At 35.5% G+C, this 222,481-nt stretch overlaps 12 protein-coding genes across 14 annotated transcripts; 5 read left to right on the plus strand and 7 right to left on the minus strand.

Annotated features, from left to right (window-relative positions):
• The first annotated feature begins 6,713 nt into the window (after positions 1 to 6,713).
• Positions 6,714 to 22,494, plus strand: LOC111508295 (uncharacterized). The gene is made up of 4 exons (XM_074174756.1): positions 6,714 to 6,748; positions 7,291 to 7,408; positions 9,575 to 9,636; positions 22,387 to 22,494. Exons 1-4 carry the CDS (start codon positions 6,728 to 6,730, stop codon positions 22,402 to 22,404), a joined length of 219 nt encoding a protein of 72 aa, XP_074030857.1. The 5' UTR covers positions 6,714 to 6,727; the 3' UTR covers positions 22,405 to 22,494.
• A 5,252-nt stretch (positions 22,495 to 27,746) lies between these two features.
• Positions 27,747 to 37,530, plus strand: LOC111508271 (pheromone-binding protein-related protein 6). The gene is made up of 7 exons (XM_074174757.1): positions 27,747 to 27,860; positions 28,285 to 28,373; positions 29,111 to 29,239; positions 30,088 to 30,123; positions 34,038 to 34,152; positions 37,282 to 37,343; positions 37,440 to 37,530. Exons 2-7 carry the CDS (start codon positions 28,302 to 28,304, stop codon positions 37,455 to 37,457), a joined length of 432 nt encoding a protein of 143 aa, XP_074030858.1. The 5' UTR covers positions 27,747 to 27,860; positions 28,285 to 28,301; the 3' UTR covers positions 37,458 to 37,530.
• A 3,196-nt stretch (positions 37,531 to 40,726) lies between these two features.
• On the plus strand, positions 40,727 to 203,883 carry LOC111508293 (glutamate receptor ionotropic, kainate 2). Of its 3 annotated transcripts, none has more exons than XM_074174763.1 (17): positions 40,727 to 40,947; positions 160,783 to 160,938; positions 164,048 to 164,180; positions 165,150 to 165,380; positions 165,792 to 165,933; positions 172,689 to 172,916; positions 173,727 to 173,879; positions 176,368 to 176,609; positions 176,722 to 176,944; positions 177,358 to 177,442; positions 178,545 to 178,683; positions 179,481 to 179,618; positions 187,690 to 187,862; positions 190,106 to 190,363; positions 197,249 to 197,364; positions 203,022 to 203,174; positions 203,569 to 203,883. In XM_074174763.1, exons 1-17 carry the CDS (start codon positions 40,854 to 40,856, stop codon positions 203,683 to 203,685), a joined length of 2,781 nt encoding a protein of 926 aa, XP_074030864.1. In that variant the 5' UTR covers positions 40,727 to 40,853; the 3' UTR covers positions 203,686 to 203,883. The 3 variants fall into 3 exon arrangements, with proteins under 3 accessions (XP_074030864.1, XP_074030865.1, XP_074030866.1); XM_074174764.1 differs by having other exon boundaries at positions 165,156 to 165,380; XM_074174765.1 differs by lacking the exon at positions 197,249 to 197,364.
• Positions 44,963 to 52,725, minus strand: LOC111508276 (uncharacterized). The gene is made up of 7 exons (XM_023163715.2): positions 52,681 to 52,725; positions 51,562 to 51,650; positions 51,159 to 51,287; positions 49,080 to 49,115; positions 46,175 to 46,292; positions 45,430 to 45,491; positions 44,963 to 45,072 (listed from the first exon to the last, which is right to left on the minus strand). The coding sequence occupies exons 2-7, from the start codon at positions 51,631 to 51,633 to the stop codon at positions 45,055 to 45,057; spliced, it is 435 nt and encodes a 144-aa protein (XP_023019483.2). The 5' UTR covers positions 51,634 to 51,650; positions 52,681 to 52,725; the 3' UTR covers positions 44,963 to 45,054.
• Positions 59,350 to 75,155, minus strand: LOC111508273 (uncharacterized). Its single transcript, XM_074174758.1, has 7 exons — positions 75,129 to 75,155; positions 71,798 to 71,886; positions 67,594 to 67,722; positions 64,556 to 64,591; positions 64,113 to 64,230; positions 62,817 to 62,881; positions 59,350 to 59,452 (listed from the first exon to the last, which is right to left on the minus strand). Exons 2-7 carry the CDS (start codon positions 71,867 to 71,869, stop codon positions 59,435 to 59,437), a joined length of 438 nt encoding a protein of 145 aa, XP_074030859.1. The 5' UTR covers positions 71,870 to 71,886; positions 75,129 to 75,155; the 3' UTR covers positions 59,350 to 59,434.
• LOC111508277 (pheromone-binding protein-related protein 6) lies at positions 78,213 to 87,626 on the minus strand. The gene is made up of 7 exons (XM_023163716.2): positions 87,511 to 87,626; positions 84,667 to 84,761; positions 83,161 to 83,289; positions 82,862 to 82,897; positions 81,872 to 81,986; positions 78,874 to 78,938; positions 78,213 to 78,330 (listed from the first exon to the last, which is right to left on the minus strand). Exons 2-7 carry the CDS (start codon positions 84,733 to 84,735, stop codon positions 78,313 to 78,315), a joined length of 432 nt encoding a protein of 143 aa, XP_023019484.2. The 5' UTR covers positions 84,736 to 84,761; positions 87,511 to 87,626; the 3' UTR covers positions 78,213 to 78,312.
• Positions 93,933 to 103,192, minus strand: LOC111508272 (pheromone-binding protein-related protein 6). Its single transcript, XM_023163712.2, has 6 exons — positions 103,056 to 103,192; positions 100,761 to 100,889; positions 98,625 to 98,660; positions 96,254 to 96,368; positions 95,256 to 95,320; positions 93,933 to 94,042 (listed from the first exon to the last, which is right to left on the minus strand). Exons 1-6 carry the CDS (start codon positions 103,134 to 103,136, stop codon positions 94,025 to 94,027), a joined length of 444 nt encoding a protein of 147 aa, XP_023019480.2. The 5' UTR covers positions 103,137 to 103,192; the 3' UTR covers positions 93,933 to 94,024.
• LOC141482116 (uncharacterized) lies at positions 110,849 to 112,352 on the plus strand. Its single transcript, XM_074174767.1, has 3 exons — positions 110,849 to 111,348; positions 111,408 to 111,629; positions 111,687 to 112,352. Exons 1-3 carry the CDS (start codon positions 111,178 to 111,180, stop codon positions 112,332 to 112,334), a joined length of 1,041 nt encoding a protein of 346 aa, XP_074030868.1. The 5' UTR covers positions 110,849 to 111,177; the 3' UTR covers positions 112,335 to 112,352.
• On the minus strand, positions 115,628 to 126,675 carry LOC111508278 (general odorant-binding protein 83a). The gene is made up of 6 exons (XM_074174769.1): positions 126,525 to 126,675; positions 125,868 to 125,996; positions 123,747 to 123,782; positions 119,047 to 119,161; positions 118,908 to 118,972; positions 115,628 to 115,738 (listed from the first exon to the last, which is right to left on the minus strand). Exons 1-6 carry the CDS (start codon positions 126,603 to 126,605, stop codon positions 115,721 to 115,723), a joined length of 444 nt encoding a protein of 147 aa, XP_074030870.1. The 5' UTR covers positions 126,606 to 126,675; the 3' UTR covers positions 115,628 to 115,720.
• On the minus strand, positions 131,488 to 144,083 carry LOC141482118 (pheromone-binding protein-related protein 6-like). Its single transcript, XM_074174770.1, has 7 exons — positions 144,023 to 144,083; positions 143,112 to 143,209; positions 141,569 to 141,697; positions 138,535 to 138,570; positions 134,894 to 135,008; positions 134,642 to 134,706; positions 131,488 to 131,594 (listed from the first exon to the last, which is right to left on the minus strand). Exons 2-7 carry the CDS (start codon positions 143,178 to 143,180, stop codon positions 131,577 to 131,579), a joined length of 432 nt encoding a protein of 143 aa, XP_074030871.1. The 5' UTR covers positions 143,181 to 143,209; positions 144,023 to 144,083; the 3' UTR covers positions 131,488 to 131,576.
• On the minus strand, positions 147,496 to 159,210 carry LOC111508275 (pheromone-binding protein-related protein 6). The gene is made up of 7 exons (XM_023163714.2): positions 159,175 to 159,210; positions 158,888 to 158,982; positions 155,230 to 155,358; positions 154,263 to 154,298; positions 150,593 to 150,710; positions 149,156 to 149,220; positions 147,496 to 147,591 (listed from the first exon to the last, which is right to left on the minus strand). Exons 2-7 carry the CDS (start codon positions 158,957 to 158,959, stop codon positions 147,574 to 147,576), a joined length of 438 nt encoding a protein of 145 aa, XP_023019482.1. The 5' UTR covers positions 158,960 to 158,982; positions 159,175 to 159,210; the 3' UTR covers positions 147,496 to 147,573.
• A 5,769-nt stretch (positions 203,884 to 209,652) lies between the features above and the next one.
• On the plus strand, positions 209,653 to 214,259 carry LOC141482234 (uncharacterized). Its single transcript, XM_074175234.1, has 2 exons — positions 209,653 to 212,706; positions 213,722 to 214,259. Exon 1 carries the CDS (start codon positions 209,653 to 209,655, stop codon positions 211,123 to 211,125), a length of 1,473 nt encoding a protein of 490 aa, XP_074031335.1. The 3' UTR covers positions 211,126 to 212,706; positions 213,722 to 214,259.
• The last annotated feature ends 8,222 nt before the right edge of the window (positions 214,260 to 222,481 follow it).

Here is a 222,481-nt window from a genome sequence, read left to right on the forward strand (position 1 = left end):
ATCTCTATAAACACTTTGTTTCATCCAATGGAGTCAGGTCTGGTGATCGGGGGGGCCAACAAATAAAAGGACTGTTTTCCCAATCCATCTTCCTTCAAATTTTTCATCAAGATATTGCCGAACAGCAATCACATTGTGAAAAGAGGCACCGTCTAGCTGAAATATAACATTTCTGTTTCCTTCAATGCTCAGTTCTCCCATGGAATCCAAGAATTTCGTTGTCAAAAAATTATAAAGTACCTCACCGTGTGTTTTGAAAAAACACTGGAACTATCATACGGTTTTCGAATATTCCTACCCAGATATTGATTTTTTGTGAATATTTTCTTTTTGAGAATTTTGCCAGGTTGAGACAAATGTTCAAAAAAACACTCTGAACTTATGCAGTAACTTATTGGGTGAACTGAAGAGTTTGCCCTTTCTACATGTGTATACAGTTCTCCCTTACAATTTTCATTTTTTTCAAGATTGTGGAACGTAGAAAATACTCAAAATAGGTAAAAAAATAGGTTCGTATTGAAAATAATTATTAAACAATCCATTGCTTGTCTTGCCGTTTTGTGGTGAATAATTATTGTAAACAAACTTGAAAAAAAACTTTATTATGATGAAGGCACATTTGAAAAGGACAATTTAGAAAAGAATATTCATTAAACTCATTTTAAATTGTTCGGATGATTGATATTCATTAATGAGACTTGATATAAATACCATGCTTTCGCCATTAGTGGTATTGTATTCAATTGTCGATGGTCTCAACTTGGTCATGTAAGTAAACGTAGTACCTGCGTAGTATATGTATATATGTTCATATGAAAATAGTGAAGAGCAATCTATATTTTTTATCAATGCGAAAGTAACTTAACACTCATTTATCTCTGTTCCTCCGTACTGGTGAGTCCTAGGTAGCTGAAATTTGCCGTTTATGTGGTACTTAGGTCTTAGATGCGCACTATGGGAGGATTTTCAAATATTCCAACAGGGGCTCACCCACTGGAGATAAAAGGGGTGCTCTTACATATGAAAATCACTATTATATCATTGCTTATCCGTACCGCTATATTTTCGGAGACTGAAATTTCGTATGTAGGTTCGTTTTATATTATAGTTATGCAATAAGAAAGGATTTTTGAATATCCTAACTGGGGTGCCAGCCGTCCATGAAACAAAATCAACTCATCATCACTGTTTCTCCATGCCCTTAAATCTCCGGTGGGTGAATTTATATTTGCATCCGTGCGGAGCCGGGGCGGTTCGCTAGTCTGAATATGGAGTTAAGCATAAGAAAAATAAAAATATGGGTGACCGAAATGAAAATGAAAATGAGTTCTCAGCTCGATTAGGTTGTGGTATACTATATAGTTCACTAGAGGAACTTTTTCTGAAGTGAAAGATGTTAAGAATCAACTTAATGAATTTAGAAATTGAAGCAAACATCAGTTTTATTCGAAAATGAAGGAAAAATTCAACAACATTTGATTTTTCAAAACTATCCCTAACTAATATTTCGTCAGTATAAAATCTAACTTGCTCCAACAAATTTGGAATTATGAGTGTTGGTTTGTAGATGATTGGTACTTTGTTAACTCATTGTCATGAGTTAACAAGAGATCAGATTTGTTGCAAAATAATTGAGGATTTAAAAGGTATTTGTTTGTTGTCAGATGCACTGTTCTGAAAAAATTACGTCATAACGCAGCACCGCTTAATAATTTTTGAAAACATAAATTTAGTTATCCTGGAATAAATGACGTGTAGCAGAATTTATTTACTGCACCTCTTGGAAATATGGAGTTTGTCGATATGTGATTTCTTTTAAAGATTAAAAGCAGAAAAAACAGCGTACCCACCATAGCAATAAAAAACGAATTCTCTGTATGTACAAACGTCAGTAGCTAATATTGATGTTGGTTTAAAGTAAGGTGTTGGTGTTAAAAACTGTCACAGCGCGTTTTGATTAATTTTGAAGTGTTATTGAAGTTATTTTGGTAGTCCGCTGTTTTTCAGAATATCAGTAAATATGGTAAATTATACGAATGCGGAAATGGCGCAAATGCATTACGTATATGGCCTTGCCGATGGTAATGCACACAAAAGCCAGGCGCATTTATCAGGAAAGATATCCTAATCGTGCCTTACCAGATAGCCGAACCTTTTCAAATATTCATCGTCGACTTGGGGAAACTGGTAGTTTCAAGAAAGGGACTCCGGAAGGTAGACCTCGTGTAGTAAGAACTCCTGAAATTGAGGAAGCGATGCTGCAAGAAATTGAAGAACATCCTGAGACGAGTACGAGGAAGATCGCTAAAACTCTGGATATTTGTCATCAAATTGTTTGGCGTATTTTGGTTGATTTTTTGTTATACCCATACCATATTTCAAGAGTGCAGGCATTACTCCCCAGAGATTTTCCACAGCGTGTGAACTTCAGTCAGTGGTATCTACAAAGTGTTGCACTAAATCCGCAGTTTGAGACACAAATTTTGTTCACAGACGAAGCAAATTTTTCTCGGAATGCCATTCAAAATTTCCATAACAATCATGTGTGGGCTGAAGAAAATCCCCATGCAATAACCGAAACCCATTTCCAACACCAATTTTCGGTTAATGTATGGGCAGGAATTATAGGTGATCATCTAATAGGCCCATTTTTTCTCTACCAGAACGCCTTGATGGTCGTTCTTATTTACACTTTCTCGAAGAAGACTTACCTGGGTTATTGGAAGATGTGCCACTTGCGTTAAGGAATCGAATATGGTACATGCACGATGGCGCCCCTGCTCATTTCAGTGTGATTGTCCGAAACCATTTAAATACAGTTTATCCTAATCGTTGGATAGGTCGCAGAGGACCTCAACAATGGCCAGCAAGATCCCCCGATCTCAACAGTTTAGATTTTTTTTATGGGGTCACCTCAAAACTCTTGTGTATAAAACTCCCGTTAATACTTTAGAAGATTTAAGAGAGCGAATACGCCGGGAATATTTGAACGGGTGCGTAATTCCATGCGTAGAAGGGCGAAAGCATGCATACTAAGTGCAGGTGGCCACTTCCAACAATTTTTATAATCAGTTTTGGTATTATTACTAATTAGTAAATTTGTGCTATTCGTTTAGTCTTACTGTCACAAAATAAAATAAAACTCGTTTTTGTGAAAAATTTATTTTTCTGCAGATTATGTTTTCAAATATTATTAGGGAATTGGTAATGCGTTATGAAGCAATTTTCAGATTCTCATTCATTTCAGAATTGATCTAATTTCTTAATTTGCTTTCTGTCGATTTTTATTTTTTTGAGTGAAAATCATGCGTCGGACAAAGAAATACCAGGAGATCAAATTTTCTCAAAAATAAATGAGGATATAAGAAATGATTTTATTTTGAAAAGAAAGCATTGGCGTAGTACTTTTTTGAGGCTCAGCCTCAATTGATCCATTTCTACTTCGAGTTTACATCAGCCGTGCGCAATCGTAACATGGCCATTAACGTAACATCCGTAACCTTAATTTCAGTTCGGAAAACTCAGCATTTATGTTATATTGACAACCAATTTACTTCATTTGCTTCATCATTGATTATCAGTTTTACAGATAAAGATCACTACACAATGTACGCAGTCGCCAAGATATTTTTGCTTGCATATTCCCTCTATTTGACGAGTGCTGACTTAACAATTGATGTAAGTGTATAATACTTATATTCTATGTATATATATCAATTGAGATAGCAATATATATCCGAGTCTTGTTGTATTTCCATAGTATATATTCTAGTATTCTAATAGTATTTATAGTAGGCTGGGTTAGTAACAGGATACATTTTGTTTCTTGAACATTTCACTATGGATCTGTATTATCCTTGGTGACTTTGTAGAGTGCTTTGGATAATCCACAATGTGTTCAGTAACACTGTACAAGGTATGTTCAAAAAATAAGGTGGATGTTCAAATGACTAATTGTACGTAATCAAGCTTCAGCCACCGTATTCACCGGAATTGGTCCCCCGCGACCTTTCCTATTTCCAAGAATGAAGAGAGCCATGAAAGACGGCATTTCATGATGACTGAAGAGATAAAAATTGGATAGTTGCTGGCCGAAGGGGGGGGGGGGGGAAGCTACTGTATTGTGAAACCTGTGTTGCGGTTTTGTAGACTGTTCAGTCAAAAATATCACCATAAAGTGTTATTCTGATTCGGATCGTGTATTTTCAATCTAACCTACACAGGTAGCAAACAAACTACTAGTTTTTTTCATCATAGTCATGATGCTGCCTGGGTGGCTCGAAAAATTATGAATACAACTTACGCAGAGCACAAGGCTAGTGCCCATAGCGTCTGAACTACAAAAAATATATTCGAAATGATTGCAATACATTTTAACTTTTATTATTCGTATTCATGAATCAAAGTCTTTTTTCAGGAATATGATGAACGTCGAATTATTGAGGTCAAACAATGGCATACCACTTGTCGAGATGTGACTGGAATTACAGAAGAAGAGTTAGCTAGCCTGAAGGCTGGTCATTTTACCGACGATGTAACATGAAGGTTTGATATTACGTATATTTCATCCGTAATTTGAACAGTTATCACATTCTATTTCAATTCAGACAATACAGAATACAACACACTGTTTCGAAACAAACAAACAAAAGTGTTTCAGAGTATTTTTTCGGGTTTATTGACAGTGGTTTGCAGGTTTTTATGTCAGCGGTGAGTCAATCAACGAAATGCTCTGGTTGTCCTTTCAATGCATGTTTTTTTCTATTGCTGAGGGTCGAATAGACCCACTTACTTTGAACCTAACCTATTATCAAGATGATATCTGTGTTTCTGAATTTTTATCGCCTTCCTAAATAGCCTTGGATAGTAATTTTGAGTTCTATCGAATATCGAGTCATTGCTCTCTCTGATGGTATATATGTCTTGACAATCTCATGTACTTGTGATGCACTGTTTGGAACCTTTGGTGTAGTAATGAATATTGCTGGAGTTTTTTCCCAACAACAAACCGTTATTTCAACACCTCGACACGTGTTTCGATCACCAAGTGATCATCTTCAAGAGGAAGGAGGAGAAAGTCCATAGTTTATTGTAAGCTTCAGATTAACTTGGTTTGCGAAATACATCTATTCAAGACCCGGAATGTTGCGACTTCTGAAAAAGTTCAACAGTTTTCTGGAATGCAATTCCGTCAAAGAATGAGAAGTGTTTGCAGACCTGACTCCAAACCAACAGCATAACCCTAGTAGCGGTAACTCTCACTGACAGATATTTCTATTTCATGGTATTGGCATTGTTTTGTATGTATGCTCATCAATCTCAGTCATTTTCAATCCTTGAAACTATCAAGCTTTCTTTAGCGATGGATAATCGACCATTTCATTAGACTTTGATTATACTGAGAGATTATTTCTTTATGTGGTTCATCGAGAGTTCATAGAGGAATTCCTGGTCAAAGGAAGAACTTCGAAATTTCTAATTTGTAATGACTTCAGCAACCTCTTTGGTTTCTGGTACCCACATGAAAGTTACTTCATTGTTCTGCCAAAGGACCTAAGTGAGTTTTCCACTTCCAAATGAGTTCAGAGTAACAAGTTAATGACTTCCTAGTTTTGAATGTTACTAAAAAATATCCTTGTTGAGTGTATCTTCTAAAAAACCTCCGAGTAAACGTCTTTTCCGAGTGATTTCTATAGTGCTGGAGTTTTGACACTGTCAAAAAGTTTCTGTATCCATTTCGGAGGCATCAGTACATTTCATCAATGATACTCATATATCTCTTTTGTTTTGACATAATGATAAATAAGCTTTATTGTCAGAAGAACGGATCTTATTGACAAAGCGTGTGTGAATAAGATAAAAATATAAGCAAGCATAGACTAACTTGTGATGCACAGTTTGGAACCTTTAGTGTAGTAATGAATATTACTGGTGTTTTTTCCCAACATCAAACCATTATTTTGATACCTCGACATGTGTTTCGATCATCAAGCGGAAGATCAGTTTGATCTTCATCTTGAAGATGATCACTGGGTGATCGAAACACGGTTCGAGGTGTTAAAATGACGGTTTGGTGTTGGGAAAGAACTCCAGTAATAAACATATACTAAGTCTATATAATGTAAAACCTATAAAAATATCTATACGTACATATACACACACATATAAAAAGAAAATATGCGAAAAACAGATGTTTATCACAATAAAGGAAATATCCACATGTGGAAATTGTGGTAATAAGACATAGAATATAAGAATATAAACATAAGAATATAAAAATCAAGAAAAAAATTACACAAAACATAAAAATGGTATGAGTTATTGCAGATACTAGATGGATGGAAATTTAGTTTGATACTAACATTGACTTGGGATACGTTGTATTTCAGAATAAGTGTTAGTGGAAGTTATGAAATTCGTCCAAACTATAATAGGGTCTATCAGGCGATGAACATTTGATTGCTTTTTCAAATTCTCAGAGGCTTTCTATACATTTAACGCTAGACTCCTCATTTGTTCTCATACTTTTGGTGGATCCCAAAGGATCTTTTCTACCTTTTTCCTGATTTTGATCAGATTATGTTAGTTATTCGGCTAGTATAAGTAGTACTAATAGTTTCTTTTACTTAGAAAAGTGCATCAGAGTCACATTTTTACATTGAAGCATAATGACTTTTTCTTATTACCAAACTAACTCTTAGTTTTTTTACAGAAATACTTGCTCTGCATGTGGAGAAGTGCCGGTATCGTAAGTAACGTTGAACCTAAGTTTCACTATCAATCAGTTTTTTTACATTTTCACTAGAAGGTTTGGTAAAATCTCAGAATATGTTTCTGCTGAAAAACACATTATTTATACTAATTATGGGACAAATTGATAAAACTACTACATCCTTGTTGGATATTTTCATCGAGTGCAAAAACACAACGATCTAGTCATATTCAATAGGGATAATTTTAGAAGAGATTGATTTATGGTAAACAAAGGTAAAGAAAGCTTTACCTTTGTTTTTACCCAATAATGATGTGTAGCAAAACTACCAGATTCATTCATCTGCCTGAGTAGGATTTCTGTCGTAGACCAGATGTTAGATAATATCAAAAATTCACTCACAAACGAATCTACTTTGGAGTAGCGATTATTCATGCCTCCTGTCGATTTAAACTCATGTAGAGAAACATTTCTATGATGAAAAATTTAATGAGTGTAGTTTCATTGTTGAAGTATATTGGAAAACATACTTGACTATAATTCGTAACAAAAAACCCCTTTGAATTGATTTTTTTCAGATGGATGAGAACTTGGATTTGGTTCCTTACAGGCTGATGTATTGTCTACCACGTCGTCTGGAAATTAAAGAGGAACTAGATATGGTGGAAGGTTGTCTCAATGAGGGAAAACAAGCAGGTAATGAGCTATATCAGGTACTTCCTAAGTATGTTCCAAAAATACACTAGTTCCAGGAACATCCTGTGGATGTACCAATTCATTGAAAGGTGTGTCCAAGGGATGCTCCAGAGTTATACGATATTCATTTCCATCCAAATAAATAGTATGATAATAATGATAATATTTAATGTCTCTTTTCTAAGCAGGGATGGTCACTAACACCCTTGGCCTTTGGTGAGTTGCGCCACCACTTACCCGAGCAACTGGTGCAAAACCGGACCGGTTCAGCCAGTCCAGCCGTGGGTCCACAAGGCTAACCACCCGTAGACCTAAAACTTGTTTTCTGGTAATCGAGGAAGAGGCCCCATAATCAGAGACAAAGTGGTGGGACCCATAACTATGATTTGCCTACCGATGACAACCCTGGAAATGACAACGGATGCTTTGAGTGGACGCATGAGCTAAGAAACAGGGTAGTGAGCCCGCACAAAGAGGGCACATGGCAAAAATGCATGCTCTGTGGCGTGAAACACATTCGGAGCATTTTCCATCGCATTTTCCACCCAAAATCTTAGAGATTAAGTATCCTATCTTCGGCGGCAGAGCTATATAGCTCCTTTCCAGCCTGCCACCAATAAAGTCAATCAGAACACGCAGAGCGCTCCACAGAATTAGGGCCCTGAAGCCACGAGGACTGGCTTGTTTGGGTGCGGAAGTTCATAGTGTTCTAACAGAAGAGGATGACATTTTGCCAGAGTTTTCAACTCATGTTGTTTACAAGCAGAATACTCATCGCAGTTGACCAAGTGTTCGATTGGATATATGAGCATCCAGGGACTCCTCGAAGAGAGGAGTCCCAGGATGTGAAGAAAACCTGGTCATCGATAGATGTGTAACGCAGGACTCGATACAATATACGCGTAACCTCTTTATGGCCTGGATCGATTTCCGCAAGGCATTTGATACAATATCGCATGAGCTCATCTTGCATTTGCTCAGATGCCTTGCGGTACCGGACAAAATAATGAGATGCGTTGAACAACTGATACCAGTCTGGCGAACTCGCTTCACCATAACATCTGGTCAAGCCAGATTCCAAACAGGGTGGGTCACTTTCATAAGGGGTGTATTTCAGAAGGATTTCCCTAGTCCCCTTCTCGTCTACATCTCACTATGACCATCATTTGTTGCGTTCAGAAATACTCAAGGGAATAACTGTGGCACCTCCGGAAACCGGAGGCACAAGGTCACTCAATTGTTTTAGATGGATGATCTCAAACTTTATGCCTCTGGAGAGAAGGATCTCCATCCGTCCTTGAGGGTGGTGAAAGACAAATGTGCAATGGTCCATCTCAAAAGAGGACGATGCGGGGACTACGGAGAGGATGTGCAGCTAGTAGATAAAAGCATCCTACACCATTTGGATGCTGAAGAGACGTATACTTACCTCGAGGTAGAACAACACCACTCACTAATGGTGACAGCAGTGCAGAACTCTCTGATTTGCTGATTTTCATCGCTGTGCGGGTTTCTTGTGTCGAATTTTCATTTGATATTTCAGATATTTCAAATCATATCATATTAGACAATGAAAGTTCAAACTAATAAAGTTCAATTTCATGTCAGATAGCTTTCAGTCATTATTTTGCTGCTATCGTAATAATCGACTGCATTTCTCAGAACCATACATATCAATATTTTCATACATACATGCATACATACAATATTTTCATATAAAGAAGCGTCAAGGAAGTGGCTACTCCCGGATGGTTGCTGAAAAAAAATATTTGAAAAAGATTTACATAAACAACAGGAGTTTTTTTGAATTCATTTTAGAATTTTCCCAATTTCAATATTCTAATATTATTTATGTTTACATTTTTGACAAAATCATTCCATTTTCCTTTCGTGTGTTACTCGGGAAAGGGGGTATCAGAGAAGAAAAATGTCTTTTTTCACCACGGAAGATATATCGCCAGCCCGATATTATAAGAAATAAGGTTGTTATGAAGACAAAATGAAAATTAAATTGCATTTTTATCGAAAGTTTCCAAAAAGTTTTCATCTCCTTTTTTTTTGGATTTTCTCTAGCCTAGAAACAATGATATTTTCGTATGCTCACTATATAAAATTTTTTCAAATGTAACAGGACCTACATTTTTTGAAAAAATATTTACTTTCCAGGTGGCGAACAATACGAACAGATTTTTGTAATGCAACAATGTCTGTACAAGAAAGATTCAGTTGTGAGTAGTTTTGTTTATTGAACTAGTGATATGTTATCGATTTAGTGCAGACGTGAAATGTATCCCTCTATTGACTTCTGAACTAGATCGAGGTAAGACAAAATTCACCTGAAAAAGCTCGGTTTTTCAGATGGAAAGGGTTTCTTGTGATAACTAGTTCGATAGCAATTACAATTATCGTTCCAATACTGTTTTGTTTTTGGAAATCGGATCAGTTATTCCTGAGAACTCAGCAGTTTTATATTTCTCTTATAGATCTGAAAAAAATGAAAAATACATTCATTTCATAATAAATGTGTTCATAATATTCACCATTCATTTCCTCACAATGAGAGAGTCATTTACAAATTCGTTTCTTACATTACGAAACGTTTAAAATGTATTGAAAAAACACTTCGTTTTAAGATTTCCACTAAATAGTTTAACAAAATTGCAATACGTGTTTCGCCATAGAATGGCTTCTTCGGGCATATCTTTACAAACTATATTCTACATATTCAACGCTTTATATACCTGACTTCACGATTCAAAGTACCTACATTTCAAGTACTTGAGTTTTACCTGGTCATTTAATGTTTCATATACACCTGAGTTTGTAATGAATTAAATATCTGGAGCTTATGTACCAGTTTCCACGTTTGAAAATGGTGAGTTATTTAATTCTAATGGATCATTCAGTGAATTATTCGAATTCTTGAATTTATTGATTCCTCAACATTCTAGAAGAATGAGTTTGTAACTTTTTCTTCTGAACACGTCGTATTCACGATTTCGTCGTTTTGCTAAAAGGTGGTTTGCAAATGTTGAGTTGGTCTTTTCATTTACAAAAGTTCTTCTATTCTCTTCAACTCTTTAAGAAAATGTTTTCTCTGTTTGATTAATAAACAGTTTTGGACAAGAGCCACAAGTCAGCTTATATACCTACCAATAATATTGCCCATTTCTTGAAAAAAGAATGCGTTAACTTAGCTTACAGAACGAATAATTGTCTAAATAAATATCCGACAAAACTTAGGTGTCGGATAAATCAGTAGTATATAAGCCGTTTTGTGGCTCTTGTCCAAAACTGTATATTGGCCAAACAGGGGAAACATTTTCCCAAAGAATCAAAGATCATAAAAGTAGTTTTGTAAATAGAAAGATCAATTCCACATTTGCAAACCACCTTTTAACCTGTAACGGTCTAAATTTACTTGTAAATATTGTAGATATTGTTCGTTTATTTACTATGGAATCGACAGAATTGTCATTTATTGATGACGAACTTTTCGTCACAGCTAGGGACACATCTGGTTTGTCAGTGTGCCCGACCTACATTTTCAAAGAAGTTGTTACGTTTCAATTTAGCACTAGATCAAACTGCTCTTATGTGACCTTTCAAAACCACTACCTTACCTTTTAAGATCTTTATTCAGAGGATATTAACAATGTAATTCAGTTACAAGTTCATTTTATTCATTTAACATCATAGTAATGGGAACCTTCCGTTCCATAGAAAACCATACCTGAAATGTATAAGAATAAATGTATGCTCCCTGACTAACTGCTTTGACCAGTACTTACGCGTTCTCCTATTGCCAATCGACGTTGGAGATCCGAAATTCCTCGCTAGGTTGAAATAGTTGTTATTGTTTGTTTCTCAGTTTTCTTCACCTATCATTTTTTCAGCCGTTGTCTGCCTTATTCCCTATACCTTTCCGAGAATATTTCTTGCATAGATTGTTATTCATCACTTCCAGAAGGTTTACTGACATATTAGAGCCATATCGCCTGAAAAACAATATTAGTTACCTCTGGGTTTCTGAATACTGTTTGATATTTTCGGTAAATATTCTGCATAATATGAATGCTCTAATATTTGTACTGAAAGGGAAGGTTATGGCGACTTACCTTATATGTTTCTATTCCATCGCATGAATAAGGATTGGTAAATAGTTGAAAATAGGTTGGAACAATATATTTTGTAAATATTCGTAAACAAGGTTAAGAGACAGCTGTTGGTTGACATCTGCCGAACTTTCGTAGTGTCGTTCCGTCGACTTACACCGAACTAGTTCTACAGTTGTTCACGGGTGAGGGATTGATCGGTTACTCAAGTTGTCAAGGGTTGTTTTAGGGTTGCATTGCTTTGAGAAGGAGTTTTGATGGGTCATGGACTTGTTGATGATGTATCAAGTGGCTGTGGAGGAATTGTTAGATTTATGATGTTGTGCACAGCGCCCCCTTGGTGCTTGTAGTGTAGATTGGATGCACTGTGGCAACAACTGGTTAGCTGTCAGATGTGGCATTCTCTTAGTATTTGGAAGTTAGCCTTCGGTGAGCTTGGTTCGGAGTTCAAAGGGTATCATCAGACTGATTGTAGGATATATTTGGTTGTATTTGTGCCATCCTTCACGGGATTATTTCTACAAGTCAGGATTGTATAGTGGAAGACTGATTGGTCATTTTGGTGTGGATATTTGCAGTCGGAAACTTAAGCTCTTTTGAGGATTTGTGGTGGATACCGAACTCGTGCCAGGTGGAAGGATTTCCGAAATTAGGTATGTCTGAATCACGGTCGCATCTCTCATGTGATCTTAGCTATGATATCCCTTCTTCAATTCTACAACCTTCGTTTCTCGTCTCTAGATTCATAAGAAACAGAAGGCCCTCAGTCACTCATCAAGTCCCAGCAGGACTTCCGTGCAGAACACCGCACACGAAGAATCGTATAGAAAACCCCTTGGCCAGGGTAAGAATTTTACCATTAAATGTGTTTTAAATGATTTTAGTAATTTCTGGTTCCATCGTTATATCTCAACTGAATATTAGTATTGAAGAGAGGTTTCAACACTCATTCAATTTTCTTGATTTTTACGGATCATATGGTTATACAGGGCACCCAAAAATATACTCTTGTTATCTTGCTACTTTGCTTGATGAAAATATACCAGGGGTATTGATTAGTCAAATAGTCCTATTGAATGGGGGTTGAATCTCACCTTGTTTCATCTGATTCTGATTGAGAATTTTCTTCCGTAGGGTTTTTCTTCCTGTTTTTCTTCCTGCTTTTTCTTCCTGCTTTTTTCTTCCTGTTTTTCTTCCTGTTTTTCTTCCTGCTTTTCTTCCTGTTTTTTTTTTGTCTTCGTCAAGGTTCCTGTTTTCCTTTATTTTCTTTCTGGATCTTATTTGGTGATCCATTACTGGTCCAGCTTGTCGTGCCCTACAGGGTGATCTATCTTGGTGGTGCTACAGGGTGATCCATCTCCGGTGCTACAGGGTGATCCATCTCCGCCATACTACAGGGTAGCCTAACACCATATACCGGGTGGCCCAAAAGGAGCACGCAAGTTATAATTGATTTAATTGAATATTTGTGATATACTGAGATATTTGAATAATTGTTGCCCTTATGTTTATTGATACCTGTTGATATAGTGTTTGTTTATCGTTTATTGATGAAGAGTTAGTTATTGATACCTGATTGACATAGATATTTGTGAAACGGAAATTGAGGTATATTCTTCCTTTCACGATTGCTGATTGACACCGATGCGCCTACGCCTGAGCTCACGCGACGCAAACGAGTTTGTCTTACCATCCAATACTAGTATTTACGATTTCACCTACTCAATTTTCGTGGTAGTTTTACTCGACGTATTGTAGTTTTTTTTTTGAGCGTCGTTACTACCGTAATTTATGGCTGATTGAATTCGTGGTTAGATACACCGCGCTCTTGTATGGACATTTGAACATCGCGTAGTAGTGTGAATATTGCATTGTTGTCTTAGAAGCGTTGTTGGTTAATCCATGTAAGTTAGGATTACTGAATAAATCATATTGGGGATTTTTATCTTTTATTTCCAATATTAATTGGTAAGTTATTGATATTGTGAGTTACTTAGGGTATCTGGAGGATTAAATTTACCTGGCGCCCATTAAGACCTATTTGAAATTTGCTAAGTTGTTTAACCCACTCCCGTCTCCACTGTTTAGCTTAGCCGCGGATACCCATCTGTCTTATTTGTTACCGACAGATGATTTAGTCCCCTCTTGTGGTTTGTGAGGTGACATTTTGGCGCCCAACGTGGGGCCCTTAAAAGAAGGTTTTTTTTTTGCGTTTTGGCTTTAGTAGGTGACTTTTGGAAACTTTGGAAAAATATAAATATTTTTTTTAATTGATACCACTCTAGTAGAATAGCGTTATGGCAAGAAGACTGGTAATAAATCGTCTTGATAAAGACGAACTGACCTATGAATTAGCATATCGGGGCGTAGCAACTGGCACTTGTGAGGAAATGAGACATCGTTTGGTTCAAGTAATGCAGATGGAAAGGTACGGCGAGAGTCTTCTATCCAGATATCCTTCATATCCATTCACTTTCGAGGAAGATGAGGCTGCAATCAGAGGGAAACTAGATGATATCAGAAGGCTGATTGATGACATAACCGATTCTGGAACGAGTAGCGGGGCAATGAAACTTCAGACCAAGCTAGCACATGTGTTGAATCGTATAGACAATATGGACCCAGATAAGGATAAGGACAAAGAAACCCGGAAATCCGAACTCCTGGGTTTGGCTCTGTCGTTGATGGACGAATTTTCACGTAAAGTTGACAGCAGCAAGAGAAGTGATACGAAGCGTGTGCCGGTTGCACTAAATCAATTAGAAAGCAGATTGGGAGCGCAATCATTCCATGCTAACTTAGGAGCAGTTGCTCGATCGTCTCTGACGGAAGATCCAGTCTTTGACCCATGCTCAACCAGTAAAATGATTCCGCCTTATAAATGGAATCTGAAGAAGTTTTCTGGAGATGGTAAAGGAATGTCGGTGACAGCATTTTTCGAGGGAATAGAGGAGTTGAGACTAGCGCGACATGTCCCCAACGCTGTTTTGTTGGACTCAGGTGTGGACCTTTTTGCTGACAAGGCGTATCAATTTTATAAAGATTGTCGGAATCGAGTATCGACCTGGGAAGAACTAGTGGAAGAGTTTCGAGAAGAATATCTCTCTGCCAATCATTCTGACGCATTGTTCGAAGAATTGCAGAAAAGGACTCAACACCACTCAGAAACCATCGGAGTTTATCTTGCAGTGATGTCAAGCTACTTCAGCCGCCTAGGTTGCCCAATGACAGAGGAAGCTAAGCTGAACATAGTTATGAAGAATTTACATCCCTTTTACCAAGACAGATTACGTGAACCCTTACCCACAACCATTTCAGAACTTCGCTCGGTATGTCGAAGAATGGAAGCCAGAAGGGACATAATCAATAGCTACGTAGAACCATCAGCACGTCGTGGCAACGTGATAGAGAAGGATTTGGCTTTCGTAGAGGTCACCAAGGAATTGAATGCCTTAGAGATAGCAACGGCACGAATTCCGTCGAACAATCAGTCGAAGGAGATAGTATGTTTCCGATGCGATCAACCCGGACATCGTGCTATAGGATGTGCTCTACCGAAGCAACTGGAATGCTACAGATGTAAGAGAAAAGGGTATACCGTTCGTAATTGTCCAAACTGCTCCGTGTCGGGAAACGACAAGCGACGCCTTTGAATCGTCGAGGGAAGGCGCTCGCGAATTGCACTCGGCGACTGCTATTCAACCAATCCTTGATTATATTCTGGATCACGCCGAAAACGATGAGAGACCCTACCTTAAAGTTGAAGTCTTGGGCGTAGTTTACTGGGGTTATTAGACTCAGGTGCCTCAGCCACTATCTTGGGACACCCAGGTTGGCAAATCGTAAAAGATTTGGTACATTTGAATTCAGCAAAGAGAATTAGTTGCACTGTTGCCAATGGTCAAGTATGTGAAAGCATAGGAGAATGTGAAGTGCCATTTTGTTTAAGAGGCAAGCTGAAATTAATTCGAGTTTTAGTGGTTCCTGATGTCCCTCATCACTTAATTTTGGGAACGAATTTCTGGAGAGCAATGGGAGTGGTTCCGAATCTGAGGCACAACGAGTGGAAATTTTCTGAGGAAATTTGCTATCTGAACGCATTGGACCATCTTCGAGGACAAACAGTTTTATCACCATTGGAAGAGGCCCGGCTAAACGCTGTAGTAGAGAAGAACAAGGAGCTCATGGGGAATAATTTAGGCTGTACGAATCTAGCTGAACATGTCATCGTGACCAACTCACCACCCATCAAGCAGCGTTATTATCCAGTGTCGCCTATTATTCAACAACATATTGATCGAGAACTAACAGAGATGTTGAAGAACGATATTATCGAGAAGTCGAATAGTGGCTGGTCGTCACCGGTTCTTCTCGTTAAGAAGAAAGATGGGAGCTACCGCTTTTGCGTTGATTACAGAAAACTAAATTCGGTAACGGAACGAGACAGCTACCCTCTCCCATATGTTTCCCACACGCTCGATAAATTGAAAAATGCACATTATTTATCCTCTCTTGATATCAAGTCTGCGTATTGGCAAGTTCCTGTGGCGGAAAAGTCGAGACCGTATACAGCGTTTACCGTTCCTGGGCGTGGTTTGTTCCAATTTAAAAGGATGCCGTTCGGATTACATAATTCACCAGCAACGTGGCAGAGGTTGATCGACACCGTCCTAGGACCTGAACTAGAACCACACGTCTTCGTCTATTTGGATGATGTAGTGATCGTTACCCAAACTCTGGAGAAACATCTGACAATTCTTGATGAAGTTTTCCGCAGATTGAGAGAAGCAAATCTCACTGTTAGCTTCGAAAAGTGTCAATTTTGTAGGCCAGAAATGAAGTATTTGGATACGTTGTAGATAGAAATGGATTGCATGTCGACCCCGATAAAGTCAAGGCTATGTTGCAGCTTCCTAGACCAGAATCGGTAAAAGATGTCAGGAGACTGGTGGGTACTTTTTCCTGGTACAGGAGATTCATACCTGAGTTTGCATCCATCGTTTCTCCACTCACATCGCTGCTGAAAAAGGGTAGAAAGTTTGATTGGACCGAAACTTGCGATATCGCTTTTCAGAAGATGAAGGAACGTCTTATATCAGCACCAGTCTTGAGCTGTCCGGATTATTCCCTCCCATTTGTTCTGCAAACAGACGCCTCGGCATTTGGAATTGGCGCTGTTCTCACTCAGACTCGCGAGGATGAGGACGTAGTAATTTGCTATTTGAGTAGATCATTGACGAAACAAGAGCGCAATTTTTCTACTACAGAAAGGGAATGCTTGGCCGTGCTGTGGGCGATTGAAAAACTGCGACCTTATTTAGAAGCTATTCCGTTCACCGTAATAACCGATCACTATTCCTTGGTCTGGTTACAGAATTTGAAAGATCCATCAGGACGACTGGCAAGATGGGCAGTCCGCATGCAGCAATATGACTTCAAAATTGTTCACAGGAAAGGGAAGGATCACATCGTTCCTGACACCCTTTCTCGATCGGTCCCAGTCATTGATGCCATCAACCAGCAGATGAAAGAAGAGATTTTGGACAAGTGGTACCTGCGCGTGAAAGATCGAGTGAGTTTACAACCCGAAAAATACCCCAATTGGAGATTCTCTCAGGGATCACTCTACAAGTACGTCAAACCGTGTTACGTGGAATTAGAAGACCAAACCGACGTTTGGAAGTTAGTTGTACCAAAAGCGGATCGGAAGAAAATTCTTATTGAAGCTCATGCAGACCCGACCTCAGGACATCAAGGAATATTCAAAACCTACCATCGTATCAGGGAAAGGCATTATTGGCCAAAGATGAAATCTGACGTGTCGAAGTTTGTTCGAAATTGTTCCACTTGTTCCGCCTATAAACCCGACCTCAGAGGACCAAATGGACTAATGACTCCACAACCGAAAGTGACCCGGCCATGGGAAATGATCGCCAGTGATATCATGGGACCCTTACCTAGATCTACAAAAGGCAATAAATTTATCCTAGTCGTAACAGATTACTTTAGCAAGTTTTCATTAGTCTTTCCGCTAAGATCGTCAACAGCAGAAATCATCATAAGGAAGATCGAAGAGGAAGTTTTTCTGGTATATGGAGTTCCCCGAATTCTTTTGTGCGATAATGGGCCGCAATACCGATCTCGACAGATGAGAAAACTCGTGGAAGAATATAAGGTGAAAATTAGGTATAATGCCCATTATCATCCTCAGGCAAACCCGACTGAACGAGTGAACAGAACATTGAAGTCAATGTTGGCTATGTATGTGTCCGATAATCACAGGACCTGGGATTTCAACTTACCCAAGCTATCATGCGCCTTGAGAACGGCTCGACATGAGACGACTAACCACACTCCATATTTCGTGAATTTCGGCCGCTCAATGGTTTTGTGCGGAGAGGAGATCTCTCGGAGGAAAAATCTATTGGTTGATAGTGAACCTGCTGAAGATTCGAGGCCTGAAGGATTCAGAAAACTCTTTGAGGAGATAAGGAAAAGGTTAGATGTGGCTGCTCGAAAGAATGAAAAAACTTATAACCTTCGAAGAAGGAGTGAAGAATTTTGGCCAAATCAACCCGTTTGGAGGAAGAATTTTGTGGTATCGGAGGCGGACAAATATTTTAGTGCTAAGCTAGCGCCAAGATTTGTCGGGCCTTTTTATATTAAAAAAAGGTATCCCCGTGGACATATGAATTAAGAGATGAAGACGGTAATTATAAGGGAATATGGAATGCGAAAGACCTAAAGTCAGCTAGCGCTGATGAAAATTTACGCTAGTAAATTTTCTTGAGGCAAGGGGGAATTGTAACGGTCTAAATTTACTTGTAAATATTGTAGATATTGTTCGTTTATTTACTATGGAATCGACAGAATTGTCATTTATTGATGACGAACTTTTCGTCACAGCTAGGGACACATCTGGTTTGTCAGTGTGCCCGACCTACATTTTCAAAGAAGTTGTTACGTTTCAATTTAGCACTAGATCAAACTGCTCTTATGTGACCTTTCAAAACCACTACCTTACCTTTTAAGATCTTTATTCAGAGGATATTAACAATGTAATTCAGTTACAAGTTCATTTTATTCATTTAACATCATAGTAATGGGAACCTTCCGTTCCATAGAAAACCATACCTGAAATGTATAAGAATAAATGTATGCTCCCTGACTAACTGCTTTGACCAGTACTTACGCGTTCTCCTATTGCCAATCGACGTTGGAGATCCGAAATTCCTCGCTAGGTTGAAATAGTTGTTATTGTTTGTTTCTCAGTTTTCTTCACCTATCATTTTTTTCAGCCGTTGTCTGCCTTATTCCCTATACCTTTCCGAGAATATTTCTTGCATAGATTGTTATTCATCACTTCCAGAAGGTTTACTGACATATTAGAGCCATATCGCCTGAAAAACAATATTAGTTACCTCTGGGTTTCTGAATACTGTTTGATATTTTCGGTAAATATTCTGCATAATATGAATGCTCTAATATTTGTACTGAAAGGGAAGGTTATGGCGACTTACCTTATATGTTTCTATTCCATCGCATGAATAAGGATTGGTAAATAGTTGAAAATAGGTTGGAACAATATATTTTGTAAATATTCGTAAACAAGGTTAAGAGACAGCTGTTGGTTGACATCTGCCGAACTTTCGTAGTGTCGTTCCGTCGACTTACACCGAACTAGTTCTACAGTTGTTCACGGGTGAGGGATTGATCGGTTACTCAAGTTGTCAAGGGTTGTTTTAGGGTTGCATTGCTTTGAGAAGGAGTTTTGATGGGTCATGGACTTGTTGATGATGTATCAAGTGGCTGTGGAGGAATTGTTAGATTTATGATGTTGTGCACAGCGCCCCCTTGGTGCTTGTAGTGTAGATTGGATGCACTGTGGCAACAACTGGTTAGCTGTCAGATGTGGCATTCTCTTAGTATTTGGAAGTTAGCCTTCGGTGAGCTTGGTTCGGAGTTCAAAGGGTATCATCAGACTGATTGTAGGATATATTTGGTTGTATTTGTGCCATCCTTCACGGGGATTATTTCTACAAGTCAGGATTGTATAGTGGAAGACTGATTGGTCATTTTGGTGTGGATATTTGCAGTCGGAAACTTAAGCTCTTTTGAGGATTTGTGGTGGATACCGAACTCGTGCCAGGTGGAAGGATTTCCGAAATTAGGTATGTCTGAATCACGGTCGCATCTCTCATGTGATCTTAGCTATGATATCACTTCTTCAATTCTACAACCTTCGTTTCTCGTCTCTAGATTCATAAGAAACAGAAGGCCCTCAGTCACTCATCAAGTCCCAGCAGGACTTCCGTGCAGAACACCGCACACGAAGAATCGTATAGAAAACCCCTTGGCCAGGGTAAGAATTTTACCATTAAATGTGTTTTAAATGATTTTAGTAATTTCTGGTTCCATCGTTATATCTCAACTGAATATTAGTATTGAAGAGAGGTTTCAACACTCATTCAATTTTCTTGATTTTTACGGATCATATGGTTATACAGGGCACCCAAAAATATACTCTTGTTATCTTGCTACTTTGCTTGATGAAAATATACCAGGGGTATTGATTAGTCAAATAGTCCTATTGAATGGGGGTTGAATCTCACCTTGTTTCATCTGATTCTGATTGAGAATTTTCTTCCGTAGGGTTTTTCTTCCTGTTTTTCTTCCTGCTTTTTCTTCCTGCTTTTTTTCTTCCTGTTTTTCTTCCTGTTTTTCTTCCTGCTTTTCTTCCTGTTTTTTTTTTGTCTTCGTCAAGGGTTCCTGTTTTCCTTTATTTTCTTTCTGGATCTTATTTGGTGATCCATTACTGGTCCAGCTTGTCGTGCCCTACAGGGTGATCTATCTTGGTGGTGCTACAGGGTGATCCATCTCCGGTGCTACAGGGTGATCCATCTCCGCCATACTACAGGGTAGCCTAACACCATATACCGGGTGGCCCAAAAGGAGCACGCAAGTTATAATTGATTTAATTGAATATTTGTGATATACTGAGATATTTGAATAATTGTTGCCCTTATGTTTATTGATACCTGTTGATATAGTGTTTGTTTATCGTTTATTGATGAAGAGTTAGTTATTGATACCTGATTGACATAGATATTTGTGAAACGGAAATTGAGGTATATTCTTCCTTTCACGATTGCTGATTGACACCGATGCGCCTACGCCTGAGCTCACGCGACGCAAACGAGTTTGTCTTACCATCCAATACTAGTATTTACGATTTCACCTACTCAATTTTCGTGGTAGTTTTACTCGACGTATTGTAGTTTTTTTTTGAGCGTCGTTACTACCGTAATTTATGGCTGATTGAATTCGTGGTTAGATACACCGCGCTCTTGTATGGACATTTGAACATCGCGTAGTAGTGTGAATATTGCATTGTTGTCTTAGAAGCGTTGTTGGTTAATCCATGTAAGTTAGGATTACTGAATAAATCATATTGGGGATTTTTATCTTTTATTTCCAATATTAATTGGTAAGTTATTGATATTGTGAGTTACTTAGGGTATCTGGAGGATTAAATTTACCTGGCGCCCATTAAGACCTATTTGAAATTTGCTAAGTTGTTTAACCCACTCCCGTCTCCACTGTTTAGCTTAGCCGCGGATACCCATCTGTCTTATTTGTTACCGACAGATGATTTAGTCCCCTCTTGTGGTTTGTGAGGTGACAAACCAAAGGACATGAATTCAATCATAAATACGACGTGTTACATTCAGAAGGAAAAGTTTGAAACCCAATCTTCTAGAATGTTGAGAAGTCAAAAGATTCAAGAATTCGGGTAATTTACTGATTGATCAATTAGAATTGAATAAGCTCTCGTTAATAAATATTTTGTCAAATGTGGAAACTAGGATATAAGCCCGGGTAATTTGATTCATTATAAACTCAGGTACACATGAAACATCAAATGAGCAGGTAAAACTCAGGTACTTGAAACGTAGGTACATCAAATTGTAACATTAGGTTTACTAAGCATAGAATATGCAGATCTAGTTAGTAAAGACACGCCTGAAGAAGTCATTATATGACGAAACACGTTTTTGTTAAAATTGGATTTTCATCAAGCATCAGCCAATTTCATCATATGAAAAACTTTCCTGATGAAATTGTGTTGCGAACACCACATTTTTCATTTACGAATTATGAAATTAACTACGGTTTTGTATCGTAGACTTCACATATGACGTATCACCTCCAAAACATCTAGAGGCTTCATATGCGGTAATCTAGTGAACTCTTCTAAGGGTCCACGTCAAGTGATGTTACGTTTCAGCAATGATAGGCTGGTTCGAATGAAAATTCGATGGCAATTATCGAAACGGGTCGATAGGCGACCCGCTACATCACCTGACATGATACCCATTGATTTATTTGTGGGCGATTCGTGAAATCTAAAGTATACGTTACAAACACGCTGTCTGTTTTGGAGCTCATGCATAGAATAAGGTGCTCCTAACGGAATTAGTCCAGAAACGTTTCATAATGTGGGAAATGAATTTGTAAACAAACTTCATCATCGTCAGGAAGTCAACTGTGTCTATTTCTAACAATAATTACGATGAACTGGAGTGAGCTTGAAAGACATTTTTTCATTCATATTATGATACTTTTTGTTGGCAGATTCTTGAAATTGATATAAAACTGTTATCTAAACAGGAATGACTGATCCAGTTTCAAAAAATGGAACAGTATCAGATGAAGAATTGAAATACCTGACAACAGAGCTATCAATATCTTTTTCCGTTCGAAAGTCAGAAGGAGGGAAAACTTTTTATATTTGCTCTGTTCATAATGTGGTTTGAGTTGTGTAGAGATTTGATTAGTTCCGTGATATTATGATTTTTTCAGAATGTCCTTATGTTTTGAGAAGGATCACCGGACCTCGCTTCCAATGATGTATGATGTATAACTTATGTACTTACCGTTTACTCGAAATTAAATAGTTTGAAGCATTCAGTGAGAATTATTATTTATCTGATAATATCAAACAAACATGTTATCCCGATGGAAACACGATGGGAAATAAAAACTTTCAGCTGGGGAACCCAGACAACATAAGGCAACATCCGGGGTGTACAGGATTCATTGTAGCTATGGGTCGGTTTACATTGGAACTCCAAATACCATTCGTTGATGTTTTGTCATCGAGAAAGGTAATTAACTAGGCCATAAGGTGTACAGGAAGAACTCACACATGTCGATACCTACATGATGGATCATCATCAAAAACAGAAACGAACCGTCATTAACATACTAGCGAACAGAGCTTTGATGATATATGAAGGAAGGTAGGTCGACGACGAAATGAAACACGTAAGAATTGTGTTACAACCGAATGGCTACGATAAAAAATAAAATTCGCGTCCAAGGTAGAAGAAGAGGAACACCATAATTTCAAAGAATTCGAAACCCATCCTTCACTTCCTCCGCAATGCACAATGATGAGTCGTGATCCTTTGTTTGCAGGTATGTTAGGCGTACACATTCTCGAACCATCAGCCACCCTTTCGTAATTGTGTCGTGAGTGTCATACCAAGTTTCGTCCGAATAGAAAATTATTATTATATCAAGAAGGCACATTTGAAAAATGCAAATTAGGATAGAATATTCATTAAACTCATTTCCTGATTGTAAGATTGATAAACGTTAATGAGACTTGATATAGATAGGATGTTTTCGTAATGAGTGGAATTGTATTCAATTGTCGGCGGTGTCAACTTGGTCATGTGGTTGTACAACGAATTATATGTTGATATTATTCACTAGTAGCTTTTCGGAGTTTTTATTCAAAATATTTATAACTCTATGCATTTCTTGTCACACCGCTTCGCGGTGATTATTCATTGTAAACAAACTTGGAAAAACGTTATAATAATAATGATAATATGTCTATTCTCAACAGGTTCACACCCACAAATAGACAAAATACAAATATTTAGGAAGTATATATATAAATGAAAAAAGATTCAGACTACACAAGGAAAATAGAAAACAATCATAGCATTGAATTTTTAATAGTTCTTAAAATAAACTGTTGCTGTCATGATGTATATCGTACAAGTCGGACACTATATTGAACAACTCGCACATTACAAATATCAGCGACTTTTTCAATAAATTCGTCCTAGGATTCCTATTATAGAAATTATCCTGGATTGCGATCTGGGTACTTAACAAGTCACTACAATTAATTTCGCTATCTATTCAAAAGTTCAACTAAAAACATAATTGCGTTGCATTTTCTTCTATCTGTTAGGGCTTTCAAGTTGAATGTGTTTGATAAAATATTCTGGTCTGTGTCCCTAGCTGGATAGATAGATAGATAGATAGACATATACTTTATTGTCCAAGAAAATACAATCTCATTGACAAAGCTTGTTAAAAAATCTGGTATATATAGCATTTCAAAGAATAAAAAAAAGAAACAATTCAAAAACACAAATACACAGAAACACAATTTGAGCAAAACTAACTTCACATATCTAATAGATAAAATATAACAATAGAAAATAAAATTTAACAAAATGTAGACGAAATAGTTTGTATATAGCTGCAATAGGCCATTTAAATTTCCTCCTCGCTCTCCAGACCTGACGCCAATGGACTTCTTCATCTTGGGATACATCGAAGGATATGTTTATGCGGATCTTGTGAGTGATAAAGAAAATATGAAACGAAGGGTTCTGAGACCTTTCAATAATTTGATTCCTGACTCCATACAGAAAGCTACAAATAGAATATAATCTTGTTTAGAACAAAATGGCAATGTCTTTGAACATCTGTTGAAATGAAACACAATATTATTTGAATTTAAAGAAATTAGGTCAAATGCTAGAGTAAAATCTAACCTTGGAAAATATAAACAAAATTAAATAACTGTATTCGATATCAAAAAACAAAGATATAATTCATCGCTCTGATAGTATTTCATTTCAATTCATCCATTTTTATATTGAGTTACCTTTTACCAACGACAGAGTTGATATTAGTTCATTTGTTTTCAAAGCTTTCTTGGTTTGGTATTGCTTTGAATGATTTACATTTCAAATATTTTCCAAAATCGGATATATCTTGCCAGGGGTGTATTTTAGGTATAGGACATTCTCCATGAATTTGATATCTTTTTTTTTCGTAGTATCCAAAAATAATAGAAAAGTGTATGGTTTCCATTAGAAAAAATCGTGTTTCATCAGTTTTCTCGATGTTATGTTATAGGTGGAAATTTCGGCCACCCTGTAAATTCGATGGACCAGTTCATGGCATGATGCTTAAGGTGTGATTCTGTGGAATTTCACATTTTCAACTGTTAATGTCTATGAGTTATGATTTTTTCGGAGTGGTGCTGTAACTGTCAAATTTTTCAGAAAAAAATTAATATCTCGAAAACTAACAAATTTGGGTATAGGAATTGTTATACAAATTGGGCCTTAAATGCGCCAAGGAATTCAACAGTGTAATTAAATACAGGGTGTTCCATTTGAAATAAGGAAGTTGCCCTCAACTTCCGGTATAACGAAAAGACACCGGAAATTGAACATATTTTAGTTGAGGCGGCCATTTCATAAAACCCTACCACAAAATTTCAAGTTTTAATTTTGAATCGTTCTCCATATATTCCTAACGAACGCTCGTCGTGAAAGACCCTATATATACAGTGTCACCATTAAAGTGCGCACCATATGGGAGACTTTTTTTCGAAAAGTTTCTATGAGGTTTAACTTCGGCACTTGTTTGTGCTTTAAATTTAACTTAAAATGATGCGGCCAACTGCGACCCACTGACGTTCAGTGTTTGTTAAATTCAACTTTTTTTTTTAATTGAAAAAGTGCATTTCTAGATCGAATTTAACAAAAAGTTACTTGAAAAAGTTGTGTCTATGGCATTTTTATATCCATATGCCAAATTTTATGCAACTAGGATAAAGTTAATGTTTTGCTTATTTTTGACAGATATCCCCTTTATTTTAAAAAACAAGTTCGGTTAATTGTCATCAATTCATGAATACATAACAAACTCATCATGGAGTTTAACTTTTCTGATACATTTTCACTTATACGAACATTTTTAGAGAGAAATTAAAAATTTGCTATAAAAATTGTAACATGACTGGTGCAAAGTTTCAATCACTTGGCTATTTTCTTAAACAAACCTTTGATTTCGAAAAAGCAGAGACAACTAAAAAAAATGCAAATAATTTCGATGGAACTATTATTATTATTATAAATTTTAAAACAATAATAATGTTATAGAAAATACAAATGGGTACAAAAAAATTAAGTACTTATTGATCTAAATGAGGTTGTCAAATAAATTATGGTCCTTCTACTGACATCTGTAACTGCATTTTTAATGAATCAGGGATTTATATTTGCACAGCTCTTGCGAATGGTATTTTCCAGATGTTGTATGTTAGTAAATGGTCTACTTCGGTACCCTTTTTGTTTCAGGTAACTCCACCAGAAAAGTCTAAAAGTGTCAAGTCGGGTATTCTAGGTGGCCAATAATGTTCCCAGTAACGTCCAATAACTTTGCCTCTGAACATTTGTTGGAGGGACTATTTTACAGCAACCGTATAATGTATTGGTGCGCCATCAAGCTGCTACCATAGGTCGTATTTAATATTTAAAGGCATATTATCTAAAACTTCACTAACCCCATTATTTAAAAGGTTGAGATAACCGACGGATGGTATATTTTCCCTAAACAAAAAAGGCCCAATTATTGGTCGTTAAATATCCCACATCATACATTAGCTTTAAAAGAATACTGATCACCAAATTCAACTGTGAAATTTGGATTTTCTTGGGCCCAACATCGGCAATTTTGAAAACTTACCGTTCCATTTGAAGAGAACGTTGCCTCATCTGTCCATAAAATTTCATACGGAAACTTTATATTTTCTTCTCTCTCTCCTTGAAACCAGAATGAAAACCCCAAACGGACATCAAAATCTCGTTTTTTCAATGTGTTAATGAATTTTGACTAGGAGGCCAAAATTTATTCTTTAATAACATTTTTCTAACACTTTCTCTCTTGTAATCGGTATTTTTTATAATATCGGTATGCTCGTTTGCCCGTGTTCAGTAACTTTTAAGCAAATGTTAAGTTGGGCCTTCCCATCATATTTACTTGGAGTGCGTTTTTTCTTAAATTGGTTTGCTACGGATCCTGTTTCTCTGAATTTCGACATTATCCTTGTATCCAGTAGTATGTTGAACATTTTTCCTGGATACCGTTCAGTAAAAATAACTACTTGCCGGTATGGTGTATTCTCACCACATATTGAAACTATTTCTATACTTTCCTGAAGAGACAACATTATTGCAACAATAACTCTTAAAAATTTGACAAGTAAATCAACAACTTGACACTACCATAGCATGCATTTTGTTTGTCAAGACCTACTTAAAAATTTTATTCAACGTGATTAAGCATCCTCGCCGCCCTAGTTAGTGTTTATAAATAATCTGTAAATACTGAATATTGAAATTTTAATGTAATTTCAACTCTAGTAATTTTATTAATACTTATTGCAATTTTTGAGTTGTGTCTGTTTTTTCAAAATTGAAGGTACTGACGTTTATTTAAGAAAATAGGCAAGTGATTGAAACTTTGCACCAGTCATGTAACAATTTCCATAGTACATTTTTAATTTCTCTCTGAAAATGTCCGTATAGGTAAAAATTTATCAGAAAAGTTAAACTCCATGATGAGTTTTTATTTATACTATTATACTATTGTTATGAATTGATGACAATTAATCGAACTTGTTTTTTAAAATAAAGAGGAGATATCCTCTTTATTTTAAAAAACAAACAAACAACTTTTTCAAGAAACTTTTGTTGAATTCGATCTAGAAATGCACTTTTTCAATTAAAGAAAACAAAAGTTGCATTGGACAAACACTGAACGTCAGTCGGTCGCAGTTGGCCGCATCATTTTGAGTTAAATTTAAAGCACAAACAAGTGTCGAAGTTAAACTTCATTAAAACTTTTTAAAAAAAAGTTTCCCATATGGTGCGCACTTTAATGGTGACACTGTATGAAATATGGATGAAATTAGTATTTCAGTGGAAGTTTTTTTCCCATTTTCCGTTAATTTCAGTATAAATGCACGTTGTTATCCTTTATGGCAGCAATATAATGTTATTTCTAGAGGAAAAATACATCATTATATATATTGATGTTCTTATTTATAGTGCCTACACTGTTATTACTGATTAGAGAAAAATGATTGGGAAGGCTATATATTTATCAACTTGTATGTCTAGGAATATTATCATACTTCGAGGAACCAAGATCAGAACCAAGATCAGAACCGGGTGAGTAAAACTTTGTTATAGAATTCCTATTTTATAAATTTTGAGATTTTTTTTCAACAATTTTTTTTCAACTGAATTCATGAATTGTCTTTGAATTTGAATTATCATGACTTTATATATATATTTATATAGATGATACGGAATATCGAAAATATTTTTTATTTGAAATTTTCAATAGATTTCTTGAATTTTTCGTATAATATTTATGAAAGAAAGAAAATAAACGAATTTCCAGAATGAGATTATCAAAATGAATGACTTTTAGGAATGTTATGGTGGTATTAGTTAAAAATTATGTATTTTTATTTGATGCGACAGAAAGTAGAATGGAAGAATTCAACATTTTCGAAGTATGTGATGCTGAGATGTTTATTATTCTGTCAAGGGTGACGAATATTTTGAATTAATAGACATCATTTTTCAGCGATAAAAATCAACAGAATGTGGGGGTTTCTCAGAATATTGATGATATCCCATTTGTTGTGGACAGTCAGTGCCAAATTTGATTTGACGGTGAGTTTTGAACTAGTTACATCTCAAATCATATTCAGTATTCTACACGTTGCAAAAAAATTGTGAGCCGACATACTATTTTGAGATTGAATAATTGTAAAACAAATAAATTGAGCAATTCACATTGAAGATGATATACGGATTCAATGATATAGGTTTCTGATTTGATTTTTTATTAATTTTGTCTGAATCATCATTATCTGAAGACTCAACGATATAATTTATGTATCATGAATAGGATTTTTTCAGTCAACCAAATTGAAGGTACTCAAAACCCTTTAATGATATTTCGAAAGAGGAAAAACAGAAAATGATCTCGGAAACCTTAATTACTGAAAGGTATATTTCACTGAGAATGAGTGTAGGATAAAATTCAAAGAATAGAATAATTCCTCTTCCTGATGAAAATGAAAATATTTCAGATCAGATTCAAGTTTTCATTCTATATTTTCGGCACTCAGTGCTTCAACCACTGCAATCACTATCCATGCATTATGATTTTCTGTAAAATAAAACGTAAAATAATCTTCTGACGACTCTTTCATTTTTGATAAATTGATGGATGTAGCCGTTACTACGTGGTAGGAGATCATAATGCAAAGAGAAATGGAAATTTCTATGTTTTTTACATAGACACTAGACATACACTATGTTCAGTGGTGAAAAATATAGAAATTTTCTTTTCTCTTTCCATTCTTTCATTTTTGACGTTTTATTCGGTATTCTTCAATTTTCAGGAAGTCAGCGACATTATCCAAGACGAAATCTTAACGTGGCATGATGTTTGTAGGGATGTTACTGGTACGACAGAGGAAGCTATAAAACAAGTGCAAACTGGTCACTTCATAGATGATGATGCACTGAAGGTATTTATGATATTTTTGATTGCGATATTTATTTATTATACAGGGTGTAACTGAATAAGTGTAAAACATTCAAGGAGGTGATTCTTCATCGAAAAAAAGATAGGATCTTTCATATAAAGAACCTTCATTGGAGCATCCCTTGTTAAGATGCAGCCCCTTAAAGGGGTACATAAAATTTGTGTGACAATTTTTTCACAAGCATTGGAAAAGTTACAATATTGAAATTAACCTGACGTCATATAAATTTGATTGTCACTATCGCTAATAGCGACCTACTAGATAGATTAGTTCCGTATTTTCGCACATAAACGCAAAAAAAACGGTGTTCAAGCCCACCAGGCGGTCCCTTGAAATGGCCTGCTCGTCCACTGGATTTGACTCCTCTCGTTTTTTTTTCCTTTGTGGCTGCATCAAATCGAAAATTCATATGGCGCAACCTGGGACAATACGAAAAATTGAAAAGACAGATTTACCGAAACTTGAAACATTAAAAAATGTTAGGATTGAGTTCAAAAATAGACTGTTTCACTGTCAGGAGCTCCGAGAAGGATATTTCATTAGCATTTTTTCTGTTGTTTATTCGTGATAGATTTATTTCATCTTCCATTCGTGGAATATATTGAAAACCAAAAGTTACAGAGTTGTTCAATGAATTTTTTGGAATTAATCTTTCCGAAATGAACGATGATTGATAACTTTCAGTTTTCATGAACTCAACAAACATTCAAAAAGTCAGTTACTTCAGCATATGATTTAATTTGATCTATTGTATCAATCTCATTAGCAAATTTACATAATTCACATACATTTTCCTCCTTTTTGAAATACTGTGTCTGTTTCATTTTCAGAAATATGTATTTTGCATGTGGAGGATTTCAGGAGTGGTAAGTTGAAAAAAATCTATGTTATTTCAGAAGTTTTGTACGTTTCAATGTCATGTATTTTTGTATTTTTATATCTCAATCAATATTTTTCCTGATATGTCATCAAATTTTGTATTCTAAACGTTGGTGCTGTTCCTTTTTTTACCTAAATGAAAAAAATATGTTTAAAATATGTTTTTTCCGTTAACCAGCTATCGCACCCTACGAACGACACTCCTCCGAAGTCGAAACTTGTGCGAGGTAAGGACTAACAAGGTCTTACCTTTTAACGTGTGATTTCTAACACGTGAATATCGAGTGTTCAGCTTGGGGCTTGAACCATTAACTCACACATCGGCAAATTGACTGAGTGAACAAGACACCCACATCGAACCACCCGGCTACCGACCGACTTATTATATTATATGATGTCCTCAAGCGATCTTTGGGCAATTTTTTCCTACAGATTCAAATTGAACTTAAGCGTTGCCGAAACAGCTCGCAAAGTTTCACTATACATCTGGCAATGGTAGCGGTAATGAACGCATTGTTCGACGTTGGTTTGCAAAATTTCGTTCCGGAGGTTAGGTTGGGTTAGTTTAGGTTAGGTTAGGTCCAAAGTGATTGGGTTGCGGCGGACCCTCGACCGAATAAACCCAGCTTCTTAACGAAACCGATTAGTTTGCATTGTGAGTGGTCTTTCAGGCCAGATAATAAGAGTACGGCTCTGCCGTTTTAGAGATATATCTTTGAAATGGTTCAGATCATACCTGTCAGAACGTACTCAGAAAGTCAAACTCCCGGACAACATATCCCATCTCCAGACAGTTACTTGTGGTGTTCCACAAGGATCGGCTCTAGGCCCAATTCTCTTCTTGTTATATATTAACGTCCTAGCGCGCATTAATATAACCGCAGAAATAATCCGATTCGCTGATGACACTACATTATTTTGGCATTGCAAGGATGAAGGGGAACTGCATGATGGATATTATAAAAATAAGAGACTGGTGTGATGCTAATTTCTTGTCATTTAATATTTCAAAAACTAGCACACTAGATATCTACCTGGGTACTCAATTAATAGAAAACAAAATGTCAGCAAAGTTTCTGGGGAAACATCAGTTTCATTGAATCATGCGGTGCCCTGAAATCACCATGGAAAACAGTTGCTCATTGATATTTACTGTCAACCTGACAATATTGTTGAAAGATCTTGTTGTATTAACCCCCAGACCAGTTTTCATTGCATTTGTTGTTTCTAGAATTGTTGTTCTTTGAATCACCGTTGTTCCTGATGTGTCTGCCGTGTTTCTGTTCCCATTGTGTTTATTGTTCCTGTATTTGTATTGGATATTGTTCCTGTGTTCCAGTTGTTTTCTGTTCGTGAGTTCCTGTTCATATTTTGATATTTCTGAAGTTTTTATTTTACCTGATATCAGCTCATTTTGATTGACAAAGTTCAACATGGCACGTCTGTCACTTCAAGCAAAAATTGAAATTATTTCAATTGTTGGTGTAGGGGTGAGATCTAATCGTGAAGCGGCCGCTGAATTTAATAGAAGACACCCGCTAGAGGTAGCTGTACACCCTGGAACTGTACATGAAATATATAATCTATTCGTGAGCACCGGCCAAGTAACAAAGGACAGAAAAATTGTAAAACATCATATTGATGATGATACGATATAGGCGGATCATCAAGCCAATCCTTGAATTAGTTTGAGAAACTTATCGCTTCAACTCAATATGAGCCGCAGTAAAATATGGAGGTGTTTAAAGAGGCATGCGTTCAAACCCAACTTTTCACATACTTTGCACGAAGGAGATGAAATCCGCCGTATGGAGTATTGTTTATGGATGCAGGGAAATTATCTCAATGACAGGAATTTTTTAAAGTATATCTTATACAGTGATGAGGCTACCTTTACCACGAATGGTGTTGTATCTTCCCAGAACATGAGGTTTTGGGTTGAACAAAATCCAAATTGGGTGGTGAATTGTAGAGACCAAATATCTCAGAAAGTTAATGTGTGGTGTGGTATCCTGAACGAAAATATTATCGGGCGTATTTTTTTCGATATAAATTTAAACGGACGACTATTCGTTGATTTTCTCGAAAATGCATTTTCCGAAGTGTTGGAAGAACTACCTTTGGATGTGAGACACAGCATGATTTTTCAGTTAGATGGTTCACCAGTTCACAATAGTGGCATAACAAGGGTTTGGTTGGATAGGAATCTACGTATGAAATGGATAGGACCCAATAGCCCTCTGGTAGTATGGCCACCACGATCCCCAGATTTAACTCCACTGGATTTTTATTTATGGGGAAACTTGAAAAATGAAGGTTATAAGGATAGGCCAACAAATAAGGAAGATCTACGTGCAAGAATTATACAAGCGTGTAGAGAAATCACACCTAGAGAACTGAGAAGAGTTGGAGGAAATAATAGAAGGCGCATAGAAAAATGTGTTCGATTGGAGGGAAATTTCATAGAAGGCACGAAAATATGAAATTGTCAACAGTTAAATCATTTGAAATTGATTGTTTTGTATTTTAATTGAAAATGTGATTTTGAAAGTAGTACTTCGAAAGAATTTTGAACTATATAACATTTTTCGTCACAAAATATCCTTGTTTCTTTTTAAATGATGGGAAAATGAGAATATGAACTAACAATAACCATCCTAAAACCTCACTGATTACATGTTTCCGTTCCTCTTACAAAATTACCATTTTCTCTTTAATTGAGAAGGAATAACTTTCCTGACAACAAAATAAAAAATAAATTATTCATGTGAAAACAAAAGTCAAGTTCGTCTCAAACAATTTCGTTCATGTTTTGATGTCAAACCAAAAAAAAATCTACTTCAATTATTACAGAAGATACGGGGGTGTTTCCATGAGAAGTGAAACAAATTCGGATTTTTCAGGACTGAAAGTTTCTCAAGAAAAAAGTGTAATTGTAGTAAGTTGGTAGTCCTGATCACGAATCTGAAGGAATTTTGAGCCTATTTTGCCCCCTAATATGTTTTACCGTAAAAATGGGGTGTTCCATCGTGAGTGGCGGACAGTGTATATCACTTTAGCCAACCCCATTCAGGTGGTAGGTGCATTTTGAGCATTTCCATCAGTCCAGAGAGTTCCATCGTTCTACCTCGAATATTACGGAAGATACGGGGATGTTTCCATGAGAAGTGAGACACTGTATTTCAGACAATTGCGAGAGTAATCTCTGTAAGGTATCTTGCATAAATGTCTCTCGGATATGATTCAATATCCAGCGTGGTATTAGCCGAGAAAGTAGTTGTTTTCCGGCAGACATTTACCAGAACCTACTGTGTAGGTAGTTTGAAAAGATGGATATTTCAATTTCAAAATATTCATTTCATAAATAGTACGTATGTATCTCTGCCCGATACAGTCCTTCATGTTACCATTTGTATTCTTGTAACTGGTCTTGGTCCAGGAAGGAAGGTAAGCGGATGCAACGTGCTATCGTGAGGCTCTATGTGTTAGTACATTGTGGTAATCTATGAAGAGTCTTTCAAAAAGCGAAGAGAAAAAGGCTCCCCCATTCACGCCGGTATCCAGGCCGGAGTGCTTCAGTTATCGACGTAAAGGGGCTGTATATGTGTATAAAGCTCCGGTTAACCTTGCGCCCGGCCAAATGCAATGGCCACTAATAATAGAGAGAGAGAGAGAAACATAGAGTTTTGAGTTTTGTAATATCTTACAGTTTGGAAATCTTTCACTTCATGTACCTGAATCATACGAAATAAGAGATATTGATAGATAAATAAATAAAATAAATAAAATTCTGTATTCATGCGGCAAAAGATTATTTTATTTTAGTTTCAAATTATTTGATCAGAAAGGTTTTCGGATTCATCATCATTTCTGTAAGAATCATAACTATTGGACTTTTCAGATGAGTACAAATTTCAAGATGCATTTTGATCGGGTGGAAGAATATCTACCAGAACGCACACGAGGAATCGCTTCTCAAACGTTGAAAGGTTGTCACGATAAAGTTAAGGATAAAGGTAATGTATTTCGGAAGTGTAACGTTTTAAAAAATGTTTTATGGAAGTCCAGTCTGAAGTCTGATAAATCTACTAGTTGATACCATATAAAACATGAAAATAATGATTAGACCTCGTATGAATACCACGCCGCCCATGCCATACAAAAAAACTGCGGACGTTCGGTAACTATTCACTTTTGAGCCTTTCGAATCGACTTCTTATATACTATACCTACCTACTATTATTGTATTTGATGAAGCCCTGTTTTTAATACTCGTTTCCATCGTGTGTGATTATTACATGGATAACCATATTATTGATTGAGATTTCAATATATGTTGAATGAAGTTGTATATAGGTTGGATGATTTCCAGAATTGAAACGGTATTTGATAAACTTATTACTGGAACATGTGATTACAGTTCTTTTTTGTACAAAAATTGAACCAAAAAATGCGAGAATGAATTCAAGAAATGGAAGTGGAAGAGAAATTACAATTTTTTTTAGAAAATATTACTATATTCACATGAAAACTTGTAGTAACACTTCATATCATAAATGTTCCCTCAACACCCAAACAAATAATAAATGAATTATAATTGAAAATATACTTTCTCTGGATAATGTTTCTGTAACTTTTTCTGATCCTGAAACAATTAGGTCAACGTCAATTCGAAATCACTTTTCTAGTGATGTGTTTCCATTCAATAGTATGAAAGTTGTTCCTTTTAGTTGTCTTGTCATTTTCTTCGATTCTGTCATCATATGCTCTTCCGATTGAAAAATGTAGGTCATTATGAGTATTATAAATCTTTGAGAAATTATACCACTCTAGCGTGTAAAAATGAAAAAAGAGCTTACTTTCAACATACGATGCGAACAAATGGTGTGAACAAAGTCTGGAAAGAACTAGGTTTACTCAATATAAATAAAAAAACCTACTGATATTCCAGATGAACTTAAGAAGCCTGATGAACTTAATAATTTTTTCGTGAATTCAAATCCCAACTTGGTAATGCATCCTGAAATTCTAGAATTTTACAAAAATGATAAAAGGCAGAAGGGTCTTGAGTTTTCCTTCCAACAAATAAGCGAAATTGATATACAAAAAATCATATACACTATAAAAAGTAATGCTCAAGGCTCCGATGGCATAAATATCAGATTATTGATTATGTGTTGTCCTTTCATAGTACCTTACATAACACACATAATAAATTTCTTCATTCAAACAGGTGATTATCAAAATTGTTGGAAGGAAGCCCTGGTAATACCTCTTCCAAAAAAAGTAATCCAGAAAGCTTCAAAGATTTGCGTCCAATTAGCATTCTGCCAGCTGTTTCCAAGTTATTTGAAAGAGTGATTTACAACCAACTTTCTGAATTTGTTTCAACTAAAAACCTTCTACCAGAAACACAATCGGGCTTCCGCCCATCTCATAGCTGTGAACCGACAATTTTGAACATTACAGATGATGTTTTCAGCGCACTTGACCATAAAAAAGCTACAGCACTTGTTATGCTTGATTTTTCGAAAGGTTTCGATACGATAAATCACGTTATTCTCCTCACTATCCTCGAATCCATTGGTTTGTCAAATATCGCGGTTCAACTTTCCGAAAACTATTTGAGCGAGCGAGTGCAAAGAATTAAACTAGATAATATAGTATCCAGTCCATTGAAGATAAATCGCGGTGTTCCACAAGGCTCGATTTTAGGTCCTCTTCTATTTATATTATATACCTCAAACTTTGTGAACGTAATCAAATACTCCAAAATAAACCTATACGCTGATGATACACAATTACATCTTTCATTCCACCCTTCGGACATGATTACTGCAATGCAGATGCTAAATGAAGACATAGCCTCATTGATTTCTACCTCTGCGCAGCATTGTCTTCAAATCAATGCTAGTAAAAGTTCAGTTTTGGTCTTTGGGGCTAAGAGAGAACTGAATGACTTTCAATCAACTGTAGACAAGGATGTGGTTGCACCGACTGAACATGCAAAAAATTTAGGTATCATCCTTGATTCAAACTTGAAATTCAAACATCACATCAATAAATGCATCAGTATTTCCTATATGAACATCAAACAAATTCATACCAACAGACAATGTCTCAACAAAAAAGTAAAAACCATACTCTGTGAATCTCTTGTATTATCCAGATTTGATTTTGGAAGCACAGTCTATGGGCCATGCATTGATTATAAAGATAAACGTAGAATTCAGGTTGTTCAAAACAATTGTCTACGTCTAATACACGACATCAAACGTGGCCAACATATATCTCATAAACTCAAAAATACCAACTGGCTCAATATGGCAAAACAGCAATCATTACATGATGCTTGTCTATATCATAAAATTATCACTGAAAAAGCTCCCAAATATTTATACAAGAAATTGTCATACCGTTCAGATGTCCACAATATCAACATTCGTTACAGGGGAAGACTAACACCCCCCATACACCGTACAGAATTATTAAAAAAATATTTTTCATACCAGATCGCACGAGTGTACAACTCAATCTCTGATGAATTTGAACTGATGTCTTTGAAAAAATTCAAAAGAGCATTAAAACGGAAATATTTGAACGAAATTTAATGTACACCCACTGTCAATAAGAATGGTGGTTCGTAACATTACTACCTTCTTTTTTCTAACCGTTTATAATTATATACTATTGTGTCAATTATATATTTAGTACTTCCACTCAACAATTTTTAAATAGTTTTGAATATTTTTCTCTGTTATTTTTTCTGACGATTTTTTTTCATTTTTTGCATTACATATGTTTATGTGTGTATATGGATACATATATGTGTATATGTATTGTGTATACATGTATATATATATATAATATATATATATATATATATATATATATATATATATATATTATATATATATATATAGTTCTTTTTTTCCTAAGATGAAAAACAGAGGTTGCATCTTTTGGTGCAACCAACTGATCTTCAGCCTTTCCGTTTATTTATTGTATCATTATGGGAATAAAGACCTATTATTGTTATTATTATTATAAATCCATGATTATAAAATAATATTTGTGAACCTCGCAAAATAAACATCAGTAATTCTGATTCATTTCCACCCCTAAAGAGTTTGGTTTATTTTCAGATCTACCAAATTTCGAGAAGACCTACATATTACAGAAATGTTTATACGATGAAGATTTCGATGTAAGTATTACCAGAAAAATATAACTCAATAGATGGTTCATAGAGGAGGCAATGATCAATCAATTCCCATCGACTGAAAACTGCCTTTTTTTTCAGGACTTCGTATTGTTTTGAGATTGCAGTCTTACCGGAAAACAGAATGAATATAGACAATGAAAATGAATAAAGGTTTTCAATTGCATGATAATCATGTTTTTTTATTTCTTTTTGTCAATTCATCTGAGACATTTGAAACATCGATCTAAGTAGATTGATTTTGTTCCAGTACTTTTGGGTTATTTTGTTGGCTGTGTGGAAGAGAAATTAATATCTATGACTGCCCTTCATACTATACATAAAGTTATTCATAAGCCCAAGATGTGGAAGAATAGTCGTTTCGTTACATTTTTCAGTTTAAGTTCTCTGGGTTAAATAATCTTTCAGATAATGTTTTTGTTCTTTACCAATATTTTGTGAAGCCGTTATAATGTTAACTTTGTTTATAAATTGAAACACCCATACAGAATTGATCATAATTTACTCAAATGTATTATAAACAATGAGGATTATATAAATTAACTTGCGGTTCTTGCCCGAAATTTTATATTGGCCAAACGGTTATCAATTAAGGAATCTTTTATACTGCAAGATACTAATATTTATAGGCTTGCAGAAGTGTCCAAAGTCATAAAAATTAAAAAAGTAGTAGGTTTTGATGACATCTCAATTAAATTTTTGAAAATCTCCCAATTGAAGCCCTTGAAACTCTTATGTTACTGATAAACTTCTCATTCCATAGTGGAGTGTTCCCATCTTTCTTAAAATTATCGGTAGTCATTCCTCTACACAAAGGTGGCGATCTTGAAGACCCTTCAAACTGTCGGCCAATTTCCCTTATACCTACGTTGGCAAAAATTACCGAACAACTCGTCAATAAAAGGCTCAATGAGTTTCTTGTAACTCACAAAGTAATCAATGAAAATCAATTCGGTTTCCAAACCAATAAAAACACCATGACGCAATTTTCAGTTTTCTGTATGAGGTATATGCAAATATTAACATTGGAGATGTAGCCGCGGCAGTCTTCTGCGATTTTGCGAAAGCGTTCGACTGTGTTAACCACAATTTACTCCTGCATAAGTTGTATTATTGTGGTTGTGAAAGAAAAACGCGCGAGTGGTTTCAGTCATATTTAACGGGATGAAGTGAGGACAAACGAACTATCGAAGAAACTAGTAATCAATTCGGGTGTACCACAAGGTTCAGTACTAGGCCCGATCCTCTTTCTTGTATATATTAATGACCTATTAACTATAGATGTATCTGGCAAACTAACTCTTTTTGCAGACGATACCACAATTTTGTGGCATAGTGTATCAGTGGATAATCTTCATGAAAACATATCCAGAGACATTTTAATTATAGAGTCTTGGCGTGATTCAAATTTATTATCATTCAACATCAGCAAAACAAATATGATCTCTTTTGAATGTAATCTTGACAATTCACCCTTAGCTAACGGAACTATTGAAAATAAAGATTGCGCTAGGTTTCTAGGACTTTATATAGACAAAGGTCTGGAATTCGAAAACCACATGAAAAAACTGAGGGCTACAGTTACCTCGGGGTGATATGCACTGAGAGTTATATCTTGAGAACTTGGAAGCTCTACAGCAAGAACTGCATATCATGCTATGATAGAGACGCACCTGAGATACGGTATACCTTTTTGGGGGGTGTGCAGTTCCCACCTTCCTAATTATATTTTAAATTTACGAAAAAGAGCAATCAGACACATATACAAGATGAATCCACGTGAATCATGCAGGCTTATATTTAAAGAAAAACAAATATTAACAGTGGTAGCACTCTTTATTTTGGAAACTGTGTGTCTCGTTAGAAAACATATATTGCGATATAACAATTATTTCCATTACAACACCCGCATGTGTAACAAAAATAACCTGAAACTGCCTATCCCTTCCTCCGCATTAATTAAGGATTCTTTTTTCTTATAACGGTGTTGAAATGTACAATCACCTGCCTGAATGCCTCAAAGAAGCAAATCTGAACATTGAATACTTCCGAAAAGACATCAAAGGAGTTGTAATCAGCAGGCCCTATTATAGCTTGCAGGAATTTTACGATGATCATCTCTAATTGATATTTCTTGTTTATTTTACTCAAAGTATGCATTCGAACATGTGCGAGCGTACTTTCGCATACATTTATTTATTTATTTTGTACTATATGTTTGTATGTACCTATGACAAAAATCTTACTGATAAAGATTTGTTAATGTTGTTTTTAGTTTTGATGTTTTTTGTGAGTCTATATTTTTGAATGTATTTTATATCTTAGCTATGTGAACTTTGCCAATAAGAATACCTTCTTGAGACAATAAAGTATATATTATTATTATTATTATTAAAATAACATAGTGATTATTTGAATGTGGAGATCAATTTCACATTTGAAAGTCACTTTTTGGAAGAGAGGCATGAATTCAAAAACAAATATGATGTATTACATTTGGAAAGGAAAGGTTTGAAACTCTGTCTTTTATGATGCTGAGGAATTGATAGATTCAAGAATTAAAAAAATTCACTGTAGTCCACCAACTGTTTGGTATCAAGCTTCGAAGCGTGAATGGATGCCTTGGACTCAACCAATCCTGGAAGATTCTGCCAGTCTGCATATGCAGGACATTTTCTGTGAAGATTCCTGCACTGACGCCTGTCTGATATAATCCAACGCCCTTCGTGGTATTAGCCAGGGGAGTAGTTGTTTTCTGATAGGCGTCAGTCCATTAAACCTACTGTGTAGGTATATAGAGACTGGCTTGAACGTTTGAAGTTCCATTTGCTTTAGATTTGTTTATTGCCAGTCTTCAAGCATAGCCCATTGACTAATAAGAAAATTCTGCCAGAAGTCCATAAATCTTCTTGCCACCCAGGTGGTCAATGTTTGTTTGGCAAAGTCTAAAGCGATGACAATGACAGTTTTCTGGACATTCGAAAGGAAGTTTTTCAGCTTTTTACTCCTTCATCATCAAAAAACAAATGTGTGAAACTTCCAAAGGAACGAGGAAAGATGCAAAACAATACTACTATATGAACATTGGAATACACGAAAGGAAAAAGTCCTTTTGGAATAATCAACCTACTATCATCCAAAATCTCCTACTTATAGCTGGTTTCAAATAACCAACTTACCCCCAGATAAACAAAATGGCTTTCAACATCATTGGCCATTAATGATTTGAATTAGGTGTGTAAAATTCCATGCGACCACTCAGTGAAAATTACTTCTCACTCTAAATCATCCAGCCAGATGAATAGAATCAACAGCGAATTATTTATAGAATTCCATATCGTAATTACAATGAAACGAAACAGTCTAGTTCGAGCGTCGCGACGTCCGCTTTCACACAGCTGACACAGCGTCATATGAAAATAATCGCTAGAGAGAAAATGTTCTGTGAAAGTTCCTGAAACATTACGAGAGTGTATATGAAAGTTTTTTCGAGCAATGAACCTGACAAACATGTACAGAGGCATTAGGTTGTTTGCTTTGATGAGTATTGTTTTCGCAACGAAGGAAAATAGAAGGCCTGTTCATATAGGTAAGAAATTTCGTGCGTCACTATGGGAATAGGGATGTTTTCCACCTGAAACATCACTTCCGTGGAAAAAAGAGGCAATTTTTTTAGGTACAGCTTCACTTTACGAATAGTGGGAATGGTCTAGCACCTAAGTTTTCAAATTCACTGTTCTGCAGAATGTTGAACGAAAAAGCTGAGAATTTTACGTGATCTTCAATCTCGTCGTTGCTTTATTTCTTAATTGTTTTCGACAGATATCAGAGTATGAACCGTTTCAAAATGCGTTCTGACAACTTTGACCCTGTAAATTATTTATTTTTTGGGTAATTTCATTGTTCATTTTCGTGCTCTTAAAGAGACCTTGACGTCTCACCAATAGAACAAGGTATGCTACTGATGAAACTTTTCCTTTTCAACTTCTTTTTGTCGGGTGTTGTATTGTATAGATTCCATTGTTTTTAGTTTTGTACAGAATGAGCCAATTTGGACCTGATATACAACTGGTTTTTGTAGCCTGCTTTGATGATTTTTGCTACCACAGTGAGGAAAAATTAGAGACCCGTCGTTCTATATACAAAAGTGATATCTTTCACCTACTGAGAAAAACGTGGAATGAACTAGAAAGAGTTTCATATTTCAGAGTAAATTTATGTTGAATTCTTGTTTACCTCTGATCTGATCTGATGAAAACGAGACACAAAAGTTGGGAGGTCATCGATTTTTTGTTAGACGCTTTCTATTTTTGGATTTCATGTAGTGCACATCAGAATATGTAAAACATGGTTTTAATATTGACTAACTATTCAGTTCTATGTTGACATTTGGTGATATCATCAACATTGATATGAATCTTACATTTGCTTTTAAGAAACTATATTCCTAAGACACTGAAGCACACTGAAAAAGTTAATAAATACTTCAGAAAAACATTGAATTTTCTCAATGCCAACGAATGACCACAACTTCCAAATATTATCTGAAATATTAGCTTCAGAGGCAATGACAAACTTATAGAAATCAGTCATTATTTGTATTTCAGGTAATTTTTTTATTCTACAATTCTCCAAACTGCGATAAGAGTGTCTGTGACTCTGTAACTCTTGATTATATTGTAAATTGTAAAAATTCAATCAGTATGTTTCATGTGAATAGACAATGTTTGTCAAACAAAATTGAATTGTTTGATTCTTTTTTAAACGAATATGAGTTTGATATCGTAGGTGTTTCAGAGCATTGGCAGAGAGAGCAATGTCTCAAAAGAATAAATTTAGATGGTTATGTTTTAGCAAACTATTTCTGCAGAAAACAACTTCAAAACGGCGGAACAGCCATATTTTTGAAGACGTCCATATGATTCAAGCCATTAGATTTGCAAAGTTTTAATATTGAACAAAACTCCGAATTCTGTGGAGTTGAATTAATAAATAAAAAAATCCTTGTTGTGATTCTATACAGGTTAGGCAAAGGAAATTTTGACTTATTTTTGGAAAAAATCGATAATTTGCTTGAATTTATCTTAAATCCGCATAAAAAATTATAATCTTGGGAGATTTTAATGTTAATTTTGAAGGTAAGTCAACATCTTTATACGATTTGGAAAATGTATTGTCATCTTTTGGTTTAACATCAACTATTCACCAATCAACGAGAGTGACAACAACATCTGCGAGATGTATTGATGATGTTTTGACAAATTTAGATAAAAAAATCTTTGACTGCGGAGTCTTTGAACCATGTATCTCAGACCATCGTGCTCAATATGTCCTGTTAAAGGACAGCCCTCCTCAAATTATTGAAAAAACATCTCGTAGAGTAATAACAAAAATAGGAATAGAAAAAATTAAGCAGTCTTTACATGAAGTAGAATGGAGTCTTTTCGAGACAAATGACGATGTAGAGTTCCTGGCTTCTTTTATCCTAAAAACCTATAGCGATATTGTAATAAAAATGCTGTCCAATAAAAACTCAAAAAGCAAAAAATAAAAAGTGTGTCCAGTTAGTTGGTTCGATGAAAATTTAAAAATCATGAGACATTTATCAAATTTTAGACTAATAGCTGACTTTAGTAGACATCCGGATGATATTGAAGCCTATAAAAATTATAAAAAGGGCTATATAGCTCAACTGAAAAATTCTGAAAGATTAGCCTATGATGATTTCATACGTTTATCGGGAAATAAATCAAAATCTTGCTGGCAAGTGATAAATTTTGAAAGAAATGAACAAAACAGTACTTCTACATGCAATATAACCCCCGACTATGTCAATAACTACTTTGCTAGTGTTGCTGAAAACATCATAAAGTCTCTTCCAACTGTGACAGAGAAAGAAGTTCTGAACTTCAGAAACTTTCCAGCGCTCTGTAACTTGTTTTTTCTTGGTCCAGTCACTGAAGAAGACGTTCGAGATGCAATAATCTCCCTAAAAAATTCTAAATGGTTAAATAGGAAATAAATAGTACAATTATGAAAGAAACTACCAGCATTATTTTGAAACCCTTCACCCTACTTGTAAACTTGATATTCAGTACCGGCATTTTTCCGGATGCATTCAAATTTTCTAAAGTCCTTCCACTATTTAAAAATGGCAATCCAAGTCTAGCTGAAAACTATAGACCTATCTCCATCATATCTATACTTTCTAAAATCATCGAGAAAATTTTGAAACAACGTATTTATGCATATTTTGAGACAAATAATTTTTTTGACAAGTTACAATTTAGTTTTCGCAGAAATTGTTCTACAGCTCAGGCTTAGCGTGGTCAATAATGTAGTCAAGGGTCTCGAGCAAGGTAATCTCACAGTAATTAAGCTCTGTGACCTTTCAAAGGCCTTTGACTGCATTTCTCATGAAATACTATTAGAAAAACTAAGCTATTATGTAGTGAGGGGAGTTGCACTTTTCCTTATGAAATCATACCTGTCAAGTAGATATCAAGCCGTTAGTGTAAACAATAAAGTTTCAAAATTTGAACATGTAAAGTATGGCGTTCCGCAGGGGTCAGTACTGGGACCCCTGCTATTTATAATTTATGTTAATGACATCAGTAAATTCATGCAACTATCTAGCACCGTACTATTTGCTGACGATATGACATTTATATATTCAGTTAGGGGACTATCAGAACTCGCAAGAATATACAAAGAGGTGGATGATAGGACTGGAAATTGGTTTTTGGCAAATGGTCTCAAACTAAATAGTGAAAAGTCAGAGTCTTCATTTTTCAAGCAGCAACGCCACATCTAATGTTGACAGTGTTAAACACTTTTCATTCTTCGTCAAATAAAAAATGTTGTCAGCTTTAGCACGCTGGAGACAACATATTTTTTTCTTTTTCATTCCCTTATCAGTTATGGTGTCCTTCTTTGGGGTAATTCTACTGGTGCTGAAAAGATTTTCAAACTACAAAAAAAAGCAATGAGAATTATTAGAGATCATTGCAAACCCATATTTATTCAGATGAAAATAATGCCTTTACCAAGTACATATTTGTTCAATGCGCTTATTGTAGTAAACAAGAAGTCGAACTGTCTCTTTAAACAGTCGGATATTCACACTTATAATACCAGGCATGCCGATAAAATTCGAACGAATTATTTTCGATTAAATAAATCTCAAAAAAATAGTCTTGATTATACGCTTTATAATAACCTACCCAAGGAGTATAAAAATCTTAGTTTGTCCATGTTCAAGAAAGCTCTGAAAAAGTATATTTTGAAACATTGTTTCTACTCTGTAGATGAATATCTGAAACACTTACGTGAATTTTCCAAGGCCTGATTACTTTGACAACTAAGTAACATTATCGAACTTTTATAATCTATATGTTTTTATTTATACATTACTTATATTCTAGTGCTCCGGCGTTTGAATTCAATTGATTGTATTGACCTGCTACAAACATTTTTGTATGTAACGAAGTGAAATAAATTCAATTCTATTCTATTCTATTATATTCTTCGTTAGTTGATTCTGGTATGAAACGAACAATTCAATTTGGAGGGAAACTGAAAAATTGGATGAGTAATGACCAATATATGCTTAATAATTTATTCAAAACATCAAAATTTTACGAACAATGATAATCGACGTTCTAGGGTTTGAGAGTTGTACGCCTGTGTGACTGCATCACGCCATAATGAATACCTAGAAGTGCAAAATATGTTAAACATTTTTGAAAAAAACAAAGATTTAAAAATAAACAGCTGCTGATTCCTTGAACTACAAAAATATTCTATGTGATGAAAACATTGAACCACCAGCAATTTTGAAAATGATAAAAACAGATCTTGACAAAATTGAACTATCTTCGACAGGAGATTTCGAAAGTTTGACCAAGAATCATTTCGGTCCACTAGATAATCAATCTGAAGGATTTCGGTCAATTCCTCATATAATTTTATGTATGCAATTTTAAACTTTCAATAGTTGAACGTCTGTGATGAATATCATTTGAAATATCTTCAAATGCGAAAAAATAAAATCATACTGTGAATGACTTACCTCTGGCTTGAGATCATGTAATTTTTCGAAACGGTAAACTTTCTCGTGATTTTCTTTGATATCTGGAACGAAAGAAAAAAATTGTGACCAAAAAAATTATGTCGCAATATAGTTAACAAACATATTCCGGGACCACATGATAGCAAATTACGTTTTCAATGCAAACGTTACACTCGAATAGAAAAAATGTGAAGCGTTGATGATGAACAGTCATCCTGACACAGAATGAAAAAATAATGTACGTGGACTACGTGGACTGCTGCCAATTCCTTTCTATGTATTGGTTTTTTTGGCCTTTGAGACTGCCGCCAACTTTAAATGTGCACAATAGCGTTTACTTCGACTATACCAACATGAAACATTCCAAAAATCGCCAATCGAATGTACATAGCTTCATTTTTCAACAGCCCACTATACTGTGCAGAAAAAAAATTACATTACAGTAAGGAGTATGAATTTTAGGTTTTCGCGAAGTAAGTGAGTCGATATTCTCCAGGATAACTAGACAGCACTCAGTTCTGAGAAAGTCTTGGAAAAATGATACTTCTTTCATTGATTCACTTTCTACTGGGTGTCTGAACTAGCTGAAGGGATACCAAAATAAACGGAATGAGACTATTCAGCTATTTAGAAAATAAATTCCATGAGCATACTTTGGATTTTTGTATGAGAAGCGAAATTATTACATTAGTATTGAGCTCAGGGTGCGAAATTTGAATAAAAACTTTCTTTTAGTGCTACATACCTGACTTTTTAGCCTCCGAGAGACAATTTCTCGCCATGCCTTTGAAGTCATTCTCTTTTGCTTTCTTTGGTAAGACTTCATCAAGTAGTGTTTCATTCATATTCAAATTCTTATCCATCTGAAACAGTTCATTGGTGCATTCATTGATTTCGATTGAAAGTTTTCTTGTGCAAACGTTACAAATTTCAACTTTTTCTGTTCCAAAATATTGTTATATTTGATACCAGGAAGCAGCGAAACGTATAAACAGAAAAGAATATGTACCAAAGAAGACCAAACATCAATTGTGCCTCAGCCACAACCTTGTTACTTACTAATAGTGGTCCGAAAAGTTTGCGGCCTAACAAAGATACAAGACATTTTTCCAGATTTGTTAATTTTTTAACAAAGTTTTTTTAACATAGTCTCCTTTTAACTCTACGTCAAAATTGAATTAATAGAACACTTTTTCAAACAAATATTATTATTATGAGGAAACATACAACGAACTCAGAATGGATGTGAAACGTTCGCATAATTTGTGTTATGAGTTCTATATAAAAGAAATAGAGGAAGACTTACAGAGCGACCCCAAAAAACTCAAGGAACGTCGAAAAAACTATGCTGTTGCTAACAGATTCATTTATGATAATGATGAATTATTCAATGATAAGGATATTGCTGACGGTTTTGCTACTTTCTTCAAATCAACTTTCACGAATAGCGGTGTGCCGGTAAACCCCACACTAGTTCCTGAGTATAACCTAGACGACATCATTGAAATTGGTGATATCAAGGAACAAGAGGTTGAAAATGCTATCAAGACACTGAAACCCAAAGCAGCCATTGGAATCGATGGCATTCCAGCCTATTTTTCATGGGTTACTGTGACTTGTTAAAGCAACCACTGACATTGATATTCATTTCCAAATTTTCTCAAAAATGGCAGAGAAGGAAAACTGTCACACTTCACAGAATGCTATTGTGGATAGAATATCCGATTTAACGTAACTATCTCGTTCGACAGTTCTTCGAGTCATTAAAATAGGGGATGTCATTGACCATGCAATGAAACGAAAACAAAGGAATCAAAAATTCGCAAACGTTGATGGTGCTACAAAAGATGTGATTCGGCGAACAATTTATGGTATATACCAAAAAAATGAAGTACCAACTTTGGAAATGATTTGGTATAAATTACTCGACTATCCCGATTACAATTAGGTACAAATCTTCAGAAACTTTACGGAGTGTCTTATTGTCTTGTAGTTTCAAATATAAAAAATTGAACAATCGGATGGTCATAATGGAATCGACACGCATTGTTCAACTTCGACAAGAATATTTGAGGCGAATGAAAATTTGTCAAATATGGCTGGGTAGATGAAACCAAGTATTGTGCTTTGAACACACCTTCTTCAAGAGGGAAAACGTGTTACAATTTTGTATGCCGGGAATGAAAGTGGTTTCGTACCTAACGCTTTGCTTCTGTCGACCAAAAAAGTAAAATATTCGTCTGCTGATTACCACGAAGATATGACTGCGGCTTTATTCGAAACCTGGTTCAGTGAGCAGCTTCTCCCAAATATTACTCCAAACTCGGTTATTGTTATGGATAACGCTTCGCATCATTCTCGTTTATTAACTACAATACCAAACAATAACACAAAAAAGCAGATATTGTTGATTTCATGCGAAATCATGACATGGAAATACCCGAAAAGATTCCAACGTAATGTTGTCAAGTAATGATGCATAGTATGCTTCTGTAATGTTTTTTTCTCATTGAAGATAAACTCCATGACTATCCCAATAAAATCGCCATCACTTCCCCTTTTGCGGGTTACTGTTTGGACTGTATTTTTGGTTTGGGGTGAATTCAAAACACGAATACACCGCCATTGCGCATCAGTTGTGCCAATAGAGCATTGGCAGATCAGAAATGTGTTCATTCAAACACATTTCTGATCTAACGTTAGCAAACGCGACACACAACGCGCGGATGTTGCCTAAATTTTGACTCAACATGTGACAAACAAGTTCTTCCAACATGTTCATAACCACTGCCATCTCTCTCACTTTGATTCGTCGGTTTTTGGATGTCCCGAACTTTCATCACCTCCCAAGCTCTCAGGGCCATGTTTAAATTCATCTGGCCAAAATTTCACTGTGGTAAATGATGGTGCATAATCCCCATACACAGAATCCAACTTGTCTTTGATTTGCACGACGTATTGCTTTATTAGTGTGTGTTCAGAGCAGTTGAACTTGCCAGAGTTTGGTGATAATCACCTTCTATTTGTTTGGCAGATAATTTTTTCTCGAGATTATATGACTTTGGGAGTATTTGACTTGGAAGTGGTTATAGTTGAGGCTGATGTTAGGATTGAAAAAAAAATCCTTCAAAAAAAATTGTTACATTTCTTCAATAAGTGATGTGAGTAATCGTGATGGAATGAAAAAATTAGTATTCAGTAAACAGTCATTAGTGTGTCTCAACTGTCAAACAGTAGAACAGTGACTAGAGCCATAACAGAAGATCTACTGTAAAAATAGTACACCTGGCAACATTGAACACGAATCACCTCTCGTGCAATTCCTTCTTCATCTGCAGTGGATTGATTTGCAGTGATATATCGCAGTGTGAGAGCATTACAGATTAGTTGTTACATATTCGATCTTCTCGCTCGTGGCAAATAACGCTGTGATTGATATCACTGACTTTGCTTGTATTGAGAGAACAATTATTCATATGGCACAGTCACAAGTGTAATAACCTCAATTATTGACTTGGCGTGCTTCTGACAACTGTTATATCCTCACAAACCAAACTTTTTGTTCATTTTGGTAATTTTCCAAATGTTTTGTTAGTTATTACAGGCGAAGACATATTCAACAAATCAAAAATGAATTTTGGGATACTTACCAATTTTGAAACTCGGTACATGCATTGTATATATTTCTGTAAGAACGAATTGAAGATTAGTAGGGTACTATGGCGATGAAATAAAGTTCAACCATTCAGAGTTCAGAGTTTAACAAGGTAATATGGGTCGCCAGTTATAACTGGCCTCATAACATAAAGGACGGAAGAGTTTTCATGTATGCTGATGACACCTCTATTGTGGTGTCTGACACTGATCGCCAAAGATTACAGCAAAAAACTGACTCAGTTTTGAAAGATTTTGCGGATTACTGTATGCAGAATATACTAATAATGAATCAAAGTAAGACATTAGTAGTCGCCAGTCATGCAGACATGTTTTCAAAAAAACAGATCCTCACGGTTACATCAATTTATTTAATGAAACTATTAACAAATATTTTCAATAACAAATATTAATTTCCCATTAATAGTGATTCATATCCTTACAACACCAGAAATAAAAATGATATCAAATTGAACAAGCCCAAACACTCCTATTACAAAAAATCTCCCATCAATGCAGGCTGCCATTTTTTTAACTGTTTTCCGAACGAAATAAAATACACGGGATCCCCGGCGGTTTTTAAGTATAGACTTAGGGAACTCCTTATCAGAGAATGTTTCTATTCTGTTGAGGAATTTGAATTATACTTTTCAATTTTGAGATGATATCGAAGTGTATTTTACATAGTCTATGTTAGTCATCATTGTGCTTGTTTCGTCCTGTTTGTCAATTAAAACTTAATGACACTGTTTTTGACTTATCCTATCTATTGTTAACAATAGTTGAAAGGATTAATAAATATTTTATTCGTTTATTTTATTTATTTATTTATTTATTTATTTTATATCTTAATTTTAAAACACTATGTTTAAGACTGCCTAATTTTTTATTTAGTAACGTCTTTTTTCCTATGCCTTTTATCGAGCGTGTAACAGTATTTTATTCGTAGTGATTTCTTTCAAATGAAGGGAAAATATATGTCACAGTTTTCTTATGCAATTTCCTTTTCATCTGTCATCTATTTCGTGCTGAATCTATTCTTTCGAAAGATCAGAAGTTTCAAGATGACGACCATTCAGGTATCCTAGTCCTTGTTTTAATTTCAGTCCGAATTTTGCTATCAAGAAAAAGTTTGATATGTTAGATTCCATAAAAGCATTTATAGGTTTTATGACTTCGTTTTAGACTGTGTTCTTGAATGGCGACCTTAAAAATTCCCAAGTTTCAATGTTCAGGACTAGGATGGAGATATGGGAATGATGCACTTGACCAATACAGATATGTATTTTATGAATTGAGCTTATCCCCATACTAAGCATTTCCTGTGTTGCCAAAAATCAATCTCATTTTTGTTGTCTGTTGAGTGGTCATACGTTGAATCTTCCATTGGGGTTTTTTCGATTTGCGAAGGCATATGTCATAGTTATAGATAAACATGATTCTATTGAAGAAGTAAATTCTGATTCATTAATAAAAATTGTATATTTTTGAAATGGTTGCGAATTATTCGTTACTAACTGAAAATTGAGGTCCTGAATTCACTGATGAGATCATCAATTCACTAACATCTTTTGATTGTTTGATGGAATGGGTTCTTAAAGATGTGCTTGTTCACAAGGATGAAGAACAATAATCAAATGGTGTTCATAGTTGATATATTTGGGTTGGTTGACCACCCTGACATTCACAAAACTGAAAGAATAAAGAAAATTCCTTATCTTTCCTAGACCACCAGTGTTTTTCACAAATTCAGATACAATTTTTCTAACAATGCATCCAGCGACGCATTCACATTCAATCAAACAATTCTATGTTGAAATGCTCAAGATTTGCCTGAAATTATCTTTTTTTGATCATTAGTGATAATATAAAAAATAATTATGAAAATATCACTTCTAATCCATATGTTATCTTATCTACCAGCTACACACTCATTCAGTGTGAAGATAAATGAATATATGATTTCTTTGCCATTTCTAAGCGTATGATTGAAAGAATAAGCCTTTTTCCGAATACCTTGTTAACTTAAGAGATTGACATTTTATTTCAATATAGTTACTTTGAACCAAACGTACCTTAATTTTGATATCATCTATGAAATTACCATCTCTGACCTGGAATATAGCCTCATCACTCACATCTGATATATCTGTGCAAATGTCTCGGCATTCATCTACCAATTTTGTGAAAATCTCTCCAAATTCCTTCAAAAAAATTAATGGGTGATTGATAGTAATATCTTTTTTTTTCATCCTCTTTCAGATAAATATTACTGGAGTTTTTTCTCAACACCAAATCGTTATTTTCAATACCTTGACACATGTTTCGATCACCAAGTGATCATCTTCAAGATCATCTTCAGTTCAATCTTCCTCTTGAAGATGATAACTTGGTGATCGAAACACGTGTCGAGGTGTTGAAAATAACGATGATGTTGGGAAAAACTCCAGTAATATTCATTACTACAGTCAAACTCACCTCTCGTTGTAAAAAGGCCTTCGCTGTGTAGAAAACGAAAACTAACATTAAAAATGTATGTAGTACGTTCATTTTGTATGAGTTGATATCTGAAATAGTGAGAATTTAAAGTGAGCTTATGCTAATAACTAAAGTGACTAGACATACACACACTGAGGATTCTGCCACTTCCTTGTGTGTGTACTCGAATATACCAAAATTTGATAGAAATCAATAGAATCAAAACTACATAATTAGTTGCACTGCGAATTCAGATCCGTGAATGAAAAATATTCAGAAGCAATTCAAAAAATCACCTTCTCGAACATTATTTATTTCCTACACATCAATATATTCGAACAAAAAAAAAGATAATGGGCATTTGAAGCAAGACTGGAATAATCATGAGTGTGATCCGGAATATCCAAACCTATTGGATTTGTTACTCTCCATACTACAAAGAACTGGCCAATTTAGTTTAATACAATTCTTGGATTTTTTCACAAAAGAGAAAACTTTGGATGGACATGAAAAATCGACGTGTTCGAGTTGCGAAGAAAGAAAAAAATGCACAAAGTCTCTATCGATCCATAAGTTTCCTCGTATTTAAGACATCCATTTTAAAAGATTCTCTCAAACAGAAAGACGTAGAGGCAAGTTAAATATTGCCATCGAATTTCCTCTAGATGGATTAGATTTGAACAATTAGGCAGCAGACAATGTAACTCCTTGTCGTTATAATCTATATACACTTTCGAATCACAGTGGGTCTACCTACAGCGGACATTATACAGCATTCTGCAGATATCCCTATACTGGCACGTGGCACAAATACAATGATTCAAACGTGTCAGCAATTTCACCAAAGTCGATTGTGAGTGGAGTGAGTGAGTGGAGAGTGGAGTACATCCTTTTAGAGCGTTTTGAAAAGTTATTTTTGAACTGTTGATTTTATTGTTATAATGAATTCAATCTGTAACTGTCATTAAAAGTGACATTTAAAAGAAATATATTAAATTATATGTGGAAGTATTGTTTATTGTTTTTCGAATGTGGAATTTGGATTTATCACAACTTTGTCTACAATATGTTCCAAAATATACCAACAATTAATTAGAAAATATCAGATTCCTTACTTACATTTTTCAACTGAGACGTTTTGACGTATAACAACAACGTCTCATACCGATATATTTATATATTTTCATTCACTGATTCTATTGGTTTCAAACCTCTTAAATTAGATATGATAATTCATACATGAATATTTTTTTGCCAGGGATATATCGAAATTTATCGACAGTATATACTTTAATGGCGTTTCGCCCTGTTGACTGTTATATTTCATGCAGATTAAACAATTTTTGAAATTATAATGATGCTTTTGAGAAAATTAACGAGAGTACTAAATAGACCGTTGAAAAATGTTCTGCCGAATGATAATGAAATGGAAATGAAATATTCTTTTTATGCCAATGAATATAACTGAGTTAAATTACAATAAAAATAGTTGATGATGATAATTTTATCCGTTTGGACTTCCATTGTCTGATATAATATAAATTGATTTGAAATCCCTGAAAAACAAATTAGAAGGATTAACCGAAAATAACAATTTCATTAAACAAAAACTGTAATTACAAAGAAATAACATACAAGTAACAACCAAAAAAAAAATTGAATCATTAATAAAAGCTGAAATTCAAACAAAATTATTTCTTTAATATTACAACGATGAAAAAAAAACAACAATAAAAATTAATTGGCGCTCTGGAGACACCCTACATTTTGTTTCATGAGAGAGGATATTGGCAGATCAAGATCTTCAGATGATGTGGTGCTGCAGGTTTTTCGAGGTTTCCTGTAGCTGAAAAAGCAAATGCACCACTGGAATCAGCTGAAAATTAAAAAATATTATTAACAAAAAATGAAAAATAAAAAATAAAAAGATTCCGAACCAAGTTATGTCACGATGTCTCGATTATTAGCATCCACAATCGAAACGTCGTGACATAACTTGGTTTGGAATCTTTCAATTTCAAATTTATTATTTTCAATTTCAATTTTAAATTTTTAATTTTTGATTTTCAATTTTTATTTTTGTAATTTTCAATTTTCAATTTTTGATTATTATTTTTTTGTAACTTTTAATTTTTAATTTTCAATTTTCAATTTTCAATTTTTAATTTTCAATTTTTAATTTTTAATTTTCAATTTTTGATTTTTAATTTTCAATTTTTAATTTTTAATTTTCAATTTTTAATTTTTAATTTATAGTTTTTAATTTTTAATTAATTTTTAATTTTTAATTTATAATTTATAATTTTTAATTTATAATTTATAATTTATAATTTATAATTTATAATTTATAATTTATAATTTATAATTTTTAATTTTTAGTTTTTAATTTTTAATTTTTAATTTTTAATTTTAAATTTTTAATTTTTAATTTTTAATTTTCAATTTTTAATTTACACTTTCAAATTTTAAATTTTTGATTTTCAAGTTTTAATTTTTAATTTTTAATTTTCAATTTGAATTTTTAATTTTTAATTTATCATTTTTTGTTATTTTTTTTAAATTTTCAGCTTTCATTAATATTTCAATTTTTATTATTTTTTGGTTGTTGCTTTAATCCTTCGATTTTTTTCAGGGATTTCAAATCAATTTATATTATATTAGACAATGGAAGTCCGAACTGATGAAATACACCACGAAACATTGTCAACCACCTTCAAACAAAAAGTAATAATTTGTACGATTTTACCTTAGTACGGTGAATGGAGCAAAGTTGCAACCTCACCATATGAATCTTCATAAATATTGATGGAGGTCAAGATCATCAACAGAAAGTACTGAGAAATTCATTCAGTATTCAATGATCACTCTTCAGAAACGGTTCCAGACCATTTTTAGAATAGAGCGCATCTCCTTTTCTTCGAAAAGCGAGTACTCCAAACTATTCTATAATGCATTTCATTCTACAGTAACTGAATAACTCACTTATAGCTTATCAAATCTAGAAGGACACTTGAGAATTTTATCTCTTTCTCTCTCTCTCTCACTCCCAAAGTCTTTTAAAGAACGCACATATAGTGGGCGGAACCGCAACGAATTCAAATTGACCAAAGCGCTGCCAAAACGACTCGAAAAATCAACCAAGCATTTGGCAATGATAATGTTACTGAACGCAATGTGCAATGTTGGTTCGTGAAATTTCGTGCCGGAGATGAGCCCAGAAGTGGTCGACCTACAGTAATCCAGGACGAGGATTTGAAGACTCTGGTGGTGACTGACCCATCACGAACGGTGCGTGGGATGGCGGAAGAACGGGGCGCTTGCTCTCATGCGGTTTTTGAGGGTTTAAAATGTATTGGAAAGGCCAGAAAGATTCAAACGTAGGTATTCCACGATTTAAACGATCGGCAGAAATTGTCAGTAGATCCTCTACGGCAATAGAAGACGTTCAGGACAGTAGTTGGTTACCGATGAACCACTTAGGCATTTTCCGAAAGCGTAATCCATGTAAAGAAGGTCAGCGTTACTGTATAGTGGTCATTGGTTGGTTTGATTCGCTATAACTTTCTACAACCGAGCCCAACCATATGGCAACAATATGGCAATGCGTATATGGGCGCTGCAAGCAGCCGCCTACGCATTCATTCAACCAACTTGTTGGAAATACATTCTCGCCTTCGAACTCCATGAATGAAGTGCAGGTATGAAAAGGGCGACGGCCGAGCGATGTGGCCGTCGCTCGGGTGAATACTTCTCCACATCGCTCAGTTCTGTGCCGCCTCGTAGTCGCCATCGCTTGGCCGTCTCGAGTTTTGTGCCCGCTTGAGACGTAACCAGGACCTCTGAATATTTTGGATTTTTTGTCCCTGCTTGCTGTGTAGGGTCCCTGCTTGCTTTCGCTAAGCAGGGACCCTACACTGAATCAGCATAGTTCAGGATGTACAAAATTAAACTATCACATAACATTAGTCTTCTTGCCTTTGTTAGAAACTTTCTATTTCCATGAAGAATCTTAGGAAGTTCTTAAACCTTTTGATTACGTTATTTTACGTGGATTTTGTGGCCCCCGATTTTTCGCTTGATCTACAATGGACATGTCTTCGTCAAGCATTTTTATTTTTACTTCGTCTTCAATTATCTCCCTGACATTTTCCGGCCCAAAGATTGAAATATTCGACTTTCTTGTGTTGTTAACTAGATATTGATCAGTTGCAGTTTCAACTGAATTATTGATGTCTTCAATAACTTGAACACAAGCCTTATCAGCGTCTTTAGGTTTGAAAGAGATATAGAATAAGTATTCACGAGATATTACCGTTTGAAGTAGGCTCATAAAAACGGGAAAAACTTTTGAAACAATTTTCCGTTTACCAACCTGAGCAAAAACCACGCTGAATTTCAGAAATGATGCCAAACCGAACTTAAAATTACTAGTTTATTTAAACGAAATGAATAACTCTTCTTTCTAAATACCACTGAGAAATTTTATATTTATACAACCGGTTTCGGGTCTGATCCCATTATCAAGTGTAAAACTGAATTCTGAGTTTTGAAATATCGATTGTATTGAAATTTTCAGGTATGCTGCAAGGATAGGTATTTGAGAGACAGGATGCCAACTTAAAATGCCACCCTGAAAATTCTAGGGGTTGTTAAACTCATAAATTCAAGAGAGGAGACCTACATAAATCAAGTTGATCGTTTAGGGGTATATGTTTCTGGTTTTTTATTGATTTATTATGCTACAGATTCCCAAGTTTTTTGAATTTTGGTGAACATTTGATTGAATCTCAACAAGGCGATCCTTTAGGATCTGCACTTTTCTGCCTTACCATTCAAGAGCCAACTAGAAAACTGAATTCAGAATTCAGCTGTTGGTATCTGGATGACGGATGCATTGGAGATGATTTTGACATTGTATTGAAGGATTTGGAGATAATTATTAACAGTTCAAAATAAATTGGTCTCGAACTCAACCTCGATAAATGTGAATTAATTTCCAATTCAAGTCTTGAATCAAAATCTCTTGCCGACATTATGGAAATTGTTTCTGGTATAAAACTAATGGAAAAATCTAAATAGGAACTACTTGGCGCCCCTCTCACTATGGAAGCTCTATGTGAGCAGAACAAAGTAGATTCCCTTGACTTGATTGCCACCCGTTTATATGATTTGCCAATGCATACTTCCTTTTTTTTATTGAAAAATTGTTTAGCCATTCCTAAACTACTCTATACTCTGAGATGTTCTCCTTGTTGGAATAGTCAAGTATACCTCAAGAAGTTTGGTGATCACCTGCGTAACATAATTGAAAATGTTACCAACAGCTGTTTCACTGATATTTCTTGGTCTCAAGCAACCTTGCCTGTGAATCGTGGAGGGTTGGGTCTGCGCTCAGCATCATCGCTGGCTTTACCAGCATTTATGTCTTCCATCAACAGTGCTTCGCAATTGATAGAAATGATACTTCCAGTCTCCTTTACCAACATAATAGATAATTTAGCCGTCGAAGGCGAATCTATTTGGTGTTCTCAAACCAAAAGTCATGTGCCTACTCATGTGAACTCAAATCACTTCAGAAAGCATGGGACGAACCTTTACTAGAAATTACTTCTGACTCAATCAATTCATCTTTGTCATCTCCCTCTGAAAAAGCTCGCCTCAGAGCTATCAATATTAAAGAATCTGGTGCTTGGTTGAATGCATTACCTGTTGCTACTCTGGGAACACTATTAGATAATGATACCTTCAGGGTAGCCATTGGACTCAGATTGGGTTTAGATATTTGTACTTCTCATAAATGTATTTGTGGTAGTGGGGTAAATGAAAAAGGTACTCATGGGTACTCAAAGGTACTGCAGAAAGAGTTAGGGACGTTTTCCAAGACATCACCAAGTCAACGACATCATAAAAAGGGCCTTGATATCAGCCAAGATACCTTCTATCCTAAAACAACTAGGTACCAGCCGTGATGATGGCAAACGGCCTAATGGAATGACCCTTGTTCCCTGGAAATGTGGCAAAGCTATCGTTTGGGATTTCACATGTGCGGACACATTGGCTCCATCTCATTTAGTTGGAACGTCTAAAAATGCAGGTGCTGCTTAACCAGTGAGAAAGCAAAACAGCAGAAGTATCCTGTGGCTGTAGGAACTTTTGGTGTATTTGGCCCTTATCTCTAAATTTTGTCAATAAAATTGGCAGAAGGATGACTGAAGAAACTGAAGAAAAAAGATGTACCACCTTTCTGATCCAAAAAATTAGTTCAGCTATACAGAGTGGTAATTCAGCCTCTGTTTTTGGCACCATTCCATCGTCACATTCACTGGATGAAATTTTTCTTCATCCCGTTGTTTCCAATTCATATTCATATCCTAGTCACGACGAGAGATTGTTTCCTCATAAAACCTCCCATATTTCTTGTATTACTTCCCATAAGTTCCCTTCAGAAGATACTGAGAAATATGATCAAGTTCTAGAATTATCTTCTTCTACCAAATTCAATACGTCAGCCATATCCAATTCAGTTTTGGACAGTTCAGCTTCGAATTCCTTATCTCACCGATCCAATGAAAGGGTGAATCATCCAATCCGTGATTACTCAGAAGAAGACATCAGTAGCAAACGTAGAATCCACAGTTACAACATTAGTTCAGTGATACATTCTTCATTGAGAATTCTTAGGTTTGATAGGTTGAAAAACATTGGAAACCCCTGTTTCGTGAACAGTGTAATCCAATGTTTATCAAACACGAGATGGTTGCTGGAATATTTAAAAAATGATACATACATAGAAGATATCAATACTAGTATTTCTACTATGAAAGGTGCCTTAATCAAAGCGTTCGTAGAAGTTATCAAGGAATTGTGGTCAGAAGATTCATCTGGTAGAGTAATAAACACTGCTTACTTGAAAAGTCAAATTCAAATAATATATATGCACTTTCGAATCACAGTGGGACTACTTACAACGGCCATAACATAGCATATTGCAGACACCCTTATGGTGGCATGTGACATGAATACAACGATTCAAATATGTGCCCAATTTCACCTAATTCGCTTGTGAGTGAGGAGGCATATGTCCACTTTTATGAACAGGAGAGAACGAAGCAACACTTTTGAGGTGTTTTTTTCTCTTTTCTTTTCTTAAATTCTGTTAATTGATTTTTATTTGTGTGTTCTATTGATTTGTTCATTTCCATAGCAACACATATTAGGTCAATCACACATATTCAAATACTAGCATTTTATTGAAGATACTTCTTTCGAATATTCTACACAATACTGTAGGGACTATTATAGGTCTATCATTCCCAATCAGTTGGATGAAAAATTGAAGATGAAAGCAATTTTTCATTGGAAGGTAATCACGTCGTTGTGTCGTTTACATTATTCTGTCGGATACGCATATAAACGCCTGAAGTTTTGGCCCTGATGGAGAAACAAATTTCATCATTTTCTGATACGAGATTCATTGTCAATCTATGGTAAACGTTACATATTCCCTTGTTTCAATCTTAATTACCTTTGGAGTAAGGTTGAATTCATGGCAAATATCCATCAGATGATATTGCCATCATGAAATATATCAGTGCGTATTACATAAGTTTCCGAATCATGTAGATGATGCGAATTCTTGAGAGGAATTATTTGCTTCAAGTTGGAAAATGTTCGAATATCTGTAAACAAGAACTGGCAATCCTTATGGTTCAGTACAATGTAATTCAATCTGATTGAAAACAATTTGAAGCAAAATGCTTCTGACGAAATAATCAAACAAGTGACCAGTATTTACTGAAAGTTTATTTGAGAAATTCACAATTGAACATAGCCATCATCTTGTAGGTTGCATAACTAACTCTCCCTCGCCGGATCAAAACATAATGAAATCCTGAAAAAAATCAATAACTTTAGTGAGATAACTACTGGAATTATTGAAAAACTGGTGATATAATTGAAAAATTATGACATCGATAGGATGAAGTGTGAAGAGTGAAGTATATTGATCTATTCAAGAAAATTATAAAATTGCAAGATGCGAGTTGCGATTTTGTAGATTCTTTAAATAACCCCACACTAAGTATTGAAATATATGCGATGGTTCAGCGATTAGTTAATTTCGTAGATTTGGTTCGCGGCGTGGCAGACACGAAGAAGTGCTCTACTATTACATAATATTACAAACAGACACCGCACTCAATGTATTACGACAGTCCAAGTCTCTTCATCTGATAAATCAGATGACAGTGACCTGTTTGTAGGTCTATTTACAACGTACGTCATCCCTTCTGTGATGTTACATTTTTTTATAACACCGAAAACTTGGATTGAGCCAATCTAAAGCGATGAAGGTTCTTGTCCTATGAAACTACAGCCTCCCTTGCAAACTTGTGAGAAGAAGCCTGTAGCTTATTCACCTTTCAAGCTTTTGAGGCCAGGAATCTAGACCAGATATAATTTGTTAAAGCTTCCTACTGTAATAACTGCCATTGCGATGGTTAACGTTATATATTATTTTGTTCATAAACATCGAGGTCGATCACCCGGTTCTTAGGTCTCTAATTTTCCAGTTAAAAAAGCGCTTGAACTACTTTATGACTGTCGGACCTTCGAGCGTCGTTGTGGTGTTCAAGTTGGGCTAGATTAAACAAATGAATAAATTACATCCTGCCGATGATCATATGCTTGGGAAGCTTATCGAGGCTGAGGAAGGTGGCCTAAATACGGGAGTTATTTTATCTAAGCGCGTGGTGCGAAATTTAAAGAAAATCGGTAGTGAAATCGTAAGCCGGTATTAGGTACAGGGAAATTGAAAGTAAAAGTGTTAGTGTTGAGGACACACTGGGTCAACGGAGCCTATATACTTGACCATGTACCACCCAAAGAGGCGTTATGCGAGTGTTTTTTCATTTCTACTAACCAGTTGATATTGAGACAGAGTCCACATATTATTCTGTCGGAGTCCACTTTCTATTTGCAAAGAGGTTCTAGGTTGAGCTAGAGTTATTCACCACTCTCCCTGAAGTAAAATTGAAACTAAAAGTATTTGTACAGAGTTGGTGCATTTGTAGTTGTTCAACCGGTTGAATTAATAGTTGATAGCATGGTAAAATTGGCGGCATTTCCTTTGTTCTATTTTCTTTAATTTTATTGAATTTACCATTTTCCTTCTATATAAGACTCTACACTTTGTTTTTTTTTGTTATTTTGTCCATGGAGTCGTTGTTTTGCTCATTATACTTTATGTTTGAAACCTTGGAATTTCATTTTCTCTTGGACTGAGAAAAATACCATCCTCGTAGAGTGAGACGAAATTAAAAACAAAAAAACAAATTGGAGACTTTTTAGTCAATCTGTCGAAATTTATTAAATTTCATTTCTGGAACCACATAATGAGAGAATATAGGAAGGTATACCAAATGACCAGATTTCAAAAGACCGTCCTTCGTGCGATCGGCACGAACACTCAGCCTTTTCGGAATTGCCTAGCATCCAAATTTGATGTGGAAAAATCTGCATCTGGTGACAACAGCTGCCAAATTTTATTTTTAATGAAACAAACACGGCAATAGCGAGAGGTTTACCAAAGATTGATAGACAGTTAAGTATTATTCCACTTGCTAAGTGATATTTCACGAAGATTTCTCGGTTGAGAAATCTAATTACACCATTCAGAACTTTTCATTTTTGTACGTTGTTCCACTGTTGACAGAATAGGATCTACCGTAATTATTGCACTACCCACGAGAATTGTTTTGTCAGTTCATCGCCGACTTGGACGTTTCTCGTTGAGAATCGAGTGCTCAAATTGGAATTTTGATTAAACGTCTATTACGAAATCCATCAGTTTCTTATGAACAGTAGCAGAAAAACGAAAATGTCAAGAACATGAATGGAATCGTTATGATTATAGCAACATATATGATGGAAAAAGCCATTGTATGTCGAAGCACACGTTGCGTTTTTGTAAAACTATTTCTGGTGAGGCGGATGATAAAGCAGTTCAAACCGTAATGAGTGTATTTTCACATGGCAACCGCTCAAGTTTGTGAAACAGGATATTCTTCTTCCGCAAATGTGACCATTTTTCCGCAAATTTGGCCTTCAGCTTGGCAAGTAATGATGCGTAGTAATGTAATGGTTTTTCCTTTAAGTAGATAATTGGTTGAAATAACACTACGACTATCCCAAAAACCAGTCGCTATCACTTTCTCCGCAAAAAGAAACAGTTTTGCTTGTTGGGGCAGATTTCCCCTTTGCAGTGGACTGTATTTTTGCTTCAAGCGTATAATGGTGTATCCAAGTGTTATCTACAGTAATGAATAGGCGCCAAAACTAGGATATATTGAGCCTGAACTGTTCATAACCTCTACTATCCCTCCCACTCCAATTCGGCGGTCGTCTAGCACCATTTGGTGAACTTTGGCGATGTTTTAGTTGGTTTTTGCAGATTTTGGACGTCCCGAATGTTCATCGCCTCTCAAGCTCTCACGGACACGTTTGAATTCAGTTGCCCAAAAATTCACCATGCAAATGGTTGTGCAGAATCCCCATACACAGAATCCAACTCACCTTTGATTTGCGTAGGCGTTTTGCCTTTCAAAAACAAATATTTAATGATAGCCCGATACTCGATTTCGTCCATTTTTATAAAAACACTCTCATCAACTCACTCAATCTGTAACATAACAACTGGGCGTCCAAAATGGCTGTAACTTTCGTGAGTAATTGTCAACAGATGAACAACAAATTTTCCTAAATTTTGTTTACGAGTGTTGCCATCTTCATGTTGAGGCCGGAAACTTCTAAGACCATCCTCGTAAGTTGTGAGGATTGCGATAAAAAATATGTCAGTCGAACATTTGGGGTCAGAATTTGAAAACAACTAAAGCTTTTCAATCAGTCTATTCACCTGAATAATTTTTGTTTATTGTTTCACTTTTTATTACACTAGGTGTATGAAGACGTTTCCTTATTATTGGTTATTACATGTATCAGTTATTTTTTGTAAAATTCGACATGCTTGACAGGACTTTCGATCAACTCATGAGCTAGAATTTCAAATTGATACTGAAAGTATTTCTCGTTTCAGAGAGAAAGAGAAAGTATTGATATTATGTTTGAAAAATGTCACGGTGGAACTAAAAATCAACCTGTTCCGTAAGAATGATTATCTGAATGTAGTTCTCCATCACAAATTGTTTCAAGATTTTGATTCGATTTCTATTTAAAGTTCAAGGAAATTATATACTCACAGCAGAATCCAGTTTGAACAAGCATTTTTCAAACTCAAAAATTTTTTGATAATTCTCCTCATCACCTGAAACAAAAATTATTTGAATGTATGTATGATGGAACTGTGAAACGAGCCTTATATACATGATTCAAACTCAAGCAAATTTGTGATGCACTGTTTGGAACCTCTGGTGTAATGATGGATATTACTGGAGTGTAGTCCCAACACCAAACCGTTATTTTTAACATGTCGACACGTGTTTCAAGAGAAAGATTAAACTGAAGATTCGCTCTTCCTCTTGATGATCGAAACACGTGTAGAGATGTTAAAAATAACGGTTTGGTGTTCGAACTAGACTCCAGTAATATTTCTCAAGCAAACTATTACATGTCATAACAAAAATTATTATCTGTGTTACACATCTAGTAATGATTTGGTTCTTCCTGCATAACACAAGTAACATAAGAAAAAGATATCCGTAAATAACTGTAATTTTTCATAATTGACAAATGTCTGTTTATAAGATGGAAACGGTCAAGAACATTTCAAAAAATTTGTAAAATCTCTTGGAATAAGTGGTCTGAACAGATTGTTCTTTCAGTTAATTCAATTGAAAATACTTTTTATGGAACTTAAAGTTCGGTAGATTCAGATACTTTTGTAAATCGCGGTACGCGGAGCAATCTGATAAGCAAACATTGTATCAACACCAACCGCAGTAATGGAATTAAATACGGGTTCAGAATAATTTCAAAACTACACCTCAACGATTTGTACCTTACAAATCACTTGAAAAAGCTAATGTCTCAGCGAAACATGCTGTGATATATTTTTGTAATATATTTTTCAAATAAAGTTTGTGGAGATCAAATCGTTGAGGTGTAGTTTTTGAAATTACCATGGATCTTCATGAAGTAACGGCCGAATCAATCAGAAAAAAAAAGATACAGAATAGTTGAAGTTTAAGTTAAAATGTTTTGTTGTATTGAAAGTGTAGTCAATGATTGGTAAACCCACGGGAAAAAACGTAACAATACATTGTTTTTTCTGAAAATAAATCTAAAATTACAAATGACAATTTACTATTATTGTGGGAACAGTGTGTCCGTCAAAAAAGAGATTTTCTAACGTCACCTTCGATACGATTTATATCGCTATAGATGAAAATGAGAGGCTCCGACAAGAAAGGTATTAATATGGCTATGGTCTTGGCCTCTTACAAAATAAGGCTGAGAAAAGATCAGCCAGGAGTGAAAAAAACATCTGTTCTACAAATAACACGGCATTGTTCGCCCTACTTGAGATGGATACTCACCTAATTGATCTATTACAGCATGACATTTTTTCACTTCACCGGGAAAATCGGCATCCCTCTCTTTTTGTGGCAAGATAGAATCCAAAAATGTTTCGTTCAATTTCAAATTTTTATCCATCTGGAACAATTCGTTATTATCTAATTAAATGCAATGAAGTTGATACGTGAGTGAAAGAAAATCATTGATTGTCTATATTCAGTGAGCAAATATTCAGAATGTCTCATATCGAAAAAAATTAATGAGAAACTCACAGAAAAAAATTGGAACGAAGCTTTGAAAAATTATTTGTAAAAAATTTCTGTTGAATAATGCAGATCTAGAAAAAAAATTAATTAATTCTTCAACACTAATGCACACTTCAGATTTGAAATTGTAATTTCTTTTGGCTGATGAACTGAGACAAAAAGAATAGATGAAATAGTTTCTTTAAAAAAATACTCACAAGACCTGACACTCTCCATAGGCAAAGTACGTATCTCTGCGAAAAAAAAAATTGAAATGTGAACGTCGTGAAGTAAACTGGAGTGATTTAAGTTATGACAAATTATTCAAAATTCCAAGTAAGCATATTTTTTCATAATAACCGAGGCTGCCAGCAGGTAATCTGATCTCCGGCCTTTTCCCACCTTTCTGAATATTGTTTTTTGTATTTTATTTGAGTTTATTGTGATGGGAAATGTGGAAACCTTCATTATTATTATTATAAATATCGAGATATTCCATAATACAACACGTGGAATTGTAACATTACTCAATAATTCAACTGCAAAAATGGTCTGTTATCTTTAGATGCAACATAATTTGATTAAAACTTAAAAAATGTTCGTGTCGATGCTCAAAAAATAGCGTTGCTTCAAGACATGTGTGGTAAATTGGGAAATTCAATGAATCTATGCATATGAGACGGGAAGTGAACATATTCAATCACATATAGTCAGTGGGCATACTAGCTATAAATCAAATTATCTAATTCGTTCAAGCCAGTCTCAACGACCTACACTGTAGGTTAATGGACTGACACCTCTCAGAAAACAACTTCTCTGGCTAATACCAGGAAGGGCGTTGGATTATATCCGACAGGTGTCGGTGCAGGATTCTTTACTGAAGTTATTCTACAGATGGAGAGTAGTAATTGGATTTTGATGCCTACGTATTCTTCGAAGTACCGCAACTTTGTGAAAAGTGAACAACTTTCACAATTTTTTTGATTCAGAAAATAAAAAAATAATGAATTTTAACATCAATACGCAGAATATCCGAATGATTTCAGTGGGGCTTCTCTTCATTTCTTTCTAGAATTCTGTATTTAATAATTATTATTATAACTATTTTCATTATTATCATTGAAGATATTGTGAGATTTCATGAGAATATGGATCAATGAAAAATGTTAATAATCATTGAATTATGAAAATTGGTTGAATGAAAAAGGGATATATCTACACAGTAGCTTGAATGGACTAACGCCTATCAGAAAACAACTACTCCATTGGCTAATACCACTAATACCGAGACGGGCTTGAACATTTAAAGTTCATTTCTTTAGATTTGTTTACTGCCTGTCTTCAAGCATATCCCACTGACCAATAAGAAAGTTTTTCTTCCCTATTCAGAGGAATCGGGCAAATTTCGGATATGCAGTTGGTAAGTACCTCGTTCACTAGATGAAGTGACATTTTTATTGTTTGCTCAAACTTAAGACGATTTTCAATTATGGAATATCATTGACTTCAGGTCGATGATGGCCACTATCTTGCACTGACGAGTGGCTAAGGAGCCCGAAACCGGTCTGCAAGTGTGCCTGTTCTAAAATTGAAGGTCGACTGTCCCAGTTGTATTGCCAATTGCATAGGCAGGAAATTTCTTCAGAAAAAAGTAATATCATTTGATAATATATAAATACATTGAATATTATCATAATTTGAAACAGTGACAGTACAAACAGAGACAGAGAAACCCACTATAACCGAAGTTTTAGGACTCCTATCGTGAAATGCGAATTGAGAAACAATACAACTATTTGCAATATAGCATACTGTATATATATATATATATATATATATATATATATATATATATATATATATATATATATATATACAAATAGAGATTTTATCGAGTGTGCATGATATAAATCAAAAATTAAACAATTTGTGGACACAACACTCAAAAAAGGGGGGCAAACCGCGGACACGTGTTTCTGGCTATTGGCCTCATCAGCGCGGTGCAGCCAAGTGTAAAGATGGAAAACACTTGTTTGCCGAAATCAGGAAACAACACAAACGCACGGAGTCAACAACAGGAGCCAACCGCACATTTGTGGTTCCAGTTAGAAGACCTAGAATTCCCAGGCTATATATATATATATATATATATATATATATATAATATATATATATTATATATTAAATTCTACAAAAATATTTTGAAGCTTTATATCTTCTATTAATTATCTGCGAGCGCCTTCGACAGTTGGTAGTACTGTCATCTTCTAGGCACTCCTCAAGTTTGAGGAGTGCCTAGAAAATTGCCTAGAAGATTGAGTTGAACATGTATATTTGTCTGAGCTTCGAGTCAATGAAGATTTGATCAGAAAGAATAGTGATTTTTTTGTGGTACATGATTTTAAGTATTTTTCTCTGTAGTACTTCAGCTTTCTTAAGTTGGATATCTAAAATACCACCCTAGCTCAGTATAGCAAACTGCAGTCGAGATTGTACTAAGACGTAGTACATTATTTCAAAGTAATTGATATCGAGGATTGATCCCAAATATTTAAATTCATCTAGTATGCATCTTAGCGATTTCGATATCTGGGTAATATGTTCATTCCACCTAAGATGAGGATCTATTGTAACTCCCAGGTATTTACTGTGATCTGCTCGTGAAATTTCAATGTTTTTTTATGATCATTCAGTATTAGTTTATCACAGTTGTTACTTTTTTGACAAGATAACTAATAGATTAGTCATTCAATCGTGACAGGTATTCGTCACGATGGCGGTTTACATTACTTTTTTCTAGAGTTTCCAAGTCCAAAAATCAGAAATAGCGAATTGAAAACCCGTTTGAACGCCGTTTCATACGCTACCCCATTTTATCCGAAATGTTTACGTGAGGTAGCTACTAATCCTGGGGGTTGAAGGAGCAGTTGAATAGTTTCATCGAGAAAGTATATTTTTGAATACAGAGGTTGAAGTGACGACGCTGTAAATGGGAAAAACTGTCCCCCTCCCAATGAAAATCGACCTGTTTGAGTGTTTTTTCGGATTTGCAAGATTGGTACCCGAAACCTCCATGTGAAGTTTTCGATGCCCCACCCTGTATACAAGTTGACCTGCTTCAGCATTTTTCATTTGCATTCATAATAACGTAACAAATGAATGTATACGTTTCTTTCGGACCTCACTGTATATAAATGAGTTTCATGATATGGGATCATTTTATTTTCCTCACGGAAATTTTGAATTTACCACCTACCTGAGCTTTTTCATTTTCAACGAAGTGACCGATTTTGTACTGGTCTATCACCTCCTGGGAAGCTCCGGTAATTTCCATACACATTTCCTTCAACGGAATTGCTATTTTCGTAGCTGCTTCACCGAAATCCTGAAATTTAAAAAATACCGAACAATCACCTGTGAAATGTCGAAGGAAATATATTTTTTTTTATTTAGGCGTGAAGTTAATTTATTGGGTTGTGAGAATGAAAAATGATATTTTTCTCTAAAGAAAGCTATTCTCGATGCCCGTTTTACTTACCAAGTTGGCTTCTCCAGGAGTTGAAGATGAACTCGGTTGGTGAATCGCGCGTCGAGAATAGTATATTGCAGTTCTGATGTTTGGAAAATGTACTGGTTTTAGATTCACATCGATTATTATACAACTACGCAAAATTCATTATTACGACAAGTTTCTGATTCATTTTACCCATCAGTGGTTTATATGAAGGAGATCTGTTTGAACTAGCTTTTGTTTGTTTTTCAGACTATTCGCAGTTGTGAACCAATAAAACTAAGAATACGAGTAGGAAAAGTTTGTGCTTAGAGGTGGCATTGTTCCCCCGAACTTTATGAAATGTACCTATGATTTAATACATTGGACTTCACTAGATCACTTTGCACTAGGTTTAGACTAAGTAGTCCAGTCTGACCTCAGTGTAAACCTCCTAACTCTCCAGATATACATATGCACAATTAATGGAAGAATATTGTCACCAGGGAGGGGTACTACGTACGGTAGAAAATGGGGCCTCAAACTGGAATTAATGTATATGTTATACTTAGTGGTAATTGAGCAGTTATTCATTTTTGGTGGTCAAAGATGAACCAAGCAACTTCTGTTATTGAGAAACTGAACAATATGCGAAGATTTGCTTGTTCAGAAATAACGCCAGTAATGGAAATCACACTAACAGCTACATTGAAGGTTCTTTCAACTCTACACTCTACACAAGAATTCAAACTGGATAATTCTATGAGCTACAAGTCATCGAGAAGGAATGAATATAAAGCTTGAGTTCACTTCGATCACAAATTCCTTGAAGCGTGAAGAGTGGAAGATAGTTATTTTGAGAACATCTTTGGTCAAAATATCTGGTATACAGACGGATCGAAAACATAGAATGGTAGCTGGAATATGTATATTGTGTAGGCAGAAATTCACGTTACAGTTTGAAAGCCAGACCTAATGGACAGGGAGCAATTCCAAAGCAATTATCAAACATTGGTGATGGAGAAAGTAATATACAGCCTGTAACAACGAAAACTTAAGAGAGCCGTTTTTGAATATAAAAAGTGAGATTTTTAAAAAAAGCTCGGACACGTCGATTTCTAATTGAAGGGGGACACCTTTCAGACTAATCAGATTTTTGTAGTACGTACGACGACCCTTATTTAGATAGGGAAAGTAAGTGGCACCTTGTTTTAAAGTTCTTTCGAATACCTTCACATCTCTGTTAAAAGAAAACTTTTGTAACGATCAGTTTTCGAGATAATTTGAAGATTTAGAGGTATTTTTATTGAGTTCAACTCTTTTTAAAATAAATCAAATTGTTTTCAAGGCACAATTCACGTTCAGAACTTTCATAAAAAAATTATTTTCGCTTTTTAGGACAACCTGCTAATACGTGTTCATTTGATTTCGCTCTTACATTATCAACATCTCAGGAGTTATAGCTCGACATTCATCAATAATTCTACGACGTAATTCATCCAAATTGGCTGGCTGTGTAGCATAAACTCTAGACTTTAAACATTCCCACAAAAAGTAGTCCAGTGGTGTTAAATCTGGTGATCGTGCTGGCCATTCAATTGGACCTCTTCTGCCAATCCATTGTCCTTCAAAATGATTATTCAAAAAATTTATAACCTACTGGGCATAATGGGTGGTGCACCGTCTTGTTGAAAATGGATAAATTCATCTTGACATCTTGGATCCTGTTCAATTATTTCAACTATACGAGGTTGTATTGCCTCTTCAAGAAGTTGTGAATAAGAATCACCGGTTAAATTTCCATCAATGAAAAATGGACCTATAATATGATTGCCTAATATTCCGGCCCAGACATTCAACTTTTGGGGATGTTGTGTATGTATTTCTGCGTATTGTCTTGGGTTTTCATCTGACCAATAACGGAAATTGTGACGGTTCACGCAACCATTCAAATAAAATGAGATTTCGTCCGAAAAACAGATATTATAAAGCAGCTCAGGATTTTGCATTAATTTCCCACTCATTCCCTAACAAAACTCCTTTCTTCGGTCAAAATCATCCTCGTTAAGTTCATGAACAAGTTTAAATTTGTGAGGATGGAATTTGTGGTTTATAAGGATTCTCCATGCGCTCATATGGCTTATTACGGCCATTGCTGATAAACCTTTGGTACTTAACCTGGGATTGGGGATGACTTGACCAATCACTCCAATCGCATTATCGTCATTCACTACCCTTCTCTGAACATTTCTTTTCTTATTTAAAACTGAACCTGTCCCCCTGAATTTTGTGACATAATCCAGAACGTGATTTCTGCTTAGGTGTTTACCAGGGTTTTGCTCGTTAAATGAAATTGATGTTCTAATAGCATTTTGGTCGTTGCCAAAAAATAAAGCAATAACTGAAACCCTTTCAGCAGTAGTGTAAGGCATTTTTAAACAAATAACAATGCACGACCCGTTTAAACAAAACAATCGAACGATGTACTAATGAAAAATGGAAGAAGAGGAGTGGGTGTCGATTTTAAAAAAGGGATTTTATTTAACAAAAAACTGATAAGAAGAACTGCTCGATTTTTTTTTATTTAGGCATACAAGTTACCGAGTAGTCTGTGTCTAATGTATTATTAACATGGCAATTTCAACTTCAAATTATCTCAAAAACTAATCGTTACAAAAATTTTCTTTCAACAGAGTTGTAAAGGTATTCAAAAGACCTTTAAAACAAGGTGCCACTCGACCTACTTTCCCTATCTAAATAAGGGACGCACCGCTCCGAGGGGGTGCGTAATACAAAAAATCTGATTAATCTGAAAGATGTCCCCCTTTAATTAGTAGTACGCACCTCCTCGAAGGGGTGCGTACTACAAAAAATCTGATTAGTCTGAAAGGTGCCCCTTTCAATCAGAAATCGATGTGTCCGAGCTTTTTTCAAAAATCTTACTTTTTATATTCAAAAACGGCTGTGTTAGGTTTTCGTTGTTACATACTGTATAAACAAGTATAATATCGAACTTGTTGATTTGAAACCTTGTGCTCCATCTTCAAACCAACATGCGTGGATACATTCCCAATTTATCACAAAAGTATTCATTTCAATATTTCTAAACATGAAGAAGCATTGATGAATCCAAGAATGACTTCGGAACCGTTCTGGAAATGTCAAGACGAACTGAAAAAATTGATAAACAGAACGACTTGGCCTCCTACTGAATGATTAGATCCTCAGGAATCACTGCCGATGGAAAAACTGAGTGGACTAGATACGGATCATCGAATATTTCAATCCTGAACCAGCTCTGTGGACCTTTACGAAAATAGTATAGTTTCTTGGAATGGATGTCATGAAAATATTGGTCGAAATATGTAGTACGTAGGTACATGAGTCTTCAGTTATCTCCAGAAACTTGAGAGAAATAGAAAAAATAGATGGTTTCCAAGCACCAAAAAAAGGTTTTCAGTTTCTGTTGGAAGTCACCAAACAGATAATTTCTATTACTAACTGAAAAGAAAGCTGACACACCAACCAAATCTTGTATATGTGACTTTGAACAAAACAAAATGAAGGAAGAGTAACACATATTTTCTAAAATTGCTCGTTGAAAATAACATTCATATAACATAACACAGATATAAAAAAAAGGTCAACTTCACTTAGTATCGCAAATATAGTTAGATCCAATAATTGAATGATACAAACTACTACCAAACAGGTAAATTGATGGATGAGTTAGTACGTGGCAAAAAAAAAACATCGTGGAAAATGAAAATTGAAACTTTCTTTCTGTTTTACCACTTTTATTTGAAACTGACGTTATTGCAGTTTCGTCCCATAAAGACATTTTCAAACTTCCAAACTTTGGAATGTCCTTATAGGACGAAACTGCACTAACGTTAGTTACAAATAATAGTGGTAAAAATCATAAAAAGCTTCAATTCTCATTTCCCATACAAAATCAGTATCAACTCACCTCTTCTTTAAGATAACCATTCGCTGAGTAAAGGACGAAAGCCAAAAGGAAAATTTTGTGCACGGCGCCCATTCTGATCGAAGTGATTTCTGAAAATGGAGTTATGAAATTAATGTTTGTTTTATTTGCTTTCTTTATAATTACGAAGTGGCAAAACCAAAACAAAATGGTCGTTTTCAGGAAGTTTCAGCAGTTCAGGAAAACGTGAGGATGAGTCGGGTTTGGATTGAACGGAAAAATACAATTCTTAATTACAATTGAAAGTTTTAATTCGTTTTCCTGATAAATTGGTTGAGAGTTGATTGAATTTTTGTCTGGATCTTCAATTTTAATGGCCCTATAATCAGCTGTGTGGGCACTGAAATCATTAGTATATTGGGACTAGATCAAGAAATCAATAAAAGCATAGAGATTACAGGGTATATTGTTGAGAACATTCTGTACATGGGGATCTCGTAAACGACAAGAGATAAAGTGTCGGTTAAATTGTGGCAAAGTTCTTTATTTCAGAGACCTATTCAATTATGTAAAAAATCGAATTAGCTCTTCTGGTTCTGGGATATACAGGAAAAACAAAGAAATCCCAAATTATTTTTTTGCCTACATCTTCTTTATTCGCAGACATATTGTAAATCGTTCTACATTATGCCATTGGCATTTGATCCGGGCTATCAGAATACGTCCATGAATATTTTATACAGGGTGTCATCTGACTTGGGCCATTCATATCTTTGAATTTTTAAATACGGACCTGTATTTTTTGTTGTGGTCGAACGTCGTTGAAGACGTTCACTTTATACTGAGAAATTGAATTTTATTTTATATTTCGGGATGTTTCGGTAATATTCAATTATAATTGTGTGAATAATTCCCTTTCAAATTACGGCCCTGGAAATTCGTTGAATAAAAACACAATAACAACTTTCACGTCTCCCAATGTACCGTAAAGTTTTGGAGAGTTTTTTTTTTCCATTTTTAGGTATCTATTCATATTTTTCTCTCACTCTGAGCGTTTTCTACAATGAGCTTCGAATAAGAAAACATTTTATTATTATCTGAAACATATCTACATCAAAAATATATTGAATGTGTTTTTATGAGCAGCAAAAGAAATGATAGTAATGATAACATCCGAAACGAACACTATAATAATTGTAATGAAAATTGAAATGAAGTAATTTATATACACAAAAAAATTAATGGCGCAATAAATATTCGAATTGGAGTCCATCCATCTCGAGACATTTTTGAACTCGGTTTTTCATATTATTTATTGCCCTTAATACACTTATTTGCTGCATTGTTGCGAAATCATTCAAAATCCCCAAGCTGGAGTCTTCCAGCTATCTCTCTGCCAGCGTAAATCCTATTTTTCAATGTCCCCCATAGAAAATAGTCCAAAATAATAAGATCTGGTGATCTTGCAGACCATCTTATTGGCCCATTATTTGTCTCGAAATGGAAGGACTCCAATTCGAACATTTATTGCGCCATTAATTTTTTTGTATATATAAATAAATTCATTTTAATTTTCATTATAATTATAGTGTTCGTTAGGGATGTTATTATTGCTATCATTTTTTTTTCTGTTTATAAAAAAACATATGATATTCATAAAAGATTTTCTTATTCGAAGTTAATTGTAGAAAACGCTCAGAGCAATGGAAATATCAAAAAATATGAGTAGGTACCTTAAAATGAAAAAAAAAACTCTCTAAAAACTTTACGGTACATAGGGTGTTTTTATTCAACTCAGTCAACCAATTTCCAGGGCCGTAATTTGAAAGGGAATAATTCACCCAATTATAATCAAATATTACCGAAACATCCAGAAATATAGAATGAAATTCAATTTCTCAGTATAAGGTGAACATATACGATCCAAAAAATACAACAAAAAATACAGGTCCGTATTTAAAAATTCAAAGACGGGGGTGCCCAAGTCAGATGACACCCTATATAAAAGACTCATGAACATATTCTGATTGCTCACATCAAGTGCCCATAGCAAAATGTGGACAGATTTTCAATATGTCTGCGAATAAAGAAGATATAAGCAAAAATATTTAGGATTTTTTGTTTTTTCCTGTATATCTCCAGAACCAAAAGAGATATGTTCTATTTATTTACATCATTGAATAGGTCTCTAAAATACGCAATTTTGCCACGATTTAACCGACACTCTATCGGTTATCGTTTACGAGATCCCCATATACAGAAACCAATTTGAATAGCCCTGTATATTGTGATACTGTCTAAGAAAAAAACTGAAGAACTGTTCCTGAAGAGCACGGAATTATAGGATTCCAATATCAAAATTTTTACAAAAACAGGATTGTTATAATATTTTTCTAAGACAGACTTCAAGTTTTTAAAGTGGAAAAAAACTCAAAACAGTTTTTTAGTGTCTGTACTTTTCATTTATTTCATTACTTTCAGTTTATAAATTATTATATACATCCACTTCACTCATTGTGAGTTTAACAAAAAAAGAACCAAGTATCCACCCTGAAATGAGGCATTATGGAACTCAGAAAGTTCTTTTTCAGATGACGAAGAAACGAATAGAAAACGACTAGATGAGAACTGATTTATTCTTAAAAATAATTCACTTGTCGGCCAAATCACAGTGGATATTGAACGTTGAAGGAAGGTACTGCGTAGTATACAAATTAGTTCAAGTGGAATGGTGGGAGCAGGTTAAAGTGTAAATGTCAGAATCTGAACTGGTGAAGACATGTAGTAGAAACAGTTGAAATTGAGGGAATGGCATGTGAAACTTGAAGAACTGAGTAAAGAAAAATCTACTTAATTGGATATGACAAATATTACTTTAGTTCAGTCCCAACACTAAAACTCTTGAAGACGATCACTTGGTCATCGAAACTACGTGTCGAGTTGTTGAAATAACGGTTTGGTGTTGGGAAAAAACTCCAGTAATTTTCTTTATTACCAAAGGTTGCGAACTGTGCATCAAAAGTGAATATGACAAATCAACAATTCTCTTTAAAACGAGAAGCAACTGCATTATGAAAGAATAAAATAATGACTGGCAGCATGATGATGTAGAGAAGTTACAAATCGATATAGATGATGATGATCACTGGGTTTCGATTTATCTATTTATGTTAAAGTAACCTTGATGAATGAAGAAACTGTAACCTATTTTCGGGGTCGAAGACACTGAAAGCCGCAACCATCTTGTAGAAGAAACTGTTGAGCATTTTTTTTAGTTTTTGTACAGTGGAATATGCATATTCAAATGAAAATTATACTCGTAACTTTCCTAGTAAAGACAATATCCTCAATTACTATTCTAAAATATACTCACATGTTTTCAGCGCAAGTACTCGTAGATCTATAGTGTCACTTCCTCAGTCATGACATATTTATATTTTTTCACTTCCAATTATTTTTAATTATTTGAGAATCATTCTGATTGAAATTCAAATATCCTACGGAGATATGTAAACCTGTTTTGAAGATATGGAAATTTTGAAATTTATCTACAGTTTAATATAATTTTTTATCTATTGTTAAATGAACCGAAGTTTCCACGAACAGTCATATGATCGACTTCAAGGGCAGAAGTTTCATGATATGTATGTTAGAGTTATGAATTATGAAATCAATGAAAATACTTTGATCAACATCTACCGAAACAACATTAGCATATTGTTACGACAGCCATATTAGTGAGATACTTTCACCTTTCACCACCTCAGGTTGAAAAAATTAAAGAGTTAAATTAAGTTTGCAGTCTCCTGAGACTGCAAACTTAATTGCAGGTTTTTTTGAATACTTTCTGAGAATTATATTCATAGAATTATGAATGTTATAGTCCCAAAAATAGGTGTTTTGGGATTTTGATTTTGTTGTGGCAGAACGTGACTCAGTTGTTTTACTATTCTGTCAATTTGGTTCATATAAGTTGAATTTGAAGTATTGTAGATTTCATTGACCAGAAAAAGGACACATGCCAATAATGCTGAAGTGCCTAGTAGCAAGTTGAGGTCCTCTCAGAACTGAGTGGGGGGATAATGGAATACAATTCTAGCTTCAACACACAGTAATCGCGTGGGGAAGACTATATCTCAGGGCACTCAACCCAGGAGGGGGCATGGGTTGTGGAATTCTGATCGATTCTAGGAAATTAATATCCACTCATTGATATATTTCATATTTGGAATGGATTCGTTCTTCTTTGAAAGGGATTATAAATATCTGATATTTATTGATATTTGATATTGATTTGATTATTTGATATTTGGTCAACCAACTACAGCGGTTCTGAAGTTACGCAATCACGTATGTATGGAACCACTAATTTGCACATGCCCATCTCTAGAGAGAACTGAATCTATTAAATACCTTGGAGTCATTGTTGACAAACACCTTAGATGTCACAAACATATTACTTTCGTCACGAAAAGGGTAAGATCACTCATGAATATATTCTACACTCTTCGAGATATATTAAACAAAAAAATTCAATAACCCTTTATACTTTTGATTTGAAATGGTTATATTTTTAGGAGTGATTAATTTTTTTGGAAAGAAAGTTTTTGAATGAATGTCATTACGATGTCATCGATGACATAAGCAGATCAAGCTTATTCCGTGACATTCAAAATCGTAATTCATGAATGAAGTGTGTGTATTTTCTATAATGTTATCCAATTTGGTACTGAAGAGCCTTAGGGCAAGTGTCTTAAGGCGAAACACGTGTATACCAGTTAGGGTGACAGTGTTCCATGTGAGTACAATTTATTACCATTCATTCAAAGTAGAACTCATGTGAATGATATCTGATTCTTATTCCTCCACGAATGTTCGATATACAAACTGAATAGAGAAAAGTATCTTCTGTATAATTCAGTGTTCATATAGAAGTATTTGTTTCGAAAGAATTTTTTCTTTCGTGTAATTCAATGTTTATATGAAAGTAGCTGTTTCAGGAGGACTTTCTTTCAGTTTGTGTCTGAAAGTTACTTCTTTGCATGATCTACACATCCATGTATAGAGTTACTTATTTTCAAATTGATTAATCCTTCCTTTCTTTGGAAGATTCTCTCATCCATTTTTTTGTATCAGATGGAATAGTAGAAAGCCAAAAACTTCCTTTATACTTCTATGGTTGAATCGGTATATAAGATACTGCATTCTCTCTTGGGGAGGCATTTTTAATTCAACAATAAAAACAGAGTTCACAAAACACTATTTTAAAAATAGTTCTGGAGAAAATCAGAAACTACTCTACCAATCTTTTGTATAAGGAAACAAAAATATTCAATGTAAGATCTCTTTACATTCATCGTTGCTTGATGTGGTCCCAAACAAATTGTCAAAAATTTGTACTACAAAATTCCCGAACAACAAGAGTTGTTACAAATACACAATTTACAGTTCCCTTAATGCAAAAAACTTCGACTCAAAAATCAGTTTATTTTTATGGATCCAAATAATATAACCTTCTCCCAAATAATATAAAATAACTAAAAAGTGCCATAAGATTCAAAAAACAAGTAGAACATTTTTTAATGGAAAATTACAATATTTTCAATATATCCTAAGTAAACAATAATCTCCAATTTGCAACAAGAACATTATTCTATCAATTGTTCCACTCCTCTCATACCCAAGGATTATGAAAGCCGAAGATGTAGAAGACAGGCATTAAGTTGCCTAACTGAAACTATCACTGGAGGAATCATATTGAACAGAATGTAAAAAAATATTAAACAAAATGTAAAAATATATTTCCAGTTATCTGAATTGAATAAAATTGAATTGAATTGAATTGAGGTTGAGGGATGCCACCACAGAACCCGCCTTCATGGGCTCTTGTGTTCGACCCCCTTCGTGGCTCTCGCAAGACTTCCCCAAACCTTCTACCAGGAAGCCAGGAAGCGATCACGGGTGCTGCGTCATCCCCGTTCCTCAAACCGTTCTTTGTAACAGTCGCCCACGTGCGACGGAGGTCACAAAAAACCTATTTCGCTGAATTGACAATACTTTCAATGCTGGGATATTGATATGCCCATACTTACAACGTGAGCTTTTCAGCTGATGAATTGTGTTTATATAAACTCTCGGTCTCTCCGCCAGTATTTTACATTGTATGAGAGACAGATCCGGCGTTTAGGAAATTTTGAATTGAAAAAATATTTCTCTTCCCGAAGTTAGAATGTATATTACCATACATAGCTTTCGCTAGGTATTACAATGTTATTGTTACATAAATTGTGAAGTATAATTCTCTCCCAACTCATCCTACTAATGTAAACCAGAAACAATATTGGACTTGATACTATTTCGTGTAACCCGTTCAAAGGATAGTTCTTGCACTATTATTCAAATTATAATGATTATATTGATTCCAAGGTAGTTTTTGGAGTAATAAAACAATCAAACGTCATGCTGAGAGTTTATAGTGAATATGGTTGGGAATAAACATAATTCCGCAGTGCAATATGATTAATATGTAATTTTTCGTATCGCCTGGCCTGGTCTCCTCAAAACATAATGAATTCCTGTAAAATAAAGTGAAAATCAGTAAAACGTTTTTGATACTGCTGAAGAAAAGATGGTAACCGTCGTATGAGTTTGATTTATTAGTTTGCTCTCTACCGTTGAATCTGTTAAAATCTGTTTTTTGTGAACTCTTACGAACTCTCATAAGTCGAAATTTGGGCAAGCTGAGGATTAACTAGGTATCACCTTTCAACGTGCGATTCGTACTGACCGAAGCATTTGAAAAATTGTCTGTGGAAATATGAAAAGTGATTATTTCACATCAATTTTCAAAGTGTTTCAATAAAAATCATCATATGTTCGGATGTTGAAAGTTATTCTTTGATATTGAGAATCGTACATGTTGACACAACACATGAAAATGATCAGTATGAATGAAAATAATAATGGAGAAAGTACTGAAATGTTGAAAATACCAGAGAAATGGTTGAGAACAATGTAAATACGCTTCTCAGCAGTATGATAAAATCAACGACGGTCAGCAATCTCAACATACAGCAATAAAAATCTATGAAAATTACGGAATCAAAGAAATGTCTTACATCTGGATTAAGATTATACAAGCATTTTTCCATTTCGTAGACTTTGTCATATTTTTCTTTCAAATCTGAAAAAAATAATTATATTAGGGTTAAACGTTTGGACTTCCACTCGTCTTCAGGCAAAAGATGGAACAAATGTGCTCCAGCATACAGAGGGATCTTTATATGTTGTTTTCTTTGCAAGAACCCCACCTTGGGGAGTGCCAATCTTTATATTACAATTTTCGGAGAGCTGCTTCTCAACCTGCACCTTCACAGGTCTACCAGACATATATGACCCGATAAATTTTTGAATTGGACCTCGGATGCCTAGAACTTCAAGTTTTATTTGTAGATACCTAGGGTTGATTGTGTCAATTGCACGTGACATATCAAATAATAGTCCAACCACAAGCTTATTCTCGTTGATGCTATCATGTATATATTGTACAAGATCTGCAGAGGCTGTTTCGACAGAATAGCCAGGTCGGAATCCAAACTGTAGTGGGGTTGATAAATTATGGTTAGTTAGGTATGATGTATTTGATTATAGACTGTCATTTTCCTAATTTTGGAAAAACAGCTCAACAGACATATCATTCTGTAGGTTTCCACGCACTGGGTATCCCCAGTTTTGAAGACCGCAACTGCTTTTGATATTGTTGTCAAGAGTATCAATTTTTTCGACACAATAGCAATAAACTGAACATGATTATTCAATGTTTGAAGGTGGTTGACAATGTTTCGTGGTGTATTTCATCGGTTCGGACTTCCATTGTCTAATATAATACAAATTGATTTGGAATCCCTGAAAAAAAAAAGATTAACTGAAAATAACAATTTTATTAAAACAAAAAACTGAAATAACAAGGAACTAACATACAAGCTACAACCAGAAAATAAAAAATTGAAATATTATTAAAAGCTGTAAATTAAAAATGTTATTAATAAAACTGAAAAATGAAAATTAAAAAAAAAAATAAAAAAATTCATAACCTTGTTACGTCACGACGTTTCGATTGTTAGTATCCACAATGGTCTTCGGGTGATAACTGGACTTATTCCTTCGAGATCTGACTATTTATAGGTCATTTGGGTGCTTTCACCTTTCACCTATCTCCTCTTTCCTCTTTCCGCTTCATTGGTTTTAGCGGAAGATGACCGTTTGGCGGGAGTTGGTCGTTTTTCGCTTTATAACAGGTTTCCATATGTTACGTATCTCTACGCTAGCTCGTCTAAATGCATTGTTGGACAACATATAGGCGGCTTCCTTATCCTAAACCAGTGTTCCTCTTTGTGGATGATTTCAGCTTGAGCCCGCGTTTGCGTTTGGTGGCCTGGTTTTTGTGAGGCTACTACGAATAGTGTTCCTAGATCTGAAGCAGGTCCTGATGTTATACTTGGACCCAATCCTTCTTATCCTTTCCGATAATCCTTTGATGTACGGAAGTACAAGTACTGGTTGTGGCGGCTTCTCTTCCTTGTGGAGCTCTTGCTGTCTTCTACCTAAAACCTATTCTACCATCACTCTGGAGTAACCATTCCGTTGAAGGTCATTTTTGATGATGCCTAGTTCCTTTTCGAGACCTTCATTTGTATTACAGAGCTCGAAAGCACTGTCTAGTAGAGTCTTGATGATTCCTCTCCTAGTCGATTGATGGTGGTTGGATTTCTGGTTTAGTGAGTGGGTTTTCGATATATATATGTTTCCCATTTAGTGTCGGTCCTCTTCACCAATACGTCTAAGAAAGGCAATTCGTTGTGGACTTCCTTCTCCATTGTGAAAGTAATGGAAGGACTTACGTTGTTGATGTGCTTCAGGAAAGTGTCTAGTTCTGCATTCCCACGGTTCCATATTATGAAGGTGTCGTTTACGTATCTTAACCAGACTCGAGGCTTCTTGTGGGCTTCTTCAATGGCCAGAGTTTTTAATTTTCAGCTTTCATTGATATTTCAATTTTTTATTTTCTGGTTGTAGCTTGTATGTTATTTCTTTGTAATTTCAGGTTTTTGTTTTCAATAAAATTGCTATTTTTGGTTTCTTAGGGATTTCAAATCAATTTATATCATATCAGACAATGGAAGTCGGAATTGATGAAATACACTATGATTATTCAAAGTTCAAGGAAGATTTATGATGAACAATAGATATAGATAAAATTATATTCGGTTACAAATGTATTATATGAATTGAACACAAGCAAGAACTTCAAATATGACTTCAAATAAAATGGCGTGAGCTGTAAACAATACTGTCTGTTGGTAATCAGGTGTTTTGGCGTCACCTGACACGGCCACTTAACAGCAAATGCGAACCTCTCTCAGCACCCCTCTTTCAACAATTCAGCCTCTTACCTTCCTCGATATCTTTTTCAAACGTATATCACCATCTAACATACAAACCATATCCAAATTCCTGATTGCATCGAATATGAAGCTGTAGTGATCAAGACAGACCTAATACTTGTGCGTATGACCTGATCGTAGTGTCCATGCACGTAACCGTAGTGTATCACCTCACATTAGTGCTTACACTCTAGTGCAGTCGGACATTGCTTGTTAACTCACTTCAAATTACAGTCGAACTTTGTTTAGGGCAAACCCAGGTGGGGTTTGGGTCCACTTCAGTGTGGGCTCCACCTGTAGTACCAACTTAATCCTGGAGCTCCTGGCTGGATAGCCCTGGCAGCTGAAGCCATTAATGGAAAAATAAGAAGAAGAAGCAAATGCGATAATTGCGATGAAAATAGTTAACTGACAAGAGATGTCAGAATGAGTTTTTATAGAAATATTGAGTTTATCTATTTTATTATGAGAACAAGTCAGTTGTACAAAACACTTTGTATGATATTCGTGTTAAAATTAAGTTTGAGTTATTTTGTTTGTGAAACTGACAAAATAAAACCTCACTTCAACACTCATATCATGAATAGCTATTGAAGACAAACAGATGACAATGAGTTCTAAATATGATATAATAAAAAACAAAATTTATTTCATTGAAATTAGTGAGTTTTACCTGAATTTCTTGCATTGACCAAACAGTCTCTGGCTCCACTGGGTACGTTTTTTCTCGAGCCGGCTGGAAGCACTTCATTCAATGCCACCATATCTATTTTCAAATCTTTATCCATCTGAAAAGTGAGATGATTGCATTCAAAATTGATGACAGAAACAATTCAATAACAGTTCTGTTATAGTTAGGAAAGTTGCAAGTATGTGAATCATGTTGCAGAAAAGTAAATTGGCTTGAACCATGACGTTATATTTGTTTTCAACAAAAATTGAAAATATTTCAGGTGTGCCTGATTTGATCATACAACATTGAATGTCCAAAATAAATATTACATTTTTCATTTTTCAATCGACTCGATTATGTACGCCTAAGAAGAAGCCACTTGAGCACAAGAAAATATGCTATAGCAGAGTAGAGATTTCCTACTAGCAATAGATAACTCAACTTTAACTTTAACTTTATTTCACATTTCAACATTTGGACTTATCTTCTAATTACAATTTTTGACACAGAAATAAAGAAAGAAAGCCCTACTGAAATCATTCACAGATTCGTGCGTAGGGATTTTTACATTTCTCTACTCTCGATTTCAAAAAAATTAATTTATTTTAACAAGGCATTTTAAATGAACAATGGGTAATATTTTTTTAATTTTTTTTTTCAATGGATAATCAAGATATCAAAATATAGTTGGTCTTTCTTTACGTGTGCTCGTTGAAGCTAAATCGAAAGATTTATCACACAACTGGCACAATAACTGCAGCAATAATACAATTTTAATAGTAACGACCATAGTACTATGTTTCATGAAAAAATTTCAACTCTATATTATAGCCGTGCGAAGCCGAGGAAGTTATTGGTAAAACATGCCTTCAGAAGAATGTTACAGTTCTGGTGTGAGGAATGAAGTTGAAAATTTCAGAAAAGTTTCGAATTATGATGAATATTATGAATATTTTCTGGTTATATTCATCATCTTGTGCCAAAACTTACCAGTCTAGAAACTCTGCAGAGGCATAGTACGTATCTCTGGAAACATAAAAATCATATAACTAATTGATAAAAACGTTGAAGTGTTCATTCTAGAATATCTTTTCGGATTCCATTATCTCAAAAATTTCACCATTATGTAACAAAGCTTACAAAATGGTGGAATTAAAAAACAACAGTCTCTACACATTTGATTCAACTGTTTAAATGATGATCTTTTGCAGGATTCTTGATGAAGCGAAGTTCCTTAGTTAATAAAAAAGCGAATTTGAATAATTTTTACAGTTAATGTTTCCACATACCTTCATTTTTTCGTCATCGATAAAGTTACCATTCCTGACCTGTATAATCATTTCTTCTGTTGCACCCGTTACATCTGTGCAAATATCATGACACTCGTTGCCAAGTTTCGTCAGCTTATCTCCAAAATCCTGAAAAAAATTAATTTCACATCGTGTATCAAAAAAATTGGACCGAAAAGTGAAAAAACTTCTTATGTTTCCTGATCTCATTCCATGTGATCATCTCAATTTCATTTTGTGAAAAAATACACATTGATTGAAAAAACCCATTATGCATAATAGAACTGGCATCCACCATTCTCACCAGTAGTAAATGATCTGGTAACTGCGCCTCTACAGAACACCCTCACTCCTCCACTCATCCAGACGACCAGTCAGAACCCACCGTGCGTTCAGCGAGGAATTCAAATCAGTAGATGAACAACACGGTTTCTGGCACAAAATCCCCGGAAACCAGTTCAACATAGTCCTATCCGTGAGAACTTTAGTTTGAACATTTTTATACCTTCACTGGGAGAAGATGTTAATTGAGAAGAAGTAGAACTCAGGTGAAACAGCAAGAACAAAAGTGAAATAGTAGGTTACAGATCGTTTAAGAACAGTCTACTACCGAACACGTAACAAACACCATTTTACCAGTATAGAAGGGATCGGTTCGAGTAGTGTTAACCGACTTCCGAACACGTAACAGCACATCTATATAATGACAAATGAGAAGATATGAAAATCAAAAGATAAATAGATAAGTACGTTCTGATCATACCCATATTGATTTCAATCTAAGAGCCACCGATAGAGAGCTGTTTCAGCCTATTGGGCATCGTCAGTAGTACCGGGCAGGCGGTCCTCGATTGAAGACAAAATGTGAAAAACCAGACAAGTATCATTTCTAGAAACATATGGATTCGTTTTTCGATGGCATTTCAGGTTAGCTTCCCGAATTTCTGCTACCGCAGTTGTCGGTTGATTGGTCAAATCACCAACACTGATATAAAAACTTGGCAAGTTGACTTGGGTGTCACACCAATAGGTGGTTCCACTTATGTTTCACTTGCGTTTACGCAGCTATTTTTATTAAGTACTTTTCTGGTTTTTCACATTTTGTCCTCAATCGAGGACCGCCTGTCCGGTACTGACGATCCCCAATATGCTGAAACAGCTGTCTACCGGTGGCTCTTAGAGGCTCTATGTCATCATCATCATCATCATCAACATCATCTAGGCTCTACTCAAACTGGACATTTTGAGTGGAGCTTAGATGATGATAGCACGACCAGCTGTCGAAAGCGCTCGCTTTCGACAGATAGAAAAACATTAATAAATGACAGTTAATAAAAATTTTGGCTGACAATGCAACCTCACGAATTAAATCGATTTATAGTTAATCCAGTCACTAATTATTCTGTTATATATATATATATATATATATATATATAATATATATATATATATATATATATATATATATATATATATATATATATATATATATATATATAAACTCACCTTAGGATCCATGTAAGCAACTACTGTGTAGATGAAGAAAGCTAGCATAACTTTCGTGGTGGTATTCATTTTTCCGACTGGATTGAAAGGAATATCTGTGAAATGAAAATAATGAATACAATGAATATTTCTTGCGATATATATCTGAGGGAAACTTCGCCTTCATGTAGGTTTTTTTTTGCCATTTTCCCACATATTGTTTCAATGCTGAAGAAGTAGAAAGCCAAAAAGTTTCTTTCCGAATGAGCTCTGAGGCTTTTGAGAGCTTCAGAGGTGCTTTATTGTTGTTGCTGTAACACATGCATTGAAGCTGATGTCGGTATGGGATCCTCATGAGCGGTGATACAGTTGGAAATTATAACTTGTGCAGTGGCGGAACACGCTCTCAAAGGAAGTAGTCAAAATATCGCGGTTAAAAAGACCCAAGTATTCAATACATAGAAACAACTCAGACAAATAAAAAGAAAAAGTTAACATCAATGGAACTTGATTACCTGCACCCAAATCCTGGTAAGAATATTAGGTGATACCGTTCCAACCCTTTATCAGTCACCAGCCGAGCACTAATAAGGTCTCAAATTGATTAACACCGTTGGAAGAGGTCAACTCTGATGCAGGATGCCACAGAACATTTTGAAGAAATAAGAAGAGAGACCTTGGTGCTTGAAGATTCGACAAGACATGGAGAATACCCACAACAGGAAGTGGAGAAAGTTAGTAAGGAAACAATGCTCAAATGCAGAACGAGAACAGGACAATTATGAAGCCGCCAATGTCATCAACATAAGTTCCCGCCCGCTCACGGACATAGAGAAATCTTTGTTGTAGAAAGGTCTAATCTTCGCCATTGCACCAACATCTGTGACCACTTTGGAAATAATAACTGCAGTAGAATCCACCGGTTCCCTTATTGATCAGATCAAGGCAGAAGAATTCAGATGGAAAATCAGAGAACAGCTAGATCGAGAACCAGTTCCAACTTCTAACATCAGCAATGAAGAACGAAGAGCTCTGAACGGGCTACGTAGAGACAACACCATCAAGATCTTACCTGCAGATATGGGAAACGCTACTGTTGTGATCGATACTAATCTCTACGAACTGAAGATCAAAGAGGTGCTTCAGAAAGGAAAATACACGAAGATCATAAGATTCCCTACTGCATCAATTGAAAGGAAGTTGTACCAAACTTTGAAAAAACACCGAGTTTATTTTACGGAAAAAGAGAGATCATCGGTAACATCGCACCACAGTAAGCCCCCTCACTTGTATGGACTATCCAAAATCCACAAAAAAAAGTTTCGCTCAGATCGATCATTAGCTCCAGAGATTCAGCCACTCAGAACTTGTCCAGATTTTCACTATCAATAATTAAACAACTGCAAGGTGAAACATCATCTTTTGTGAAAAATTCAAGGTATTTTGTTGAACTACTAGAGAAAAACGAAGTCAAAGAGCAAGATCAACTAATTACTTTCGACGTGGAAAGCCTCTACGCCAACGTTCCTGTCGAAGAAGCACTTCAAATCATTCAGAAGAAGCTATCCAAAGATGGAGACTTGGAAGATAGAACAAACTCACCGATACAAGTAATCATGGAATTACTAGGATACTGTGTACGAAACTGTTACTCTCAACTGAAGGACGAATTCTTTACGCAAGATGAGGGACTGCCAATGGGATCGCCACTTTCACCTGTTGAAGTCGATATATATGGAGTGGTTTGAAACTCTGGCCATTGAAGAAGCCCACAAGAAGCCCCGATTCTGGTTGAGATACGTAGATGACACCTTCATGATATGGAATCATGGGAATGCTGAACTAGACACTTTCCTGAAGCACATCAACAACGTGAGTCCTTCCATCACTCTTACAATGGAGGAGAAAGTCCACAACAAATTGCCTTTCTTAGACGTATTGGCGAAGAGGACCGACACTAAATGGGAAACATCTGTATATAGAAAACCCACTCACATAGGACAGTATCTGATTCAGAAATCCAACCACCATCAATCGACTAAGAGAGGAATCATCAAGACTCTAATAGACCGTGCTTTTGGGCTTTGTAATACAGAAGAAGGTCTCGAGAAGGAACTATGCATCATCAAAAATGACCTACAACGAAATGGTTACTCCAGAGTTATGGTGAAATAGGCCTTAGCTAGAAGACAGCAAAAACTCCACAAGGAAGAGAAGCCGCCACAACCAGTGCTTGTACTTCCCTACATCAGAGGATTATCGGAAAGGATGAGAAGGAATTGGATCCAAGTATACTATCAGGACCTGCTTCAGTTCTGGGAACACTATCCGTAGCAGCCTCACGGAAACCAGGCCACCGAACGCGGACTGCGATTCCAAGAATTGCATTTACCGGATACCCTGCGAGTGCCTTTGAAAGTTCGCATTGTTGAGCACAAAAAACACACACAGCGAGGAGAAACTAGCAAATCCGAAATAGCAGAGCATGTTTGGACTCATCAACATAACATCAAGTGGGCTTAAGCTGAAATCATCCACAAAGAGGAAGCCGCGTATATGTTGTCCTTATAGACATATTGTGACACTTGGTGATCGAAACAAGTGTCGAGCTGTTGAAAATAACGATTTGGTGTTGGGAAAGAACTCCAGTAATATTCATTACTACACCAAAGGTTCCAAACAGTGCATCATAAGTGTTCTGTTAACAGTTTATATAAATGCGTAAATACCATATTTATTTGATAAATACACATTCTCTGGTAAATTTTACTCGAGAGATAAATGTGCTGAATTAAAAAGGGTGAACTTATACAGATGAAACATCAGAACATCAGAAAAATGAAGTGAAAAAATATATTAACTTACATGTTTCAAGCTACTGAGCAGGTGTTGTATTCTTTCCACAGAAGAATGGGTTGAATATTTATAATGATAGTCCTGATCATTAATTCCTAATGACAGACTAGTTAGAACGATATTTCTTCCAATTCTGTCATATTTAGTGAAAATGCATACATTTTCTTACCATTTTCCCTATCTTTTCTACACTACACTTCTATTAATGTCATGGTTATTAAAACTATAGTAGTTATTTTCAGGTTCATGATGGTTTTACAACAGAATTGATCATGAATTTTAACAGTTTGGGCTTCCATTGAACCAATAAAAAAGAAAAAAAAATTGCTGAAAATGACAATTATATTAGGCAAAAAAACCTAAAATGAAATTACAGTGAAATAAAATACAAGTGAAAAGAGAGCAATTAAACGAAAAATGAGAAAAGAAAAATTGAGGGATTCCAAGCCAAATTACTTCACGAAGTTTCAATTGTTAGTAATAATAATAATAATATCTTTATTTGTCTTGAGAAACACAAGGTTTATACACATGTCAAAACAAATGGCGCAATCAAAATCAGGCTATATACATCTTAAGATTCCACAATCAATGGTGGTCATGAATTGAGAAAAAAAAAATACGAAGACATACTCATTAAAACAAATCAATATACCCATTAAAACAAATTACATTACATAAGGATGAAAAAAATTATATTGAGATCAACAAGAATATCAAGATCGTTAAGAAGTTCAGTACAAACATTTGATTTAAATTACAATACACATACATATTAGTCAACTGGGAGCACACTTATTTTTTAGGTGTCCACATTGAAGGCATCTCTATTCAATTAGACACTTCCATAAAATTCATTGATATCATACAGAGGATTTTCAGTTAAGAAAAACTTCAGAGAGTACCTTAATCTATTGAATGACAAATTGCGAAAGTCTAGTGGCAGAGTATTGTATAGCTTAAGGCCAATATTGTCAGTCCTTTTCAGTCTATTTGCTTGCATGACGATGTCTGATTTATTTCTTGTTTCATGATGGTGTATGTCTGTACGATAGGTATAATTATTTATATTTAGTCGAATATGTAGTACAGTGTCATTATTTTGAGATTTTTAAATATTGGACGGCAAGTTTCATCCCATCTGGCAGAAGTTATACCTCTTACAGCGAATTTTTGCAGGATAAACACTTTTTCTAGATGACATTTTGATGCACTGCCCCAGGATATTATTCCATATCTTAGAACTGAGTGAAAAAGAGAATGATATGTAGTGAGGGCTGCATTCTGGTTCACAGATCTTTTAATTACTCAAATTGCGTATGTTGACCTACTCAGCCTGGTACATATGTTATTTATATGTTCTACCCCACGATAAATGTGTGTAAATATAAACCCCTAAAAATTCAACTGAAGTTTTTTCAGCTCGGTTTGAGTTTCTTGTTTCAAAAGTTAGAACTTCTGTTTTTTGTTCATTTAAAATCAGTTTATTTGATCCAAACCAAGATCGTGCTTTCTCCAGGATACTATTTAGGGTATGTTGAGGAGTTTTAAGTTCGTCCACTGCTCTGCTCAACGTTGCATCATCCGCATACATGGTAGTCTTAATATCTGATGAATTCAAGAAATGTGGTAGATCATTAATATATATATATATAAGAAAGAGAAGTGGTCCTAATATGGAGCCCTGAGGAACTCCTCTTATCAATTTCATTTTTTGACTACGAGATTCTCCGCATTCTACCACTTGAAATCTCTCAGTCAAGTATGATTCTATTATCTCTAGGCACACCCCTCTAATACCATACCAGTATAATTTGTCTAAGAGGATTTTATGATTCACACAATCAAACGCCGAAGTGAGATCAGTAAATACACCAATATATTTATCTTCATTGTCAAATGCATCTTTTATGTAATTTGTGAGAGAGTTGATTGCATCAGAGGTTGATTTCCCTCTTCTGAAGCCAAATTGATGTGGACTCAAAATATCATTGACTTCTAAAAATTTAACAAGTTTTGTGTGAATGGCATATTCAATTATCTTCGAGAAAGATGGTGAAATGGAAATTTGTCGGAAGTTTTTCGCTTCTGAGCAATCCCCTTTTTTGAATGGGAAGTACTTTCCCGATTTTCAGCTCTAGTGGAAATTAACCCTCAGTGAAGCATGCATTGACTATGTCCGCCAAGGGATCAGTTATGTATTGAGCACAGCTTTTAATAACAAACATATTTACACCTTTTATATCTTCGGTTTTTTTATTTTTCAAGTTGTTCAAAATAATTCTAATATCATCTGATGTTAAAGGTCGGAAGAACAAAGATTTATTTATATTATATGCCTTGTCTATTACATTGATTGACTGAGTTTCAGATGAATTTTCCAATGTGGAATTCATATTATTGATGAAGAATTCATTCATTTGATCTGCAGTTAGGTTTTCAGGATTGTTTGAGATTTTAAGATTTTATTTTTTCTACCAGTTTCAGTATTAATGATCTGCCAAACTGTTTGACTGAAATCATCTGTAGATGTAAATAGACTTTGATAGTACTCTTTTTTAGACATCCGTAATATATCCTATTACTGTTTTTTATATTATTTATATATATGTACGTTTTGCTCAGTTGGGTTTATATTTTGTGACTGAAACAGAAACATCAAGGTTTCTTTAGCTGCCCTAACTTGAGAAGTTATCCATTTTTGTTTTTGTTCTTTAGGTTTCGTAGTTTCTTTTGATAGTGGAAAGTTTATATTATAGTAATACATGAAAGTACTTCCAAATATGTTGAATTTATCTTCAGCCATGTTATTTACATATATTTCGTTCCAACTTTCATTTCTCAGGTAGTTAATGAATGTTGTAATATTTTTTGTATTGTACCTTCTACTCCATTTTTTCCTGGTATTATTTAGCATTACGATATCAATATCAGTATCTACAATCGTCATCGGGTGATGACTGTAATAATTCCTCCGAGAGATGACTATTTTTGAGTCATTCGAGTACTCTCACATATCTTCGCTTTCCTCTTTCCGCTTCAACGGTTCAGCCGGGGATCACCATTAGGCGAGAGCTTGCCATTTTTCGCTTGATTATGGGTTTGCATAAGTTGCGTATTTTTACGGTAGCTTGGCTGAAAACATTGTTGGACGACATGTATGAGGCTTCTTTGAAATTCCTCCTAAACCATTGTTCCTTTCTGTATATGATCTCAGCTTGGGGCCACTCGATGGGCCCAAACATGCTCTGCTATTCCTTATTTGCTGGTTTCCCCTCGCTGTGCGTGTTTCTTGTGCTCGGCAATGCGAACATTCAATGGCCTCTTAGTTTCACCAATATAGGATTTTCCGCACTCGCAGGGTATCCGGTGAATGCAATTCTAGGAATCGCAGTCCGCGTTTGGTGGCCTGGTTTCGTGAGGCTGCTACGGATAGTGTTTCCGGATCTGAAGCGAGCTTTGCTGTTGTACTTGGACCCAATTTTTCTTGTCTTTCCCGATAATCCTCTGATGTAGGGAAGTGCAAGCGCTGTTTGTGACGTCTCTCCTTTCTTACGAGGCGTCTGCTCTCTTCTAGTCAAAGTCTGTTCCACCATCGTTTTGAAGTAGCCATTCCGTTGAAGATACTTTTTGATGATGTTTAGTTCATTTTTGAGACCTTCCTTCATATTACAGAGCCAGAAAGCACGGTTTAATAAGGTCTTGATGATTCCTCTTTAAGTCGATTGATGGTGGTTGGATTCGTGGTTCAGATACTGTCCCGTGTGAGTGGAACAATTTCCGATTTTTTTATTTCTTTCTGCGCCCATTGAAAAAGTTGAACGATATCTCAACCATTATATTATTCAAACAAACTGGGTGTAATCAACTATAGTGACAACATATAAAACGACATGAAAGATGTCGTTTTGTGTTTGTATTGTCTCAAAAATTTGGTTGTTGCAATGTGTTTTATTTATTTTATTAATATGTATCGAATATGTCTGATGGTTTTTAAAATAGTAATATTATCAACACGAAAAAACTACTTTTCGAGTCCTGAAGAAGAATTCAAATAAATTCGAAACATCGGCAAGAAAACAATTGTTTTCTTGAGAGAAAATTGATTCTGCTACCCAACCAAGTTTTTTCATGTGAATATTTCATTGAATTAAAGAGAGAGAGAATAAATTATACATTTCGATGGAGTCAATCTTTCAAGAGGGAACTCTCTTATATTCTCATGATTTTTTCGTGAATGAGTTTCCTCACCTGAACTGAAGATTTTCCAGTTTTATCGAATCGTACCTAAATCTCTTCAATATTTTATGTTCTCAACATGTGATGAAATTGACGACTCTAGCGATAAGAGTTTGTGGTCTGTGAGATTTTTTCCGTTTGCTTGTTTTTCTGTTCAACTCTTCATCTGTTTATCTGTTCACCTGTTTATCTGATTATCTGTTCATATGTTCAATTGTTTATCTATTGGTATATTCATCTGTTTGAATGTTTCTCTATTTATCTGTTCACCTGCTTATCTAATTATCTGTTTACCTATTCAAATGTTCAACTTTTCATCTATGTACCTATTGATTGATATGTTCACCTGCTTATCTGTTGAAATGTTCAACTGTTCATTTATGTATCTATATGTATCGGCTGGGTTTATTTGGTCGAGTATGAATATGTGTTGTAAGTCACAATAAACTCTTGCGGGTTGCGGTGGAGGGTCGAATAGACTCACTCACTTTTTTTTTGTACCTTGGAAGCTGTCTGACTTGTCCATTTAGTCCAAGTCTCCAGAAAACACTGCAGCCTCTTAAGCTTATTGCGTTTATTCTCTCATCTTCTCATGACATCCATTCCATCAGTCTCGTTCCCTGTACTAGTTTGTACAGGTTCCGTGTTGGATGTTCGTCATATTCTTCTGGGCGTAATTTTGTAAGTCCATATATTGCCTGCCTCCTGTGATTCAGTGCCTCACATTCGTATAAGATGTCTAGAGCTGTTTCTATCCCTTCTTTGCATAATCTGCAGCTGAGATCTCCGTTGTACAGACCAATTCTATTCAGGTGTCCTCTAAGCGGACAATGACCGGTTAGTAACCCTGTAATTATTCTGAGCCGATCCCTACTCCATTGAAGTAGTTCTTCGGTTCTTTTCTCGGACGGTTCCCTAATGAAGGTTCTACTGTGTTTGTTGCCAGGTACTTTTGTCCAGTACTCTGTGAGCTTCTTATTGGTCCATGTCCTAATTTGGTTTCGTACCAATGATTTTGGTACCCCCAGAGCTGGTTCAGGACCTATATATGAAGTTGATGATCCGCTTCTAGCGCATTCATCAGCTTTATCATCACCTGTGATTCCTGAATGCCCTGGCATCCAGTACAAAGTTAATTTGTTCCTGTTTGCAAGTTCATTCAGTTCTTCACGGCATTCCCAGACCAGTTTTGATGTCACCTTCGGATTTGTCGGAGCCCCTAGTGCCGTCTTGCTGTCTGTAAAAATATTGATCCGCTCATTCCTTTGAGGTCTCAATCGAACGAGCTTTGCACATTGCAAGGTAGCTTACACTTCCGCCTGAAAGACGGATGTGTATAGTCCTAGCGGATAGCTGTGGTTTAGATTTCTATCCGCTCGGTATATTCCAGCTCCCGTTCCATGTTTGGTCTTCGATCCATCTGTATACCAGGTGTTTTTTCCAAACATGTTTTCGGGATGACTAATGGTCTTCCACTCTTCACGGCTTATGATTTTGGCCGTAAAGGTGTACTTCGGTGTCATGTGGACCGTGCACATGTTCAATATGTGCTCCTCCACTCGTTCCGAAATTTCTGTTCGGTCCGATCTTTTGTAGTTCGGTGAGTTTTCCAGTCTGAACTGGCCCATCCTGGTCTCCCCCATTATCACAAATTGTAAAGGAGGTAGATTCAGGAGTGTCTCCAATGCTGCTGTTCACTTTGGACCTTACCTAACCTAACATTAGTATAAGGCAAATAGTCATCTAGACTATAGCATAATACTGATGAAGGCTCGAAAGGAAACATAGAAAACGTTTCTCTGCCAATCCTAGGTGCTACGTAATTCAAAAAACTTAACTCACCTCTGCTTAGACGTGAGAAATATCTGAGGTGGGAGTTTTCAAGTAAATACTTGTTGAATAAAATCCACTCACTTTCTTGATTGAATAAAAGTTATGAAGTTAATATATATTTTATAATTTTTTAATCGTTTCATAGGTTTCATTACCATTGATATGTTTCATAATCAGGTTATCACCTCATCCATTTACATAAAACACTGAAACTTTTGATATTTTTCTAAAGTATGTAATTCAGTTCATGACTACTGAATTCATACACTACTACTGAACTTATAATACACTAAAATTCACTTGATTGAGGTCAACGTAACAGAACTTATCGTTTTTTCGGTGAAAATCAAACAACTTCATTAAATGCTGAATATTTATTGAATATAACACTCAATATCGAATATGTTTCCACAATACCGTATAAGCAAGTTCTTCTTGTCTTCTATTTCTTTCAAAACATGATGAATTCCTGAAAAGTGAAACGAATCGATTATACAATCTCCTAATGCTATAATGAGGAACATGAAACAATTGAACAAGAGTTACTTTATATCGTTACGACCCCTGGAGTTTTTAGAATTACGGAAGTGATTACCTGAGTACATCTAAGTTTGATGAAAATAACTGAAATTGCAAAAACTTATGACAAAAACGAACTATGTTTTGAAAAGTGTCAACAAATTGAATTTCGAAAACGAATTATAAACATTTTGAACGAAAAGTTGTTTATTTTGACGAGATCAACCACATAATCAATTTTTGTAATGTTCTCAGCAACTTCACTAAGCTCCCTAGAAGCTAAGTGGTATGCATTGATATAGAAAATTGTAAATATGACAAAAACGATCACTTCCAGCGTTATTGAGGAAGTGTACTACTTTCTTTACTTTACTAGATAAGGTGTGGAAATTAGGTTTTTACATGAAAAGTACCTAAAGTACCAAAAAACAGTGTACGCAGTGTCCTGCAAATAACTTATTTTTTGCAAAAGTTATTTTTAGAAAACTAACAAAAAAGTTCAATTTCAACACCCTGTATCTCCAAAACGAAGCATTTCCGTACAAAAGTATCCATTAACTTTTTTTTAAATTGTCTCAGGAATAAGTCACTTAAATATTTTAAGGTATTTATACTACACTCTGTATATACAGACAAAATAAGCGAAATTATGGCGAAGGCAGAGGGTGGTCGATATTTGAATATAAATAAAATAAAAAATGTATACCTAATTACAATTTTGATGTACCGTCGTTTCATGAAAAAACATGAATACTGAATTCATTTTTATGTGTTTGAAGTTTGTTTTTCTACCAGGATAACATGAACCATTTTTGCCTTTTTCGACTTCCTCCATAAAAACGGGTGGGTCGTAACAATATATCAACATCAGCCTTGACTTTTTTCAAAATTCCACCAAAATTGAATATAACAAGGATGTGCCCATTATTTCAGGGTATTAATCTATTAGATTATCCTGTACAGTGAAAATTGGTTTTGTTTTGTCTGAAAACAAGTGTTCCCCTGGCGTTATTACTACGGCGAATAATGAAACTCACTCAACTTAGATTTGATCAGGATTTACCAATTTCTGCTGTATAGAATAGAATTGAATCAAACTACAGATTTTTATAATGAAAATATAACTATGAACATAATAAAATTGAAAAAAAGAATTGTCTTACTTCTGGATTCAGCTTGTACATGCATTTCTCAAATTCGTATATCTTATCATAATTCTCCTTCAGATCTGGAAATAAAGTTTTTTTATATAATAATAAGTCGACTTTTATTGAGGATAAATAATGAATAAGACTGATGGCAAAGTCTAGCTGTGGCTATTCTACCTAATTATCAGAAGGGCTTACGCCCCGAAAGAGATTAATTATAATGAATCACTTAGTTAAATTATGGTTGACTGCTGTCATATGAGAGAGATCACATAGATATGGAAGGTTAAATAATTTGGCGCATAAAATTATTTTAGTAATTGAGAGTGCATGCTCATGAGAAAAGTTCGAAAAAGAAGTGAATTTTATGATATGTAATGTGTAGAGTGGTTGAAGAGTTTGTCCTGTTGAGTTTCACTGCTTCGAAAATGAGAAGTTAGTCATTTTGTGTTTGAATTTACTGATATTATACATTTTGAACGCTTCTGGTAACTTATTGTACATACGGACTGCATTTAAAACAGAGGACTTTTGAAAAAATGCTGTTCTATGCTGATATATGGTGAAGATAGACTTGTTTACGACAGTTTCTGAATGGATTTGTAATCGAGGAGTGAAGCAACGTATCAGACTGAGTGAGCCGGAATTATCCAAAAGTTTTCCAACGAAGGCACTTGAGTGAAGTTGTTTTTTATTTCGGTTGTCTATCTATCAGATACAAACAGATTTTGAGTTTGAAACATCACTAAACAGATGAACTCAGTTGACTTAGCACAAGAACCTGGTGGCTTTATCAAGATGATGTCACCAAGAGCTGCCCTCAGGACAGGCCACTATGCCTTCTTCTGTGGTCACTCCTGATGAATAGTAACATTTTATTGCAATTACAGAAATTTTATCGAATGAAATTATATAGCGCGACTAACTTGAAAAATATTGCATTCATTTTTATTTCAAAGAACCATTTTCGACTCTCGCACTGACAGCGTGCATGCAAATCAAATACATGTTACCTAAATTTCTGGAGTTCACAAGACAGTCCCTGGTTTCCTGTGGAAAGCTTCCATGCCGCACTTCAGGTAGTACTTCTTTCAATACCACATGATCTACTTTCATATTTCTGTCCATCTGGAAAATATTCAATTTGTAGATAACTCAATGTTTATGACAATTTCTGAACAAATTTACATTGTATCACAAACAAACAAAATGCCTAATTGAATGTTATCATGAAAATCACTACATAGTATGAAACAAAGTTGCTTTCCGCTGTCTGTCCCTATGTATGCTTAGATAAAGTGACTCAAGAGAAAGGTTTTTATGCATAGAACTTGCATAATAAAGTAGAGGAACACCGATAATTCAAACAGATAATAATAAACACATTTTTTGCGCCTGAATTTCAAACGCTGGCTAAACCCTACGAGATAGATCACAATAATGTACTTATTGTACACCTTGAAAAGGTCTACAAAAAAGTCCGCTGTGGTATATGTCTATCTCTCAAAGATAACCCACAATAACCTTTTTCTATCCTTTTTTTTTGAAGCGATTTTAAGCAACACAACCTCAATCCTCTTCTAATCGAGTACTTTAAATACAGTGTGCATTTAAAATAGATCAATATGGCCCTTCACAGCAAGTCATTCAAATGAATATTCTTGGGGATATTACACATTCGAAATGCAAGGACATAGCGGTTGCGGCGGTACCGGCTGAGGGACTGGCAGCGCGTGCATATAAATAGCGCTTCGTAGGCCGCGCTTCGCCCTGTAGCACTTCGTGATTAGCAGTGATCGCACGAGTTTATATGTGAATTTAGTATTAGCATTGCACTCGTGCGGAGCCGAAGTGGGTTGCTGGTTAATAATAAACTAAGGTCCCAAACGCGATCAATTGCAAATCCCATCTCTCACATAGGCCGCCGGACGGGATTCGTCTCCCGACTTTTTGCATCTTTTACTGAGAGGCAACTACTTGAACTCCCACTTCGCTGTTTCTATCTGCCATAGATGCTACCATACTATATTAGGCTCTGCCTCTAAATTCAGTTTGAGTTCAATGAAGCATTCATGTTCCAGCCTAGTATCACTGCTGGATCGAAATAGCGCTGGTATTGGATCACGAGTGCTTCGTTTTTGAAATCTGGTTTCATCCAGTGGCCTTGCAGTGGAAGCTATAGTAAAATACAGAGACGAATATCACCTGAGTTAACGATACCACAGATTTTGTGGAAACAGAACTGGTGGAAACACAATTTGGGGATTTTTACATTGATGACTGTCTGAATTAAGAACCTCTTCCGAACATTTTTGTGAAAAACCCAATTCCAGTTCATATCGAATGCGGAACAACAGATTCATTGCTTTTCATCGACCATTTTTGTGTTTTTTTTCACCTTCCACAAATTCTTCTTCAGTTCTTTCAATTTCCAAATGTCCCGTCCTCAATAAACGTCAGAGGACGCTTGAAAATAGAACGAACCAAAGAAAAAATTGCTAGATCCATTAGATTTTTCCCAATTCTGAAGACGATGACAGATTTCAGGTTCCAAAACCCTGAGATGAAAATTTATTCAGTTTCTTAGCTCTTTTTTGATAGACAAATTCATCAAATATAACTTACTAATGGAAAGAAATTTTTTTTTTGAGAAACACATCGGAAAGAATATAAAAGTTTGTTCTTTTTACACCTACGAGTTTTTTATATGTCGAATTGTGAATGGTGGAAAAATAAAAAATATCGATGAAAGACTCTGATTTCCCCCCAAAAAGTATCTCTCCTTCAACAAATTAGTAATACTGTACTATACTCAAAATCTGGAAATTCACTCAAGATAGTTATTGGTTTGTATCCCAGAGATATTATTGTTATTTATAATGAACATTATTGTATGCCACCTGTTTTTTGTGAGGTAGACAATGTAATCATATCAAGTATTTAGAAATGGAACTTTCTGGACACTGAATTTTGTTTGTATTGTGTTCAGTTTCATTAAAAATACATCCGTGTTCCATAAAACTAAACTATTTTTTTTTCATTTTCATTATATTGTGGAAGAACGGTAATTATATTGAAACAGAGTGGAAAGCTGACATAGACTCCCAAAAATATATTGACAATTCTATAGAAAAAAGTTTTCAAAATAAATTTTTCATAATGACTTTGCTATTGTTACGAACACTGAAATAAGTTAAGAATTTGTTTCATAAAATATGACTGCGTCACTAAATGTCATCACTTGATATATTCTATATAACGATGCACGAGTACGATTTGAAATACAAGAAATTGGGTTGTTGACAAATACTTTCCCACGCGAAACATATTCCCATCGACATTAATCTTTTTATTTCAGAGGTATGCATATTTGCTCATACTTACAATTCTAGAAACTCTCCACAGACACAGTATGTATCTCTGAAACATTAAGACATTATTAGTATCACATTGGATTGAATGAATTTTGGTTGGAACTTCAAAAAAACAATATGGAAAAATGAGGAACATGACGTCATCTACGAATGAAATGTGGAAGTTCGTGAGGATGGATGTATGTATGTTTGTGGCTCTGTCACGCCTTAACGACTGAACGGATTTATATGAAACTTTACATGAATAGAGCCTATTCAAAAGAATAACAAACAGGCTATAATTTACAAAGGTTTTGTGTAATATCAATCAAAAAATAACGATGAGTATTAAATGAGTCGGAAGAATTCTTGCTCTCTGAGAGCTGTCTTGGCGTGCGATCCCTATACCATGTGAGTTACATGAAGATTACGTACCGTGAGATTGTTCATCTCAAACGGTTCTAAATACAAGTCCGCAATAGTATATATCTACCTCCTATATGGTAGCCACTACATGCAAAATACTGAGCCATAAATACAATCAAATTTGATATTTTTTTCACGCCCAATTCAGAATATCTGTCAAATTCTTATAAAAATATATTCAATTGTCGTTTCAAACATATACATGAACTTCATCTTACAAACCATGTTCAAAAGTTATCACGATAAGATTAACTTGATGAAACGCACTAAGTCATTACCGGTCGCGTCTACTGTAAGACGACGGGAAACGATGCGCGGAGGTAGAGGAGCGGTTTGTGCGATGAAGCGTCATCGCCGAAAACGCCACCCGAATGCTGGCAGAAGCGTGAGGGCAGAAGTCGTTGACGGTTGTGTCAAGGTTTGTGATTTTTTTTATAGGTAACACAATTCGATTCTCGAAGCTATTCATAACTCAGTGCAGTTTGCGTATTTGGTTCGTTTTTTTATCAACCCAAAACTGCAGGTTTCCAACTTCGAAACTTCAATACAATCTTTGAACCGTTTTTTTCTCTTGGTGTGAAAAATTCCCTGATTTCCTTTCTTGATGCTTATTTACGCAATACAAAGAACCTACCTGCATATTTCAAGATTTTAGGTTAAGTCCCTCGAGCTGTTCATAGATATGAGAGTACCAGCCAATAATAGGTACCCACCCATGCAATACTAGCTGTTTTACCCGCGATACCGTCAGAACAGGGCCGTCGCCATGGGGGGGATGAGGGGAGCCTCCCCCCTTGCTTTTTCGACTTGGAAAATGTTGGGAAAAGTTGGGAAGTGAAGATAGAGAAAATAATAGTGAAAAAAGAATGAAACCCAAAAAAATAAAATGAGAGAAAAGAAAGGGAGAGGTAATAAGGAAAGGGTAAGAACCAGGACAAGGTTAAGATTTCCCAACATGCATAGCTTGGAGATCTTATATTTTGAAATTCTGAGTTGTTTGAAAACTTCAAAAAAGTTTAATTTCTCCAAAGTAAGAGCAGTTGAACAGTCCACAAATTTTGAAGTGACAATTTTACAAAATTCCCAACTTTTCGCTGTTTATTCGACTTGGAAAAGTTTGGAAATTTCGTGCCGTAAAGATAGAAAAAATAATAGTAGAAAACAATAAACACAATATTATTTGACTGTTGTTTCCTTTCATTTGTATTGAATATTCCTATACATGGTGATATGGTGGAAGACCAAGAACCTTGGTCCAAAGTAGAATAATTCCCATTATTGTTTTTATAATTACCCAAATTAATTTTTGTTTGTGCATACCCTAACGGGCATAACCATTCCGCCAATTTTTGGATAGCTAAGTAAGAAAATTAATATATTATAGCAGTAACTAATTCCTTGGCTTTCATTTTTTCAAAAGTTGGGAAATTTTGCTGATGGGGTTGGGAAAATTTGGATTCCCTCCCCCCTGGTTTTTCTTTTCGCTACGGCCCTGTGTGGGAACCTACCCTATGTGTTATTCTAGGTCACGATCTATGTATATACCAACTGTTTAGGCGTGGAAAAAGTAAAAAACGTAAATATATACAATACACAAAAGTGTCGACTTGTGGCAGTTGGTATATGAGTTCATGTTCGAGTTAAACTTCCAGTTATTCCAGTTGGAAATGAAATGAAAATCTGTCAAGGAGTTATCTGAAATATTGTTAGTATACATATAGATCTGAAGAATTGGCCATACCTTCATTTTTTCTTCTTCGATAAAATTACCATCTCGGACCTGTCTTATCATTTCATCCGTCGCGCCAGTCACATCAGTACAAATGTCGTGCCACTCATTACCTTCCTTACTCAATTTCTCACCATATTTCTGAAAAATGATGATTACAAAGTCAATAGTTTTCCCTGGTCCTCGAATGAAAACTTTGTTTTCGCTTTTGAGAATTTAATATAATATCAGAAAATTTTCATAAATTTTTCTGAGTAATAACAAATTTTCCAAACTTTGGCAATTGAAAACGGCCATTTTGTTGAGATTGTCATTCATTCAGTCTGTTTTGCCATATCACCTTGAATAGATAAAGCATTCAACAACACGTGTAGATGAACAAATTGTTTTCTGGTTCGGAACAATGTTCCAAGCTTTTGAGTCAAGCTTTTGTGTCAAGACATATTGGTCAAGGATCTGGTCTACCCATATTCAAGATGCGATAACGTTAGTTATAAGACATTGACATATGTGGGGGAACCAAACAGGAATATTGCCCGTTTGTTGAAGAAAGAAGGCATAAACGTAGCTTATAGAACGAATAATAACCTAAGTAAATTTATTAAAAACAATAAGGACAAAACTTTGGTGTCGGATAGATCAGGAGTATATAAGCTGACTTGTGGCTCTTGTCCAAAACTGTATATTGGCCAAACAGGAAGAACATTTTTCCAACGAATTAAAGAACATAAGAGTAGTTATGTAAATAGAAAGACCAATTCCACATTTGCAAACCATCTTTTAGCAGAAGGACATGAGTTCAATCATGAGTATGAGGTGTTACATTTAGAAGAGAAGAGTTTGAAACTTAATCTTCTAGAATGTTTAGAAATCAATAGATTCAGGAATTCGGGTAATTTACTGAATGATCAATTAGAACTCAATAACTCTCCGTTACTGAATATATTTTTTCAAATGTGAAAATGGAACATAAGTGCAGGTGATTTAATTCGTTAGAAACTCAGGTGAAATATCAACTACTTAAAATTCAGGTACTTCGTTTACAGGTACTTTGATTTCAGGTACTCCATAAACTATATATATATTTAGTATTGAATGTGTAGAATTAGTTGAAAGACACGCCAGATGAAGCCATTGTATGGCGAAACACGTGTTGCGTTTTTGTAAAACAATTTAGTGAAAATCTCACAATAAAGTGTTTTTGGAATACGTTATATTGGTGTCAATTTCAACCCTCAACAAACTCATCGGTATTGTCTGACCTGACATCTCCGGTTTGGAGACATTTATCGTCTTGGAGAAAATCGATGCTTGGGTTTTGTGGCATTGAATTGTACCCGGTTATTTTCACCCCAATCCGAAATCACTTCCAGATCCAAATAAAGATGTGCAACCTCCCGCTGTCAGCCGATGTCCTGGAATCCAAATGGAATGACGAGACAAGTGTGCTGTCGTCAGCAAAGCAATATATTGGATTTCTTTTCTATATGTCTTGATGATAATAAAAAGAGGGTTGGAGACAATATGGATCCCTGGGAACACCAGTGTTGATGATGAAAGTATTCGAGAGTTATCCATCGAGAGCCACTAGCAGGAAACGTTCTTCCAGGAAGCTGAAGAGTCATACACAAAAATGATTGGAGAAGCCATAGCATCGAAGTTTTGCCACACAGAGTCAGAGTCCTTAGGAATATCGAGCGAAACAGCTCCTAATTATCCATGTTTCTCGATAGCGTTATTACAAATATATGTGATATGACAGAAGGTCGCCTGTTGATCTTTGTTTCCGAAAGCTCAAGATGTTGAAGCCTTCCAGATATTTGAGGATATGCTGGTTTACGACTTTCTCCATGATTTTTTATATCACTGATAGCAAAGCAACTACTGGTCTATAGTCATTTGGAAGATTTTTTTTGCGCACTTTTTAAGTAAAATGACGCTTTTATTAGTGCTGGAATTGTGGATCAGTTACAGCTCTTCCTTCATAACAAATCAAAGATTCTTTGGAATCTCAACATAATATTACGCGACATTAAATAATAATATACCAATTCACCATCGTATTAAAAAACAAAATGAATTCATATAATATATCGAGGATATTTTTCGTGCACTTTATATCGACGGTTTTCCATTTATTCAGTGAAAACCATTTTCAACGAGTTTTTTTGGAAACAGTCTAGCAGGATAGCAATCTTCGATATTGAATTTTGATGAATATTCGACATTATCTTCATTCTAGAAGACTTTGTGTCAAAAATGTACTTCCTCGGGGGGGCTGTAGAAAAAAATATAAAATCAATTTACCTTTGGATCCAGATAGGCATATGCTGAGTAGAAACACAGAGCCAAAAATGAAACTAGTGTGATGGTGTTCATTTTAATCATCCAAACTGGAAAGGAGTTATCTGTAAAATAGTAAAAGTTTTTAATCTACATTTCTGCAATACATTTGTTTTTTGTAGAATCAAACAACTTCGCAAAAAATGAATGAAATTGAAATTATTAATTGGAGTGCTTGTAACACTTTTCTGATCCTGAAGATAGCGTTTGAGACTATAGTTAGGAATTCATGGTTGATGAAAGTAAAAGGGTATGGGAGGAAGTGAAGATGAGAGGCTTTTTTCGGTGAAAAAAAGAATCTCGTTGATGTACCACGAGGAAGGTTTTTAGGACCTCTATTATTTATAATTCACTCATGGAGATGATACCCCACTCGCATGTAGTCATGCAACTATTCAAAATCCATGAAGTATCAAAGAAAGTTGATGAATATATGGAAATGAATGAATTGAAGTTGAACCTAATGATGGCTTAGGCTATGGTTATAACTATGAAATATGAATTTTCTAGAATTGACAGAATTAATGAAAAAATTCCAACGATTTCAGTTCCTCAGGTCTATATCCCCACAATTCGAATAAATCTTCTGAACTACAGAAATTGAAGAATTCAGAAATGAAAAAAAAATTGGGAACAACTCGCCATATTCCCAATAACATCGTGTCGCATTCATTACAATATTGTAACACATAAATTTCTATATCTAACAATGGCATTCATATTTGAAATAATCAACATTTTAGGCCCTCCTTATTTTCAAAAATATATCAGATCCAACTTGGAAAGCTGTTCACAAAAATTTCCGGACGAAAGCAAAACAAGCCGGCTCCAATGGATTTTTTGCTTTTCAAAGGCTTCAACAAGCTATCTAATGGAACATTTATTCCATGTTGGATATTCTAAGAGTCTACTTTTGTGATACACTTACGATAGACTCGATAAAGTTGAGAACTTCAAGGAATCGCAAAGTTTTTCTTGTTGAAACAGAAAACTGTATGTTGATGTATTTCAATCAATCGACCTGCGCCCTCTCACACAGTGAAAATTGAACTAACGTTTCTCAACTCAACTGAAACAAGCACTGAGGAAAGCTTTACAGTTCAGTTGTTTCTGGGTAGTAATTCTGTAGATTATTTCCACAACAAAGGTTCTAGTTCTAACCGTCTGCGGTACATTGACTCATAAATTTGAGATATTCGTATGCCAAAAATTCGTTCAGCTCTATAAGTGGATGTAGCTTGTTCAATGAAGAGATAGAAGTTGAATTTTTCAGAAAAATAATGTCTGTAAAATATTGTTGTTGAATACTTCCATATAAGTTGAACATATCTACTCACCTGCTTCAATTCACAGACTATACCCACACAATACTCTCAATGAAGTATTTATACTCATTCAACGTCATTATTTTGTTTATTAATTTTTAAAATAGTCATAAATGATGATATTTTTTATGGTTTTGCAATTACTTTGCTATTCATCAACTATATTCAAATTATTTTCATGTTTAGAGTAAGTTTCAGAGCTATAATAACCATTACTGACCCCATTTCGATAAAAACTGATATATTATGAAATATGGGCAATTTAAAAAAAAAACTAAGTAGCTTTGTTGGGCGGGACTCAGGCTGGATGCAGAAAATACAAAAAATTGGAATCATTGTCATCATCAATGCCGTATCGACAAAAAACAGAGTAAGAGAAAGTCTATTAGATAGAACAGGAGTACGTAAGTTGAAATATTTAAAAATCCTTTTTATATTACACGTCTACAACATAAAATTCCAGACTTCGAAAAGTTGATTTTCATTTAAAATGTGTCACCTTAAATAAATAACTTTTGGTACAATGATTTGCAGGAAAAATGGAAAAACACGTCATAGTATACAGGGGGACAGATTTTGACCTGTTCACATTTGATGTTACTTCCCCTATCGCACCCCCAGAGAATATAAACAATGTTTTTTTAATGGATCACCCTATATTGTTTCCCATTAGCTTCCAACTCAAAGTTTGGAAGCTAAAAATTATTTGAGTTGAAAACGAGCCACCCTGAATGAACTTCTGTAAAATCTGTTACCTTGGTTTCATAAGTATTTTTGTGAAGTATACTTCAAAAAAGTCTTATTTTGCCTAGTTGAGTTTTTCATTTTATATTTGTCTCATTCTACAATAACGATTACCTACCAGATGAATCTACAATTGTTACAATTGGTGTTTCTGTTTTTGTGAATTCTTGAGAAGCAATGGTTTATACGCTTCGAGAACGGATTGAAATAGTGAGATTGTATACTAACAGACTGGAAATAGTGCTAGAGCTGCTGCCCAGAAGTTCAATGATAATCATCCAAGAAGAAATGAACGACACAAATACGTTTCGGAATTATTGAACAAATTTATGGGAACTGGATCTGTTAACAATGAAAAGCATAACCGTTCAGGAGTTGTCAACAATGAAACTATTTGTACTACAGTTTCAGGGCACGTTGGACGAATGGAAAATTTGCAGTCTCTCACTAAGTTATCTCGAGAATCAGTCGTACATATATTTTTCAGGATCCTTCATTAGTACGATATGAATCCTCATTTATACCTTTATACCTGAAAAACATACCTAGTTCGTTGGAAATCTTTCCAAAGTTCCTTGTATATTGGTGGTATGGAACTGAGATGTATATACATCTCAGCCTTTTGGAAAGTCCAAAAGACAAAGTCGAGAATTCGGAAAAGTCTGGAATTTATGAAATTGAATGTAAGGACTGCGATGCAAAATATTATGGACAGACAAAAAGATCTATTAAAGTGAGATATAAGGAACACATAGCACACTTAAAATATGGAAGACCTGAAAAATCAGCAGTCGCCCATCATATTTTGCAACAAAACTTTTCTATAGACTTAAGTTCATTAAGATTAGTTAGACAAGTAAACAACAACAGGCAACTAGATGCCTATGAGAGTGTAGAAATAAGTAAACACAATAATATTATGAATAACGATGACGGACCTATATCAAAGAGCATACTATAGGTATAGCTTGTTAAAATAAAATAAAATAATGTTGTTGGGTTTACTGATTACTACATAAGGACACATAGCAGAAATAAATTTGGATAGGCAATATTGTGAAATTAATTTTTATATAGCTGAAAATTGTTTTATATAAACATATATTGTAAAATAATAGATAAGACAAAGTTGTAAAATTAATTTAGGTTGGTATACCTATATGGTTGGTACGCCTGGATGGTTTACCTGTATGGGTTACCTTTATAGCATTATAGCATAAATAGGATTAGTCTTCCTCATTGAAGATGATCACTTGGTGATCGAAACACGTGTCGAGGTGTTATAAATAACGATTTGGTGTTGGGAAAAAACTCCTGTAATAATAATTACTACACCAAAGGTTCCAAACAGTGCATCATAAGTGCATTTAATGTGGATTGTTGAGTAGCTTTGATTTTTTAATTTCAACACGCTTTTATTAGCTTAACCTGTATGTATGTATGTTTGTTTGCAACTCTCCTTGCTTGATCTACTCGCGGGTAGATGGCGTTGAACGAAACCTTGATATATTGACATTAGTGCTTGGTCTACTCGCGGGCAGATGGCGCTGTACGAAACCTCCTTGATATAATTCGAACTCACTGTACATGTATTTCTTCATTTGAAAAAAGTATTTTTTCATTACCACGCGCGCCTGCCGCTTTATTTGTAACCCTCCTCTGCTCGCCTGCTGCCTTGGGCTTGGTAGCTGATTCTCAGGCTCCCTCTCCGAAATTGAAAAATATTAATGGTCATTCTTCTGAACGATATACTTCTGATTGATCCCAAAGTTTAGATAAAATAAATATAGTTTGAAAACACTGAAAAACACGATTTTACAGCATACGAAACTAAGAAATGAAAAATAAATATAGTTTAAAAAACACACTTTTGAAGAACATCGAGCTAAGGATGTTATTATTAACGTTATTTTTAACACCTCGATACGATACGATACGTACCAAGTGATCAGAATAATATTCCTCTTGAAGATGATCACTTGGTGATCGAAACACGTGTCGAGGTACTGAAAATAACGATTTGGTGTTGGGAAAGAACTCCAGTAATATTCAACATCGAACTAAAAAGTTAAAAATATATTTTTTTAAAACAAGCTGAAATCAATAACGATCGAAAATATTAGTATTATTGTGAAAAAAGCGTTTGTGCTTTTTTCCATATTTTTTGTTCTAAGCTTATTTAAAAATATATTTCAAAATTTTTATTTCGATGTTCTTTACAAGCGTGTTTTTTAAACTATATTCATTTAGTTTTTTGAACTATATTTATTTCGTATTCTTCCCAAAAGTTCTGTTTTTCTTTTTGATTGTTGTCACTGATGATGGTTGTTATTTCAAATGAAACATTTTAAAAATATCAAATGTGATATACCCTTGGATTGTGAATCTATTGCTTTATCAATATCTGTAATAAAAAGGACAGGTCCGTATTTGAAAAAAATTATTGTGGCTATGTTGACACGAAACATTTAATGAAATATTCATTATCACATAGTCCTAGTACACTTCTAATACAATAATATTTTCGTTTTCCATTTTTCAATATTCTACGAAATAATAATTTCATTCGTGAAAATAAAAACAGGTTTTTGGTTTTCCCCGTATTACTCGAGAAGGGCGAGAGTTTCCGTAAATTTTCTTCGACCATCGTATTGTTCCCAATGACAGCGACCTTTTTTCCTTTTAAATCGTTTTCGTATCTGTTATGTTTTAGAATATAGCAATGTTACCACATGATAAAAGAAACGGACTGTATGCCTTCCCACAAGTGCACGATATGCAATATACCCTTGCTGCTGATAGTGGGTCTATTTTGTCTTCAGCTGACCTGATATTTTGTTGTATCTTCTTGGAAATGTTGTGTTTCACCAAGAGATTTCCAATTATGTCTGTAACCCTAACGACATAAATTAGATACGCGCGTGCAACCATCTAAGTCTTCTCTCCGTTCTGAGCCGTAGAACTCTTCAGTTCCATAGCTTTGTTGATCGCGGATACATGTATCCGATCTCAAGGTCTCTTGAAGATGTTCCAGTTCTTTCTCTAGATGCTATGGTTCTTCAAGTCCCTTCAGTTAGAGAGTAGAGATGACTCCTCTCTTTCGATTAGAATGGTGGTTTGATAGTGCGTGTAGGTATCCATCCGTGGGCGAAGGTTTTCAGTACACTTTGTGGGTTAGTCCAGCACTAACTAGTCTAGCACCAGATCGACTAGCCCACAAGGTATTCCGGAAACCCACGCACACGGAAACCTTCACGCTCGAAAAATATGTGAACCAGAGCATTTAGAGGAAGAACTGGAATGTCTTCATGATTTAACATAAAACAATACTTTTGAAACAATTTCTTCAATATGAACAATTAATTATACAAGAAACACTTTTTTCTATCCAGTTTTTTTGTATGGAATGGAAAAGTGAAAAGCCAAATACTAATTGTGTTCCGCTTGTAGCCCATGTTGAGGGCAAGTAGTCAAACTCCAGTCTGGTGTATATCAAGACAACGGTCAGAAATCATATATGGTTCTGCCCAACGTCAGTGATGAGGCAAATGCCATATTATTTCTGGTGCTGCTCTCAGTATAAGCATGGAATAGTGCTCAGTTTCTCAGCTTATTTTCACATGCCGGCAAGCTTCAACTTAGAACTGTGGAATGAATTTACCATTAGATTAGATTAGATTAATATGGGGCTTCTGTGCTGAACAGCCACCACACTGCGACCTTTGCAGATCTATTGTATGTGCCCTCATGTATGCTAGAGTTCCTTGTCTAGGCCCGTCCTTGTAACTAGACTCCATAGGCCAGACCTCAAGTTCCCCATATATTGAGAGGGTTGTGGTTTTTCCTCCCCCAATGTTGCAGACCTTCGCAATAGTATAGTATGTGTAGGGAGGTTTCCTCATCCTCTTGGCAAAGCCTGCATAGGGCTGTGTCTGCCAGTCCGATGTTGTTCAAGTGTTTGTTGAGTCTACAGTGTCCCGTCAATAGCCCGACCAGAACTCTAGTTGATCGCCTATTCAGACTTAGTAGGTACTCCGTGAATTTTGGCGATGGCTCTTCAATGAACTCTTTGGCCTGTCTCATACCTGGCGCCTTATTCCACCATTTTTGAAATTGTTTTTTCTTCCAGTTGCTGTTACCAGTTTTTCGCAGCGCTTTTGCTGTACCACAAAAGGGTTCTGGGCCAATGGGGGAGCGTCGTGCTCCTTCTCGTGCTAATGAATCAGCCTCTTCGTTGCCCTTGTACCCAGGCTAATGACAGTCTGTTTTGACTACCTAGTGCTTGTAGCTTTTCTAGGCAGTTTCAGACCAGTTTGGAATTGACCTGCATGGAGCTAATTGCTTTTATTTCTGACCGGGATATTATAAGCTTATATCGTCATAGTTACGCTATCAATAAAGAGGGTCATAACTCCCTTGGGACATTATAGATTTTATAATTCCCTCTACCTTTTACAAGTAAAAATAAATAGAAATGAAAACTGAACCATATTTTATTTATTCACGTCATTACAAATAATAAATGTACAATTTTGAAATGTTCCCTGAAAATTACTTCCGCCACTGGAAACAATTTCTTCTTTTGTATGGCTGGAGCTTCTGTTCACTACAGTCGAGGTACCTGCCTCTTCTGATGACAAAGTAGACAACATACGCGCCGTTTTATTTCTCAATTCGATGCTATCCTCCAAATACCCCTCCGCCACCGTGGAACTTTTCCAACCTCCGTGTCTTTTTAGGTTAGTCATAGTTGCTCCTGCATTGGCTAGAGCAGTAGCAGAAGTGCGACGAAGGCAATGTCCCGTATAAGAAGATGAGTTTGGCAATCCTAAATACATTGCGATTTTGCTGGGGATTTTCCCAAACATGTTTTTTCCAATTGGCTGAGATGTACATTTATTTTGTCGGAAGCTCAAAAAAAATCGTTCAATACCTTTAGGACGCAAAGACATATAAAGTCTTAATAAAGGCAAAGCGGAGAACTCTTTTTCATCCACAACTGTAAATTTCTTCGATACACCAGTTTTACTTTCCGGTACGTTCACTACCATAACGGAATCCCGGTCCTCTATATCCTGATATCTTCATATTCAACAGTTCCTGACTTCTGCATCCTCCAAAATAACCCATAATCAAAACAACCTATAACAAAAAAAAGGAAATAAATACACACAAAAAGGAAAATAAGAAAAAAATTACCTTATGCAATAAATGAATATCATTAGGAGCGTCCTTTAGGAATCTGATAACATCTTTAGGAGATAAAACAGCAGACTTTTTCGGCTTATAACTCTTACTCTTCCATTTCAAAAAAGCCTGTAGTTCATTGAACTTGGTGATATCTCGTTTCTCATGTATAGTCACCATCGATTTTAGCATTGACCATTTAGTCCATAAAGAATTCGGACTATACGTTTCTGACTGAAACGAATAAACACAATTACTACCAAATCTACCGAAAAACATAGAAAATTCCTTACCAGTTCTTGAAAATATTCCAGAAATACAGTTTCAGTGACATCTTTTGGCATAACATTTTTCCGTGTCAGCCAGTCCAGATATATCTTGTATTCTTTTTGGTATACGGCTTCACTTTTCGATGGAATTAATGATTCTCTTGCTTGTTCAGCTTTTTTCAAAATATCCTCCATTATATTTGGGGTAGAAATAGTTATTTATGTATCAAGGGAATTAGGAGGGCCTTAATTACCGATGGCAAAGTTTGCGTCCCGAGGGCCTCTGGCCCGAGGGACAGCAATTGCCTGAGGTTATTAAGGCTCATTAATTCCCGTGGTACATAGATAATTTTATTTCTGACCGATTTCAATAAAATTTTGTTCATTTTTGAAACGGAAAAATGTACCAATTCATTACCTTCCCGGTATATTTGAATCAGGTACCGTTGATTATAGTAGAGTTTTCTTGTTGCTAGGTTGTTGCTATGTTACTTGTTTATAAACAGAACTTTGTTATCAAGCTGTGTTTGCGGTGAAAACGTGTTTTCTACCCCAAATATAATGGAGGATATTTTGAAAAAAGCTGAACAAGCAAGAGAATCATTAATTCCATCGAAAAGTGAAGCCGTATACCAAAAAGAATACAAGATATATCTGGACTGGCTGACACGAAAAAATGTTATGCCAAAAGATGTCACTGAAACTGTATTTCTGGCATATTTTCAAGAACTGGTAAGGAATTTTCTATGTTTTTCGGTAGATTTGGTAGTAATTGTGTTTATTCGTTTCAGTCAGAAACGTATAGTCCGAATTCTTTATGGACTAAATGGTCAATGCTAAAATCGATGGTGACTATACGTGAGAAACGAGATATCACCAAGTTCAATGAACTACAGGCTTTTTTAAAACGGAAGAGTAAGAGTTATAAGCCGAAAAAGTCTGCTGTTTTATCTCCTAAAGATGTTATCAGATTCCTAAAGGACGCTCCTAATGATATTCATTTATTGCATAAGGTAATTTTGTTGTTATTTTCCTTTTTGTGTGTATTTATTTCCTTTTTTTTGTTATAGGTTGTTTTGATTATGAGTTATTTTGGAGGATGCAGAACTCAGGAACTTTTGAATATGAAGATATCGGATATAGAGGACCGGGATTCCGTTATGGTAGTGAACGTACCGGAAAGTAAAACTGGTGTATCGAAGAAATTTACAGTTGTGGATGAAAAAGAGTTCTCTGCTTTGCCTTTATTAAGACTTTATATGTCTTTGCGTCCTAAAGGTATTGAACGATTTTTTTTGAGCTTCCGACAAAATAAATGTACATCTCAGCCAATTGGAAAAAACATGTTTGGGAAAATCCCCAGCAAAATCGCAATGTATTTAGGATTGCCAAACTCATCTTCCTATACGGGACATTGCCTTCGTCGCACTTCTGCTACTGCTCTAGCCAATGCAGGAGCAACTATGACTAACTTAAAAAGACATGGAGGTTGGAAAAGTTCCACGGTGGCGGAGGGGTATTTGGAGGATAGCATCGAATTGAGAAATAAAACGGCGCGTATGTTGTCTACTTTGTCATCAGAAGAGGCAGTTACCTCGACTGTAGTGAACAGAAGCTCCAGCCATACAAAAGAAGAAATTGTTTCCAGTGGCGGAAGTAATTTTCAGGGAACATTTCAAAATTGTACATTTATTATTTGTAATGACGTGAATAAATAAAATATGGTTCAGTTTTCATTTCTATTTATTTTTACTTGTGAAAGGTAGAGGGAATTATAAAATCTATAATGTCCCAAGGGAGTTATGACCCTCTTTATTGATAGCGTAACTATGACGATATAAGCTTATAATATCCCGGTCAGAAATAAACACGTTTTCACCGCAAACACAGCTTGATAACAAAGTTCTGTTTATAAACAAGTAACATAGCAACAACCTAGCAACAAGAAAACTCTACTATAATCAACGGTACCTGATTCAAATATGCCGGGAAGGTAATGAATTGGTACATTTTTCCGTTTCAAAAATGAACAAAATTTTATATGAAATCGGTCAGAAATAAAATTATCTATGTACCACGGGAATTAATGAGCCTTAATAACCTCAGGCAATTGCTGTCCCTCGGGCCAGAGGCCCTCGGGACGCAAACTTTGCCATCGGTAATTAAGGCCCTCCTAATTCCCTTGATACATAAATAACTATTATAGCTGCTTTGCTAGCATAGTATATTGCAATAGTCTTTTCCTTAAACTCTTGCCTTAGTAACTCCTCTGCGCAGTGACGTATTGCTGCTGTTTCTGCCTGGAACATCGTCACTTTTTTACCTAAGCTTGTCTTTGGTTTAGTTATATAGATTCCAGCTCCTACACCTTCTTCAGTTTTTGAGCCGTCTGTGTAACAGGCAATCTCTGCATTAATTGGAGGTCCTCCCTTCCATGCCTCTCTGTTTGTTATAATTGTTTTAAAGTTTTTTCCGAAGCTATACTGGGGAAGCATCTCATCCGTTGGCATTCCCATTATGGGGTCGTTTTCCAACTCTTTGTTTAGCTCGTTGTACCTCTAACCGTACAGCATGCTTATAGGAATCTGCTCTCTGTTCAGTCTACTGATGACTGCCCTGGCTTCCCCTTGAATATATAGATGTAGTGGCGTTAGGTTCAGCAAGACTTCTAAGGTTATCGTGCTTCTTTGGATTATTTTTTGTAGGTGTTGATTTCATGTCAACTTGTGGTCAAAAATGACTCCCAATTATTTTGCCTCTTATGCAATTGGAATTTCTACCCCGTGCAGTATTGGTGGCTTCAGCCCTCTAAGTACTTTATTTTTTGTAAAGACTACTAGTGTAGTTTTGAGAGGTTTCACTGTTAGTTCCTCCTCCTGGCACCATTTATTTATTATGTTTAGAGCCGTTTGTGTGTGCTCCGAAACAGCTCTTGCGAATTTGCCTCTTGCGATAATCGCGAGGTCATCGGCATGTCCTAAACAATGCATGCCTTTGGATTTTAGCCTCAAATCAAATCAAAATATGCTTTATTACCCAAGATATAAACATCTTATTGGCAAAGTCTAGTAAAGTAAAACATGTATAAGGGACAATTAAGAAATATAAACTATAAAATAATGCTTAAACACCGGAGCAGAGTATATGGACAGAACAATATTAAGTCCAGCTGAACAGCTACAAATATAAGTACATGAATTTATGAATATTAAGTAAACGTAAATATATAATTCTACATAATGAACATTGATAGCCATTTTGTGTTGGTTTCAATAACTTGTTTACACAAAGCTACATGTCAATTATTCGATAGAGCCTTGGTAGAATTCGTTCACACTATAATAGGGCCTCCCAACAAGGTATTCTTTCACTTTCTTTCTGAATTTCTTTCCATTATATATTCGCCTTAAATTAATGGGAAGGTGGTTAAATAACTTCTTGCTATTGAAAATAATAGAATTTTGTGTAAGGGCTAGAGAAGGTGTGGGAAGGGAAACGGAGTAGGACTGACGTGTACTATACGTTGCGGTGTTCCCAAATTAATTTTTATATTTTTTGTGGATGAGACACACTGTTTCCAAAATAAAAAGACATATTAAGGTCAGAATTTTTTGCTTCACAAATAATGGGCGGCATGAATCCCTGTAGCTAGCCTTGCATAAATATCTGATGGCTCTTTTTTGTAGGGAGAATACCATATTGAAACGAAATTTTGCACAATTTCCCCAGAAACAAATTCCATAACGTAAATAGGATTCAATTTGTGCAAAATAAACTGATCTTGTGATAGTAGTGTCCAACTCTCTTGCAACAACTCTCACTGCATGACATCCTGCTGCTAGTCTTTTACATAAGTAGTCGACATGGAAATCAAATTTCAGATTTTCATCAATGAAGAGCCCTAAAAATTTGTTTTTCTTCAAATTTTCAATTTTTACATTTTCCAAGTGTACTTCCCCTATGTTACATCTAAACGTGATCACCGTTGTTTTATCGATGTTCAATGATAAGAGATTGGAATCACACCACTCTTTAACCGTTCTTATGTCGACGATGATTTGATCAAGTAAATTGGAAGATGTATTGCTATGCCAGAGGATAGTGGTGTCGTCAGCGAAACATGTGAATTTACCACTTATGTTAACATGGACCAAGTCATTGACATAAATGAGAAACAACACCGTCCCAAAACGGAACCTTGTGGAACCCCACTGTCAATGAAGCGTTCCTCTGATGAAATTCCATCTAATAGAACATTCTGCCGCCGATGAGAAAGGTACGTCTCAAACCATGTGGTCTACACAATCGAAGGCTTTGGTTAGGTCACAAAACATGGCCGCCGCAGATTCTCTGTCATTCAGATTGGTGTACAGGTTTTCCATGAGTGAAAATATGGCGTCTTGTGTACCTTTTGAAGACTGAAAGTCAAATTGGAATAAATTTATCACCTTGTTTTTCTCGAGGAAGGATATTACTCGTTTTTTTACCAGTTTTCTATAATTTTAGACAAGACGGGTAGCAAAGCAATTGGCCTAAAATTAGCCTAAAATTAGCCTCATTAGTAGTTCGTCCACTAGGATAGCCCACAGTAGGGGCGATAAAACCTCTCCTTGTGGACACCCCTTGCCAGCTCTAGCTGTGACTGATTTCGCCTATGGATGATATGATTACCCTTATTTCCAGACTGGCATTTATCTATGAATTTACCATACTCGATCCACTTTCATATGTGGTACGAGATCCCTTGGTAGCCTCTTCTCAAACTAAACCTTTCTCACGAAAACAAACTGACTCAAATACTGCGTGTATTCCAGCCTAGAAAGCTATTTTCTAAACGCTTTCATTATATCTGATGAATATTCAACGAAGTACCCTCAAATATTCAAAATCTTCTTTTATAGTTTGACTTTGATGTTATACTCAGAATTGGTGTAAATCGGTGACCAATATCTCTCAGAATTCAGAAACTATTGATCTCCAAATAGTTTTCTAAGCAATCAAACAATTTCAGTTCATGTTCAAAATTTATTGAATATAGTACTCAAGAATGAACATATTTCCAATAGTACAGTAGCGATGACTGATCATTCATCCAAGACTCTTCTTAAAACATGATGAATCCCTGGAAAATGAAAATATTCAGTTGCAACCTCCTCGGTAGCAATGAGGAAAAATGGAAACATTCTCAACTTTAATCCTTATTACTTTCAATTCAACACGGTGGACTTCTAACTTTCCTAATAAATATGTCGATTCAACAAGGAATATTTCCCTTGAAACTCAAGATAGCGCAATTTATTTCTTTGCATAAATAGGGTGATGGAGAAAATATAGAGAATTATACAGGGTGATTCAAAAGTACTTTGACAAACTTCAGGAGGTGATTCTCACAATATTCTTATATGAATTGTCCAAATAAATAAATGTCCGGAAACGCTTGGTTTCCAAGATACATGATGTTGAAGTTTTATTTTCGTTTTTTTCAAATAACTTTTTGAATACTGAACTGAACTTAATTAAACAAAACTTGGTAATAGGACGTTTCTGAGGTGTCGAATTCGAGCTAGATGTTCTTATTGCTCTTACTCGTAGGGGGCGCCACCTACACGTCTTTTTCTTTTTTAAAGATTCATAACATTTTCGGGCGTATTTCTAGCACATTTTCCAGTAAAAAAATCGATTCCTCTATTATATCTACGTAAAGAAGCTACCCTTGTTACTAGTCGCTGTAAGCAACCGTTTTCTAAATATTTGGACTTGAAAACTTCAACTCGATTATTTGATAATCGATGCATGTTGAAGTTATTACGAATATTTTGCATTTTTCACAAGAATGCTTTGGAAATAAATTTGACGTTTGTTAGTAGTTTTGATAATTACATATTTTGTGACAGACGTTTTGTTGAAGTTTCCGTAAGTAGAAGTAGAAAACTCTTATTTTGAAAAAATGGATTATTTAAACAATAATGCTCATTTAGACGATATGCATTTCGTTTATGGCCTTGCGGATGGCAATGCGCGAAGCAAGACGTATTTACCAGGAGCGATTTCCTAATCGAGTACTGCCTTCAGCTCCAACATTTGCTAGTCTCCACCGTCGTTTGTCAGAAACAGGTAGCTTTAAGAGGGCAGCTGATATTATTGAAAGACCACGAGCAGTCCGAACCCCAGAATTGGAAGAAGCTGTTTTGAACGCTCTCGAGGAGAATCCAGAAACAAGCACAAGAGTAATTGCTGAAGCTGTCAATTCTACTCAGTTCACAGTTTGGAGAATTATCCACGATCAACAGTTTTATCCATACCATATTCAAAGGGTACAAGCTCTTTTGCCACGAGACTTTCCCCAACGCATTACTATGTGTCAATGGTTTTTGAGGAAATTGGCTGGAAATCCTCAATATTTAAGATATGTACTCTTCACGGACGAGGCAAACTTCTCATGGAATGCTATCACAAACTTTCATAACAACCATGTTTGGGCTCTCCAAATTCCGCACGCAGTTTGTGAAAGGCATTATCAGTATCAATTTTCTGTAAATGTATGGGCGGCAATAATTGATAATTACTTGGTACGTCCTTTCTTTCTTCCGCTCCGACTGAATGGCGCAACTTACAGACACTTTTTAGAAAATGAATTGCCGGGACTACTTCAGAATGTACCATTAGAGATTCGTATCCGCATGTGGTTTATGCATGATGGGGCTCCGGCCCATTTTAGCGTTGTAGCCGGGGAATTCCTCAACACAGTCTATCCAAATCGATGGATCGGTAGGGGTGTAGAAGAACCTAACCAGGCCTGGGCACCAAGGTCCCCAGATCTAAACCCGATACATTTTTATTTTTGGGGACATTTGAAGTCACTAGTTTATAAGACTCCAGTAGTGAACGGGGAAGATCTAAGAAACCGAATAGTAGACGCCTGTGAAACAATAAGAAACACACCAATAATTTTTGAGCTGGTACGAGATTCAATGACTAGACGACTGACTGCCTGTATCTTCGCTGAAGGTGGACACTTCCAACAATTTATTTGAATACAATTTAGTTTCGTTTATTTTAGTTTATTCTACATATTCAAAATTTCCTGAAATAAAATGTTGACATTTCTTGCAGATTTTATTAAAACAAATACTGATTATGCACATTTGATTCAAAAATAACTTTTTCGCTTAAGGATGTCTTAAAGGAACGTACCCAACAGTAATGACCTCTTTTAACGAGTAAAACGTCAAATTCATTTCCAAAGCATTCTTGTGAAAAAAGCAAAATATTCGTAATAGTTTCAACATGCATCGATTATCAAATAATCGACTTGAAGTTTTCAAGTCCAAATATTATACAGCGACTAGTAACAAGGTCAGCTTATTTACGTAGATATGATAGAGGAATCGATTTTTTTACTGAAAAATGTGCTAGAAGTACGCCCAAAAAAGTTATGAATCTTTAAAAAAAGAAAAAGACGTGTAGGTGGCGCCCCCTACGAGTAAGAGCAATAAGAACAACTAGTTCGAATTCGACACCTCAAAAACCTCCTATTACCAAGTTTCGTTTAATTAAGTTCACTATTTCAAAAGTTATTTGAAAAAAACGAAAATAAAAATAAAAGTTCAACATCCTGTATCTTGGAAACGAAGCGTCTCCGGACATTTATTTATTTGGACAATTCTTATTAGAATATTGTGAGGAATCACCTCCTGAAGTTTGTCAAAGTACTCTTGAATCTCCCTGTATATGAACAACTCTATGTTCAAGTATTGGAATGGTTTTTGAAGCAGTTGTCGAGTTCATCAATGAATTCTTGAAAGCACTCGACAAAAAGCTTACAGCACTACGGATGTTCATAAATTTTTTCAAGGCCTTTGATTGTGTCAATCATGACATCGTTCTATATAAAATAAAAAGATTTGGTATCAGAGGTAATGCACTGAAATGGTTTGCCTCATACGTGAGTGCTAGATATCAACATGTTATATATGACAATTTCGTTTCAGAATCGAGACCCATAGATATTGGTGTCCCTCAAGGTTCAATTTCGGGACCCACCTACTTTTTAATTTATGTAAATGATTCACAGTATCGAACTTTCAACGTCTTTGGGAAAAGTGTATAGAGCTGCATGGAGGAGATTATGTTGAAAAATAAATACATTTTTTCCAAAAATGTTTGTGTTTTCTTTGTTGGGCCGGATACTTTTAGGAATCCCTTTGTGAGATATAAATTTGCAGTCTCTTTATCTCGTAGGTATAAATCCATTCCAACTGATTGAAATTGAAAAAATAATGATGCCTCACCTCTGGATCCAAATTATATAGGCATTTCATTACTTCGTAGGTCTTGTCATAATTTTCCTTCAGATCTGTAAAAGAAATTTATTACCAATTATTTTTAGCCACCTAGTTTTGAAAAATATCTACTCTCAGTATATTTTACCTGAATTTCTGGCTTGTACGATACAGTCTCTTGCCTTACTAGGAAAATGCTTCTTCATCATATGAGGCAGTACTTGGCGGATGGCTTCAACATTGATTTTCAAATTTCTATCCGCCTAAAACAATTTAAATCGTGCCAAAAAATAACAAGATGATTGAAACAAAGAGAGATTGGGACTCTTAATTTGCTTGATTCCATTTTTTATTCAGTTCTTTGGTATAAAATGATATTTTTCGAAAATATTTCGTGAGCCCCAGTTCACTTCCTTTCTTTTCAAACAAGCAGCGTTGTTTGCTGAATCGCATCTGAAATGTATAGTACGATCAAATTAGACCAGAAAATAAGAGTAAAGCTACCTGATTTCCCACCAAGATGAAAATCAGTAAAATTGTTTAAAATATGATTAAAAATAAAATTTGAAAGTTTTCCATTTTTCTCCTGTATGAATAAATGTTATTCAAAGACAAAGGTCAAAAAAATGAGTTTTTCGCAAAACGACGAGTTGAATCATGAAAATACTTTTGGAAAAAATTGTAGATCATGAAATTATTTACAAAAAATGTTTCCATAACTTTTTTCCTACGAGTCACGGTTTTTGAGATATAACGATTCAAAAAGTTGTAATCGTCATAATATGCATGAGTACGCCACGTATATTCATCTCTATAGTTATAATATATGTTTGAATATTTTCCTATTGGTCCCTAGGACCAATAGGAAAATATTTAGGACCCTAAAATTTGAAGTTGTGAACCGATTTTAATAATTTTTTTTTGAAATGTCAAGTATTGAAAGGTCTACCTTGGGACGAAATTTGAAATGTTTATTAAAGTTTCAGGGCATACTACGATATTTTTTCTTAGTCGAAAATCGGGATATTTTATTAGCGATTTTTTTATTGAAAAAATCACTACGCCACTGGATTTAGAGTGCCTCTAAACAGCTGTGACCAAAATTTTATGAAAAAATTTTCATTATTAACAAAGTTATGACAACTCAAAAATTCGAAAACTCACACAGCTCAGTCACAAAAAACACCCCTATATCAACAGATATAGCCATGAGAATATTTTTTTTCATGATTTCAATAATAAAGTACCGCCAGATGAAAAAAAAAAACAAATAGCGTAAATATTTTTAATGAAAATAACGGAATTACATTCAAGTTTTCACGCAAATTAACTAAAACTAAGACCTAATATTTCAATTTAAATCTTAGTTGCCATGGAAATGATATTACAGTTTGACACTTGTGAAAGATTTAAGTGTACTATTGTCAACATTATTCACCTTACAGTTCTTCGAATTATTTTGTGTCATGGCTGCAAGATTGAGCGTAAGAGAGAAAATTGAAATTGTACGCCTTTCGGGAGATGACGTTAGAAGTGCTAAAGAGGTTTGTAGAGTATTTAATGAGAGACATCCAGATCTTCCTCGTATTAGCTGCGGTACGGTAAATAAAATAAATGAAATATTTAATGAAACTGGTGCAGTATCAAAAATGATGTTAAAAAGTAATCTTGTACAAAGACGAAACAGGAATGATCAAATCATTTTAGATTATTTCGGAAATAATCCTAATGCCAGTATAAGGAATGCTACTTTAGATTTGAATTTTCTACGAGAAACTTTTCGGAGATGTCTCAAGGCGAAGAATATTAAACCTTTCAAGCCAAAATTTTTACACACACTTCAAGAAGAAGACGAAGCAAGACGCCTGGAATATTGTTTATGGGCATAAGGGGAATATTTAAACAATAGAAATTTCCTAAAAAATATTTTATATACCGACGAAGCCACTTTCACTACAAATGGAGAAGTGTCATCACAGAATTGTCGCTATTGGCAGCGGATAATCCAAACTGGGTAATAAACTGTAAAAGCCAGTATTCCCAAAAAATCAACGTTTGGTGTGGGATATTGAACGAACGAATTATTGGTCCTTTCTTTTTTGAGGAAAACATTAATGCGCAGAGGTTTCTAGAATTTTTAAACACAGAGTTTTGGGATGCTATTCACGAGCTGCCAATCAATGAACGATCAAATTCAATTGTCAAGTTAGATGGGTGTTCAGTTCATTATGCCAGAGCTGTGAGGCAATGGCTTAACGAACATTTTCCAAACTGATAGATAGGCCGTGGTAGTCCGTTTATAGAGTGGCCACCCAGATCTCCAGACCTCACAGTTTTGGACTTTTTTCTCTGGGGACTTTTCACACAAAAGGTTTACAAAAACCACTCAAGAGATAGAAATGAACTTTGTGCAAGAATTCGACAGGTATGTGCAGATATTAGCCCTCAAGAAGTAAGGAACGTAATCAGAAACATTCGTAAGCGCTACGACACATGTATCGAAATACGTGGTGGATTAGTAGAGGCTACTAGAATATGAGTTAGAAATAATTGTTGCACTGAATCGAAACATTTCAATAGTTAGTTATTAGTTACGTTTATTGAAATTTTTTTGGTTCATTGTTAGATGAATTGTGTGAATGTAATTCCGTTATTTTCATTTAAAAATATTCACGCTATTTGTTTTTTCCATCTGGCGGCACTTTATTGTTGAAATCATAAAAAAATGATATATTGTGACTGTTAGCTGTGCGAGTTTTCGAATTTTTGAGTTGTCATAACTTTGTTAATAATGAATATTTTTTCATGAAATTTTGGTCACAGCTGTTTAGAGGCACTCTAAATCCAGTGGCGTAGTGATTTTTTCAATAAAAAAATCGCTAATAAAAAAATCCCGATTTTCGACTAAGAAAAAATGTCGTAGTATGCCCTGAAACTTTAATAAACATTTCAAATTTTGTCCCGAAGTAGACCTTTTAGTACTTGACATTAAAAAAATTAAATCGATTTACAACTTCAAATTTCAGGGGGGGTTTCCATTAAGAATGGGTCACACTGTATATATATATAATATATAAATATATAATTTAATATATATTGCACGAGAAATACCAAAGCTGCAGAACATCGTCGTCGAACTTTAGTAACGTCTACATCAATTGATATTTTATTTGATGAAAATATGACAGTTCCAACCAGTCAACAAAAATTTCTTACAAATACTCACAACAAGTCTTGGTTCATTTCAATGTTGAAAGAAAAATTTACTGCTGAAAATATATTGGTTAAACAAGCTAATAATGATGCTGATGTATTGATAATTGTAACAGCAATAGAGTAATTCATTTGACAAATACAACTATTGTTGTTGGTGAAGATGTAGACTTACTCGTATTACTCACTGCTCGAACTCCAACTGAAAAAAACTATTTTCTTCTTAAAACGAGGAAGAGCTCAACATCAATCGGAAATATATTCATCAAAAAGTTTATCTACTGTTGCAAAGTGTAAAAATCATGTACTATTTTGACACGCAATAACTGGCTGTGATACATCTGCATTTTACAGGAGGGGTAGAAAACATCTGCCTTTTACAGGAGGGGTAGAATACCATCAAAATGTTTGAAAAACAAAATTCAGTACAATGTGCTGAAGTTTTCAAAAATAGTAATTCAACTCGACAATAAATTATCACTAACAGCATTCGCTTTCTTCTTTCTATGTACGAAGCTCCTAAAAAAAACTACCTGCTTACATAAGTATAGATATGCATGTTTCGTTAAAAATACCAAAAGTTAAAAACAAGTACAATTACCTCGTCTTCCTCCAACCTCAGTTGCTGCTCATCAACATCTTTTTTGGGTATATTACCAAGTTCAAGTGTGGCTTAGTAATCAGCTAGATCCTATAGACTGGAGGTTGGAAGTTGGTCAACAATTCATTAGAACCAGTCTCTGGCATGTACACATTGTCAAGTCCGGTCGTGCTCTAATATTGAATCACCAACAGTGGAGGATCCGTTTGATTCCAACGAGGCGAAATGCTATACATCGCTATAAACGCAGTTTACATTAAGATGAAAAAGAACAACAAGAGAAGAACAAGTCGAACAAGAAGAAGAACCAGAAAAATAATTTGAAAGTTACGACTCGGACGATTAAATTTCACTTCCTTTTCAACTCGAATTACTTTTATCTTTTCAACAGGATCACAACTGAAGCGTAGATTAGGTCCACTGGGGAAATTACGTTAAAAAAAAGCGCTATAACTACCTCATAGGTGGCGTGGAAACGTGTGCATATTATGACGATTACAACTTTTTGAATCGTTATATCTCAAAAACGGTGGCTCGTAGGAAACAAAGTAATAATACATTTTTTGTAGATGATTTTATGAAGTACAATTTTTGTCGAACATATTTTTATTATAAAACTCACCGTTTTGCTGAAAATCGTGAAAAATTCCTTTTTTTTTTGACTTTTGACCTTGAATAAAATTTTTTCCATACAAGAGAAAGATGGAAACTTCCAAACTCAATTTTCAATCATATCTGATTTTCAGCTTGGTGGGAATTTAGGTGGCTTCGAATGTCTAAATTGACCGGACTATGTAACGTATAATTCCTGAACGTATGACGCTAACTTGGTAGGTTGAACGCGTGTCGAAAATAATATAACAGTTTAGGTGTTTGACAGCAGTGTTTGTTTTGAATTCTTCATCGGGTTATTTGAAAAATTTGGAAATTCATGAGACATCATATGAATTATTATAATAATTAGTAGTAACGTATGTATTAATTCCATAGATGGTCTAGCTTACTATATATACATCATTCAAGCTGATACTCACAAATCTGGAAGCTCGCCACAGACACAGCACGTACCTCTGAAACATTAGAAAATCATCAATTGTGGAAGTATAACTGGAATCTCTGGCATAGAATGAATGCAAAAAAGCACTGCTCCAAAACACCAGATATACCATTTTTTAACGGACATTTCATCAAGCAAGTTGGCCTCTTCAGTAGATATAGTAGAAACGTCAAGACGATTGTTGCAGTTCTGGTGATTAGGAGCAAAGCTTGTTTTGGAATCAGCAGCTACCATTTCGATGAACATCAAATTAAACGAATGTTAGTTAACCAATGTTAGCTGGAACTATAAAAATACAGTGGGTTGTGTTTGCGTCAGTTTGATGAGTTCATTTCTATTGGTGTTGTTTCAACTTTATGATTATAAACACATCGAATGTGATACTTTCTAATGAGTCTTCCAACAAGGATCTTGTTGAAGGTACATCTGCCAAATTAGTTGTCATTCATTCAGTATTTTGCCGAGTCAACATGGATGGATATGGCGTTCAACAACACCTGCAAATAATAAAATTATTTTTACCAAAATCGGTGTTCCGTTTGGACAACGTACAGCGCGCTACGCCCCTTTAACGGTCACCATAATCGTCCTACCAAGAGAACTATCTGGAATACGGTGAACAAATTTGAGCCCACTGATTCAGTAAACCATCTTTCAACACCCAACTTCGACAAAACGTAAGATCAAGATGCGAGAGTGTGCAGGAAAATCCGAGATAGTCGATTGTGCGTCGCTTATATGAAGTCGGCCTTTTAGATACCATAACTTGGCGAATTTTGGGTCGTAACTTTGACCGGTACGCTTTTAAAATTCAACTGATTCAGGAACTGAAGGTAAACGACCATAGACGACTTGTGGTAGCTGAATGGATTCTAGAGCAGTTGGTACCTGACCCTAATCTCCATAGAAAAATCATCTTCAGCGAAGAGGTCCATTTCTGGATGAACTGGTACGTGAACAAACAAAATTGTCGAATTTGGTGTAATACCAAAGTTTATCACGTGAAGTCGGTTGACACTTTTCAACTTTCAAAAATAGAAAATTGATATTTGTTTTTATTTTCGAGTAAATGAAGTGATTATATAGTTTGAATCAGGAAACAAATCAACGTATGACCAAGGATCAAAGAATCTCCAAGGTTCACCATCACATGGTATGATTGATTCCATTGTGAAGACACTCTATATGGGATCGACGAAGAACTTGAAGCGCGAATGATAAATAAGGCCTACCCAAATGGTGAGGTACAAAACCAAGCTTCGACATCAACAGAAGAACGAACTACATTCTCAGTTTTCCTCTGCAGCATAAAGCTGCCATTTCAACACACTGTATCTCCGAAATGAAGCATCTATAGTCACTTAATTATTTCAACGTACTTCTGTTACACCTGTTTAGAAGTATAGAAGAGTACATTGAACTTCTTCAAGCAACCATAAATGTATTTATTTATTCATATTCATTCAATGTATTTATTCATTCAGCCACATTACAGAGTATTAATCTATTTGTGGTAGGTCCAGTACATAGCATAATAAGAAAAAATAAAATGAATGCTTCATTATGGATATATAGGGTTTTGAAATAGAACATTTTGGTCGTTTTTTAATAATGACTTCTGCAAAAAATGAAGTTATTTTCACGGAATTTAGAACCCGGGGTTTTTTCGATGAGTCAAATCATACTTTTGTAATAATGTTCATGTAACATCTAGAGGACACTGCGTACTATGTCATTTTCATGAACAAAACTTATTCCCACCCTTCTTCCAAGTAAAAAAGATACACTTCCTTAACAACGCTGGAGGTAATCGTTTTCGAGATATTCACAATTTTCTATATTGATGCATATTACTTAGCTCCCTTGATGAGGTTGCTGAAACCATAATAAAAAATAAGTATGTGGTGAATCTTGTTAAGATGAACAACTAACTTTCTCCTACAAAAAGTTTATTGAGAAATCATTGGTTTTCGAGATACAAATTGTTGAAATTTTTCAAAACATGGTTGGTTTTTGTCATGTTTTTTGCAATTTTAGCTGTTTTCGTCAAACATTTCATATGAAATACAGATAGAAACCTTGAAATATACCCACTCACCTTCATTTTTTCGTCTTCGATAAAATTACCGCTGCGGACCTGTTTTATCATGTCATCAGTTGCACCAGTGATATCTGTGCAAATGTCATGCCCCTCAGTAGCAGCTTTGGTTAATTCCTCTCCAAAGTCCTGATGAACAAAAAGATTACTGACGTCCATATTTCATTCAACCTGTCATATAACCTCACATACACTGTGAGTTGTTTTTGACTTATTTTATAAATATGACTGTCTTTTATCCTTGTAGTATCCCTGATGATGATAATGAAGATTATCGCAAGCTTGAAATCTGTGTTTTATATATATATATATATATATATATATATATATATATATATATATATATATATATATATATATATATATATATATATATATATTACAATTTAGGTTTTCACGGATGGTAGAATATGATGTGTTGTTTTTCGGGTGTTCATCCGTTGTGTACTATTCGATAGTCGACGTTTCGCCATCATCTCAGATGGCATTATGAAGACGAGTTACTGCTTACACCTCTCGAAGCGAAGCAGTAACTCGTCTTGATAATGCCATCTGAGATGATGGCGAAACGTCGACTATCGAATAGTACACAACGGATGAACACCCGAAAAAACAACACATCATATATATAAACTCAAGGCAATCGTAATAACTTACCTTCGGATCCAAATAAGCATATGCTGAGTAAAACAGCAGTGCCAACAGTGAAAGTGTGATGTTCATTTCAATTATCCGCATGGACAAGGTTCTATCTGTGAAATGGTTCGAATTAATCGGAGGAAATAATAGTCTAAAAGCTGATGATGAATTTGTTAAAACTATTTTTGACAGGTCGAAATAAAAAATGCAAACAGCTCAGCATATATTCGCAAACTATACAGGGTGTAAATAAATAAGTGTAAAACATTTGAGGAGGTGATTCCTCATCGAAAAAAATATAGGATCTTTCTTATAAAGAAATTTCGTTGGAGAATCCCTTGTTAAGATACAGCCCTTGAAGGGGGCACATAAAATTTGTATAACAATGTTTTTCACAAGCACTAAAAAAGTTACAATATTGAAATTAACCTGACGTTTTGTACTACCAAAAAGACACTTAGCCAGTAATTTATTTAGTTTACTCCATGGTTGTAAGGGGTGGAAAACGCAACCCCTAAAATTTATTTCCAATGTAACTTTTTGTCTTATTATTTGTTTACCATTTGAAAATTATTTCCGATAGCCGATATTTCCGATATTTCCAATATTCCTGGAGTCTCTCTGTTTACCTCTTCAAATGTTTCACACTTATTCAGTTACACCCTGTATTATAACGAATCCATATCTGCCTTTTCAGTTTTAGGTTCCTCATCTGTATGTTGATAAGAGTGCGTTTCTTTTAAAGAGCCACCCTGAATAGTTCATTCGATACTGAAACTGAAAAAAGTATCTTTCTCGGAGTACACATTTCTACGTAAAAATCAACTTCAAATCAACATTAATATTAGTTCAGTTACGGAATCATCAAATCGTAGAAAAACTCTCCAACTTTGTCGACATTTCGAACTACATTGTGATCATCTTCAGGGAACAGTTAAATAAGAAAACTCCATCTCCATCTACTAACTTGGATTTCGGGCTCTACTGAAACGGAATTTGTTATCGGTATAGTCACGATATGAAGGAAAAAAATCAACAGATACAGAAGAATATTAAAAAATGTTTACTCAAACCAATTCACCAACTTCAACAATTCATTTTCAAAAAACAACAATAGATACAACATTTAAAAAAAAAAAAAAGTATTTAAATATCCAACGCCAAATTTAACCACAAAATTTAATTAAATTTCATAATTTAATTTTTTTAATTTTTTTTCAATTATCGAATATCATATGGGGTTTTTTTCATTTATGGAAATAGAAAGTAATAATGGCAATAAATGGTCCCATTTCGATACGAACTGATATGCTCAAAAAAAAGCAATTAAACGCAGAAGCTGAATATTTAATAGGTGTAACAAACGATGTCAACAATACAAACAAGTAGTCTTGATTAATTATCTATATAAGATAATGGATAAGATAAGACATAAAATATAAATCTTACAGTATTGGAGGATTAATTTACTCCACATAACATTTTCCAAAGGGAGCATATTCTGCTTGAAGGAAATTAACACACAGTACATATCAGCTAAAAGGATCCACACTGAATAAGTTATCAGATATTGAGACTGTAAAAAGTTTGTGAAACACCTCAACTTCAGTTTTCATAAGAACATATTTCTACGTGTGAATCAACCGCCTACTCAGCCACCTCCCACGAAGTTTCAAATAGTAAGTCTTTCAATTCTGTGTCTAACTCCGAAACGTCTACATTACAACGATAAGATATGACATACAATTTTTTTTTAGTTGTTTATATTCAATATCGAAGTGGAATTCGAACTAAACAAAAAAACTATCAAATATTCGAACTGAGCACCAATAAATCGTACAATAAACCTTGCGGGTTGCGGTGGAGGGACGAGTAGACCAACTCACTTTAGACCTAACCATTAAATTCTCCACATGAGTCATCCATAGTAGATGGCTGCACCCCAAGACTTTCGATATCCACCATCCAGATAGATAAAAGTCCAACAGAGTAATCTGGAGATCTGCGTAGCCTTGTGAACATTTAGTAAAACCAATACATCTACAGGAGAAGTTTTTATCGAAATACTGTTACACTGGTACCACGCAATGAAAACATCTTCATAGAAGATCAGTTTGATCTTCCTCTTGAAGATGATCACTTGGTGATCGAAACACGTGTCGAGGTGTTAAAATAACGGTTTGTTATTGACTCGTTACCGACGATAAGGGCAAGGATTCAAACTCCAGCTTGGTGTATGTTAAGACAATGGTTAGAAATCCTGTATGGTTCAGCTCCACATCAGGAAAGAGACATATGCCATGTTATTGCTGGTGCTACTCTCAGTACTTGTATGAGTTCAGAATAGTGCTTATTTTCTCAGTTTATCGCGCTAGTTGTTCAAATTTTACAGATCGGTAAGTTTGAACTCAGTACTGTGAAATTAATTCAACTTACTTGATTCACTTCTTATACAATCTCCTACTTATTGAATTTCTTTGTGTGACCAACCAGCGATGACCCTACATATTTTTCCATGTGGTATGGATCTCGAGAGATTGAAAATGCAGAGTATCATTTTGTATCAGCTGTTCTTATACTCGAACAAAACATTTTTAACGATAACAGAAAATATTGTTAACAAATCGCACTAGTATTTCTAAAGGGATACAACTCAAAAATCAATATGAAAAAAGTCGATAAATATTTCTTTATCGATCATATAAACTGTATCAAGTTGATACAGTATCATCTGAACTATATCAAGTTGATACAGTTTGGATGTTAATACAACTTGATACAGTTAATACAACTTGATACAGAAATATTTACCAATTTTTTCATAGTCTCAACTCAAATATACCGATTTTTGAGTTGTGGCATTTTAGAAATACTAGTGCGAAATGTATTTCAGACATGAAAAAAAGAGCCATAGGTTCAGATGAAATTAATATAGATATGCTACTTCTTTGCTGTCCTATAATACTACCATATCTCTCTTATATAGGTAATGAATTCATGTTTGCAAAATAATATATGTCCTGAAATGTGAAAGATTTCTGAAATACTGGCTCTTCCTTAAACACCTAATCCAAATACTCTTAACGATCTGCGCCCCATAAGCCTGCTACGTACTTTTTCAAAAGTATTGGAAAAAATAATGAGTTTTCAAATCAAATGCTATTTGAATTCCTTTAACATTTTACCAATCAACCAGTCAGGATTTCGTAAAGAACACAGCTGTACAACTGCTCTCTTGAAAATAATATTTTCAAGAGAGCAGTTGTACAGTTGAAAATAATATTTTCGAAGCTGCAGACAAAGAAATCTAAAGCAAATGGAACTTCAAACGTTCAAGCCAGTCTCTATATACCTACACAGTAGGTTTAATGGACTGACGCCTATCAGAAAACAAGCATAGCCCATTGACTAATAAGAATGTTTTTATTCCTTATTTAGAGGAATCGGGCAAATTACGGATGTGCAGTTGGTTAGTTCCTCGTCCACTAGATGGAGTGACATTTTTGATGTTCGCTCCAACTTCGGAAGAGGAATGAAATACTCTGAAAGAATTCCGATTTTCAATTGTGGAATATCATTGACTTTAGGTCGATGATGGTCACTATCTTGCACTGATGAGTGGCTAATAAGCCCGAAACCGGTCTGCAAGTGTGACCGTTCCATAATTGAAGGTCGACTCTTTCAGTTGTATTGCCAATTGCATATGCAGGACATTTTCTGTGAAGATTCCTGCACTGACGCCTGTCTGATATAATCCAACGCCCTTCGTGGTATTAGCCAGGGGAGTAGTTGTTTTCTGATAGGCGTCAGTCCATTAAACCTACTGTGTAGGTATATAGAGACTGGCTTGAACGTTTGAAGTTCCATTTGCTTTAGATTTGTTTATTGCCAGTCTTCAAGCATAGCCCATTGACTAATAAGACTGCAGACAAAGGTAACACGACTGCTTTGATACTTATAGACTTCTCTAGGCTTTCGATACCATTAGTTATCCAATTTAATTTGCAATTTTGAACTTCATCGGATTCTCTGAACCTGCTATAAATTTGATTGAAAGCTGTTTTGAAGATTGTTCACAGTTTGTAGAAACTTCAGAAGGAAAATCAAGCAGTGCCTCAGGGATCTATATTTGGGCCCTTATCATTTTGCGTGTACACTTGTGATCTAGTTTCTGTTTTAAGGCATTGTAATTCAAATATGTATGCGCATGACACACAACTATTTCTACCATTTAACCCTAATGACTTTGCTACTGCTAATCAAAAATTGAATGAAGATCTAGCTCGTCTTATTTCAGAATCTGAAGCTCATAACCTCAAAATCAATTTGAACTAGTCTCAAACTAGTCTGCTTGTTTTTGGTACTAAGCGTAGCTTGGTGGAAATATATATTAAAATTGTTATTGGTGATACAGTAATATGCCCCACGAACATGGCGAAAAATTCAGGTATTGAAATGGACGTGAATTTAAGGTTTACAAAACATGTCACAAAATGTGTTCAAAGAAGTTACATGACTTTGAAAATGCTTTATTCACATCGTCATTTATTGTCAATCAGTTTGAAAATAAAATTAACAAATGCCCTTGTGTTGAGTCATTTTGCATATTGTGATGTGTACGGTTCATGCCTGGATGAAAAAGACATTTTTAAAATTGAAAGAGTTCAAAAATCATGTCTTAGGTATGTATATGGTATTAGAAAATATGACAGTATTTCATATAAACTCAAGGAAACCAATTGGTTAACTATGGAAAATATACGTGTTTTACACTGGGCTACCATCTTCCATTAAATATTAATTAACAAATATCTATTATATTTGTATATCAAAATAAGATTTCGTAGCGATGTACATACTTTAAATTCGAGGTTTACAGGGTCACTTTCTCTTCCGCCCCATCGAACCACTCTATATCGACGATCCTTCAGTTATTATTATAATATATATATAGTTTGTATAGTCAATCAAACAATTTCAGTTCATGTTCAAATTTTATTGAATATAGTACTCAAGAATGAACATATTTCCAATAGCACAGTAGCGATAACTGATTATTCTAGACTCTCCTCAGAACATGATGAATTGCTGAAAAATAAGAAGATTCAAACACAACTCTCTGAATGACCATAAGAAAAAATGGAAATATTCTCAACTCCAATCATGATTATGTTCAGTTCAACACGGAAGACTTCAATTCATCTGAGCAGCCAAGTGTAAGATTTCTCAGAGAGACGGATACCGAATATTTGGTCATCTTTTGAGCTGGTCGAACGATCAAATCAATCCTACGGATCCGGATGAATCAGGATTTGTCAGGGTCCGGCTACCTATATCCAGCTGGACGTGACAGATATCGGATATCAATCGTATACACACTTCTAACTTAAATTGGCAAGTGCTCGATGAACTTGTCATAACTTCAGATATCGCTGTTTCGACCCATCAAGGTTTCATCAGTGTTGCTGTGCATAACCACTCAACTGTCCTGGAAACAAAAAGCCCTATGGTGATTTTGCAGCTTGGCTTTGCAACTGACTTCCTTAAAAAGCCTTGTTGGCTAACATTTGGCTCAGCATACCCCCGCTAGGTAGCTACCTTGTATATGAATCGACATATCTTTTGATTTTGAGTCGATTGACATGCCCCTTAGCATAGTAGGATGTCCCCCGATTGAGCGAGACAGACAGACTGTGACGTCATCATATCAGCCAGGTTGCTTCTCAGCAAGACATACAGTCAACCAAATTGTGACGTGGTGTTCCATCCAGCAGCGAACCAATCAGAGTGAACAAAATTGCCACGTAGCGTCCTCAAACTGTCACGCGAAATCAGAGCGCACGCTTCTGCACCTCAGAACATTGTAGCGGGAGATTTGAATTTTCTGTGGAATAAATAATTCAACGAGACAGACACGCCGTCACGGCAGACTAGACATAGTAGGAAACATAATTGAAAAAGTTTATAGTTATGAGAATCGAACCCACGACGTAGCCTCTACACCAACTTATGATATTGAATGTGAATGCGAATAGTTGGTAGATATGGTTAGTGCGAGTTCGGTTGGTTGTGGCATTGTTGATAACCCAGCGCGTTCAACATGATAAGTTGAAAGAGTGTGAGCAACACGGCGTCCAGCATTGAAGAAAAAAACATGACTACCATCGTGATATACAGGGTGTGCAGCGTTTAAGAAAAATACATGGCCGACGTCAAAGTATACAAGGTTTTTGCAGCGGTAAAGAAAAAAAACATGGCTGACATCGATGTATACAGGGTGTGCAGCGTTAAAGCAAAAAAAACATGGCGTCCAGCATTGAAGGAAAAACATGACTGACATCAATGTGTACAGGGTGTGCAGAGTATAGCGTATAGCGTAATAAAAAAGTCAAAGAACGCTGAATCTGCGTTGCGACGCTACTTGTTCTCCAGCCTCAGTTAGCATTCATTGCGTTTAGACGTACTTTTGTGTTGATCATACTTTTCAACGTGTTGTTTTTTCATTTCAAGTTCAGATTTTGTTGAGAGCAGTCGTATTTTTGATTTGTTTGACATGACTGCGAATTACGTTCGTCTTTGGAATTTGAATTCCCTTCTGAAGACACCGATATACTGTATCACTTTTTTGTTCAACGAAAAAGTGCAACAGTCATAGGTTTGCCATGAGTATCATCGAGCAAGACCCGGGTGTAGGACGCTTCCGATGCCAGAAGTATAAGCAGAAAGGTTGCGCTATGATGTCGCTAGGTAGGTTAGGTTAGGTTAGGTTAGGTAGGTTAGGCTAGGTTAGGTTAGGCTAGGTTAGGTTAGGTTGGGTTGGGTTAGGTTAGGTAGGTTGGGCTAGGTTAGGTTAGGTTATGTTGGGTTGGGTTGGGTTAGGTTAGGTAAGGTTAGGCTAGGTTAGGTTGGGTTGGGTTAGGTTAGGTAGGTTAGGCTAGGTTAGGTTGGGTCAGGCGCGGAGCCTCTTTTTATGGAAATAAAGTGTTTATAAACCATTTGAAACAACTTTACCATTTGACTTCTGCGGACCCTGAAGGTCATGCCAATCGGCTCAAATGTATTCGGTCGCCCTCTAACGGCGATCCGTTGAGACGAATTTTTACCCCTTTCTGCATATTCTTCAGGCATCGGAAGCGTCCAACGCCCGGGCAACGCTGATATAGCGTTCTCCGACTTTTTCTATTTGACCTTTCCGGACGCTAGGAGTCATGACAATCGACTCAAAATCAAAAGTTCATTCATATACAAGGTAGCCCTCTAGCGGCGATCCGTTAATACGCATTTTTACCGCCTTGTTCATCCCTGATGAATATTGAAGAATTGGGTTTTCTGTCGAAACTGTTTATTCCATAGATGGCGACATTGTAGAGACAGATATTATCACCTGTACTGAGAAGTTAGGATAGGTCAAAAGTGAGTGAGAGTATTCGACCCTCCACCGCAACCCGCAATGAATTATTGTGGCTCACTTCATTCACATAACCCCAGCTTCCTATCGAAGGGGTTTACCTAGTTCATATGGTGAGTGATCTTCCAGGTGAGAGTGCGACTGTGTCAAACTCTGAAAACCTGATTCAGTCCGTACGTGCTCTGCTGTTCCATCATTTTCCATTCAAAGGCGACACACACTGTCTTTCGACAGTCCGAGTCTCTGCATGTGTTGATTCTGACGACAGTGACCTGTGAGAAGACCTGTTAGACATCGTAGTTCATCCCTACTGTGGTCCAACAACTGGTTTTGGTCTAATGAAGCTGCTTGCAGCACCGCCTTTGCAAGGGAGTCAGCAGCTTTATTGCCTTCCGGGCCAGGAATCCAGATCAGAGACTGGGAAGTACTCCGTCAACCGATCACTCAGTTATTCTTAAATTCATTCAAGCAAAAAATTAACTCGTGAGTACCTGTATAATGATCTCTTGGATAAAACTCAATATTGGCGATTGAAGATTGATTTTGCTTCTTTGTGATACTGACAGAACTATGAATGGTCATGATAACTCCTAGAGAAATATATAATATGCCCTAGCTAGGGATATACGCACAATCACCTTTAGGCTACAATGTATTTCAAAACGAAACATGTAGTGAGGCAGAAATTTGCACTCTAACATTCATTTCAACAATAATGATGCTTTACCTCTGGATCCAAATTATATAGGCATTTCTCCACTTCGTAGATCTTGTCATAATTTTCCTTCAGATCTACAAAAAAGTGTATTACCGATTATTTAGTTTTTATGCATTATTATATTTATTACATCAAAAAATCACATGAATTTTCAAGTGTGTTAACCATAAGCAGGTTTGATCGCCTCTCCACTATGTGAAATTAATGTACACTGCATCTATGTGTGCTTCCTAGAAAATCACCTATTCCCTGTTTATTTACCTGAATTTCTGGCGTTTACAAGACAGTCTCTTGCTTTAACAGGTGTTTCCTTTTTCAGCATTTGAGGTAGTACTTGGCGAATGGCTTCCACATCAACTTTCAAATTTTTATCCGCCTAAAAAATCGTACCATAAACTAACAAGATGATCATAACAAGGAGAGATTTGGATTCTAAATTGGCCATATTTCATTATTTTATCAAGAAACGGTTGAGTTCCATATCTGTTATTTGGGTGACTATAAAATATATTTTCAGAAGCTTGACAGTTTCGACAGTTGTATCATCTTGTCAGACAATCTTGAAGGTTAGTTGTAGATTCGAGCGCGGGAAAACATGTATGCAAGCGGGTGCTAGTGAGATAGTGAATTAGGTAGGTTATTGGCTACTCATATTTCCTTTACTCACTATGTGTTGAGTTATTTCACAAACAGAATGCGTTTTACAATTTGCTTATGAATTGTTGGTGATAAATCTGATGAAAACCAAACAACTACCCGCCAAAGCCATGATGATCAAAACTTCATAATAGCTAATCGTTCTTTACTTATGTTGGAGTAATTTTTTAAGAAATTTTCAGTTGTCATGCAATATAGCCGGGGTCACTTTTTTTTGTATTCTGTCCAAGGGCAGCGAAAATTATGATCCAGAGCTCATTCGATTCGAAATGAGCTCTAGCAACTTTGAGAAATTTCAAGAGAGGCTCGAAGAAATTGCAAAAGTTGTAAACAATGGGCTTGTTTCATGATTTTTGGTTTATGGTTCACTTGATAGAAATTTCAAATTGAAAAACAGTGCTGTTTGTCTCAGCTCTCTAAGTACCGTAGTTTTCCCGTAATTAATTATTAAAAATAGAATGTGGTAGGGCAGTGACGTCACGGCCCTATTCCCGCTTCTTGTTCGATTGACCAATAGAAACAATAGAAATAATCAACGTTGCCAAATCGTGAAATTTACGAAGCCTATAATTATCAATTCAATTATGGAAGTGTATATGAAACCGTTAACGTAAATTAATGAAACATTTTCAACATGGAATGAAATGTACACGAAAAATCATGTTTCGAAATACCTTCTATATCTAAAATCAGTACACAACACCTAAACTATGATTTTATGCATTATTTAATAATATACAGTTATGAAAGTCGAAAAATAAAACAAAGTGGATTGAAGAATCATTTCAAATATTCAATTTATTCCACAATCCTCAATCTGTACAACTGCAATTTATTATGAAAAAAAAACGATTTCTACATACATACCTCTTTCTAACATTGCTACTAAATTCAAGCGTTATAGGCTCGCTTGGGTGATCTGTTGAATCTTTCAAAACTTGAGAAGAAGGTTGAATGAGGTCAAGTATAGACAGAATTGATTGTACTCGAACTTATCCAACAAAAGCTTTCGAGGTAATACCATTAATCATATGATAAAATTTAATGAAGTAAAATTTATCACACCTTCAGCAACAGTATAAACTCCAGAGAATACTTTTTGTGGAGAATACTTGAAGTTGAAATAAGAAACTGTGTCATCAAATTTAATATTTTCGCCACCTTATGAATCAGCACAAGAATGCACCATATTAATATTCAAAAGTACCACTAAAACACTTTTGAAACACACACAAACTTAACGCGATGAAAAAACGAATTTTCTTACGCGAGCTGTCAGCTAAGAAACAGTTGAAACTCAATGTTGTAAAAACAAGCAGAATGGATCCGATATGACATACATTTTCAATGCCGATTAAACCAATAAATTGTGATATGGGTACTCCATTTTCCTGAGAAAATGAAGGATCAATCAAAAGTTCCTGTAATTATTTAATAATTTTTGTTAGGAATGAAGCCAGCAAACAAATAAATATACAATAATAAGATCGCTCGAATCCACGAATTGAGCATTGAAATATTTGCCTTGATAACTGATATAGTACAAGTTATATCTAAATATGATTCTGAATAGAATATAACGAGCTGTATTTTCAAATGGTTTTCGAATGTTCATGAACCCTAATAAAATAAATCAATTATGCATTCATGCCACCCACCAAAAATAAGAAATGCAACGTTACTGGTATATTAGCCATATTGTCATCCAGTCAGCCAGCGCCCTCTGTAGTGTATCCGAAAATGTGCTCTTTCTAATATCAATGGTTTCTACACATAATTTCGTATTTTTGTTAAAATAATTTCGGAATGAATGTTGAGCCTAGTTTTGTTGAAGCTGACTCCGACAACTAACCAAGAGTCGATTTTGAAGTGATCGATGAATTTTACTTGAAAAATTTGCAATACTTTGGTACCAAAATGAAGAATGAAAAATTGAAACGGTCGGTGGTATATTTAGTAGGTCCCTTTTATTTATATGACATTCATTTCAGACTTTGTCTTTTATCGAAAGATGGAAAGTTTTGATTTAATTTTTATTTTAGCTCAGTCAAGGTAGTAATAGTAAAATTCAATCCAAAAATAACCTGAAAAACTATTTTTCGGAATGTGAACTGATGACACAGAATATGCAGCAAAATAGGCACCCGCCGAGACCTACCTTTCACAAAAATAAACGTTATTCAATTAGATAATTTCAACAGTTGTTTTCACACCGAGTTGACAACAATAACAACAAAAATGGCGTCTGTCAAATTGGATCATCAGATCTGTGATTGGATATTAAAATCCAATACACTTGGCAACTCCGCTCTAGACACGATCAATTTTATTGGTCAACAGACACGCGGCCAATTTAAATTCTTGCTTTTTGAATTGTTCTTTTCTCTGCAAATATAAAGAGATCTTTGGACCGATTAGGCTTGATAACTAAAATATACCCCTAACTCGATCAGTCTATAAACAACCAGTATCATTTTGCATAGCACGAAACAAGCCTATTTAGTGAAAAAAAGAGGGGTTTGGTTTTGTGCAAATATCTTGAAAAATATTGAAGAGAATAAAAGGAAATCCATGTAAAAAAAATCCCGTGATTATTTTATTAAATATACTTTAGTTGATTAACTCATTCTTACAAGTTTTAAATTTACATAAAAACCCTGATAAATATTGAACTAAAAACCTCAAAGACGTTAAAAAGTGAATATTTTCTGTAGGCTTGCAAGAAAAGCTCCAAGAAGTGAGGTTTTTAGTTTGAAAATTATCAGTCCCTCTTGAAATTTTTCAAAAAGTTGCTAGAGGTCATTCCGAATGGAATGAGCCATGGATCATAATTTTCGGAGCCCTTGGACAGAAGTTCCTATAAAAAGGATCTTGTGAGCCAGACTATTTCGGCCACATTTAAATTCAGCTACTCAAATTTTCACTCTGTTTAATAATGGTGGAGAGTCCCCATATACAGAATGACATCTTTGATTTCCGTAAATGTATTGCCTTTCAAAATCAAATATTCAATGACAGCTCGATACTCGATTTTCTCCATTTTCATAAAATCACCCAAATCAACCCACTCAAAGGACTGTTACATAACAACTGCGCGTCTAAAATTACTAAAACAGATGAACAACAAAATTCACTAGCTTTTATTTACGAGTGCTGCCATCTTCATGTTGAGGTTGTGAACTTTTCATACCACCCTCGTAGATGGTCTAGCTTACTTTATATTCATCATTCAAGCCAATACTTACAACTCTGGAAACTCGCCACAGACACAGCAGGTATCTCTGAAACATTAAGATATCATCAATTGTGAAAATTAGAATTGGAATCTCTGGCATAGAATGAATGCAGAAGTAACCCTGTGCTCGAACACCAGAACTGCAACATTTCTAGACGGGCGTTTCATCAAACAATTTAGCCTCTTCAGGAGATGAAGTAGTAACGTCGAGATGGGTGCTGCAGTTCTGGTTTTCGGAGGCAGTGCTTGTTTTGGAATTATCTACCGTCATTTTTCATCATCAATTTCAACAAATGTTATCTGGAACTATGAAAATGCAGTTGTTTGTGTTTGTGAAGCTTTTTCAACTTTATAATAATATATACATTCTGAATTGAAGTGGTTATATTTTTAGTAGTGATTAATTTTTGGGAAAGAAAGTTTCTGGCTTTCTACTACTCCATCTCGATACAAAAAAGATGAGGGAATCTTTCAAAGAAAGGAAGGAAGTAATCAATTCGAAAATAAGTAACTCTATACATGGATGTGTAGATCATGTAAAGAAGTAACTTTCAGACACAAACTGAAAGAAAGTCCTCCTGAAACAGCTACTTTCATATAAACATTGAATTACACGAAAGAAAAATATTCTTTCAAAACAAATACTTCTATATGAACACTGAATTATACAGAAGATACTTTTCTTCACTCAGTTTGTATTTCAAACATTCGTTGTGGAATAAAATCAGATATCATTCACATGAGTTCTACTTTAAATGGGTGGTAAAAAACTGCATTTACATGGAACACTGCCATCCTCACTGGTATAGATAAACAAAATACTTTCCAAAAAAGTCTACGCAAAAGTGATTCAAGACGTTTTTCCTATTGATGAGTTAGATAATCAAAATTATAGAGCTTCAACGTATTTTGGGCAAACAACAGAAAAAGTGGCTTCATTTTTGAGGAAACGAGATAATAAAATCGCATATAATACGTTGGGAAATTTAGTTAAAAATAATAAAGACAAGACATCCAAATTCGAGAAATCAGGAGTATATAAATTAAAATGTAGAACGAGTCCTAAGGTATATATTGGTCAAACTGGCAGAACGTTCAGGAATCGAATCCAGGAACATCATATGAGCTATATGAATGAGAAAACATATTCAAATCATCTTTCAGAAGAAAATCATATATTTAAGGAAGAGTTCGAAAGTTTACACATAGGAAATAAAGGTTTGGAACTGAATTATTTGGAAGCAATGGAAATTAATAAACTTATAAATTCAAACATTCTAATGAATGACCAACTAGATTTGTGAAGATCACCATTAGTGAACTTGTTTTCTCACAAAACCGAGAAAGTATTATTATTGATGTATAAGTGAGGTAATATATTTCAGGTAATCATAACTGAAGATGAATCTTAGGTTCCTCTACAGGTAGGTACCCAAGGTAAATATATAGTACCTGAACAGCATGGCTTCATGAGTCAAAGATCAATTAACACAAATTTATTACTATTCAGTTATGAATCATTCAACACTATAGAAAATAAATCACAATTGTACACAGATTTCCATAAGGCATTTGATCAGGTTCATCATGATGTACTTTTGGAAAAGATAAGCAGATATGGATTGTCAAGCAATTTCTTAGAGTTGATAAAAAATTATCTACAATAAAGAAAATTCATTGTCAGATACCATGGAAATACATCTGGGAAATTTTTGGCCATCTCGGGTGTTTCTCAAGGTTCGAATTTAGGACCTCTTCTATTCATACTCTTCATAAACGATTTACCCTCTCATCTTCAATTTTCAGATTGAAGATAGACCTGGTCCCTGGCTTGCTTTTTTAGTTTTTTGGAAAGAATGGAGTTTATAATATCTACCTCATAACCGCTGTTGACCGCGATATGTTTGATCAAACTCAGCTCTCTCTGGGCATCACTCTCAGACAGTGGAATATTCAATAATCTGTGAAGCATACTATTGAATGCAGCAACTTTATGCTGGTTATGGTGAGTGGAGGAATTACGTATGATAATGTCCGTGTAAGATGGTTTGTGGAAGATTGCAAATTCAGATTCAAATATAGATTCAAAGTTTATTGTCCCATCTATGAACCAAGATTCACCAACGAATCACATTTTATCTTTGAAAGTAGCCTTCAAAACTTCTTGGTCACTTCAACAAATGTTCAGTAACCCCAATGACAAGATGTTGGAGAATGAACACTCCAAGGATATTTGGTGAAGACTGTGACGAGGAATATATCGGACATACTGGTAGAGCCATCAAAACACGCTTCAAAGAACACGCAACACAAGCCGAAGGTTCAGGTTTAGGTTCAAAATATGTTTGGTATTATCCAACGCTTCTTATTCGTTCCCAATCTGCAGAGGCTCTTATCCTAAACTGAAAAACTTCTTGAAAGAAAGTTATTTCATTATTGATAGAACTCATGTTCATGAAAAAATTAAACGTACTACACGTAGTCAAAACACAAAATTCGTCCAACACTGATCTACTGCTCTACTACATCAATCGGTGTAATCTGTTTGGACACAAAATCTACGACGAATGAATATCTACAAGGATCAAAATATAAGATAAGTAAAGATAACATCAAAATTCTACACACATGTGATAAAGAGAAGAAAGGGAATTTGTTGAAAGCTATGGAAATTATTAAATCAATTTAAAACCCGAAGTATATATTTCCCTAAACGAGCAACTCGATTCGTGTAGGTCCTCACTGTTGAATTTATAAGTTTGACAACCCCGGTAATTTCACTAATCTCAGTGTTGAATTGTATAGTTGGTATTCTTGTTTATTCAACTACCCCCCCTCTTGAAGCTTACCTACAAACTACCTATAGAACCTTGTTTTCAAATTTCAAATGTATTAGTTAGTGTCATACTTAATAATGGGATGAAACCCGAAACCGGTCGTTAAATAAAATAACTAGTGAAAATTAGAAAAAAAACTTTTCAATTCATTTCATTAAAGTGCCTTATCATCAATATAGATCGAAACCTTGGGGTATGCCCACCTACCTTCATTTTTTCGTCTTCGATGAAATTACCGCTGCGGACCTGTTTTATCATGTCATCAGTTGCACCAGTGATATCTGTGCAAATGTCATGCCATTCATTAGCAGCTTTGGTTAACTCCTCTCCAAAGTCCTGGAAAACGAAGAAGTTACTGACGCAGTCAAAAATGCTCGCACACTAAATTGAAAGGGGTAATTTTCAAAAAAAATGTGGGAACCTTTGAAAGAAAGGAAGGAATCACTCAATTTTAAAAGAAGTAACTTTATACATAGATGTGTAGATTTTACAAGAAAGTAACTTTCAGACTTTCAAAACAAACACTTTTACATGAACAAAAATCACTTTTCTCTATTCAGTTTGTATTCCAAACTATTCCAGTTTGTGTCTGAAAGTTGCTTCTTTGCATGATCTACACATATTCGTATAGAATTACTTTTAATGAAATCAATTGCATTTTTTCGAATTGAATTTACACACTATTATGCAAAAATGAGGTGCCTTCTATCAATATCAATTTTGATTGAATGGTCATAGCTTCTCCTTTGTTCTACATACAGTGAATTTCTTTAATATCCCCCCCTTTTATTTTTTGAACGGGCTAACTAAAAAAATTGAAATTTGGAATAATAAAATTAATGCATCAATACTTTATTTTGAAGTGGAATTGACAGATGAAACTTTCAAGAGGGGTGCTATCTGGGGAAAAAATAAATAGAAAGGGGAGTATTATGACATACCATTTTGAAGCTCCTGACGAATACTTCACTCTAGAATATGAAGTCAATATCTTCACCTACTACAAAATGGCGGAACATTTAATAATTTCTTTTCATAAACTCTATAATTTGTAATCCAAGAGGAAGATGTTACGAAAATAGACCTTGTCAATAAAAAAATATCTGAAAACTACATTTGACTGTGTTATTCTTCGAGGTCGGAAATATTTTTCATAAGTTTTATACTGTTTTTTTGGACTTAACCTTCCACAATCTAAAAAAATGAAAGATGAATCAAACTACTTTTGACTTGTGTCAACAGAAATTATAAATATAACATTTTGAGGCGAGATTTTCATAGTGAATACGGGTTTTGAAAACGAAAAAGGATTGTTCCCGAAATGTTGACCACTTAAGAAAGCTGAGTGTCAATATTTAATTGTGTCGATTGATTCTTTCAATTTTAAGGAAAAATTTATGAATACGACAAGTTACCGACTAATTAGACTTTCCAATAGTTCATATTACACAGTAACTTTTCACGTTGAACTTTTCATTTTGCCCTTTATCACACTTCAGCAGATTCTTTATTGATTCATCTTCGATTTTTTCAGATTGTGAAAGGATATAAATTCCAAAAAACAGTATAAAATATTGAGTCCTCCACAAACAATGTCGTTTAATGAATATTTTTCAAAAGCTTTTCTGTAACATGACATAGTTGAAAATAGCTTCAATGCTAGATTTTGAGCAAATCTCTGAGATACAAACTCTCAATCATCTAGTAAACTCCATTTTCAAAATGTACTTGAAATGAACTCTTAACTTACTTTCGGATCCAAATAAGCATATGCTGAGTAGAACAGCAGTGCCAACAGTGGAAGTGTGATGTTGTTCATTTCAGTTATCCGTATGGAAAAGGTTCTATCTGTGGAATGATTAAAAAGAAAAATAATAGTATGACAGCTGATGATGAATTTGTTGAGAGCATTTTTGGCAGGTCTAGATAAAAAATACAAGCTGCTCACCATACAATCGCAAAATATATCGTAACCAGTCATATGTGTCATTACTAGGACTGAAAATGGCTCTCGCAGTTGCATTGATAATATTTCGACTAGTCTAGGCTAGGGGTCTCCAAACTTTGAAGCCTTTGGGCCATAATTATTTTTTCAGTTTGTTCCAAGGGCCAATTTCTGCCCTTAAGTCTATTTCTAGACTAAGATAGTCGCAAAGTGCGTGACCTAAGAAAAACTTGCGCTTTTTTGCATTTCAATCATTATTGTGTGTTGTGACACTTAACGACATCTAGCTAGCGGCGCAACTGCGAGTTAGTCTGCGTAGGAAAGGCGAAGGAAGCGAAACTGTCTATTGTGAAATAAAGTAACACCCGTCAATAAAAGTATTTTGATTTGACTTATTGTTTTAATGTGTGATTTGTTAGTATGGAAAAGAAGCGAAAAATCGACAGTGAATGCAGAACGTTCCAAGAAAAATGGAACTATCAGTATATTGTGATTGACTTTGCTGAAAATGAATTCGTTTCGGAACAGTGACAATTCAAAAATATAAAATATGACAACAATAACTCATACGGCAAATTCAGTTTGTGGGCGATAATAATGATTTACGAAAAATGTTTTGTTTTTCGACTTCTCGATTTCGATATAAAGATTCTGAAACTTCTGAAGAAAGGAACAATTCAACAGATATCAGCAGAATAGAAATATTGTTCACTCACCAACTTCAACTGACCAACTATCTGATGCAACATTCCCAAGAGGAAATTGAGTATTTATAGGTGTTCTAGGTCATTATTTTGTTTATACAAAATAATAAAATTCCTGATAATGATCATTATTGTTGTCATTTTTTCCCATTTATGTAATTCTTGCGTAAATCATCAAATATCATATTGATATCCTTATCAATTTGAATAAGATAAAAAATAATAATGACAATAAATGGTCCCGCTTTGAAATGACCTGATATGCTTAAATAAATAAGCAATTAAACGGAAAAGCTGAATATTTGATAGGTATATTGAACGATGTCAACAATACGATCGAGTAGTCTCGAATAATTAGGAAGTAGAAATTCAAATCTGTTTGAAAAAATCTGTTTTGAAATCTGTTTTGAAATCTTTTTTTCCGTTAATCAGTTGTCGCCGCTATATGAACGACAACTCTCAGAAGTTGAGAAACTTGTGCGAGCAAAATATGAAAACAATACAGGGCCTATTCAAAAAACAGGGTGAATTTCCATTTTTCTCAAAAAAAATTGGATAAAAAGTGTTACAAATCATGAAATTATGAAACAACAATAAGAATTAATTGGCGCTCCGGGAAGATTTCATTGATTCCAGTGGCGCCACATCGTTCGAAGATCTTGATCTGCCAATGTCCTCTCTTTCATAAAACAAAATGTAGGATGTCTCCAGAGGCTACACGATCTGCTGTAAGGATAGTCTACCAATGAGACTTTGTCGAAACGTCGTGAGATCAATCCCAGTGAGAATGAGTCCTACTTTTGGTTCTATTTTTCAGTCAATTGGCTATTGTTTTTTTTGTCAAATTCTATACATGTTTCTGCATATCACTAAGAAATTAGTATGAAAAAAATGTAAAATAAAAAACTATTATTCTTTGCTCATTGCGTCTGCTCAGGGCACATTATTTTCGGAACCAATACTCACTATTCCCACGGTGTGAGGAGTGGCCATTGGTTGATGATGTTGACGCGTCCTTTCAACTATGGTGCATATCCAGTAGAGAGGTAGCAACACAAAGGTTGTTTTTCCTTTTTTGCTCCAAAGTATAATTAATGACTCATTTCATAATTTTCAAACAGAATTCAAATCGCAGTTGATTAATGTAGGGTCCCGAAATGATTCGTTCCTTGTTTCTAGTTATACGCATACTACACGAGTATATTGTAGGTTGGTTAATCATTAGAATGTATTAGGGTTAAGTACTTTATGTTATATTCACCTCTACTTATCAAAACATCTGTTAATTTTACGGGGTAAGGTACAGGATAGCCTTTGGCTAACCCAAAATGAGTTTTGTACAGTACACAACTTTGTTGATGGTGATGAACTTCATGCAAAACGATTGATTCCTGGAATAACTCGTCGATAATGCTTATATCGGCATAAGAGAATGCAGAATAATATAATATCCCGACAATCAGGCGTTCATTTCGTTTCTATGAAAATTGAAAGATAACTGGTCCAATACATCTGTATTTCTGAAATTTGATTGATAAGGGCAAGGGTGGGAAGATATTGATTCGTTGGTTCCTATTTTCCAAATATTCATTAAAGTTTTCTTGATTCTCTTGTTGATCCTTTCAAAAATGGCAAAAGTCTTTTATAATGAAGTTTATGACATTAGAAAAAATTCATTCATATCAATACTTCTATCATTTCTATGATTGTTATTTATGATGTAGTTCCACATAAATGAAAGTAGTTCCCATATCGATAAACTTTATTGTACTATATTACAATTACTCTTGAATTCTTCATGTTTTTACCGACAAAACCATTTGTAAATTGATGGATGTAGCCGCTACTTAGTGGTAGGAAATCATAATGAAGGAAAGAGAATTGAAATTTTCTATGTTTTTACCACTTTTATTTGTAATTAACGTTACTGCAGTTTCGTCCTATAAATTAACCCTTATATACCACCCCTGTGAGTGTACTTGGCTTAATTGAGTACCTAAATTTACTGTTTACAATGCGGATGTGCTCGCAATGTTTTTCCAAGGATTCTAAATAACTGAGTTTGAAACCCTTCCTTGCATAGTGTAAAATTTCCGTATCGTTTAGGTTCGGAAACTTGTGGTAGCATGTCAAAGAATGGTTTGAAAACATCGAATAATTTTTCCTGAAGGACCTTTCATGTTCAGCATATCGTTTTTGGGAATTTCGTCCGCATTGTCCCACATAAACAGTATTACACTCCGGACACTTATGCTTATAAACTCCAGATTTTTCCAACTTGTCGACCTTATCTTTGGTATTGAAAAGGAAATGAGATAACTTGGCATGTGGTCTGAATGCTACTTCCACATTGTTTTTCTGAAGAAACCTGCGATTATTTCTGTTCTTTTTCCAAAATATGTTAGCGTTACCCACGTTAGCGTTTCTGGTTGTTTGACCTGAGGATATATTAATCTGTAAGTGAATTTCCGGCTTTGTTTCCTGACTAACTTCTAGCTAGTATTTGCGTTGAAACCATTATTATGGCCTATCTGTGTAATTGTATCGATTTCCCTAGCTAGATTGTCTGCAGACAAAGGCAGTGAGAATGCTCTGTGCAACATTGAGTTGTAGGCTGCTAATTTATGACGGCCTGGATGGAAAGAATCGCTTGGGGTGGTAATTTCTGTATAGCTAGGTTTTCTGAAAACATTAAACTCAAATTTATTCTGATTGTTTTTGATGGTCAGGTCTAAGAAATTTATCTGTTTCTCTATCTCTGTTTCGAGTGTGAACTGAATGTTGTTGTTGAGATTGTTCATGAATGTCATAAATTGGTTCAGCTATCGTGTAGTACCTTTGAAACAGGTGAGAATATCGTCTACATATATGTACCAAAAATAAATATGTTTTTTACCCAGGTTGGAATTTATTAGTGGTCTCCAAGGTGTTCATAAATATATCTGATTAAAGTGGACTAAGGGGTGAGCCCATTGGTAAACCTGAATCCTGTTTATAAAATTTGTTGTTGAATTGTATGTAGCTCTGATTTAGGCACACATCGAAAGCTGTTGAAACTTCAAAGGAAGGAATATGGTCTACTTTTGCTAGATCTAATATACCTAAAATGAGCGGCTTACATTCGTTGTACGGTATGTTGGAAAACATAGTCTTTACATCGAATGAAACTAAAATTGAATTAGGTGGCGTGGTTTGGTTCCTTATTTATTCTACTAAAGTCAGTGACTTTTTGTTGCTGTGTATCAACATGAGAAGTTTCGGCTCTCTGGCAACTTTTTAGTCTCGGTTCATTGTCTGATACACAGTAATTTGATTTCATCAGTTTTCTCAACTGAATGATTTCCTGTGAGCAAGTTCTCATTAAAAATAATATATTCAAGTTTCTTGTATGAAAAGTTGCTCAAATAAAGTTCCCAATATGCGACCAGGCTCAGATTACTTTCGTCAGACCAGAAAATAAGCTTTCATGTGAAAGAAAACAAAGGTTTGAATTGATGTTCTTTATTCTCCATGTATCACTAATACATTCACTTACTTTCCACATCTGCGTCGGTTTAGGCTACTCAAAACATGACGAATTTCTGAAATACATAAAATGATATATTACTATAAAATGTTGGGGAAATTCATTTAGAACATGAGTCTGTGAATTTTCATGAAATTCTGAATAAAATTAGGTTTTCCAACAGAAATTCCCAAACTCTGACAATTGATAACGGCCTCTTTTTTGAAGATATATCTGTCAAATCAGTTGTCATTTATTCACTCTATTTTTGCCAAATCACCATTGAAGGATATAGCATTCTACAATACGTGTAAATAATTAAACTGTTTTATCGAAATGTGTGTTATGTTGGGGCAACGTACCGCGCGCTTTCGCATAATCGCATGATCGAATTTGAGTACACTGGTTCAATAAACAATCGAACAATACCCGTACGTCGACGAAACGCAAGATCCGTCGTAAACATCGTCACTGTCTATGAAAGTGTGTAGGAAAATCCGAGACATTTAGTTTTTGCCATCGTTTCGGATTTTATTGAATCCATCATCAGGACTCTATGATGAAATAATTCCATAAGGAAACTGTATCACGCCAATACATATTGCAAATTAATAAACTTTTCACTAATCTCATATTTTGTAAAAAGAAATTAAAAGCCGAACAAGTGGACTCACTAAACAGCAGTTCATTAATGTCAAAAAAACGTTAAGAATATATATAACAGACAACGTAGGTATGGAAACGAACGAAAATAAGGAGTAACTACGTGAAACGCATACAACCACAGACACATTGGAAATGAATACGCTATCAAGTCCGGAACGTTGGCAAAAAAACTGAATTGTTCATTAACGAAAAATTTTTGATCCCTTTCCCAACTAGTTAACATTTGAAAAAAAAAATTGACTTTTTCAAAGTCACACGTGTGTCGGTATACCAGAAGGCTCAGGATGTGGAGTGTACTCCAGATCACAAAGACTAAGGATTAAGTGGGGAATGGGAAAAAATACCAGCGTGGTCCAAACAGAACTGGCTGGTATCTCAATCGCCACAAAGGAAATAACCAGTAAAGGAATTTCTGGCAAAAACATAACAATCTGCAATGACAGCAGGCAAGCCCTATCAGCCTTGAACAGACAACGTGTTACCTCAGGGCTAGTACTAGAGTGCCACTAAGATTTAGCCAAAGCCAAAGTCTCGGTAGATAATAACATTATCCTGAGGTGGGTTAAAGGGCACGACAGGAGTAAAGGTCATCGCATTGCCGACTCTTTAGCTAAGGAAACAGCTGGACTGAGAATTTTAGGACTCAGTGGCACCTACGGACTGATGACTTCGACAATTGCGGAGCTAGCCAAATTTTACACCCATGCTCAATCCTTAAAGAGATGGGATGGAATCAAAGAATGACCTAGGAGGACAACAACGGGAGGATGTACAATGGGTCACATGTGGCTTAAATGCTGTGAGCTCTCACTCACCCTCCCGACTCTACAGATACAGATCGGTATACCAAGATACGAATTTATTAGTTATTTTCGAGCGACATTATGATATTTTGTCCATTATGATGTACTATAAGTTTACTTATAGAGAACAGCGGCTCATCAACAACAATTTTGTGAAAGCACCGAACTCACCTGTGGATCAATTTTGTACAAACATTTCTCCAGTTCATAGATCTTCTCATAGTTCTCCTTGAGACCTGAAAGCAGTAAGTAATAATCTGCGTTACTGACGACTACAAGTGTTTTCATAAACTTGTTAGCAATGCATTCATGAACGCCCTGAGATCATACCATCTTTCTTTATAAAAATGTCATCTATGGAATCGTTAGAAAATTCAAACCGAAGCAAACATTGCCAATAAACATTATATTATATTATATTATATTATATTATATTATATTATATTATATTATATTATATTATATTATATTATATTATATTATATTATATCATATCATATCATATCATATCATATTATATTATATTATATTATATTATATTATATTATATTATATTATATTATATTATATTATATATTATATTAAATTATATTATATTATATTATATTATATTATATTATATTATATCATATCATATCATATCATATCATATCATATCATATCATATCATATTATATTATATTATATTATATGGAAAAAATACTATTATTATTTCTCACTTAGCAACAACATGATACGTGGAATTTCTGAAGGAGAGTTTCCAGGAAGAAGTGAATTTCAAATGAGAAGTGTATTAGAAAGTTTTTCAGAAGTGAACAGAATTCTGAATACTGCATAAATACGAATATTATTCGGATATTAATAAAAGTTGGTGGATGTGTATACGAGAGAATTCAAAAAAGTTTCGAAAGTAGATTACAAGACAACGTTTGGACTGAAAATACGAACATAAAATTGAGATAGATTCTATATATGATGTGATATAAAGAATGTCGGATGTACTTATAGAAAAAAATCCAAACAGTAGAAAGACACAGTAACAAAAAATCTCCAGCACTAGTAACAATAAAGGAGAAGCATAAAGAAAGCTTTTCAGATGAATACTATTTTCAAATAGATGGTATTTTATAGATAGTCGGGTGATCATTCACCGTCCCCTACTTTGAACTAAAGGTATACTTTTGCCAGCTACCTGATTCATCAGTTCGAAGATATATTGGTTTTTTTTTCAGAAAAAAAAAGTTCAAGATGTAACGTTATAGAAAACTCGTTAGGTCAAAACAACCGATCTTCAAGAATGATTTCTGCCGATGGAAATAATTTGTGTTATCCTCAAGAAGGCAGTGAAGCATTAGCTTCGAAAAATTTTACTAGAATTCTCTATCGAGACTTATTCTGTTTGTATATAGTATTTTCAATTATAATAATTGAAGTGGTTAAAAAAATTTGAGACAATCATTGGCCCCCTGTGACTCTGAAGAGGGCAAAAAAAAATTGATGGGTGAATGGATATTTTTTGTAAAAACGAAAACTCACTCTATTTTTTTAGCAGCGTGTACGACTCATTTGAAAATCATATCTCAATATCTTCAAATCTGTAATTTTTACCTGAATTTCTAGCTTCATTCAAACATTTCACCGCTGCACTGTGACAACCAGAATCTATCAACTCCTGTGGTAAGACCTGTCTCACTTTTGCCACGTTAATTTTCAAGTTTCTGTCCATCTGTAATAGTTAAAATCTTCAAAAAAATGTAATGAGGGTAAATCGAGTGATGAACTGAGGAAGGATCTAAGGCCTTCCTCAGTTTATCACATATTATTCTATATTATTATTGATTTTTGGGATTCTTGATCGATTGTTAGAATTTTTCTCAATATGGCCGTCTTCCGGAGTGAAAAGAATAGTTTCCGTACTCTAGAAGATGATATTTACAACACGGCAGTTATTTTAATGTGGTCAGTCACTAATTCAACTAATTATACTTTCAATGAAGTCATTTCGAATTCTATCATGTTTCAAATAGTGAAAGTAGGCCATTTTGACTCAGTCTAATCAAGAAAGGATCGATCGTTATACACCTACATGTTGTTTTAAACGACATGTTGATATTTGGAGAGAATATTTTTGAGCTTATTTCGAAAATGGAAACTTCATATGACCATATGTTCTGTGAGTCTCATCTTATGAACGACAGGATGCTAAAGTTTCAGAAAAAAACATGATAACATATGTATCAATATATTTCTGTGACAAGTAGTACGCATTTTTGCATCAAAAGGCAGTTTATAGCTAACTATACCAGTTCATTATCTATTCTTGCCAGTGGCTTCCGCGCGGGCACCAAAGAGGAAAGTAATACCCAACTGATTTTCTAAGTGGGAATTATGAATATTGCCATAGGTGGTTGACCGAGAAGGGGCGTTTTGAACTAGGCAATAATATAAAAAGTGTCCAACTAGTCCTAAGAACAACAGAAATGAAGGTGAAGGTTTTAAAATCAGTTGAGAAAGATCCTGGATCGGAAAAAGTGGGGGAACGTAAGACGATTTGGAAAATCTCTATGATTATTCATTATAGTCGTGTTACATCTATAGGGTTCAGGTCTGCTCTGTTGTATTTTCTACTAGGGATAGGTTTTTCCATGTGGATCATCGATTTTATCAAATTTCGAGCAAACAACTTCCATGCTGACGGAATAAATTGATGAAGTTACGTTAGCAAAACAGCACTTATTCAAATGGCGCTCATTTCGAATAAATTGAATCAACATTCGCAGTTCAAAGTACAGTTTGACAAACAATTACATTTGTTGAACATGATTCACAGAGCAAAATAAAAATGTTTTTGGTATGAGACTGAATCGAATACAAAAATTGATCATTCAACAGCAAAAATAATAAGGAAATTACTAACAACCCAGTTTTCAGCAGAGCTAACTGAAGACAGACTATGACTATAGACAATTCCTGACGTCATAATAAAAGCGGTCTGAACCTGCTATGTTTTCGAGCAATTCATTAGTATAAATGTCTGCTGGAGAAATATAACCTGGTTAATATTATTCTTTCGGAGTATTCAGAGGTATCGGGTAAATTTCGAATATGCAGTTGTTTAGTACCTCGTCCACTAGATGGAGTGACATGTTTGATGTTCGCTCCAACTTACGACTAGGATGAAATACTCTGAAAACATTTCAATTTTCAATCACGGAATATCATTGACTTCAGGTCGATGATGGCTACTATCATGCACTGACGAGTGGCTAAGGAGCCCGAAACGGTCTGCAAGTGTGCCCGTTCCACAATTGAAGGGCGACTCTTTCAGTTGTATTGCCAATTGCATATGCAGGACATTTTCTGTGAAGATTCCTGACGGCAACGTCGTCAGTGAAGTAGTTGTTTTCTGATAGGCGTCAGACCATTCAACCTACTGTGTAGTGGGTCTATTCGACCCTCTACCGCAACCCGCAAGGGTTTATTGTAATAATAATAATAATAATAATAATAAATATACTTTATTGTCTGGAGATACAATAATCTTATCGACAAAGTGTAGACATTCATGAAACTTGATATATCATGGTTCACATGATATTGTCAATAAAATATAGGACTATCAATTACTTTAATTTGCAATTGGTTATAACTAAGTATTAAAATAAATAAATTAAATAACACATATAACATACTGAGCTGATGTTAGACGTCAGTGAACACTGTCTCAAAAAATTCCGTAATACTATATAAAGCCAGATCCAGAAGAGAAGTTTTCAATTTTTTTCTGAACACAGCATATGTTTCAGAATGTTTTATTTCTGTTGGCAGATGATTGAATATTTTGGCAGCGTTATATATGCATGAATTTTTTATTAGATTTGTTTTTGGGATTGGAAGTTTTATGTCATTTCTCTGGCGGGTGATTCCATCAGCGAACTTGTAAAGTGTTTTGTTTTTATATACTAGACAGGCAGTTTCGAGAATGAACAATGAGGGCAGAGTTAACAACTTATGAGTTTTGAATAGTTCTTTACAAGATACCCTGGGAGCCGCCTTACAAAGATAGCGAATTGCACGTTTTTGAAGAACAAAGATTGAGTTAAAATGTACTTGATTACAGACTCCCCAGAAAGCGATTCCATATCGAATGTGCGATTCGATCAAGGCATGATAAACCTGCATTGCTGTCGCTGTACCTAGTTCATTTACAACGATGCGTAGTGCATAACCACCCGAGGCGATCCTTGAACCTAGATGTCTAACATGATGCTGGAAGTTTAGTTCCCCATCCATGTGCACCCTAGAAACTTATTACATGCATTATTTCTTATTGCACCATCACCCAGAGGGATATCCGGCAAAGCACAGTGGCAGTTAGTTTTTTTAATATTGAAGGAGAGTAAATTAGCATCGCACCACTCTTTGATCTTTGTAATCCCTAAAACTATTTTTGAGTGCAAGTTATCAGCATCTTTATCATACCATAGGATGGTAGTGTCATCAGCAAAGATTGTGAAAGAACCGTCGGTTGTAATATTTACTAAGTCGTTAAAATACAGTAAGAACAAAATTGATCCCAGCACTGAGCCCTGAGGAACCCCACACTCGACGGAACCTCCATCTGAGAGCCTATGTGTTCTCACAATCTGAGTTCTCTGTTTAAGGTACGATTCTATCCAATCATAACTCTGTCTTCTAAAACCATTGTGGTTCATACTTATTCATACTCGGCCAAATAAACCCAGCTTCTTAACAAAGCCGATTAGTTTGTATGGTTAGTGGTCTATCAGGTTAGATGGTAAGAGTACGGCTCTGCCGAACTCTAAAGACCTGATTCTGTCCCCAGCGGGGCAGGCACAAAGTATATTATTGAGGTAGTCGGATAGTCAAGTTGCAAGATTGCTACCTTGATTCCCACGACAACCTTTCCATATGAGGGTTTTTGCACGTCAGCTACACCTGACGATGTCTTAGATTCAACCGTGCAGGGTTTATTCGCCTCTGGTTTTGGTGAATCATCATTTGAGCGTAAAACTTTGCTAACCTGCTCATGGGGGGTTTGAGACAGATTCTCAATAATTTGGTGCAAGGCGGTTTCATAAGGTACACCGCTCTTGAGGAGATGACTCAGTCGTTTCCTGGTTGCACCACCAAACCTTTTTCTTGAAGTTCAGTTGTTGGATCAAGAGTTGGGGAGTTGAGAAGCTCTCGCTTCTATCCGAGACGGGCTTGAAAATTCAAAGTTCATTTCTGTAGATTTAATGTTATTGTTACTTACGTATCCGGCAACCCTCCAAAGGCACAGTATGTATCTCTGTAAAAGAAGAATAATTCATAATTAATAAAAGCGATTCGTTATAAGGAGCAAATAACAAGTGAAGATGAATTTCACGTTACTGCTGGCTATTTGACCCAAAACGACAACATCGGGAGACGATTACAACAATATTTTCTAATGATGATAGTTGGTTTTTGAAACATTTCGATTTCAAAAGGAGTCAGTTTCTCTAATACCTATACATGTGGTAGTTTTTTTCTCGAGCTTCCCCAGCACGTGATTTCATTTAGTATGGAGCCCTGAAAATTTTGCGGTGTTGGTCAGCTAAATGGCCTTGTTGTTCAAAGTAACTGCAAAGATAGTAAGATTTTCTCGTGGCAAATACCATGAGCTTAGTCTTAAATAAGCATTTGGTACGAGACCATTTCATGACCAGTTTAACAAGGAGGCTTTGCATGTATTGAGGTGGTTGGTCATATGTTCTTGGTCATTCGAAATTACTAGTGTAGAATTATCATCAGCATATGAAATCGATAGGTTTTTTTTTGTACCTTGGGAGCTGTCTGACTTGTCCATTTAGTCCAAGTCTCAAGGAAACACTGCAGCCTCTTGGGCTTATTGCGTTTGTTCTCCCATCTATTCCTGACACCCATTCCATCAGTCTCGTTCCCTGTACCAGTTTGTACAGGTTCCGTGTTGGATGTTCGTCATATTCTTCTGGACGTAATTTCATACGTCCATATATTGCCTGCCTCCTGTGATTCAGTCCGTCACATTCGCATAAGATGTGAAACAATTTCAACGTTATTCCATGCAATATATTTATTCATCTTCAAAAAATTGAACAGCTGTAGTTTCTCGGCTGACTCATAGATATCATTCTTACATCCATCCCATATTGGTTATCGAGAATTGTGCCTGTTTCTGCTTCTTTTCACAAAATTTTGAATTATGATGACAAACATACCTTCATCTTCTCATCATCTATGAAGTTTCCCTCTCTAATCTGTTGAACCTGCTCGTCTGTCGTTCCAGTCACGTCTGTACAAATATCGTGACATTCTTCAGCTGCCTTTCTCATTGGTTCTCCAAAATCCTAAAAAAATTATTACAATAACACAAGTTATTCCAATATTTCGATGAAGTTCATTATCATTATCAAGGAAGACCTACAAAAAACTGAATCACATGACAGCTGTCAGTGTCAACTGTATTATTTTCTCTCTCTCTCTCTGTGGTCTGCAGCCACATGGCTTTTACCAGTATTTTATAATTTCAAATCATACAATGATTTTGTTATGCAAATTTGAATAATCTTCCTCATATAGTGAGGAGTCGAATCTGTTTTAATGTGGTGACTTCTTTTATTTTATTGACATGTTCCAACTGTTCAAATGTGAAATTCTTTTCGACACGGCTATCCTCACTAACAGTAAGTTGAGCCTTTTTGTAACAAATGTATTTCATTGTATAACTTTTTGTAGCTCTTCCTTGACAATATGATAATAAACTTTATCGAAATATTGGAATAACTTGTGTTACAAGAGTACACTTCTGTTCTGCTGATCATCCAAAAATATTTACTAAGTTTTGTTTCTAACTAGTCACATTCTAACCGCACATTTGTGGTTTCAATTAGGAGACCTAGCATTCCCAGGCATCATTCCCATGCTACGTCTTCTAATTGAAACCACAAATGTGGGGTTAGCTCCTGTTGGTGACACCGTGCATATGTGAAGTTTTTCATTTTTGGTAATCAGTTGTTGTCCATCTTTGCAATTGGCTGCACCGCGCTGATGAGGCCAATAGCCACAAACAGGTGTCCGCGGTTTACCTCCTTTTTTTTACCTCAGATATATATATATATATATATATATATATATATATATATATATATATATATATATATATATATATATATCCATATATATCGATCCATATATATCGATCCATTTCACTGTATATACAGTGTGACCCATTTTTAATGGAAACCCCCCCCTAAAATTTGAAGTTGTAAACTGATTTCGAAAATTTTTTTTTGAAATGTCAAGTACTGAAAGATCTACCTTGGGACAAAATTTGAAATGTTTATTAAAGTTTCAGGGCATACTACGATATTCTTTCTTAGTCGAAAATCGGGATTTTTTATTAGCGATTTTTTTATTGAAAAAATCACTACGCCACTGGATTGCCTCTAAACAGGTGTGACCAAAATTTCATGAAAAAATATTCATTATTAACAAAGCTATGACAACTCAAAAATTCGAAAATTCACACAGCTAACAGTTACAAAAAACACCCTATATCAACAGATATAGACATGAGAATATTTTTTTTATGATTTCAACAATAAAGTGCCGCCAGATAAAAAAAAACAAATAGCGTAAATATTTTTAATGAAAATAACGGAATTACATTCAAGTTTTCACGCAAATTATCTAAAACTAAGACCCAATATTTCAATTCAAATCTTAGTTGCCATGGAAATGATATTAAAGTTTGACACTTGTGAAAGATTTGAGTGTACTATTGTCAACAATATTCGCCTTACAGTTTTTCGAATTATTTTGTGTCATGGCTGCAAGATTGAGCGTAAGAGAGAAAATTGAAATTGTACGCCTTTCGGGAGATGACGTTAGAAGTGCTAAAGAGGTTTGTAGAGTATTTAATGAGAGACATCCAGATCGTCCTCGTATTAGCTGCAGTACGGTAAATAAAATAAATGAAATATTCAATGAAACTGGTGCAGTATCAAAAATGATGTTAAAAAGTGATCCTGTAGAAAGACGAAACAGGAATGACAGGAATGATCAAATCATTTTAGATTATTTCGGAAATAATCCTAATGCCAATATAAGGAATGCCACTTTAGATTTGAATATTCCACGAGAAACTATTCGGAGATGTCTCAAGGCGAAGAATATTAAACCTTTCAAGCGAAAATTTCTACACACACTTCAAGAAAGCGACGAAGCAAGACGCCTGGAATATTGTTTATGGGCCCAAGGGGAATATTTAAACAATAGAAATTTCCTAAAAAATATTTTATATACCGACGAAGCCACTTTCACTACAAATGAAGTAGTGTCATCACAGAATTGTCGCTATTGGGCAGCGGATAATGCTAACTGGGTAATAAACTGTAAAAGCCAGTATTCCCAAAAAATCAACGTCTTGTGTGGGATATTGAATCAACGAATTATTGGTCCTTTCTTTTTTGAGGAAAACATTAATGCGCAGAGGTTTCTAGAATTTTTAAACACAGAGTTTTGGGATGCTATTCACGGGCTGCCAATCAATGAACGATCAAAGTTAATTGTCCAGTTAGATGGGTGTTCAGTTCATTATGAGGCAATGGCTTAAGGAACATTTTCCAAACCGAAAGATAGGCCGTGGTAGTCCGTTTATAGAGTGGCCACCCAGATCTCCAGACCTCACAGTTTTGGAATTTTTTCTCTGGGGACTCCTCACACAAAAGGTTTACAGAAACCGCTCAAGAGATAGAAATGAACTTTGTGCAAGAATTCGACAGGTATGTGCAGATATTAGCCCTCAAGAACTAAGAAACGTAATCAGAAACATTCGTAAGCGCTACGACACATGTATCGAAATACGTGGTAGATTAGTGGAGGCTACTAGAATATAAGTTAGAATTGATTGTTGCACTGAATCGAAACATTTCAATAATTAGTTATTAGTTACGTTTATTAAAATGTTTTGCTTCATTGTTAGTTGAATTGTGTGAATGTAATTCCGTTATTTTCATTAAAAATATTCACGGTATCTGTTTTTTTTATCTGGCGGCACGTTATTGTTGAAATCATAAAAAATGATATATAGTGACTGTTAGCTGTGTGAGTTGTCGAATTTTTGAGTTTTCATAACTTTGTTAATAATGAATATTTTTTCATGAAATTCTGGTAACACCTATTTAGAGGCACTCTGAATCCAGTGGCGTAGTGATTTTTTCAATAAAAAAGGCGCTAATAAAAAAATCCCGATTTTCGACTGAGAAAAAATGTCGTAGTATGCCCTGAAATAAACATTTCAAATTTTGTCCCAGTAGACCTTTTAGTACTTGACATTTAAAAGAAATTATTAAAATCGATTCACAACTTCAAATTTTAGAGGGGTGTTTCCATTAAAAATGGGTCACATTGTATACTGTGAGAACAAATTATATGTCATGCTTTTACTGTAATTTGGATCCTTATGACAAGTACAACCTAACAAACATGATGAATTCATTACCTGAATTAATCACCATTTTAGGAACGACTCATTGCAAACAATATTCAATGAAGGGAAGAAATTCAAATCTATTTGATCATCGAAAAGTTATCCCGAATTCTCAGATCTTTTGATTATGAAACATTCCAAAAGGTTCCCTCCAAACCTTTTCCTTCCAAATGTCATGATTGAGATTCAACTCGTGCCCCTCTATCAAAACATAGTTCGCAAATGTTAAATTGGTAACTACTTCTGTCTTCATTCTTCATATATCAGACAAAATAAATTCAAATATTTATTTGAAATATATATTTGAATATTTCAGTTGAATTTGAATCATGATGAAACGCAACATCAATATTTCTTATAAGTCGAATAATATAAAAAATACTCACCTTTATATCCAAATAAGCAAGAGACGAAGATATCAAAAATGACATCAACATAACTTTCAGTAGAGAGCTCATTGTTATGACGTTGATGACTGAAACTGAAGAAAAGTGTTATTGACAGAGATATCATACTATTTTTTCCTTATTCTTTCTCGTAGAAAGCAAAATGAAAAGTGTTTCCCAATCATAGTGAATACAAAATACCTTAAACTAGAACAAAATTTTGAAGCTATTCAATATGTCTGAAAATACAGAAAATGGCCAAGAATTAAAAAAAAAGTTCAACTTACTTCTCTCGAATTATCCAGTAGATCTGAATATAGATCGGGTAAATAGGTATTTATAACCGCTGTCATTATTTTTTATGATATCATTGTCAATGATAGAGACAATAAAACCGTAATTTACCATAAAAGTATTGTTAAATTGGAGATCATATTCACCATTACATACTTAATTGGTACAAAATATCTACACCACATGAAAAATAGTATTTCGCTGGAATGAAAAATAAGCATTATGGAGTATGTATTCCGCCATCATTGAACGTTCCACAATAACAATGTTATTAGATCAGATCCGTATTCATAAACACACAATTGTGGATGATCCCTCTAAATACCTCTTGAGTATATACGAGTAGAGCATGTTGGTATTCAAAATACGCTATTTTTTCCCATTTACTTCATTTCTCAGTAGTTTCGAGATCACTATGCATTTGACCCGAATATAATCCGTTCGATATAAAAAAAAATCATAACAATAATAACCAAAAGAATATGTTAAATTTGTTATATATTTTTCTACGGATGTTATACAATGTGCCACTTCTCTCATCCCTTAACGTATGAAAGCGAGAAATTACTCACGCAGTGAGAAATATCCGCCATTACAGTGAGGCATAATTTCTCACTGTTATCACGATAACCCAAGTCAGTCATGAATTGTTACATGTCAGATTGATGTGATACGTTCTCCATGTTGACAACGCTACGCCGACGATTACCGTGCAATATCCAAGTAGTCTATTGTCGGCGTCTCCATAACAACAAAACCGAAGCACTGCATAATTATTGCTGTCAACTTAACGAAAATAGTTTTATTGTTGATTGTTATAGTATAAACAGTTGAGATTAATTAAATATTGAATATAATGGAATACGAAAATTTAGAGTTGCAATTACCGAACCCTGAATTATATACTGGCCACTGTTTCCGAAGGTCAAACATCCTTAAATTTAACAGTCATAATTCACTTGTCGAGAAACAAATACATATCAAAACACAATAAGACCTAACATTTAATATATTACACAAAATAATACACACTCCTAGAAACAGTAAACCTAGAGAAGATCCAACACGAAGAATATTACCAGAGGTAACCCAAATACAGGCAAATTTACCAGCAGTACCTGCACTGAGACGTTCTAACCGCATAGAAGAACAAACAAGAGGATAAAACGTTCAGTTTGAGTAGAGCCTTGATGATGATAGCACGACCAGCTGTTGAAAGCGCTCGCATATAATAAATAGGAATTATTGAGCTTCAAATCCTCTTTGAAATATATACTAATGAATTTGAAGTTTTAATAACTTCTAATTATGATATGCGAGCGCTTTCGATAGCAGGCTGTGTTAACATCTTTATGGCTTTACTCAAACTGAATATAATCATATTTTTTGAAAATACGTAGAGGGCTGACTTATTAGAAAGTATTCAAATCTCAATCAAATCTCCTTTCAGGTTTCTCATCGAATTAACGATGAATTATTTGAATTATCAACTACGCCAATAATCTCAAGGGCAATCATTTCTTCTCGGGATTTGTCCCCGAATTTGATTTAACTCCTGCTTCAATAACCACTGAAGTAATCAACTCTGCTTTTCTTTCCAGGTTTTTTCCTCAATGACGATGATTTTTTCGAACTATCCACCGTGGCAATAACCGCTGTTGTTAGAAGAGTCAACCAAGTCAGCGGAACTAGTTATCAACTACGACCTCATATTTTCAGGACTACAAAATCGGATATCCTAGAAGCAGGATTGTTAGGTACGCTAACCTTTCAGTAGAAAATGTAGAAAATACTTTTGAAAAACTATTTTGTATAAAATTGCTAACTATTTTTGAAGTTGTTTGAGAAACCTAGTGAAATTCTCTTTGTGAATGGATTCATTACATCGTATTATTTATTTATTTGTAGAACATCTTTTAGCTCAATTTTAAACATCCCTGTTCAAGTAACACTATACTTTGTGAAAGCTATTTCCCGGGTTTTTGGCCGTGGTCTGCAGGTTTGGTAACCTGACGTTTCGTTTACCACTGCGGTAGATATTATCGAAGGCAATGTTGTATATAACGATCACAGTGCCGAGTTTCATATTATTATAAGTACGCGTGGCTTAGGTTCTCGAGATTACCCGACCTTGTTAGTGTATCTATGAGAACAGGTAGCCAGATTTTATTAACGTCGACTGAAACTTTTTTCTATTGAATGTATCCGAGTTTTTGAATGAATATTGCCTCTCTATACAGGGTGTAACTGAATGAGTGTAAAACATTTAAGGAGGTGATTCCTCATCGAAATAAAGATAGGATCTTTCAAATGAAGAAACTTCATTGGAGCATCCCTTGTTAAGATACAAACCCTTAAAGGGGGTACATAAAATTTTTATAACAATTTTTTTCACAAGCACTGAAAAAGTTACAATATTGAAATTAACCTGACGTTTTGTACTACCAAAAAGACACTTAGCCAGTAATTTATTTGGTTTACTCCATGGTTGTAAGGGGTGGAAAACGCAACCCCTAAAATGTATTTCCAATGTAACTTTTTGTCTTATCATTTGTTTACCATTTGAAAATTTTATTTCCGATATTCCGTTTCATTCTAAACAAAAAATGTCTCTTGGGTTTTTTGCCCAAAATAAACCAGTTCGCAGCAAAAAATTATTTTACGAACAACTACAGAGATACATCGTCATAAATGCGAACTGGATTCATTGTTATTTTGTAGTTAGTACCTGCATTAAACGATTAAAGGGTAATAAACCAAACTAATTTATTAATAAAAAACACACAACATGTAGAAATCATAGTAAATGTTCAATATGTCTACCTTCAGACATTACGCATGTGTCTAGACGTTGGCGCATTGAGCCACGTATTCGCTTAAATATTCCTGGAGTCTCTCTGATAACCCTGCACGCATCGAAGATGCGGTTTCTTAAGTCCTCTACATCGCGAACAGGAGTACGATAAACCAAATGCTGTAAACGGCCCCAAATACGGAAATCGAGGGGATTGAGATCCGGGGATCGAGCGGGCCAGTTCTGTGGTCCTCCTCGACCTATCCACTGATTTGCATATGTTTTCAGTTAAATGCTGACGTGCTACTTGACTAAAATGGGCGGGAACCCCATCAAGTATCACTGTATCTTCAAATGACATAATGTAGGTGCCTTCTTTGTTGGGAGAAGGTTCAGCTGCAGCTGATTCCAATGTAGACCGACCCACAGCTACAAGTCGTCCGGTATTTCCCGATTGCTGCTAAATATTGGTTTCACTTCGTGTTTCTCTAAGATTCTCCCAATCGCCTTTGATACTGTTTATCGCAATGAAAGACGGACAAAGAAACCGAAAAATTGCTTTCACAAGGTATGTATGAACACTCCTAAACAGTTTATAAAACCTTTCAGTTTTATAAACTGTATAGGAACCTTTCAGTTTTATAAACTGTTAAATGACCTGAACCACTGTGCATGCTGTTTTAGGCGAGTGCATTAGCTTAGGATGTGGGGGTTGAGCAAACCTGTTATCGGATTGCTACTTCCACGTGGCCCCGCCGGATACGGGAATGACAGAATCACTTGTGGTTCTCATATAACGCTGTGATTTACGTCGGTAACCAGGCCTGCGTAGAGCAGATGTTCATTTGATAGGGCTTCATTTTGATTAGTGTATTAGATGAAATAGAGTATCAAAAAATCATCGAGGGGGAGGGGATCAGAGCATGAGAACTTTGATTGCTTCTCATTCTACGTGAAGAATGATGAAAATACATGATAAAAGTATTTGACATACTTTATTGTGTAATTTTTTCAAAACAATTTGAGGATTTTTATAGATTCTTCAACAAAAATCTCACTACTATAAAATTTATCAATATTCTTCTTACTTGTTATACGAAGACATAGAATATCAAAGTTTCACGATCCCAAGCCCACCTCTCATTATCATGGACAACTGTTTTCAGGTGAAAGGAAAAATTGTTGAAAATGATGACAGTATCAAGTCCTACTTGATGTATTTGTTATAGTTATGAATGAGCATGGACATTTTGTTTTGCGAAAACGCCATCTATGGGATCAATAGAAAACTGGAACAAGGGTTCCAAAGGCTCTCTGTAAAAAGTCAAGCTTCGACATCAACAATCAAATAAAGGATTTTAGTATTCCTCTCGAGCTGTCACTGCAAAGCAACCAGATGGAAATCAAAAGCAGAAAATCCGGTGCGTTCGTAATTCTACACCATAGAGCACTATTTCGACCAGTGGTGCCTGGCTGAACCACGCATATATTGTATACAAATATCTTGATGAGTCCACACCAGAACACGCGCGTTTTCTGCCTAACTTGACGCCATCTGGAGATGACCAAAACTATTTTATTCATCTCCCGATGACGCTAATTTGGTTACAAAATTTACCTGGTACACACAATTGTGGAGGGTTGCAGATATAAATGACAGGTTTTTTTTCAGATTATTGAAAAACGTTCAAAACAATTATCAGTTAAGTTCTTATCATTAAAAACGTTTGAAACAGACTCAATTCTGCTTTCAAAATCATCAATTAGTAAGTTTATTGACTAAATAAAGTTGCAAATTCATTGGAGAACATGTGCGAGAATGAAACAATGTTTTTATTTCAAATTTCTTTCATAACTTTTGAATATTTTGTTCTGTATGAATATATTTTTCAAAATAACGCATTTAATAAAAAATAATGAATATTTAGACTATTGTTGATTGATGCTTTTTGGCTTCTTCCACATTGTAGAACAAAAACGGAAACCCTTTGGAATATACTATTCTCTTAGGAAGTAGTAAACATCAGTAACATTCACCTCAAACTTCTAACTAAAATCAGTTCTCATTTCAGCATGTCAGCGAGTAAAGGAAGGCGTCGCAGCCATTTTTGGTCCGGAATCACCTGAAATAAACGAAATGATACAATCAATTTCTTCTACACTGGAAATTCCTCAATTTCAGACGTTTTGGAATCCCAAACTGAGGTAGATTTTAATAACTTCAATTTCTCAACCAATTCTACGCACAGTAATTTTGGCTTATCTTTGTACTTCTCTGCCAATTCTAGCTGGTGGTAAATGATAGATTTGTTTGATTGATGACGTGTTTATTCTGTAGTAATTCATTTGAATATAGAATGAAGAAAATAGCTTTCGCCTGATTTCTACTACTATTTTTATTTGTTATGACCGATTTCGGTTTGTTAGACCATGTTCAAATGACTGAATTATTTTTCAAAAACAAATTCTTAAATATACAATGGAATGGTACCTGAAATAATAAAATGTGAACTGAATCATCAGTACCAAAACAATAATTATTTAATAAATCATGAACTATTGAACCCAAAAAATATACTTATGGGTTGGTACAACTACCAATGGATTATAACCTAGTTATCAAAATTTAACAATACAAAAGTGTAGAGCTGCAGAGTTCTAGTTGGTCATGCAGGTTTTGAAATTGGGGTTTTTATAAAATTCATTTATTTCTAATGCTCCCAGCAATTCATCTCCCTTCCTTCATTGCACGTATAAAGAATTTTGATATTTTCATTATTTATCGTGTGGTTTGTTTTTTGTAGATGTCCATATATAGTTGATTTTTCATTTGATAATACATGCTCAAAATTTGTGTAGAATAAACCCTACAAAATACTCGTACAAATAGAACAGAATACAGAGTCAAATGCTACAAATGCAATACGCTTACATACAGACGGCTCGAAAGCTAAAGAAGCTTAAGAATTTTTTGTGTAATTCAATGTTTATATGGAAGTAGTTGTTAATGGACTTCCTCTTCCAGTTTGTATCTCAAATTTACTCCTTTGCGTCAACTGAACATCTTCTTATAGAGTTTTGCTTTCTTTTTTGAAGATTGAGAAGTAGAAAGTTGAAACCTGTCTTCGTAATTTGAACTTGCATAAGGTATCAATGATCAATTCTGTTGTCAAGGAGCAGACTGTCAAGGCAAATCAATCCCTCACCAGTTTTCAACCTCTATCCGAGCCCTCAAAGTTTGGCACAAGCTCTGGCGACTTTGGTACGCGAGAGCGACTGGAAGAGCTACACCGTCATTTATGAGAACGATGAAGGACTCCTCCGTTTGCAAGAAGCTCTAAACCAACGGAGCATGTCAGATCCTGCTGTTTCCTTCAGGGCTTTGGGGCCGAAGGAAAATCACAAGTACGTAGATATGAATTTAATGCATCATGATTTATTATAAGTTCAGAATAAAAGGCCAATACAGGCACTAGATAGGATATGTCTATGCAATGTCTTGAACAACAATATCAATGTCTCCGAAATTGAAGATATTGTATATTATATTGGATTATATGTGGTGTTATTGGCCGATATTTGACGGATATTCGGTAAAAAGGGGGGATATGGGGATATATCAAAGGATATACCAAAATATATGGTGGATGGAAAAGAACGTCGGTTGCGGAAAGAACTATCTTCAAAAAATTGGGTTACAAGACTTCAAAGGATCCTCAAACACAACAGATGTTCCATTCCATTTTTCATATTTCTCTCCACGTCCATCGCTCAAAATTAATTTCATCCTCGCTGACAGAGCTTATTGATTTTCAGGTCGGTGCTGAAAGAAGTTAAAAGCTCGGGCGTATTACATCTAATAGTAGATTGCGAGGCAGGCCATATAATGGACATTTTACGGCAAGCTAAGGAACTTAAATTATTATCGGAATTCCACAGCTATATACTGACAAACTTGGTGAGTAATGATCTTGTCCGCGAGTAGAAACAGATTCGAAGACAAATGGTCGCGATGAAGGTGATGAAATGTGCGAGAAATTGGATTTTTGATGAAGCCAACTTTTGGAGGGAGATTTTAGCTATTAACTTAACGCCGTCATTATCTACAAGATATTATATCGAACCATTTGAATGAAGTCGTCATTTTTGTGTAGACGTTAAAGTTTTTTTTTTTTAAAGGAAAAACACCGCATCAACCACTAGGGTTATTAGCGGTTACAGTAGGTACATTAAATTTTGTTAGAGATGCCAACATTTTCCAAAAAACTATAAAGGGAAGTAAAGTTCGTAACATCCAATGCATTGGTGAGGTCGCTTGGTAATCCGAAAAATTGTCTTTCTTCATTGAAAGCTGGGCAATCAGAGATGAAATGTTCAACACTCATCGTCACACTGCAGGTATCACAAATGCGAGGCTCTTCATGCTTTAGGAGATTTAGATGGGTAAATTCCGTATGTCCAATTCTCAGGCGTGTAAGTAAAACTTGCTCTCTGCGGGTGAGAACCGGAGAAAGACGGCAGTCGATAAGTGTAAGTGGTGGTATCTGTTATCACAGCGGCTCCTACTCCTTCAACTGTTTTGGAAGAATCGGTATATATATGCTTGAAGTGCTGATATTTGGAGATCAGTTCGGCGAACGATTTCTATAAGAAATTTGAAGGGGTATCGTATTTGGGAAAGTTGAGAAGGTAGGTATTACAGGGGGTAATTGGTAATGTCCAGGGAGGGGGAATTTTCAAGTCAAGAGGAAGAATATTTGGAAAGTCTATATGGTTATCAGAAACTTTGGCAATTTTCACATAAAAAGGTAAGGGTAATTGTGTTTCTGTTCAAAAATATGTTGGAAACGATCTGAGAATGTATATCGATAGGAAGGGTGGTTTTTGGAAGCGGCTACTCTTGCGGCATAACTTAAGGAAATATAGTCTCTGCGAACATCAAGGGGTTGTTCTCCGCTCAGCCAGTAGGCTGAAGTTTTTTTTTCTGATATATATCCACCTCACTCAGACTGGGAACAATAAAAAATCAGAAGAATATGTAATTGTAAAGGTATTCCACCTGATATTTCGCGTTTTTCACAACAAAAATATCGTCATCTCTTGTCAAACAAGTTAATACAGTGAGAAACAAAATATGCTGTTTCCTCAGGTTTTTCACGTAAAATTTAAGAATTGAAATATCTCTAATGAGGATACTTTTCATACTTTATCCATTACAATTTTTTATTGTTGACAATAATGAATACAAGGTAAAGTAAAGAAGTTTTCAATAGTTTCTAGAAATATTGGCTCCAGCTCAGCATACTGAATAGATTCCAGTTGACTGGTCGATAGTCCTAATTTCAACTATAAAAAAACCGTGATCATTCAATTTTCCAATGGAAAGTAACTGGAAAATTCTTTCAACAACAAGTCTTCACAAAATACAAAGTTTTTGTAGAACATATCAATGAAGACATTAGTTTGAAGACTCATATGAATAATATTCCGGAAAAGTTACGTAGTAATTAGTGTGCGAGTCAATTGAGGAATATAACTTCTGCCGAAAAATGAATGCTAAATGTTTTCTTGTATCTCAAGCAATAGCCACAATAAACCCTTGCGGGTTGTGGTGGAGGGTCGAATAGGCCCACTCACTTTAGACCTAACCTAGCCCGAGTGAGACCCTTAAACCCGCTAAAAGAGCAAATCATCGATATTTAAATTCATCAATAGAATATATTTATATACAAAGTAATTCAAATTACGAAATTATGAAACAACAATAAAAATTAATTAGCGCTCCGGGGCGATTTGATAGATTCCAGTGGAACATTTGCTTTTTCAGCTGCAGGAAAACCCGAAAAAACCTGCATCACCACAGCATCTGAAGATCTTGATCTGCCAATGTTCTCACTTTCATAGAATGAAATGTAGGGTGTCTCCAGAGGCTCCAATAAATTCAATACATCGCCAGAACACTTAGTGACGTGACTATCGTCAAATTTGAACCAGTCCGTTTCGTCTTTGACCAAGCCGTAATAATTACCAGATTCAACGCCAGAACCGCAGTGAACAATGACTGCATGAATATTATGTTTGAAAATCGTCAGTGTTATTATTAGATTGACTGATGCCTCTGCTTTATTTGTTTTCTTATAATAGTCAGTTATTTTGGCGCATGTTTGGCAATACAGTTGATCATCTCCCGCTAAAAGTTCTACTTTCAGATGATATAACAATAAGCTTTGCACGGATTGGTTATCAGTCATATTAGGAAACGCTAGTTGAAGTTCCAGGAAGTTAAAAACGTTTTTGCTACCTCTTGAACATGTACTACAAAGTGAACAAGTGGGAATTTTTCCAGCAAAAGATCTACAAGCACAAGACGAGATAGACTGCACGGAATCATTCACGGTCAGGAGTATTGATCCTACTCACGAAGAGTACTTAATAAGAACCACAAGAATTCAGAACAATCCTCTGGTTGTCCTAACGACTATCTAGTGGACTTCAAAGATTCCAGAAAATGGGTTGTTGAAAAAAATTATGTATTCTCACGAAACTGCAGCTGCATGAACAGGTGTTTGAGTTAGGTGAATGAGTAGGAAACATTCTCGTTCATCGTTAAAACCTCGCTCTTGAAATTCTTCGTCATGAACAACACTTGTAAAATGCTATTCATGTACCAAGTGTTTCCTATATTGTCTAATCCAATTTTCTTCGCAAGATTGTCAGGACAACTGTCTACTGATTCGTAAGAAAAAGCATGTTCCACGTAATCTGCATCAGAACCATTTCTCAAGCTGAAATCGATCCTTTCAGTGATGATGGGTGTTCTAGAGGAATCGACTCGGCTCTGGCTTCATAAAGTTATTCCACTGAAAGGGAACCAGAACTGCAAGGACTATAGCTCATGTTTAGGGGCAAGAATGACCTATGTCCATTGACCGCACTGAAGAAGAGAAAGGTGGATCAATCACTTGCGAATTAACCTTGACAGGAGACTGATGAATATATACATATCGCGGCTTGTTTCGAAGAGATTTCAGTTCCGTATTGAAATGTTCTTTATTCTACAATCGAACAAATGTATAACTGTACAAATGTACAATATACAAGTGTACTTTGCTTTATCAAATGTACTTTACTACTGGATTGTCTCCAATTTTGAGAAATTTGTCAGCTTCCTATTGAATATGATTGGTTGCGAATTTGTCTGATTTTGGATGGAAAATCGTCATTCTCAATGTTTCGAAGGAATTTCATATTTTGTGTTTCAACTATCAAATTTTTTTATAATGAATTATTATTGAAAATCTACCCCCAATGTGTGACAAGGAATGTACTTCCAGCTAGAAGCAGCTTCCGTTCATATCAGTTTCATTCTCAATGTCCCACTCTGTTTATTCAATCACAAACTCGTCAACTTCAATCACAAATGTCCATGTCTTTCTGGTATCCAAACAATTGATTTTTATCAACCATTACACTGGATTGGGCTCTTTATAAAGATCCCACAACTTTTGACGACATGGCGATGGCTGTAAATGAAGAGATTTATTTTGTATTCTGTGTGAAAACGGGACATTAGTGCCCTCGAAACAACTTCGTTATCCCTCCAGAGCAGTCCGCATAGTTTTTGCGCTTTCTGCGAAAGCATTTGTGTTTCTTATCTCGTTCTGGGGGTACGTTACGCTCTGATTGTCTTTCTTCCAGTGGTTTTCACGCACGACTGAAATGTATCAGAGACATTACAGAGTGGTTTTTCATTTGATTGAATCGAGTGGATACCCCAAGCAATTTTCGAAAGTGGGAGAAATAATCTCCAGGTTTGGAGAGATTTTCCATCGGGAAAAACTCTTGAAAAAAGAAATATATCTAGAAAGTAATGAAGTGGATACTATAATTATCAGCTTATTCGTTTCTTCTAATCTACAGAATACTCCATCGAAAACGTATGGCAGAACCGACAGGAAAAAACTTTTAATATTCAAATTGAAATAGGAATTTTTTCTAGGAGGGATCAATTTTTTGGAGAAAAAGCTTTTGGACCCGTACTTCTCCTCCTCATTGAACCAGAAATGAGACACACATTGGAAACGAAACAGATGTCTCGCCAACTCGATATTAGCTTTCGTCTTGTGTATTCGCCATTCAAGTTCTCGAACTTGAAGATGAAGAAGACGTAAAATTCCATCTTTCCGGATAGAAGTATGCTTAGCAGGCTCTGTACACGGCGATGTTAATTTTCAAAGTCAGCCTCTTCTGCAAGGAGTTAATGAATCTCTACATCCACTCGAGTCAGTTGTTGTGGCATCAGGGATCTAATTTTGTGGCAAATTCACTAAAGTTGATAGCTGAAGACAACTCAAAAAGAAACTTCGAAAAATGATGCATTACGTAAAACAAAACGAACGCATTCTTTTCAACATGAATGTCGCTTTCATAAGGTGATTTGAAAAGTTTTGTCTGTTTCAATGTGAGATTTTTTTTTGTAGATCCATATCTCAATTAATGTTTATTCCACTATGTCGTGATATACACTGAACCATAGAGTATATTGTACTTTATACATTGAGGCTGTTGATTCCTCCCATTTTCAATGTTTGCCTCTTTTCAGCTCATTACTATGAGATGTCTTTGAGAAATTTTTGGCCAATTCTTTCCTAAGAATCCAAATTGAACCAAACCACTGCAGAAAGGACCCGAAAAATCTACCAGGTAATTTGTAATGATGGTGTTGATGAACGCACGTTGGTTTGCGAAATTTTGTTTTTTAAATTTAGCCTAGGAGATGAGCCACCAATTGGTCAACTTGATCCTACTCCATGACGATGCCCGTTTTCAACGGCCTCTTCAACTGCAGATCATATAATACTCGGCATAGACAAATATTCTTCATTCTCCATTTCCCAAGCAACTATCATAGCAACCCACCAATGAATCAATGTTTCAAGAAGCATCTAAAAGCTACGCTTTCAATACTTCAGTCTTTGAATTCACATTCGAGTTTCAATACTTCTATATAGATTGTATTCGTTATTTATTAGGAGTTTTTCATTGTTCGACGATAATCATTCATCCTTATGTTCAATTAGTACCATTCTGTTATCATCTGTGTATATTGGATGTCCCCATTTATTTATAAATAAATAAATAAACATTGTCTCCTTCGCCATTTTAGAGCATCGGCGCCTTCACCAATTTAGGGCATTAGACCCTTCGCCAATTTGGAGTATGGGGCATTCACCATTTTATATCGTTGGCCCCTTCGCCGCTTTATATCTTCGGATCATTCACCAATTTATATAATTGGTGTGTTCGCCACTTTATGTTGTTATATCATTCGCCCATTTCTATCATCAGTTCATTCGCCACTTTATATAATGGTCTCCTTCACCACTTTATATCACGTCTATTCAAGTCGGGATATTTCAAGTCCGAAAATTATAAATCGTATTCATGATAACTAATAAATAATATGAATTTTGAAACATTTTTCAACATACACTAAATTCTGGCATGACAAATTCCACATTGGAAAAACTTTCATATAATACTAATAATACATACATTGTTTCTAAAGAAAAAGTAGATACAAAAAGCCGAGGCTGTTTTACAACTTAGCCTAGGGGACATCATGTATTATATAGAAATATAAAATAATTACCTAGTACACATTGGTAAGTGAGTAGTTAGTTCATAAATTTTTGTAAAACTGAGAAAAAAACAAAGGTTATAAATTTCAAAGAAAATATTGAAAATCTATTTAGCTTGAAGAAGGTAAAATATATAGCAAAACAATTCAGATATGAATTGAAGCGGTTATACTTTTTAGGAGTGATTAATTTTTGGGAAAGAATGTTTTTGGCTTTCTACTACTCTATCTTGATACATTTTTGTTTGTATCAAGATGGAGTAGTAGAAAGCCAAAAACTTTCTTTTTCAAAAAACTTCAGATCTTTCCAACTTTTTTTGAAATTATATATGGAGTAGTGTCTAAATTCACTGGGCAGAGCGTCATATTGTTTGATAGAATTGTAAATAAAACTACGAGAAAAGCAGGCTGTCGAGTGTTTTGGAACAATGAAAGTGTGACGGTTTCGTGTCCTCGAATTATTTTGAGATTTGAAAGTTTTATATTTTTCATGAATATAATTTGGCTTTTTGTGAATGTGTATTAACGAGTATGTGGAACTGCTAGATTTAAGCAATCGGTAATTGATTTACATCAATTTATATCGCATCAGCCCCATAGATATATCGCAATATGCTAATCTAGACAATTTGAGGGTTTCGCAAAATTTCAACTTCAATTTGGAAGTCATAGTATCTCTACTCTGATAGAGTTGACGTAAAATACTGTACGAGCTACGACGAAGTGAATTTATATGTTTGTGAAATCTCAGATCAGCATCTAGCCACAAACCCATGTTCTTACTCTCTGTAATTATTTGTAGTAAGTCTTGTCCAAGTTTGATTTCAATTCTTCCTTCAATTTCCCATCTTTTGTGTTTCGGGCCAAAAAGTATCAGCTGAAATTTTTTCAAGCACTTGTTTCTTCAAAATCAAATTCATAATAAAAAATGCTGTTTCAGAAAAGTTTTTGATTTTCTTTCCAGATTGTGGAAGGCTGAGAACCGAATTGAACATCAAAATATGACCTGATTAGGTTACTATTCATCTCGGTAATTAGTCAACTTTACAGTTCTTCATATTTTAAATTTTCAGGACGCCCATACTCTGGACTGGTCAGAATTCAAGAACGTTAGAACAAATATAACTGCACTGCGCCTGGTAGATACGAACAAGCCAAATACACAACACGCAGCTTTGGTTTGGAATCAAATATTGAAGTACGATATTTTGCGAAACGTGAAGAATCCAGCTATCCAAAAGGAACTTGTGAATTACCGCAAACTCAACCCTGTTGCGGAGGTTCTTCCCAATAATATTCCAGTGAGAAAAATTTCTGATTCGATATACTTCAAAAGTAGATTTGGTGATATTGTAGAAATCATTCCATCGTGGCGTTGCCAAGTTATTTGAGAAAAACCTATTTTGCAGGTAATGATTCAATCTACACGCGAAAGAAACTTCAACACATGGCGTTATTGACAAATTCCGAGATTTTTTTTTGATGTCAGTCATGGATAACTGGGTTTTTACATAAAAAAGCAATATAAATATTCTTTCACGTATAGATAAATATTCTTTCAAAAGAAACACCCTGTTTTGAAAGAAACAGGGTGTTTCTTTTGAAAAAGTTGATTTATGTCTGTTTGAAAATTAGTGAAACTTTTTACCTAGCACCCTATATATTTTTTCCGAAAGATGAGATTCTAAAAATTATCATAGTAATGTTGACTAACTATTCCTAAAAAATCCACTCACTTGCTGTATACATGTGGATGGTGAATTAAAAATGTATTGTCTGCAAAATAAGATTTTCTAGAATAACTTGGCAATGCCGCAATGGAAATTCGAAAAAAAAATATCTTAGAGAGTTAAAAAAATATAGAATCGAATAATCTATTCATACACTGGGTATTTTATTCAAAAAAATATAACTTTGGTTGGCCATGCTCGGTTGAATCACCCAGTATGCGAGACCATAATTTTTAAAGAAAGTATTTATCGATATAACTGCAAAACAAAATTCAACAGTTTCAAATAGTTTCCTTTGATAGCAATGGATCGAGGGAATCTTGTTGACTTAATTTTCACTTCAAAGATTTTCAAATTTGAAGGAAATCTTTTTCGTTACAGATAAGGATAGCTCTGTTGTATGATGCTTTGAACCTTTTTGTGTCTGTGCTATCCAAACTAAACACCGAAGAAGAAATTATTTGGGAGTCGCTCAGCTGTGAAACAAATGAAACCTCATCGCATGGACAGCGCTTTTCGAAAGCTTTGAGAGAGGTAATTAATCTTGATACGTATTTCAAAGAATCCTGTTTGAAAGAATTTCAATTAGGTTTCCGTTCATCTCAGAAAATACAATTTAATTTCACTCCTTGGTTCTGAAGAAAATGAATTCATAATCAAGGAAAGGTCTTTCGAAAAAAGTTATTTAACATTCACCACCGCTCGAAATAGTTCACATACAGCTCGGGAGGTTAACTGGAGTTTGGTTAGCTGAACAGAAAAATATTCTTCATCTATGGAAACATTTCTACTGAACATATGACTGATATATGCTTGTGAGAACTGGAGATTTCAAAAGTGACTCCGCGTGTACTCTTTCAGAAATCTACTCATTAAGATAATTTAGGAAACAACTTGAGACAGTTTACTGAATACTTCATACGAATCATAGCCTTTGAACCTATACCAATCAAGTGTACCACAGAGATCCCATTGTGGTACACTGTCTATAATACAGATAATATCAACAAACTACCCTTATTTTCAACATTATTGAAACAGTTTATTCAGTTCATACAGTACAGTTATACAGTTCATATAAAGTACAGAGTACTAGTACTACTACTTGGCAAATGCTCGATTTAAAACATCTGTATATTTTTCATATTGCGAAATTCATTCACAAAAATAGAACGCAACACCAAAAGATTTCTCACAATCACAGTACAAGACAAAAAGGTCTGAAACATTTAAATATTCTCCGTTTTAATTCTACCCTTTATAAGAAATCGATAGCATTCAATGGCCCTAAAATTTACAATTACATCCCAAAGTCCATCAAAGATATTCATAGTTATAAACAGTTCTGCAAAAAGCTGATGTCCTCCATTCTCATGAACTCTAGAGCCCTTGAAGTTCTCTTACAATGAATGCCAATATATAATTCTCTGAGTTCCTCAGTTTCTTATAATATTAGTTTAGTCTTCTAGGTCCTGATAATTTTAGATTATTTTCTTTATTTTCTTGATTACTATATTATTTAGGCTTGTAATATATCACATATCAAATGTTCAAACACTAATCAATTAGTACTATTTAGGCACAAGACGATCTCATTATGAGATCAGGTGTGCACTCAATTCGTAAAAAAAACTGTAATGCAATGAAATTGTATTATTATTATTATTATTATATGATGACCATTGAGAATAGTACAATATAATGAAGAATTATGTTTTCTGAACAAAAAAAAAGGTCCACGTCGAGAATGTTAGCTTGTAATATCCTCCAAAGCACGTTGGACGTTGTTCACAGTTCGTGCCTGAGGGAGCAGATGTCTCTCAACCCCAGCAAAACCGTGATGATCCTCTTCACTGGTAGGAGAAAATTGAACGATCTAACGCCACTTTTCCTCAATGGTGAGGTCATTCCATTTGGAACGGAGGTGAAATATTTTGGCATTGTCCTTGATAAAAGACTCACCTGGAACGCTCACTTGGAAAAAGTTTTACATAAAGCCAGACTGTCCCTATGGACATGTCGAAGGATTTGTGGTAGAACTTGGGGTTTAGGTCGCAAACAAATCCATTGGATTTATGTGATGATTGTCAAACCTATGATCACTTATAGTGCAATTACTTGGTGGCCGAAGGCTTTACAGAAAATGGCCCAGGCGAAGCTCTCTGGCTTACAGAGACAGGCTTGTCTGACTTACCAAGTGGTCTGTCTAATCTATTATCAACATGGAAATTTTAACTTCAAATTATCTCGAAAACGAATCGTTACAAAAATTTTCTTTCAACAGAGATGTAAAGGTATTCGAAAGACTTTCAAAACAAGGTGCCACTCGACCTACTTTCCCTATCTAAGTAAGGATCGTCGGAAGCACCCCTCCGAGGGGGTGTGTACTACAAAAAATTTGATTTGTCTGAAAGGTGTCCCCCTTCAATTAGAAATCGACTTGTCCGAACTTTTTTAAAAATATTACTTTTTATATTCAAAAACGGTTCTGTTAACTTTCCGTTGTTACACACTGTATACGTGGCATACTTTGCATATAATGACGATTACCACTTTTACAAACATTTTACTCGTCGTATCTCAGAAACGGTGGCTCTAAGAAAAAAGTATCGATACTTTTTTTGTAGAGAATTTCAAGGGCTATAATTTTTAAATGAGGTTATTTCATGATAAAACTCACCGTTTTCCTGAAAATCGCAAAAAAATAATGTTTTTCGAGATTTTTGACCTTTGACCTCGAATAAATTTTTTTCCAGGCATCGCAATCATTCGGAATTTCAGAATCTTATCTTTAACTATGTTTTGAACAATTACACGCATTTGCAGCTCGTTGTAAATTTATATACCTTCACTCTTATTTTCTAGTCTAATTTGACCGGACTATTTCTAATTCCTCCTTTTCATTGTTTCCGACATGATAGTTTAACTCGCTGAACCGTTCGGCAGAATTCCTTTTACTTTATATTCAGCCTCACCGAAAATCTCAACGTTTCTCGAACTAATTCAGTGTTCAATTTCTCAGAAGGGAAGAGAATTTGAGCTCGTAGTCGAACCATTGACGGGAGCAATAACCTCATTTGATGAAATGGGCTATAGAAAGAAGTACAAACTGCAAATCATAGAGTTGGACTCCACAAAGTTTCGAGTTACAGGCACTTGGGACTCTGATTTCCCACAAGAAATACAATTCAAACTATCAGAAGAAGATCGAGACACGGAGTTGAAGAAGAAGATCCAGCAGAGGACATTTAGGGTAGTTTCCAGGTATGACGGACAAATATTGTTTATAGTTTTTTGTAGTCAACAGTAAGAAATCGTGTACCAACCTATTTATATGTGTGAATTATATTTATATCTGAGAATTTCAAAATTTCAGGCTGGGTGATCCGTACCTCATGCGTAGAGTAGATCCACATGGAAGAGCTTTGTACGGAAACGATAGATTCGAAGGTTACACCATGGATTTGATCGGGGAGATATGCAAACCCCAAAACCTCAATTGTAGTTTCACTTTCGAAATTGTTGCGGACGGCAAGTATGGAAACTATGATCCTAAAACCAAACAATGGAATGGCCTCATTAGAGAGCTACTTGATTACGTACGTTTTTCTGAAGAGCAGAAGATGAGACCTGATTTCAAAGAATCAATTCACTAACAGAATCTACCAACATGCAATGAACTCATTTGGAATTCAGATAAGTCTGGAAACTGTATGGAAGAGAGATATATACGTATATCTCAAAACATGCATCTCTACCTTCGAACCTATGAAGTAGATTCTGGCAAATACCTGCCAGAATACAACTACTTCCCTGGCTGATACCACGCGTGGTATTAGCCAGGAAAGTAGTTGTTTTCCAGCAGGAATATCCATAACCAAATGTGTGTATTCGTTTGGAGATTCAATTTCGAAAATGTTTTTGAAACTTGTTTAAAATGGAGATCAAACTTAATCCAAAGTTTGTTTCATTTGATTCTTCAATTTATGTCTTTTTGCAATTTTTTTTTCAGAAAGCTGATCTTGGTATTTGCGACCTGACTATAACATATGAACGGAGGAAAGCTGTAGACTTCACTTTGCCCTTCATGACCTTGGGTGAGTCACTGATTGAATTGAAGTATGAATATAAAGTGTGTCTCAATTCTCATGGAAACGCCCCCGTATCTTCCGTAATATTCGAGGTAAAACGATGAAACCTTCTGAACTTATGGAAATGCTCAAAATGCACTTACCACCTGGATGGGGTTGGCCAAAGTGATATATACACTGTCCGCCACTCGCGATGGAACACCCCATTTTTACGGTTAAACATATTAGGGGCAAAATAGGCTCTCACTTCTTATCGAAACACCCCCGTATCTTCCGTAATATTCGAGGTGGAACGATGAAACTCTCAGAACTGATGGAAATACTCAAAATGCACCTACCACCTGAATGTGGTCGGCAAAGTGATATACACTGTCCGCCACTCGCGATGGAACACCCATATTAAAGGGCAAAATAGGCTCAAAATTCCTTCAGATTCGTGATCACGACTACCAACTTACTACGATTACACTTTTTTCCTGAAAAAAATTCAGCCCTGAAAAAAATTCAATCTTGAAAAATCCGAATTTGTCTCACTTCTTATGGAAACACCCCCGTATCTTCCGTAATATTCGAGGTGGAACGATGAAACTCTCAGAACTGATGGAAATACTCAAAATGCACCTACCACCTGAATGGGGTTGGCCAAAGTGATATACACTGTCCGTCACTCGCGATGGAACACCCATAATAGGGGGCAAAACTGGCTCAAAATTCCTTCAGATTCTTGATCAGGACTACCAACTTACTACGATTACACTTTTTTCCTGGAAAAATTTCAGTCTTGAAAAATCCGAATTTGTGATCTCATGGAAACACCCTCGTATCTTCCGTAATAATTGGTCTTGTGTCAAAAAAAGTGATTGATAAAAATACATAGAAAATATATTCTTTAGTTATATATTACATAAATGGTGATTTTCAGAACTACTGCAAAAACAGAGGATTGAAAAACCTACATTATCATATCTTTGAACCCATTACAAAAAACAAATATTATCAATCATTTCTGTGAAATAACATTCATTAAGGAGTCATGAAATGGGAAAATATATTACTTCTATTAACGAAGCCTCTATAATGTTATTGTATATATCAATTCTTTCCACAGGAATCAGTATTTTGTACGCAAAAGCCGTTAAGGAACCACCAGAGCTGTTATCTTTCAGTCATCCCCTATCATTTGAGGTCTGGATCTACATTGCCACGTCTTACTTGATTATCTCCATGATGATGTTTCTGGTAGCGAGGTAAATTTGTCGCTTTCAATTACTGAATATAAATGAATTATACATGATTTATTTTCTACAAAAGTAAAGTTATCAAGCAAATTTTTCCTTGAATGTTCAATACTTTCTACATACCTCAAAATTAGTCTTCAATTATTCTTCTTTTCGCTAGATTAAACTTTTGCTGATATAAAAGAATATTTCGAAATGCTATCATACTATATCTTTTTATTTTTTTACATACCCAATCAAACAAAATCAGCCGGAACCTTCGCCAAATTTTCGGATTTGGTTCATTGGCACCTTCACCATTTAATATTTTAGAATAAACTGGAGTAAGTTTTAAAACCGTTTTTCTTTAAAATTTTTATATATCGTTTGTTTGCAGATCTTCAAAATGAATTCAAAACTGATGAATACTCAGGAACAGGTGATCCCATTTCCAAAAATAAAGAGTGTTGAATAGATAATAATCATACCTATCAAAGGAGTTATTGAAAGATCCCTCTTTCTATTCGGAAAAAAATGTTGGCAAAGCTATCTCGGCAACGACTGATTTTAATATCTTGCCTCATTCAAAAGTTAGGTGGTGATTCTATTGTTTTGTGAGATATTACACGAATATCTCACAATTGTGATGACTTTTCCCATCAATTTATGGTATATTCCAACATATCGGGAAATAATTCACAATTTTTCCACAACTGGTAATTTTTCGTAGATGAGGTTATGACTAGAATATGACATACTAAAATACTCTTCCATAGACTAATCATAATATTTAATGGAAAAACAATGAATGCTAATTTATTTTGCAGACTGAATCCCAATGATTGGGAGAATCCTCATCCATGCAACCCATGTCCAACTGAACTAGAGAATATTTGGAATGTAAAAAATTGTTTTTGGCTCACAATGGGCTCATTTATGGCACAAGGTTGTGATATCCTACCGAAGTGAGTATTTGTAAGCAACTTGTAAGTAGGTAACATTATATAATATATATAAAATAAGATTCAAATCTTTACTGGTAGCTATCAAATTTCGATTTGAGCAGTAAAGACGCTCTTCAGTTAGTGGTTATTGTTCAATATTCAAACACATTCGCAATGAAGTATGACAATTATGAAAAATGGGGTATGATAGTCAATTTGGTGATCAATTTAAAAAAAAAGCCTCAAAAAAGATATTTCGAACACCGCATGGCTTTTTGTTAGTGGTTCCTGGAAAGTTGTAACCAAGTGCATGACTTTTCGTTGAATTGTATTCAGACAGACGTACTTTATGTGAGCAGTGCTGACATTTTTAACCGCTACAATTATTATACTACTATTACTACTACTATTGTGGAGCGGAGAAGTCAAGAAAGATTTGGATTTAATGTGTGGGCAGGTGTTTTCAGGGGTAGAATTATCGCTCATTCATTTATAATGGCACTTTTACATGTATTTAAACATTTCAAGACAAAATATTGAACCCCTTGTTGATGAATTGCCACTAATGGAGCTCAGAAAAATATATTTTCAATAAGACGGGGCTTCGCCACACAACACTGCAATGGTCACCAATTTTTTGGCTGCAAATTTTGATAATAATTGGATAGCCAACCGAGGCCAGGTCACCGGACCAAATACCTATCTGTTAAAAAAAAATTGTTTTAAAATCTGTTTTTTTGTTAACCAGCTGTCGCACCCATACGAACGACATCCCTCAGAAGTCGAAACTTGTGCGAGCTAAGGATTAACGAGGTCTTACCTTTTAACGTGTGATTCCTAACACGCCTATAGACTATTACTTCTGGGGAAGGTTGAAAGATTTTATTTTTGAATTGCCTACTAATTCTAGATACGAATTGGAAGCGGCAGTAAATTTTTGCTTGTCCCATTTCTATTGAACTGATTATTTCAACGTTCAGGAAAAGAGTCGCCTGTGTGTAGGAGAAGCTGGTTGACATTTCGAACACCTTCTCTGAAGAAACCGGTCTGCAAGTGTGCCCCTTCCAAAATTGAGAGTTGACTCTTTCAGTTGTATTGCCAATTGCATATGCAGGAAATTTTCTATAAAGATTCCTGCACCGACGCCTGTCGGATATAATCCAACGCCCTTCGTGGTATTAGCCAGGGGAGTAGTTGTTTTCTGATAGGCGTCAGTCCATTCAACGTACTGTGTAGATATATTCGAGACTGGCTTGAATATTTAAAGTTAATTTCTTTAGAAATATATTTAATTGCTTGTTCTTCATTATTACTATTGTGGAAGTTTCATTTATCAGTTGTAAATCGCCGTGTTAGTCGGTGGTGCAAGATGTAAGCTGAACGATCGATTTCCACTTGATATCATCCAACCCGTGTTAGGAATCATATGTTAAAAGGTAAGACCTCGTTAGTCCTCAGCTCGCAAATTGCCATAAACCACTATCCTCGACTATATATATATATATATATATATAATGTTATGAATTGTTACCAGGTTTATTGAAACAATGCGTTTTAATAACTGCTCTGAAAAGCTTTTTCAATATTTGATAGCTAATACTAAACAATTTCTTTCTGTTTCATCGCCTTGTCCAAAGCATACTTGCTCAAAGTATGCGTTTCAAAATATAGTTGAAAGAACCTAAAAGATCTGTATTTAAAGATGACTCCAAGCAAAACATCAAGTATGTTACATTTTTGATAAGGTAATTTCAAGCTCTATTGAAATTCGCAGGAATATACAGGGTGTCCCATTAAAAAATAGTTTTATCTCAATAACTATTGATATCTAATTTGGAAAAATTAGTTTTTCACATCATTTAATTCTAAAAAGAGCTTTCGGAAAATGCACATTTTCGAAAAACATGCTGTAACTCACAAACGATGATATATATCGATATGCGGCTTTCACCATTAAGTTAGTCATTGAATTTGACCCCAAACACATCCATCAGTTTCCATCCATCAAGTTTGAAAACAGGAGTTTCCCTTGAAAACTGTCCAGTTAGGCCCACTCTGTACAGAATCCAAACACGAAACTCTACACGGTTCCCCACTCGCGCCTTCCGGAAGTAGGCCACGATCGTCAGTAATACATCTTTGAACAGTGATTTAATCGTCAAACAGCGGAATACAATACTTGCTTACTTTAATGATAAGAGATAGGCGGCGTGTTTGAACAGAAGTATCTTTGCTATACAAGGAAGTGGCCAGAATACATCATAAACTATGACCGGCATGAGTACAGCCAAGCACATACTTTGCCATGTTGGCACGCGCTTCTAAGAATGTTGCTTTGAAGTGATCTCCGACTCGATGCATAGGTGGGGACTGGAAAAAATGATGAAGGAATTTTCCCTTCTGTTCAATCTTCAAGTGTCCTACTATCGAAGTCAAAATTAAACTCACTATTAGTCGAATGTTTAATTATTTTCTTCAAGTGTTATACTTATACAAAAATCAATTTTAATGTTAGTGTCTTACCTTTCAGGTAACTTCGTCAGCCCTTTGTTGTTGTTCATACGACTCTTTCCATTCTTTTCCAAGCATTTCTCGTTTATTCTATGATCGTCCTACACAGGACGTCCTCCATCAAATATGTGAAACGTATACCTTGTGTGACCTCCTTACCATTTAGAATATTTACATTCTGTAGACATTTCATTGTGCTCCCCGTCAGACATGAATAATGCCGTTGCCATTGATGTCCTAGCCCGTAGGCCTTACACAATAGTCATCTTCATTTTCATCAGGTTGGAAATTTATTCCCTTACCCTTTCATCTGAGATTCGTCAGGAGGACGAACGGTTCATAACTGAAGGTGTTTGGGTGGCGACATAAAGGTCTGATGACTGGGGTATTTGATGAACAAACTGTTCATTTCAACAGACGTCGTGGGGCATTCACCCAACAAACGACGGGGCCTTCTGAATCGTGTGGGGTCATCTATAGTGTAATCTACAGCTTCCCTGACTAGTGGGTTATTATGAGTTTCCGCTGACTCGAAAACTCTCTGATTCTTTGGCTGAATGGACTGACATATAGTTAACAGCTTCAATATCACATCAGGGATATTCCCTCTATCTAACGCCACCACTGCCAAGGAAATTCCTACTCCTTCGAACTAACCCTCTCCTCCGCGCCATCGGCACACGGTGTCAGCCATACGAAGAGACGAATCAGCGGGGTATAAGACCCAATTCTTTTATTTCCCAGTAATCACAAGACTATCCTTACACCATAATGTATCAAATAAAACTCAAAACTAACAATTCTAGCTCCTTCAGAATAGAGACAGACATGAAAAAGGGAAAAAAGAACAAAAATTCACATTTCTACATGACATAAACTCCCTCTTTATTTAATATTCCCAACCCATGTATACCAATTGGACATCATCATTATCGCACATCCTTGGAGGTATATACAAAAACGCATCGTTAACGTGCACTTTCTACGCCTGTAAGTCAGCAGCTCACCAACTATCCTTTCCGTTTTTCCCTCACCATGTTGTCAGCCCAATCATTCACGAATCGTGCCCATACATCCTTTTTCCATTTACATCCCTCAACATAATTTCACCATTCATCCTTTCCGCTCTTTCCTTTCACTATCGCCAACCAATCCTGCCCTGTCCTGTCATGCATCTATCAATCACGTGCTCTGCCGTTTCAGCCTGTAAGTCAGCAGCTCACCAACTATCCTTTCCGTTCTTCCCTAACCATGTTGTCAGCCTAATCATTCACGAATCGTGCCCATACATCCTTTTTCCCATTTACATCCCTCAACATAATTTCACCATTCATCCTTTCCGCTCTTTCCTTTCACTATCGCCAACCAATCCTGCCCTGTCCTGTCATGCATCTATCAATCACGTGCTCTGCCGTTTCAGACTCCCCATAGTTAGGGCAGGGAACCTCCGTACCCAGGTTGAACCTCGCCAGGTATCCTGGAAAGTTCCCATATCACGTGAGCAGTTGGATAGATCCAATGATTTATTTTTCGATGATACTGTTTACTGTGTGCCCAAAGGTGTGTTTCCTGTCGGACAGTCCGTTGGAGATCACAAGATCCTGTTCGAAAATACCGAGAGGCTAGCAACACGAATGTATTTAGAAGCTATAGAAATACACTAACACCAAGGAACTTCAACAGAAAGGAAGTGGGAACATATCTACCAAAGATCTGGCATACAGCATTGAAAAGCGAAACGAAACGAGGTCGAGCAAATCGCGCGGAATGTACGCGCGACTCACCATTACAGAAAATGCGCGAAAAATTACAGAAATGGGGGCTTCAACTTCTCAACTTGACACGTCAAGAAGAGTACCTCGACCTCGCCAATGAAGATGACTGCCGCGGTTGCAGTCGAAACGTTTGGACATTATAACCAAAGAAGACCAAGGCGAAACCCGGAAACCAACCAAAACAGCGCATTCATTGTTTAGATTTTTGGAAAAGAAGCTGAAGAAAGAAATAGTTAATGAGAAGTATACCATGAGTGTGAATTCCGCTGCCCAAGGCGTTTGAAGTTATTTCTATTCCGACATTATCAAGCAGGATATCGTTCCAAGTATGACCGGTAATCAACAACTGCAAATTTCCGACATTTCCCAATAATTAGCTGCGTAACCAGTTTCTAGTTTTTGATTATGTGGCATTTTCAACTCATATTCAGTAACTAACAATAACAGTCCATCGAAACGCCAAAAATTGTTCTTTTTTTCATGGAAACTTTCACGAAAACCCGCGAGAACTTAGAAGAAGTCTAAGGGGGCTAAAACGGGTGATCCTGCTGGCCACCGGACAGAACCATGTATTCCAATCCATTATTCAAATATCAACAATTCAGGAAGCTATGAAGATTTCAAAAATGTATTAATTTGAAGAGTTTTTCATTTGGAAATCCAACGTTGGTGTCATTTCCGAAGAAAACTGGACGTTGGAAAAATTTCCCGTTCCGTCAAAAAGTGTACTACCATAAGTGGTGTATCCAATATAAAGGGTGATTTTTTGAGAGGTATAGGATTTGATTTTCAAAACAACACAAAAAATTTGAAAAAATTTATGAAATCTTTGTTGGAATCGATAGAACGATCAATATAATTTAATGTTTGAGGATGATTTCATACAAATGTTGTCCGCGGCTCCGCTTCAGATGGCTCGTGCGCAAAGTCCAATTTGGCACACTCTCTCTAACATATCGACCGGTATTTCTCGTATAAATGCTTCAATAATGGCTTCCATAGCGTCAGTCGTTGCTGGTTTATTCCTGTAGAACTGAGCCTCAACATGACCCCACAAGAAATAATCCAAAGGCGTTGAATCACACTATCTAGGCGGTCAATTGACGAGCCCCAAACGTGAGATGAACTTCTCACCGAAGGCGACTCTCAATTGGGCCATTGTTTCGCGTGTCGTGTGGCATGTGGTACCGTCTTGTTGAAACCACATGTCAGGCATGTCCAGCGCCCATTCACCAAATGCCAGCGCCCATTCACCAAATGTTAGACGTTGTGGGAGGTCGTGTGGCTTAAATTATTGCACCAGCTGTATCTTATAAGATAAAAACATTCGCAAAATTTTCACGTAGTGGAGTAACAGAGACTCAATTGCTGCGAACGGCGGCGAATCGACATTTCACGGTCATCACGAACACTGGCGGATACATCCGCAATATTTTTCTCCGGTTCCACTCTACGTATGCGTGTTGGTGGTTTAATGTCCAATAATGTAAACTGGGTTCGAAATTTATTAACAAGCTTCCGAATAGCTCCCTCAGTAGGCCGACGAAACTGCCCATGAATTGGAAGAAGTGAAAGATGCACTTTCTTCACCAAGCATGAATTTTGATAATAAAATTCAATAATTTGCAAGCGTTGTTCATTCGTAAGTTGATTCATGGTTAAATCATAGATCAAAGTGAACAAGTTTGACAATAACACATGACACGATTCACGCGTGATCTGTCAAAAACAATGTTGCTAAAAAGATACCAGCAAAAAAAAACACTCATTATATTGTAAATTCCAGAGGATGGCCAACAAATCCGAAACGTGGCAAATAAACAAATATATCCCATTCCAAACGAGTTTCTATCGAAAACATTAACCTCTTATCGGAGTTCAAATAAGAAACATTTTCCACCTTTAGAAAAAATAATACAACCTACGCCTATGCCTGTCCGTGTATAGTCACACTGTCATTTCGTTCTTATCAATATTGATGTGTCGCTTCCGAAACGCCTGAAAGTATTCCAATGGAACGGCAATGAGGAATGCGTGTATATTCATGCGGGACTCATTAGCGGTAAACGATAGTGGATTTCTAAGTTACGATCTGCGATTTTTCTTCGATAGAAATCGATGCGAAGGCATTTGGGAGGTAGTTGCACCACGCAAATCGTGCCCCGAATACGTGAATTTATTGCGATGAAAAAGTGATATTCAAATTGACTGATGTAGCCGTTACTATGTGGTAGGAGGTTATGAAAAAGGAGAAATGAAACTTTCTATGTTTTTACCACTTTTATAAAGGTTTAATTTCTCGTTTTTCAAAGTGATAATTCTTAGGAAAACAGTTTTCATGAGAATTTTGAACCTTTCACAATCTGGAGAGAAAATCTCTTTTTCTAGGAATGTTATATTTTCCTCTTACTGTTTTTTTGGCGATATAACATTTCACGATCTGAAAAAATTAACAAACCTTAATCAATCGAGAATCTGCTCCAATCCAGTTCAGGAGCTTGTCTACAGAGAAGAAGGATGTCGAGTTTACGACTCCAACTGACCTCCCTGTAAATTTAGTTCAGGAGCGAGTCTACAGAGGAGATGGATGTCGAGTTTATGACTCCAACTAACCTCCCTGTATATTTAGTTCAGGAGTGAGAGCTACTCAACTCCCCAACTCCTGATCCATTAACTGAACCTAAAAAGAAAGTTTGGTGGTGTAGCCAGGAAACGACTGAGTCATCTCCCAAAAAGCGGAGTACCTTATGAACTCCCTTGCACCAAATTCTTGAGTAGCGTACGCAGAATCTGTCTCAGGTGTAGGAACAAACCCCCAATGGGCAGGTTAGCAAACATTTGTGGTAAAGGGTAGATTCAACAAAATAGAGAAAAAAAGCCCTGCATGGTTGAATCCAAGGCATCGTCAAATGTAGCTGACGTGCAAAAACCCTCATATGGAAGTTACTGCGGAATATAAACCACTGAAGAGTGGTCTATACAGTAATATACAGTTAATTGATTAATGGAGCCGTTTCTACGTAGTAGGAAATCATAATGAAGAAAAGAGAATTGAAACATACGCTAAACTAACTGACTGTTATAAGGAAACAAGTATAGCTGAGGCTCCAGTCAATCTAATAATAACACTGATGATTCTCAAACAAGACTCAACCTCTAACGGGAGCAAGACACTATTTGGAAGGTTCGAAATAGATGAACATTTAAATCTAGCAGACCACAGTTATAATATTCATGCAATCACTGTTCACTGTGGTTCTGGCGTTGAATTTGGTCATTATTACGCCTTGGTCAAAGACTAAACGGACTGGTTTAAGTTTGACGATAGTCGTATCACTAAGTGTTCTGGCGATGTCTTGGATTTATTGGAGTCTCTGGCCACACCCTACATTTTGTTTTGTAAAAGAGAGGGCATTGGTAGATCAAGATCTTCAGATGATGTGGTGCTGCAGGTTTTTTCCGGATTTTCCTGCAGCTGAAAAAGCAAATGCACCACTGGAATCAATGATGTCGCCCCGGAGCACCAATTAATTTTTATTGTTGTTTTTTATTTTTATCGTTGTTTCAATAAATCTTTAATCCAATGTGAATCGCTACTTTCGCACAAGCACCGATCTCAGAACGGCTTCAGGAACTTCCTGTAGTGCTTGGATTTTGTCCTTAAAGAAAAATATCATTTTCATTCAATTCTCCCGAAGGAAAAGATAAAAAACTAATGAAAATATTTGAAAGTTTCTACATAATCAGTGGATAAATGATAATTTTTTTTTTTGAAAGCCAAGGCGTTGAAATATTTTGTTTTCAAGGGGAATCTCAACGCGGATGGTAGCAGCGATGTGGTGGTTTTTCACTTTGATAATCACGGCCTGTTACACTGCAAACATGACAGCCTTCTTGACCATGTCTCGAATGGGCCCCACCATAGAAAGTGCAGAAGATTTAGCAGCACAAACGAAAATTAAATATGGATGTCTAGGAGGTGAGTTCAACCTTTTGCATTTAAATTGCTCATTAAGGGGAATTGATTATGTGATGCTGTGTGCAGCAGTTTCTTTCTGGAGATTAGATGCGTGAATCGTCGTTGATGCGTTATTTATAGGATGTTTTATTTAGATGTTGGAAGTGAATAATCTAGAAGGATGAGAATATAACAGATGCAGTCGAGGGATATCAAATTTTGCAACAGGCGCGTTGCTTCAGCAGATTCGATCAATAATAGGTTATGAAATATACAGGGTGAATTTCACTAGTTAGGACTTCCATTGTCTACTATATAAAATGATTTGAAATCCCTGAAACAACTAAAAAAGAAGAATTGGAAATGAGTAGCTGAAATTAACAATTATATTAATCAAAATAAACCTGAAATGAAGTAATAGTGAAATAAAATACTTACCTCTTGATATTCTATCAGGAGTACCACAGGGTTCCATTTTGGGACCTTTATTGTTCATCATTTATACTACTGACATTATCTCGTCCATCAAGAAATGTAAAATACAGGCGTATGCTGATGACATACAATTATACATGCACTTTAAAATAGATGAGTGTGCTGAGGCACAAAATCTCTTCAACACTGATCTTGATTTGATCAATGGGCTATCAAGTGAACATGATTTGAAAATTAATCCTAATAAAACAATGATAATGCACTTTGGATCACAGAAGAATCGTAAATTTGCAGAAAACAATTTCCGTTTAGAACTAGGTTATACTATGTTGACTCCTGTCAATACAGCTAAAAACTTAGGGGTCATGCTTGACACTGATCTTAGATTTACTAGTCATGTTAAAAATTTAATGAAAAAAGCTTATATGTCATTGAAACTGTTATACTGTAATCGTTTTATTTTGAGCCAACCTCTAAAAAGAATGCTCTGTGATAGTTTGGTGCTAAGCCATTTCAACTACTGTGACTTCATATATGGGCCATACTTATATGATTCAGATAAAAAAAGAATACAAAAAGTGCAAAATTCTTGTTGCCGCCTAATTCATGGACTTCGTAAGTATGATTCAATTTCTGAAGCCTTTAAAAACTCCCGCTGGCTCAATATGAAAAACCGTTTGATTCATCATTTGGGTTGTTTTGTCCATAAATTGATCACCCTTCCCCATTCTCCTCTTTTAATACAAAAACTAATTCTGCGTGAAAATATTCACTCAAGAAACATCAGACATAAAAACAAATTAACTATGCCACAACATCGCACTGCACAGTTTCAGAGATCATTTCTTTTTGGTGCTGTAAAACTCTATAATTCATTGCCTGAGCAATTGAAGAGATTCAATATCAGGAAATTCAAATACAAATATAAAAATTATATCTATGATAGTCAGTAATGTCAACTTTTACTTTTTAGACAACAGATCAATTCAATTAAATTATTTATCAACTATCTTTAGAAGGTAATCACAAATTATTATTTTATTTACGGTTCTCATTTCGTGGTACCATCACTGTTAATTACTTTTATTTTTGTAGACTTCGCCAAGGAGTACCAGAATCTCCTGTAAACTATTTTCATTTTCAAATATATTGTTTTTTTTTGTATTATCAATAAAGCCGATTTATTATTATTATTATTGTGTAAAAATAGAACAATTGAATAAATAAAAATAAAGAAATGAAAAAGAAAGAAAATGAAAATAAAAAAGTGGAGAGATTCCAAGTCACGTTAGTTCACGACGTTTCGATTGTTAGTATCTACAATCGTCTTCGGGTGATGACTGGACTGATTCCTCCGAGAGATGACTATTTATAGCTCGTTCGAGTACTTTCACTTATCCCTGCTTTCCATTTTCCGCTTCACTGGTTCCGTGGGAGATGACCGTTTTGGCGGGAGTTGGCCATTTTTCGCTTGATGATGGATTTCCATATGTTGCGTATTTCTACGCTGGCTTGGCTGAATACGTTGTTGGACAACATGTATGCGGCTTCCTTGAATTTTCTCCCGAGCCAATGTTCCTCTCTGTGCAAGATCTCAGCTTGGGACCACTCGATGTTGTGTTGATGGGTCCAAACATGGTCTGCTATTCCTGTTCAATTTATGGTACATACTTAATTAACACCCTGTATATGCGTATTGCATTCGTAGCATCTGCCTCTGTGTTCTGTTTCATTTGTATTTTTATAGGGTTTATCAAACACAAACCAGGGTTCAATTAATGCTGCTGCAGGCAGCATTACACAATGATCATATTTTCGTTTCATTACAGGTGGTTCAACGTCATCCTTTTTCAAAGACACCAATTTTTCCACGTATCATCGCATGTGGGTGCAAATGGAATCAGCGGAGCCAAGCGTCTTCGAATCGAACAATAAAGACGGCGTGAAACGAGTTCTAACCAGTAAAAGAAAATACGCTTTTCTCATGGAAAGCTCTTCAATCGAATACGAGATGGAAAGAAATTGCGAACTGATGCAAGTCGGAAACAATCTGGATTCGAAGGGATATGGAATTGCCATGCCTACTAGTAAGTTCGAATTTAGGTGTGCAGGGTCGGATTGAGGATTTATTGTGTGAAGAGAGGGCATCGGCAACGTACTGCACAACATATCTGCCAGAGAAAAAACTTCTTGCAATAATTAATACCTCACGTTTGTTCTTGAGGCAAAAATAATTTTTCACCCAAACCGCTGAAGAACCTGCAACCCTGTTAGTGTCTGAATATCTCAGAGATTTCCTCGGGAGACTCGAATATTTCATTTTCATATTTTATGGAGGAGATTGATTGCTTGCGCGATTCATTAGTTAATTCATTCACTACACTCCAGCCTCAGTAGGGTTGTCTGAATTATTTATTTTATGCTGAAAGTAATGTTTTTTTGAGTTATGTACTGAGATTTCGTGCTTTTTCTTTTCTGCTTTGTAGAAATTATTCAATAGAGGATGTTGGCTTTTAAGCACAAACATGTCCTTCAATCGTATGCTGGACCTCTTAATATCGTCAGTAACCCATTTGCAAGACAAGACAAGACAAGACAAGACAATTTATTTTCCACTGAATGTTACAATACAAGTACCATACATTATGGGAATCGTCACTAATAAGTAGGATATAATAATATTACAATTTCACTTTTTGGTCATAAAATAAAATAAATCAATATAAATAAATAGGTACATGTACACACTTAAAAAATTAATAAATGAAATATAAGTTTATCAATACTAATTAGGATTATTTATTAAAAATTTGAATCAAAAGAGTCAAAATTTTCATTCAAAAACTCCTGAACTGAATAATAGCATTTCTGTACTAAAAACTTTTTTAGATAATTTTTAGATAAACTTGTGCTGAGTTCTCTAAATTTCTTAATTTCACATATTTTATTGTAGCATTTGATTCCTATATAATTGGGATTCTCCTGTCCGATTGATAATCTAGAGAAACATAAATTGATGGTGTCCTTCTGCCGCGTATTATGATTGTGAACATCCTTTCTTGTTTTGAGAGAGTTATGTTTATTTATGATGTGAACAATTATTGAGTAAATGTACAAGCTTGGTAATGACATAATACCCAGCTCAACAAAGTGGTTTTTACAAGATGTTTGCTAGATAAATTCAGCATGCACCTTATAATTTTTGTTTGAGTGATAAATAATTGACCACTATTATGGGCTTTTCCCCAGAAAATCAGACCATATGACAGGCATGACTGAATAAGGCCAAAATATAGTAGTTTCAGTACTTCCATTGACACTGTGTTACGCAAGTTTCTAATAATGAAGCAATATGAGCTCAGTTTTGAGGATGTATGTTCAACATGATCGTTCCATGTGAGTTTTTGATCCAAGTGGACCCCTAAAAATTTTGTACAGGTCGAGTTTTCTAATGATGTTTCTTCAGTTTTAAGTAGTATGCTCTGGTTCACAGTGGCATTTTTTGTATTGAGGTCGGGCTGCTTCGTACGGTTGATGTTTATATTGTTTTACTTTAGGAAAATGTTTATCAAAATAGTACAGTATTTCTAAAAAATATTGAAAGGCACCTTCCATATTTTCTATGGTGAAAAGAGACTCCCAAACATCAATAAAACACTTCTAACACTATTATTATTATTATTGAAAGGAAGATCAACAAAGATTGAAACGGTTTATATTCAATTTCAACAGAAACAGTATGCGATGCCTGCCTAGTTAACATCACCCTGTATAAGCGAAGACGGTAAGCCCCAGGTTTTCGGTATATCTCCAGGGTCCGCGCCATTGACAGAAGAACGTAAACCATCCGTCGGTGAATGTCTTTGCGTACGAACAATCGGCCCCCTAGAGTCCCACAACAACGGACACCCGACCTCTTCAATAGTTCCGACAGTTTATAGTCGCTTTGTTGGACTCTATGGTTTAACGTCTTCTGCTTGATTGTCCATAAATAACCCCGAGATATATCTATAAAAAATGCCAGAAATTTGAGAACTTAAGTGGCTTTGCGAATCAATAGAAAAATGCAACTGGTGTCGATGCTAATTGGTTCTCCTTGTTTTCGAGAAATTCTTCAGAGAATTTTTTATTGACACCGCCTTTCGATTGTCTTGGTTTAACGGCTGGCAAAAAATAGCTATATGATGGAACCGAAATTGTATTGCGAGGTTATTAGAAAACCAGACAATGATTTTAACTACCCCCTTCTTTATATTGAAGCAAAAATACTTCTTCGGGAAAGAAGTTGATAGAAAATAAAATCAAATGTAACGAAACTTCACATTTACTTTTCAAACTATCCAAATTCTTTTATTAAATATTTTTCACCGATTCTGTTCAGTTGTTCAACCTTCCACCGTCTTGAAAATATATAAATCAACAAAGAATCTACTAGTGAATGATAAATGTCATGTAAGTATAAAATAGACTTCAAATCGAAATTTTTACACTACTTACATCAACTAAACTCAGTAATCCTAATTTCATCTGGACCTATATCAGTGGACACAGTTCGGGCACGTTTACTTGTAAAATTGCGGTTGCTGTAGGAGCATTTGACAATGCACTACCCAAATCTATAGGATAATGTCTGGCTAGGAAAGGTATAGAATCAACCATGATTGGCCATGCTGGTGAACAGAACTGCAACTAAAACTCTTCAAGGCGAGGCTTTTAGGTTCAGGTCTTGTCACCTTGACAAGGGAAGGGTACTTTGCAATATCCTGCAAAGCACGTTGTTCACAGTTGGTGCCTGAGGGAGCAGATGTCTGTCAACTCCAGCAAATCTGTGATAATCTCCTTCAGCAGGAGGAGAAAATTGGACGACTTAACTCCACTTTCCCCTTAATGATGAAGTCATTCCATTCACACAAAGCCAGAATATCCTTATGGGCATGTCGGATTTGTGGTAAAACTTGGGGTTTAGGTCTCATACAAATCCATTGGATTTATGTGATAATTGTCAGACCAATGATCACTGGAGCAATTGCCTGGTGACTGAAGGCTTTACAGAAAATGGCCCAGGCGAATCTCTCTGGCTTACAGAGACAGGCTTGTCTGGCCATCGGTGGTGCCATCAGTACCATACCGTCAGCAGCCATGGAGATCCTTCCAACTCTACCTCCCGTCAACATTTTTTTGGAGAGAGAGGCTAGATGGATTGCATATAGACTTGTGCACATTGCCAATTGCACGAATCAATTTGAAGCAGAGTGCAACAAACTGTTGGCTGACAATGGAAGTCACAGCATTTTGGAAATGACCTCTGACTTTATGCTTTCAACTGTCAACTACGAACTGCCTTAAGTACTGTATCAAAGTAGAGAGAAATTGATCCTCAGGAAGACAACAGATAGTTCGTGGTTCACAGATGGATCAAAAACACCTTCAGGTTCTGGTGCAGGTGTTTTCAGTCGCAGGCCCCGGACAGAGATATTAACCTGCCTAGGAACATATGCGACTGTATTTCAAGTGGAAATTTACGCTACTGAATTGTGTGCAGAGAGATTGGAAGAAGCCAGCCTCATACACAAGTTGATGAAAATATTCACGGACAGAGTCAAGCGGCGTTGGAAACCCTTGGATCTTATCGAGCAACGTCTAAATTGGTAGCAAACTGTCAACAACGTTCCTTCTCGACAGAAAAACTTAACAAATTGTCTCTGGTCTGGTTTCCTGGCCATACTGGCCTGGAAGGCAATGACGCCGCTGACTCCCTTGCGAAGTAGGGTGCTGCAAGCAGCTTCATCGGAGCTTCACACGACGCTCGAAATCAAACTGTGTTGGACTACAGTAGGGATGAACTACGATGTCTAATCGGCCTTCCTAAAGGTCACTATCATTTGTATCATCATTTGCAGAGACTCGGACTGTCGGAAGACAGAGAGTGTCACCTGTGTTAGACAAATGAAGAAACAGCAGAGCACATATTTTGTACCTGCCCCGCTGGGGACCGAATCAGGTTTTTAGAGTTCGGCAGAGCCGTACCCTTACCATCTGACCTGAAAGACTACTCACCATACAAACTTATCGGCTTCGTTAGGAAGCTGGATGTATTTGCTCGAGTGTGAATAGGTTTGAGCCACAATAAACCCTTGCGAGTTGCCGTGGAGGCTTGAATAGACACACTCACTTTCGATCTAACCCAACTTGTAAAACAAATATTTCAACCAGTTTCACTAAATTGAAATCATTGAAAAACTATAGACTCCCATTGTCATTTTATTATACTGTGTGACCCATTTTTAATGGAAACAGTCCCCTAAAATTTGAAGTTGTAAGCCGATTTTAATAATTTCTTTTAGAAATGTCAAGTACTAAAAGGTCTACCTTGGGACAAAATTTGAAATTTTTATTATAGTTCCAGGGCATACTACGATATTTTTTCTTAGTCGAAAATCAGGATTTTTTATTAGCGATTTTTTTATTGACAAAATCACTACGCCACTGGATTCAGAGTGCCTCTAAACAGGTGTGACAAAAATTTCATGAAAAGATATTCATTATTAACAAAGTTATGACAACTCAAAAATTCGAAAACTCACACAGCCAACAGTTACAAAAAACACCCTATATCAACAGATATAGCCATGAGAATATTTTTTTATGATATCAACAGATATAGCCATGAGAATATTTATTTTATGATTTTAACAATAAAGTGCCGCCAGATAAAAAAACAAATAGCGTAAAAATTTTTAATGAAAATAACGGAATTACATTCAAGTTCTCACGCAAATTAACTGAAACTAAGACCTAATATTTCAATTTGAATCCTAGTTGCGATGGAAATGATATTACAGTTTGACACTTGTGAAAGATTTAAGTGTACTATTGTCAACAATATTCATCTTACAGTTCTTCGAATTATTTTGTGTCATGGCTGCAAGATTGAGCGTAAGAGAGAAAATTGAAATTGTACGCCTTTCGTGAGATGACGTTAGAAGTGCTAGAGAGGTTTGTAGAGTATTTAATGAGATACATCCAGATCGTCCTCGTATTAGCTGCGGTACGGTAAATAAAATATTCAATGAAACTGGTGCATTATCAAAAATGACGTTGAAAAGTAATCCTGTACAAAGACGAAACAGGAATGATCAAACCATTTTAGATTATTCCGGAAATAATCCTAATGCCAGTATAAGGAATGCCACTTTAGATTTGAATATTGCACGAACTATTCGCAGATGTCTCAAGGCGAAGAATATTAAACCATTCAAGCCAAAATTTTTACACACACTTCAAGATGGCGACGAGGCAAGACGCCTGGAATATTGTTTATGGTCCCAAGGGGAATATTCAAACAATAGAAATTTCCTAAAAAATATTTTATATACCGACGAAGTCACTTTCACTACAAATGGAGTAGTGTCATCACAGAATTGTCGCTATTGGGCAGCGGATAATCCTAACTGGGTAATAAACTGTAAAAGCCAGTATTCCCAAAAATCAACGTCCGGTGTGGGATATTGAACGAACGAATTATTGGACCTTTCTTTTTTGAGGAAAACATTAATGCGCAGAGGTTTCTAGAATTTTCAAACACAGAGTTTTGGGATGCTATTCACGAGCTGCTAATCAATGAACGATCAAATTTAATTGTCCATTTAGATGGGTGTTCAGTTCATTATGCCAGAGCTGTGAGGCAATGGCTTAACGAACATTTTCCAAACCGATGGATAGGCTGTGGTAGTCTGTTTATAGAGTGGCCACTCAGATCTCCAGACCTCACAGTTTTGGACTTTTTCTCTGGGGACGTGTCACACAGAAGGTTTACAAAAACCGCTCAAGGGATAGAAATGAACTTTGTGCGAGAATTCGACAGGTATGTGCAGATATTAGCCCTCAAGAACTAAGGAACGTAATCAGAAACATTCGTAAGCGCTACGACACATGTATCGAAATACGTGGTGGATTAGTAGAGGCTACTAGAATATGAGTTAGAATTAATTGTTGCACTGAATCGAAACATTTCAATAATTAGTAATTAGTTACATTTATGTCAATTTTTCGCTTCATTGTTAGTTGAATTGTGTGAATGTGTTATTTTCATTAAAAATATTTACGCTATTTGTTTTTTTTTTCATAAAAAAAAAGATATATTGTGACTGTTATATTGTCGAATTTTTGAGTTGTTATAACTTTGTTAATAATGAATATTTTTTCATGAAATTTTGATCACATCTATTTAGAGGCACTCTGAGTCCAGTGGCGAAATTATTTTTTCAATAAAAAAATTGCTAATAAAAAATCCCGATTTTCGACTAAGAAAAAATATCGTAGTAGCCCTGAAACTTTAATAAACATTTCAGATTTTGTCCCAAGGTAGACCTTTTGGTACTTGACATTGAAAAAAAATTAATAAAATCGATTTACAACTTCAAATTTTAGGGGGTGTTTCCATTAAAAATGGGTCACACTGTATATTTTCGTTGAGTAAAATTGGTGATTGTAATTTCATTAGACCTCATATCTATTGATACTTATTGATATTCTTCAGGTGTTTTTACTTGTATAAAAATGTTTCTATTATCCTATCATTATATCTCAGACAAACTAAGCCAGTCAAAAATGTAGTTTTTCGAGTTTTAATAAGAACAACCCTATGGAAGATGTCTGCTTCACATTCGGTATATTTCAGAAAAAAGTGATGATGATTCACCGATGACTCATCAGTGGAGTAAACCTCTAAAGAAGCCAGCCTACTGACGAAACTTAGGATGCAGTTCCAAACTACGACGGGCTTCAAACCGGAAAATCTCGGCAGCGAAAGCTTTTACTAATTTATAACACAATGTTTTCTTTTCCAATACCAGGATTTATTCAACTTAAAATAGATACCACACCACTTTAACATCTCAGTTTTGGTCTCAGAAATATCATCAAATTCGTCTATTTCTGCTGCATTGCAACTACATACTACTAAATTTCAGATGCTCCATATAGAAAGTCTATCAATGAAGCCATACTCAAAATGCAGGAGATGGGTGCTTTACATAAACTAAAGGATAAGTGGTGGAAGGAAATGAATGGAGGGGGACAATGTACAGTAAGTATGTAATTTATTGTCGAGCCAATTGATAGTGTAGTCAAAAATCAATTTTCTTATCAGTCAGTGTGCTATGCTCGAAGACAGGCAGTAAACAAATCTAAAGAAATTAACTTTAAATGTTCAAGCCCGTCTCTAATATACCTACACAGTGGTTGAGTGGACTGACGCCTATCAGAAAACAACTACGAATAGAGTTGGATTATATCCGACAGGCGTAAGTACGGGAATCTTCACAGAAAAGTTCCTGCATATGCAATTGGCAATACAACTGGTCTGCACATGTGCAGACCAGTTTCGGGCTCCTTAGCCACTCGTCAGTGCAAGACAGTGACCATCATAGACCAAAAGTCAATGATATTCCTTATTTTGAAAATCTAAATTCTTTCAGAGTGTTTCATTCGTCGTCTCAAGTTGAAGCAAACAACTGTATATCCGAAATTTGCCCGATTCCTCTGAATAAGGGAGAAAAACTTTCTTGTTATTCAGTGGGCTATGCTTGAAGACAGGCAGTAAACAAATCTTAAGAAATGAACTTTAAATGTCTGCAGGTGTGTCCGTTCCAAAATTGAAGGTCGACTCTTTCAGTTGTATTGCCAATTGCATATGCAGGAGCTTTTCTGTGAAGATTCCTGTACTTACGCCTGTCGGATATAATCCAACGCCCTTCGTGGTATTAGCCAATGAAGTAGTTGTTTTCTGATAGACGTCAGTCCATTCAACCTACTGTGTAGGTATATCCGAGACGGGCTTGAAAATTTGAAGTTAATTTTTTTGAAAGTCAATTGACGTAGATGCATGATCCTGTTGTGATCTACAATCAAATCAATTACCATAGGAAACAATGATGATTGTTTCAACCATTTCATTTCGTTCATAAAGTTCTATATGTAGAACCTTCCAGAAATCCAGTTTGATACATTTTAATTAGCGTTCATATTTTTCGAATAGCAGAATAACAACGAATATAGCTTCCCCGTGTTAGGAATCACACGTTGAAAGGTAAGACCTCGTTAATCCTTAGCTCGCACAAGTTTCGACTTCTGAGGGTTGTCGTTCGTAGGGGTGCGACAGCTGGTTAACGGAAAAACAGATTTTAAACAGAAAACAGATTTTTCTTTCTGCAGCATAATATTATACTTCAAATGGAAACTTCAAAAAATGAACCAACAATTGAAGATATAATCCGGTGAATCTAGACATTGGAAGATAAATAAATTTACAACAAGCTGCAAACGCGTGTAATTGTTCAAAACATAGTTAAAAATAATATTTTGAAATTCCGAATGATTGCGATGCCTGGAAAAAAATTTATTCGACGTCAAAGGTCAAAAATCTCGAAAAAAATTGTTTTTCCGCGATTTTCAGGAAAACGGTGAGTTTTATCATAAAATAAGTTCAGATAAAAATTTAAGATCATACAATTCTCTACAGAAAATGTTTCAATACTTTTTTTCTCACAGCCACCGTTTCTGAGACACGACGAGTCAAAAAGATATTAAAATTGTAATCGTCATTATATGCACACGTTGCCACGCCATCTATGAGGTAGTGTACTTAGCGCGAGATTTGTTGTGAGTATTTGCAAGAAATTTCTGTTGACTGGTAGGAACTGTCATAAGTTCATCAAATAGAATATCGGAAGATGAAAATGTTGCTAATGTTCGACGACGTTGTTCTGCAGCTCTAATATTTCTCTTGAAATTATCATAGCCATCAAATACGACTGTAATTCTGGCACCAAAATGTCTACGTACATACTGAACGTCGTATCGTATCATGACTCGTCGAATCTCAGAAACGGTTGCTCTAAGAGAAAAAAGTATTGATACGTTTTTTGTAGAGAATTTTATGATCTACAATTTTTATCTGTAAGGAAACTTACCGTTTTCCTGAAAATCGTGAAAAATCAACTTTTTTCGAGATTTTTGACTTTTGATCTCGAATAATTTTTTTCCAGGCATCGCAATCATTCGGAATTTCAAAATCTTATCTTCAACTATGTTTTGAACAGTCACACGCATTTGCAGCTTGTTGTAAATTTATGTAACTTCACTCTTATTTTTAGTCTAATTTGACCGGACTAATAATCATTTAACAGTACCAGTAATTCCCGGACTAGGGCGGAAAAATACTGCTTTCCCAAAGAAAAAGCGTCCGGGAAGTGAGTAATCTCCAGAAGGTTGCCAAAAAATCATTTTACTACATTATTATTCTCAACGATAAGCTCCAACATCAGTCTTTCGAACTTTGCCGCTGTTCTTTAATCAACGAGTTAATTTGGTTTTCCTTAGATTTATGCAGTCGTATGTTTGTCAAATAAAAAATACACTCCACAGAGAAAAAATAAACAACCTATTCCACGATTTATTAAAGAGAACATTAAACGTATATTTAAACATTCACTCATCGAAAATATTAAATTAACCGTTTTATAGGAGCCATAATTAAGTCGTAATTCATTTCCGAGGAATTCTTCAGTTCCGCCAGTGCCGCATATTATACCGGTCTGATCGAAACATAAATTATCGACGGTATAGTCGAGAAATAATAAATCAAAATATTTATCTGGCCCCAAGAGAAATTAAGTGAGGTAGCCGCAGCTAGTTTAGTCGATAAATTAATATTTTTCAAAACAAGTTTGACATATCTTTTGTGAGCAGAAAGACAAACACACCGCCGACTAGATACGGCATGACAACGTGGGAGGCACGTTTGGCATTTGTCTTGTCATACTATCTGGGTGGGGACGATTGTGGCCGCTTCACGTTGACGGAACTGTTGAGAAATCCAATTATATTTTCTTTTGATGTCTAAAATGGCGACATGTTCCCATTTGAAATGAGGAGTCACACCTAGGGTCCGTGTTTTTCCCGGTAGGTGAACAAAATCTATTCATTCCTTCAAATCCCTCGTGAAAAACTTCAAACAGACAACACTAGACAGAATCACTACATGAGGATGTTATCAGTTTGAGATATAAAAAAATAATTCACTACATTGTTCTTTTATAGGCATACAAAGAAGTCAACGGTGGCACATGTTTATCTCTTAAAAATCTCAGTCATTTTAATGATAAATAAGGATCACATTTTTGGGGTCTTTCTTTAAGTCCCTCTTATGTCCCTGAGAATACAGTTAAGAAACACACTTTTGTCTATTTTCCACGATATTTCTTTATTATTGACTAGTTTCGCCTATTACACCATTTTCAAAACTAACTGATTACATTTAAATCTGAGTAATTTATACCTAAGTTGCCTATCCTATCATAAATAATTTGGTACCTAAATTTTGTATACCTGTAATATCCATGAACATAACAAAACAAAGCTTTTGTTATAATGTAGTTTTTGGGAACTGTATTATAGATTCAGGAGAGGACTATTATTTAGACCAAGTTGTTCGTTGAGGACAATAGAATTGGGATTTTTCTTTGACCTGATTATTTCCATAGATTCCAACAGATTCATCATTTTCCCTTTTTCGCATGTGTGAAGGATCTAGTAATGCGATCACCTTCACTTCTGTCGTGCCCTTTAATCCACCTCAGGATAATGTTACTATCTACCGAGGCTTTGGCTAAATCTTGGTGGCACTCTAGTACTAGCCCTGAGGTAACACGTTGTCTGTTCAAGGCTAAGAGGGCTTGTCTGCTGTCAATGCAGATTGTTATGTTTTAACCAGCCAGTTCTGGAATTTTTCCCAATTCCCCGCTCAATCATTAGGCTCAGTCATCTGGAGTACACTCCACATCCTGAGCCTTCTTTGGTTTTTGAACCGCAAGTCTCAAAAGTCTACGATACGTGATACGAAGGATTGAATCCAAGTACAACATCAGAACCTGCTTCAGATCCGGAAACACTATCCGTAGCAGCCTCACGAAAACCAGGCCACCAAACGCGAACTGCAATTCCACTCAGCGAGGGGAAACCAGCAAATCAGGAATAGCAGAGCATGTTTGGACTCTTCAACATAATATCAAATGGGCTCAAGCTGAAATCATCCACAAAGAGGAGAAAATTCAAGGAAGCCGCGTATATGTTGTCCAACAACGCATTTAGTCAAGCTAGCGTAGAGATACATAACATATGGAAACCTCTTATCAAGCGAAAAACGACCAACTCCCGCCAAACGGTCATCTCCCTCTTATTATTTAAATTTTTTATTTTCTGGTTGTAGCTTGTATGTTATTTTCTTGTAATTTCAGTTTTTTGTTTTGATGAAATTGTTATTTTCGGTTAATCTTTTTATTTTTATTTTTTTTCAGGGATTTCAAATCAATTTACATTATATCAGACAATGGAAGTCTAAACTTATGAAATATAATCGATATTACTTTACATCATATCTCAATTCATAATCACCAGGCATGCTTATTAATATGTACATTTTCAAACGTTTGAACCAGCTTAGTACCAGAGTTATGTGAAAATTACTAGTAATTTTTCCAATTCATTTTCATTTTGATTTATCTGAACACAAATAAAGTTGGATTTGAACTTTTTGAATCAATAAAAAAAATGTAATTCAATGGTTTCAAACGATACATCGGATGAATTATCAATAATAATAACCACATATCTCTAACATGTTTATCCTAGTTTTATATTGCATTTCTGGAGCTTGGTAACCGTCACTTTTGATTCAAATGTTTTTTTCATTACATATACAATAATATCAATTATTTTTTCATCCCTTGCCACATTTTATAGTTCGGAATGAATAAAATAATTCCGTATTAATTTTATTTCGATTTTTTGCTGGCTTTTTCTGCTTGTCATAAAAACTGACGTCACATGCTAACAGGAATACATATATTGGATCAACTAATTATTTGAGCCTCTAGTTTTCAGGTAGATCTCGTTAAAGAATGACGCGAAAAAACTCATGAGAAGGGGCGAACATGTGTTAACAATAAAAATGAAATTATTCATTACCGGAAATGTTATTTGCTTCAGTTCATATGTTTGACTTTTGATGCACCTTCAATGTTAGAAAATGCGATGGAATTGAATACTTGATGTAAATCTTCATTGTATCCTTCATTTTGATATATTCACTGATCAGTTTACAAAACCGTGATACGTGTTTCGCTATACAATAACTTCCTCAGGCAGTATGAACACGCCGTTAATTTTTTTTTGATGAATAACTGTACAAATGATAACAAGCACAATCTCTTTATGACGATGTATCTCAGTAGTTGTTCGTAAAATAAGTTTTTGCTGCGAACTGGTTTATTTTTGGCATAAAACCCAAGAGACATTTTTTGTTTAGAATGAAACAGGTTATAGAAAATAAATTTTTGAATGGTAAACAAATAATGAGACAAAAAGTAACATTGGAAATAAATTTTATGGGTTGCGTTTTCCATCCCTTACAACCATGGGGTAAACCAAATAAATTACTGGCTAAGTGTCTTTTGGTAGTACAAAACGTCAGGGTAATTTCAATATTGTAACTTTTTTAGTGCTTGTGAAAAAAATTGTTGTACACATTTTATGTACCCCCTTCAAGGGGCTGTATCTTAACAAGGGATGCTCCAATGAAGTTTCTTTATGTGAAAGATCCTATCCCTGTATATCGTATCAAAAATCTCTTATACTTTAAGTTTTGTTTGACAACATCGGTAATGAAATGATTTTTTTTTATAGAAAGACAAATCTGGAGATATAGAAACAGCCGAGATGGGACTGGACAATGTTGGGGGGGTCTTCGTGGTGCTTGCTGTTGGTGTTGCTCTAGCTTTCATGATTGCTGTTTGCGAATTCCTCTGGAACGTTAGAAAAGTGGCTGTTGTTGAGCGGGTGTGTATAATAACTGTAGTAGACTTAGGAACAATTACAAATAGGAGCAACCACAAACCGATACGATAAGGTCGTATTCTTATTTTTATTTCGAAATCAAAATTGATAGCTGTAAACAGTAAATTTTATCCAAGATCACTACTAGTTACTAGGCTAATTGGGTGGTTGCTGGAAGAAACGAAAAAATTTTAAATTATGAGACGATTATTTCACACTGATGGGTTGTTCCAGAACATGCTAGGCTATTCTGTAGCATTCCAGAATGTTACAGTTTGTTCTGGAATGTTGTGGAATACTCTCGAGTGTTCAGGCCTGTACTAAACATTTTCTGGAGGCAAAACTTCCAGCCCATCTATCTTACGTTACATTTCATAATAACTTCTGTATTTTCCAGCTTACACCAAAGGAGGCATTGATCAAGGAAATTCGATTCGCAATGGATATAAGGTCAAGAAAAAAAGTGGTATCAACTCCTTCTCGGGCTATTTCACTGGAAAATATAGATAGATGAATCAACTTATAAGTGATTCATCAGAAGAATTACACCAACAATGAATAGTAAATTTTGTTTTGGAAACCAAACTAACACTTCATAAACCAAGAGTTATAATCAATAATGTCAATATTGTATGTTGGTTTACAATAATTTTTAGTGTATTTGAGAATATCACCTCATCCATTACTGATCATGAATAAATACAAAAATGAAGGTCACTGTCATCGATTTTTACGAGTACAATGCTGAGAATCAAACTCAATGATTCTGGAAGCAAGAATGATGATAATTTCATATCAATCTCTCATTTGTTAATAATTAGTATATCAATAGTATCAGTTGATGCTAAAGATTGTTTGTGGTGAATAATATACGTATTTTTATTGAAAATTAACCTCTCCTCCAGTTTATCTCTTCTGATTCCGTCTTGATTTGCTTAACACAGAACAGGACAATTTTTTCTCAAGTGTTGGCATGTGAGAATGATTTGCATATTTGTCTTTCAAAGTGAAATAATTCCAAACTCCACGTACCTGCACTGATTACCGAGAACGGCGATTATTCAGTTATTTCCCGAAGAATTTCTCTAAAACTTATTCAAATAACCCACCTCCACTTCAAACATCCTACTGCTCACCGACATCAAACAAAATACCGAAATTCTCCTAATTTATTGTAGAGTTGTTTACATTTTGTTGAATCGAATCAACTTGTACGAATTCTTTCCAAAGTGCATCAGTGGCAGAACGGGGGTATTTTTCACAATTTTTCCACTGCTACTATTTCTAATCTGGACTACAGGGCAGTGTTCCGGGCACTCATCTTTCAAAAAAAATATTTTCAATAGAAGAAATTTAAAATTTTCAATAATAAACGTGAACTTAAGAAGTTTCATCACAGAACGTTATGGTTGGTTTGTTTTGTTTTCCAGAAGTTTGCAACGCCATCTTTGGGCAATCATTCTCTCAAATCTACAACCTCACTTGGCGAAATTGACATTTATGGTATTTTCTGTTTCATTTTTATCAAAAGCCAGAATGTTGAAGTGAATCCTGTACTGTTAATAATTAATTGTGAGTGGAGTTGTATATAAATATTATTAGTGCCTCGACAGCAAACAAATTTGAAACCATAATACAACCATGAATTTCATCACATCTGGAATACTTTTTTTTCAATTGGATATCATGAAGAGATACTAAATATGACCCACCGGAAGTTCAAGGCCATGGAGAAAAAGATAATTTAACTTTAAAGACCCACTTTGTTCCCCGCAGTTGGCGCCACAGTATTAATATTCAAAAATTCTCTCTTATTGCACATCCACAGTATGAAACGTATCTAAGATACTGAAAAATGTCATTTACTAATCGAGATTTTTCAGGCCACACAAAACATGCGTCTTCCCCATTCATTCCTCTAATTTCTGACAAAAAATACACGAGTTTTCAAAGTGATCATCTGATTCAATCACAGGGACACTGTGAAGCTGGAAATTCGTCACTGCCTTTCTGAATTCAATATCTAAACTTCTTAACTCATAATCTGATACTCCCTTTGCATTGGATACCAATTTCTGGCAGGGTTCTTTTAAAAAACTCCGACTAAGAAGCTATTACGATCAGCCAATCTTCATCGAGCTGAACTTTTTTAATTATAATATTCCACAACCTTCGGTCACTTCAAAAGGAACGTTATTGCGAAAATGATTTTATAAATCCCTCTAGACAGAAGCCAAAAGTACTTATTTATCTTATCTCGAACGTAGTTCTGAAGTCTTTAAAGAGAATGGGTAGAGAGATAAGTATCCATTAGCAGCTACTGTAGGCGATTAACTTTGTTGCATCCATTTTTCACCGATATTTCGGCCTTTCGAATTGATCAGGTCAGTAGCGTTCGCTTTCTGCAACTAGCATGAAAATCACCATCATTCGAAATAAATAAGCAACTGAAAGAAAAAGTGATATACAGGGCCTTCATTGCAAAACTTCCCACCCCTAGTACTTCGTTTAGCAGGGAGAATTTGCCGTAGGCAAAAAACACTTCAATTTAGATATCGAGGGGGGAGTTTTAAAACCAGTGCCAGTGGTATTTTAGGTTTAACCCCCTTACCCCTAGCTACCCACACTTAATAATTTTAAATGGCACCCCCTATCTTGTGACACATCACTTTAAAGATCTTAAAAATCCTCACTCAACCCCGTTCAGAAAACTTAAATTGGTTGATCCGGTCTCGTAAATATAGGGCAAAAATAAAATTAATTGTAATAAAAAATAAAATGATAACTATTGCAATTAAATAAATGTACTTTACTTCATTAGGTGTTCAAAATGCTCACCATTGGTAGCTAAGCAAAAGTACAAACTATTCTCGAATTCCTGTCGGACTTTTGTGAATATTTCGTTATTAATTCGTCTGCATGTGTCAGTAATCCTGTGTCTTAGATCCTGAATATCCTGCGGGGGAGTTTTGTATACCATTGTTTTCAAATAACCCCAGAGAAAGAAATCCAATGGCGTTAAATCCGGAGATCTCGCCGGCCATTCCAGAGCGCCTGTGGTGTTTGGTTTTGAGAATGAAGTTTCATAATGAAAATGTATCGATTGGAACATTCGAGACTGGAATGTAGTTTTCTTTCATTTCTTTCATTGGAAACTCATCTATTGTTCATCAACACCTTTTTCTGAACGGTTGCTAGTGGCAAAACATTCCAGAACCTCGCACGATGCAAAGTGCACCGTCCGTGGGATGTTCTACCAGTTATCAAGATCTGAACGGTACTATCGATCAGCAAGCCATATAGTCAATCCCTCCCGCCACGGTGGTACCAACAGCACCCGACTCACAATATTTATATTGGTGCGGCGTTCCAGCTATGATAATGGAAATTTTAGTCAAGTGACATATGTCTGGGAAGCCAAAGGAGTACCGAAGACCGCCAACTGCGGTACCGCTCATGTCTTGGCGACTGCCATCACTTAAACAAGCGATAGGCATCGAATGTGGGTGTGGGTCAATTGCTCCGGCCATTAATCAATCGGGAATTGTTGTGTTCGCTCTTCTGACACCCACGTCGTCGTTAGTCAGTTTACTCGGAATACCGAGAAGAGGAATTTGGGTAAGGCTCTTCAAGTGAGAGATATTTCAAATCGCAAATTGGTTCTCGGAAGATGACTTGATATTCATTTCGGGGCTGGAAATGTTCAGTACAGAATATTCTCAAGGATCGTCAGCTCACCATTCCTGCATGTGTACTTTCAAGACCACACACGACTGTGTGAATGTTCAATATTTGGTTATAATGATGATAATCAGTATCAACAAGAGAGTGTAACAAAATATTCAATATGATTTTCGATCACTCAAAAAAAAACTATTGTCTGATCAACCAGATGTCCATTGATTCAATGATATACAATCTATACTACTATTATAAATGTGAAAGTTGTGGGGATGGATAACTCTATGTAAATCGATCTGTAAACTAAATCGATTTGATCATTCAACAAGTTGCACCCACAATGTTTATGCTTGTGAATTTCCAAGGATTCCAAATAATTGAGTTTGTAAGCCTTCCTTGCATAGTGAAATGAATATGTTTTTTACCCAGGTCGGAATGTACTATAGTGGTATCCAAGCTGTTCATAAATATGTCTGCTAAAAGTGGACTAGGGGTGAGCCCATTGATAAACCTGAATCCTGTTTATAAAATGTGTTGTTGAACTTCAGATAACTCTGATTTAGCCACACATCGAAAGCTGTTGAAATTTCAAAGAAAGTGATATGATCTACTTTGGCTTGATCTAATATACCTAAAATGAGGGGCTTACAATCGTTGTACGGTTTGTTGGAGAACATACTCTTTAAATTGAATGGCACTAAAATTTAATTATGTGGCGTGGTTTGGTTCCTTATGTTTTCCACTGAAGTCAGTGAATTTTTGATGCTGTGAGGTGGGACGAAATTGGTAATATTTTTGAATAACTTGTTAAGTTACCGGACTATTACCAGACTATTTATATACGAAACTACCGGTCTTATGAGGTTATCCTCTTCATGTGTTTTTATCAGGCCATAAAGTTTAGGGTAGGAGGGGTTTATGTTGGTGATTCTCCATTTCTCTGATTCCGTGAAAATGATTTAAGTATCTGAGAGGATTTTTTTCAGTTCATTATGACTATTTTTCGTCGGGTCTTTCTTAATGACAGTAAGGTTTTCATTTTGAATGACCGATTCAATGTTCTGGATATATGTTTCTCGTTCAAGGATAACGATGGCATTCGATTTATTAGCTTTCGTGAAAACAAGATAATTTCTTCTTATTTTTTGTTGTATTGTTTTTATTATGCATGTTTCTCTACGGTTTGACTGAGAGAATGGATGGTTCTGAATTACTTATTTCATTTTGTACGCCCCTATATCTCTGCTATCTGTCTATTTCAATGCAATAGCTGTATCTGTTATCAACGTGTCCAAACTGTTTTTATTAATTTTTGTTGGTATGTATTTCGGCTTTTTGGAACTCTAACATGTTTTGGTAAAAGAACAGAGATAATTGCGTGTTTATTCTGAAAAAACAATGTGGAAGTGCCATTCAGACTTCCTTTTCAATTCCAAAGATGAAGTGGACAAGTTGAAGAAGTCTGGAATTTATAAGCTTACGTATCCGGAGTGTAATAGTGTTTATGTGGAACAATGTGGTCGAAATTTACAAAAACGGTATGCTGAACATGAAAGGTCCTTCAGACTTCCCACATTGTCACAAGTAAACAAAATTCAGGTACACAATCAATCAAGAGTACCTCTATTATTACCTACATATAAGGGCTTAATCAATCAATCATTGTAAGTTTAATGTAAAGTTCTTTCGTTCTTATAGGATAGTTACAAATAAAAGTTGTAAAAACAGAAAGTTTCAATTCTCTTTTCTTCATTTTTATTATTATTATATGGCTGAATGACATGTGTTTTAGATTAACTCATCCAATTGTGCAATTATTTGCAATTATATATCACTCATTATCTTTCAGTTTCTTTTCCATCTGCACTGAAGGAAGAACTGGGGTTTCCGTTCCCTACTGATGTATGTGTAGTTATTGATACTTTATTTGCTTTGTTGATAACTCGAGTGTCGTCCCAATTGAATCAAATCAATATTTCACGCCTAAAAAACCAGACCCCAGTTCCAAATGAGCACGAATAAGTAGAACCCTCCATAGGTCTTCTTCGGATCTTGATAAGCTCTCAACTCCGATTTTACAGTTTTCTTCGCTCTTTCATTCACCGCCTACTTTATTGACCCGTTTCGGCTCTCCTTCATCTTGTCACCGCGAAGCATTCCACGAAGACTTTGACAGATTCAAAAAATAGATCAACCTCTAGCGAACAAGGATGGGGCCATCAGTCATTGTCGAGTTTCAGAGGTTCCTGCCTGCCGACGCTAGGTGAAAATGAAAGGAGCCGGCATTTTATAATTGATTGTCGCATCAGCTATGATCGATCAATACGTATAAATTATGACGGGACACTGTTTGTACCTGTGCGAAATGAAAGAATATATCATCGATGGAATTGCTGATGAGTTGAGTTTGATTTGGGAAGTTTTTTTTGTTTGGTCAGACTTGAAAAACGATTATCACACAACACAACAAAGTTTTTGTTTCGGGGTTGAAATTAGATGATTTTAATGTATTTCCACGTGTTAGAACCGAAAGTGACCATAAAAATTATATATTAGCTCTTGTTTTCAAGATATAGTATCATTATATTATATATATATATATATATATTTATCTTGGGAACCAAGATAAATCATGGGCTCCTCATATATGTTGTAATTCTTGTTCCGACATATTGCGAGAGTGGCTGAAAAATAAAAACCGGGCAATGGCTTTTGCAGTACCTATGGTTTGGCGTGAGCCTACCAATCATACAGACGATTGTTACTCTGCTTAACTCTTCCCATTAAGCAAGGTTTATCTATGAAGAAAAGAGGAAAGGTTAAATACCCTAATCTCCCATCTGCTCTTCGGCCTGTACCACACTCAGACAATTTGCCAGTTCCTTCTCCACCCCAAAACTATGAAATTTTAGAGGAAGGTGATGAAGACTGTTTAGAAGGAGCAACCCATCCTTCTACATCCTATGACCCTGATTTTGAGGTAAGCGATAGGTCTAGTGATCCGCACAGAATTAGTCAAGCAGAGTTGAGTGACCTTATAAGAGATCTTCGCTTGTCTAAGGAAAAGGCTGAGCTGTTAGGGTCAAGACTACAACAGTGGAATCTTCTAAAACATGATATGAAAATATCTCAGTACAGACAGCGTCAAAAAGATTTACTTCCTTTTTTTGAGAAAAAAGAAAACCTCGTAGTTTGTTCTGATGTTAATGGTTTGATGGACTGCTTGAATTTGGATCACACTCCATCTGAATGGAGACTGTTCATAGACTCTTCAAAACTAAGCTTAAAAGCTGTACTTCTGCATAATGGAAATCAGCTACCCTCTATTCCTATAGGTCATGCAGTTCACATGAAGGAAACGTATATCAATATGAAAACACTTCTCCAATCAATCAAATATGAACAACACAAGTGGCACATCTGTGGTGATCTGAAAGTCATTGCTATACTCCTAGGAATGCAATTAGGGTTCACCAAGTACTGTTGTTTTTTGTGTCTGTGGGACAGTCGGGATAGAAAATCTCACTATAAAAAAATGAACTGGTCTACACGAGACCTAAACCCTAATGAGAAAAATGTAGTTTACGAGCCTCTTGTAGATCCTAAGGATGTTCTCCTTCCCCCATTACATATTAAGTTGGGACTAATGAAAAACTTTGTGAAGGCCATGGACCAGGAAGGACAAGCTTTTAAGTACTTGAGAGCAAAGTTTCCCAGGTTGAGTGATGCTAAAGTCAAGGAAGGCATCTTTATTGGGCCTCAAATCCGTGAAATCGTAAATGATCCTGCTTTTGACATGATTTTAACAGAAAATGAAAAAAGAGCCTGGGAAGCCTTTAAGGGGGTTGTACATGGGTTTTTAGGTAACAAAAGAGATGATAACTTCACAGCATTGGTTAAAGAGCTTCTTCAAGCTTACCACCAACTTGGATGCAACATGTCCTTGAAAATTCATTTTCTTCACTCTCATCTTAATTTCTTCCCACAAAACTGTGGAGCTGTGAGTGACGAACATGGAGAAAGATTCCACCAAGACATTGCATTAATGAACAGAGATATCAGGGCCGTTGGAATGAAGCAGTGCTTGCAGACTACTGCTGGTCTGTGTGTAGGGATGCTCCAGAAGTGTTTTATAAAAGACAAGCTAAACGACAGCGATCTTACAATGAATCGGATGGACTTAATTGAAATTTGGTGGTACAAACTTCTTTTATTTGTCAAAACACTAAGAATAATGTTTTTTTTTATTAATTTTGTACTTAAAATATTCTAAAAGAAACATAACAATATTGTTTTATGTACTTTCACTTTTCACGTATAGTATAACTACTCTTTAAGATTAAGTACTGCGTATCTCAAAAACCAGAGCTAATAAAAATTTTTCATTGTTATTTTCGTTTTTATCACCCCAAAATTAGTAGAAATTGACTAATTTAGTGTAGGAAACATTCAAAAAATATTTTTTTGTTGTGTTGTGTTATCGAGAAAAATCGATTATAATAATAATAATAATGATAATATTTATTTTTCTTTTGACATCTAGAATGTATAGGAATAGTCATTCCTATATCTGATCTGCAGTATTTTCATGATAAAACTTACCGTTTTGCTGAAAATCGCGAAAAACTAATTTTTTTGACCTTGACCTTGAATACAAATTTTTCCATAGAGGGGAAAAATGGCGCTCAGTCGCCATCTTGGAAGTTTCATCTGTCAATTTCACTTCAATATAAATTATTCATGCATTAATTTCATAATCCCAAATTTCAACTTTTTGACTTGACCCGTTTAAGAAATAAAAGGGGGGGCATTAAGGAAATCCACTGTATGAATAAATACAATCACCCTGTACACTCCTGCCAAAACCAACGTCGCAGTGACTGAATTTTTACCTCACACGAGCAATACAAACTTTGTTAAGACTTCTAAGGCCAGTTACCGCCGCCAGAATTGACTTGACTTCACAATTATTTTCTGGTTATTGTACTTATCTATAATAATCCGATTTAAGTGAGTCAACTGAGCCGACATATCCCACTGAGAAAGGGTGTGGGTGGTGAACTGTCCCCTGTCCAGTCTGCCCGTACTTTGTTGGCATCGTGGGCGGTAGAGTAAACAAAAGATATGTTTGTGAAAATAGACACTTGCACAGATAAAGATGTTACCTCCATAAATAATATGTGATAGTTCAAAGCAGGCTGTTAGGGTGCCGCTCAGTTCAGTCGAATAGCATCTCTTCTTGGAGTTACACAGTAAAAAGTATTTCTTCAAAAGAAGATCATAGGTTGCTTCGAAATTTCATCTCCATTGGAAAAACTATTATTTTATGCCAACATCGCCATGTTCCACCAGAAAATCACACTGTTTTCAACAAAGAAATCAAATTTCTTGGCCTTGCAACGACATCGTTCGTTCGATTATATCATTGCGAACTATTTTGAATCAAGAAAATATAATATCATCTCAAAATCCACCTCCTATTTGAAGGGAAAAATGAACTGTTTCAAATGGAGAGCAATATCAATTTGTTCTGAGCTCAATTCGTTTATAACAAGAGTTTTTGTGAATCTACATACAAAACTATATTATGATCGACGGAAAATAAAAGGAATTTTGTATTGAATGAACGCTCCCGCTCCCCTCTTAAGTGAGAGGGGAGCGGGGAATTCCGTTGTAAGCATCGCGTACGCGCTAGTATGTGTTAGAAAGTGATGTTGGTGTGTTGCGATTTTGAGGAAGAAGTGTTTTATGTGTCTGTAGGCAGTGCAATTTCTTTCCGATTATTTTGTATCTACCATAATGGAACAGATTTTACAAGACTGGAGACTTGCACAGTTGAAAGATATTTTCATGGGTAAGTATTATAATGGGATAAAACTCCGCTATATCAGTAAGTACGGCGTTGTATACGTAGTACCGAAGAGAAAGTGGTAAACTTTGACGGCAACTCTTAATTTTGCCTTCATTTTGCGAAAATTATACCAATGCTCCGTAATTTGTCACACATGCATATTACATTTGCCGAGCTCTGCAAGTGTATATTAATCTCTTATTTTGAATACACATTTCATTTTGTTTCAAATAAGAGCATTTTCTCTAAATAAAATTTTATTTTCTCTCAGAGCGAATTAATAGAATAGAATTAATAGAGCGAATTAATAGATAGAAACCAGTAGGTATAAAAAGCTTGTATATGTGCTTCTTCAGAAATGTTTTTATGTTATTCTTTGGGAACAAATTGAATATACCCTACTCAGCTCGAAATTATTTAAATTATTTGATAGATTTCCTTTAGAAATGTAAGAAATAGGTAGAAATATCACCAAACCCAATAGAAATGAAATATGAATTTCCAAAAACGTGAAAATAATGAATGTTCTTATTTAAATAGAGAATCATATTCCTTTTAGTTTGTTTGTATGATTATGAGTTACATTTTTTTAATGAAACATTTTATATTTTTCATTGATACTCTAATAATACTCACACGCCACTTTGAATTCCTATAACGGTTCCAAAATTATTATTTTAAAAGACAATTTTTCTGTATAGACTTCTGTCCACTTCAAAGGTATTTGAGGTACTTACGTCTTTTGAATTGATTATTTATTTCTGATCAAATAATGTTTGAGCACCTTTTAACTTGCTAGGAATCGTATGTTAAATAATAAGACCTCAGACAAGTTTAAAATTTTGAGGATTGTCAACAATTAAACAATTGGGTTCGTTAACGGAATGATCCCACTTAGTGTTTTATTGAAAAAAAAAATAATGTTTTGATTAAGTGGCTGCTGTTTTCATATTTTTACCTTTCTACATATTTGAAATAGTGGCTAAGGATGATGTGCTGATTTCTTCTTTCGTTTCAGAATCCAAGTGATGTTCCGGCAATTGTGGATAAACAAAAGCAGAATGCAGAACTTGATCGACGATAGTGATTTTTTTATTCTTATTTATCAGAATGGCATCTAGTTTTAAAAACTTCATTTGTGTAAAATTACTAATAAATTAATTCATTTTCTGAGTTGTAATGTTTATAGGCTTCGATTTCTTTTTATTTGTTAATTTGCAATTTGTCAAGAATATGTCCCTTTTTAATATATGTTTTCTTATTGAATATTTATTTATGTTATTTGTACAACTGTATGATCTCTCAAAAGTGTGCCGTTGGAATACGATATTTAAGTGAAGATTAGCAAAGAAAATTTTGTTCTCTATTACGTTCTGTTTTTTATCACATGCTTTTTCAGGATAATATTTATGATTTGCAGTTGTTTCAAATAACCAATCATATTATGTAATGTATTATTTAGTTTCTTTCCTTACCACTTATAGCTGTTCATATTACAGACGAGATACTTTGTATTCGAATAACTAAATAAATCCAAATAAGAGGGACATTTTATAAACAGAAGCATAAGTTCATCTTTGATGAAGTAAATGAGTTTATTCGATTTATACAAATAGAAGCGTTTCAATGAAAAACAATTAATTTCTCATACGGAGACATTTAAATAATGTACCAAGTAAACATATCATTCTTTCAAAACCCAAAACAGTTTTGCTTCGAGATTAATTTTGCTTAGACTAAAGAATGCATACTTACTTCTCTTGAGCTAATGTGATTATTTCTATTGAAATGTATGCACAATCTTGGCGGAATATTTTTTTTTACTTAAAAGAAGCGTTTATTCAAATTCAACTTGAAAAAATATGTTTCTCAGTTTGAAAAATATTTCTTCATGAATATAGGAGAGCACGATTTCTTTAAATCGAGATAATGTTCTTCACTTTGAGATTTTTATTTTTGCTGTGTAGTCAAATACTGGTGTAAAGTCCCGATAGAACTGTCTTAATGAAATATATGTGACAGTAGTTATTTTTTTTTGATGTTCGAGCGGTATCAGTACAATAATCAGAATATCATACACCAAAGAAGAACCTAGCCCTGGAAAACTAGCGGTTTGTAATTGCTCGCTAAATGTGTGAGAGTTTGGCCAAGAAGTGATATTTGATGATTTTTTTGGTTGTTTCTACACTCTGCATTTTATGAATGGGGGTATTTTCACCTTTTATAATCCGAGAAAACAATTGTATTGAAGTTGAAGTTTTTTGGAGGCTAAAATCTGTCTCCGTCTTCAGAACTAAAACATTTTTAATGTTACTTGTTTGTAACAGCTCTTTCTTTGGATCGCTACAGTTTCGAACGTCCTCGACATATATCAAAAGAAGATTCGAAATGTGAATGTTGTTGATTCACTTATGAAACAACCGATATGTAGTATAAGATGTTCTATGTTATTATTCTGTTGCAATTTCAACAGTATATACATTTTTCCTTCGAAACGAGTAGACAAATACGATCCATTTCTATGAAGCTATGTGGAACACACTTCTCTCCGAATATTAGAATATACGCTGATTCTTTGAGCTTAAGCCTTTCAAATGATGGTCTTTCAATGGTCTTCAAATTGTACCAAAAGAACAAGGTATCTCATGAAATAAATTAATAGTTTTCTCTTCAGTGTTGTTGTATCAATTACTAAGACAAATGCGTCAGCTTGAGATCATTCATTAACTAACCTCTTATTTTGGTCTAATTCACTTAACCCATTTGTAAGGAAGCGAGTTGAAGAACAACCCTACGTAATATAATGATCTGACTACGTAGATCACTACTACCACTTTACTGTTTGTATTTTATCAACAGTATAAAATAAGTTGAATAATTTTCTTCTGCATACATCAGATTCGTAAGAGCACTACATCAATGAAGTAGGCATTCAACATGATGATTAGATTTCAATCAGGTAGCAAAAATATTCAGTTCAATCAACCAGATTTATGTACAAACATTAACATGGCCGTAAGATTTAGTTCTAGACATCTGATGATGCTAATTTGGTTATCGAAATGCGCATAGAGAGATGGTATTTTTGATCTGGTGTGAGAAAATTGTCCTTAATACATTGTAAAATTCGATTGATTGGCTATTGCTTTCATAACTTTTGAAAAATAACTAGTTGCGATTCATAACACCATAATACAATATCCCTGGGGCCGTCTCTGGATTTCAGGACCGAGTAATTCGATTACACTTCAGCTAGATGCACACATGCAACACGCAACAAACGTTGTAGAGATGAAAGGCACCGCCGAGCAAGTGGTGAAAAATCATCGCGACCGGTCGGTGGGTATAGGAAAAGTAGAGATCAAGAGATCAGATTTGGGGCGATTCTCCCTTCACGCTCAGATTATCTCACGCACAGGCGCTGTTGCCGATGTGAAATTTGTTTCAGAATGGATGCGATATCCAATAGCTCGAAATTAGATGTCAGCGGTGTGAAAGACAGATATCTACATTGGATCCAAAGTTATACGTACATTTGTACAGTTCATTTCTTTAATGTCCCCCCCCTTTTATGTTTTGAACGTGTCAACTCAAAAAATTGAAATTTGGGATACTTAATTGAATTGATGCATGATGAATACCCAACCAGCAAAGTTGTTTTATAATTTCATGGTATTGCAACAGTTTTATTTTATTACTATTTTATAATTACTTCCGAAATGCTAATTCTTTATATTAGATGATCGGTGAACACAATACAGTTGTAGGTAATAAAAGTGTTTTATAAATTTTTCATAAAAACGTTTATGAAATAAAATTAAAAAACCATAATAAAATAGTCAGGAAATTATCACAGAAACGTTTTTGCAACTAACCTATAAAACTTATTTTCCTGTAAAAGTAAATTGTCATGTAGCAGTTTTATAACACTTTTCTGCGAGATTTTTAAGATAGTTATAAAACTATTTCAAGCTTATTTTATAACTGTTTCCCGTAGCTTTAATGAAATGATTTTATTGAAATGCTTTCAGATACTATTTTATTTTCATTACCATATTGTCACTTCAATGATAATTTCCCAACTATTTTATCAAAATTGATCAAAATTTAACATGGTAACTGTATTTGAATATGCTGGAAACTACTGTTGACCCTCTTATCACTGAAATCGTTGAAGCGAATCCTAATATATTCGATATGGATATTGTATTTCAACAAGATGAAGCACCACCACATTACCCCAGACAAGTAAGAAACTATTTGGATTCTACTTTTCTCGGTTGTTGGATTGACCGTCGAAGTTGTATAAAATGGCCAGCCCGCTCGCCAGATTTGACACCTTTGGACTTTTTTATGAGGCTATTTGAAGAAGATTTTTGACCTTTGACCTCGAATAACTTTTTTCCAGGCATCGCAATCATTCGGAATTGTAAAATCATATTTTCAACTATGTTTTGAACAATTACACGCGTTGGCAGCTTGTTGTAAATGTATCTACCTTCCAGTGTCTAGATTGACGATTTATCACAAACTTTCACATTTATATTAGTCAAATATAGTTTAAAAAACTAAAAAACATGCTTTCAAAGAACATCGAACTGAAAAGTTTACTAATTTTTTTAAATGAGTTTTAAAACAATAACGAACGAAAAATATTAGTATAATTGTGAAAAAAAGCGGCGGGCGCTTGATGAACAAAAAATATGACACAAAGCGTCCACGCTTTTTTAACAATAATACTGTATTTTTTTTTCATTATTGATTTAATTCTTTAAATTTTTTTTTCAACTTCAGTTCATGTTTCATGTTTTTATATTTTATTAAACTATAGTTGTTTTTCATTTTTTTTAATTCCGTATTGCTATATATTATATGCTTTTTAAACTATTTTTCTATATCTATCTAAACTTGGGATCAATCAGCCGTTATTGTTTATGAAAATGACCATTGATATTTTCCGATTCTGGAGAGGGAGCCTGAAAATCAGCTACCAAGCCCAAGGAAGGCAGCAGACGCCCAAAGGAGGATTTCAAATAAGGCATTAGGCACGCGTATTAATAAAAAAAAAAAATACTTTTTTCAAATGAAGAAATACATGTAAATGGAGTTCGAATTATATCAAGGAGGTTACTACAGCGCCATCTACCCGCGAATAGATCAAGCAATATTCTCGATAATTCTGTCAAACACAGCTGGAGAGTTACAAACAAACATACATTCATACAGGTGAAGCTTAAGTAAATGTGTTGATATAACAATGTGTTAGATAACAATCACAGTTTTATTTTTGTTTTTTTTTTTTCTTTATTTCCTTCTGAGGGTTAACTCCGCCCTTCATTTCACTCAAGCTTAATCTTTTTTTTTGTTCAAGAAATAATTGAGACGTTGCCATTATTATTACATTTCACGAAACCCATCAACTTTGACTTGAATGAAAATTCCGGTCTAGTCGGCATCATAATAATAATTCAGTAATTACAAAACTATCTGTAGTGGCTCATCCCAACATTATTATCACACTAAACCCCCTCTTAATTATCATTAGCTAAATAATACTGGCTTCAGGCTGCTGCACCACCTCTCTAGGCCACAATCACGGCCCCTTTGATTGACGCTACGACAGCTCTGCCCGCCACTGGCCGAAGGGGGGGCCCGCGGGCACAGCTGCGGCGGCTTTCTTTGATGTTTGCCGGGCCGTGCCCGGCTCATATTGTTTCCGGCTGCCGGGGACCTCTATTATGTAAACAACGTGAGCGTTTGAAGTTGCCGATTGCCCGAACCGATCATAAAGTATCCCGCAAATGAGATACTGGCAGCGTTGCCGCGTTCGCCACTGATGTGAGCATAGTGAGATCATGTAAGATATAGTTCAAGTAAACGATATAGTGCAACCTACCTTTCAACAGTTCCTTATTTTTTTTTATTTATTTATTCAAAGTCGCATCGACCTCTAGGATCATTAGCGACTTGTCGATATATTACATGGAAAAAAAATTTAGAGAGTATGTAACAAATTGGTATTTCTGAGGAAAGCTAATAGATTATCAATATCACATTCATCTCCTAATTGATGGTGGGAAGGCATAAGTTTGTCTTTCATTCTGATATAGCACGCACTCGGTGAGAATATGTTTGACACTTTGAGGACTATCACACACTTCACATACTTGGCTCACTTGGAACCCGCACATTACGTACGTCAAATCTAAGATCGAGGGTCGGATAGCCAGTCTGTACCCTCTGATCAATAGAAAATCAAAGATGAGTTTGAAAAACAACATCACAATTTATAACACGATGTTCAAGCCTGTCATTATGTACGCTTCACGCGTCTGGGGACAAGCGGCTCCGTCCAACATTTCCATTTTGGAAAGGTTGCAAAATAAGATAATGAGGATGATTGTGAATGCTCCTTGGTTCGTGCGGAATGAAGCCATCCGCAGAGATTTGCAGCTGCCTTCCATTCGGCAGTCCATTCAGTCGAGGAATGAGAGAGTTTTCGAAAAAACGAAAACTTATGAAAACCCGTTAGTTAGGGAAGCCACAGATTATGCTGTAGACGACCCCTCCCGATATAGAAGGCCCCGACACTCTGTCGAATGAGGCCCTCATGTCCCCCGTTAACGGATGAATAACTTTTTCATCCATCCCACCCCAGCCAGGTAGGGGTATCCCGTGAAGGGCGGCACTGATGTCTAAAGACTTCATGCCGTCACCAATTCAGTCATGAACCCATTGGTCCCTCTCAAGACCAACAATCAGCCAAAAGGGTAGGGGAGCTGGTCTCCAAACCTGGATGAAATGACGATGACATTCTGACTTCACATACTGGGGGATTTTCTTCAGATAGTAGGTATCCATGGGTGAGACGAGTGTGGCGTAGACGAAGACGAGATAAAATGACTTGGGCTTTTCTTTCATTGGGGTTGTTTTTCCAAGGAGATACTGACTGTTTTATCCTATGAAGTTTTGCTGACGAACTATTCCATTGTGATGGCCAACTATTGATGATCGTTTGCTTGTATAGAGATTTCAGATCCGTGTGAACAGCAAGTAACACTGTATCTGTTAGCGGATTAGTAACTGCTTCTTTCACTAGTTTGTCAGCTCTTTCATTTCCAACTATGCCAATATGTGAAGGGACCCACATAAACCGGATGCAAATATGCTTTTGATGTAGTAGGTGGAGAGACTGTTTTATGCGAAGTAAGATGGGATGATCGGGAACTTTCCTAACATGAGTTCTAGGGGGGAGGTGAGTGCCCGCTCGCGGCTGGAGGCTAGTGAGCCTCATCTCCAACTGGCGTTGGCCTCTTAGGGGCAGCGGCTCCGCTAGCGGGTAAAGGGATACAGGGTTGCGGTAATCCATTCATGGGTGCATTGCAGCCCCATTCTGAGGCACTAGACAGCGTATGCTGTTCCGTGATCCTCGCCTGCTTCTGTACGGATCCGAGCGTTCGAGGTGTCGGGGCTCGCGGTCCTTCCGGGCTCTAGTATCCGAGTCTAGTCTTGGAGGGCACCAAGGCAAACGCTTGAGGTGTCGGATCCCGGTTGGACGGAGCTACTAGTATCCGAGCTTAGGACCCCGACCGGCCACTTCCGGGACCATATTTCCAACTGATTTGGCATGGTTGGCGGGGGCAGGTGTGCGACGCGAGCACTCTCTGGCGAAAGAAGAGCTTAGTTAACTTGTACGAACGTTCGGTCGAACGCTGCCGATGGTCTTGTCTCTTGGTTAGCCACACTAAGTAGATGTAAGGAAGCAATTCCGGGTTCGGTGAGCGGGAGGAAGCCCTGCGAAATCCTGTTGGTGTGGGGTGAGGGGCGGTACCCGCAAGGATTTCCCGAAAATCCACCACCCCTCCACACCCGATCGCATCCAACGCCAGGGTGCGTCTGGGGGGCCTAACCGGCCCCCAGGCTCCCCGGTGCGGTCGTAACTATGACTCTCTTAATGACTCTTGTGTAATTGTTTCGAGAGCGCTCAGTGAATCTGTGACAATCAGACATTTTGGGATGTTTTTTTCCTCCATGTACTTTAGTGCTCCCAAATAGCGTATAATTCACCTGTGAGTATTGTGTTTTCTTTCGATAATTTAAATGAACAGCTGAAATCAGAGTTGGTGAAAGCTGCCCCTACTCCATCTTCCATTTCAGATGCATCAGTGTATACTGGAAAGAAGTCTTCGTATTGCTCCAGAAGATGGTTGAATGCTACATTGAACATCCTGTGATTTGTATTCTTTTTCTCAAATTGTAGCAGTTCATATTCAATGTTGGCTCGGGGGATTATCCAGGGGGGAGTATTGGGTGTATTGGGAGTTGAGAAAATACTTGGTTGTTTTAGTTGGAGACTCGACAGATACTGGTTATAACTTTGGTAAAAAGGAGGGTCTGCTCTGATTTTTTTTGCAAAAATGTTTTTAAATCTCTGTGCTATTACATTGTGGTGTACCGGATTATCTGGATTGGATATGATGGATGCTGCGTAGGTGAGTGTCATAAGCTTCCTTTTGTTGGCTAATGATGGTTCACTTGCTTCACAGTATAAGCTTTCCGTTGGACTTGTGCAAAAAGCTCCGAGGATAATTCTGATGGCGTTGTTGTAGATGGTATCCAGTTGTTTTGATATGGATTTTTTGGCAGAGTTGTATACTATTGCCCCATAGTCCAATTTAGACCTGATCAGTGATCTATAAATTAACATTAACATCGATGAGTCTGAACCCCAGGTTCGAGAGGCAACTGTTTTCAAGAGGTTGAGTCCATTCTGACAAGTCATTTTTAAATATTGGACGTGGAGTTTCCAGTTCAATTTTTGATCAAATATCAGTCCTAAGATTTTGATGTACTCAACGTATTCAATATTCTGTTCATATTTTTGTAATTTGGGAGGGTTGCTTTGACTCTTTTAGAGAAATGAATACATTTGGTCTTTTTCTTGAGATATTTTCAATCTAGTTGAAGCAGACCATTTCTCTAAATTGTTGAGGAATTTCTTTAAGAGGTTCTAAATGGTTCCTCTAGCAAAAACTAATAGATCGTAAGCATACAGTCTCGCTTCAAGAGGAGCCCTAGAGTCGTTGATTATATCATTAATGGCAATCAGGAATAATGTGGACAGTTCCACATTGATAATATAGTTGGGGTGCTAAGTAAAAATGATACTATTTGCTGACATATGAATAGCAATTCGTTGTGAACTTCCATTGTTAATGTGATGTAAGGTATTACGCTATTGATGGACTTCAGGAAGGTGTCCAGTTTTGTATTCCCATGGTTACATATCATGAAGGTGTCATCAAGGCATCTCAAATCAAATCAAAATATACTTTATTGTCCAAGAATAACAATTCTCATGACAAAGCATACAGTCACCATGATACCATCACAAATATACAGTTAGCAAGGAGATCATAAATACATATAAATTCACACTTACAATAAGCGGACTTAATTACACATACGAAAGCAACAAGATTTACACCACTAAGACAAATAACATTGAACAACAAATCTACGATGTGCCAATTGAATGAATAAAGTAACATGCCGGAAAAACAAAAAAAATGTTTACATTTTGTACATATAAAGAGTTAGGCATACGCTATATGACCGCCGCCAAAGATAGAGATCTCAGCAAAAAGAGTCCTGAAAGTATTCTTCCAGGGTATAGTAGGCCCTGGAAGCGTTTTTACAGATTTTCTGAACTTGACTTCGCTTTTGATGACACGCAAGGTTAGGAGAAGGTGATTGAAAATTTTCTTGCCCTCAAAAA

This window comes from Leptinotarsa decemlineata, unplaced genomic scaffold (assembly GCF_025532065.1).
Source record: "Leptinotarsa decemlineata unplaced genomic scaffold, Ldec_3_MD MMD2_tig00000882_RagTag_RagTag, whole genome shotgun sequence".
NCBI classification, from domain to species: domain Eukaryota; kingdom Metazoa; phylum Arthropoda; class Insecta; order Coleoptera; family Chrysomelidae; genus Leptinotarsa; species Leptinotarsa decemlineata.

Excerpts from the sequence above, each read along its gene's own strand:
- LOC111508295 (XM_074174756.1), top strand. The coding sequence starts at position 6,728 with ATGTGGAGAAGTGCCGGTATC. Across the intron at positions 6,749-7,290 it reads TGTGGAGAAGTGCCGGTATC|ATGGATGAGAACTTGGATTT; the intron begins GTAAGTAACGTT and ends GATTTTTTTCAG. Across the intron at positions 7,409-9,574 it reads CAATGAGGGAAAACAAGCAG|GTGGCGAACAATACGAACAG; the intron begins GTAATGAGCTAT and ends TTTACTTTCCAG.
- LOC111508271 (XM_074174757.1), top strand. The coding sequence starts at position 28,302 with ATGTGGGGGTTTCTCAGAATATTGATGATATCCCATTTGTTGTGGACA. Across the intron at positions 29,240-30,087 it reads TAGATGATGATGCACTGAAG|AAATATGTATTTTGCATGTG; the intron begins GTATTTATGATA and ends TTTCATTTTCAG. Across the intron at positions 34,153-37,281 it reads CGATAAAGTTAAGGATAAAG|ATCTACCAAATTTCGAGAAG; the intron begins GTAATGTATTTC and ends GTTTATTTTCAG.
- LOC111508293 (XM_074174763.1), top strand. The coding sequence starts at position 40,854 with ATGAACCTGACAAACATGTACAGAGGCATTAGGTTGTTTGCTTTGATG. Across the intron at positions 164,181-165,149 it reads TTTTGGAATCCCAAACTGAG|GAGCAGACTGTCAAGGCAAA; the intron begins GTAGATTTTAAT and ends TCTGTTGTCAAG. Across the intron at positions 177,443-178,544 it reads TTTGCCCTTCATGACCTTGG|GAATCAGTATTTTGTACGCA; the intron begins GTGAGTCACTGA and ends TTCTTTCCACAG.
- LOC111508276 (XM_023163715.2), bottom strand. The coding sequence starts at position 51,633 with ATGAACGTACTACATACATTTTTAATGTTAGTTTTCGTTTTCTACACA. Across the intron at positions 49,116-51,158 it reads TAGATGATATCAAAATTAAG|AAATATATACAATGCATGTA; the intron begins GTACGTTTGGTT and ends TCGTTCTTACAG. Across the intron at positions 46,293-49,079 it reads TGTACCGAGTTTCAAAATTG|ATGGATAAGAATTTGAATAT; the intron begins GTAAGTATCCCA and ends GAACTGTTTCAG.
- LOC111508273 (XM_074174758.1), bottom strand. The coding sequence starts at position 71,869 with ATGGGCGCCGTGCACAAAATTTTCCTTTTGGCTTTCGTCCTTTACTCA. Across the intron at positions 67,723-71,797 it reads ATGGTTATCTTAAAGAAGAG|GATTTCGGTGAAGCAGCTAC; the intron begins GTGAGTTGATAC and ends TTTAAATTTCAG. Across the intron at positions 64,592-67,593 it reads TTGAAAATGAAAAAGCTCAG|AGATACGTACTTTGCCTATG; the intron begins GTAGGTGGTAAA and ends TTTTTTTCGCAG.
- LOC111508277 (XM_023163716.2), bottom strand. The coding sequence starts at position 84,735 with ATGAATACCACCACGAAAGTTATGCTAGCTTTCTTCATCTACACAGTA. Across the intron at positions 83,290-84,666 it reads TTGCTTACATGGATCCTAAG|GATTTTGGAGATAAGCTGAC; the intron begins GTGAGTTTATAT and ends AATTTTTTTCAG. Across the intron at positions 82,898-83,160 it reads TCGATGACGAAAAAATGAAG|AGATACGTACTATGCCTCTG; the intron begins GTATGTGGAAAC and ends TTATGTTTCCAG.
- LOC111508272 (XM_023163712.2), bottom strand. The coding sequence starts at position 103,136 with ATGATTAAAATGAACACCATCACACTAGTTTCATTTTTGGCTCTGTGT. Across the intron at positions 96,369-98,624 it reads TGTGGAGAGTTTCTAGAATT|ATGGACAGAAATATGAAAGT; the intron begins GTAAGTATGAGC and ends AATATTTTCCAG. Across the intron at positions 95,321-96,253 it reads TGTGAACTCCAGAAATTTAG|ATCTGAAGGAGAATTATGAT; the intron begins GTAACATGTATT and ends CTTTATTTCCAG.
- LOC141482116 (XM_074174767.1), top strand. The coding sequence starts at position 111,178 with ATGGAGGATATTTTGAAAAAAGCTGAACAAGCAAGAGAATCATTAATT. Across the intron at positions 111,349-111,407 it reads TGGCATATTTTCAAGAACTG|TCAGAAACGTATAGTCCGAA; the intron begins GTAAGGAATTTT and ends TATTCGTTTCAG. Across the intron at positions 111,630-111,686 it reads ATATTCATTTATTGCATAAG|GTTGTTTTGATTATGAGTTA; the intron begins GTAATTTTGTTG and ends TTTTTGTTATAG.
- LOC111508278 (XM_074174769.1), bottom strand. The coding sequence starts at position 126,605 with ATGCGGATAATTGAAATGAACATCACACTTTCACTGTTGGCACTGCTG. Across the intron at positions 125,997-126,524 it reads ATGCTTATTTGGATCCGAAG|GACTTTGGAGAGGAATTAAC; the intron begins GTAAGTTATTAC and ends TTTGTTCATCAG. Across the intron at positions 118,973-119,046 it reads CGTACAAGCCAGAAATTCAG|ATCTGAAGGAAAATTATGAC; the intron begins GTAAAATATACT and ends TTTCTTTTACAG.
- LOC141482118 (XM_074174770.1), bottom strand. The coding sequence starts at position 143,180 with ATGAACAACATCACACTTCCACTGTTGGCACTGCTGTTCTACTCAGCA. Across the intron at positions 141,698-143,111 it reads ATGCTTATTTGGATCCGAAA|GACTTTGGAGAGGAGTTAAC; the intron begins GTAAGTTAAGAG and ends TTCGTTTTCCAG. Across the intron at positions 134,707-134,893 it reads TGTAAACGCCAGAAATTCAG|ATCTGAAGGAAAATTATGAC; the intron begins GTAAATAAACAG and ends ACTTTTTTGTAG.
- LOC111508275 (XM_023163714.2), bottom strand. The coding sequence starts at position 158,959 with ATGAGCTCTCTACTGAAAGTTATGTTGATGTCATTTTTGATATCTTCG. Across the intron at positions 155,359-158,887 it reads TTGCTTATTTGGATATAAAG|GATTTTGGAGAACCAATGAG; the intron begins GTGAGTATTTTT and ends TAATTTTTTTAG. Across the intron at positions 154,299-155,229 it reads TAGATGATGAGAAGATGAAG|AGATACATACTGTGCCTTTG; the intron begins GTATGTTTGTCA and ends CTTCTTTTACAG.
- LOC141482234 (XM_074175234.1), top strand. The coding sequence starts at position 209,653 with ATGAAGAAAAGAGGAAAGGTTAAATACCCTAATCTCCCATCTGCTCTT.